We start from the raw sequence: 240,377 nt of genomic DNA on the forward strand, positions 1-240,377 counted from the left end.
TGGACATCTTTGGTAGTGGAAGTATGCGACCCAGCAGACTGCAGGTATGGGGCAGGAGGAAAGGCAGGGAAGAGTCCTTGTTTTAGTGAATGATCATTTTCAAATGTCTTTTTTTTTTTCTTTAACTTTACATAATTATATTAGTTTTGCCAAATATCAAAATGAATCCGCCACAGGTATACATGTGTTCCCCATCCTGACCTGTTTCACATGTTTTATTCATTTCTTTTGGTTTTTTTTTTTAGGAAAGATAATTGTCTCTGTTACTCCATCTTAGCTGGATTCCTAATGATTCACTTTCTATTGTTATTTTTCTATTCAATAATTTGTAAGCTTATATGGCCTTTTAATGAAAACTATCTCTAAACTTTTATAAATCATCTCTAAGTTCATAACCTTATATGTAATTGAACTAGTTATTTCCATAACGGTCTTAAAAATGAAATAACCTATTAGATCCCTTTCATCACTAATGATTAATTTAGCATATTGGACTTCTCTGCTGTTCTAAGTGTGTGTGTGTGTGTATTCCAATAACTACTTTTTAAACAATTGCTTCCAGTTTGTTAAATTGACAATGAAATATTAGACTTAGGTATAAACTTATTTAATTGCTCACAACCATTTTTTAATCCCATGTCCTTCCATTCTTGAATTATTTACTTGTACTGATTTCCCAGTCAGTACTGGACATATGATTGGCTAATTTTTTCTAATGCTGGACTGGGGATCCTTGCCTGTCTGAACACTATGCCCTCCTCATTCATCGATGATATTCAACCTTTGTTGACTGCCCATGCCTCGTTTTAGAATATGGCATTGTTTTTCATCATCAAAATTTATTTTTCTTGACTTAAAGTGCTTCTTTTTCATGATTGGCTTGTCTTTTCTAATAAGTGGATATTAATAAAGATTTTTCTTAACCTCTTCCTGCTTTTTATAGTAATTCAGCTTCACTGAGGAGTACATCTTCCCATTTCTCAGACTGGTTCCTACATTTGAACTGCTAAATAACTACCACACTATTATTCTCCCTGCTTATTCCTGGAAGAGTGAGATCTTTATCTGATTAAAGACAGTCCCATCAGAGGTGCATGGCTCTCTGTCCAAAGGTCCAGAGGAAGAGAAAAAGAAAGATTTCTGCATCTAAAGGTTACATTTTTTCAGATTAGTGGTCTAGTTATCTGTGTGGCACAGTGGACCATGCAATAACTTGACTGAAAACTTCCCTTTTCATATTTATTAGGGTGGCCGGCACTAGCTGGGGTCCCAGCACTCTGACCGTTGTCAGGATCCTGGTGCGAGGCATCTCTTCTTCCCCTTGTTACTGAGACCTTGCAAACACGGTTCCAGCCGTGTGAACCCTGGACCTGGCTCTTTGCCTTGAGGCCAGATCCCCCTTCCCCCCTCTCCCGCCCCCGGCCACATCTCCTCTTCCTGTGTCCTGGGCATCCCTCACTGCTATCAGTTATCTGGCTTCCACTGCAGGTTTCTTCCCTCTCCTCAACAGGCTGGCTCACCTTTCACACATGGTTGGTTAACCTTAAATCTTCCTTCTTGCACTTTATTTCTTGTTCAGTCGCTAAATCGTGTCTCTTTCCAGTCGCATGGACTGCAGCATGACAGGCTCCTCTGTTTTCCACTATCTCCCAGAATCCACTGAAATTCATGTCGATTGAGTCGGTGATGCCATCCAACCATCTCATCCTCTGCCGCCCTTTTCTCCTTTTGCCCTCAATCTTTCCCAGCATCAGGGTCTTTTCCAGTGAGTTGGCTTTTAGCATCAAGTGGCCAGAGTCTTGGAACTTCTGCATCAGTCCTTCCAGTGAATAGTCAGGGTTGATTTCCTTTAGGATTGACTGATTCGATCTCCTTGCAGTCCAAGGGACTCTCAAGAGTCTTCTGCAGTACCACAATTTGAAAGCATCGATTCTTTGACCCTCAGCCTTCTTTATGGTCCAACTGTCTCATCCATACATGACTACTGGAAAAACTATAGCTTTGACTGTATGGGTCTTTGTTGGCAAAGTGATGTCTCTGCTTTTTGATATGCTGTCTAGGTTTGTTACAGCTTTCCTTCCAAGGAGCAAGTGTGTTTTCATTTCATGGTTGAAGTCACCATCCACAGTGATTTTGGAGCCCAGGAAAATAAAATCTGTCACTGCTTTCACTTTTTCCCTATTTGCCATGAAGTGATGGGCCCGGATGCCGGATCTTAATTTTTTGAATGTTGAGTTTTAAGTCAGCATTTTCACTCTCCTTTTTCACCCTCTTCATTAGTTCCTCTTATCTTTCTACCATTAGAGTGGCATCATCTGCATATCTGAGGTTGAGGTTGTTGATATTTGAAGAAAATCCTCAGTGTTTCTAGCCGGTGGAGGGCACTCTGCCCCCTTGTTCAGGTGTTTAGTCACCACAGTGGAAATTTAGGAGGAGCGCTCATGGCTTTGGGCCAGGGGAGAGGCTCAGCTCCTGGGGGAAGCCCGTGGGGACTTTGGGGGCACCTGGATACAAAAAGAGGCTGCGTTGTGGGAACAGTGGGCCTGGGAGTGGTGATTGAGTCTGTCTCTGTGGAGGTCTCTTTGCTCAGGACACTGGGTGGTGGGCAGGGGGGGAAGAACTTGGTTACCTAGAAGAACTTGGTTTGCATTTGAGCTTTACATATTTACCCATGGCCCAAGACAATTTCCTTATTTCTGAGGCTGTTTCCTCAACTGTGTAATGGGTAATATTAATCGGATTGTGCTCTTAGTTTATGGGGATTACATGAGGTGCTATAAGTTGCTTAAACTGAGCCTGACTAATGTATGTGGACCTTGAACAAACACCAGTCCCCTTATTTGAGTAAAGATGAGCTGGGAGGGGCAAAGCAGTTCTTCCCTCCTCTTCTTTCTCCCCTAGTATCTCTGTTCCCCTTTCACCCTTCAAGGTAACATCTTAGCTTCCCCCCACCCCCACTGTCCTCTGATTCTGGAAACTCTTTACTGTTCCAGCCTGTGGATTTGTCCCCTGCTTCCCTCTGGGGCCCACCCACATGTTTGTTTCTGCAACTCCCTCCCATCCAATCCATCTGAATGGACTGTCCTCCACGGAGCCGTTCACAAATTCACACGGCCTTTCCCTTCTCAAAAGACTATAGCATTTTATCACCTCCCTCCCCAGTCAGAACTCAGTGATTCATACATCCAGCTTTCCACGCAAGAGGTCTCCAGGATAAAAGTCCCCGTGTAGGGAGCACCGCTCTGGCTTCTGAGCCCCACGGAGCCGGAAAAACTGGGTAGCCAACAGAGAGGGGTCACACACTGGGAAGCCAAGCATGGTAGATTTACTAGGGTAATATCTGCAGGTGAGAAAACAGCACATACATACAGAAATCCATGGGCAGAGATATCGCCCGGCACTACAAACACCAAAGCAGTGGGGGCTCAGCAAGTGGCTTTGGAAAGTTCTCTTGAAAATCCAAGGGCAGCTTTGGTGCTCAGAGATTCAAACAGAAAACTGTACAAAACCAACCCATAAATATATATATATATATATATTATATTATATATATGTGTGTGTGTATATATAAAAATTGCAAAATAAAAGCCCAAGAAACTAGTCAATCTGCACACCAGTGGCTCAAAAAGTGTTAGCGTAAAGGCAAAACCCTTCGTGGGGAGGATGCACAATCCGGGGGCTGGCATTTCAGTAGCAGAAAGAATATTTACATGGAACCCCTATTTGAAACCTCACAATACTAGGAAAAGCTAAACACAGACCAGGCATGTACAAGGGGAGGACGATTGTCAGACAGACGTATCACCGAAACCACCCACAGCTTTAGGGAACACTGCGCTCCACCAGGGCCCCGTCGCCCTGCCAGGCCAGCCAGGCTCAGGACTAGTCCTGCTCCCCTTCTCCCCGCACCGGGAGAGGGCTGGGACTCAGTGGTGTAGTGTAGTTTACAGAAGTTTAAAGGTGGAGCAGCCTGTGGAGATCAATCACCCACAAAGCAGGACTGATAGGCATGGGGTAGAGTTGAAATGTAGGGGTTGGGGTCCCCCACATATATTCCCATTTTAGGAAGGCTTTGATGTACTTAATGCAGCCCCTGTCCTTGGTCCACTTATCTTCCTCCTTCTGGTTCACTATCAAAGAGAAGGTCTGGCCTTTGCATTCTCAGAATTATACAAGATTCTGGGGGAAAGAAATTAGGGCTTTTCTTGCTATTCTCCTACCAACCCCCTGAAGGCCTCAAAACATTTTCTTCACACTGCTAAGAGAGAGGGGGTTTACCCATCACTGCTGCTTGGGAACAGTGGGTGAGAAATGTCGGGGGCTGACTATCTGGGGGCAGCCACTGGTGCTTCATGCCAGCTGTGCCCAAGTCCCTCCTCATGGCAGTAATGGTGACCACTCCTCCTCTGTCTTCAGACCCCAATGTCTCATAGTGATGACTCAACTTTGGGGGCAATCTTGAAGGCAAAGGTCACCAAATATCAATTTGGCAAAACTTCATACCACCTAAGTACAAACCAACACGAACCACAACTTCTACACTTCTAAGAAAACCCTAACTGAAGATTCTTCCTCATCATTCCTGAAAGGAGGAGATTCTTCCTCATCATAGACATCCTTTCCTGTCTATATGAAAATAATGCAAGGTGCTTTCTCAGGTCGAGAGGGACACCCCGCCTGAAACCCTCATGCCGAGTCCTGGGTAAGGTGGCTTCTCACTGCGGGAGGCTGAAGGGGGATCGGTGTGCGTGGGTGACAGGTCTCTACCTGTGCACTCAGTTCTGGTAAAAAGGAGGTCACGTCCGTGCTTAGACAGGACATCTGGAGCTCGTCACTCTACTGTGTGCTGTGCACATTTGTTCCTATTGTGGCGCCAGTGAGCACCAACGAGCACATTTCATTAGTCAGTTCAGGCCCCTGACACTCTAAAGCGCCCCTCCCAGAACAGATGTGGAGCTGTGGTGACATAACGTCCCTTTGGGTTTTGAACTGTGAGGATCCGTGTCCTTTCTGAGGAGGTGGAGAGCACAGATTTGTTCCCTCCTTCATTCCTTCGGGCTCTTTGAATGTTATCATCTGAGGCTTGGGCTCATGTGGTAGAGAAGACATAAAAGGACCTGCTCCCTCTGCGTTCAGAGAGACAGCTGCAAAGTACAGCCACCTCGAGGGTTGCCACTGACCCACACGAGTATCCTGGGGAAAGGCAGTAACTTTCTTCATTTGTTCAATAGACAAAAACTACATACTCCTGCCTGGAGCTACAGCATAAAATTTATACTAATGCAAAAAATGGCACAGAGGCTGAGGGTAGGCTATGTGTCTATCTGACCCTCTGCCTACCTCCGTGGAAAAATCCACCCTTCCTTTCCATCTTCTAGGCTTTCAGAAGTGAACTGTGCTGTTGGGTGAATGGTTCTCTCCAACCCACAGCGACTGGAGAAGTGGCCTCATGGCACTTCTCCCCGTGTTGACGGTAGAAGCCCTCTGTGATGACAGCCCTGAGCAACATGCATGACTGCCTTGGCCCATTCAGGAGTGACTGACGCACCCACTGGGCAGGGGGCAGAGGCTGGGCTCCACGGACATTCAGTGGTATAAGGGTGATGCTCTCCAGTGGGATTCTTACTGGACCAGGCTTCTTATCCAGCTCCCTCCCACCAAGTCCTTTAAAAGGAATTCGTCTGTCTACAGAAGAAGAACCCCGTCTTCTTTACAGGAGTGTTGAAGGAGGTTACTTTTATCTGTATAACCTGGCCAAAGTCAGACAGTGACTTGGGTCAGGTCTCAAGGCTCTTATGGAGCACAGATCTGGGCTGGTCTCTCCGCAGAGCTTTTTGCAAAATTTCGGGAAAGTTTGCGCATGCTCTCACACATCACTGCTGGGTACCATCCCATGCACAGAGAGCCACTGGCGCCAAGCTTGCGTCTCTATAAGCATCTCTCTCTCTGCCTCCTCACTCCACACCTGCCTGTCTTCCCAAGGAAACAGGCTCAGAAACCGCTCCACTCCCCAGTTCAGCATCCAGACCGCAGCTCATTTGTCTACACTTTCTCATCCTTTTCCACAGTGTATCTACACTTTCCTGGAAGCTATCCTATGGCCTAACATTTCTGAGCTTCCCATATGTACATTTTCTCCAGACAGATAACTGGTCAAAGTATTCAGCCAAACTTTTATTCAGAGCCAAAGAACACGTCCCTTCTTCTCACCCTAAGAGCCTGTGGTCTTGTTTGGACCCCACGCCTGCTTCTGTAGCACTCAGAGCACAGCCTCTGAGCAGGGGGAGGAGAAAAGGACTGGGGGACTCGACGGCTCTCCTAGCAACTCTAGCCTGAGACAAAACAGAACCCCAGACTGCAATGAGCATTAGCTCTTTGACGATCCCTTCTCCTCACTGTAAAGCTCTCATCAGATGCCTTCTCCAGAGAATTTCATGGGAATGAATTCTGCACTGCACGCTCACTATTTGCTGTAAAGGTAGAGGCAGTGTAAGGTAGCTCACCACACCTGTTTCGGTGCTGATGTTTCAGAAAGGCCTCCTCATGGAGCCCTCCCATTCCTCCAGCACTGTCCCCTCCCCTCCACTCCATTCTCCACTCAGCCACCAAAGGAATTTTTCTAAAACGCAGCCTGCTCTTGATCTCCCCTGACCACAGCCCTCAGCGGCTCCAGATGCCGTACATGAGGAAGTCTAGCTCCCCCACACCTACTACCAGTTTCCTTACAATCCACCCTGCCAAACCGTGAAGTGAAGCCCACCACCACCTCACACTGTCCGTCCCAGCAACGCTGAATCACTCCATGGACGCACCTGGCGCTCCAAACTTCCAGGCCTTTGCACACACACACTTCAATGATCACCAATGTCCTGCTCATCCTCTTGTCCTCCTGGAAAATTTCTCTTTGTTCTGAAAACCTAACTCAAGCATCACTCCTTGCAGGAAGGTTTCTCTGGCCTGAAAGATAGTAAATTGATGCCTCCTTATGCCATCTCTACATCCTTGCCTATTCTGTAACATGCCTCCTAGACTTGGAGACCTCCTCTGGGCAGGGACAGTCCTCAGGCCTGGCCTGTGACCCAAGCTCATGCATCATTTTTGAACACATGAAGAAAGAACAGATGGATGGATATGAGGTGGCCCCATGGCATAAACTCCTGCAAGGCACGTTCATCTAAATGAGGCCTTCCTGTTGTAAAGAGAATAGAATTTGTTGAAAGCAAAGAGTCAGTCGAGATTATTTCTGAGCTACAGTCACTCAAACACAAAAAGCTGCACCAGTGGCTGTGTCCATCCTACCTTGCTCTTAACACCACCTGCCCCTGACTGTTCTAGTCACAACGATTGTTTTCTTTTAATGTCAGCAGAATGCCTACCGCTGAGTGGATCCTTAACAAATATCAGGATGAATGGATGGATGTGAAATAGTTTTCTTTAAAAGGCATCAAAGGATTGGCTTTGAAAGGCATTTCCCACATCACAGACTTTTCTGACCTGCGTCGTCCATCACAAGACTTGACTCAGAAGCAAAACAGAGAGAGGAATCTGGGCAGCAGTTAGGAATCTGTTCTAGGGACACCCAGTATGGGGCTTTCTTTAGTAATGTGTCAGTTTCATTTCTTCGCCCCATCCTTACCAACTATGGATGGTACTCCTGGCCCAAACCAGAAGGCTCTGGCCTCTCCTTTGTCAGAAGTCCACACTGGCCCAGCCACAGCCCACAGTCACCAGGAACTTACTGTGCACTGAGGGGGGAAAAGGTGGGTGGACTCCCACCTTCACTTATGCAGTGGACAACCAGTTGCAGAAACAAAACAGTCCTGGACTAAAAGTTTTCTGATCATCACAGCTGCTAAGTGCAAAGGTTCTGACTCTGACAGACCTGGATTCAATCCAGGCTCTGGCTTTTTCTAGCCAAGTCACTGGAACAAGTCAATTAGCTTTTGGGGGGCTCAGTTTTCATACCCATAAAATGGGAATAATCTGACCCACATCACAGTACTGTCTCAAGAGTTAAAGGATATAGTGTATGTGAAGCCTGCATAGTGTGTGTGTATAGGAAGTGTGTGTGAGTGTGTGTGTATAGGAAGTGCTCAAAAGCAGAAAACTATGATTAAGAACTTTCAAAAATACTTTGACAATATTCAGGACAGAAAGGGAAAATATTCTTTGAAGACACTGTGCTTAAAAGAGAATGGATTGTCTATTTTTCAGGAGCCAACAATGCTCATAGATCAATGTCCCGCAGAAAGGTATGAAAGGATAGTGATGGCATTTAAAAAACAGCTGTGGCTCTTACAGGCCCTAGGATAGATGGACAGACAGTAACAAGGCGAGGGGCACCCAAGCCTTTCTCTGAAAGCTGATCCAAGAGGATTAATTCTGTAGAGCTCACCTCATTCTCCTCTGCTGGACCCATAATCCAGAGGAGCCAAGGTCAAGGGGCCAAGGGTAAGATGCCAGTTCCAGGCTATGAGCCAGGGTTTCTAGGTTTGAAGGAAAGTCAGGGGACCCCTAATGTTGGACCGGAGGCAAACCAGACAAGTAGTGTTGCTCAAATGTCAGGAATGCTGCAAAGATGTGACATATCCACACTGCCCTGATCCTCCTTGTACAACCCAAAGCTAACAGAGGATCAAAATTTCCCCAAATTTCAGCCCTGAGCATGAGACGAGTTTTTTCTAAGCTAAATTTGGTTTTCGTTTTCAAGCGCCTGAGATGCACAATTCAAATGTGTTAAGTCCCTGGCTTCTTATATTGATCAAACCATCCCCTGCTTTGTGGCTGACCTGGCTGCCCTCATGCCTGCCCACTCTTACAACTGTTCCAGCCATCATTCCAGAGGTTCCATGAAGAAAGCTCAAGGTTAGTGGTTGGGGAAGCACAAGCTAAGCCATCAGCCCTTGGGAACAGGGATTAACTTCTGGTTGAGGGGACAGGTCCATTTGTCTGGGTACTGTGAGCAGCAGGGCCATTACCCTACAGGAAAGAGAAGAGAGATTTCTAAATATAGTGATAGCTCCATCAGCAAGAGACTGGGTTCCTGCAAGGGCAAGGACCTTGCTCAAGGAAGCCTCAGCCTGTCTGAATGGGGCCTAGTTGGTGAGAGCTGGCAGCCAGCTTTGGCCCCTTGCCCTGGGCTCAGATCAGGGGCAGATTCCTTGTGAGCGTGGCCCACAACTAGGCAGTGTTGTGTCTGGAAGGAGCACAGGACCGCGAGCCAGGAGACGTGAATTCTAGTGCGAGCTCTGCCTTGACCTAGCTGAGTGACCTTGGGAAAGTCACCTGACTTCTGTGGGGCAGAGGAACAATAAGGGGCTGGGGGGGACAATCTCTAAGTTTCCCATCAGAGTGTGATCCAGGGCCTACTCGACCCCTCCTCGGCCCCATGCTTCCGGGGTCAGAGATGGGAGAAGGCGGGACAGGGGTAGGGGAGACACAAATGGGAGCCCCAGGGGACTGCGAATCAGGACTCCACTTTCTCCTTCTTTTTGCTCTTCTTCAGGAAGGATGGGGTACGGAATTTCTTCTTCTTCTTTGAGGGAGACTTGGAAGGTGAGCCCTCTGGGGACATGGGGCCGCTGGTGACAGACTCGGTCTTGTCCTTGGAGGTGTCCACATCCGTGTCAGCACTGGTGGTCATCTGGCTGAGGCCTTTGCTGAGGGTGTCCTCCACCGTCTGCTCGTCCTCTCTCCCGTTGACCACCACTCCTTCTGGCTGCGTCACGTCCGGCTCTGTGGTGACTTCGCTCGTTTCCGTCAGTTTAGCCTCTTCTAGAAAAAGATCCAAACACATGACCCATTAGATTTCATTCAGTCAAGAGCTTCTGTCTGGGGCTAACAGAACCATTTCCAGGCAATTCTATATAGGAAATCTAGAGCCAAGAGTGTCAGGCTGATGTTGTCAGGGGAGGGCTTTCTCCCAGACAGTAGAGAACAGGCCCTTGGTGGGCTAGGGACTCTGGGCTCTTGTCTACAAATGTAAATGGGTCATGATGTCCAAACATGGCAGCAACCCAGCAAGGGCCCAGGTGGGAGCTTTCCTTGGTATGGACAGAATGAGGAAACAGACCCGGGCAACAGAGAGGCTGGACAGCTCAGGGGAGGTGTCCAAGAACTGTCACTGGTTCAGTTTCACCAGTAAAAATAGGAAAATGACATGTTTTCATACCCACTTCATTTCCCACACCAGTGAGGAACTTTAAAAATGGACAGTATCTTCCCAGTAGGCAGAGCAGGGCAGGCAGAGCGAGGATGGGATTCCCTGAGTGGCCCAGACCCTACAGACTGCCACTCGTTCAAGGCCAGAAACAGAACCCTCCAACAGCCCCTCCTCCTCCTTCCCACTCTCACCCCACCCTGCTTCCCACGCAAGTTCTGAAGTGCATGGGCGGGGAGGGAGGAAGGAAGACTCTATAACTACAGACTTGGAAAAGTAGAAGGGAATGTGAAGATCATCTCGCTCCTCCCCATTTTACCGATGGGAAAATTGAGTAAAGTAGTAAAAGGGGACAGACTGCAGCCTCCTGCTGTCCCAGCTTAGTGCCTTTATACTGTGTGAAACTGAGACGTGTGAGTGTACCTGTGTGTGAGAGTGCATGTGTGTGATTGCACACCTGTGTATGTGTGCACATGTGTGATGGTGACTGGATGTTAATGTGCATGTGTGTGCATGTGTGTGAGTGTACACTTCTGTAAGTGTGCAAGTGTGTGTGAGAGTGCACATGTGTGCATGTGCATTATGCATGTGTGCACATGTGTCTGTATGTGAGTGCATGAGTGCTTGTGTGTGCATGAGTGTGCATGTGTGAAATGTGCACATGTACGAGTATACACATGTGTGAGTGTGCACATATGAGTGAATATGTGTATCTGTGTCAGTGTGCACATGCATGCGTGTAAGTGCACACCTGTATGTGTGTGTGTGTGCATGAGTGCACATTTGTGATTGTGACTGGGTGTTAGTATGCATGTGTCTGCACTTCTGTGAGTGTGCAAGTGTGTGTGCGTGAGAGTGCATGTGTATATGCATTATGCATGTGTGTGCACATGTCTATACCTGAGTGCACACGAGTGCTTATGTGTGCATGAGTGTGCATGTATACATGTGAAAGTGCATGTGTGTGAGTATGCACATATGTGTGAGCATGTGTATCTAAGTGTGTGAGTGTGCACATGGTATGCATGTGTGAGTGTGCATGTGTTGAACACATGTGTACATGTTCATGTGTATGAGTGTATGTGTGTGAATGCGCATGTGAGTGTGCATGTGTGTAACTGGGAGGGATAGCTAGGGAAGGTGGGGCTGGTCATTTACAGAGTGGGACAAAACAGAAATCTTGGGAAAGGGCTAGGGTTCTTTCCAGGGTAAAGACTGAAGAAATATCTGGTTACATGGAAGAGGGGGGTAAATTTGGGAACAGTTAGAATGGGCTAATTTAAGTCTCTGGGCAAACCAAAGTCTTCTCCAACGACTCCTGAGGACTGTCTTCTCTTAGTACTGAGGGCCTTGGCCCTGGCTCCCATCTTCCTACTGTGTGGCTCGCATCCTGCCATCACCCACCTACCAAGCCCTCTAAAGCCCTTGACTCTTATGGCCCTTATGGTCTGTTCTCCCCCCATGCATCCCCATGGTCATCACTGGCCATTCTCTTGAACACAGGAAAGCAGTCCAGACACAACCTTCCCCCTGACAGCTCTCCTCTCCTCACCTGCTTTTGGCCTCATCAACCCTCTGTCCCTGGACCTCTCTCTGCCTTTACAACCTATTTCCCTCTGCCTGGACTGCCCTTCTCTATCTTCTCCATGTCCCCAACCTTCACCCACACAATGAATCAGCTTGAGTCTTACCCTCCCCTTAAACTCTTTCCTGATCCCGTCCCTCCTTCCAGGTAGAATGTGTCGCTCCTTTTGGCCCCTATTGTACAAATTTCCATCACAGAAATATACAACAATCACTTCTTTTTAATGTCTATCCCTTCCCTCAAAACTGAAATAAATTAGACAAGACTGTGTTTAATTATCTATGTAACTAGCTCATAGCAGGTATTCAAAAAGTGATTGTGGAATCCATGAATGGTTGAATGCATCAGCAAACAAATGAACATGTGAATGGTTTTATTCCAACCAAGCCAACACCACACATTGTCATCTTTCTTACTTGTCACAGCCTGAGACAACCATGTAAACAAAGAGAAGGCTGTGTGCTGGCCTTTACCTCCTGAGCCTCTTCCTCTGTCCCCACTCTCAATCCCCTGGACTTCTGTTCCTTTCATGGCCCCTCACTGAGGTGACCCATGAGGTCATGTTTCTCAAGTCTCACCCTCTCAGATGACTTTGTTACTTGCTTTCTAGCTCCATGAACGCAACTGTGGATTAGAGGGCTCTCCGTTTCTGTCCATGTGCTACTCTTGCCCTGGTGGTAACAGGCAGCCTCACTCCAACAGCACCGTTCATCCCTGCCCACCCCAGCAGCCTCATCCACAGCCGCAGCCTCTGCTGTGTCTTGCTTTAGGAGCACACACCCAGGTACTTCTTCCCCATCCAGAAAATGAGACCATGCTGAGTATACTGCCAGCATTTCTCATGCTGGCAGTATACAGAGCTTTCTCATGATGAATTTCTCGGGGAGCAGCAGAAACACAAAGTGGGGCCAGGAGGCAAAAGGCCTTGGAGAAGTCAGGTTCCAAATTAAGGTCATCACTGCCTCAACTGGAGGAAACCAAAAACACTGAAGGGTGTGGCTGGCCAAGAAAAGGGGAGGCAGAACAGGGCTCTAGAAATACTTATTGGGCCCCAATAATAAAAGCATCAAGGACCAGCTCTGAGAGTCCAGATCCCTCCTCTGCTAAAAGCCCAAAACGGGTAAGATCAGAACTTGATGAGTCTTCAGCTATTTGAAGACCAGGCTGGGAAGAGCCCCAGCAACTAGAAGCAGATAGAAACTCACCTTCTCACATCCCCTAAGGAGAATCACTGGCTTTCTCTCCTAGATGGGGCACCTGGAGCTCTGGGAGTAGGAGACAGATGTAGGAGTGGGTGGAATGAAGTAGAGGCTGGAAAAGGGGGTTGTCTATCCAAGGATGGTGGTCAGGAAGCAGGAGGAAGAGGAAAGGGAGTAGGGAGAGTGCTCTTTCTCTTTCAGAGAAAGACTGGGCTTGGCAGGCAGGGACAATATCTACACCCTCATGGGCTACAAAGAGCTGAAAGGCCTGCAGAGGCTGGAGGAGGAAGAAAGATGCTTTGGGGGGGGATGCCAAGCTTGTTTGGGTACTTACCTCTCAGAGTGGATTTCTCACTTTCCCTCAACATCCAAACACTTGTCTCTCAGTCCTCCAGTGTCCCCTCCCAGAAATGCCCACTCCCTGGAAAGCTCACTCTACTCTTGTCTGCCAGTCCAAGCATATATCTCCCCATGGTCTGGTTCAAGCCTCCCTTGACATTTGACAATGATCTTGCCCTTTTCTAAACCTACTACCAATATATTAATTTTACACTTGAGTGTGGCCCCCTCCCACACTGAGTAGGGGATGGCCCTGTGACTTGGAGGAAGCAACAGAATGCAGAGGAAGTGCCACTAGAGGAAATGCCATTAAAGGAAGTGCCACTAACCAGCCTCAGGCTGAAGAATTAAGAAGGCCCAGCAGCTTCTGCTGGCTTCTGTTTGGGGAGCCCTGAGGCACCATGTATAAAGTCCAACAACCTTGATGGGAACATAGATGGAGAGGCCACAGGAAGAGTACCTACAATCACATGGAGAGAGACAGAGACAGGCAGACAAAGAGGCCCAGCCATTCCACTGTCCCAGCTGAGCCCAGCCTTCCAGCCACTCCGGCCAAGGCACCTGACATATGAGTGCATTATCTTGGAAATTCTAGTTCAGTCAGGCACCCGGATGCTGCAGCCCCAGCTGACATTAGTGGAGCAGAAGAACCATCCCGCTGAGCCTAGTCAACCCACAGAAGAACTAATTTCCATAAACCGGTTCTCATTAAGTCCTATGATTTAATAATTATCTACTGCTACATAACAAACCATCCCAAAACTTAGTGACTTAAAACAGCAAGCACTATAGTATCTCTCACCACCCTGGGAACACAGTACACAGTGAGAGCTCATTTATGAAAACACAGGACCGGATCCCTTTATATTTAGGAGCTCCTTTTATCCTGATAACGATGCTGTGAATTAGGAAAGGCAAGGATTCATGTTAGTTCCCCATTCTTTAGTGTTTTTAAGTAACTTATTTGAGATGGCTAAATTAGTCAGTGACAGGGCTGATCTTCTAATGTCAAATGGAGGGCTATTTCTTTGCGGGGATAGCCAGTGCTCCTGGGGGGATGGAGTTTGCAGGGCAGGGACAGTCAGGAGCTGGTCAAAGAGAAGGTGATGACAGAGATGGCAGAGGTGAGGAAGGAGGACTTGAAAGCCTCTTTCAGAGACGCTGAGTGGTAGGAGTCAAGGAGACAGAGGAAGAGTGATGGTGAGGTGATTTAGCACAAGAGGATTTGAGAGTATGGAGACAGATGGAGAAAAGGCCATTCCTGACCCAGTAGCTGAGCTACACGTGAAAGTGCAGATGCTGCTTGGATGTTAGCCCTGTCACCCTGAGAAGCTGGGCCAGCCATCGGGCAGCATGGCCAAGCCACCCAGCCCCACCTCACAACAGTCACCCCAGACAGCTCCAACTGGGCCTCATCACATGAGGTCGGCTCCAAAGAGGTCCACATTCCCCAACTCTATTTCAGGAAGTCTCTTCTAACAACTCAACTGGGGTGTGCCTCTCCATGGAGCACAGATTTGGGTCAAAGAAAAGCAGGAATTCAGCCAGTGGGAAAGCAGTGATCCTACCCCTTACATCCTCCTCCTCCTGTCCTCTGTCCCACTGGACAGCAGAAATTGCTCTAAGGGGCTCCCAAGAGCTGAAATGGAAGCCTCCTCTCAGTGGCATTGCCTTCCTGCAGTTGGCTGCAAGGATGCTGCAGACAGCAGTCAGGCTGGGTGCTCTATGCATCCAGATCTGGCGGTTGTGCCCCAAGGTCATTCAGGCTCTGGCCTCCAGCCCTAGAAGACATCATGGGCTCCTTAGATGGGCCCATGCATTAGGAATGGGCTGCACATGTGCTCCTGAAGCCACAGGAACTGCCAGAGGGGAGTACCCAGCAGCTGGTCCCACAGTTCATTCACTGTGGGGGCTTGTTGCTTGTGGGTGGTGTGCCCTGTGTGAATACAAGAGTGTTTGTGCATGAGTACATCTATCTTAGACAGAGCCTAGTCCATGCACAGCACATGTGGAATTGGTCATGGCATTTACAGTCAGGAAACCTCCCAAAGGCAAGGTTGTGAACTGCAAATTAAAAATTGAGGAGAAATCTATTTCCTTTGCAATACTCCTCCCTCCCCACATTGCGAGTGTTGGAGTAAGTTAGTAAACAGCATCCCTATACTTCTGACAGAGACAGGTATTCAGAATCAGAGGAAACTCCTTTGATGAAGGCACAAATGGGAAGAGGAAGGAAAACACTGCATATAGGCTGACAACACCATGATGAGACAGATGGACACAGTCATGGGACATCCACTCAGGCTCTGGCCTCAAGCAGATGGGTTTCCTCTGGCAGCGCTAGGCCTGTGGTCAAGGCAGCAACTCAAAGAAGGAGCTCAGGACTGCGGTATGCAAGCAGCATCCACATGTCTGGCCATTCTACCCAGGAAGGGGAAGGTTCCATCAGGCCACCCAGCTGGTACCATCTGCATGGGGTCCAGGCCTCCCTGGTGAGGGCCCCGGGGGACCCAGGGGAGGAGCATTCATTCCCCACAGTGATTCCAGAAGCTCATTCAAGACACTTTCATGATCTGGGAGGTGTGGACGGTATTATTCAGCTCAGTTCACTCACTCAGTCGTGTCCGACTCTTTGCGACCCCATGAACCACAGCACGCCAGACTTCCCTATCCATCACCAACTCCTGGAGTTCACCCAAACCCAAGTCCATTGAATCGGTGATGTCATCCAACCATCTCATCCTCTGTCGTCCCCTTCTCCTCCTGCCCTCAATCTTTCCCAGCATCAGGGTCTTTTCAAATGAATCAGCTCTTCGCATCAGTTGGCCAAAGTATAGGAGTTTCAGCTTCAGCATCAGTCCTTCCAATGAAAATTCAGGACTGATTTCCTTTAGGATGGACTGGTTGGATCTCCTTGCAGTCCAAGGGACTCTCAAGAGTCTTCTCCAACACCACAGTTCAAAAGCATCAATTCTTTGGTGCTCAGCTTTCTTTATAGTCCAACTCTCACATCCACACATGACCACTGGGAAAACCATAGCCTTGACTAGACGGACCTTTGTTGGCAAAGTAATGTCTCTGCTTTTCAATATGCTATCTAGGTTGGTCATAACTTTCCTTCCAAGGAGTAAGTGTCTTTTAATTTCATGGCTGCAATCACTATCTGCAGTGATTTTGGAGCCCAGAAAAATAAAGTCAGCCACTGTTTCCACTGTTTCCCCATCTATTCGCCATGAAGTAATGAGACCAGATGCCATGATCTTCGTTTTCTGAATGTTGAGCTTTAAGCCAACTTTTTCAGTCTCCTCTTTCATCTTCATCAAGAGGCTTTTTAGTTCCTCTTCACTTTCTGCCATAAGGGTGGTGTCATCTGCATATCTGAGGTTATTGACATATCTCCCGGCATTCTTGATTCCAGCCTGTGCTTCCTCCAGCCCAGCGTTTCTCATGATGTACTCTACATATAAGTTAAATAAGCAGGGTGACAATATACAGCCTTGACGTACTCCTTTTCCTATTTGGAACCAGTCTGTTGTCCCATGTCCAGTTCTAACTGTTGATTCCTGATCTGCATATAGGTTTCTCAAGAGGCAGGTCAGGTGGTCTGGTATGCCCATCTCTTGAAGAATTTTCCACAGTTTATTGTGATCCACACAGTCAAAGGCTTTGGCATAGTCAATACAGCAGAAATAGATGTTTTTCTGGAACTCTCTTGCTTTTTCCATGATTCAGGGAATGTTGGAAATTTGCTTTCTAGTTCCTCTGCCTTTTCTAAAACCACCTTGAACATCTGGAAGTTCACAGTTCACGTATTGCTGAAGCCTGGCTTGGAGAATTTTGATCATTACTTTACTAGCATGTGAGATGAGTGCAATTGTGCTGTAATTTGAGCATTCTTTGGCACAGCCTTTCTTTGAGATTGGAATGAAAACTGACCTTTTCCAGTCCTGTTGCCACTGCTGAGTTTTCCCAATTTGCTGGCATATTGAGTGCAGCACTTTCACAGCATCATCTTTCAGGATTTGAAATAGCTCCACTGGAATCCCATCACCTCCACTAGCTTTGTTCATAGTGATGCTTCCTAAGGCCCATTTGACTTCACATTCCAGGATGTCTGGCTCTAGGTCAGTGATCACACCATCGTGATTATCTGGGTTGTGAAGATCTTTTTTGTACAGTTCTTCTGTGTATTCTTGCCACCTCTTCTTAATATCTTCTGCTTCTGTTAGGTCCATACCATTTCTGTCCTTTATTGAGCCAATCTTTGCATGAAATGTTCCTTGGTATCTCTAATTTTCTTGAAGAAATCTCTAGTCTTTCCCATTCTATTGTTTTCTTCTATTGCTTTGCATTGATCGCTGAGGAAGGCTTTCTCATCTCTCCTTGCTATTCTTTGGAACTCTGCATTCAAATGGGTATAGCTTTCCTTTCTCCTTTGAGTTTTTAGGGTTAATCTTAGGGTTCAGTTCAGTTCAGTTCAGTCACTGAGTCGTGTCCGACTCTTTGCGACCCCATGAATCGCAGCACGCCAGGCCTCCCTGTCCATCACCATCTCCCAGAGTTCACTCAAACTCACGTCCATCGAGTCGGTGATGCCATACAGCCATCTCATCCTCTGTCGTCCCCTTCTCCTCCTGCCCCCAATCCCTCCCAGCATCAGAGTCTTCTCCAATGAGTCAACTCTTCTCATGAGGTGGCCAAAGTACTGGAGTTTCAGCTTTAGCATCATTCCTTCCAAAGAACACCCAGGGCGGATCTCCTGTTTTCAACCTGGGCTATGTATTAGACTCACCTGGAAACAGATCTTATCGCTTTAGGCTGCACTCCTCCGCTCCCACTCCTAGACCACTGAACTTGGAATCACTGGGGTAGGACCCTGGCAGGTGTCAGGAACTGTAAAGCTCCCCAGGTGATTCCAATGCACAGTCACAGTTGACAGCGACATCATCAGCCTTACCTGGGAGCTTGCTGGATATGCAGGGTCTCAGGTCCCACCCCAGACTTACTGCATCTTAATTTTAACATTTTAATCTTCACTTTAACCAGATGCCTAGGTGAGCCCTGTGCACAGTAGAATCTAAGCACTGGGCTGCTGCATCTAGAAAGGCCCACCAGCCAGTCTGGCCTGAGTTGAAGATGAGGAGGCTATGGGCCAATCATTAAAGTACTCAGCATTGCTTAGAGCCGGCTATACCCATAAGGTGTATTGTCACAGCCTGTGAATGGAACAAGCTTAAAACTGGCAACCTCTATTTCAGGATCCCTAGAAATAGCAGAGGGGAAGGAGTTTCTGGTAGGAGGGCAGCATGTGTCAAAAGGCAGGGGCGCTGCAGTGCACAACTCCATGTAGACCCCTTCCTCGGTCTGTGGAGGTGCCTCCTCCCTGCCAGCGAGCGCTTCAGCTCAACTCACCATCCACAGATTTGGAGGGAGAGCCCACAGGGCTCTTTGGCTCGGACTTGGCTGGGCTCTGAGCTGGAGAAGCAGGTGCAGACTTCACAGGGGAGCCGGGTTCCTCTGGGACTGGCTCCTTCTCTCCTGAAAACACAGAAAACCAACTCAGGACAGAGGTCAGGCAGAGGAGATATGGGCAGATAAAGTGCTTTAAGGCAATGCTTTCTTCTACTTGGTCCTTATTTCTCCTAACTGGAATCACCTGCTTCCCCATCCCCCCTACCCCAACACACACTTTTTAAAATGTCTGCTACACTCTGAGCGAGGCACATGGGAGTAGTCAGAGTCCAGTTCTGTTTCCTCCATCAAATCACATCCTCGGATGGATTATATTACCCCTGATGTGGATGCAAGACTGCAGGGGAATTCCCGCCCACTATGTGTATGCAGCTCATATACTATTTATATAACTTACGTGTTCAGTCCAAACAACCTCTAGAGACAAAAAGCACTATATTTTTCCATCTACTTCCTCGACTGGCACATGAGAACTCCAAGCAAGCTGGCAAGGGTTCTTCCAGTGCCTTTGTGCCCAGGAAGATGGCTGACTTTGGGTGGGGAGGGGGGACGTGGAAGAAGGTCCTTCCCTGAGGGAATAAAAGCCTCTGATACCATGCAGGGGCCTGTGGGACTCCTGGGCACAAGGCCTCTCTGTCCCCCATTTCTTTGACTATAGGAAGCTACCTTCATTCAACCTCCATGATCTTCCCTGAGTTCCAATGGGGAGATTCAAGCTGTTGTTAATTATCAAAGGGACAGGAGGTCCCTTTCTCCCAAGGGAGAAACAAACAGCAAGAGCAGCCTTGGGGCAAGGCCCATCAGAGGATACACACAACCATATCTTTGAGCTATTTTGCAGATACTGAAATGCCCTCCAAGTGGAAGAAGGTAATGATTAATAATGATATGCTGCCCACAAGCATGCAGATCCCAGATCAGTTGGAACCGAAGGCTAACGATGCTGACTCCAACTTACCACACCACCAACCCATCCAAAGAATGTCCATGAGCTGATCATGCCCTCTTTGGACAATTAATACAAAACTTCTCACTATCTTCCCCAAGTTGGAACACACGGTTGTGACAGCATTAGCCCACTGCTGCCCCCTTGGCCTGGCCAAACAGTAAAGCTATTCCTATCTACTTCACCCAAAACTCTGTCTCTGAGATTTGATTCTGCACTGGTGCAGAGAGAAGCTGAGCTTTCAGCATCATCTTGTCTAGTGGACAAAATCAAGAGCTAAGTCCTGTGTCTCAGACCCCAAGTGCATCTAGAGCAAAGAGAAGGGACAGCTCATGAGTGGAACAGAGAGGGCTTCCTAGATGGAGAGAAGTTTGCCGTGGAGCCTGAAGTGTAGACAATATTGAATAAGGTAGCCAAGAAGGGAAACTCTGCCAGGAAGGGACAAAGGCGTGAACAAGCTCTCAAGAGTCAGCGTGGAGAGATGGGCTTGACTGAAATTCTGACATAAAGGCCTTGGCTGCTGACAGTTCTGATTTCCAGGTTTATACCAAACCAGATCCATTAACAACAGTGATCACTATAATAATGATCATATTATTATAACTAACATTTGTCTGGTGCTTACTGACCTAGGCCATATTTATATGGTGCTACTCTAAGTAAGCACCACACAGATTAACTTCTTCTTCCCAGGTGAGAGCATCAGTGGGGTCATGGCAGCACAACTGCCAGGCACAAGCCATGAGGGGCATTATTGGGATAACAGTATTATGCTCATAAGAATATTGTTTGGTGATGAGGCAGGAAGGCCAAATTGAAGACATGAGAGAGAAGAGACACAGAGAAGCAAATGAAGATTGAAAACAAAGCAAAGAAGCCTGGATGGAGCCCTGGGGGCTCTGGTGGGCAGGAAGGAGTGGGTCCTGCTGCTTGGGGGGCGCGGCAGGGGGTAGTGACGGCCTCAGTTGCTCTGCTGCCTCCCCAGTGCCCCAAGCTCTCCCCTCCCTCCCGCACGTCCTGAAGCACTGGCCCCCCACCAGGGTTATTTACCCTCCAGTTCCAGCTTCTTCCTCTCCACCTCCTTCTTGTACTCCTCCAGCTCCTGGTCCGTGAGTTGGCTGAAGGGGTTGGGTGCCATCTCCTCGGATTCGTCTTTGGCATCCGCCTGGCCCTGGGACATCAGCTGGCTGTCTGTGGACTGAAAGTTAATCACAGAGCGTGTTGCCCTCTGAACGCCGTGCTCGGGGCCCAGGCCTCAGCTTCCTTTCAGACTCATGTGGCTGCCCCTGGTCTTGCTAGGGACGGTGTGACAAGCAGCTCCTTAGCAATAGCTCAGGGCCTTGGATGAATGCAGGGATACCTCCCTCTGCCCCGGAAATAAAATCAAAGGATGCTCCCAAGGAGAAGGAAGATGCACCTTTATTGCAATCTCTCCTGTGGACACTTGCAAGCTGTCACTATGCAAATACAGTCAGTGGCCCACAGTCAGCCAGCCAAAACCCAGCAAGCAAAGCGTTGGCTCAACCAACTTCAAGCCAGCCACTCCCCACCCACCACCCCTCCTCTCCCAGCAGCAGGACAAGCCACATAGCACACAGCAGTAAGTCATATGCAAAACACACAATGACTCCAGCATTCTCAGTCCAAACTGTTATTTCTGTTGTGCACACAGTCATAAATTCAAGGAAGTTAAGGTCTTGAATCTTGGATCTTCAACCTGCCTGCTCTGCAGGTCCCCGCAGGGACATTGGCAAAATCACTGTGTTTCACCACCTCTGGGGAGCCCCTGGCTCTGGAGAGCTCACCGCTGGGCCTTGTGTGAGCTCCGGGAATCCTTTGACCCCTCTCGCCCAGGACAGGGACTAATATTCAGACCCCACAGCCCTTTATCCCTTTATCCTAACTCAGCATCCTCCTCTTGGCCTTTGGGGATACAGTGCTCTGGAGCTGAGGAGCCAAAGAAAGTGAAGCCCAAGGAAGGTGAGCCAGAGCAGCTGGCCCACATCACGCACTCTGGGCCATCTGTTTCTGGCCCATCAGGTATTCTGATGATGGGCCCTGGGCTTCTCTCAAAAGAAGGGCAGCACTGGGCCCATCAATTATGGGGTTCACAAGAGAGTCCAACAAGATCCCAAGAAGAGGGACTCCAAGGAGAGCACTCGGTATAAATGGCAGAGTTTCTAATAATTTTGCTCATTGTATTGAACTCTCACCTCCCCCCAGTATCATGGGGCAGGTACGTCTATCCTTGACGCTGTAGCACATTTGATGTCCCTCCTCTTGGCTGAGCTGGGGTGGGGCGGAGGGGATGGCATGACCTTCACACTTCCCTTGCCAATGGGCACCCATCTTGTGAGTTGCAGCCCCATGTGCAATCATGACATTAGTTTGCTCTGCAGAGAGGAATGGTCCCTGAATCCTCCACACACCCGGCCCGGCCCTTACTGCTAAGGAAGATGCCACTGTGACTTTGCAATGAGCAGCAATGATTTCCAACACAAGCCAGAACTCTGACCTTTACCCCTTTCGCTAAGCACTACACAAACACTGTTCTATCTCAAGCATGGAAACAACTTTGTATTTTCTAACTCCATGTGGGTTTTGTAGGCAACTCACTGGCCCTCCCCCTCCCGCAGAGCACCCGTCCTTATATACACGTCTGCCCTCTGAGAGCACGTGGGCATCCTCTCAGAGGTATGGCCTGATGATGCCATATTCAAGCACAGAGGGCAGAACCATTTGGAGCAGGCAGCTGTAGAGCCTCTGGGAGCGGCCAGCCACGCTCCTGCGAGCCCACCCTGCAGAGCACCGGCAGAGGGCAGACGGGAGTTCCACAGAGGAACCAGGGAAGCCATATCACTCCGGCGGGTGGGCGGATTGGGCTGCTCCCCGACCCCTCTCCCGGCCTTCCTGGGGCCCACAGCGGGCGATAAGACACTGTCCTCAGTCCTCACAGCATCCATTTTGCAGCAAGAGCACCAGCGCCCAAGAGCACAGGGAAAGGTGGGCATATGTGAGCTCAGGGGTCCTGCCGCCCAGCCCCAGGCACTGCAGACCCAGAAGGCAAACTCGTTCCCCCTGCAGGCGGGGGCAGCATCTCCTGTACCGGGCTTCGGCTCTTCTCTGCGATGACGCTTGCCAGCAGCTGGGACTGGGGCCCTGCCGACTTCACATCCTGTCGGTTTTGTTCTCGAATCTGTGTGGAAAGGGAGGGGAGAGTGAGCTAGCAGTCCAGAAGCAGGGCGTACTTAATAGGCCGCCCAGTGTGGTGTGAACATAACATAGTAACACATCACGTCCACTCTGAGACAGTCTCCATGGCTGTTCCAGGGAATGAGTAGTTGATGCAAAACACCAGATTCTCATGAACTCTAAAAAGGTCATTGTAAGAGATGAAGAGGCATGGTAGATCCTTGAGGGGGATTCTCAATTTTCAATATTCCTATAAAGTCCCTGAGGAATTGGTTTAAACTACAGATTTCTGGGGGAGGGGGACACCTCATATATGTTAAATCTCAAACCCGTGGGAGGAGGGTTGGGGGTAAGCCAGAAATCTGCATTTCAGAGGCGCACACATTGAAACACTGCTCTGAGAGCATGCCTAACCTACTGGAGGTGGTTCTGTTACAATTTAGGTATTTAAAGTAACATGAAGAAAATAAGTGAGGGAACTGTAAAGCCAAGGTAGAGAAATAAATATAAAGGATTTTGCAATTTTGAAAATGAGCCAAAGGGAAACAGCATAAAATTTGTAAAAATTCAATTTGGGGGCCTCTTAGACACATCTACTGTCTGAAGCTAGCAGCCCTCTCTTAGATGTTTACACACGATGAAAAAACCACAGCACTTAGCACTGTGCCTGGAACATGGCCAATAAATGATACCTTCTTTCCCATGTGGGCTTCTCTGGTGGCTCAGATGGTAAAGAATCTGCCTGCAATGCAGGAGACCTGGGTTCAATCCCTGGGTTCAATCCCTGGGTCAGGAAGATCCCTTGGAGAAGGGAATGGCAATCCACTCCAGGATTCTTACCTGGAGAATTCCATGAATAGAGGAACCTGGTGGGCCAGAGTCCATGGGGTCACAAAGAATTGGACATGACCTGAGCGACTAATGCTTTCTTTTCTTCTTTCCCATAAGAGGCACCTGGGGAAAGTCATGCACATCCTGCGGACGCCCCCCCCTTACACCCTTGCGGACGCCCCCTCCTTACACCCTTGCGGGAGAAGAGTGGGAGGCAGTTAGCTACACCTTACCTTGTTGCGCATGTCCAGCACTTCTTGGGGGTCAGTATAGAGAGGCACAAATTGGTTTGGGTTTTCGATCCGTATGGGCATGCCACTGCTGGATTTCTCCACCTCGTCAGCCTTCATCCACTGAACACACAAGCCCCAGTGAGTAAGACAAAGGCACACAGCTCACCGTCCACCCCAGTGGTCCACCCCAGGAGAGCTGAGCTGACCAGCCTGCATGGAAGGTCAGCAAGCCTAGACAAACACATTCCCTACTCTTGGGGCACTTGGATGTCTGTCTCCCAGAGCAGAGATGGGCAGCAGATGACCCAGCAACCAAACTAAGGCCCCTGATCAACAGCCATAAATAACACTTAAGAGGAGGGACGGAGCCTCAGTGACCAGTTTCGACAGACAGCCGGCCACTCGCGTTTTAAGAGGACTTGTGGATAGTTTCATTTTTTTAATGAAGAGCTATTCTATTTGGCTGCCAGCTACTTATAAAGTAAATAGTGAAAATCAAATTAAGGGTCAGAGGTGTTTGTGTGAGGGAGAGAGAGGGAAAGAGCATAAAATTTGTAAAAATTCAACCTCTGGGCAGGTCTCTTCAACACATTAATGCCTAAAGCAAGTCCACAGAAAAGGGTACAATGGGAGAGGACAATGTAATAGAAGCAAGTACCCACCTCCCTCCTGGTTTTGCATCAGATGGTCAGTTCAAATGTTGGATACCCATCCCCCAAACTTCCAGGAAGCCCCTTCTGGATGTGGGAGCAAAACGCTTTCATGCAGCTGAGAGTGACCTGTTGAGCCATGCTCTGGACCCAGAAACTCAGCACAGAGGTACAAGAAACAGGCGATCTGCTCTGTGGGCATGAGCAGCTGCTCCCAGACTCCCAGTAGGAAGCCCTAAGGGGTGACAGGACTAGCTCAGGCCTGGGGGAGGTTTGCTCTGTTCCTCTTTTAAAGTGGTTTAGCCTGCACAGAGGCCGGGCACTCTCCTCTGACCCCGGTCTCCCCAGGGGAGCCCCTTCTGCCCTCCTTACTGTGGTCTTGGGCCGAGGGCTGCCCATGCTCCTCTGGACCTCGTCGGCCACGTTGACCCGCAGGTAGGTGTTGGGCGTGTTGAGCCAGCGGGTCTTCTCCTTCTGCTGCTTCTGGGCGTACTGCCGCAGGGCAGGCACCGGGGCGCCGTCCTCCTCAAACACGAAGGCAGTGACCGTGGCTGGAATCTCCACCTCACTTTTGTGTTTGGTTTTCTCTTGAACGAAGGGATAGCGGTAGGTGTAGCCTGTTCTGTAACCCTGAAAAGAACAAAAATAGAACCACTTAGGGTAGGGAAAATGGTCAATAACATGCCAGCTGGCCAGCCCACACACTTCACCCCCTTCCATCTAAAGGACTCAGTTTAACCCAAAGTCTCCATAATAAAATACAACCCAGGCCTTGCCACAACTCTGGAAGAAAGTGAAATTGTTAGTTGCTCAGTTGTGTCTGACTCTTTGTGACCCCCATGGACTGCAGCCCACCAGGTTCCTCAGTCCACAGGATTCTGCAGGCAAGAATACTGGAGTGGGTTGCTATTTCTTTCTGCAGGGGATCTTCCCCACCCAGGGACTGAACCCAGGTCTCCCGCATTACAGGCAGATTCTCTACTTGTTCCCTGTCGTGGTCCCCCAACACTTCCTTTCCTTCACTCCAGCAAGCCCTTTGATCAGGGGTGAGAAAGTCACCAAAATCTTGTGGACCAGACAGAGCTCCAGCTTTGGGTCTGGCCCAGTAGTTGTCAACACACTGGATCACAAAGGAGCTTTGAAAATATGGCTATCCGGGCTCACCCCAGCGTTGCCCATTTCACTGGACACTGGTACAATCTGGGCTACAGGACTTCAAAAAGCTTCCCAGCTGATTCGAGCAGTAGCCCTCCCTTCCTCAACTCTGAAGTTTCTTGACTATTTCTCTCTTGGGACCCCTGAATTTGACTCGAGAACATCCCTATCTCCTAAGAAGGACCATATATCCCTCAAAGGTGGGCTGGAGTTACTTAGAATGTTACTTAGAATGAACATTCAGGAATCTCAGCAGCTGCTGGAATAATTCTCAGCTCTACCAGTCATCTTTCTTTAAGTTAAAGTGGCATTAACAATTATGTGAATTACAAAAAAATACATAGCCATGTAGAAAAATTAAGCAATATAAAAAAAACATAAGGAAAATATGGGTTTTATGCAAAATCTCATCCTGAGAGACAACCACTAAAAATCCTTTCAGTCATCTCTTTAAGCATACATATACATATGCGCATATGTAAATATACAGACTATATAATTAATATAATATCTATATAACATATAAAACACTATATAAATGGGGCTGTACCATATAAGTGAAGTGAAATCGCTCAGTCGTGTCTGACTCTTTGCAACCCCATGGACTGCAGCCTACCAGGTTCCACCATCCATGGGATTTTCTGGCAAGAATACTGGAGTGGGTTGCCATTTCCTTCTCCAGGAGATCTTCCTGACCCAGGGATTGAACCCAGGTCTCCCACATGGTAGGCATTGTAGGCAGACACTTTACTGTCTGAGCCACCAGGGAAGATCCATATAAGCAGTCTTCTAAAATACCAATATAATTGACATGTAACATTACATTAGCTTCAGATCTACAACACAGTGATTCAATATTTGTATGTATTCTATGCATAACTGAATCACTTTGCTATACACCTGAAACTAACACAGCATTGTAAATCAACTGTGTCACGTTTTAGTCGTTAAATTGTGTCCAGGTCTTTTGTGACCCCATGGACTCCTGCCAGGCTCCTTTGTCCATGGGATTTCCTAGGCAAGAATACGGGAGTGGCTACTATACTTCAGTTAAAAAGAAATTGTATGTATTGCGAAATGATCACCATGAATCTAGTTGACATCTGGCACCTTACATAGTTATAATAGTTTTTCTTGTGATGAGAACTTTTAAGATCTACTTACTCTTTTAGCAACTTTCAAATATATAACACAGTATTAATAACTACAGTCACCATGCTGTACATTACACCCCCAGGATTACTTATTTTATATATGGAAGCTTTTACCTTTGATCCTTTACCCATTTCTCTCTGCCCCACACATGGAAGCTACCAATCTGTTCTCTGCATCTACAAGTTTGAACTTTCTGGTTTTGGTTGTTTTTTTTTTAATTCCATATAGAAATGAGATCATACAGTATTTGTCTTTCTCTGTATGACTCATTTCACTTAGCATAATCCCCTCAAGTTCCATCCACATTGTTTCAAATGGTTAGAGTTCTTTCTTTTCATAGCTAAATAATGTTCTACCATATATATATATATGCACCACTTTTTCTTTATCCATTCTTTCATCAGTGGATACTTAGGTTGCTTCCATATCTCGGCAATTGTAAGTATTACTACATAATCAGCTTTAAAAGTTGCTTCTCTAGTTCATCAATTCGTCTTGGAGATTTCTTCATGTTACTGAACATAAATACACAGCGACCTTAAACAACTGCATAATATGCCAGTGAATGTACATATCACAATTTTTCTAACCAACACTGGAAGACACTTTTGTTAATTTCAAAATATTATAAACAACCCTGAAATGAGCAATTTTACACATTTTTCTTTAGGCAGTTAACATAAATGCCTAGTAATGAAAATGACTGAGTCAAAGGGTGCACAGTTTTTACATATTTATTTTAAAGGTTTTTATACATTCATCATGTCCATCTTCCCAGGACACTGAGCCATTTGCACTTCTGCCAGTTGTGCTGGAGTTCCCAGTTCTCCTCTCCTTTCCCCACCATGAATATTGTTGAGGTTTTTAAAAAATTCATTGGCAGTCAGACAGGTTAAAAGTAAAACCTTCTACTTTTGTTTTGTTCTTTTTTAGATTACTAGTAAGATTGGATATTTAATTACATTTAATGGCCTCGAATATCTTCCCTTGTAAACTGTGTCCTTAGTTCATTTTCCTATTGTGATGTTTATCTTTTCATATTGATTTATTCCTTTTACAGTAAAGATATCGATCTTTTGACTGTCACAGATGTTGCAAATATTTTCCCCATACTGTCTTTAGTTTTGTTTATGGCGGGTGAGGTGGTTTTTTAAAAATGTAAAATTTGAATTTTAATGTAATCATAACTGTCAATATTTGTCATCATGATTTCAGACTTTCCTGCCATGCTTGACAAGGTCTTTCCCAACATAGAAGCATCAAGGATATTAATCTATGTTTTTAAATCTCTGTATTAATTTCCTTTTCATGTTTAAATTTTTGGCAAAGGAGGGATCTATCTTGTTGAAAGGAAAAAGCAGCAAGCTACCCTAGGTTCATTTCCCACAGGGCTAGGAGTCTATCTTTCCCCACAGATTTATAAGATGGCTGTTTCTCCTGTTAAATTTTCATGTATTTGGGATCTATTTCTGGACTCTTTAAGCTGTAGCTCTGATTGGCCTGTCCCTTCTGGACTAATGCCCCTCCCTTCAGTGACTAAAGCCTTATCACACTTTACCATGTGGTGGTAATCACTATAGGATTTTCCAAGTCATTCTGAATTTCAACTGAAAGAACATTTTGCTAAGTCCTTATATCTTGCTCCACTTTTGAGGAAATTACATTGAGTTTATTGATTAACTTGCAAGCCTCTTTACCCTACTGAAGCTTTTAACCAAGAATAAATTATAGCTCTTCCCTGATTTAAGGTTTTCTCTGATGTCTATTGGTAAAATTTTACAGCTGTCTTTAAAGGGCGTCTGCTTAAAACTTTATGATGTTGTTGCATTTACAAATAGGATTATTTCCTCTCATATTTTCACATACATTATTATATGTTAAAATACAAAAAAGCTACTAATTTTTACACATATTTTCATAATTGACCACTTTAAGTGCACTTATTTTTTTTTTAATTGGAGGATAATTGCTTTACAATGCTGTGTTGGTTTTTACCGTACAGCAACATGAATCTATAAGTGTATATATATGTCCCCTACCTCTTGAACCTCCCTCCTAGCCCCCACCCCATCCCACCCCACTAGGCTGTCCCAGAGCATGGGGTTGAGCTCCCTGTGTTATACGGCAGTTTCCCATTAGCTATCTATTTCACATGCGGTACAGTATATGCTTCAGTGCACTCACTCAATTCGTCCCACTCTTCTTCCCCTACTGTGTCCATAAGTCTATTCTCTGTGTCTCTATTTCTGTCCTGCAAATAGGTACATCAGTGCCATTTTTCTAGATTCCATATATATGCATTAATATATGATATTTTCTGACTTACTGACTGACTTTCTGACTTACTTTCCTTTATATAACAGGCTGTAGGTTCATTCACCTCACTAGAACTGACTCAAATTTGTTCCTTTTTACAGCTGAGTAATATTCCCTTGTATGTATGTACAGGGCTTTACAGGTGGAGCTAGTGGTAAAGAACCCGCTTGCCAATATAGAGATGCGGGTTGGATCCCTGGGTCGGGAAGATCCCCTGGAGGAGGACACGGCAACCCAGTATTCTTGCTTATATCTTGCTTATACTCTTGTTTATATCTGTTGATGGACATCTAGGCTGCTTTCATGTCCTAACTGTTGTAAACAGTGCTGCAATGAACATTGGGGTACATCTGTCTTTTTCAATTATGATTTTCTCAGGGTATATGCCCAGTAGTGGGATTGCCGGGTCATATGGTAGTTTTATTCCTAGTTTTTTTTTTAAAGAAATCTCCATACTGTTCTCCATAGTGGCCATATCAATTTACATTCCCATCAACTGTGCAAGAATGTCTCCTTTTCTCCAAACCCTCTCCAGCATTTATTATTTGTAGATTTTTTGGTGATGGCTATTCTGACTGGTGTGAGGTGATTCCTCATTGTAGTTTTTATTTGCATTTCTCTACTAATGAGCTATTTTGAGCAATTTTTCATGTTTTATTGGCCATTCACATGTCTTCTTTAGAGAAATGTCTTTTTAGGTCTTCTGCCCATCTTTTGATTGTTTTTTGTTTGTTTTTCTAATATTGAGCTGAATGAGCTGCTTGTATATTTTGGAGGTTAATCCTTTATCAGTTGCTTCATTTGCAATTATTTTCTCCCATTCTAAAGGTTGTCTTTTTATCTTGTTTTTGGTTTCTTTTGCTGTGCAAAAGCTTTTAATTTTAATTAGGTCTCATTTGTTTGTTTTCATCTTTATTTCCATTACTTTAGGAGGTGGGCCATAGAGGATCTTGCTTGCAATTTATGTCCAAAAATGTTCTGCCTATGTTTTTTACTCTAAGAGTTTTATAGTTTCTGGTCTTACATTCAGGTCTTTAATCCATTTTGAGTTTATTTGTATTATGGTGTTAGGACAAGTTCTAATTTCATTCTTTCACATGGAGCTGTCAGTTTTCCTAGCACCAGTTATTGAAGAGACTATCTTTTCTCCATTGCATATTTTTGCCTCCTTTGTCAAAAATAAAGTACCCACAGGTGCGTGGATTTCTGGGCTTTCTATCTTGCTCCATTAGTCTATATTTCTGTTTTGTGCCAGTACCATACTGTCTTGATGACTATAGCTTTGTAGTATAGTCTGAAGTCAGGAAGGTTGATTCCTCCAGCTCCATTTTTCTTTCTCAAGATTGCTTTAGCTATTCGGGGTCTTTTGTGTTTCCATACAAATTGTGAAATTTTCTGTTCCAGTTCTCTGAAAAATGCCATGGAAATTTGATAGGTATTGCACTGAATCTGTAGATGGCTTTGGATAGTATAGTCATTTTCACAATATTGAATCTTCTAATCCAAGAACATAATATATCTCTCTATTGGTTTGTGTTATCTTTGATTTCTTTCATGAGTGTCTTATAGTTTTTGGTATACAGGTCTTTTGTCTCCTTAGGTAGGTTTATTCTTAGGTGTTTTATTCTCTCTCTTTCTCTTTTTGTTTTTGCAATGGTGAATGTGATTGATTCCTTAATTTTTCTTTCTGATTTTTCATTGTTCACATGTAGGAATGCAAGGTACTTCTGTGTATTGATTTTCTACCCTGTGACTCTAGTAAATTCATTGATTAGCTGTAGTAGCTTTCTGATAGTATCTTATAGGGTTTTCTATGTATAGTATCATGCCATCTGCAAACAGTGAGAGTTTTACTTCTTCTTTTCCAATCTGGATTCTTTTTATTTCTTTATCTTCTCTGATTGCCATGGCTAGGACTTCCAAAACTCTGCTGAATAAAAGTGATGAGAGTGGGCATCCTTGTCTTGTTCCTGATGTTAGAGAAAATGCTTTCAGTTTTCCACCATTGAAAATAATATTTGCTGTGGGTCTATCATAAATGGCCCTTGTTAAGTTGAAGCAGGTTCCTTCCATGCCCATGTTCTGAAGAGTTTTTGTCATAAGTGGATGCTGAATTATGTTGAAAGCTTTTTCTGTATCCATTGAGATTATCAAATGATTTTTATCTTTAAATTTATTAATGTGGTGTATCACATTGATGGATTGATGTACACTGAAGAATCCTTGCATCCCTGGGATAAAGTTGATTTGATCATGGTATAGGATCCTTTCAATGTGTTGTTGGATTCTGTTTGCTAGAATTTTGTTGAGGATTTTTGCATCTATGTAATTTTCTTTTTTAGTAATTTTCTTTTTGTGTGTGAAGTCTGATTTTGGTATCAGGGTGATGGTGGTTTCACAGAATGAGTTTGGAAGTGTTCCTTCCTCTGCCATTTCTTGGAAAAGTTTGAAAAGGCTAGACATTAGCTCTTCTCTAAATATTTGATAGAATTAACCTGTGAAGCCATCTGGCCCTGGGCTTTTGTTTTTTGGGAGATTTTTTTAACACCATTTCTACTACAGTGCTTGTAATTTATCTGTTCATAATTTCTATTTCTTCCTGTTCAGTCTTGGATGGTTTAACTTTTCTAAGAATTTGTCCATTTCTTCCAGGTTGTCCATTTTATTGGCATATATTGCTCATAGTAGGTCTCTTATTATCCTTTGTATTTCTGCATTGTCTGTTGTAACCTCTCCTTTTTCATTTCTAATTTTGTTGATTTGAGTCTTGTCCCTCTTTTTTCTTGATATGCACTCATTATTTCTAATTTTTCTCAGTTGATTCTTTTGAACCTTAGAGGTAGGTAGATGTACTGACTATAAAGAAGAGTAATTTTGTTTTCTATACAACATGTACACCTCTTATTTTTAGATCTCACTGCCTTAAATTGATTTCCAGTATTATTCTTGAACAACATTAAATAATAGTGCTGAGAACAGAATCATTGTTTAGTTTCAAAATTTAATGGAAATTCTTCTAGTGTTTCACCACAATACTGGTGTTCGTTTTGACAAAAAAAAAAAAAAGGTAATTTTAATCATATTAAATAAATGACTTCCTATCCTACTTAACACCTATTATTTTTATAAATTGAGATTACATTTTTATCAAATACCTTTTGATCTCAAAGTGATCCATAGGTTTTTATCCTTTGACTCATTGATATCATGAAATATATTTAGATTTATAATATTAAACCATCCTTCAACACAAGGAATGAACCCTCACTTGGTTATCATGTATTATTATTCTAATATTATGCCAGATACTATTTACTAGTTTTCATGCAGCATTTTTCATCAACTCAAAGTGAGATTTGTCTGAATGTCTTATAATTGTTATGGCTTGGTTTCCTTCTCTCACTCTTCTCTGCCACATTTAAACAGCATAGGAATAGTCTGTTTCTTAAAAGTTTGAGGGAATTTCTGCATGAAACCATTTGGTCCTGGTGCTTTATTCAGCCACAGATTACTCACCACACAAATGTTAATAGGAGTTGTATTTTCATTGTGGATTGTACCTTTTAGTACTATAAAGTTACCCTCGTGGTCAGCCCTGTAATAAACTGGTGATGATTTGGAGGAACTGGAAGCAAAACGGAAAGGATTAATTATTGCAAATGACCCAGACACAATAACGAAAGGGTCCAAATTAATAGCAGTGAGGAGGAGGGGAAATAATACAGGAATGCTACAAAAATAGGGCTCATCTTCACTCTTCTGAGCAATCTGGGAAGTCATAGCCTCTTCTTGCAGTTAGTTCCTCACTGTGTATGCTTTTCGCTTATTCTTGAATTGTTTCCTGTTTATGTCATATGTCATCAATTAAACTGTTAGTTCCAGAAGGAAGGATGTCTTATAATGCTTTTGGATCCTTTAAAGCCCAGTCTAGTCATATATCAGTTAATTTTTTACCTGATTGTTTGCTTGATTCATCACAATAGGAATAGTGTTGTAATGCTATTTATCGGGAATAGGGAAATCAAAGCTACTGTGTTTTCTGTGTTAAAATCATGAGATTAGAAGGAAACACAGAGCTAACTGCAAAAGAGGAGTAAACCAAGCCACAATATGAGAGAGGCTCTGTGGTCCTGCTTTTTGCTGGATTACCACCTCACACGCCAACCAGTAGTTTCCTACCCCTTCTCCAAAGGGCACCCAGCAGGTGCAGCACCCACAGCCCTTGGAAAGGGAGTGGCAAAGGCCATCGTTTGAGAAGATTCAAGTACTACTAGCGTGACCACAAACTCTTAGTCAAGTTGCCAGTCAAAGGGCTTTAACAACTGAATTGTGATGCTGGCAGTTCTCGTATCTACTGAGTGCTTCATACTGACTGGTTTTGGGGGGCTAACCCACAAAGGACTGGTCTGGAAGGACAATGGCAGGAGACTCACCAGATTGTCCAGCATCCTCATGAGGGCCTCGAACTCGTGCTCCCCCAGCCGGCTCTTCCGCATGGGCCCGAAGGTGCCCCCTGCCCACTGCACAGAGCCCACCTCATGAGGCCGCTGCTTCTCCTGTTCCAGCAGGATGAGGTTCTCCACACCCCCCGCACTGGACAGAGCAGACACCTGTGGCAACGAGCAGAAAGCCGTCAGCTCACACACGTGCGTGTGTGTGTACACCCACAGCCCTGTACACATTCTGTGCTCCTGTGTGTAATAGAGAATGGGGATCAGGGAAGGTTAGAAACAGAAATCTCCGGAAAACTGAGTTGTATTTGGCTTTTTCCTCCTAGAGGAAAGCTGCTCCAAACCTGTAGGGCATGTGCCCATTCCCAAGGAAAAAGGTATTAGTATTTCTGTCCCAATGTCAGTTTTTAGGGAGACATAACAAGTGTTAGGAGAAAGCAATGGCACCCCACTCCAGTACTCTTGCCTGGAAAATCCCATGGACAGAGGAGCCTGGTGGGCTGTAGTCCATGAGGTCGCTAAGAGTCGGACACGACTGAGCGACTTCACTTTCACTTTTCACTTTCATGCATTGAAGAAGGAAATGGCAACCCACTCCAGTGTTCTTGCCTGGAGAATCCTAGGGACGGGGGAGCCTGGTGGGCTGCCGTCTATGGGGTCGCACAGAGTCAGACACTGCCGGGAGCCGGCGAGAGACATTCCACTCGTGACAAAGGTCATGAGGAAGGAGGCTCGGCATACGCAAAGGCAGGATCGAGCCTCAGGAGTCCGCCCGGATATTCTCGAGCATCTACCCCCAAAAAACCAGAGTCTGCCTACTTTATTGCTTTGTGCTCTCATCACCGACTTTACTGGGGGCTGTCCCCCATCACCATCTCACTCTCTCTGTCAAAGAGTTAACTTACAGCTCCAATTAATAAAGTTCCTGGGCAATTAGGAGTGTTTAAATCCAAACCCCTCAGATGGCTCTCTAACTCGCCTGACAAGTTTACCCGGACTCCTGCAGCTATGCATACGATTGTTTACAGTCTCCCAGCCTCGAGAGGCACGGGAAGCTTAAGATATTCAAATAGCTGAGAGCCTCTCAGAGAGTTAGAAACTGTCAGAATAAAACTAGTAAAAGATTTCAATGATGAACCAATGCTTGTTGCCAAGTTTTCACATCCCCTGAATTGTATCCTTGAATATGTATTAATTAATAGTTGGTATGTAGAAAAAATAAGTAGTGGCCTTGGTGTTAGTAACTTTAGACCCTTAAGGTAATAAATTCTTTCCTTTGTTGTAAAACCCATTACACATCCGCCCTATAGGAATGCAATTTTATCTTCGGAAGATGGCGCCAAACCTTAAAATAATTACTCTTAGAGAAAATAAGTCTTTGTTGATAAGTCCTTGTCAAGAGTCATAAAATGTTAATAGGCCTTCTGGCCAGAAGACGATGTAAATCACTTAAACCATTTGTATACGATAAATTTGCAGGAAAGAAACCCTGGTTTTTGATAAGGGTCAAAGACTGCTGACTTTGCATCCCCTATTATCCTCTAGGTGTAACTTAGGGTATATAAGCCCCTATTAAAAATAAAGCTACGGGCCTTGCTCACCAGAGCTTGGTCTCCCCATGTCATTCTTTTCACATTCTGGCTGAAGTCTCCATCTGGACCGCGGATATCCTCTGTGACCATTTATTTGCCTGGGCTTCTAAGACCCACTCGAGAAGGTGTCTAAGGTGGGGCACCTTCCGCTATTCGAGAGGGCGCCTGCAGCCTCTGTGGTCAGAGCTAACCTGGTGTCACGGGTTATATTGATTTTCCGCGTAAGCCAAGCTACTCAGCCTCTTTTCTCCACTGAATTTTCCTACTGAACTATCCTCATTCTATTACTCTTATATCTCTAATTAACATATAAATAGTCGCCTAGGCCGTCTCTCCTTCGAATACCCTGGATCAGCCGGGGCTGGACCCCGCAAGACACGACTGAAGTGACTTAGCAACAGCAGCAGCAGCAGGAAATGTTAAATCTTGAGAATAAAACAGCACAGAGGACTGAAAAGTTACCTGGCACAGAGGCCAACTTCAAGCTGTGATTATTTCCAGGGAACAAGGGAATTTGAGAAAAAGAGACTTCAATTCTTGTCTATAATATTTTACTTCTCCAAGAAGAAAAGGCTGTTGATATTTGTTAAATCCAGTGAGTGGAGAGTGAGTATTGTATTATTCTCTGTATTTTTCTGTTTCTGAAATATCTCCCCTTAAAAAACAAGTCACTTGAAAGAAATAAGCTGGCTTCTAGGCCAACAAAATATGAGTGTGGCCTGTTGGGATGAATTAACAGGTCTAAAGGAAGAACATCCTCCATAATGGGCTTAGTCAGTCAAGGAACCCCAGAAAAAGGAGACAGATGAACAGCAGACAGGCACAGCCAGGCTCTGTAGAGGGCTCAGAAAACTTTCACCAACAGACTTAGAGTGTTTGCTCCACTGTCAAGGCTCCAATGGGGAGGCAACCATACAGGTAACCAGAAGCCATGGACTTGGGGTTTTAGCGCAAGAGGTATGTATATAAAACAGGTAGTTTTAGAATGATCCTAAAAACATTTATGAATCCAACTAATCTTATTTCTAATTCCATGCTCATCTGAAAGTACATTTTATTTACACCCCGTATCTGCCACCCAGATACAATTGGCTATGATGTGGCTTCTTGGGTAAGTCCAGACACAGAGAGAGAAATGGTGGATTCCAAGTATTGTAAGTATTGAAGCTGAAGTTTTGTACTGCACATCAAGACCCTTCCCCAGTAGCTCAGCTGGTAAAGAATCCGCCTGCAATGCAGGAGACTCCAGTTTGATTCCTGGGTCAGGAAGATCCCCTGGAGAAGGGACAGGATACCCACGCTAGTATTCTTGGGCTTCCCTGGTGGCTCAGATGGTAAAGAATCCGCCTGCAATGCAGGAGACCTGGGTTTGAGTCCTGGGTTGGGAAAAGCCCTGGAGGAGGGCATGGAAACTCTCTCCAGTATTCTTGTTTGGAGAATCCCCATGGATAGAGGAGCCTCAGAGGCTAGCGTCGCAGAGTCAGACACGACTGAGCAACTAAGCACAGCATCAAGACCCTAGTGTTCTGATTAATATTTATTACTCCCTGTAAACCTGCTTGTCATGGGGGAACAGCTCTGATTATTTAAGCTTCCAGTGTTCCAGTTTTTATGTCAGTTATTGTTTTATTGAAGATGAAAGAAATCGATGTAGCCTGATGAGAAACCCAGGCCGATGAAGCCCTGAGGATCCTGGACATGCTCCAGAGAGTATGAGTCACCAGTGTAACATACAGCCCCATGAGACTTCCTGGAGGTCAGCCAGGCAACCTTCTCAGTGACCCCCCAACACTCTGTGAAGAGGAAGAAGTAGGAACAAGCATTTTCCACACCCTCTTCATCCAAGGCATGTGTCCCATAGAAGCCTCCATTTTTAGCTTAAAAAGATGACTCCACACCCTGCAAATATATATAACTAGAGGCCATTTATTCCATACTCTTACAAAAAATAAGAGTCCTTATCTAATATTCCTAGAAGGTGTCAGCTCCATGCTTGAAGAGGCAACCTAAAGTATTATTATCCAAATGTTAGAAGGGTTACAATGAGATGGTAGAGATTACATTGAGCTGAAATCTACCTTTTTATCATGTTCATTCACTGGTCCCAGCTCTGCCCTCTGCTGCCCTGTTCTCTAATTCTGAAGTCCCTCACACCCGGCACTGAGGCTGAGCATGTGGGAATACACTCTCGAAGATAGCAAATCCTAGGTGGTTGATCAATTACCACATTCATCCTGGACTCCTACCTGGTCAAGGCAGGCTTTAGCCCTAGGACCCTGAAACCTTGACCTGAAGTGCCAGCTCCCTGGGGAGAGGCCCCAGCCTGTCAGCTGACCTTTCCCGCCAGCCTTTACTGCCCTGAGAGGCAGTGCGATGTAGTATTTAAGACATAGAACTTGGGTACCAGGCTGCCTGAGTTTGGATCCTGGCTCCACCACCTACTTGCTGTGTAACTCTGAGCAGCTATTTACCCTCCCTGTAAAATGAAAATAGTATATTGACCTCATGAGATTTATTTAAGGTATTCCTAAAGCTCTTAGAACAGCACTTGGTACATAAAGAGTGGCATAGAAACACTTAGGAAAAACAAATTCTGAGGCTTTACCATGGAACGCTGAGAGGCAGTGCCCCGGGGACTGGTCATTTGTGGAGGAGGAGAGAACTGCCCACTTCCTTGCAAGAGCTGCCTCCTCCCATCTCCCTCTTCCCCTCTACGTTTCCATGGCAATGGGTAGCACATGAAGAGTTGCCTGAGCTGCTTCTCATCTGCCTGTAAGCAGAGCAGGTAGCCACCTCTCTGAGCAGAGGATGACCCAGTTTCCTGGAACCCCAAATGGATGGAAAGCAAAGAGAATGCTGTCCCCAGGAGAGAGGAACAGGCTCTTAGCCTTGAACCACTGAAATGACCACAGACACATTTGCTTATTTTCCAAGGTCACTGAGAAAGAAAATTAGTCCCATAATGCAAGCAGAACTCCAGTGCAGGTCATCCATCTGGAAACGTCCCTCTCAGGGGCTGCAGTCCCAACAGCTCTGCAGGCTGCTGGCACCTGTTCTCTTCTGAGCCTTACTCCACCCACACCCTTCATTGATCTCTCCTGTTTTTCTTCTACTCCTTCCAGTTCATTTCTCCCTCTAGAAGCCTTCCTGCTCCACTCACTGAAAAAAAGACACTGGAGCCTTTCTTGGGGTTATCTGCCCCCATTGCCTGATGCACTTTATAAAAGTTGCATCAAACCAGTCCCAACTGAAAAAAGAATGTGACAGCAGGCAGGGCCAAGAGGAGCAGCAGGGGCTGTCCAGGAGAGTGGCGGGCTGCTCGGCCCTTCATCTAGCCGAAGGCCCAGCTAGATGGACTTCCTCCCTTTGGTTAAATAGCACAAGGGCCCTTTCTGGGGATCTAGAGCCTATGGCGAAGAAGGCACTGGCAACCCACTCTAGTACTCTTGCCTGGAAACTGCCATGGACGGAGGAGCCTGGTAGGCTGCAGTCCATGGGGTTGCTAGGAGTCGGACACGACTGAGTGACTTCACTTTCACTTTTCACTTTCATGCATTGGAGAAGGAAATGGCAACTCACTCCAGTGTTCTTGCCTGGAGAATCCCAGGGACGGGGGAGCCTGGTGGGCTGCCGTCTATGGGGTTGCACAGAGTTGGACACGACTGACGTGACTTAGCAGCAGCATAGCCTACGGAGGCATACTCTATCCATTCATTTTTAGGGCTGGGCTATCTTTGCAAGGAGATAAGGCTTTATCATTTTCTCATAGAAGCCTCCGTCTATGAGATCTTTGCAAGGACATGAGGCTTTATCGTTTTCTCATAGAAGCCTCCTTCTGCATAAAAATGGGAAACTCTTCAGAGTTCAGATATGGAGAAGAGAAAATGGGCTTATCAGAAGCTCTGCCAGGTTCTAACATCATCCAGGGGTCAGAGTTCAGGGCCAGGATCATTGGATGAGGGGAGGGGTCACCTCTTCATCACTGTCCTCTCAACTTATCCTTTAAAAACCACTGAGAAAGGTCCCACTTGTACAGCCTTCACTAGTAATGCTTTTGGGATTACTCCCATTCTTCCTGCATAGCGACCAAGAGAAGGGTGAGCAGTCTTCCTTGGGATACTGCTCTGCCAGGAGAGGGCAGACAGGGCCCCACAAGGGATGCAAAGCGCTGACTCACCCTGGAGCAGCTGGCCTCCCCTGTCAACCGAGTCCTGACAATACCATCAGCAACACCTCTCCTTGTCTGAAAGGCCATCCTCACAAGGTCTCTGTAGACCCAGTTCTACAGCTGAGGAAACAGGAAATGGAGGCTTGCAGGGGGCAAGTCCCTGACCCAAGGGCACAGATCCCAGGGCTGGGAAGGATGGAGCCCCGTCAGTTGTGCAAGACCCTCCTACTCACCCCTGACGGCTTGCTGCACTGAAGGAGCACGTGCTTGGCTTATCCACCTTGTTATTTGATAAAACTGCAGGATGTGTGTTTTCCTATTGCTTCTCCACCCACCCTCTATCTCATCCTTTACCAGTTAGGAGGACCACACCACAGGCTCCCTGGACTTCACCCTGGGGCCTCCCTGGTGCCAGGCCTGCCATGCCAACACTCCACCTGGGCCATCTCTCCATTTCTCTTTCTGGACTTGACCACATTCAGAGTCATTGCAAGCTACCCTCTGCCAAGCAAAGAAAAGCAGACCTACCTGGGTGGTGTTTGTGAGGGGACACCCCAGGTAACACAGGAGCATGGGACAGTCCTCCCACTGTCCTACTGGTGAGCCCAGGCATCTTCCTGCCCTCAACACTGACCCCCAAGAGTTGGGTGCTGGTTGTTGGACAAGGGTGATAAAAAATTTTAAAGCTGCAAAACTAAGTGTGAAACTTTAGAAGGATAAGGCAGAGAAGCAGAGTGAGGCTCCACCTAAAGGTCTCCTTAAATCACAGCGCAGGGGGCCACCACCATTACCCCTGGGCCCCTACCAGAGCCCCTCCTGGGCCCACTGTCCAGGGGAACATGCTTACCTGTATCTCACACGCAGCCTGTAGGTGGAAGATCTTATAAAACGCCTCCTCCACGGTATCACCCAGAGCAACCACTCCATGGTTTCTTAGCACCAGGATCTGTACAGGAGCAAACAGCCAATTGACACTTTCAGCCTTCTAAACTTCAGTTAAGAGGGAGAGATTTTTCATTTTATTCAGATCAATTTCCATATCCCATCCTGGAACACCTGCCCCCTAGTTCCTCACTCACTCTCCCTATGCAAAAACCCAGTGCAACCCCCATGAGTTTTAATATCCACCCACAAGAATGCTTAAGGCATATACCCAAAGAAATGGAAGATGCTTTTTAAAACTGAGACTGAATAGCTTGGTGGCTTGCTTTGGGCAAGGCTTGGGTTTTTAGGCCCTGAGAGCTTAGAAGTCTGAAAAATGAACGGTATGTCAAAGTGAATAAATGTATTTGCCGTTAAATACAAGGGTCTGACTTGTCCCCTGTGACTGGGTTGACTTGTGAGTCAAATCCAAGGGAATGATCCGCGAGAGATGATCCTGCATACACAGGTGAGTTGGGTCACCTCTCTGCCCCTCAGGCTTCCTCCCCATGAACTCTGTGGGGCCTGGCAGCTCTAAGATCCTACAGTTCTGTGAAAGAGGCCATAGCAACCTTTTATTCTATCTTACTAGAGGAAATAAAAGCCTAAAGAAATTGAAAGTCTCCCAGCTAATCAGGGGCAGAGTTGGAACCCAGGCCGTCCCTGATGGTGCAGTGTTTTTGACTCAGCCGGGGGCAGGCAGATCTAAAAGGGGGAAAAACAGAAAACAATTTACACCAAGGTCCAGGTGCACCCTCCCTTCTTGATTGGTTTCATCCTTAAGGATGTTCTGAGTAAAACCCAGGTGACAACCACCTGGGGGCTGGGATGCAGACCCAAGCATCAGATCCATCCTTCCAGTACCTGGGCTGAGGCCCAGTGGCCTAGTCCTCATATCCGTTCTTGCTGAAAACAGCTGGAGTTTTTTTCCTCTTAAGAGCCACAGAGATGGGAAGAGACTATGAGTCTCGCTCACAAAAGATTTTACAGATAGCGAACGCCCTTGTCTTTTTGTAGCACTTCAGGGTTGTGAACATCACCCCTCTCCTGACTCTGCTTATGAGGTTTCAGAGGATGGCAGGAAAGGGCAGCAGGGATTTCTGCTCCATGTTAGAGATGGGAAGACAGGGACTCTCAAATGGGAGATGACTCCAGCAGCAGCAAGGAAGGGGGCAAAGCACCCATCAAGCCAGGCTTGGCTCTGAAACTTCCCCTTCTAAGCTCACCAGCCCTGATTATGTGCTGTTATAAAATAGGTCTTCAGACTTAAATCAAGCAATAATAATGAGATTCTGTTCTGTCAAGTTAGCAAAAAAATAAATAAATAAATAAATAAGGGATAACACTCAAGTTTGAGGAGACTATAGAAAAATGGCATTCTTATACATACTAGCCTCGTCCAGAGGAGAGGGCAGTTTGTTACTATGCAGAGTAATAAGTTAAACTATGCATCCTTTAGAAATCAAACACAAAGATGTAGCAGAAGGAATTTTCATCATGGAATTGTTTACATTAAAAGAAAATTCGAGGAGAAAAATCTTTTCAATGTCCAACCATAGAGGACTGTTCAGGTAAATGACGGCACAGCCATTCATACGGTGACATATAATTTAAAATAGTGATTAGAAAGTATTTTAATAACTTACAGAGGAGTTGACTGTATATTGCTAAGGGGAAAGAAGAGTTTTACAATCCTAGTTTTCTAAATCTACGTGAATAGATATGGGAGTGTGCATCAAAATCGAAGGGTAGGGTGAAAGATTATTTCCTTTCTTTTGTTGCTCTTGTTTATCTGCAACTTATAAACATTTTCCAAGGAATATTTATCCCTTTTGTGATATGGGTTTTTGACAACCCCTCCCAGAGCATCTTCCTAGAACAGCTGAGCCGAACCTTGCAGGTGGGTCCAAGGCACTTCTGCAGGTTGATCCGATCAGCTTCCTGCTCCATCTCACCATTGAAGTCATAATACGCCATGTCACCCACCAGCAGGGCATCGTGGGACACAGGCAGGAGGCCCCACTTCATGGCTGACACCTTCAGTGAGATGAGAAATGGTTAGCTACCCCCACCCTCCCCACCCCCTGCCCCTCTGTCACAGTCGCCCTCTCCTCAGATGGCCCAGTCAAGCTCTGTCTGGGGACAGGCAGCAGTGAAGCAGGGTCCAGGGTCCAGGGGGTGGGTTGGTAGAGACCTTCAGCCTTGGCTGCAGAAACAGCCACGACTCTTCGCTGACAGGGAGGCCCATTGAGAAGCTCCCATTTTTCTAGCAATGGGGCAATGCAAGTGCCAGGGGAGATGATTAAAATCCAGGCTGTAACCACCATGTGCCAACCCTTGGCCTTTATTAAAAGCAAGGAACACGGAGAGATTGGGAGAGCCTCTCACCTTCCTTCAGTCATCTTGCCCTGCCCGTCACGTCAGCCCCAGCTCTGCAGAAATGCATACTTGGCACAAATATATCACGTAGCCTTAGTCTAACTTTTGGAAGGTCTGAGTGCTTGTAAACCAGTGTGATTTTGCAGAGAAAAATCACAAGTCGGTGGCAGGTCTGCTCTGCCCCTGTAGCTGTGTGGCCAGGGGATTGGTAGTTGGGGATGGGTGTCTGCTGTCTTTCCAGGTGCACTGCCGCACCTCAGGTAGACACAGAGAAGTGTCCAGAGACCTCAGGGGACAGCCTGCTCCTTGATGGTCTTCCCTCTGTTCTCTCCCAGTTCTCTTTGCTCCTGCCCCAGCTCCCAGCCCCCACCCCCACATTGTGAAAAGTGGACACAGTGCAGGTTCCCACCATCTGATCTCATAGCAAGATGTGTCCATGCCAGAGCCTGGGCTAGGGGGCAGGTGCCGGGCTGACCTAAGCAGAGTCTCAGAAGGTGGCATCACCTGGACAAGTGGGGCCGGTTTGTGTATGCAGCAGTTGGGGGACAGAGGGGGGCCGACAGTACACACCTTCACCTTATCTCCCCTCACTGAGACTTCCACAGTCAGAAAAATGAGAGGAGGAGATTCCCACATCGGGTGTCCCTCCTCACCTTGGCCCGAGTTCCAGGGAATCTTTCCAGAACTGCATTAAATGGTGAGTTTGCTCCTAGCTTGCGGGGCTTATATCTCCCCGTGGGGAGACTCTCAGAGAGACAGGTGCCATGGGTCTGCTGCCATGGGGGCTGAAATGCTGGCTGCAGAGCTGACACTCACCGCCGCCGTGGCCGGAGTGTGCAGGTGGATGATGCAACGCACGTCGGGTCTGGCAGCATAGATGGCCGAGTGCAGGCAGAAGCCCGTGGTGTCCACGGGGAAGCAGCTACTGCCCTTCTCCACCACCTCTCCCAGGATGTTCACCTTGATCTGGGCCGGGGTGGGGGTGAGGAGGAAAAGAGACTTCTGACCACCGGAAGGCAGAGGCCCCTCACTCCCCTCCCTGCAGGTGGGCCAGGCATATGCCCACCCACCAGCGTCCACTCTCCATCACACCACGGGCAACGGATGTGCTTGGTGGCGGGGTGGGGGAAGAGTTCCTGCCTGCAGGGTGAGCACACAGGCTGCTGGGAAACAAAGGCAATTTTAATTCACAAAAAATGCGAGAGTTTTGCAAACTTCACTGTGCATGAGGATCACCTGGAGATCCTATCAAAATGCAGATTTGAATTTGGTAGCCAGAACTCAGCCTGGGAGTCTGCATTTCCAAAAAGAAGCCAGTGATACCCCTGCTGCTGGTCCATGGACCACAGTTTGAGTATCAAGGTATAAGGAGAGAGTCATTCACAGAATTCTCTAGAAGCAGATAGGATGAGTCTTTAATCCCAGTGGAAATAGGAGAGCAGAGAAGCCTTCCCAGAGGAAGCAGCATCTAAGCTGAGACTTTTTCTTTTTTTCCAGCTTATTATTTTGAAAAAATTTAATCACACACAAAGGTAAAGAGGATAGTATAATGAACATCCATTTACCAGTCACCCAAAAGCTAGGGCTTAACAGACAAAGGAGAGAGCAGTCCCTGGTCTTATAATCTGCTTTTGACTCTGAGGGATTGTGGGTGTTACAGTGAACACACACGCATGCCCATGCATGTGTGTACACACACACACACACACACACATACAGCTTCTGGTGGCTGTTGCTGGCCTGGCACACAGCTAAGCCATAGCACTTCCTGCTTAACATAAACAACCTCACAGAACATCATCATCAGAGAAGACCACTTTTGACTATGACACAGAAAACAAAAGCCACTCCTTAATTATGTCTAAGCAAAGGCAAAAACAAGTTTGTACAAATGCAAAAATGACCAACACAAGGATTATAAGAGACTACTACAAGCAAGTATTAATATATGCCAATAAAATGGACAACCTGGGAGAAATGGACAAATTCATTGAGATGAACACCCTTCTAAGACTGTACCAGGAAGAAACAGGAATATGAAACAGGTCAGTCACAAGTACTGAAACTGAAACTATGATTAAAGACTTCCAACAAACAAAAGTCCAAGAACAGGTGGCTTCAGGTGTGAATTGTATCAAACATTTAGAGAAGAGTTAATACCTATCTTTCTGAAACTCTTCCAAAATAACCACAGAGGAACAAACACTCCCAAATTCATTCTATGAGGCCACCATCATCATGATACCAAAACCAGAAAAATATCTCACAAAAAAAGAAAATTGCAGATTAATATCACAAATGAATATGAATATATATGGAAGAATCCTCAACAAAATACTAGCAAACTGAGTCCAACAACACATTAAAAGGACTATACAGACAGAGGATGAGATGGTTGGAGGTATCACCAGTGAAATGGACATGAATTTGGGCAAACTCTGGGAGATAGTGAGGGACAGGCAAGTCTGGTGTGCTGTAGTCCGGGGGTTGCAAAGAGTTGGATATGACTTGGTGACTGAACAACAACACACCATGATCAAGTGGGATTTATCACAGGAATACAAGGATGGTTCAATATATGCAAATTAATCAGTATGATACAACACATTAACAAAGTGAAGAATAAAAACCATATGATCATCTCAATAGATGACCAACATTTCCTCCCAGTTGACAGGAGACATTCATCCTAACTGCACCAATAGCAGCTTTGGCCTCATTCTGTGCCCCCCACCCCAGGACTGCCCCTGGGCAGACACTGCGCCTTACAACACCTCCTTCTGTGTGTTAGTGACTCAGTCACGTATGACTCTTTGTGACCCCATAAACTAGCCCGCCAGGCTTCTCTGTCCATGGGATTCTCCAGGCAAGAATACTGGAATGGATTGACAGTCCCTTCTCCACAGGATCTTCCCAACCCAGGGATTGAACCATAGGTTCCTGCATTGCAGGCAGACTCTTTACCACTTGAGCTATAGGGAAGACCCCATCACCTCCTTCTTAGGTTCCAAATCACTCAACACAACCCTAATCCTGAAACAGGCCCTTCCAGACACGCTTAGGCTGAAAACACCTCCTGCTCCATGAGCAGTCTCCCAGAAGCTGGTAGGTAGTTAATTTAGCCTAACTTATTGACTAGAAGTGTTTGCTGGACATTAGCAGGCTAGATTTTTCCTTTCTAAAAATCATGTCAGCTTTGGCTCTTAAAACTACAGCGCAGGGACAGGCCCCTGAATGCAGCACACAGGGCAGTTCCACAACACACCCACCACACGCAGCTCAGAGGCCCAGGCGGACAAGTGGTACCAGAGTAAGGAACACGCTACTGACAACACCAGTTCCAGCAGAAGCATACGATGGTCAATAACCCTGTCTTACAAAATTCTACTTTAAGTGAATTTTACAGGGTGAACATGACTTTCAAGTGGCCTGACCCATGAAAGTGGCAGCCACCCTGCCATCTGAGGAATTTAAACCTGCAAGGCTCTGATGCAGACCCTGGTTTCCATTCAGCCCAGCTCGCCAACCTCCTCGGCTGGGGGGCCCACTCAGACTTCCCTCTCTGGGATGAGCTCTCTCTGCTCTCATGTGTTCCTTATCTCAGCCTTGGATATGTGACCTGTGGTCACACAAGAATCTCTACAGCGTAACAGGACAGTTACTGTCCCATGCAGTGCCTTTGTCCAGTGAGAAAACAGTCCCCCCTCTTGAGGACAGCTGCAGGGCCATAGGGTGTGTAGGTACTGCCATTGCGCAAATTTGAAAACTCAGCCCCGAAAGGGGACCCAGAAACTCTCTCTCCTAGTACTAGAAGAGCCTTGCATTGCGATGGGACAAAGCACTGGCTGTTGTTCTAATGTACACCTGAGCCAGGAAGGCTTCCTGACTCCCAGCCTTTGAAGTCCAATCCTGGGCGCAGAAGCCTCTAGGCTCATCTTTCCTTCCCTCTCCCTCCTAGTGAGTTTGCTGCCTTCACCTCCCATTTGGTCTCTTGGTCACATCATGGTCTGTGCAGAGTTTGTTTTGGTGTCCACGTGATTCTCTCTCCCACCAGATTGCAAACTGCATGAAGGACAAGATGGCAGTGGCTAGCGTGGAGCAAAGACGGTGCTGTCATTTCAACAAGAAATCTGTAGTGAGATGCCACACTGTACTTACCAGGCTGGATGCTGTGACTTCACTGCAAGAGACTCCCTTAGGGCTGATCAGGAAGTGGTCCTGCTCCTTGCTGACTCTCAGCTGGAGGAAAGACATGTGTTCCCCGTGGTGAGGAGGGAGACGGGCCATTTCCAATGATACTGTGCTTGAATCACCTTTACCCCTGAATCCACTGCATACAAATCTCCCCCTAGCCCAAGAACGCTTACTTCCTCCTGACCCATGAGAGATAAAGAAGACTCAGCCTTTATTTGGAGCCAGGGAAATGGAGCTATAAGAGGAATCTCCCAATGGTCAAGGGTGGCCCTAGAAATAGGCTCCAGGAATTCCTGGCTTCTCATCCAGAGAAGTGCCCACTGGGCAGGTTGTCTATTTCAGGTAGCCACAGTGGCTAGAAACCTTGGAAGAGCTCATGGCCAGCAGTGTCACAGGCACACTAAGGCTCAGGAAGTCTCCCTCTGGGTTTGGTGGGGGCCACAGGTAGAGCCCCACCCAGCCCCGGACGCTGTCCTCACCGTCACGTAGGTGTCGCTCAGCTGGGCCCAGCCATACAGGTCCAGGAGGCGGTAGACACTGCTGATCTTGCACCGCATGAGCCGCTCCCCCTTGGCCAGGTTCAGGGAGTCGGCTGTGTGGAGGTCATTGATGGGTGTCATCATGGAGAAGTCTGAAGGGACAGAAGGCAGCTTTCGGGTCAGGAGCTCACGTCTGCACTCTCCTGCCTTGCCCCCACCCTCTCCAAATTCTCCTGGGCACTAGCTACATCCATACACGAGACTCCTGTGGGCAGGGAATTCAACATCCTTTGACCCTGACTCCAGAAGAGAAAACCCTCCACAGAATGGATAGTTGTGCCCAATTAAGTTCTCTGCTCCTTTAGAGAAGAAAGGCATTGCTTTGAGTCAAAACACATGTCCAGATTCAAGGCCACAAATGAAAGGATCTCAGCTCAAGCTGACTATAAACCCTAGAGATGGACATTGAATAAAAGCAAAAATAAATTTCTGAGTGGAAATATGGGTACATTTTATCAGTTAGTTTTAATGAGTAAGTTGCTAAGCATTATCCTATTGTTTTAACTAACTTTTTCTCTGATTTAGAAAAGGGCAAACAGAAAGCCAAGTCAACCAGGAGGTAAATTCCTCAACTTTTTCTGACAAGTCATAAACTTCCAGAAGTCAGTGTGGCTGTGGTGGGCTGAAGGGCTGGAGGCTGAGGACTCAGCCTACTTCTGATTGCCTCCAGATATGCAGTCGCTTGGTTATTTATGGCTCTTTCCAGGAATTTGGTAATATGGAAATGAACCTAGAGAGTTTGATAGTCTTCTACTCAGGGCACCCAAAAGGTCTAGTCAGTCCCATGAACCATTCTGACCACTGCCTGCATGCCTCAGGAAGCCAGAAGAGGGCATCTGAGCCCCAGCCCTCCAATTAATCAGTGTCTAGGAAACAATAAAAGAATCAATAGGAAAGGGTTCTGGCTCAAAATGATGTCTGGCTGGGAGCCTCCTAATGCTGCCTTCCTCAGCATCCCACTAAAAACTTTAATGGATGAAAATGCTCTTAGGAAGCTTCCACCATCACTGCAAACCTCACTGCCACACCACATGATGTATGTCCTGTATCAGGTTTGCCATTAGCTGAAATGATAAGGTCTGTGAATATGAAGGTGGACTGGGAGCATAAAGCAAGCAGAGCAAGCCTCAAACACCCCATGTCAGGAAGATGCCCCAACGGGCTTGTGCCCACCAGTGGTGGTATGCCTCTAGGGCATGGGTCCAGTACAGGAAGTTGACAGGGATACAAGTGGTCCAAAGACCTGGCTGAACTGGCAAGAAAAACAGCAACAAAATCTCAAAATGAAGGATTTCTATTTCAAGCTGACTAGTCGAGGATCCTTGCCTCCTTTCTAGTTCCCCAGACAAGTATTTGCCGCTGGCAGCAAGAAGGGAAGCACATCAGAAGCATAAGGCCCCCAAGCAAAGCTGGAGATGGGGGAGGCTGTTGTTGGGAGAGGTCTTTGAACCCTTCTTTGAGAAATGACTGTGGAGCCCCCAGAGACGATCAGGAGGCCAGAAGAAGTCTGAAAACACCGGCTATCATGTCCTCTGTGTCCTGTATCCCCTAAGAGTCCCCCTCCCCAACCCTGTAGAGCTTCCCATGAGGACTGTCCACCTACAGGCCCAGAAGAGACCACAGGGCTCCACAGGAGTCCCCGGTCCTCTGTCCTCAGGGTCTTCTTGGAAAGGATGCTTATTCTGATCAGCCTCACCAAGTGAAGATCTAACTGGGCCATTATTTCAAAGTACCTAAGAAAACACAGATGAAAATCCACCAAACTCCCAGAAAGCTACCTACATACTCTACAGGAGAAAAAAAAAAAAAAAAAAAACTCAAGGAAACAAACAAAATCCTAAGGCGAATGGAGCTGGACAAAGAACAACCTCTCTGGGCTTGGACTCATGACACCTTGAATTTTCCTTCTCCACATTCGCTGACTCAGTTACCCTGGCATGCACCAACCAGATTTCCAGACATCCAACTGTTTTCCTGGCAGATGCTGATCAGTAAAGCAATGGAAAGCCCTATTTCTCTTTAAAGAGGAAGAGTGTAAGATCAGTGACATGAAAATGATGAGTAAGAATTTGATAGACATGGGACAAAGAGCAGAAGCCCTGGCATCTAAGCATATAAGTAGATCACTCAACTAGAGCCAGACATCCTGGAATGTGAAGTCAAGTGCGCCTTAGAAAGCATCACTACGAACAAAGCTAGTGGAGGTGATGGAACTCCAGTTGAGCTATTTCAAATCCTGAAAGATGATGCTGGGAAAGTGCTGCACTCAATATGCCAGCAAATTGGGAAAACTCAGCAGTGGCCACAGGACTGGAAAAGGTCAGTTTTCATTCCAATCCCAAAGAAAGGCAATGCCAAAGAATGCTCAAACTACCGCACAATTGCACTCATCTCACACGCTAGTAAAGTAATGCTCAAAATTCTCCAAGCCAGGCTTTAACAATTCGTGAACCGTGAATTTCCTGATGTTCAAGCTGGTTTTAGAAAAGGCAGAGGAACCAGAGATCAAATTGCCAACATCTGCTGGATCATTGAAAAAGCAAGAGAGTTCCAGAAAAACATCTATTTATGCTTGATTGACTATGCCAAAGCCTTTGACTGTGTGGATCACAATAAACTGTGGAAAATTCTGAAAGAGATGAGAATACCAGACCACCTGACCTGCCTCTTGAGAAACCTGTATGCAGGTCAGGAAGCAACAGTTAGAACTGGACATGGAACAACAGACTGGTTCCAAATAGGAAAAGGAGTACGTCAAGGCTGTACATTGTCACCCTGCTTATTTAACTTATATGCAGAGTACATCATGAGAAATGCTGGGCTGGAAGAAGCACAAGCTGGAATCAAGATTGCCAGGAGAAATATCAATAACCTCAGATATGCAGATGACACCACCCTTATGGCAGAAAGTGAAGAGGAACTAAAAAGCCTCTTGATGAAAGTGAAAGAGGAGAGTGAAAATGTTGGCTTAAAGCTCAACATTCAGAAAACGAAGATCATGGCATCTGGTCTCATTACTTCATGGGAAATAGATGGGGAAACAATAGAAACAGTGTCAGACTTTATTTTTCTGGGCTCCAAAATCACTGCAGATGTTGACTGCAGCCATGAAATTAAAAGAAGCTTACTCCTTGGAAGGAAGGTTATGACCAACCTAGATAGCATATTCAAAAGCAGAGATATTACTTTGCCAACAAAGGTCCGTCTAGTCAAAGCTGTGCTTTTCCCAGTGGTCATGTATGGATGTGAGAGTTGGACTGTTAAGAAAGCTGAGCGCCGAAGAATTGATCTTTTGAACTGTGGTGTTGGAGAAGACTCTTGAGAGTCCCTTGGACTGCAAAGAGATCCAACCAGTCCATTCTAAAGGAGATCAGTCCTGGATGTTCTTTGGAAGAACTGATGATAAAGCTGAAACTCCAGTACTTTGGCCACCTCATGCGAAGAGTTGACTCATTGGAAAAGACTCTGATGCTGGGAGGGAGTTGGGGCAGGAGGAGAAGGGGACGACAGAGGATGAGATGGCTGGATGGCTTCACCAACTCGATGGACATGAGTTTGAATGAACTCCAGGAGTTGGTGATGGACAGGGAGGCCTGGCATGCTGCAATTCATGGGGTCGCAAAGAGTCGGACACAACTGAGTGACTGAACTGAACTGAGCTGAACTGACATAATAGAAGAAAAAATTTTGAGTTCAAAAAAAGACGTGTGTGTGTGTGTGTGTGTATATAAACTATAAGGACTTACTGCATTTCATTAAAAGAAAATAACCCACAATTAAATGCTTTCTGACAACATTTCTGAAATGTGAGAGTAAGGGGGAAATTCCACAAGCATTTGAAAAAAAAAAAAAAAAGGTTACCAACAAGGATCCAATAATAGACTGTTTTAGATTTCTCTGTTATAGCAACAGATGCCAAAAGACAATACTATAGGAGATTTACAAAAACAAACACTAAAATAAAGTGACACAAAGCAGGTAAAAATAGACCATCAAAAGTAGCCCAGCCAACTATAAACAAAAAATAAACTGAGGTCATAATATGATCAAAGTAGAAGCCAAGGAAAATAATGCTCTTTTGGACAAAAACAGCCATTTTGTAGGTCATTTTATATGGAGTAAAAGCATAATCCATAATGGAGCTATAGCTATAAAAACATTTATGCGTTGAAAAGCATTTTATCAAGGTATACAAAGCAAAAGCTGTCATAAATACAGAGAAATGAACAGAAATCAAATACAGTGGGAGACAACACAACATTAATATTTTATAAAATAAAAAATGGTAAATGAAGACATAAATGAAATACTATGCCCCAGGGATAGAGTCTATATCCATGTATCATTTAAATATAATATTATTAGGCCACAAAAAAAATCTCATAAATCCCCAACACAGACAATAAGTAGGCTACATTTTCTAAACATAATGCAATAAAACTAGACATTATCAATAAACCTTTAAAGAATACAAATTCTACCACTAACAAATGAGAAAGCACACTTCCAGAGGGTGCTTATTTTATTTTAGAATAAAAATAAAGCCAAAACAGCAACTGCAAGCTACCTAGAAATTAACAACAAAGAAAATTCTACATGTCAAAATTTATGAGACAGGATCAAATTTATACTCAGAGAAAAACTTCATAGCCTTACATGTCTTTATTATTGTATTAAATATGAAAATAAATCAAATCCATTTTATTCTATTGTAGAAAAATATAAAGACTAAAATAAACCAAAGAAAAGTTATGGAAAAGAATTGATGAGTATAAAAACAAAATCAATGAATCAGAATATAAGGAAATTAGGAGAATCAATATGTAAATCCAAGAACTGGCTTATGTGAGAAGATCTATGAATAAACTAGTCTCTGGATTTGCCAGTAAGGAGGAAGCAGGAATACATAGCACCAGGAATGAGAATGGGTTGTCATATCCACAGCAGAAAGTTTAAATGATAAAAATAATATTGTAAATCACACTAGCAATTTTTAAAGCCATGTGAAATGAATTATTTTATATAAATATGACCAAAATTTACTCAAGAAGCAGCAAAACAAAGTTTTAAAGAACTTTAGATGAAACAGAAAAAAAGATGTTATCCAAATATTTCAGATCTGGATAGCTTCACAAGTGAATAATAAGTCTTCAAAGAGCAGAGACTTCCTACCTAATTTTTTTTGCTCCATTAGGGCAAAGAAGTAGAGAAGGAAATGGCAACCCACTCCAGTATTCTTTCCTGGAGAATCCCATGGACAGGGGAGCCTGGCGGGCTACAGTCCATGGGATCACAAAGAGTCAGACATGACTGAGTGATTGAGCAGCAGCAGGGCAAAGAAGAGGGTGGGGATCACCCTGATTCATCTTAGGAAATTATAGCCTTAATACCAGTACTAAACAAAGGCTGCCCCAAAAGTTAACTGCTTTTCATCATGCGTAACTATGGATGTAAAAATTAATAAAATTCCAGCAAATCAAATCTAGAAGAGTATTTTTTAAAGACTGCATCAAAATCACAAATTATTTATTTCAGGAATGAAAAGAGTTCAATATTCAGAAGTCTGTTAATATAATTCACCTACATCAAGGAAAGAAACATCAATACATACCAAAAATGCATTTTATAAAATTCAATATCCATTTCTGAGAAAAACCCATATTGAACTAGAATACAAAGATATTTCCTCAACATGATAAAGAATAATTATCTCAAATTCTTGTGGTAAAAGAATTACCATTAAAGTCAGAAACAAGGCAAAGATGATTACTCTCTGATCTATTATTAAACATTGTTCTGAGAGTTCTAATGGATGCAATGAGAAAACTGGAAAAATAAACCAAAGGGTAAAATGTTGAAGAATGCAAAATGACTATGTGATTTCTTTCTATATACGAAACCCAAAAGAATTCATTGAGAAGATATAGAATTTAAGAGCTCAATAAGGGGTTAGTGTATATATATATATATGTATATATATATATATAATTCCAATGATATATATATAAATGTATATAATGTATATAAACATAATATACATAAATACACACACATTTATATATATAACTCCAGTGATTTCCCTAGGTGACGGCTATAACCAGGAAAAGATCTGAATGGAGAATCACTCAAAATGACAAATTACATAAAATTTCCAGAATAAATTTAACAAGAAATTATTAAGTGTCAATGTATGTCAAAAACCACCACAATATTATAATTATCCTCCTATTAAAATAAATAAATTTTTTTAAAAAGAAATTAGCAAGCACTACACAAAATCAGGAAAGGACTATGTCAAGGCTGTATATTGTCACCCTGCTTATTTACCTCATATGCAGAGTACATCATGAGAAATTCTGGACTGGATGAAGCACAAGCTGGAATCAACATTGCCAGGAGAAATATCAATAGCCTCAGATATGCAGATGACACCACCCTTATGGCAGAAAGTAAAGAACTAAAGAACCTCTTGATGAAAGTGAAAGAGGAGAGTGGAAAAAGTTGGCTTAAAGCTCAACATTCAGAAAACTAAGATCATGGCATCCAGTCTCATCACTTCATGGCCAATAGATGGGGAAACAATGGAAACAGTGAGAGACTATTTTTGGGGGGCTCCAAAATCACTGCAGATGGTGACTGCAGCCATGAAATTAAAAGATGCTTGCTCCTTGGAAGAAAACCTATGACCAACCTAGACAGCATATTCAAAAGCAGAGACATTACTTTGCCAACAAAGGTCCGTCTAGTCAAAGCTATGATTTTTCCAGTGGTCATGTATGGATGTGAGAGTTGGACTATAAAGAAAGCTGAGCACCGAAGAATTGATGCTTTTGAACTGTGGTGTTGGAGGAGACTCTTGAGAGTCCCTTGGACTGCAAGGAGATCCAACCAGCCCATCCTAAAGGCAATCAGTCCTGAATATTCACTGGAAGGACTGATGCTGAAGCTGAAGTTCCACTCCTTTGGCCACCTGATTCGAAGAACTGACTCATTTGAAAAGATCCTGATGCTAAGAAAGATTAAAAGCGGGAGGAGAAGGAGATAACAGAGCATGAGATGGTTGGATGGCATCACCGGCTCGATGGACATGAGTTCGAGTAAGCTCCGAGTTGGTGATGGACAGGGAAGCCTGGTGTGCTTAAGTCCATGGGGTCGCAAAGAGTTGGACACAACTGAACGACTGAACTAAACTGAACATAAAAATAGCTACCATCTTTTCTGATGGACATTAAAGAATTAAATAATCGAGGACATATCATTTCCGAAAAGATTTAAAATTCATTTATGCAAGTATTTTGTAAGCACCTGTTACATGCCAGCTACTTTTGTAAGTTCAGGATACTACTCTAACAGTGAACAAAACAGCAAAATCCTTTCCCCAATGGAGCTTACATTCTAATATAAATTTGAACATTTATGAAGTCTCCACCAAATTAATCTATTCATTTAATGCAACCCCATTCAAAATCCCAGAAGGAATTTTTTTGAGGTGAATAAAGAGACTTGACAAAATACTTCTAAAGTTATTTTAAAGAATCAACTTGTATGATGGCTGAGAAAAATTGCAAATGAATAATTAAAAGTATTTTATTGAATGATAAAACATAGGGAAGCTGTTTCTAAGCAAACAATCAAAAGCAGACAACACAAAAGAAAATAGTAACAGATTCAACTCCATGGAAATTATTCTACAACACAAAAATATCATGAAAAAATTAAAAAGCAAAGGAGACACTGGAAAAAATCTGCAGTGTTTTTGATTGGGAGTAGAGAAATAGCCTTACTTTATGAAGATTTTTAAATCTGTAAAAAAAGAATATGCATGCTCAGTTGTGTCTGACTCTTTGCCACCCCACGAACTATAGTCCATTAGGCTCCTCTGTCCACAGGATAGTCCAGGCAAGAATACTGGAGTGGGTTGCCATTTCCTCCTCCAGGGGATCTTCCCAATCCAGGGATCGAACCCTCATTCACTATGTCTCCTGTATTGCAGGCAGATTCTTTACTGCTGAGTCACCAGAAAAGCCCAAGAAAAGAATTGCAAGTAAAAAACTGGCAAAGGGTACGACAGGCAATTTACTACTGATCCGTAGCCTGTTACCACATTTCACTCTGATGATACGATAGGTCATAAATGGCACTTTGTGTTTTAGTGTGCTTTTATTGGATTACTAATAAGATTGAATATTTTCACATGCATATTGGGCATATTGGGTTTTCTTTTTGTCATGCCCAATATGTATACGAAAACATTCAATCTCATTAGCAATCAAATAAAAGCACACTAAAACACAAAGTACCATTTATCACTTATCATATCATCAGGATGAAACATGGTAACAGACTACAGACCAGGGTGGAGGAAATGGGCACTCTTGCATTTCTGGTAGCAAAGTAAATTCGTTCCATCTTTCTCCAGGATAATTCGGCATTATGCATAACAATCTTTAAAAGATGCATAGAATTCAATCTAACAGTTCTACTTCTAGCAATTTTTCTTAAGAAAATAGTCATGGATTTAATCACAGATTTATTGATAAGGATGTTTCTTGAATTGTCATTCATAATAGCAAAAAGTTGGGAATGACCTAAAAGTCCAAAAAATCGGAAACTGACTAAAATAAACTATGGCATATTCAACCATGCATAGAATAACATACATCTACCAAAAATTATGTTATATAACCATATTTCTTATATGAAAAATTAGTCAAAATACAATAAGGATATAAATGTGCATGTATAATGTGATTGTATTTTTTGCATAGTCTCCATGTATTAAGAAAAAAAGACTGGAAGGACACACACCAAAACATTGATAATAAGAATTTCTTCATTGTAAGGACTCAGTTCAGTGATTTTTAATTCCCTTTCTTGATTATTTTCCTAATTTTCAACCATAATCCTGTATTTATTTTATTGAAGGAAGTATTTTCCAATGTTTGTTTCTTAAAGATTGTGGGCAGAGCTTCAGAGCCAAGGAAGATGGGTTTGTACCTAGCCTTGGCTGCTCTTGGCCCTTGTCTATGGAGTCAGGTTGACCTGTCCAGTGGGGCATGGAGACACCAGCTCCAAAGGCCTCCTTTCGTCCCCTCCAAACTCCATTTCCAAAGGAGTAACTCCAGAGGACTGAGGGAAGAGCCACCTGAGAGCTGGATGCTAAGAAGACACGAGGATTTTCTTAGGTTCTGTACCCAAAGCTAGAGCGACAGGGAGCCGAATTCTCACTCTCCACTGTCCACTCCCAGGCCTCAGGCAGAGGCCACGTAAGATTCTTGGGTTGCAAACCTCTTCCCTTTATGCTAATCCCCTTATGAGGGGTGAGGGTGGTGGGGTCATACCTAGGCTGCCCTGCCTCTCTGCAGTGACACTGGGTTATACTACCCCTCCCCCAGCAGACCACCCCCTGCCCTCCTAGTTCTGGCATCAGGGATCATTCTCCGTGGGCCTTTACATCACAGCAGCATTAGAAGCAGAGCCAGGTACTTCTTTCCCTGCTGCCCAGATCCCCCAGGTCTGCTAAGGCAGCTGTACCACTCACTTCGTAGCCTGGCAACCGAGCTGCTTATTACTGTGCCTTCCCCCCACCACCCCCCCACTTCCTCCACCTCTGCTCCTGGCAGCTCCCCAGTTCCCCACGTACTCATGGAAGATGTTGGGAAGACTGCGTGGGAGGTGCTGGCCATGAAGTCCGCGATCTGCCGCAGGGCCCAGATGTTGGAGGAGTTGTTCCCCTTCTTCATCTGCTCCTGGATGAGGCCTTCCAGCTCCTCCCTGAAAGACTGAAGCAGGCCCCGAGGCGTCCTCCCAGTGTGTCTCAAGCACGAGGGATACTGATGGCCCCTCTTCCAAGTGCCCACCCGTGGCCCCTGGGTCAGCTAGATCAGAGCCACATATCTGGGACCTCAGGAGCCTCCCAAAACTGCTGTGTGGGGAGCAACAAGGAGATGCTGGGAATGGATCCTATTCCCTTTGCCCTGGGGGAAACTCCAGGCAATATATACTCCAGAATCCAGGTCCTTCTGATGTCTTAGTGATAGCCTAGACCCCTCCCCACCCCCATCAGACACAGCAGGACTTCACTTTAGTAATTAAAAGACATTTTAAAAAGCAGAATTGAATGAAAAAGTATGCCATCTTCCCTGTCATTAGTCAGGCTGATGGCTCTTCTGGGCCTCAGTTTCCTTATGAGGGGTGGGGATGGTGGGGCCTATACAGAAGGAGTTGATGACCTCAGAGGTCACTTTTGATATCCTGCTACTCTGAGCCTGGCTTTGCAGACCATCAGGTGACACTCAGGAGGAAATAGGGAGCCACTTAGGTGTTGAGGAATCTACAAAAAAGGACAGAAGCAGCATGACTGCCTCTTGGCCCCATCTCCTGCCTGAGAATAGTCCCATCCTTCAGGTTCCCAAGCTTGGGTTAGTGCTAACTCTGCCTCCACTCCTACCACACAACAGCCACCCCTTCTGGTCTCACACAGGGATTCTGTCATCCCAATGCATTCTCCTCCAGACCCCCCAGCTCACTGTCACCTGTCATCAAGACCTGGGGCGTATCCTCCTTAGCATTCACTGTGTGCTCTCAGCCGGGTCACACACAGCCCACTGCACGCCCTGGCTCTCCAATACCTAGGTAGGGACTGGGGCAGAGCCCATCCTGGCCAGTACCTGGAGATGCCACTCCACCCTGGGCTTACCAACACTTAGGATCACGTAGTGTTTCCTGAGGCCCACCCAGCTCTACTCCCTGAGAGACCTATTGCCTCTGTTCCCACTGCTCTTCCTCCCTAGGAGGGCCTGCATCATGGTCCTGCTTCCCTGGTCCAGTAGACCCACCCTCCATCCTTCTCAACACACCATCTGAGAAAGAGCACTGTATCCATGCCAGGCAGGTGCCAACTGACCTCAAGACTCTGGCCAGGGCTGGGTGACCCGGACTTGCCCCTCTGCTGTCTATTCCCCGCCTCCTGGGGCTTTCAGGCGCACTTCACTCCTGCCTTGGTATGTCAAAGCCTTATTTGCCAGGACAGAGTTCTTGGCGGTGTGCAGAAAAAGGAGCCCCAGACCTCCCACGTGGCACCTCTCGCTGGCCCCTGGTTTACCCGAATTGTTAAGAGTTTTCGGTGAAGAGGGACAGGAAGACTGGAAAGTGAGGCTCAGAAGGGGCACGAGGAACTGAAGTAGGGCTCCTGCTTCTCAGATCCACCTTCCCCACCAGGGAGTCAAACACAAGCCATAAACTGCACATAAGCCAGGATTTGCCATCCGCCAGCGACTAGGGAGATACTCAAACACCCACCCAGCCAAAGCATCTTGCTCAGAGCTGAAAACTGTTCCGTCTCTGAGCAAGCGGAAGAGGAGCAATTTCTCTTTCGGGTTCACCGGGTGCATCGGCGTCCTCCGCACCCCTTCCCCGCCCTCCTCTGGCCTCCTTCCTCCTCCCCCGCCCGCGGGAGTCAGACCCCCACTCACCGGGCTCTGCAGGATCATGGTGACGCGCTTCTTCTGCTCCATCAGGTTGAAGTCCTGCCGCAGGTCGGCCGCGCGGCTGCGAAGGCGCAGGTACTCGGGGTCGTCCTCAGAGAAGCGGTCGAAGTACTGCTGCCCCTGCGTGGGCGGCGGGGAGGCGGCCTCGGGGACGGTCTCTTCACTCATCGTCCTCGTGGGTTTGCAGTCCCCTCCTGGACCCCTGCCGAGAAGAAAGGAGGATGCTCCCAGTCGGGGTGCACGCTTCCTAGGCCGGAGGGCTTGGATTAGGGGTGGGGAGTGGGAATGAGGCTATTCCCAGGAGAGTGTGAGCCGGGAGGCGGGTTGGCAGGCAGGGCGCCGCGGCTGCCGGCCTGTAGGGGGCGCTGATGCATCGTCCGACTAAGTGAAGGTCTGTCTGTCACTGGCTCCGGCTCGCCAGCCCTTCCCTGCCTGACCCACGGGGCTTGGTTCAGGTAGACTGGTCCCCCAGTGCGACCTCGACCTGCAAAGCTTTGGGGGCATTTTGTGCTGCTTATCCACACAGTGTAAAGCTATTCACTGCAAGTTCGTACTTGATCTAAAATGTAAGCCCTCTAAGAAGCCTCCTAAAAAACATGCGGTGGGAAATCCACGAAACTGAAAAGAGAACGGGTAGCTTCTAACAGGCTGAGCGCTGCTTCCCCACCCCCCCCAACTTCGACTTTGCTCCCGCCTCGGGAAAAGATTTATTGTGAATCTGTTTCTGTAAAACGTGTCTCACTGGAGAATCATTTCTTATCATGAATTGAAAAGAGGTGTGCAGTTTTTATTAGTGGAAAATGAGTTTCTCTAAACCCCAGTAAATGAATATTGAGAAATAGTGAAACAGTGAACACTGATTGAATGGCACCATATGCCCGGCTGCCCAGAGGCCTGAGTATCTAGACCTGGAGCGAGAACTAGGGCCGTCCTTGGAAGGTTGGGCTGCGAACGAGTCACTATTTTTTCCACTCAAGCAGGCTTTTAAAAATGCCTGAATGGTGAGTGAATGAATGTCCTTATGGCCATATTGGAGTCCTGCTGAAGAAGCAGGCTGCTGCTCAGCCTTGGCTTCCCAGCTGTGGGACTGTGGCCACCAGTCTCCCTTTGTGTCAGTGCTGCTAGGTTATCATGCTCCTTCAACATCCGGAGGGTGTGGGGGCTTACAGAGCCTCAGCCTTCTCCCAGGTGGCTGAGCCCCTTCTCAGCAAAAGAAGGCAAGTGCCTTGACTGAACAATAACTAGTTTTTGAAGGCAAATAGGAAGATACCAACAAAAGTGCTTTATCTGAGCTCAAGGTACTTGGCTTTCATCCTTAATCTGCCCCTCCTTCCCTTTGCCTCTGGGGACTCCCTTCCAGAAGGACGTGGAACTGCCATTGTTCTCTCAAAGCAGCTCCTGGCCTCCCCAGACCTGATCTGCTCTGCCCTCTAGGCTCATCCTGTTAGCCAAAGCCTTAGCCTTCATTCCAGTCAGCAGCTCATTATGGAACAGGCCTTGTTGACAACCAGATAGCATATTCTTGTTGTCTATGAGAAGTCTGCGACTTCTTCCATCTTCTGTCAGCACTTTACCCTCTACCTTACAGTTCTTCCAAGTAGGACAGGCAGGGCCACACTAGGCAAGACAAGTAAGTGGGAGCCCATCCCATCAGCCCAGAACACTCAGGTGATTGACTGATATTATTGTTATTTGCATTCTTGTTCTTTGGGGAAGGCAAATAGCAAGTCCAAGGGAAGACACATGGACAAGGTCCTTCAAGGGTCAGCTGAAGCTCTGAACCCTTGGGGTTCTCAAGCTTGGGTGCACATTGGAATCTCCTGGAGAACTTTGAAAAATACTGATATCAGAGATTTTAATATTATTGATCTTGGGTATGACCTGGATTTCAGGATTTTTTTTTTTAAGTTCTCTGGGTGATTCTAATGGGCAGCCATGGTTGAAATACCACAGATAAATGTTTGTGGTTGTGCTGTATAACAGAAGGCATTCATTCCAGGGCTTCCCTGGTGGCTCAGCTTGCAAAGAATCCGCCTGCAATGTGGGAGACCTGAGTTCGATCCCTGGGTTAGGAAGATTCCCTGGAGAAGGAATCTCTAGTAGGAACCACCCACTCCAGTATTCTGGCCTGGAGAATTCCATGGACTGTATAGTCCTTGGGTTGCAGAGTCAGACACAACTGAGAGACTTTAAAAAAAAATTCATTCCAGGAGCTTACCATTTCTAGCAAGCATGCCAAGATGGCACAAAGCCTCTAACGCTAGTGTTATGCACCACTTCCTATGGCTGTCCAGGCCCCTTCCTGCCACTCTATCATCTACCACCATACTCTTGACCTGGGCAGCAAGAGTGGTCCAAATGCCACCATAACGCACTTTTGCAAGTCTACAAAGCCATGACCTCTGGTCTTAACTGTCACTAGTCAGCTCCTTGTGAAAGCCCTCAACAGATCTCCCCCAGTTAGCACCATCCTTACCAGCCATGTCGATGAGATGGAGGCGGGAGGAACGAGTGGCCTGGGAGTGGCAGCCCAAAACAAACATTCTCTAAAGAGACATTTTGAAACATATTTGGCAGGTTGCGAGAATGTTTGAGGTTGTACTCAGTGACATTTAAAGCCAGATTCTTCATCTCAGTAGAGTGATGAAGTCTGTCGGGGATGTTTCGGGCTGAATTAGCTCCAGACTAGAAGCCTGCAGTGCTGCCCAAGTTATGACATTCCCTTGTTCATGGACTCAGGTAAGTAATTTCCCTCTTTGGATCTCATTTTGTCCATCCTTAAATGGGGAAACGAACAGAATGGACCTTGGGGCCCCATCCAGCTCTAACACTTTATGGAGAGAAACAGACTAATGTAGAAAAAGGCAGAAGGATGGAGGATCTAGGTTTCCTGGAGCAAGACCTTCTACCCACATCTCCCCAGTGCCTCTTCCTCAAGCCAAATGCCAAAAGAGAAACATCTGCAAAGAACACACATGACCTACTGATGACTGCCTTGTGGTTTCAAGTCAATCCCACACACATGGGTTCAGTTAAGAATACTTCACCCGCTTCGTGCTCCCAGCAAGCCTCATCTCTGGAACTTGGGGAGTAAGAAGAGAGCACAAGGTCAAACATCATGGGAATGCATCAGAGCCATGCAGACTTGGGGTCACCACCCAGATTCTCCTGGGCAAACTCTGCAGCAGACCAAAGTTCTTCCAGAGGCATTGCCCCACATACACACGCCTCTCCATTTTCATTCTCTTTGGCACCTTCACAGCCCCAAATCTTTGATGTTATTTTTATTTTTTTTTAATATTTATTTATTATTTTGGTTACTGTGGATCTTAGTTGCAGCAAGTGAACTCTTAGTTGAGGCACGTGGAATCTAGTTCCCTGTCCAGGGATTGAACCAGGGCTTCCTGCATTGGAAGCACAGAGTCTTAGCCACTGGACCACCAGGGAAGGCCCATGATGTTATTTTTAAAATAGCAGCAGACAGTCCCTCAGTGGGTACACTGGATGTGGGCATGGAGATCCTTGTGTTCCTTGTAACACCAAGTCACCCCAGCTCCGATGTGTCTGAACTGTCAGCTTCTCTGGGACTGGTAGCACCTGGTACTGAACCTTCCTGGCCTAAATCCTTTTCATCCAGGCAGGAAAAGGCTGGTCCTCTCCCTTCTTTTTGGAGTATCTGGATTTTCCGGGAATTGATCTGTGAAGTCTCTGAAGTAGCTCTCTCCCACAAAGCATGAGGAATCAAAATATTCAGGGCCCGATGGACAGGAGCCCCTAGGCCGGCCTTCACTTGTTAGAGTCCAGTCCCATAGGGCTGCTCCAGTGGGCAGGGGAGGAAATGAAACCCTGACTCCCTTACCATGACAGCAGGAGCCAGAGGCATCCTTCTGTGCTCCTTCCTTCCCTTCCCAAAATGTTGGGAGGTGATCAAAGCTGTGGGCAGCAGAACTTAGTGGTTAAAAGCAGGACTCTGGAACCAGACTATGTATTCAAATCTCAGCTATGCCCTTTTTTAGCTGTGTGATCTTGGGCAAGTTACCTACCTCTCTGTGCCTCAGTTCCCCATCTGTTAAACAGAGATTGCAACTATTTAACTCCTCCTTAGGTTGTCGTGCAGACTGGGTGAGTTAATGCATATGAAGTAGTTCAAACAGTGCCTGGTGCCGAGTAAGTGCTATTAGCGCTTATTATGTGTCCTTTAGGGGCTAGAATCATCATAGCATGAGGAACATGAGTAATGAGAGGCTTATGATTCAATTGTAAACAGGTGCATTCGAAATAATTGTAATTATATGTTTTAGTCCCCAAACTAATTCAATCTCAAGTTACATTAACAAAAAGAAAAACCAGAAAAAGACTGATGAGAACGCTTTTTACTCTGACCAGATAGTGGGAACGTGTAAACCTGGAGAGCACAATAAAAGAATGTAAGCAGGGTGCTGAAGATCACAGAAGGCTGGCGCGTACAGAGCCAGGAGTGGCATTGTAAAGAGTATATAGGGCCTCTGGCTCCAGTTCTTGGCACGTGGGATTTCTAAAATGTCCAAAAGGCATTAGGAGTGTTTTGTTGGTCATAATGAGCCCCTCTCACCAAGCCTGAGCATAAAAATGCAAATGAGGTGACATGCTGGGCAATTAGACATTTCAAGGGAGGGACTGGCCACTGAGAAAGACCGTGCATATAATTAAGGGATTGGAACTCAGCCCCATCCCAACCACAGGAGGAGGAGAGGAAAGGCACTGGAGATTGCTTTCAATCAAGTGGCAAATGACTAAATCAATTTTTGCCTACCAGTAATGCACACCCCCATTAAACCCTGGACAGCGAGGTCTGGGGGAGCTTCCTGGCTGGTGAGCACATTTCTGGGCTGGGTGCTGACAGACCCCACAAGGAGCAGACATGGAAGCTCTTCACCATGTCCTCATCCCCCAGACTCTGTGCTCTTTCTTTTAGCTATTCCTGAGTTAGATCTTCTATAATAAAACTGCAGTTGCGGTTGCAAGAACTTTCAGCGACTTCAGTGAAGTATTCTAGGGAACCATAGAAACCGAGAGGGAGGTTGTGAGAACCCTCAAATTTATAGTCAAGTGGGTCAGAAGTGCAGGTGGTCAGAGGACCACACCTGCAGCTCGCCTCTGAAGTGGGCAGAGTCTTGTCCATGACCTTGCTTTTTCTTATTTCCCTTTTAACTCAGGGTAGTGTCAGAATTGAGTTGAATCGTAGGACATCCTGTTGGTGTCAGAGAATTCGTGATGAAACAAGCAACCTTGATTTGTGAATTATTTTCATTTCCAGGACAACTCTGTGAGACAGACATTGTCCCTGCTTTACAGATAAAAAGACTGAATCAGAGAGGTTAACTAACTTGCTAAAGATCACACAGTGGAGTCGGGATTTCAACCAGGCCTGTCTCTGGCCCCAGATTCTGCGTTCCTCCTCTCCAAATATCTGCTGGACTGCCATGTGGAAGAGGGATCAAGGTGATTCCTGAGAACCTTGGGGGGCCAGAACCAGGAAACCAAGTGGTTATTGCAGGCAGGCAGATTCTAGCTAAGGGTGCGAGGGTGAAATTTCCACCAGCAGGAGCTTCTCAGTAAGGAGAAGACCGGACAGGCTTCCTCGTTAGATGGTGAGGTCTCTCCTTGGAGCCAGGGTAACCACAGGATGTTGTAGAGGGCTTCTGCCCTCTTGGGGTGGGACCAGTGACCTCCGAGGTCCTTCTGATGCCATGATGGCTCTTTTTTTGTTGTTGAAGTATCGTTGACAATTGCTGTGCCAATCTGCACTGTACAGCAAAGTGACTCAGTTTTAGACATATTTGCATGATTTTCTCAATATTCGTTTCCATTATGGTTTATCCCAGGAGACTGGATAGAGTTCCCTTTGCTATACAGTAGGACCTTGTCGTTTACCGAGTCTATACATAATAGCTTGCATCTACCAACCCCAAATTCCCAGTCCACCCTTCTCCCCCAACCCTCACTTCCTTAGCAACCACAAGCCTGATCTCTGTGTCTGTGGGTCTGTTTCTGTTTTGTAGACAGGTTCATATGTGCCATATTTTAGATTCCACGTATAAGTGATATCATATGGTATTTGCCTTTTTCTGACTTCCTTTACTTAGTATGATAATCTCTAGTTGCACATGGTCGCTCTCGAGTCAATGGGATCAGGGGAGTTCATGGCAATGACCCGAGTGTCTGGAAGCTCATCCTGGTGAGACGGACCCAACCAAAAACTGCGTCTCACCCCTTCCGCCTCCCCATCACTACCGACTGATTACCAGGAGGCCGGAGCAGCCTTGGCCCAGGCTGCCTCTTCTCAGCACTCAGTCTGCACGCTCCGCTCCACAGCCCGGCTCAATGACCACATCTATAGGATCTCAAACATCTGGGTAGAAACTGGAAAAAAAAACACAACAGATTTCAGGGTGTTTTCTGTTCCACCACAACTCTTTGCCCTGTTTTTGCAGCACCATTAGGAGCTAGTTTATTTTAAGAACTGTTGGGGAATTCTTGAAAATGAACTGAAGGTGAATTTTTATTTTAAAAGCAAATTCTGTCTACACAAAGGTAAAGAAAGCTTCATTATCTTTACAATTGGGATCAAAATTCCTTTCAAAGAGAGTTGTTGGAAAAATCCCTTTGCTGAATGTTGGCCAAGGGACCCCAGGCTTTCCCAGAGGCTTAGCTGGTAAAGAATCTGCCTGCCAATGTAGAAGACTCCAGAGATGCAGATTCAATCCCTGGGTTGGGAGGATCCCCTGGAGAAGGAAATGGCAACCCCCTTCAGTATTCTTGCCTGGGAAATCCCATGCATAGAGGAGCCTGGGAGGCTACAGCCCATGGGGCCGCAAAGAGTCAGACATGACTAAGCACACAAGTACCTACTACCACCAAGGGGCCGCAGGGGAGAGTGGCTGCTCTGCATGGTGGAGGGAGTTGAAGGCGGAACTCCAAGCAAGCCCAGAAGTGCACACACAGCTGGGCTGGAAGGGATCAACCCCTTCCTGACAACCCACTCCCCCAGATACTTCACTAACAGCTCCTAAACCCACACGTGCTGGTGTGACTGATTTTTGGATGCAGCCCAAAGAGGCAGAAGAGGTTTGAAGAATATCACACCCTGGGAAAGTGGGAGGGTTTTGAAGTTGCACAGACCATGAATTGGTGGATTTAAGCCAATGTCACCTAGAGTTCAAGGGGAAGAAAGGCCCCAGCTAATACTAAGTAACAGGTCATGAAGTAACTGCTGAAGGAGGAATGTAAAATAGTTAATGTCTTATAAACAATGGCAAGTTACTGATCCAAAAATCCTAGTTACTAATCCAAAAATCCTGAAGATCGAGGTCCTCAAAGGGTTAATCATCAATATACTTTTTTTTTTAAGTGATAGTTATTTTTTTTTTAACTTGGGTGTCTGTTGTTTGGACCCAGAGGTGGTTACCTCACCCAGAGTGGGCGTCATCCCCACCCCCAGACCCACTTCCACCCATGGGTCTGAGGACCTGTGATGGCCTGCCGGTCCTGTCTCATCAGCCAGGAAAGGAGCATTTGGAAAGACTACTCTCACCAAAGAGGGGGCAAGGAGAATTCATCTTGGGAGGTCTGATGTGCCCGAGGGAGTCCAGGATGCTGACTGACCCCTGAGGCACCACTGCTCGCTCAGTCTGTTTGAGCACCCCAGTGCTCAGCATTCCAGTGCTGAGAAGGCCCCTGATGGGTCCAGTCCTGATGCTTACCCCTCTAGTTAGGGTCTTGACAGCTGTTTCCAAAAGCTCTTCTCTATGCTCTGCATGTCCAGCTGCCAGCTGCAGGTCTCCTAACCATGGGTCTTATTTTTAGCTAGAAAACAGGGTCACTGCCAGAACTTAACGCCACTTCCATGCATGGCCTAACAAATGTGGGAGCCCTGCCTACTGGGGTTTGCTGATATACCTCTGAACGTGCTCCTTCCTGTGGGCGGCCACTGACCTGCCTTAAGACCAATCCTGCGGCCAGCTTGTCTTACGTGACGTGCCAGCTTCCTCCCCTCCACCAGCAGCCCCTGGCACAGAGATGAGGTTGCCCATCCCTGCTAAGGCGTGGATTTTCAGAGTCTGAGCTATTACTTGTGTCCACAGAGAGAATTAATGTCACCCAAAGGGACCTGCTCCATTCATGTAAGAAGAGAGACATCTGTCCCACAGATAAGTATACACTGAACACTGACTAATACCCATCCTATCTCCATCAGTGTTGATATTCCACTATTAGAGCTCCATTCCTGAGGGTATAGTATTAACCCTTGATTACAATGAAAATAGCCCTGAGAGGTATTATAGGTAAATGCATTATTTTAAACATTCTCCTGTGTTAAGAAACCTGTCAGATCTCTGCTTGCAGAGTCAGGCTGGGTGGGGCCAGGACAGGTACCCGATCAGCAAGTCTCAGTGAGGGAAAAGGAAGAGGAAGAGGTCTAATGCCAGGGCCACTCAGGAGAGTCCAACTCCTGAGGCAGAGCTGGGCCTCAGGGGACCCTGGTCTCGCAGGCAGAATGCTCTGAGCTATGCCTACTGTCACAGCTCAGAGAGAGGGTCACGATCCACTCCAGTCAGCCTTTGGCTTCCCCAGCATGTGCTTCAAAGGCCAAGCTCACCCAGGCCCCATGGGAAGAGCTAAGCAAGGAGTGCCCCATGTAGTGAGAAGGCCTGACACCTCCTGGGAAGCCACCCCGGCCCCACTATCCACCCCCATCCCAGGGTCACCTGCTCCCTACTCTCAGGGGGTAGCCAAGCCAGCTGGGAGGCAGAACAAGTTAGGACACTGGATTTCAGCCCTAGCTGGCTGCTCACTAGACTGTCCACCCCACCCCCAGACGTCCCACAGCCACCTTGAAAATGACCTGTCTAAATGGACCAATACTCTAGCCAGCCCTGCACCAGAGCCTCCCTCCTCCATCCAGCATCCCCTCCCTGCCCCCCACCCAGCTGGCCACCCACCAAGGGCCCCAGAAGGCAGCCTTGACTCCTCCCTCTTCATGCCCTGTTTCCCTACTGTCACCAGATTCTCTGGTTTTATGTCCTAAATATTTTCCCACCCAGAGCACCACACCTTGAATCAAGCCAGTGTCATCCCCATTGCATTCAGCAATTCAGTTCAGTTCAGTCACTCAGTCATGTCCGATTCTTTGTGACCCCATGAACTGCAGCACACCAGGCTTCCCTGTCCATCACCAACTCTTGGAGCTTACTCGAACTCATGTCCATCGAGCCAGTGATGCCATCCAACCATCTCATGCTCTGTTGTCCCCTTCTCCTCCTGCCTTTAATCTTGCCTAGCATCATTTACAAATGAGTCAGTTCTTCACATCAGGTGGCCAAAAGAGTAGAGCTTCAGCTTCAGCATCAGTCCTTCCAGTGAATATTCAGGACTGATTTCCTTTAGGATGGACTGGTTGTATCTCCTTGCTGTTCAAGGGACTCTCAAGAGTCTTCTCCAACACCACAGTTCAAAAGCATCAATTCTTCATTGCACAACTCTCACATCCATACATGACTACTGGAAAAACCATAGCTTTGACTAGATGGACCTTTGTTGGCAAAGTAATGTCTCTGCTTTTGAATATGCTGTCTAGGTTGGTCATAGGTTTTCTTCCAAGGAGCAAGCATCTTTTAATTTCATGGCTGCAGTCACCATCTGCAGTGATTTTGGAGCCCAAAAAAATAAAGTCTCTCACTGTTTCCATTGTTTCCCCATCTATTTGCTGTGAAGTGATGGGACCTGATGCCATGATCTTAATTTTCTGAATGTTGAGTTTTAAGCCAACTTTTTCACTCTCCTCTTTCACTTTCATCAAGAGGCTCTTTAGTTCTTCTTCACTTTCTGCCATAAGGGTGGTGTCATCTGTATATCTGAGGCTATTGATATTTCTCCTGGCAATGTTGATTCCAGCTTGTGCTTCATCAGACTGGCATCTCTCATGATGTACTCTGCATATAAGTTAAATAAGCAGGGTGATAATATGCAGCCTTTTCATACTGCTTTCCCAGTATGGGAACCAGTATGTTCCAGTATGGGAACCAGTATTTGGAACCAGTCTGTTGTTCCATGTCCACTTCTAACTGTTCCTTCTTGACCTGCATACAGATTTCTCAGGAGGCAGGTCAGGTGGTCTGGTATTTCCATCTCTTTCAGAATTTTCCACAGTTTGTTGTCATCCACACAGTCAAAGGCTTTGGCATAGTCAATAATGCAGAAGTAGATGTTTTTCTGCAACGCTCTTGCTTTTTCGATAATCCAACACATGTTGGCAATTTGATCTCTGATTCCCTTGCCTTTTCTAAATCCAGCTTGAACATCTGGAAGTTTTCAGTTCATATACTGTTGAAGCCTGGCTTGGATGATTTTGAGCATTACTTTGCTAGCATGTGAGATGCGTGCAATTGTGTGAAAGTTTGAGCATTCTTTGGCATTGCCTTTCTTTGGGACTGGAATGAAAACTGAACTTTTCCAGTCCTTTGGTCACTGATGTATTTTCCAAATTTGCTGGCATATTGAGTGCAGCACTTTCACAGCATCATCTTTTAGGATTTGAAAGAGCTCAATTGGAATTCCATTACCTCCACTAGCTTTGTTCGTAGTGATGCTTCCTAAGGCCCTTTTGACTTCACTTTCCAGGATGTCTGGCTCTAGGTGAGTGATCACACCATCGTGATTATCTGGGTCATGAAGATATTTTTTGTATAGTTCTTCTGTGTATTCCTGCCACCTCTTCTTAATATCTTCTGCTTCTGTTAAGTCCATACTATATCTGTCCTTTATTGTGCCCATCTTTGCATGAAATTTTCCCTTGGTATCTCTAATTTTCTTGAAGAGATCTCTAGTCTTTCCCATTCTATTGTTTTCCTCTATTTCTTTGCATTGATCACTGAGGAAGGCTTTCTTATCTCTCCTTGCTATTCTTTGGAACTCTGCATCAAATGGGTATATCTTTCCTTTTCTCCTTTGCCTTTTGCTTCTCTTGTTTTCACAGCTATTTGTAAGGCTTCTTCAGACAACCATTTTGCCTTTTTGCATTTCTTTTTCTTGGGATGGTCTTGATCACTGCCTTCTGTACAATGTCACAAACCTCAGACCATAGTTCTTCAGGCACTATGTCTATCAGATCTAATCCCCTGAATCTATTTCTCACTTCCACTGTATAATCATAAGGGATTTAATTTAGGTCATACCTGAATGGTCTAGTGGTTTTCCCTACTTTTTTCAATTTATGTCTAAATTTGGCAATAAGGAGTTCATGATCTGAGTCAGTTGGCTCCTGGTTTTGTTTTTGCTGACTGGATAGAGCTTCTCCATCTTTGGCTGCAAAGGATCGCATTCATGATCTCGGCCTAGTCTTTCCTTTCTCATACACCCCATCCAATCAGTAGCAAGAGTCGCTGTTCTAAAAATGCAAATCTGACCCACTGCCCTGCATCCCCCTCCCCACCCCCAGCCCATCCATGGCTCCCTGCCATCGATGCAGTGTTCTTGCAACTTTTTTTCCCCTAATTTCTGCTCCTCTAGCCAAAATTTAGTCAAATTTAGATTGTATTCCAAAAGTGACAGCTCTCCTTTTTATATTTATCAAACAAAAAAATTTAATTCTGAATTTGCTTTTTCAAACCAAATGCATTCTTCATGTTGGAAATTGAAGCCCATCCATTCCCCACCAGGAGACCAAGGATCAGGCCTTTCTGTCTCTGGCCACTCCCTTCTTTGAGGACTGCCCCCCACAGAACGAGGTCCCTCTTAGCTCCTTCACAAAGCCCCCTGGGCCTCCCAGTGCCTGCCCCCTCCCTCCCAGACTATCACTCACGCTCCAGCGACTGTTCCCAGGACCCGGAAGGCACTCAGCCAGTCCCCACCTTTGTCCTTGCTGGTCTCTGCCTGGAGCACTCTTTCTTCTTTGCCATTTCCTTTCAGCTCAGATTGTCTGCTCTTCCCGGAAGCCTTCCCTCCACACCCCTGTCCCTTACACTCCCATCACCATTATGCTCCTCATTCATTCCATTTAAATCCGACAGCAACAGTCTATTACCAGGACCTCCTAGCAGGCAGGGCCTGTGTCTTTGACATGTCTCTACTCTTTGTGTTGCTGTAGGGCTGGTGTCAGGTAGATGCTTAATAGATATTAGTTGAACTGAAACTCCACTAGCAGTGAATTAGGCGTTAACACTGCTCAGGCCCTGGGGTCCCAGAGGTAAGTAAGGGCCCAGGGGAGCTCGGAACACTGTGGGGAGACCTACCCCTGAGCAGCCCATTTCAGAGTATGGTGCTGAGTGATAATGGGGCATGTGTGGCAGGCACCCTAGCAACTAAGCTGTCTCCTCTAAAATAACATATTCTCTTGTTATGTAATCCAAATGGCTAGACCTCTCTGACAGCCATTCTTCCTGCCTATTTTGACAGAATTCCAGCAGTTGGTTGCAGCTCTAACAAAGCCAACTCCGCAATATAACACGGATTGTGGGGAGACAGAGGAGAAGGGAATAGACACCCTCAGCTCAGCAGTCCCCCTTGGCCCCCCCACCTCTTCCCTTCAGTAGCTCCACCCCTGCCCCACCCCCACCCCAGGACCCCCTCAGTTCCCCTCTCAGGGCAGCCCTGGAGCTCCCTCTGGGCATCTTCAGTTTGCACCCTCACACTCTGGAGCCTACTCAGCAAAGACTCTGCTGGGATTCGCCCTCCTCGGAGAGCAGCCAGGGATCACAGTCCTGAAAGGCGCTCCCTGTCACAGGTCATTTTTGTCTCTGTCCCACTGAAGATCGGGTAAATGTAACCACTGGAGTATGAAATCACATTTCTGTGGGTTGTTCCTTGTAGGAACAGAAGGTCTAGAAGAGAATGCTCAAGTTGTCTGACTTTCTGTTCATATCTGTTTAAGCCCTGTGCGCACAAAGGGAGGCGGGTACCTGTCTCCTGTCTCCAGACAGGAGCAGACAGTCAGTATCACCCGCACCCCGAGCCCACAGCGGAAAGACACGACAAGTGGTCCTTTCCCATCTGCTTCAAAGTCTGCCACAGGCATGGCCACCCCCTGGGTGGGGGTGCCTCTAAAGCCCCAGGCTCCCAGCCCCATGAGTCAGCTCCAGACAAGGACAGCAGGGCATTTACTTCAAGCCTGAGACGTGAAGTCAGAGCCCAAACTCACCGATCCCTGAATGAAGCTTCCAGAAGTGAGGGAGGAGCTGGTCAAGGCTTTGCTGCTGTTACTTTGCACAGTAAATGGAGACAGTTGAGTGAGAGATGGGACCACACCCTGCCTGGTCGGTTCAGATAAAGAGAAAGCTCATGCCCCTGGGTGATGGGATTATGGCTGAGGCTTATCATCATCTTCTTCACCTACTTCTGAATTTGCCACAGTTCTAGGTAAGGGACTAACCATTTAGGATGAAAAGAGTATCAAAGAAGAAAAGAGGAAGTGTCTCCCTCTGTCCATCTCCAGAAACCCCCTTGGCCGCAGGAATCCTTTAACCCCCTGACTGCTGAACCCTCAGAAGGAAGACATTATTTGATCCAAAAAATTGGAGCTGTTAAACCCAGATAGGTATTGGGGCTGTGCCCAGCCCTTCTCATCAGTGCCATGGTGAAGGGCCCTTCATCCTGCTTTTCACGTGAGGAAACTGAGGCTCAGGAAATGGAGTGACTTGATCAGTCACAGAGCTACTGGGGATCATGGCATTCCTGAGACATGCACAGAGAGAGCATTTCAACACTGTGTGTGGGGGTGAGGGCAGTGCTCCAAACAAGCTAGTGAACTGTGGGGTTCCAGGGAGGCCCCAGTCTCAAGGCTCCAGCATGAGCTTTAACCCCCTTGCCAGATACCTCTGCCACCATCACAAAACCATGTGGGCTTCATGCCTTCACTGAAGGAGAAGAAAAGGGGTTCAGGAAACCCCAGTGATGCAGAGACAGTCCTGAACTAGCAGGATGGCTGTGCTCAGCCTTCAAATATGCAGTTCCTTCCTTCGGTGAGGAGGTGCCAAACTTGTATATTATGTGGATAAAAGCCTGTCTAATTGAACTGACTGACACGTCCTCTGATTCCCTGTTTCACACCTCAGATTGTCCTGGAATCCAGTCACAGGGAACTTGTAAGTGGTCATGTTTTCTTCAGGCCAGACTGTACCTAAAAACCAACAGAGCTATATTTTGAAAGGTTTCACCTTTGTCAAGTTTGAACATAAAACGGTTGGTTCTGCTTTGGGACCTAATCTGAGAGTATTTATCCTTCATGTGGCAAGAATACCCTTAGCCCCAACTCCACCTCCAGCCAAGAAGTCCAGGGAACAGATATTGGATGCTGTGTCCTTCTATGTCTAATAAGCTATTTTCTTGGCCACAGAGGTAGAAATAAATACTCCTTTAGCATATTAAGGTCAAGATTGTTATGTTGGGCTTTAAAAATTGGTTTTGTTGGTTTTATTTTTTTCACTTAGTGAGCACAAGAGGAAATGATAAGAACACCTTGCATCTAGGACTAAAGGGGGATCTGACACCATCCCTCCCCTCTCCAGACTGAGGAAGCTATAGAAGTTCACAGATTCAATGGGACATGGGACTTGCTGGTTTGGGAGGGAGAGGAGAGTCACTAAGCCCAGAAAGAGGGATGGCAGGAACTACAAGGAATGTGCCAAATTGTGACAGGGTCCAAAGGCTCATGTGGGGAACCTACCGCCCCTGGAACATGCATCAAAGACAGCCCAAAGGCTGAGCAGTCAGGCTCACAATGTCACAGTGTGTCAGAAACAAGACAGAAAAAAATAGCAGGCACGTTGGTTTGACTTTCCACTCCTCTCTACGATCCTCCCTATGCTCCTGTATGGTATGGATTTTATCACAATTAAGGAAAGAGCTGTTTAAACCTCTGTACATATTTGTATGTGTGTCTGCATATCCATGTGTCAGGAACAATGCCATGTACTCACCAAACTCACTTCCTTTTCTTCCTGGGACCCACCTTTCCTACCTGCCTTCCCTCTGAATAGGGTCAATGAGATGTCAGCCAATGAGATTAAGCAGAAGTGACTTGCATCACCTGTTGCCCAGACAGTTAAGAGCAGAACTGCCTTCTCCACACTCTCTCCTTCCTTGCCGCCCTGCTGGAGGCGGAGGATCCGGTGGAAGCTCTGGGACCTTTGAGGGTGATGCAGCCACCAGACGGAAGGCAGTGGGGTGTCACTGAAGGCAGCCCACTGAGCACTGGATCAGGGAGGCTGAGGTGGTGGTTACAGTAGCAGGTAGCCCACCCTGAAAAACATGTTTTCTTTAGCACAGGGTTGACTGTCTTCTATTAGCTCTATGGTTGTTTCTTCCATTTCACTTGAGTGTCTCCTTTGAGATCAGCAGTTACCCATATGTTGAATTTTTGCTCTCTAATTTTTTTCTCGTATTTTTTTTTCTCACTAATTTCTTTACTGCTATTTTCCTGCCATTCTGAATGTTTGTCATTATTATCATCTCCAATTTTACTAATTTTAATTCAGCAAAATAGTGTGAATTCTAATTCCCACATTGAACATTTTATCTTTTGCACACTTTTCTTACTGTATCTCCATTTCACCTCTGACCTTCTCATCTTAGTCTATCTTCTCCTATGACTGCCCCCTCCTGTTTCTAGGAACCCATGCCTTTTTGAACTATTTTAAGGCTACTAGGGTTGGGAAGATCCCCTGGAGAAGAGAATGGCTACCCACTCCAGTATTCTTGTGTGGAGAATTCCATGGACAGAGGAGTCTGGCAGGCTACCATCTGTGGGATTGCAGAGTTGGACATGACTGAGCAACTAACACATACATACATACAGGGCTACTAAATAGTTTTCTGTCACTTTTCTTCTGGTTCCTACAGCAGATTATTATGAGATAAGTACTTCTTTTGAGTCTTCCAGATCATTTATCTTCTCTGCAGTGTCTTTTCTCAAAATACATTTAATTGTTTTTCTTTTCCTTTATTCTTAAATAAGGTGAAATCAAGTCTCCTAAGATCCAACCTACAGTGGAACCAGCTTTTAGCAAAAGGTTATCAGGAAGCCAGATTTCTGGAAATCAAATATGGTGCACACATAATTAACAGTGACTTATATTACCTTCAGGCAACTTCTGCACTGAGCTGGCCATAAAAGCTACCTCCCTAATCAGTCCACTTAAGATCAGAGATATACAAGGACGATTATCAAGAAAACCAGCTCAATCTCACATCCAGTTATAAAATGGGTGCTCTTTTTACAGAAAATTTAATGAAGTTCAATCAAGCTCATTTCTAGGCAGATGATCCTAGTCTCTTAACATCAGACTCGAAGAAACAAACAAGTGAACCTACACTTCTTAAAACATGACCCTCCACTTAATAACTTCCTGAGAGTTTGTAAAACTCTTGATAAGATTTAGGAAAGAGGAAATGAAAGGTAAACTTCAGGACAACAATTTGAGGGCTATCAGATTCCGGCAACTCAAGCCAGCCTACTTCCAGGACGTCTCCTGCTTAAAGAAATGACATGAGAGGCTAGTCACACAGCAAGCCCAAGGAAGACTTTTGATACAGGCCTCAGAAGTGAAGGCAGAGAGACAGAAGTGCAGGTATCGATTTTATACTGAGAGGTAAAAATAAACATTGGTAACGCTGCATTTCTCCAGATCTAGGATATCATTGTTAATTGACACATGCTTATTTTAAATATTACCAAGAAAACCACTGCTAGTTATAATTTTGCCATCATTAATCGGAGCACATATCCCAATATGAGATGTTGAAATGTGGGGAGAAAATGTGTGCATTAGAATTGATGAAGTATGAGAACCCATCTTAGAAGTCAGTGTCACCAACTTTGAGATTGCCCTTCACATGGGAGTGACAGGTTGTCCACCAAATCGGGAAGCCAAGGGATGAGGCAAGAGAAACAGGCCATGGGGCTTTGGGAGAGCCCCTTGACACTTTGAATCAAGGCTTATCAGCAGACGAGGTTGTCAGCTTCTGGCAGGTACACTACTGACCAGGATCTATGGAGCGAGGCAGATTGACATGCCCAGCTCCCAATCAGCGCACACCCATGATCTGCTGAGGAGGCATCTTCCTCCTCTGTGGAACAGGACCATATTATCATAAGGCAGGGCCAGACTAGAATGAGAAGGCCAAACATAAAAGACATCAAGATGAAACAGAATGGAAATAGATCCACCTGAATTTCTGACTCACTGAGCCAGTGAAAACCACCATGGCTGGAAGTGCTCTCCAGAGGAACTAGCACACAGCGTGTGCTCGACCGGCCCCGTATCCTCACTCTAAGAACCCCCCCAGATCGGCCTTGGGGTCTGCCTGGCCTCCTTCTCAATGTTGGCAGTAGAGAGAGTTAAGGTAAGCAGAGAGAAAATGAAGAACTATTAAGGGGAGTGGGGATAGGGAGAGATGGGAACTTAACTCAAATGGAGTTTGTGCTGGGCTGTGCTAAGTCGCTTCAGTCGTGTCTGACTCTCTGCGACCCCATGGACTATAGCTCTCCAGACTTCTCTGTCCATGGGATTCTCCAGGCAAGAATACTAGAGTGGGCTGCCATTTCCTCCTCCAGGGTATCTTTCTCACCCAGGGATCGAATCTACATCTCCTGCGTTGGCAGGTGGGTTCTTTACCACTAGCGCCGCCTAAAGCCATCTTAATACATGATGAGCCCAGGAAACTGGCTCCACCACGCAGCATTGTGGCTGAAGATCCAGGCTCTGGAGAGCATTAAGGGACCAAAATCGAATTCAAGCTCTGCATCTCTCCAGCTGTTACTAGTTTCTCTCAACCTCAGTTTCTTCATCTGTAAGATAAAGAGAGGAAGAGTACCTCGGAGGAGGAGCATATGAGACAATATATGTAAGCATAGGCTTTGCACAGGGCCTGGTAGATAATAAGTGGTCACTCAATAAATGTTACATGCTTGCTAGTCAATGAGTCCTCTTGTGGTCCATGACAGTGTAACAACTGCGTCTTTAAATCACAGTCTGGATTCCATCTTCCAGCAAGTGTACGTCTGGGCTGACTGCCCCATCAGATGTTCTCAGTTCAGTTCAGTTCAGTCACTCAGTCATGTCTGACTCTTTGCGACCCCATGAATCGCACATGCCAGGCCTCCCTGTCCATCACCAACTCCCGGAGTTCACTCAGACTCACATCCATCAAGTCAGTGATGCCATCCAGCCATCTCATCCTCTGTCATCCCCTTCTCCTCCTGCCCCCAATCCCTCCCAGCATCAGAGTCTATTCCAATGAGTCAACTCTTCGCATGAGGTGGCCAAAGTACTGGAGTTTCAGCTTTAGCATCATTCCTTCCAAAGAAATCCCAGGGCTGGTCTCCTTCAGAATGGACTGGTTGGATCTCCTTGCAGTCCAAGGGACTCTCAAGAGTCTTCTGCAACACCACAGTTCAAAAGAATCCATTCTTCGGCGCTCAGCCTTCTTCACAGTCCAACTCTCACATCCATACATGACCACTGGAAAAACCATAGCCTTGACTAGATGGACCTTTGTTGGCAAAGTAATGTCTCCGCTTTTGAACGCCAAGGAATCTGTGAGACTGAGCTTAATAAAATTAGGCAGGTTATGTCTGATGCTGAATTTCTATACTAAGGAAACAAGTGGATTTGGGGCTGGTGCATTTGTAAATGGTGGGCTCCTCTTTTGCCTCTGAGCTGCTCATCTGGAGCTTCCACTATCGGCTTGTGGAAGCGTGTCCAGCTGTTTGTGACCCCAAGGACTGCAGCACGCCAGGCTTCCCTGTCCTTCACTATCTCCCGGAGTTTGCTCAACACATGTCCATTGAGTTGGTGATGCCCCATCTCGTCCTCTGTGGCCCCCTTCTCCTCCTCCTTCAGTCTTTCCCAGCATCAGGGTCTTTTCCAATGTGTCAGCTCTTCACATCAGGTGGCCAAACTATTGAAGCTTCAGCATCAGTCCTTCCAATGAATGTTCAGGGCTCGTTTCCTTTAGGATTGACTGGTTTGATATATTTAAGTGACTGCTATGTTCAAGCACTGTACTCAGCACTGCCCTACCATGAGCCTGCCATTCCAGAGCCCATACTATGCTGAGGGGTGAGGGACAGAGCAGCCATGAGACCCTGGGCATTGTATGCCTCATCTCTAAGTGGTGGCCATAGCAGTACTTATCTCACGAGAAATATCTCACCTGCATTCTGGGGGGCCTTTTCACAAGGTATTCGGAGCATGGCTCAGCTGCCAGCATCCTAGTGAAACCATGCACCTGTCCTGGCACATATGCCTCTGTGCACCCTGCCTCCCACAAACATACTCCGTGCACATGGGCCTTCTGGAGCTCAAGTCGGGCTGTGTGCTGCCTCGGATGCTCCCCTGAGCACACCAGGAGGCGGCCTAGTGACATCTCCCTTGTGGTTCTCCCCCCTGGGCTCTTTGACTTTGCTTCGGGTCTTCTGGACTTGGAGCTCCATCTCAGAGTTGCAGCGCTCAATTCTGTCCCCTCTAGAGATCTGAGCATCCCTCCTTGGCAGGTCCATGGATAGAGTCCCTGCCAGTCCCTGGCCCAAGCAATGTCCCTGGCCATGGCTATGCAGTGCTCCTTTGACACAGATGGGACGCACTGTTTCAGTCACTCACTGAACAGTAAAATGTGCTCCCCATCCTCCAGGCACCAACAACTGGGGGGCCCCAACCTCCAGGCACTGTGGGGTGGGAGCAGGAAAGCTCACACTGTATCTTGGCCTTCTTTGTGCTCTGCCTCCCTGAAATGTGGGACCTGGTACCATCTCTCTCTGCCACCTCTTGAACCTTCCATAGTTTCAGAAGCACTTAATAATGCTTCTGAATGGTGAAGTATATTGTGATGAGCACAGATTCTGGGACAGACTGCTGGGTTTGTAGCCCAAGTTCAACTCTTCCAGCTGTGAGAGCTTAGGTGAGTTCCTGAACTACTCTGTGCCTCAGTTTCCTCATCTATAAAATAGGGGTGGTAATTACAGTTGCAGCCCTGAGGGGTTGTTGCAGTCAAATGGATTCATCCATGTAAAATATGTAGGGCAAGGTCTGTCGTAGGAAAGGCATCAATAATGCTGGTACTGTTTGGCAGTGTTCAGCAGTATAGGTAAATCAGAACACCAGGCTGGACCACCAGCAGAGGGTGAGCTACGGCAAGGGGCTGGAAGCTTGCTGCCTGGGACTGTTCTAAGGGGGTCTGTCGTGGGTTGAAGAGTGGCCCCCTCCCCTCAAAAAATATGTTCATGCCCTAATACCCAGAACCTGCAAATAAGATCTTATTTGGAAGATGGATCTTTACTGATGTACTTAAACTGAGAATCTTAAGATGAAATCATCCTGAGTTATCCCGGTGGGCCCTGAGCCCCATCACAACTGTCTTCACAAGCCATGTGTTGACAGGAAGCAGAGATCAGAGTGAGGCAGCCATGAGGCAAGGAATGCCAGAAGCCACCAGAAGCTGAAAGAGGACAGAGAAGATTCTCCTTTAGAGCTCTGGGGGGAGTGCAGCCCTGCTGACCCCTTGAGCTCACATTTCCAACCTCCCTGAGCTGTTTCAGGCTTCCCCCACCCTAATGTGCGTACACATTGCCCTAGGGTCTTGCTAACCTGCAGATTCTGATTCAGTCAGTAGGTATGGAGTGAAGCCTCCAGATTGTGTATTTCTCAGAAGCTCTCAGGTGAGGCTGATGCTACCCTACTTTGAGAAACAAGGGTACAAGAGCGTATTGTCATCAACAGCACCATGTTGGCAAGGGGGACCCCCAGAACAAAAGTTTGGAATTTATAGATGCAATCAGTCACCATGCAGGACCATTGTGGGAGTGGAGGAACCTAGCTTTCAGCTGCAGGATAAAGAGTGGATGCAAGTCATTGAACTCTGGTGGGATGTCTCCCTGGGCTCAGTCTTCTAAATGGAACAACAGCTCACCAGGCCAATGCTAATGGCTTCTGATTGTTCCAGTCCATCACTCTCTAACAGCGTCAACCAAGAAGTGGTCTCATTCTTTTAGATGAAAAAGAAGAAGAAAGGTTTCCTTAGCCCTGTCATACAAAGAGCCCAAAACAATTCCTGGGAGAATGGAAACTATGACGACAGAATCCCAGTTTTCTAATTTCAATGAGCTCGATGGAGACTTCTGCTTCAGTACTTTTGCCCTAATGTTTTTATAGAGTGAAAAACACTTGGTCCAAAAAAGATGAGAATGTACCTGGAACCTAGTCTGAGCTCTTATGTGACTGGGTAACTAGAAGTTCAGTTTGATAGAGACAGAGAGGAGAGGCCGTTGCATGGGTGCCCAGGATAAGGGTGGGAGTGGAGGAGCTTTACCCCATTAAAAACCTAGGTTTACAAATGAAAACAAAAAACGCTGGCCCACCAAGTCCAATGTAGGAATGGGCAGAAGACACAGATGTCCTTTGGCCAGAAATCTCAACATATTCATCTCCCCACTTGGCTCTCTTTTCAGTGCTCACTCCTTCCATCCAGCCCACACCCATGGATGCATGTCTAAAATGCCTCACAGGAACCATCCATGTCTCCTGTCCACAGCCAGACAGTCCCCAGGCTTTATGTCACATACCAACAGTGATGGATCAGTGACGCTGCTTGTAGAGCTTGAATCCCCTTCTGCCTTCAGTCAGAAAGAACATGAGGACTGGTTTCCGACGTCTGCCGTAGGCTGGGGACAGCAGTGTGACTCCATGCCATTTCTTTCTGGACAGCAGCAGAAGGTCATCTTGGCTTTCAAGCTCCTCAGTCTGGCACCAAGGAATCACCTCCCTGCTCCTCCCGTATGAAAGGCCCAGCCCAGCCTGACAGACAGGCCTGCCCTCCCGCCCCAGCCCTGCACACGTGCTGCTGCCTCTGCAGCCTGACTCAGGCCGGCCTCTCCTCTTCCCCTAGCTAAGGCCTTTCTAGTCTCGCCTTCTTCTCAGCTCCAGGACCTCTCATTTGTCTTTTCCAGCTATTGCTCATCTCTGAATACAAGTCAGGACAAAAATGACTAATGCGTGAGTGTCCCCAGCTCTTCCCTCCCCACGGGCCTCCCCTCCCTGAGCATCAGAGCCTGCCTCCTTGGTTCTCTGGGCTTTGTAAAGCAGGAGAGGTGGGGAGAGAATGAGAGGTAAGCCCTTGAACATCGTCAGTGGGTTTGAAGGTCTCGTATTGGGCGAGGAGAGTGTGTGAGGCCTGAGGGCAGCAGGCAGAAAAGCACAGATCAGTGGGAAAAGTTGCCATGCTCCACATGCTCCCGGCCTCGCGGTCAGGAAACGAGAGATCTGGAGTTTTACAAAGGGTTTCAGGTTACTCAGTCCCCTCTAGAGCCACAGCCGTGCTCTCGCCCTCAGTTTAGACCTCCTGGGACGTGATTGTATGGGTGTCCTCTTCCCGCCTGCCCCCATCTGCCAGGGCTTGGGGGTGGATCCCAGAGAGCAGAGCTGGGGGCCCCGAAAGCACACGCCGACCCCTCACTTCATAGGCAAAGGGCTGGGGGCCTGTCGGCACCTTAGACTCCACTGTGGCGGACACCTCCGAGAGGACAGAGCTGACATCACTTCCCTTCTATGGGAAGAGAACACCTCAAGTGAGGGGATGTCCAGTCAGTCCAGTCTGACGGATCCTGATTGAAGTCACTCCATGAAAAAGGTGCCTTGTATGAAAACCAGTTAAACACTCCAGAAAAGCCTGCCATGCCCTGTGTGAGTTATTTTATGACTGGAAGCACACTTTTGCACAGACAGCGACTATCACTGGTCATGGGTGAGGCCCTTTGACCCCTTTCCCTTTGGGTTCAGCTCTCTACTCACAGGTATGAACCCTTTTCTGTCTCCTCTTTCTCATCCTTTACCCTCTTGGACCTACCCTTCCTCCTCACATCCAAAACACCTTCCCTGAGGTCTTGCTTTGTCTTCTGTCCATAAAGGCAAATCCAGTGCAGAACAGGGCAGGTTCACCCTGGGGACATTTGTTTCTGATGATGGGATGGGGAGTCTCAATAAAGACCAGTATGACCTTCACATAGAAAGTTATATTCATAATACAAGTCATTTGTGTCTAATGTTTTATTTATTGTGTCCCAACATATCTTGAAGGGTAGAGTTACAGAAAAAATAAAATTGGCTACTTCCAAGTGAGTTCCCTTTGCAGTATCTAGAATATATCACTCCAATAAAAATTTTTATAATTGAATTTTTTAAAAAAGAGACTAGTGTGACCTTATTGACTTGATTTTCCCATCAGCACGCCTTCGAGGACACATGGAACTTTTCACTCTCACCGAATGTCAGTTACAGGGATACTCGTAGCCTGACCATTCCACAGCCTTCTCTGCTGACCCTGGCAGCTTCCTGCTGGGTTGGGGACAATTGGAGACACTGACCCAAGATCAGTGGGGGTGCAGGGGGAGGGTGAAGGGGGATGGAGGGAGTGGGGGTGCCAAAGCATTTCTTCCCTGGCTCTCTGCATCCAGTGGTGTTCCCTCCATGGCCCCCTGGGCTGGGGTGACATCACCTGCTCACCTTCTCCCTCCAGCCTCCAGGAAGAAGAGTTGTCCTGCTGGGGCTAACCTTGGGGCTACCTCCCCTTCACTCCCTCCCCTTTGCCCTTTCTGTTTTACCTCCTCCATTACTTGTATAAATGACCTGCATTGAATTCCCTTTGTTGAGATGCTTGAAGAATTTCCTATTTTCCTTGTTAGACTCCAACTGATATACAGCCCAACCCTACTCTCCCACTTCATTATACCAATGAGAAAACTGAGGCCAAGAGGGTGAGATGTGTCCAAAGAAAGACACAGTAATGCTTAGTTGTCAGTGACTGGACTGGGTTCCAGGCTCTATCCTCCTCATCTCTGCAGAATATGGCAGGGGGTGCTTGCTTTTCACTTTCAAGCCCAAAGAATCACAAGTCACTGGGATCAAGTGTGAAATATGAAACGTCTAAGGAACAACCACAGTTGTAGTTCATTCACATTCTCAACGCCTTCTGGAAATTAGGAACAATTCAGACCTTCACTCTGGGAGATGGAGGCACGTCAATTAGAATAGCCCAGGAGGGTGTCCCAGGTGGTGCTAGTGGTAAAGCGTCTGTCTGCCAACGCAGGAGACGCAAGAAACGTGAGTCCAATCCCTGGATCGGGAAGATCTCCTGGAATAGGAAATGGCAACACACTCCAGTATTATTGCCTGGGAAATTCCCTGGGCAGAGGAGCCGGGCGGGCTACAGTCCATGGGGCCACAGAGAGTCAAACACAACTGAGCACACACACAGGAGGTGAGCGCAGCCAGGCCACCACCTGCTTCCTGTGCCTCAGCTTCCACGTCTCAGGAATCAAGAGAAACACAGAATGACCGTTTCCATTTAAACATCTCTCTTAATACATGCAGCAAAATTCACCTCCTTAGATTTTTGGACCACGTGGTTTCTCAACTCTGTAAAGTAGGTTTAACTTAATAGTTTTTTAAATATGCCCATATATTTTAAATACACAGAGCTTCTGCTAATTAACACTTTATAATTTCTCCAGAGTCCCACAGGCAATTGTCACCATTCTTAACCAGTGAAAGACAGTGTCAAGAAAATGAACCCTATTTCCTTTCCAAATTGCAGCCCTGGAATACTCCATGTGCAGCATCTCATCTCTTCTACCTTGTATGAATGGAGTGGGAAAAAATGAGTGTGATCCCCTGGGGTTGGATGATGGGGACATGTGAGCCGGGCATCACCTAAAGTGCTTTGAACACTGATGTACTTCAAAAGGGTCAACGGGCCAGTGTTAATTACTCATGCTAAATCAATTCAGTAATGTTCGACTCTTTGCGACCCTATGGACTGGAGCCTGCCAGGCTCCTCTGTCCATGGAATTCTCAGGCAAGAATATTGGAGTGGGTTGCCATGCCCTCTTCCAGGGGATCTTCCCAACCTAGGGATCAAACCCCTGTCTCTTAATGTCTCCTGCATTGGTAGGCAGGTTCTGTACCATTAGCGCCACCTGGGAAGCCCTGTTAGTTACACAGATGCACCTAAATTAAACAGTGACCATGGGGACTTCCCTGGTCATCCAGTGGTTAGGACTCCATGCTTCCACTGCAGGGGGCACAGATTTGATCCCTAGTCAGGGAACTAAGATCCCACATGCCTCGTGGTATGGCCAAAAAGAAATACAAAAACAAAAGCAGTGACCTAAGAAGAAGAAATAAACATGGACACATTTAGGTAGATGCACACACAGTGCTTGTATGAAAAAGCCAGTCATGGAGCAAAATGAGTCCTCTGTGTGGGGCCAACTAAGCCACAGGTTTAGAGTGGAGGAGAGGGGCACTCTGCCCCCAAATCTCACGAGGCTGCCTCAATATCCTCACCCCACTACTCCGTGCCTGAAGCCCATTATTTAGAGGTTTATTTGCCTAATATGTCTCCTCCCTTTAAAAGTCAGCTTTCCTGGGAAAGCCACTCGGTTATTTGTTAATTCTGTCTTCATCACTGTGACCTAAGGAGATGGCTTTCTACCTGGAGTTTGCAGACATCCGAGGCTCAAGGAACCCAAGGAGAACACAGCGCACTTAGGGAGATACAGGCTGCCTTAACTTATTGCAACAGGGATCATGGGCACCTGTGAGTGGAGAAAAGGGCGACCTACAGTTTTCTGGGGCACCTAAAAGGGAGGAAGGAGGGCACTTCTGCTTACCCAGGGCTCTTCCCAGGATAGGCTCTCACCCACCACGCCTACCACAGCCTCAGGATGCTGTGGCTTTGAGGGGAAAGGAAAAGACATGAGCAAAAGTTTGAAACTGAAGCAGGGGATAAAAATAACAGAAAAGACTGTGTGTGATAGAAGAAAAGCTCATGTGGAAATGTCTTTCTTGAAAAATCTAAAAATAAAGAACTAGAACAGGCTTCCACCCGTCACGAGGCTGGAAGTTCTCAGACGGAAGGATGCCCTCTGATTTTGCTCCTTGTTGAAGGGGTTCCATAGTATAATAGTGAGCACTCTGGACTCTGATTTTTCTCCTCACTGTATCCCAGCACCAAGGACAGTGTCTGAGAGATGGGAGGTGACCTTTAGGAACTGGTTATGTGGTTACATGGTGGTGGGACAAACAGTTCCTCCAGGACTTCCAGTCCCGGATCTGAAGGCCCCCCAACCATCCGTGGCTGCGCCATCTCTTGCTAGAGTTACGGATGGGCCTCTGGGGAAGAGGAAGCTCCTCCACAGACCCCTACAGAGATGTATGCTGAGCTTTCTGATGTCCCCCTAGGTTGCTGCATTCATTAGGCAGAATCTGCTAAATGGCCAGCCCGCCTGTCACATCCAGCAGCCCAGGCTTCTTCCTGCTGACACCTACAACAGGAGGTAGATGCTGCGTCAACCAACCTTCCATTTCCCTGAACCAGACCTGTGGTTCAACAGGCAGCAGGCTCTGCACCCACACAGACTGAAGGGAAATTCTTGGGGATAGTTTCCACACTTCATCTTTAAGGCACCACAAGCATCATAACACTGTTGATATTCTGCTGGACCCAGTGCCCCAAAGTGGTGTTACAGCTATATTTTCAACCTTCCCTTCCCTTCACTGGGTTCAGAGGATTAAGTGGAACAGGTAACAGGGGAGGACGTGGCCACGATTCTGGAGGAAGGTAGGACAAAGTTAATGTTTTGTAAACAAGCCATGAAGCAGTACAAAAATATATAGTACGAAGCCTATGGGTCTTTACAATTTGCAAAACTCTATTGTCAGTCAATCAAAAACGGCACTGGATTCTAGCCAGGGACGTTCCTACCTAAGGCTCGTCTATAAAAATCCAGGACCCACAAAGAAGAATCTTGTTCAATGCGAGGCTCACAGTAAGTTCTCAATTAATTTTTGTGCAATTTAGAAACTTCTGAATGCAATGTATATCTGGCTCCATCGCAATCACATATGTATGTATGAAACCAAAATCTTGCCTGATCACTGGGCATACACCTGACGTGTATAACATGCTGAGGACCCAGGGCGCTAGTGGACATTCCAGGGGCTGGGGAAGGAGCAATGGACAGACTCAAGAGATCAGAGCTCTGGTCCTGGAACTAACTCACTCTGTGATGGACAGCAAGCCACGGAAACTCTCTGGGCTTCTATTTCCCCAGCAGTAAAATAGAGCTCAGAGTTCCTACCGGTTCCGAGGGGCTCTTTTGAGTCTGTGATTTGAACACAAGCATGTGATTTGCTTGGTCCGTGTGGGGGAAGGGCTGAGGCAGGAAACACAGCCCCTGGTCTCCCCAGCCATCCTTAGATGGCCCACAGGGATGTGGGAGGGGGGCTGGAGAGGAGGATCCTGTGCCATCTAGAGTCAGAGCGGACATGGTCCCAGGGGCCAGGGAGTCTCCAAACAAAGAACTCAGCCTAGGAAGAGCCCACAGATTGCGCGGGGGAGGCAGTGTCTTTCCTCTCAGAAAGACAAGGAAACAAAGGAATTTGAGAAGGGCTTTAGAAAGACAGCTCATCCCCTGGCTCCTGGGGGAGAGGGACAGGCAGGAGCTAAATCTGAGACACAGAACTGCGAAACTCACGAGGAAAGAGTCCCTCATAGAAAGGCACCAGTTTCCGGCCTCCATCTGTCTGTTCATACATTCAGCTGAATCCACCTTCCCCTGTTAATTAATTCCATCTTGTCACAGTCACTCTTGGCCCATAAGTCCCCACTCACAATTTCCCATCTATACCACCAAGCGTTCACGAACTCCATTCTCTGACATAGACACACACAAAAAATAAGACATATTTGAACAAATTAGCAGCTTTTATAAACTCAGGGTCTGAGGGCCATCTTTATTAGATCTGCCATCAGCTATTTTGCAAAATCTTTTCTCTGAGTTTTCTTTAGCAGCAGATGTCACTTCTTGCAGGAGATGTGAAATCACTGTTGGCAGGCTTCTCCCCTGCAATCCATAGACTGCTTTTTAAAGAGGCTTTAATAATGCATAGGCAGGGAGGGGCGGTGCATGAATTAAACACCAAGCCTCCATCAAGACAGGACATGCTGCATGAAATCAGGCCTGGTGGGGAAAACAAATGGACCCGCTTTTAGCCTGAGTCCTCTGGTTTGCATCAAGAATGAGGGTTTAGATCCCAAAGCCTTTATGAGGATGCCATTTGACAAGTGTAGGTCTGAGCCAACATCAGCTTGTCAGGAGCTGATTTTCATTCCCTCCCAGCAGCCTGGCCACACAAAGCATCGCTAGCTGGAGAAACAAGAAATGCTTTTCATTTAGCCTTCAAGAGTGCTAGGGGTGAGTCCATGTTCAACTGACATCCTAAAATGTTATCAAAAAGGTGTTGCAAGTCTGGTAAAATAAGGATCAGAGGCAATGCAGTGGAAAGGAAAGGAAGATTCTGTATCTGGAGTCCCAGTGTGCAGATTACATAACTGGTATTACTGTGCCACCTAGGAAGGTTTTAATATTGTTAATAATACAGGAAGAGTTGGCGAGCTCTCAGCAATGGGCTGCTACACTTATAAAGAAAGGATCGCCTTTCTTGTCCCCAAGTCCCTGTGCTTTTCACACACACACAGAGCCCACCCTCAGGAACAGATGAGCAGACTTCATCCCTGTTGTCAAGGAAACCAGTCTGTTCTGAGCTCTAGATTTAGAAAGTCTGGGTCTGGTCTCAGCAGTGCCTTCTGCCTACTTCTGGTGGGCCTGCCATCTCTTCCCCACTCAGGACACCCTTTCACAAAATCACTAGCATTGGACGGTACAGTTGGGGCTCCATCAACTGTCCAAACCAGTCAACTGGTGATGTGCAGGCCACATGAACAAATCCATGGGGAAAAATGAGTTTATCCACATGGAAAGGGAGAGGGCAATTGACAAGGGCCTGGGACAAGTGCCAAGTGATTGACCATGCTACCAGAATAGCTTCACGAAGCAGGATCAATCATCCAAAGCCAGCCCAGTGCTTCTCCCTCTGAGACATCTACCCCCACGTTTCTACAAACAGAAGGGTCACCCCACTGGTGTCCACTAATGGTTCAAACTTAGTGCTCTACCCGAAGCAGGGTGGGGGCCTAGGGAAGCCATCTGGGGTAAGGGGACTGGGTAAAATACTCCTGGGTGGATGGGGGCATTTGGAGAGTCAGAGGCAGGACAAGGGTCTGGGAGGAGGGTGGAGAATCTCAATATTGCTGCCACCAGGGGAGGGGCTGCTGAGATGCAAAGGAAACAGGGAAGGACAGGAGAGAACTGACGGCCAGCAAGATAGGGAAGAGACCTACCAGCAACTTTAGGGATGTTCCCTGTGAGCACCAAGCATGGGAGATAAATTAAAGGGCCCTAAGGTCACATCTGTCAGGGACAATCTTGTCCCCGAAACAACCCACTGACTTGATCTTCTGAACTCTCTGAGCCAATGCTGTGTCAGTACCCCCTTTCAGAAGTGAGCACCTCAGAAGACCTAAATAGACATTTCTCCAAAGAAGATATACAGATGGCCACTAGGCATATGAAAAGATGCTCATCATAGCTTATTATAGAGAAATGCAAGTCAAAACTACAATGAGGTATTACCTCACACCAGTCAGAATGGCCATCATTAAAAAGTCTACAAATAACAAATGCTGGAGAGTATAGAGAAAAGATTTTCTTCCTATACTGTCATGGGAATGTAAACTGGTGCAGCAATCATGGAAAACAGTACGGAGATTCCTCAAAAAACTAAAAATAGAGCTACCATGTTATCCAGCAATCCCACTCCTAGGCATGCATGTTAAGCTGCTTCAGTCATGTCTGACTCTTGGCAACGCTATGGACTGAGCCCACAAGGCTCTGTCCATGGGATTCTCCAGGCAAGAATACCAGACTGGATTGCCATACTCTCCTCCAAGGGTCTTCCCAACCCAGGGATCAAACCTGCAGCTCCTGCATTGCAAGCAGATTCTTTACCACTGAGCCATGGGAAAGCCCAGACTCCTAGGCATATACCCAGACAAAACTATAATTCAAAAAGACACATGCAGCCCAATGTTCATGCAGCACTATTTACAATAACCAGGACATGGAAGCAAGTTAAATGTCCATTGACAGATGAATGGATAATATATATATATACACACACAGAGTGGACTATTACTCAACCATAAAAGAATGCAATAATGTCACTTGCAGCTACATGGATGGACCCAGAGATTATCATACTAAGTGAAGTAAGTTAGAGACAGAAAGGCAGCTACCATATATATCACTTACATGTGTAATCTAAATTGTGCCACATATGAACCTATCTCTGAAACAGACTCACAGACACAGGGAATAGACTTGGTGGGGGAGGTTGGACTGGGAGTTTGGGATTAGCAGATGCAAACTATTATGCATAGGATGGACTACAACAAGATCCTGTTATATAGCAAAGGGAACTACATTCAACATCCCATAAAGCATAAGGGAAAAGAATATGAAAAAGAATATACATATACATATATATATTTCTGAATCAATTTTCCAGAAACTAACATAACATTATCAATCAACTATACTTCAATTTTTTAAAAAAGGAAGTGAACAGCGTCTACCTTGAACTATACCTTCTGGATACCTGGTTTATCTGTCCTTTCATACCAAAATCCCTGAGGTGAGGGATCTATTTCTGACACATCTCTCCATCCTCCACACCCCTAAAAGGACAGTTTGCACAAACTAGGACTGATGAGGGTCGGCTGAGTTTTCGTGAATGAATGAATTCTTCCTCCAGATCCTGTGAAATTACCTACACAAAGTGTTCACAGTTCTGAGGTGATTATAGTACATAATTTTTTGACTTCTATCTTAAGAGTTCAGAGTATTAGTTGGGTTTTCTTTTCTAGCAGTGCTTTATCTGGCTGTCCCAATGACTGTGATTGTTTTATAGTTATGAATAATGATGATGGTGGTACAGATTCTTGTCAGCATGGGGTAGCTACACTACCTTCATCCCCCACTCTTCATCACAGAAGCCAGAAGAACAGGACGGCGGCAGAACTAACAAAGCCAGCCCTTGCACGGTGGCTTACAAAAGCAGCTAATTTATCCAAACATGTCTGCCTGGGCAGTCTCGCCTTCCCCCTCAGGAAGGTACAAGATGGCAAGGGAAGGAGCCATGTACACAGAACTACGGAGTCTTCTTCAGCTGCTAGGAGAGCAGAAAGATTGAGGACAGTCAGATGGTGACGATTTTTGTCCCCTCACCCAAGAAAGACTACATCAGGAGGAAGGAGCATCAGAGAGGCACGAAGGCGACAAGGAGAGTGTCCCAGGGCAGTAGCTGGAGTGAAGGAGGGCCAGCTGGGCAGATGCCTGGGCACTTGTCATCAGCCAGCACTGCAATATCACTGTTGTCATGTAGGCAGAGATACAGTGCCGGTTTTAACCAGATCTTCATAGAAACATCACCAGTTAACTCAGGCTTCTGCACATGACTCCTCACATTATGGTGAAATGTAAACTGATTCTGCTCCCCTGGAGCAGACAGAAGACTTATGACAGCTCCTCAGCTGTGCTGACCCACAATTTTTAAGTAGTTTTCTAAAATGCCCCTCCAGGTCTCATGGTAGAAGCATGACAGTCCCCTGAAGTCTGTCACCGCATTCAGTTGACATTTCTAAATTAAAGAAGATGTGATAGAGTGCTCTGTACAGAGATAAGTTATTTAGCTTATTATATAACTTCAAGAAATTTTCATATGCCTTCAGAGAAGCTGTCCAGTTCAGAAAATCTTAGTGTTTTCCATATTTTGGACATGAAGAGAATTAAATTCTCTTCACTCTTCCTTTTTAAAACAATTAAATGAATACTTAAATGATGTCAGCTTGGAAGGAGGCAGAATCAGTTCTCCACCCAGGATGCTCATAAAGGTACAACTCAGGAGAGAGACCATCCCAGCTGTAAACAGGCTACTCTAGACTTGGTACTTTTGTGAAATGTTGAATTCATCCAAGTTCCCTGTTCTGACTCCATCTCCCTAATAGTTCTTCTGATTGTGATTCAGCTTCTCAAATCCATGTGAGGCCAAAAGAGAGCAAGTTCTGATAAACATACCACAGATTGCATCTGATTTTCACTACCACTTTCTAGTGCGAATATTATTATCCCCATTTTACAGAAAAGCAAACTGAGGTCCAGAGAGTTTAAGTCACTTGCCCAGGAACACACAGCTAATTAGTGGCAGAACTGAACACTGGCCCTGCATTCATAGGATACCAGAGTCCAGGGTACTACAAGGCCTCCAATTGTTTCTACAGCTTGTTAACTTATTTATTTTTTAAATTAATTTTATTCATGACACGTATTCATAAATGAAAACAAAGATCCAGTAAGGGAAGACTAGGATTTTTAAAAATGATTACAAATAATTTAAGAAATTCCAATTTAGGATGGTATCTGGTTAGTGATCTATAACTCACCCTCCCCCAACTTTTCACTAAAAACCAATGTCACATACAAAGTCGGGCCATAACTTATAAGAACTCCAAAAATGATGACTGACAATTAGACTAGAGCCAAAGCAATGGATAAACATTTACTTGCCATAAGACTTATGAGACTGAAGGAGAGGTGCAAATGGTGACTGATACAGGCACTTGTCTTTGTCACTTCAAGGACAGAAAACGTATTAGCTGGAAGGTGAGGCCTTATTCCTCCCCAACTAAATGCCTTCCCCTCAAGGACTATACCCTCCAGAAAATTTAGCAAACTTCCCACTATGATGTGGAAGTTGCTCCTTGAGTGGCCAGAGCCATCTCACACACATATCACCCTATGAGCCTCTCTCATGCTGTATCTGTACTCAGTTTGCAGTGCCGGTCACGCAGTGTGGTCCGGATAGACATGCAGTTCCCATGCTATGTTACAGCCAAAGATTTGAAGACACAAGTATAAAGTGTTTCTGGCAGGATAGGTGTGAGAAAGTCAAACAAAATCTACCTCTAGGCTAGTCAGAAAAAGATATGCATTTGATGAAGTCATGCCACATGACTAAAAGTATTAATAATTAGCTGAATAAATATGTACCAGGGAAAAATAAGTGTATCAAAAACAATAAAATTCAAGGTAAAAAGAACTCGGGATGATTGCTTTATATTTGAAAAGAGTAAATCCCACAAAGAAAATATCATACTGAACTATTAGGCATCACATAACATAGTATTGGACTGTAGATATAAAGCAAAAACTATTGGGAATTGTTGAGATAATAACGGGATCCCAGTAATAATGGATGGCATTAATATGTTTCTCAATCGTGACAAGTTAAACAGGCTAAAAAAATGGGTGAGGAAGTAAAGAACCCGAATAGGTTGGTTAATCAAACGTAAAAGAATCCCTCACTATCCACATTCTCACAATACAAACTCAGGAACCCAATAGATTTAGGTGGCAAAATGTATATTGTATATTAACATTAAAAAAACCAATTTCACTGCAGGCAGATAGAGCAGGGTAAAATGCCAGTTAAAACAAACATTTCCACCAAACTCTTCTTTATTCTAAGAGAAGCATCATTTATTCAGCAAGATAGTGAAGACAGTGGGTTGTTTTGTTTTATTTTTTGGCTTTTGAGCCCAGGAAATTTTTTGATGGGATCCTTAAAATGTGAAAAGTGAGCTCCTGTCTCCCTTACTGTGAAATAATAAAAAATACATATAGTAGTCAGCACCCCCAGTTCCTGACACAGATCTCCTAAAACTCTATAATTTCCTAAGCGATAATGGTGGGAGAAACATCTTACACAGGGTTCCTAAATCCCTTGGAATTTCCTAGGTTATGTGAGCATCTTTTGTCCTAATAAGATGACTGCTGGTGGGCTCCTGTATGGGGGCTGAATGCCAGAAAGACCAAGCTGTGATTAGAATCTTGGAACTTTCAACCCCACTCTTTATCCTCTGAGGTGGGGAGAGGAGCTGGAGGTTGAGTGAATGATCAGTTGATCATGCCTGTGTAAGGAAACCTCCACAAACATCCTTAAAGTACAGGGTTGGGAGAGCATGAACGTATCCATGTGCTGGGAGGGTGGTGTACCCAACTCTACAGATAGAAACTCTGGTCTTGAGACCTTTACAGACCTCGCTAAGTACCTCTTCATCTGGGTGTTCATTTTACCCTTTATTATATAATAAACTGAAGGACTAAGTAAGTGATTCCTCACATTCCATGAGCTAGTCTAACAAATCGTTGAGCCCAAGAAGGGGGCTGTGGGAACCACTGATTTACAGCTCGTCAATCATAAGATGCAAAGACCAAGACTTGCGATTGGTATCTAAAGTGGGGCCAACCCTGTGGGACTGAGCCCTTAACGTGTAGAATCTGATGCTTACTTCAGATAAACAGAGCCAGAATTGAATTGAATTACAAGGCACCCAGCAAGTGTTAGAGCATTGGCCAGCTAGGGAAAGAAAAAGTCAGACATTTAGTGTCCGAACATTGTTAGCAAAGGAAACAAGTGTTTTTCATTTATTGATCAATCCTTACCAGCAATGTGGTGGAAAAAGATGGTGAAACAAAGGAATAAACTACCCGGCAGAGGAAGTAAGTAGTGCGTAAAAAGCGAACGCAGAAAGATGGGAGATGCAGGGACAGAGAGGGGCATGGCAAAGAACAGAGGCCTAGAGAAGGAAGTGGATAGCGACAAATTCCCTGTGGTGGAGAATGACAAATAAATTTTGACAATCGTTGATGTCTGACGTTGAACGTAAAACTTGTTTCCAGCCCTGTACTATAAATGCCTTCTGTCTACCTCATCCTATGATTAAAAGTCTGACGTGCAGAAAAGCCTTGTGTTTAGTGGTGCTTTGGGGCAATAAAGGGAGACAGGACAGTGTTTAGTGAGGGCAAATTATTAACAAAGAGGGCAGCTCCTCTGGGAGGTGGGCTCTCCAGTGTGATGTTCCCCAGTATCCGTTTCCTCTCTACCTGTCAGTATGGGAGAGGATGATCATTTCCACTCTCTTCCAGTTTGCTTTGCCACGTCTTTCTGTGGTTAATAAAATATGGACAGGAGTTCATCTAGAAATAAATATTTTAGAACCCTTTCTCCTGCTGCAGCCAGTAGCCATTTCCAGATGGTGATAACTCCATCAGCTCAAGTCTCTGAGAGAGGAAGACATGGGACAGGTCCCCCCACCAAAATTCAATGGACATGTACCAGGAGCAAGAGAGAGATGTCAGTCAATCCAGCCAGTGGAGGATGGGGCAGGGGGAGGGGATGGGTGGAGGGGTAATATGAGGAAGGGAAGAATATGTGCTGCTACTAAACAATGGTCCATTTTAGAAAATGGCTGCTTATTTGCAGTGGATGTTAGTATTTAATCTGGCAGCTTCTAGGGAGAGTCATAGTTCCAACAAGCCCCAGGGATAACTAGTCATCTACAAGAAGCACAATTCTCATCATAGAAAGCAATCCAGTTCTAGCTTCCCCAGGAGGGAAGAAGCAGATCCGTTTTCTGACTGGTTCATACATCACCTGGCTCAGGACAGTCACACTAGGACTGGCGTACAAAGTGCCACTATTTACTGGAGAGGTGGGAACGAGCCATGACCCACCAGGGGACCAACCTGCCCCCAAGATATGATACAAAAGGGATGTGCCACATCTTTGTGGGAGAGTGGCAGGGGTAGCTGGTAGCTCAGCCGGTAAAGAATCTGCCTGCAAGGCAGGAGACCTGGATTCAATCCCTGGGTCGGCAAGATCCCCTGAAGAAGGGAATGGCAGCCCACTCCAGTATTCTTGTCTGGAGAATTCCACAGACAGAGGAGCCTGGTGGGCTACAGTCCATGGGGTCGCAAAGAGCTGGACACGACTGAACGACTAACACTTTTAGCTTTCAGCAACACCTTTGTGAGTCATGACAGTCAAGGCCCTACCTCTCTTTCCAGGGCTGGGTGAAGCCCCTCCTCCAAGCTGAACCCTTACTTAACGGGACTGAGTTCTGATGTATACTACAGGCTTTGAGTGACAAAGATGAGTCACTTCATCATGTTCATCGACTGTCACAGATGCACCATGCTGATTGGGCATGTTGATAAGGGGATGCTATGCGTGTGTGGGCATGCTCCGCTGCTCAGTCGTGTCCAGCTCTTTGCAGCCCCATAGACTATAGCCCTCCAGGCTCCTCTGTCCATGGGATTTCCCAGGCAAAAATACTGGAGTGAGTTGCTATTTCCTTCTCCAGGGGGTCTTCCTGAACCAGGGATTGAACCCGAGTCTCTTGAATTGACAGGTGGGTTCTTTACAACTGAGCCACCAGGGAAGCCCATGGATCTTATTATACACGTGTTAAAATGAGAAATCTGCTATAAAATTACTAGTACTGCGTCAGATAGCAGTTCACCTGAGAATCCAGAACTGTGTACTTAAGGAATTAGTTCAGTAGGTCAAAATTCTCACCTCAGGGACTTCCCTGGTGGTCCAGTGGTTAAGAATCCGCTTGTCAACACAGGGGATACAGGTTCGATCCCTAGTCTAGGAGGATCCCACACGCTCAGGTACAACTAAGCTTGTGCTCCACAGCTGCTGAGCCCATGTGCTACAACTACGGAAGCCTGTTTGCCTAGATGCTGTGTCCCGCAGCAAGAGAAGCCACCACAACGAGAAGGCCTAGCTCCGCAACGAGAGAAAGTCCACACGCAGCAATGAAGCTCCAATACAGCCAAAAATAAAAATTAATTAATTTTTAAAAAAACAACTGTGAGCCATAAAAGGGAAAAAAAAAAGAATCCACACTTCCACTGCAGTGGAGCACAGGTTCAATCCCTGGTCGGGGAACTAAGATCCCACATGCCATATTGTACAGACCCCCAAAAAAAAAATTATCACCTCAAACTCACACGTAACAAACAGTTTCCAAAGTCTACCAGTCAGGTCAAAATTGGTTAGTCAAAATTATCCTTGAAGGTCTTGATGGCCATGAAGAATAGTGCGAGGTTTTGTACGTATTGCCTGACACAGTAGCATATACGTGCAATTGTATAATATGTATATTCTATGTACGATTCATAAACAGGTATGGGAAAAGTAGAATCTGGTTGTATTTTCACCCTGTCTCTCTGGGAGTCAGATTACCATGAGATACATGTGAGCATGAGGCATCTCCACTCTACAGAAAATGTTCAGTTTCATTGATGGCGGTATTTTGGTTCTCTTTATGCTGCCGCTTATATTACAACCATCGAGGTAATCACCAGCTCAATGCACGTGAGTTTCAGCAAGCTCCGGGAGTTGGTGATGGACAGGGAAGCCTTTGCGTGCTGCAGTCCATGGGGTCACAAAGAGTCTCATACAACTGAGTGACTGGACTGAGGTAATTTATGAGAGGATGACCACTTCAAAACTGAACATTGATCCAAGAGGAGGATGAAGGGTTTTTTCTTCTCAGTAAGTGTGTAAAATTGCAAATAGGCCTGTAAAATTCAGAAAGATTTGCAAGGTTTATTTTTTTAAGAACTTGGTTTAAAATACACAGAAGTAAGGCCTCCTGGAAGCCGTGACTGTAGCTTATTTAAAGTCATCTCTGTGTACAGAAAAGACAAGCTCAAGTTATTAGAAAGGTTGCAGTGCCTTTCAAATAAAGGTTTTAATGTGCCAAGAAAATGAAGACGTTGTCTTTAAATACTCCCTTCCCAGAATTACTCATAATACCTTGGGGAGTGAACTCCAGAATATTGGTTTTTCATAATGAAGTTTAAGGCAAAGTGCTGGTTTAAATATTTCAAATGAAGCAAGAAAGTATTCTAAGTTTATTTTTTTGATAAGAAACTTAGCTAGATTCCCCTGAAACATAACAGGACTTCCCAAGCTTACAGATCTTGTTGGTATTTTTAATAAATTTAATGAGCTTCATTTGGCAATTTAGAGTCACAATATAACATGCTTACAAGTCATTTATCATTGAAACGGAAAGCATGTGGACTAAACCTTCCAAACAAAATGCATTTGACTACTTTAAAAGTCTGAGTAAGTATCTGCAGAAGTAAAGGCTAAAGAAAAATTTAATAGCATTGTCAAACATTTCATAATATTAAAAGCACACTGACAAAAATTTTCTGCCAAACACTGAAGATTTAAATTGGCTGAGTTGCTCATTCAATTATCCCCACACAAATTGAAAACTCTTGCAGAAAAGGGACAAACGCTATTGTTAGATGCTGGGTAATTCAACTGAGGAAATTACATTCAGCAAACACTATGTAAAAGGTAGATGGGAGAATAAATCCAGGCAACATCCCGGCAAGCGTGGAAGATGGAAGTTGGTGTAGGAAACAGGCACTGACTAGTAGCCACAGAAATAGTTGAATCTGTACCTGTGCCAGTGGCCATGCAGGAGAGACACTGGGCTGGGAATCCCTATCATTAGGTAATTTGGCCTCCTAGTAAAGCAGGTCAGAGACAGCTCAGTTTCTGAAGACATCTGTGCTGACAGTGTAGGGAAGAATAAGAATCAACAATGAAACAGGAAGGAGAAAGTATTCCAGGCTAGGGTATTAGCACGTGCAAAGGCCCTGTGGTGGACCAGAGCATGGCTATTGCTGTTGATCAGTCGCTAAATCATGTTTGACTCTTTACAACCCCATGGACTGCAGCACGCCAGGCTTCCCTGTCCTTCACTATCTCCTAGAGCTTGCTCAAACTCATGTCCATTGAGTCAGTGATGCCATCTAACCATCTCATCCTCTGTCACCCCCTTCTCCTCCTGCCCTCAATCTTTCCCAGCATCAGAATCTTTTCCAATGAGTCATCTCTTTGCATCAGATGGCCAAAGTATTGGCACTTCAGCATCAGTCCTTCCAATGAATATTCAGGGTTGATTTCCTTTAGGATTGACTGATTTGATCTCCTTGCTATCCAAGGGATTCTCAAGAGTCTTCTCCAGCACCACAGTTTGAAAGCATCAACTCTTCAGTGCTCAGCCTTCTTTATGGTCCAACTCTCACATCCACATATGACTACTGGAAAAACCATAGCTTTGACTGTAGGGACCTTTGTCGGCAAAGTGGTATCTCTGCTTTTTAATACACTGTCTAGGTTTGTCATAGCTATTCTTCCAAGGAGCATTTTTTAATTTTGTGGCTGCAGTAACAGTTCACATTGATTTTGGAGCCTAAGAAAATGAAATCTGACACTGTTTCCACATTTTCCCCATCTATTTGTCATGAAGTGATAGGATTAAGATGCAATGATATTTGTTTTTTCTATGTCGAGTTTTAAGCCAGCTTTTTCACTCTTTTCTTTCACCTTCATCAAGAGGCTCTTTAGTTCCTCTTCACTTTCTACCATTAGAGTGGTATCATATGCATATCTGAAGTTGTTGATATTTCTCCCGGCAATCTTGATTCCAGCTTGTGCTTCATCCAGGCCAGCATTTTGCATGATGCACTTTGTGTATAAGTTAAATAAGCAGGGTGACAATATACAGCCTTGAAGTACTACGAGGAATCAAAGGAACATTAATGTGGTCAGAGCAGAGTGGAGGAACCTGGAGAGGCCAGAGGGGATGACATGGGGGGAGCCACATGCTGCTCAGTCCTATTCCTCCATTCAGTCATTTACATTCACTCATTCATCAGTAAAGGGGCTCTTTAGTTTCTCTTCGCTTTCTGCCATAAGGGTGGTGTCATCTGCATATCTGAGGTTATTGATATTTCTCCCAGCAATCTTGATTCCTGCTTGTGTTTCATCCAGCCTGGCATTTTACATGATGTATTCTGCATATAAGTTAAATAAGCAGGATGACAATATATAGCCTTGATGTACTTCTTTCTCAATTTGGAACCAGTCCATTGTTCCATGTCCAGTTCTAACTATTGCTTCTTGACCTGCATACAGGTTTCTCAGGAGGCAAGTAAGGTGGTCTGGTATTCCCATCTCTTAAAGAATTTTCCAGTTTGTTGTGATCCACACAGTCAAAGGCTTTAGCATAGTCAACAAAGCAGAGGTAGATGTTTTTCTGGAATTCTCTTTCTTTTTATGATCCAGTGGATGATGGCAATTTGATCTCAGGTTCTGTGGCCTTTCCTAAATCTAGCTTGACCATCTGGAAATTCTCGGTGAAAAAGCTAGCTTAAAACTCAACATTCAAAAAACTAAAATCATGGCAGCTGGTCCCATCACTTCATGGCAAATAAACGGGGAAACAATGGAAACAGTGACAGACTTTATTTTCTTGGGCTCTAAAATCACTGCAGATAGTGACTACAGCCATGAAATTAAAAGATGCTTGCTCCTTGGAAGAAAAGCTATGACCAACCTAGACAGCATGTTAAAAAACAGAGACATTACTTTGCCAACAAAGGTCCATATAGTCAAAGCTATGGTTTTTCCAGTAGCTATGTTCGGATGTGAGAGTTGGACCACAAAGAAGGCTGAGCATCAAAGAATCGATGCTTTTGAAATGTGGTGTTGGAGAAGACTCTTGAGAGTTCCTTGGACTGCAAGATCAAACCAGGCAATTCTAAAGGAAATATACCCTGAATATTCACTGGAAGGACTGATGCTAAAGCTGAAGCGCCAATATTTTGGCCGCCTGATGCAAAGAACTGACTCATTTGAAAAAACCCCAATGCTGGGAAAGATCGAAGGCGGGAGAAGAGGATGACAGAGGATGAGATGGTTGGATGGCATCACCGACTCAATGGACATGAGTTTGAGCAAGCTCCAGGAGATGGTGAAGGACAGGGAAGCCTGGAGTGCTGCAGCCCATGGGGTTACAAAGAGCTGGACATGACTGAGTGACTGAATAACAACAACGTTCATCAGTCAATATTTACTGAGAGCCTTCTAGGTGTCAGACAGTGTTCTAGGCACTAGAAGAGGAGATGTGCTAAAGGACAAGTAAAAATCCTCCTTTCAAGGAGTTTACACCCTAGATAGATAATAAGTAACTACCTACTTAAGACTCAGAGAGGGGTAGAGGAAGGATGGATTGGGAGTTTGGGATTATTGTATATAGAATAGGCAGACTATTGTATATAGAATAGGTAAATAACAAGTCCTATTGTATAGCACAGAGAACAATTAAATTCAATATCCTGTAATAAACCATAATGGAAAAGAATATGAAAAAAATATATATCTATATGTATAACTGAAGCACAGCAATTGTATAACTGTATAACTATACAGCAGTAATTATCACAACATTGTAAATAATTATACCTCAGTAAAATAAATTTTTAAAAAATCAAGAGGGGTAAGAGCTAAAAGAGGGCAGTCACTGAATTGTACACCTAAAAAGGATTAAGACGGGATGTTATCTATATTTTATCACAATAAAATTTTTGAAAAAAATAGAAAGTAGGCTCTAAACAAACAAACAAAAAAGAGGTTGATTTTTTTTTGGAAACTAACATGGTAATAATTGTTTCAAGTAAGAAACATCACTGAAGCTAAATCTATAGGGCAAAAAGATGATGACACACAGGATGTTTACACAGTCTCAGAGCACTTCCCCACAAGGTAATTGATACTTACAAGGAGTGGATAGTAACGCTACAGTAGAGAAGACTGGCAGAAAACACTGCAGTGTGAACCAGCTGGGAGGATGCGTGGATAACACAGCACCTAGACCTGCCAAGAACGCACAGCCCGAACCTAACCATGAGAACACAGCTGACAGATCCAAACGGAAAAATGCACAGCCAAAGAACTGGCCTGGATCCTCAGAAAAAGTCAAGGTTACAAAAGATAAATGAAGACTGTGGAACTATTCCAGGCTGAAGAAGTCCAAAGAGCCATGATCCTGCAGGGAATACTGGACCAGGAGAAAAACTGTTTTATTTTGCATAAGAGAATATTAGTGGAACAATGACAGAATTTTAATAGAATTTGTAGATTCAATAATAGGATTACACCAATGTTAATTTTCCGGTTTTAATAATTGCATTTGGTTATATAAGAGAATGTCTTTGTTTTTAAGAAACACACACGGAAGTGTTTAGAGATAGATGAATTATGTTTGCACTTGACTCTCAAATAGTTTAAAAAATTATGTGTGTGTATAGATATAAATATATATCTGTATATTATATACGTAAATACGTATATATTGAGAGATAGCTGCCGTCTGAAGAGGAAATACTTGGACTGAGGTATAAATGACAAGAAGGAACTAGCCAAGAAAAACCCTGTGAAAGGGCAGTCCGGGCAGAGGGCGCAGCTAGTGCAAGGCCGTGATATTGGAAGGCGCTTGCTGAGCGTAAGGGGCAGAAAGAAGTCTGGTGTGGCTGCCGCTAAGTGGGAAAGGGAACAAGTGCTATGAGATGGGAGCAGACAGGAGTTTCACCTTTTTTCCCAAGAATAACAGGAAGCACTAATGTGCTTTAAACAAGAGGATGTGAAAGTGAAAGTGAAGTCTCTCAGTCGTGTCCAACCCTCAGCGACCCCATGGACTGCAGCCCTCCAGGCTCCTCCGTCCATGGGATTTTCCAGGCAAGAGTACTGGAGTGGGTTGCCAGGATAGCAAGGCCCAATTTGCATATTGAGAGCCCACATTGGATTTAATGTGAAACACAGAGCAGGGGGTGGGGCACAAGTGGGTGAGGAGACACCAGTTGGAAACTGGGGCATATGTGCACGTGGGGGTGATGGGGACGATGGGGATTGGACTCAGAGCATGGGGGCAATGGAGAAAGTGAACTGAAAGTCACTCAGTCATGTCTGACCCTTTGCGACCCCATGGACTATACAGTCCATGGAATTCTCCAGGCCAGAATACTGGAGTGGGTAGCCTTTCCTTTCTCCAAGGGATCTTCCCAACCCAGGGATTGAACCCAGGTCTCCTGCATTGCAGGTGGATTCTTTATCAGCTGAGCCACCAGGGAACCCCAGGGAAAAAATGTAAAAAAGGGAAGCGATGGAGAAAAGTACATGCCTTTGGCATTGTTTAGGAGACTAACAAATTAAACAGGACATGGTGGTGATCTGGATGTATGCTCTGGTTCTCGTCTTTCAAACTTTGGATCTGAAAGGAACTGAACCAAGATTTCAAGCAAATTACAAAGTGCCCCTATGCCATCCTTGCTATAGGTTTGCTTTTGCTTTCTTTATTATTCTCACACCCCTTTTCCAGACAGGGCCCCCCAAGCACAGACCAGAGACAGGACAGATTTTTGCTGCTATGGAAGGAGCCCTCAGGAGTATGAAAATTTTACTTAGATGCGAGGGTGTTGGTCTCTCCAGAGGCCCCATCTCCGAGGTTAGCATGGCATTTCTAACATCCCAGCCCAAAAGCAGGGAAATGCCATGTGCTGGAGATGAGATCCCCCCTCCACAGCCAGACCACCACCTCCAAACACTTCTGTCCAGGGAGAGCAGCTATCTGCGCCCACTAGGAGATCGCCGGCCCCTCCCTCTCGGGAAAAAGAACAGATGCTTTTCGATAATATTCAATTACTCCAAGGAACATCATCATTTTTATGATTAATCAGTTGCATACACTCAGGGACATATGTCTGGTGGGTATCCAAGGACAACAAAAAACCCTGCAGACAAGAGATGAAGTAAGTCCAACCCTGTAGCTGATAGTTGGAGAGAGAGATTAACCAGGTACATTACACAAATATCTCTCCATGTAGACTATGGACAAAGCAAGAACTATTTTAACCTAAGTTCTCTATCAAAAAAAAAATCTATTTTTAAAACTTATAGGCTTTGGAAATGGTGGGGGAGAGTTGTAAATAATAAATATCCCCTTGACAGAACTCAAATAATAATGAGCTGGGGAGCCTACACCTGTGATTGTCACTCATAAAATAGCATCCAATAAATAAAAAAAAATAGCTTTTGTGCTTAAAAGGACTCTTTCAAGAAGAAATCCAATCAAGCAGGAGTATTCTACTTGTGTTTTGAGGCCCAGTTCAAATGTCAACCCCTTGTGAAGTTTCCTCTGATGTCTCAAACAGAATGAACAGGCCTCTCCTCTAAGACGTTCCAGCATCATCAGTGGGGAGTGGAATTATTTATCATGGTAAGTCTCTCTGATGATGCTCTTCAGTACCTAACATACTGTTCAGCCTGCCTCCTTCCATTCCAGAGCCTTAAAGATGATGCAAAATGAAAAGACTTAGTAGTAACCAAGCTGGGAGCTGCTAACACCTACAGACAGTTCATGGGGCCAGACACTAAATCCACGCAATCATTCCTTTAATCCTCATAACATCCTGAATGATGTAGGTGCCACCAAAATGAGGAAACTGAGCAAGAAAAGTGAAGGTGTGTCCAGGTTCATGCTGCTAGTAAGTAGGGACAAGTAGGATTCTAATTCAGCCATTCTTACTCTGTCACCTCCCAGACTGAGATGGGAAGTCGCTGGTCTGAGAGTCAAAATACCTGGGGCCAGGTCTTTGTTTGGTAGTTTACTAGCTGTGTAGCCCTAGGATACCCACTTAGCCCTGCTGGCCTCTGGAATGTCCCTGCAATCCAAGTTCCAGGTCTCATCTGCACCTACCAGCAGCACAACTGCCCCCAACCCCAGCAGGGCTTCCCACAGTGAGCACAGCCTGAGGCCTCTGGTTTAGCATTGGAGCCAAATGTTTTTGATGAGACAAATGTTTTTGGATCAATTTACTTGGGCATCACTGAGTGATGACTTTACTCATAGCTTTTAAAGACTAAATGAGACACTGGGCTAAGTGCTAAGAGGTAGCCAAGATATAGCCAGCGGTCTTTGCACCCCAGGAATGAAGAATTCAGCAGTAGATGCAAACAAGGAAGCCAAGCCTCAAGATTACAATGTGGAAATCTATGGCATGTGCTCTCCTATCACGCCCCTCTTCTCCTATCATAACTCAGTGTTCTCGCAAGATGCCTCATGATCTCTCATCATGCCTCAAGTTTTCCCATCATGCCTTGCGTTCTCCTATCTTACCTTGTGTTCTCCCATCAGGCCATGTGCTTTCCCATAAGGCCATGTCACTCAAGCAAAAGAAACTCATCCTATCTTCTGCTACATTACCCCTCTCTTTATACCTTCTACACACATTTCATGTTCCAAGGGCAGAATCTCTTTATGGGTTGGTGGCTTTGAGCCACTTACAGTTTCAGATTGACCCTTCTAAAACATTACTCAAACATTAATCAAATTATTTCCTTTGTACTAAAGGGGATTACAATTTGAAATTCAATTTTTATTTGTACAGTAAATCAACTGAAAAACTGGGACAAGGGCATTTGCTCCTTTCAGCCACTGCCTTTGTATCACGCTGGCTATGAAGCCACTGTGACCTGTGCTTTCTTAGAAATTCATAATGGCATAAAATTTTTATGAGTTAAAAAAAAAATTGTGACATGCTTTTGCTGATAGGAAAAACAGATGTTTGACATCCTGGATTGGTTACTTTCCCTCAGAATGGAGAGAGCTTGTAATCATGGCAGAAAATGGGGAATTGCATAATCTCTGACTGTTTTCCCCCCAGGCCACTAGGCCCTCACTTGTGAAGAACATTCCTCCTCCTCACCCATCTGCAGAGGTAAGATTAGAAATGTCACAAATTCAAGCAGAGATCAAAAGGAAACCTCTTTTGGAATCTGTTGTTTGTCTCTGTGTCTTTATCTTTGACATTACTGTTTGCTGTACTCATCAGGCTATGTTAGGTTATGCTGCAGTAACTCGCCTCCTTCCCTGCCTGTGGGCTCTGCCTGACCACACCAAGCAGAGGAGGAGGCTCCGCCTCCTACAGGAGGCTCCTCGTTGCAGATTCGACCTGCAAAAGAAGGCATGCTCCCCTGATGATTAGAATGTGTGGCCACAATGGGGACTCTGCCACTGATGAGGTTTCTTGAGCCACAAGGCAGCATCTATTGTCTCTGAGAAGACAGACGCCTCTGTCTGTTCACTGATTTAAATGTTGGCCAGATGAACTGGCGATGCTTCTACAGTGTGTTCAGAGTATATTACTTTAAACATGACAGCTATATATTTAAGGGATTTGGGCTTATTAGAAGCGGAAGTTCCAAAATCTATTAGAGCACATAGAAGAAAATGAAATTAGCTTAGGAGTACAAACATACATCAAGCCATTTAATAATTTAAAAGTATAGCATGGCGCCATACAATTACAGGAGTTCGTAAACTGCTTGAGTTGTCCTAAGTGAAAATGTTTGGCAGGATTAAACATGGAGGCTCATGCTGCTGCTGCTGCTGCTGCTGCTAAGTCACTTCAGTCGTGTCCGACTCTGTGCGACCCCATAGACGGCAGCCCCCAGGCTCCCCGTCCCTGGGATTCTCCAGGCAAGAACACTGGAGTGGGTTGCCATTGCCTTCTCCGGGAGGCTCATTCTAAAAACCTGAAATTCCACAGAAAGCATTTTCTTGTGAAAGACAGTAGGGACAAATTTTTAACAAGGGTGATCTCCTGGTCACTAATACCGTGGGGAACTGTGTGTGTGGCAGTCACTGCCAGCTGCCCATGCAATGCTCACCCCTTCTTTCTTCCTAACAGAACTTCAGTGTTATCCAAGATACAATGTGCACGTGTGCTAAGTCACTTCAGTCCTGTCTGATTCTTTATGACCCTATGGACTGTAGCCCACCAGGCTCCTCTATCCATGGGATCCTCCAGGCAGGAATACTGGAGTGGTTTGCCATGCCCTTATCCAAGGGACCTTCCTGACCCAGGGATCAAACCTGCATCTCCTGAGGCTTCTGTATTGCGGGTGCATTCTTTACTGCTGAGCCACCGGGAAGACCCCAAGATACAATGTGCCCTCCAAACCTGCATTTCTCAGCTTTCCCTGAAGCTAGAAGCAATTATTTGATACAATCCTAGTCAATAATGTGTAAGCAAAAATCTGCTGGGAATTTCTGGGCAAGTGTAATTTCCTGATAGAAATACTATCCCTTTCCCTCCACCACTTCCTCCTCCTTCTCTCTGTCTAGAAGGCAGTTGAGATATTAGAAATGGAGTAGCTGGTTTGTAAACTTTCAAGAAAAAGAATACCACCATGACAGAGCAGAGAGACAGAGGAGGCTGGTACATTGGTGCCATCACGAGCCACTGAGCCACCCTGGGCTGCCGAACTCTGACCTTCCTCAGTGAGGGATATAAACCCCTATTGGACTAAGCTACTGCAGTTGGTGTCCTGTACCATGAGGATGGAGGCAATATTCCATCAACATAGTGTATTAAAACAAAGAACTCCCTGTCCAATCAAATTTGGGATTGGAAGGGTAAACCCATGTCCTTGTTACAGAAAATTTCCCAACAATGTGTATCCTAGATGTGTCATGCTTTGAGAGGAGGATAAAATATAGGGTCCTCCAAACTCTCCTGACCATGGAAACTTTTGTTCCACGTAACATTCCCTGAGAATAGTGCTCTACCAGGTATATTTTGGCAAAGAGTGATCAAGGACCTTCTTCCCCCCCACTTCTTACCCCCTCCCTCCCTCCTGGGCTAAGGAAACAACATGTCTTTGTGGGGCATCCAAGTATAAATTCTTAGCAAAAGTTAAGATATAAGATCATTTAACTTTGCATGCCATCTAGTCAAGGCTATGGTTTTTCCAGTGGTCATGTATGGATGTGAGAGTTGGACTGTGAAGAAGGCTGAGCGCCGAAGAATTGATGCTTTTGAACTGTGGTGTTGGAGAAGACTCTTGAGAGTCCCTTGAACAGCAAGGAGATCCAACCAGTCCATTCTGAAGGAGATCAGCCCTGGGATTTCTTTGGAAGGAATGATGCTAAAACTGAAACTCCAGTACTTTTGGCCACCTCATGCGAAGAGTTGACTCATTGGAAAAGACCCTGATGCTGGGAGGGATTGGGGACAGGAGGAGAAGGGGATGACAGAGGATGAGATGGCTGGATGGCATCACTGACTGGATGGCCGTGAGTCTGAGTGAACTCTGGGAGTTGGTGATGGACAGGGAGGCCTGGCGTGCTGCGATTCATGGGGTCGCAAAGAGTCGGACACGACTGAGTGACTGAACTGAAGTGAACTTTGCATGCTGGGTTGAATAGTGAGTATCTCCCCAAAATTCTATGACTGTGACCTTATTTAGAAATAGGGCCTTTGCAGAAAGTTAACACAAAGTCATAATGGATTAGACTCAATCCACTAAATTCAGTGGTGGGATTGTTGAGAAGGAAGAGGAGACTTGGACATGTACAGGCACGAAGGGCACACAGACACAGAGGAGAAGGCTATGTGATGGTGGCGGCAGAGCTGGGATAGATGCGGCTGCAAGCCAAGGAGCACCCGGGACTGTGGGCCCCAGCAGGAGGAGGGAAGAGGCGAGCAAGGCGCCTTCCACTCGAGGCTTCAGAGGGAGCTGCAGGTACCTTGAGCTCAGACATCACCCCCCACCACTATGAGAGAATAAATCTCTGTTGTTTCAAGGCATCCAGTTCCTAGTACTTTGTTAAAGCAGGAAACTAATCAACTTTGCAATATTATAACAAAGTTTAAATTGTCATAATTTTCCCCTGTATCCACCCCCAGGGCTGAAAATTAAGGATCAAGATGGCGGCCTGGCCATCTAGAGAGCCGGCCTCAGCCCCGCCCATTTCCTCTACTATATTTTAAAGATTCTTGAAATGGATTTATATTCTTCTTGTCTCTTTTCCTTGAATCAACTAGCCTCTGAAAACTCTGCCACTAAAAAAAAAAAGAGGGAGAAGTTGACATTTAGAAAAAAATGCCCTAAAGAGCAGCTTGTCAGGAACCTGGATTTGCAGTAATTATAGCTATGCCCTTGGGTGAGTGCCTTGGCTTCTCTCAACTCCATCTGCCTGAACCAGTGACTTGGGGGGTGGCAGGGAGTGGGGATCGGGGAGTGGGGGCATGAGGCCAGGAGAGTGGACTGGTAGACCTCTATGGCCCTTCCACCTTGATAGGCTGGAATTCCAGCCTCAATGTTTCATGTATGTGACATCTGACACATGTTACTTGGAAACATAAAAGACAGCTGAGTTCATTTATATATAAGAACCTTAATTCCTAGGGTATTTCTTTTAACTGAACTAGAGAAAGGAATGCAATCGTATGGTGGGGTAATGTTTGTCTTGGCATACGGATTCTTTAGAGAAAGGTGTGATAGGAATGGCTAGGTAATGAATGTGTGTCTTCCTTTCTCACCCTTAAAAGAAACTCATACTTGAAAAAAGAATTACTCAAAACATTACAGAATGTGTTGTTATTTTGAAAACAAGTTTATTAAAGATTTCCTTTAAGATAAACAACAGAGCAAAATTGTAATTTAACCTGCTCTTTTCCACCCTAAACAACCCAAGATCCTCAGACTGTCTCCACCTGAACTGCCTTCCATCTACCTGACTATGTGCGCTGTTGCTTCCTGAACCCCAGCCGCTTTTCATCATACTTTGAAAGTGTGATAACCAACACTGAGAATGATACTGTCTAAACTGAACAAGGCACAGGAAACCTAGGAAAAGTTTACACCTTGGAGCGTGAAGGTCATTCTCTCAATGTATCCCACAGGTTACAGAAAATTCAGTGATGTCATGAGAAATGAAATAACACAAGGACACAGAAGACACAGTGTCTGCGTAAGGTGCACCATGATACTGTAATTATCAGACAAAAATATTTCACAATGTTTTAAATGCAAATAGGCCTTGTCAGAAATGGTCTGAGGAAGCCAAAGAGACTATAAATTCTGTAACATGCACACCCTTTGCACACACATTTGCCTGTGCACATTTGCAATAAGATTTGTGCTTTACCAAGGACACAGACACCTTAAAACAAGACCCTCTCTCCTAAGTACCTAAGTATATCAATAGCACTGTTGGCTATCATGTTGACAACAAAGGAGAAAAATGAACTAAAATAATGAATTAGGTTTTTTAAAGTAATAAACGGCAGGTCTATGTAGGGTTACCTAGTTTTACATTTTTCTCATCCAAAAACATGCAATTAATAATCCCATCAACTGTATAGGGTGGTCATAACTAGAATGGTGGTGGTGGTTTAGTTGCTAAGTAGTATCTGACTCTTGGGATCCCAAGGACTGTAGCCAGCCAGGCTCCTTTATCCATGGGATTCTCCAGGCAAGAATACTGGAGTGGGTTGCCATTTCCTTCTCCAGGGGATCTTCCTGACCCAGGAATCGAACCCAGGTCTCCTGCATTGTAGGCTATAAATGTATGGCATTGTCTTAGTTCACTTGGGTTGCTTAGACTGGGTGGCTTAGAAACAGCAGAATTTTTTTCCTCACAGTTCTAAAAACTAGGAAGTTCAAGATCACAGCACCACCACATTCGGTGTCTGGTGAAAGCCCATTTCCTGGTTCATAGACAGCTGTCTTCTCGCTGTGTCCTCATATGAAAGAAGAGGCAAAGGAACTCTCTGAAGTCTCTCTGAGGTCTCTTTTATAACAGCACTAATCTCTATGCACAAGGGCTCTGCCCATTTGACTTAATCACCTCCTAAAGGTGACCCCTGCCCCAACATCACCACATAAGGGATTGGGTTTCAACATGAGGCTTCCTGGGTGTCATCAGTGGTAAAGAATCTGCCTGCCAAAGGAAGAGACACAAGAGATGCAGGTTCAATCCCTGGGTTGGACGATCCCCTGGAGCAGGAAATGCAATCCACTCCTATATTCTTGAGTGGAAATTCCATGGATAGAGGAGCTTGGTGGGCCACAGATCATGGGGTCGCAGAGTCAGACCCAACTGAGAGCACCTGTACATACATGCGCATATGAACACTGGGGTGACAGAAACATTCCTTCCATAGCAGTTATTAACAAAGTCCAACATGTAGAATATACTCAGTAAATGCCAGCTACCACTAACATCATGGAGCCAAGTGTAAAGATCTGGGATACGTTTTAGAGGACTGAGCCAATGGCATTTTCTGATGGATTGGATAAGCAAGTGAAGGAAAGATAGAAACCAAGGACAATTCCAAGATTTTTGGCATGAGCAACTGGGAGGATGATATAATGCAGAAAAAAGTGGGTTTGAGGAAAGAACTCAAGAACTCTAACAGGGTCATGTGAGGTTTGGTCTGAGATGCCTCTAGGACATCCACGTGGAAATGTCAAGGAGCCAGTGGGATTACAAGTCTGAAGCCTCACCACTCAATACCGCTCAAAAGACCAGCAGGGTCAGCATCACTCGGGAGCTTGTTGAAAATGCAGAATCTTAGGGCTTCCCTGGTAGCTCAGCTGGTAAAGAATCTGCCTGCAATGCAGGAGACCCTGGTTCGAGTCCTGAGTTGGGAAGATCCCCTGGAGAAGGGATAGGCTAGCCACTCCAGTATTCTTGGGCTTCCCTGGTGGCTAAGATGGTAAAGAATCTACCTGCAATGTAGGAGACCTGGGTTTGATCCCTGGGTTGGGGGTATCCCCTGGAAAAGGAAACAGCTACCCATTCCAGGATTCTTGCCTGGAGAATTCCATGGACAGGAGAGCCTGGTGGGTTACAGTCCATGGGGTCACAAAGAGTTGGACATGACTAAGTGACTTTCATTTTCACTTTTTTCACTAGGCCCCAGACTAATACAATCAGAATCTGCATTTTAACAAACTCCCCAGGTGATCAGTATGCGCACTAAAGTTTGAGAAGCACTAAGCTACATCAAGGCTGTATACTGTCACCCTGCTTATTTAACTTATATGCAGAGTACGTCAGGAGAAACGCTGGACTGGAAGAAGCACAAGCTGGAATCAAGATTGCCGGGAGAAATATCAATAACCTCAGATATGCAGATGACACCACCCTTATGGCAGAAAGTGAAGAGGAACTAAAAAGCCTCTTGATGAAAGTGAAAGAAGAAAGTGAAAAAGTTGGCTTAAACCTCAACATTCAGAAAATGAAGATCATGGCATCCAGTCCCACTACTTCATGGGAAATAGATGGGGAAACAGTGGAAACAGTGTCAGACTTTATTTTTGGGGGCTCCAAAATCACTGCAGATGGTGACTGCAGCCATGAAATTAAAAGACGCTTACTCTTTGGAAGGAAAGTTATGACCAACCTAGATAGCATATTCAAAAGCAGAGACATTACTTTGCCAACAAAGGTCCGTCTAATCAAGGCTATGGTTTTCCAGTGGTCATGTATGGATGTGAGAGACTGTGAAGAAAGCTGAGCGCCAAAGAATTGATGCTTTTGAACTGTGGTGTTGGAGAAGACTCTTGAGAGTCCCTTGGACTGCAAGGAGATCCAACCAGTCCATTCTGAAGGAGATCAGCCCTGGGATTTCTTTGGAAGGAATGATGCTAAAACTGAAAGTCCAGTACTTTGGCCACTTCATGCGAAGAGTTGACTCATTGGAAAAGACTCTGATGCTGGGAGGGATTGGGGGCAGGAGGAGAAGGGGACGACAGAGGATGAGATGGCTGGATGGCATCACTGACTCGATGGCCGTGAGTCTGAGTGAACTCTGGGAGTTGGTGATGGACAGGGAGGCCAGGCGTGCTGCAATTCATGGGGTTGCAAAGAGTCAGACATGACTGAGCGACTGAACTGAACTGAAGCTAGAGCTCTGGAGATAGAGAGGCTTCGGAGTCATTAGCATTTAAATGGAGTCTGAAGCTAAGACCTGGATGAACTCTCCTATGGAGAGTTTATAAGACGGCTAGGTGGCCCACGGTAGACCTATGGGGGTCTTCACATTTAGAGGTCTGATAGAGGGGTGAGGGGAACCACACAGAGGAAGAAAAGGAACAGTCAGTGAGACTAAAGGAAAACCAGGGGAGAAAGGGTTCCTGAAGGCCAGAAAATAGAATGTTTCAAGAAGTGGTCAACTGTGTTGAATGCTGCTGATGAGTCAGGTAAGATATGAACAGGGTAGAGGTGGTTAGGGGCTTCCCTGGTGGCTCAGACAGTAAAGTCTCCTGCCTGCAATGCAGGAGACTCAGGTTTGATCCCTAGGTTGGGAAGATCCCCTGGAGAAGGGAATGGCTACCCATTCCAGTATTCTTGCCTGGAGAGGTATTTAGATATTGCAACATGGAGGTCATCAGTGACCTTGACAAGAGCCATCTCAGTGGTATAGAGAGGACAGGAACCTGAGTGCAGAGAGTGCAGAAGAGGAAGCCAGACAGGGAGCAAAAGCAACTCTTGCGAATTTGCTGAGAACATAGAGCAAAGGGGTAGTAGCTGAGGTGCGTAGGTAGGAGACACTGGAACATGCCTGAATGCCAAGGGGAATGTTGTAATTGAGAGAGGGAGAGAGACAGAGAGGAAAGGTGTTGATTCAGAAAAAGGAAAGACCAATTGCTAGGGAGGTATTTTGAGGTGAGAGGGAAGGGGCGCAGAACATGGAAGCCTCTGATAGAAGCAGGGCCGCTCAGCTTGTTTCTCCACAAAGTCAGAGGCACCCAGCAAGGTGGATGGGGTGGGAAGGGAAGGCGATTTAAAGAAAGGAGGAGCGAATTAGTCATTTTGGAGAGTGAGAAAGTAAGCGACTCAGGACTGCCAGGTAGTCAGGGTGCTTTTTTGAGACGCTTGGCTAAGCATTTAAAAAAACCTCACACTTTCCCATAACATGTTTCATTCCTCCAGAAAACTTCCTGCCCTAATACATGAGCCATCAATTACGAGAAGGTGCATCTTCTCCATCCATTCTCATTATTCCCATGAGCATTTTATTACGTTAAAGGTCACCGTCAGCAGAGCAAGGCTAGACATGAATCATTGCAGAGCTGCAGCAAGACAGTGATACAAAAGGACAGATGCCTTCTATCCCCTCCGTGAGATTTGTGGCTGGGGGTGACACAGGAATCAGTGACATGAACAAACAAGATGTCGCAAGAGAGAAAGTTTTTCCTCCTCATCTCACAATTCACAAGAAGAGCTAGGAGATCCCTCACGAGACGAGGACATTGGTAAACAACACCAGCTAGTATTAATTGCCTTTAATTGAGTTTTGAACAAGCCCCAAGTCAATAATGCCTCCATGGTTACCGCCCTTCCTGCTTGGAAACGAATCTCACTGAACACTGCATGATTCTTTGCAGCAGTCCATAATTCAGCTTCATATACCTCCCTTTCTGTGATCCCCAAATCCCAAATCTAAAACCTGCCTCTCCCCTGACCACACAGCTCTCACAGCACACACCTCACACACACCGTGTCTGTGCACAGTATAGACAGCCTCCTCGTGCCTGACAGCCGCCTCCATCTATTTCCACGGCTTCAAACACCCCACTGCCTTGGGAGAAAACGCCCTCCTGCTAGACTTCCCATCGCTCCTCCCTTTGGCTACCCTCCACCACTCTCCCGGTCACTCCCCTGGTTCACCGACCACTTCAGCTCCTTCCTCCTAAGTGTCTTCCCCTCCAATGCTATCCTTACTCATTACTGATTCCGCTCCAGTCTCCACAGCCATGCAGTGATCCACCCAACACCCCACCTCACGTTTTCTCGACCTCTTATGTCAATTATTTCTCCTTTCACCCCAGCCTCAGTCACCCATTCCCATGGGCACACACTTTAGATCTTGCTGTCACCAGCAAGAACTCCACCTCCAACATCTGGAGTTCACACCTTACTCCCTGACCACTCCCTTCCTGTCCAACTACTCAGATACCCCTCCACCAGGAATTCAGTGTCTCCAAGACCTCCCACTCACTTTTTCTCTATCTACTCCCAAACTCCGCCCTTCACATTCTTGCTTTAACTCCTCCTTATTTTGCTTTAATGAGCTACTCCAGCTGGGTGACCACACCTTTGCAAAATGCCTCTGCTCCTCTGTCCTCCACTATTCTCACGTCACAGAGCCTCCCCTTTGGTCAAACCCTACACCACCTTGCTTCCAGTGTGCATCTGGGCAGTTGACTCTCGCACACAACCACGCCGATGGGACTCATTTCAAAATTCCCTCCACACCTTTGAAATGACTTCTTAACTTTGCCAGGCAACCTGCCCTTCCCCTGTATAGACTCTTCAAGGGGATCATTTCCCACCTTTTCATCTCTCCTCAATTCTCCCCCACGTCCACCTCACCCCCACTCTCAGCCCATGGTGTCATCTCAAACAGCACAATGAAATGCTTGCAATCAGCCAGCATTTCCTCATTGTCCAACCCAGTCCCACTAACCCCTGTGAGTCAGCTCAATACCTCCTCCCCAGAGAGGCCTTCCCTGGCCACTCTGGCTAAGCAGCCTCCTCTGGTCACTCTCTCTCTGGTTACCTGAATTTATCTTGTGCATAACAATATCAGTGCTTGGCACCGTTCATTTGTTTTGTTAGCAGGTTTAGAATCTTTTTTACCTTCCTAGAGGATGATCTTCTAGTTTGCCCCAGCATTCCCAACACCTGGAACACTAGCTGTGCAGTGAGGGTGTTCAGTAAACCCTTCTCGACTGACTGATATTCATAGTTAAACCACACAAACCTACCTACAACTGTGATAAATTACTCATTGTTGCTAGTTTACCTCAATCATAGTTAAAAAAAAAAAAAAAAAGTGTATCACTGTAAGATGCCCATAACATAAAATTTACTATCTTAACTGATAGTTCTTAAGAGTAAATTTCAGTGATATTAAATACATTTATAATGTTGTGCAGCCATCACCACCATATATTCCATAAATCTTTTCGTCTTGTAAAACTGGAACTCTGCAGCCATTGAACAATAACCATCCATTTCCCCTACCCCAGCCCCTGGCCAACACTGTTCTACTTTCTGTCTCTGATTTTGACTGCTCTCAGTGCTTCATATAAATGGAATCATAGAGTATTTGTCTTTCTGCGATTGACATGTCCTCAAGGTTCATCCATGTTGTAATACATGTCAGAATTTCTTTCTATGACGGGACATTATTCCACTGTATGTATATACCACATTTTCCTTGTCCCTTCATCCATAGACAGACACGTGGGTTGCTTCCATGTTTTAGTTCATGTGACTAATGTTGCTAGAAACATGAGTGTGTCAGTATCTTTTCAGGTCCTTATGTCAATAAAATTTAAATATCCATTTCCTTAAATACCTTTTATTTAACTCTCCCCCCTTCCCCCAGTTAATAGTAGGGCTGCCATCTGGGCTAAAAGTCTCTATTTTAAAGAGGTATTTATTTAGTGACTAAAAGTATAAAGGCAAGAACTTGAAGTAAGCAAAATTTTTAAATGGAATCAATATGATGGCTTATTATAACCGTCTTCCTCCCTTCCTCTCTCCCTCTCTAGGGAGCAGCCCCTCATAGTACAGACCACATCATCCTCCAGATAAGAGTTCCAGAAGCAGCCTGTGGTGGAAGGATCAGGTACCCCAGCTGAATCACTCCCTGGCATCACCTTTCTCTTGGCAACTCTCCCCCCATGCCCCATTCACTTCCCCTGTTAAGCTTCTGCTTCCCCTTTGAGACTAAGGAAACACCCTTTCCCTGCTTCCCTTTGAATGGCAGAGCACTGCTGACATTTAAAAGACAAGAAGAAACAAAACAGAGCTACTGTGGCATCTAAGCAAATGAAAAGATGTTTAGCAGCATTGATCATCAGGGAAATGCAAATTAAACACACAATGAGATATTACACCTATCATGATAGGTAACATTTTTTTAAAAAAAACTAACAATACCAGGTGCAGAGCAACTAGAACTCTCATACATTGCTGGTGGGGATACAAAATGGTACTGTCGTTTTGTAAACCACTTGACAATTTTTTTTATAAAGTTAAGCATACACTTTCAGTTCAGTTCAGTTCAGTCGCTCAGTCATGTCCGACTCTTTGCGACCCCATGAAGTGCAGAACGCCAGGCCTCCCTGTCCAACATCAACTCCCAGAGTTCACTCAAACTCATGCCTATCGAGTCAGTGATGTCATCCAGCCATCTCAACCTCTGTCGTCCCCTTCTCCTCCTGCCCCCAATCCCTCCGAGCATCAGGGTCTTTTCCAATGAGTCAACTCTTCGCATGAGGTGGCCAAAGTATTGGAGTTTCAGCTTTAGCATCAGTCCTTCCAATGAACACCCAGGACTGATCTCCTTTAGAATGGACTGGTATACTGCAATCCCACTCCTAGGTATTTAACCAAGAGAGTTGAAATTTTATGTTTATACGAAGACCAATAGGCCAATATATACAGTGGCTTTATTCACAAACATCAAAAACTGGAAATATCCAAATGTCCTTTAATGGGTGAAGGGTTAAACAAATTGTGGTACAGCCATCCAAACAAATATTACTCAGCAATCAAAAGAATGGACTACGAACATTTGTAATAACATGGATGAACCTCAAAAATATTACACAAAGTGAAAGAAGTCAGACACAAAAGGCTACACTGTATGATCTCATTTATATGACATTCTGGAAAAGGCAAAACCAAAAACAGATGCATGGCTGTCAGGGGTTATAGGTGAGAGGAGAAGATTCACTTCAAAGGGCATGAGGGAATGTTTTTATATTTTGACTGTGGTGGTAGCTACATGACTGTATGCATTTATCAAAATTCATAGAAGTATATGTCTAAAGAAGTGAATTTTACTATACATATATTATATATAACATATATAATATCTTAGAAAGCTTGCCTTTTTTTTAAAAAAGCACAAGTAAAGTAAAATGTGACCATCTGTATATTACTGGGAGACACAATAGGAAATAATAACAGCAACACAAACAGCAACAGAGCAAGCCATTTTTAAAGAACTGGTTTCCAATCCTACAGTACAGCCTTCCAGCCTTGAAAGAACCTGAGTATGATGCAGTGCTTTGCCTGGCATTTCTAGATTCCTTTCAAGGTGCCACCTAGGAGCCAGGCAAGCATCCATTTCAGCCCCTCTTTGAAAAGGGCACAAAAGACCTCCTGATCCATAGCCACCTGGGCCCTCTGATTGGCAGAATCAGAATGACAGACATCCTGGAAGGCAGAGCCCACCCTGCTGCCTCGCGCCCGCGCCTGCCCTACACCACCTCCCAAGTACAGCAGTAGACAGGTGACTAAACTCTGTGCCATGTACCATGGGGATTACAGAGCAGGAAGGGAGACCTTCTCAAAACTGGAGTAATTCTGAATGATTATTTTAACAGGTAATGGAGAACCTCAAATAGGAGAGACACCAAGCCAGGTACAGATCGGATTGTGGACTTGCTCTGCAAATCAAAGCCCCGCTTTCCTGGCCCAGCTCCTCATTTCCCAGTGGACTTGACCTTTCTTGTGGCTGCAGTCACCCATCCATAAAATCTCGATGAGCCCAATTCACAGTAATAAAAGCAAGGCTCCCTTGCATAACTAAAGCTAGAGATCTGCTTTATAACACTGTCAGCCTGATTAAGGATTGCCTTCTGCATGTTCCAGTTGCAGAATTTATGGATTTGTGTCCCACTATTATAAGTCAACTAATAGATTTGTCATTTAACAGTGTTCTCTAGCCATTTTCATTTTGTGTTTGAAGTTGACTAATGTTTAACATCGTGATTAAGATGAAAGTTTCCAATTTTAATAAAAGAGCAAACAGTACAAAACAGTAGATGTTCTTTAATTATGGAAAATGTTGAAAATATACAAAGTTAGAGAGCACACCATAATGAACCCTAAGTACCTATCACCTAGCTTCAGAGTAGATTGCAGTTTGCCCAGGAGAGACCTCGATATGCCTCTTGTTCCCTTGTAATTACTGTTAGCACCTCCTTTAGCTCTAAAAAGTGCCAGTTTAGGTGATCATTTACACTCAACCCCAACAACTCATGCACTACTTTAGTTCACCTCCAACCCCACCATCCACCACGAAAAAAAGATTCTGTTGAGACAAACCCTAGACATAGTATTACTTCCCCCACAAACATGATAGGCTTTGAAAATGAGATTTTAATTCTTTGACAGCCTTAACTTAATATAGCTTCACTCCAGAATTAAATACAACAAATAGTGGCTTCAAAGCTGGTGACAGTTTTACAGCCTGTAACTTTAACAGAGTTAAGATAGATGTTAAGACAGTTAAGTAAGATTCCCAAAACTGTTTTCAGTCTTGATGTTCATTGCTAAGGCTGAAAAATGAAGCAACAACTTCCAAATTAAATGAATACAGAGAAACAACTGGAATTTCTTATGCCTTATAACTCCAGATTTACTTTCTGAACAAAGAACTGTTGGCAAGTCCTTCCTTCTCAACCAGGTAAAAAAAAGGCCAACAGCCCTTCCCCTGTGAGACTATAACCCATTACTTTCACTGAAAGAAAGTTCACTTACTTTCTCTGTGACTTCTTTACTTTCTGGGTCTATATCAAATGTACTGTCAACTCTGACAAATGGTCTTCCGTAGCACTTGGGCAACAACTGTGATACAGGTTCCTAGAAGAACTTTTCATCTTCTCTTCATTTTTATCCCCATCTCTTTTAGACTATTAGCCAAGCTCTTCTTTCTAATTTGCCATTTCCACTTTTCTGGAGTGGCTAAAGAGAAACAAACTGCACTCATAAGAATTGTGTATAAACTAAATGCTAATCATCTTTGAATAGAAGAATGCATCAATGTTTCTGGACTGTTCTAGATAGCAGAAAATATTGGAATTGAGTTGATAAGTATGGTACAGATTTGAAAACATTTTTATAACGAGGAAAAGCAAATCTCACCAGGGTTTGAATTTAAATCACGGCCATGCCAATAGTTTACTATGCATGACTTGATTGAAAATTAATGTCCTTGGCTTCTAATTCAAGATGGCAAGCCTAATCCCACCATATTTCTCTCTCTTCTTGGACTCCTTAAATTAATCATAAAGGAATAAAAATACATAAAACCTACAATGACAAAGTAAAAGTATATGATTAACAGAGAAGAGATTTCAACAGGTTTCTGGAGGACAAAAAGCAGATGGAGAACTGGTGACTAATGGTTGAAAGCAGAAGAAGCCTAGATTTCAGGCACAGGATATTGGAGCCAAGGAGGCAGATGATCTGTCTGGCAGAGCCCTAAAAGTGTTCTGGATTCTGAGATGGCAGGTGTTATGGAGGGGGGGAATTAAAAAAGAGACTAGACACAAGGGCACAAATGCAGTCTCTACATGGAGGAGCAGACCCTGCCCATCCCCTCTCCCACCCCCAACACACAGTGGTTCACAGCCAGGCACCCAGCTATAGTTACCTCTGTATGTCAGAACAGTATACACATACTTTCGCTTCTGAATTTATCAACTTGACCTCTGGGTTAGTCTCCTTAGAGGGGAACTAGAGCAGCTCTGATGGTACCGGTGCTCTCAGGATAACAGAATCCATTTGAACTTCCCCCTGGAAGCATTTTCCACTTAGTGGTCCAAGGGTTGAGATATTGGAGCCAGTGAGAAAGAGATGAAATCCTAGCATGTTATTTATCACGCAGTGAGCAATATCAACCCAGTTAGATAATGAACACTTGAACAGTTTTCATCTTTTAGAATTACCTTATAGACAAATCATAGAGACCAGCTATGATGATGGAACAGTCAGTTCAGTGGCTCAGTCTTTGCGACCCCATGGACTACAGCACACCAGGCCTCCCCGTCCACCACCATCTTCCAGAGTTTGCTCAAACTCATGTCCATGGAGTCGGTGATGCTATCCAATCATCTCATCCTCTGTCATCCCCTTCTCTCGCCTTCAATCTTTCCCAGCATCAGAGTCTTTTCAAATGAGATAGTTCTTTGCATCAGGTGGCCAAAGTATTGGCACTTCAGCTTCAGCATCAGTCCTTCCAATGAATATTCAGGGTTGATTTCCTATAGGATTGACTGGTTTGATCTCCTGGCAGTCCAAGGGACTCTCAAGAGTCTTCTCCAACACCACAGTTCAAAAGCACCACTTCTTCAGCGCTCAGTTTCTTTCAAACTCTCACATCCATACATGACTACTAGAAAAATCATAGCTTTGACTAGACAGACCTTTGTTGGCAAAGTAATGTCTCTGCTTTTTAATATGTTGTCTAGGTTGGTCAGGGCTTCCCTGATAGCTCAGTTGGTAAAGAATCTGCCTGCAGTGCAGGAGACCCCTGTTTGATTCCTGGGTCAGGAAGATCCAGAAGGGATAGGCTAACCACTCCAGTATTTGGGGGCTTCCCTTGTGGCTTAGTTGGTAAAGAATCCACATGCATGTGGGAGACCTGGGTTCAATTCCTGGGTTGGGAAGATCCCCTGGAGAAGGGAAAGGCTACCCACTCCGATATTCTGGCCTGGAGAATTCCATGGACTGCATAGTCCACGGGGTCACAAAAGAGCTGGACACGACTGAGGGACTTGCACTTTCACTAGGCTGGTCATAGCTTTCCTTCCAAGGAGCAAGCATCTTTAATTTCATGGCTGCAGTCACCATCTGCAGTGATTTTGGAGCCCAGAAAATAAAGTCTGTCACTGTTTCCATTGTTTCCCCATCTATTTGCCATGAAGTGATGGGACTGGAATGAATAATTTCTTAATTTTGATAATGCAAGCAAATGCATGACTAGAGGGAAGGAAAAAGTGGGCAAAGAGAGAGAGTAGTGATATCCTTATCTTAGAGTAGAGAGTCAAGTGACCCAACTACCAGTCCACGGAATGAGAAACCTGGTTTTAATAAATGCATTGTCTGGTGTGACAGGTATGATGAGAAGAAAGCTAGAGAGGAGATGTAGGTGTGGCCTAAACTACATCCTTGACTTTCATGGCAGGAATTCACTACATGATGATCAAAGCTGATAAATTCAGAAACAGCAGTATATGCATATTATTTTGAGATACAGAAGTAACTATAACAGAACAGAAAGCACAGCTAAAATTGGTTTGCCTGTGGATAAAGGATTTGGGGAAGGGCAGGGATTGTTGCTCTCTGTTAGAAGCCCTTCAGTTCTATTTGATTTCTTAACTGTACATATGCATTGCCTTAGAAACAATAAAAATTGGGGGACAGGTGACAAAGGGAAAATAATGGTATGTTTTACGAAATACAAGAAAGGAAGTTTCACACAATATAATATGCAGTCAGAACAAGCATGGAATGGGTTAAGCTGGATGCTGCATAACTATGGTAACAGATGTAGCTAATTTAGGGTACAAATGATCTAAGAGAAGCCTAGTGTGGAGAGGGAAGGAGAATAAATTCTAAATAAAGGAATGCTGAGATAACCAACATAGATGTTCCGCCACCTGGCACAAGTAAAGAGGGAAGGGACTGAAGCTGCCCCTATTTTTCTGATGTCTTTCACCATAGATGTTTAAAAGTAAAGCCAACAGATTTGTATATGGGTGCCATGCAGGTAAAGAAAGCAAACACAATGGTATTATACTCGATAAAATAATATAGAAGAAAACCATGTCTGTTAAATAAAATTCTGTCTTCATAAAGTCCCCATGCATTTCAAAGTTTAATAACTTCATCTGTTCTTTGAGAAAAACAATTTATAAATGACATTTAAATGCACAAGGATTGGCTTTCCCTTCAATAAAATGATTCACAATTGAGCATATCCAGTTAACTACACCTTTCAAGATTCCAAAGAAAAATAAAAATAGGAACAAATTTGCATCACTTTTGGTTACCAGGAAGACTGCCATCCACGCAACAGAATCTGTGAGGAACTGACATCTTTGTAACATTGATTCTTCCCAACCAGGAACATGGCGTTTGATTTCTGGAGTAAATATTAGTAGTTCATATTCTGTTTGAAAACTGTCTATTTCATCAAGATTTTCACATATGTTAGGATACAATAATGCATAGTGTTTTTATGATTTCAAATCTCTTTTTCCTTCCATATATCCTTTCTAGTATTGTTAATTATTTTCTTTTAATTAGGCTTGCTAGAAGTTGTCTATTTGGTTGGCTTTTTAAAAGAGCCAACTTGCCAGATAAAAAGTAGGAGGAGGGCACGTAAGGTGGAAGGAAGAGCCTGTGGGGGGTGGGTGGAGAAGGGGAATGTCCAGAAAGGTGGTCCAGCCTGCATCTCCAAAGAAGGAGAAGTAAAGCTGTCCAGGTAGGTAAGGAGTTTGGGGTTCATCCTAAAGGATTGACAAGATTGGATTTTTGCTTTGGAAAGATGGAAGGAGGGAGGTCAGGCTGTATGTGGGGAAGAGAAGCAGGAAGCTCTGGAGAAAACCGGATTTCTAGCCGACAGTATGGCTGACTGAAACAGAAGCCCAGGCAAATTAGACCAGCAGGATGGAGGGCAGCCATATTAACGCAGGGACCAAAGTCTAGCTGGGCTTCATGGAAGTTACAGAACTGGAATCGCTGTGGCCACCTCAAGACAGCCAAGTGGCTCCTTCTATAAACTGGTGAGGGGTGTAGGGGATGACCTGTGGTCCCCTCTTTGGCCTCATATGGCTACCAGCCCTAAGGTTCCAGGTCCTCACCGGTCCATACCTGGTCCAATCAGCTCTCTGTGTGGGAGGATGCAGCGCAGGGGGTCAGATGGTCCTTAGTGCTTCTAGTCACTGAAACCCAAGGAATTTGTACTTGGCTTGATAAGTTTTTTCCAGACACTTCCAGGCTGGGCCCAGGGAAAACTATTCCAAATATGATATAGTGCTCAGTCACTCAGTCATGTCTGACTCTCTGCAGCCCCATGGACTGTAACTTTCCAGGTTCCTCTGTCCATGGGATTCCCTAGGCAAAAATACTGGAGTGGGTTGCCATTTCCTTCCCCAGGGGATCAGCACTGAAATTTTTTTTCCGGCAACCACATCCTAAATTCTCTGGCCTCCGGGTCCTGCCTGGGTTGTTTGAGAGTTGAGGCCCTGGGGCAATCGACTAAGTTAGGGATATTTATTGCTGGACCAAGTGGTATTTATCTATGTATTTATGTATCTTAATTTTTAGCTGCAAGTGTGTGGTTGATGCAAACCAACCTGGTATGAAGCTTTACTGGGGGCTCCCTTGGCACATGTCAAGACTGGATGCCCTGACACTCAAGGTAGAAAGTGCTGACAGCATTCCTAGAGCCTTCTGATTTATACCCTACTCTCGCCCTAGCAACACCATAACCCCTCCAGGCCTGGTGCATTGAGCCTGGGGACTATTCTAGGAGGTAACTGGGAGAACATGACTGCCTCTTCCCAGGAGGATGCCTTATTGAATCATGGGATAGATACTGCTGGTTGGCACCATCTGCACCATCTCTTCTGGAGAGTCCTTAAAGAATCTGGGCCTCTGGTCTGTTCTCTCCCTGTTCTCTAAAACTAAAATAGATCTGTCTTCCTTTGCCTGGCACTATCCCAGTGTTTGCACTGAAAGTGCTCCATCCCAGGAGTCCTAGGCAATCAGGATTCTAAGTAACACACCATCAAATATAATTCTGTGTGTGTGTCTGTATAAATGCATATGTCTTTGATATGTGCATATCAACAGGAAAGCTATCAAAAATATGATTATAGTGGGAGACTAACATATTTCTTATAATCTTTGACAGATCATAGGTATGAAGAAAATTTTAAAATAGATTTGAATATAACCAGTAAACTTGTTTTAATCCAAACAAACATTGTACTCCATAGAGAATAGACTTTCTTTTCACCTCACTCAATAATATTGACAAACCTTTCATTTGTAGTTTATTCTAGAAAATAGACCAAGATGAATTTTTGCTGGAAGCTTACCATTCCATAGATGCTCTTTGAGTTCAGAGGATTTTGATGCTGTTGTTAAAGACAGAGGCAAGCTTTGGTATTACTGCCTTAAAATTCTTTCAAGCTAAAACTATGTCAGTCAAGGTATATGGGGTCAAATTTGGGGCCACAATCTCTCTTCTAGAAACTCAAAATTCTATTCGAAGAATCTTGAGTCTGTCCTTGAACCCAATTCAAAATGCTTGAATTTTATAGAAATCCTTTTTGAAAAAAAATCTTACGAACCAAAGGTTGACCTAAATCACTTTATTAAAATATAACTTAAATATGTACATTCAAAAAGACCAGTTCTAAATACTTGAACTTTATAACTTTTATATAAGCAGAATGCAAAAATGAATGTGGAAATAAACACAACTATCCAACTTTAAAATGTCAAATTAATAAAATTTATTTACTGAAACAGATAATATTGTTTTGATGAAACTAAAATACCATTTGGGTTTAACAATAGAAAGGTGCAGCTTCAGGTCTAGTTACTACATGTTCATGCTCAGTTGCTTCAGTCGTGTCTGGCTCTTTGTGACCCTATGGACTGTAGTCCACCAAGCTCCTCTGTCCATGGGATTCTCCAGGCAAGACTACTAGAGTAGGTTGCCGTGCCCTCCTCCAGGGGATCTTCCCAACCCAGGGCTCAAACCCACGTTTCTTATGTCTCCAGCATTGGCCGGCGGGTTCTTTACCATTAATCTTAACCACTGGAACATCAGGGAAGTCCTACTACATGCTGCTGCTGCTGCTAAGTCGCTTCAGTCGTGTCCGACTCTGTGCAACCCCATAGACGGCAGCCCACCAGGCTCCCCCGTCCCTGGGATTCTCCAGGCAAGAACACTGGAGTGGGTTGCCATTTCCTTCTCCAATGCATGCAAGTGAAAAGTAAAAGTGAAGTCGCTCAGTCATGTCATTACCACTACCTAAATATTTACTTCAAAGTACTAATGCAGACAATACATAAACGATGCAAAACAATATTAATAACCTCAAAAATGTGTTTCCTACTTGAAGATAATCAGGTATCATAATTTAAAATTCTGGTATCAAAAAAGAATGGATAAGACTTCAGGGGCCCAGTGGTTAGGAAACCACCTGCCAATGTAGAGGACACGGGTTGCCTGTACATGTCTTGGGGCAACTGAGCCCACAACCACTGAACCCACACTCTAGAGCCCCTGAGCTGCAATAAGAGAAGCCAACCACCATGAGAAGCCGGCGCACCACAGCACACCCTGCTCACTGCAACGACAGAAAGCCCAGATGCAGCAATGAAGACCCAGTGCAGCCCTTTATAGCAAATAATAAATACTTTTTAAAGGATGGGTTTATGTTTATGTATAACTGAATCACTTTGCTGTATACCTGAAATTAACACGACATTGTAAATCAACTATATTCTAATATAAAACAAAAATTAAATTTAAAAAATTCTGACACCAAACCATCCTGGCATACTTACATAAATGAAGTGCCACTTCATTAATAAAACAGTATGAATGCTAACATTCAGTGAACATAGTTTTTCACATGTAATACCTCCAATCCTCACAATCTTACTGTGAAATCAATGCTGCATATTTATCCACATAGTATCATAGGCACAGAGAGGTTGAGTAACTTGTCCAAAGTCTCACAGCTAAGAAGTGGAAAAATGGATTTGAAGTCAGGCTGTCTGGCTCCTCTTAACCATTACACCAAATTGCTGGTCTCATTGCTTTGGACATAAGGTACTTATTGAGAAATAACTAAATCTGCATTAAATCAAGATCTAATCCAATTATTCTAAAACCAGCAACAGTAACTTTTTCCTTGCATTTTTACTGCAACACCTGCTGCTAATAAATTGCTGCAACTCAGTCCATGCCAAGGTGGAACTGGCAGGAGAGCTTCATTCCTGGCCAGAATAGCAGTGGTCGCCGGGAGCTGTTCTTTTGAATCTAGCAAACCTGTGCCCTGAGTGGACTCACACACACATGCACACACACCCATCTTAGTTTAAACTCCCCTCCCCCTCACCCGTGCTGTGGCCCAGCCCCCAGGCCTGCCCCTGGCCCACCTGGGAAGACACAGAGGCAAACAAAGGCCCCAGCATTGTTTTGGGGGTTGCCATGAAGATCATATAGAACACAGTTTTAATATTCATTATGTAAGATCATCACTGAAATAAAGCCACTGCAGTTTAGAGAATACACAAGTCCCTCAAAATACAATATTCTCAGAACCACAGGGGTTCAAGAGATCTGTGGGGGTGATATCAGGATCCCTCACACTAAGGGACACTCTAAAAATGGCAAAGTAAAACCTATCTGACAAGGACATTATTTCAAACACTGCTTCATACCTGAAAAATGTTCCTTTTTGCTCTTAGAATCAAAAATGGTTATGCATCTCTGCAGAAGTTTTTATTCTGTGTTTTTATGTCTGGACGTGTGATGTTTTGCATTTCATGCTTTTCCTGCACAGCTCTTCTCACATCTTGTAACCAGATATTTGTTTGAGAGATGTCTTCATGAAACTCCATCTCTTGCATTTGGCTGTAAGTGTTGTCAGGGCAGAGACCACATCTGCCTGCTTCATTCCTTTCTTTCCAGCGCCTCACAGAGCCTGTGCGTAGTAGGTCCTCAGTGAATATTTGTTGAGTGAATGACTCCATGAATAAACAAAGCCCATGAACCATGGGCTTGTCAACTTCCCTTTTAGTATGAGTTGCTAGAAAGTTCAGAGTTGGATTTGTTTGCTCCTCACATGTTTGCCTGGTGGCTCAGACGGTAAAGAATCTGCCTGCAATGCAGGAGACCCAGGTTCAATCCCTGGGTCAGGAAGATCCCCTGGAGAAGGGAATAGCTACCTACTCCAGTATTCTTGCCTGGAGAATTCCACGGACAGAGGAGGCTGGCGGGCTACAGTCCATGAGATCACAATGAGTCAGAAACAACTGAGCAACTGACACTTTTCTCTTTTTACTCTCAAATGTTTGTATTTTCACGTTAGCCTCATTCTTAATACAATTTTATGTCTCTACCTTTAGTTTCCTTTTTCTTTCCCATCTACTTCTAAGTCTGTCTTGCTGTATTTTATGAATCTCTGTAAACTGTCTTAAATTCCGTGTAGAACAAGGTAGGTGATAAATATATTTATCGGAGTTTTTTCATAAGTATTCAAAATCTTAACCCTAAACCCTCTGCCAACAAACACATTAGATCATCTGCAAACTCTTAAGAAAAGCTGAGTTTTACTAATTCCAGCACCATGTTGATATTTAAAGTAAATTCAACTCAAGCTTAGAAAACACATACAATATGTCATTTCGGGCAGTTTTGTATATTTTGTATGTGACAAGCACATTTCTAATCAGGTGAGATAACTGGGTGGACAAGAAAGAACATCAGGCTCGCTACAGAAATGGTATGGATTGCGGATCAAAGGGTGATTTATCTCTAGTGGTTCTCCAAAATGTATTGACATCATACTAATAATGAAAAGCTTTCTTTTGCTGTACCCTTTTAGGATGGGGAGATGGGGAGTGAAAGTAAATTGGGGTGTCTGGGCAAGATGTTGGTCCACAGGCAGAATGAAGGTAGAACATTATAAAGGAGAAATATTAAATGGCTTAATCCCTTTTTAAAATCTCCAACATATATTCTTCCTATGTCGGTAGGAGGGGTGACTTGCAAATCTGGAAACTTCACAGCTATTTTCCGTGGTCCTACTCATTTATAATTTAAAGGGCTTTCACTTCAAGTGTTAGCAACTATTTTCCCCTTAAAATGAAACATCATTTTCAAATGCCATTTATGAAGATGTCCCCCATTGCACAAGTTCAACGTCTCCTGTACCTCCACTAGATCCACACCCTAGATATGAAAGGAGGGTGTCCACCTTTCCCATCATTTGTTCCTGCCAGGACGCTGGAAATCCCTCATTCCAGGTTAATCAGAAAGCACAAAACGTCCCTTTAGGAAACTGATTTGATTTCTAGTATTTATAAGGCTCATTTGAGTCCGTTGAATCTTAGCCAACAAACTGCAAGAGGAGGGAAGAGTGGGCATGAAGAAACAGATGGGTAATAATCATGTGTCAAAGATAAATGACAATTTTCAGAAGAATTTGATAGGGTGTGGGCTTGGGGCTTTTTTTTCCCCTCCTTCTTTTCCTGTCTCTCTCTCTCAGTCCTCTCGGTCTCTCTCTCCCCATCCTACCCTCTTTTTGTTCCTTTTTTTTTTTTTTTGGTCTGGGGGTGGAGATTAGAGAAGAAAAGAAAGGGGGAGAAAAGGCAAGACAATAGGCTAGACCCGAGCGCCTGATCAGCATCCTAAAGCAATCTGCCCCTCCCTTCCTCCCAACACCAGGTAGGCTGGCTGTGGTCGCGACTTCAAAACAAGCAGCCGCTGGCCCCCGCCTCCAGGTGGAGCGTGGCCTCCTACTGGGTGCAGGAAGGGACAGGAGGCGGGGGAGGAGATGGGAAGGAAGACAAACTGTGATAGATGGTCTGGCTGGCCCGATCTTCTCGGGGACAGTGGCCTTTTTTCCCTCCAAAGTGGTGCGGTCGCGTAAAAATTCAAACCCACTGGGGTCGGCTCACGTTCTAGCGCTCCTGCTCCCAACGCCGGCAGCTGCCGACGCCGCACCTGCCGACCCCTCAGCTACCGCGGCGCCAAGGCGATGGCGAGGCCTTGGGGAGCGCGCCCAACCCGGCCGAAGGCGCTGGGCGGTTCCGCGGAGGGCGGTGGCCCAGAGCAGCGTGAAGGGAGGGGCGGCCCCATAAAGCGAGGCTTGCAGCCCGCCAGCCCGGCCGGACTGAGAAGAAAGCCCCACCTGGCAGGCGCTGCGCTCGGGGCGCGTGGGTCCGCTGGTCCCCAAGCAGCGGCCAGGGGTGGGCACCCCGCTTCCCAAAGAACGTCCGATGTTACATCAGCAACAGAAACCTTTAGGCATAGCACAGCCGCGGGGAAGAGCTGCCTCGCAGACACACTCATTGACAGACGCTCACCCATCTGATAGACCAACCTGCTCCCGCTCGGTGGAAGGATGCTGTAAGGGTCGCAAATTCGATTAAAATAAGCAAAACCAAGCCCAGCCCGCGGCGTCCACTCCCAAGACGGGCTTACCTCCTGCAAGGCATCTTCTCCATCTCTGGTCCTCGGCTGCGGGTGGTTGGGGTCTTGTTTTGTTGGTTGGCTTTCTTTGGGAGAGCTGCTTGATAAATGCACCCAGCTAATCTGCAGAGCAGTGTTTTCTACCCATCCTGCAGCCGCGCACTGGCCAGAGCTGCCTGGAATTCCACCAGCAGCGCAGCTTCTCCGCGTCAGTGGTAATCACAGACAACAGAGGCTGCCACTCCTTGACAAAAGGCTTTCGTTCGCGCTCGTCCCTTACAGCTCTGCTGTCAGAATCAAATCCATTTCCCGCACGAGGCTGAGAGGAAATGAGAGCTCTCCCGGCCGAGTGCGCTGACAAAAGGAAGCTCGGCGGTGCCCACAGCGCCCCCTCTAGCGGGCCGCTGCCCGGCCGCCCGAGGGCCGCGGTGCTGCAGTGCCCCCGCCCGCTCGCCCGCGCTGCCGCAGTCCCGCCGCCCAGGCCCCCTGCCCACGGCCACTCCTGCACCACGAGCTGCCCGGAACAGCCAAGCCAACGTGAAGATGCTGTTCCTAGGAAGGAAATCTGAAACAAGAGCTCCGATGGAGGTTGCATTCCCTTGGGATTAAAAAGAAAACAGTCTTGTAATTTTTTTTTTGTCTAAGAAGGACGTTTTGCTTTAGAAGATTAATTATATTCGTGATTTTAATAGCAAACGATTGATTGTTTGAATTCAAAGCCATAATTATCCTATTGTAATGCTGACTCCATTTCCCACAAGGGCAAAGTGTTTGTTCTTGCCAGACCCTCTCGGATTACAGGCGCACCTCTCTCCAATTCTCACTACTTCTTCCTCTCACTCCCCTCCCTAGTCTCCCACCCTAGAGGGAACAGGTGTTTGGTGATTGGGCAACGGATGGAGAACAAGAATACCTGGTTATAGTCTCAGACGTGCCATTGACTGACTAGCTGTGTGACCTTGGTGAAGGCACTCAATCTTTCTGGGCCTTTCTGGGTCTTACTCTGTAAGATGATAGTGTATAGCTAAGACACCTCCCACTGCTCCTTTCTGACAGTGTTTCTCAATGTAGAGCCTTCAGAGAGTAGAGATGTCAAGACCTAGTTTGGGACTTAGACCCCCATAATCTCCATCAATTCCCCAAAGCTCCCATAAATCACCATTCACACTAGGTATTTGTAAAAATGTGATGACAGGGCAAGTACAGCTTCCAGAAAAGCCTCTGCTCACTGCCAACCAGATCAAGGCCCCTTGGTTCCCTCAAGATTCTGGGGTACCACAGCCCCATGAAAATTACCATACCCTAACACAGTGTTGCTGCAGAGTCAGCATCTCTGGATTTGGGCCCAGGAACCCAGAGGTGTGAGCTCACCTCCTGCAAGGCATCTTCTCCATCTCTGGTCCTCCACTGCTGATTGTTGGGGGTTGCTTTGTTGGTTGGGTTTTCTTTGGGGGATCTGCTTGATAAATGCACCCAGCTAATCTGCAATGTTTTCTCCCCATCCTGTGTGTGTATTTGTGTGTGCACACACATGTGCGTGCGCGTGTATGTATAGGCTGCACCATGCAGCATGGATCTTTGTTCCCCAATCAGAGATGGAACTCGTGCCCCCTGCACTGGGAAAGTAAAAGTGAAAGTCACTCAGTCATGTCTGACTCTTTGTGACGCCATGGGCTATACAGTCCATGGAATTCTCCAGGCCAGAATATTGGAGTGGATAGCCTTTCCCTTTTTCAGGAGATCTTCCTAACCCAGGGACCGGCAGATTCTTTACCAGCTGAGCTGCCAGGGAAGCCCAAGGGAGCATGGAGTCTATTCCTAGTGATTCTTTGAACACTAACATATAAGAAATGTCACTGTATGTGAATAGCTGCTACTGACGTAGATAGAAAAGGAGAAAATGCCCACATAACAACCCAAGGACACCTGGCAGGCATTGCATTGCAGATAACAGAGTAAATTTTGTCTTTCTGCTCAGCTCATCCAGCCCCTCCAACCCCTGGTCTCTGCTTCTTCTTCCCCACTCAGAGCCTCTCATCTATTCCCACTTCATCTTCAGAATCACTGAATCACAAGCTCTCTTCCTATTCTATTCTCCCATCAAAACTTGCTAGAATTACAAGCAGCTCAGCCACCAGGACCTGAGGTCTTTCTGGCCAGATCCAGGAAACAATGTTTATTGAGACACTTCAGGCAACTGTGCACTATTGGTGCCGAGCAATAATATCTGGGAAGTTGAAAATGCCTTCTCTGGAGCCCTGGAATCACAGGTAAGGTAGGCCCTTTTCTGAAATAGAGCCCAAAAAGGGAATAGAGAATTTTTGTTTAGTCCAGAAGTAGCAGGTTTCATAAATTCCCTTGATCATCACATCACTCAAAAATTTCTCTTCCTGGTGTGTTAGTAAGCTTTCTCAAACTAATAATAGCGAACTCTTTTTGGCTCTTGCCATTGTTCTGAGAGCTTTACATGCATTTTTGACTCATTTAATCCCCACATGAATCCTGCAAGGGTGGAAATGGTACTATCCTCTATAGTAGATGAAGAAATTGAAGCCCAGAGAGGTTAGGTAACTCTCTCAAGGTTGCACAGCTAGCGGAATGGCCAAGGCAGGATGCGAACTCAGCAACATGGCTCTAGAGCTGAGCCCTAACTTGTATCTTGCACATGTACTCTCAGAGGGGGCAAAAAATTGACTTTAAAAAGCAGAACTAGTATAAGATACTGATAAAATCCACAAGGCTGATTCACTCTCCTTCCACCCACCAAAAAAAAAAAATTGATTCTGCTTTGATTCTGCTCTTCTAGCCATCATAGAATCTTAAAAAAAAAAAAAAAAAAAAAAACCTCCAGTTTCTCCCAGATGGCATCTGAATATGATGAGTGCTAGTTCAAATGTCAGACTTCAAACAAGACTTCATTGTATTAATTTCCATATTAATAGCCTATATGGAAATTTGAGTTGAAGTCCTGGAAGTTCTCACTTAATTCCAAATTCACTTTGAAATCCAACAAAGGGAACCAGAACTACTTGGCTCCATCAAGTATCATCAGAATTCCAAGTTCTCACTTGCAGAAAGCTCAAGATGCCTGGCTCTTAACAAGGAGCAGAAAAGTATAGGAGACTCCATGACAGACCCAGAAAATTATATTTGGATAGCCTCCAGTAGCCTGATAAAATTAGACTAACTGATATGTAATAAAATTATTTATAATCTTCAAGTCTTTTGATGAAAATGTTTCTAGGCAGCAGTAACTTGTAAAGAGTGGATGGCAGTGTAACAGACACCTGCTGTGTCTAACAGACCTACATGGCAAGGAACCAAGGGTGATATCTGGCAAAAAAAAAAAAAAAGCTAGAAACTGAGGCCATAAGCCCAAACATCCTGGAGGAAATGAATTCTGTTGATAATCCCATCACCTTGAAAACAGGCCGTTCCCCAGCCAAGCCTTCAGCTGAGACCCCAGCCCAGATTGACACCTTTATTTCTGCCTGAGAGAAACCTTGAAGCAGAGGGCCCAGCTAAGTCATGCCCAAGCACAACTTCTGACCCACAGAAACTGTTATAATAAATGTGTTATTTTAAGTTGCAAAGTTTCGGGTACTTTGTTGCTCAGCAATAGATAACTAATCCAGGACTTCAGCACTCTCTTTAACACTTTAGGCATTCTGTCAATGGCCTTCTCCAGAGCATGCGGTGGGTGCTGGAGGAATTGACACCCCAGAGAATCAGCTCTCAACAAGTGGCCATCAGGAGTTAGTGGACGGAGAGGTCGACTCCCTGCTCCATAAGTGTGGGGAGGACCCCTCTGAGGCACGCTGTGCACTGTCTCCCAGCATGACTGAGCCCCTCACTCAGTCATGCCCACAGCATCACCGCTCAGCATGCAGCTTTTATAGTCTGGCTTTTCTTCTCTATATAATTTTCCCACTCCTCAACTGGTGTTTCCTGGAGTTGCCTCCCAAATAAACTATAAATTATGGCCTACTTTTAGAGAAATTGAATTTATGATAGAAGAGAGCAGGGAAGATGGTGCTTTCAAAGCAAGATCAATGGTAAATTCTAAGTCTAGATCTCTTGAAGACAGCACTCTCCCAACAAGAGTAAGTTCAGCCAACCCTGTGGCTGAAGCCTGCTGTGTAAAGAGAATGAGCCTGGGGGTGCAGGGCATGGGATGCCAATCTTGGTCCCATGGACTGTGTGACTTCAGGTAAGACTCTGACCTTAGGGCCAAGCTATAAACTGACAGTAACAGCATTGCCCTCTTGTATGGGCTGACTTGTGCCCCCAAATTCCTGTGTTAAAATGCCAAGCCTTAGTACCTCAGAATGTGACTGTTTTGGGTGTTAGGGTCTTCAAAGAGACAATGAGATAAATTAATGAAATAATTAAGATATAAAACTAGGTTGTATGAAAGTGAAAGTCGCTCAGTTGTGTCTGAATCTTTGCAACCCCATGGACTATACAATCCATGAAATTCTCCAGGCTAGAATATTGGAGTGGGTAGCCTTTCCCATCTCCAGGGGATCTTCCCAATCCAGGGATCAAACCCAGGTCTCCTGCATTGCAGACAGAGTCTTTACCAGCTGAGCCACAGGAGTGGGTCTTAATCCAATAGGGTGCTGCCTTTTTAAGAAGAGGAGATGTGCATACAGACTAACACAGGGAGAAGACAGTCGTCTACAGCCAAGGAGAGAGGCATCAAGAAAACAACTCTGCCGACACCTCCATCTCTTGATCTCAGATGAATTTCTGTGGTTCAAGCCCCCAGTCTGCACTACTTTGTCCAGCAGCCCCAGAAACAAGTCCTCAACCACCCAGGGTTGTCATGGAGACCAAATGGGACAAGTTAAAGTACTTATTGGCTTCCCTTATAGCTCACTTGGTAAAGACTTTGCCTGCAGCACAGGAGACCCGGGTTCGATTCCTGGGTTGGAAACCTTTGCCTCTATGCACCAGTGTCAAATCAAATCCTGGAGACAGAGTTTTGCTTGAAGCAGAAAATAACAGCTTTATTGTTTTGCCAGCCAAAGGGTGACACAGTCAGCTCCTGCTCCTCCAAAATAATGTGTCCCAAACCAGGAGGATTTAGTGAGGAGTTTTACAGCAATAGTTCACAGGTATGGTTGCTGACAAGATTGTGTGCAGAGCCTGCTCTTCTCTAATTTCAGGTAATCTTGATGGATTTCTCTAGTTCTTTCAATCTGGCCTCAGGTGGTCTTCTCTGGTATGAAGAATGCTGTGTTGTTCAGTTGCTAAGTCATGCCCAACTCTTTGTGGCTCCATGGACTGCAGCACGCCAGGCTTTCCTGTCCATCACTATCTCCTGGAGTTTGCTCAAACTCGTGTCCATTGAGTAGGTGATGCCACCCAACCATCTGATCCTCTGTCATTCCCTTCTCCTCATGCCTTCAGTCTTTCCCAGCATCAGGGTCTTCTCCAGTGAGTTGGCTCTTTACATCAGGTGGCCAAATTATTGGAGCTTCAGCATCAGTCCTTCCACAGAATATTCAGGGTTGATTTTCTTTAGGATTGACTGGTTTGACCTCCTTGCTAGCCAAGGGACCCTCAAGAGTCTTCTTCAGCACTGTAATTCAAAAGCATCAATTCTTCAGTACTCAGCCTTCTTTGTGGTCCAACTCTCACATCTGTACATGCGTGCAATGCATGTGTGCTGTCTTTTCAGTTGTGTCTGACTCTTTGTGACACTATGGGCTGTAGCCCGCCAGGCTCCTTTATCCATGGGATTCTCCAAGGAAGAATACTGGCATGGGTTGTCATGCCCTTTTCCAGGGGATCTTCCCAACCCACGGATTGAACCCACGTCTCTTGTGTCTCCTGCATCGGCAGGTGGCTTTTTTACCACTAGTGTCACCGGGGAGGCCCATCCATACGTGACTATTGGAAAAACCACAGCTTTGACTAGACTGACCTTTGCTGGCAAAATGATGTCTCTGCTTTTTAACACACTGTCTAGATTTATCATATCTTTTCTTCCAAGGAGCAAGCATCTTTTAATTTTGTGGCTGCAGTAACCATCCACAATGATTTTGGAGCACAAGAAAATAAAATTGGTCACTGTTTCCACTTTTTCCCCATCTATTTGCCATGAAGTGATGCCACGATCTTCGTTTTTTGAATGTTGAGTTTTAGGCCAGCTTTTTCACTCTCCTCTTTCACCCTCATCACTAGGCTCTTTAGTTTCTCTTTGCTGTCTGCCATTAGAGTGGTATCTGCATATCTGAGGTTGTTGATATTTCTCTTGGCAGTCTTAATTTCAGCTTGTGATTCTTCCAGTTCGGCACTTTGTATGATGTACTCTGCACATAAGTTAGATAAGCAAGATGACAATAGACAACCTTGATATACGCCTTTCCCAATTTGGAATCAGTCCATTTTTCCATGTCTGGTTCTAGCTGTTGCTTCTTGACCTGCATACAGGTTTCTCAGGAGGCAGGTAAGGTGGTCTGGTATTCCCATCTCTTGAAGAATTTTCCACAGTTTGTTGTGATCCACACAAAGACTTTTGAGTAGTCAATGAAGCAGATGTTTTTCTGGAATTCCCTTGCTTTTTTGATGATCCAGCAGATGTTGGCAGTTTGCTCTCTGGATCCTCTGCCTTTTCTAAATCCAGCTTAAATACCTGGAAGTTCTTGGTTCATACACTATGGAAGCCTAGCCTGAAGGATTTTGAGTATGGCCTCGCTAGCATGTGAAATCAGCACATACGTGCAATAGTTTGAAAATTCTTTGGCATTGCCTTTGGGAATGAACGAAGAATGCTAACATCTTCCATTTGTTGGGTTTTAGTTCTATAAAGAGCTTAAAGATACTGCTGTGTGTATCCCTTGAGGTGGAACCAGGACCCTGCCCCAAGGCTGCAGTATACAGTTTCTTGACTGCTCCTCCTCTGTCCCTGCATCCCCTCCCTTCCCTGGTTACCAACTGTTTGAATACGCCCTAGGAAGTCAGGGAAGGTCCAGGAGGCTGGAGTTGTTCCCCACAAGAAACAGGGGACACAGAAAGGCTACCATGCCCAGGTGGTCCACAGGGTCCCGCTCAGTTTCATTATTACAGATTAAAACAAGGCCACCAGCAACCACAACCCCATCCACACGAGGGGAAAACCACACAGAGGGAAGTGGAACCATATATGATTGGTGTGGCGAGGCCCCAGACTCCAGAGGAAAGGCAATTCTTACTATAAAGTGCAAGCAACTTGGCTAAATTTTATTCTAGTGTTTGTGTCAAAGGTAGAACTTGCAAATAATGACCTCAGATACTTAGCAGAGGAGACTTTTAGGCAAAGCATTGAAGGTGCAACCTGAGTCCTCCTTACTGCTTATAGTAAACGCAAGAAGTGAGAGATGAATTAAAGGAAGAATTGTTAAACAAAAAGGAATCAGACTTTAGAAACTTAGACAATCCTCAGCCTCTCTATACTGTAAAAACTGAGAAAGCTTGCTCTGAAGAGAGCCCTAAGGGTGTAGGTGAATGATTGTTTAAGAGCTCATGGATGCAACTCATAGACTTAACCATCTCAGCAGAGGCCAAGAAAAGAGACGGGATTATGTAGCAGAAACTAACTGAGGCACCTCATTATGTTAGCCCTTGAAAGTGAACTATACAGTCCATGGAATTCTCCAGGCCAGAATACTGGAATGGGTAGCCTTTCCCTTCTCCAGGGGATCTTCCCAACCCAGGGATCGAACCCAGGTCTCCCTCATTGCCAGCAGATTCTTTTCTAAAATTTTCAAGACTGCTGAGCGACCAGGGAAGCCCTTATCCAACCCTTATTCTCTCCACCCATTCAACCTACAGATGTTTGTTCTCCCTTTCTTTCTTGCTTAATTGCACTCTGAAAATGATTGCCATCTAGCTACACCTGACGTTTACTCCTCTAAGACAACACTCCCTAACACTTCTTTCCTCTGGGAGTGTTCTTCACTCCAGAAAGCACGTCATGGAACAATGACCAAAATTCATACATTGAAACCCTGCTCTTCACTGTGACTGCACTCAGAGACAAGGCTTTTAGATCACTAAGGTTAAATGAGGTTGTAAGGGTGGGGCCTTCATTGCAAAGAAACTATCCTCCAATTAAAAATAAATTTTGTAAAAAAGGTTGGGGCCTTAATCTGATAGGATTGGTATTCTTATAAGAGGAAAAGAGACCAGAGCCCGAGTGCTCGCTCCACCTTGTGAGGACACAGAGAGAAAGCAACTGTCAGCAAGCCAGGGAAAGCAAACTAAATCCTTTAGGCTTTGATCTTGGTCTTCCCAGCTCCCAGAAGTGTGAGAAATAAATTTCCACTAAGCCACCCAGTCTGTGGTCTGTGTTATGGCAGCTTACATGGACTATCCACTTTTTGTGCCTCAGTTTCTCCATCTGTAAAGCAGGGGTCATTGTGCCTCTCCTGCAGAATCATTATGAGAACAAGTTATCATAAGACAAGTGTGGAGAAGAGGCCCGTTTATGTGCTAGGTCTCTGTGAGCAGTCGCTATGAAGTCTGCCTCTGTGCTCCAGGCGCTTGTGTGTCTAACCTGCACAGAGGGGCCATATGGCCTTAGCTGGGGGAGTGGAATTGAGAAAGGAGAGTCAAGTAGCTTTGTGACAGTCAAGGACATTTAAAGGGTAATTGTTACTCTTTGAATTATGACAATATTTTAAGAAAAAAGAGACTCTTAAACTTTTACGACTGCATTTATTTTTCTGTAGAAGGTAGCCCTGGGCCAGCCTTTTCACTTTTCATACTTGAGGGAACCTGAAACAGAAGAGAGCTCATTGTAAATGGCCAAAAGATAGAAACAGTTCAAAAACAAACAAGAAGTTATGAATTAACTAGTAATCAAAGATGTTTAAATTTAAAGATACCATTTTTTGCTCATTAAAACTATCATTTTAATCAATCTCATTGTTGGCAAGGATATTACGGACTCGGCACTTTTGTAAGCTGGTGGTATTATAAGTTGGCACTACACAGTAAGTCATAGATTATACCTACCTGTGACTCAGTTCTATGGGGAATCTATCCTAAAAACAAAATAAAATACAAAGAGAACTAAATACATCAGGTTGAGAACAAAAAACTGAAAACAAATGTCCAAAACAATTAGAAAATTATCCCATGGATAATTTAATGGACCATTAAAACTTGTTATAAAGACTATATGGTAACCTCTAACATGTCAATGATAGCATAAAAAAATATACAATGTTATACATCTTATGATAATTTATTAATTCACAGGAAAAATTTTGTAAGCATAGTATCAATAGTATATTTCTATCTGTGGCTTTTTTAAGATAGTAAGATAACCTTGGTCTTCCCAATTTTCTGAAGTCTCAACTTACATCCATGAGTTAAAAAAATAAAGACACCCAAATTGTGGTCAGACACTTCAGAAACTGAAACCCAAATGTACATTAGTATGAAATACTGTGATCAAAGGCTTTAATTTAGCTTTAAAAAAGCATTTATTTACTTCCTAGCCCACTTATTTACAATTAAAGAGTGATCTTTGTTAGAATGAAAGGCCATTAGAAGGTCTAAGACTATTTCCCACATCTCCCAACCCAAACCCTGCGTCCACTCACTGGATGTAGGGTGACTTCACTTCACTTCTTAGCTTCATGACATGTAAAATGGACACAGTTGTTTGTACCTCACAGGGTGGTTATGAAAATTAAATAGATTATTAGGTATAAACTGCCAGGAATAGTACCTGGCACAAAATAAGTATCAATTTTTTCTGATCTTGAGCAAGTCTTTCCAAGATACATGTCATCAACTTTCTTTTTTTGAGTTCAAATTTAGCTTTAGAAGTTTTATTTTAAAAACTTTCAACTTTTTACACAACCAGAATGTTCTAAACCTAGAAGACAAATTCATGGATTACTGTGTTCACCTAGAGGGTTAAAGGATAATTTCATTTTATCAGCCTACAGTTCAGTGCATTATAGATTATTGTCTTAGTTTCTTTCAGTTGGCTGGAAAATTCCAGGAATGTAATATTTAAGTATTGGAATACAAAAACTTGAAATTTATTGATGTTTATGGTCACAGTTCACTTAAAAATGCTGGCCTCATCTAAGTTAAGGAGTTGGAAGGTCCAAGAAGAGGGTGGTCTGAGGAATAAAACCCAACCTGCGGTTCAGCAACTTTAATAAGGCAGGTGTGCTCCTGCTGTTGGTTGTGTAGCTCTATAATCTGACACATTATCTGATGTACTTTTCCTTCCCCTGCTGAGTCAAGGCTGGGGGGTGGGGTGACGGGGAGGGGAGAAGCAGATAGGCACCAGACCAGAAGTCCTCACTCACTGAGCTTCTTCAGTTCCAAGCTTCACAATAATCTGAAAAGCAGGGCTCTTGTTGGGAAGGGGCCAACTTTGCTGAAAGGGACAGCTCTGGTGGGCAGAGCTCAGATGGCTGCTCACCCAGTAGTCACAGAGCAGAGAGGAGGCAAGACATGATGTGGGAAGACTTCCGACAACTGAAAATGGAGATGAAATTGAAACAGGAGGAAGCACCTATTCAGGGGTGATGGGTCAGCATGTGGAAGCTGCCTGATCCCTGGGAAGGGTCCTTGTACTATGCCATCCTGGGCTTTGACCCAGGGACGGGGTACGGTTCCAGAGGCAAAGTAGAGTCTGAAGAAAGCAAGAATCTGTACCCACGTCTCAGGATACAGCCTCTCAGAGGAGTGGGTGAGCACTGGCTGAGGGGCATCTTCAAGACCTGAGGGCAGCCACACTAGCCCTTCTGGGAGTAGGAAGCCAGGAGGATGAAGAGGCCTGGGTTCTGGACGGTGCCACTTAGAGAAAAGAAGCCACAGGGGGCCATAGATGCCCTCAGCCAATGTCAGCCCAACCACATTCAAGACCAGGGCCAGAGGATTAGATGGGTCAGAGGTAGAGAGACACACAGGAGTGCTCCCACTGCAACCTCCATGCTGTACACGCTCCTCACTGTACCCGAGGAGGACAGGGAGGAGGGAGAAGGCTTAAGAGGCACAGGAGTCCCCAAAGGGAACATTCTCAACACTGAACTGATTCAGTATTTACTCAAACAGGATAGACCTCCATAGAGCAAGATAAAGAGTTTTCCAACCACTTGAGTGATAAGGGTCTTAATGGGTTCTCAAGAACAAGTGGAGAACAGTGTAGGAAGTAAAATGGCCTTTCTGCCCATCTAAACTGTGCTCTAACCGCTTATACTACTTCGGTGAGTGAAAGTCCAGCCAGGACCCCAAGATCAGAATCCAGTCTTGTTCAGAAGACAGCCTCGCTGTCTCATGTCTGAGGGAGAACCATACAGATGATTCTTCCAGTAAACGAAGCTCTTTAGAGTAAGCAGGGCTCTGGCCACTAAGCCCCATGTCTCCTCCCTTGGGGACCTGGCCCAAACAGCATGATGTTTGGGGGACTCTGCCCCACGGTTCCTCTCACCTCCAAGCACCCCAGTGAGGTCGGCATCCAGGCCTGTGTTCTACACAAGAGCTGCCGCAGGGACAACTCCTGAGGGAAAACTCATCCAGAAAGGAAGAGAATGAGCCAAAGAGGATGGAAGAGTTCCAAAAAATAATTGTGTTGTATCTCTAATCCCTTTACCCTCCTGCTGACAGATCTGCCAGGAACACCATGTCTTTGGAGTCCGTTTTATCCCTGATGTGCTCTGCAGAACCCAGGGTTAGAACAGGGGCAAGGTGGCGGCTGGGAGGATCCACTGACCTCCCTCAGGGGCTGGCTCACATGGCCTGAGCATTTGGTGGTTTTCTGCTGATCCAGAGCTGACCCAGGGAGGTCCCACAGCAGGTCAGAGACGCTCTGCCTCTCAGGACCCTCTCAGCAAAGGGTCTTTGAGAGTCCCTTCCATCCAATTCTTGCCATTGTCTCCCACATTCATGTGGGACCAATGAGATGGACCTTTCATAGAACTCATATAAATGAGATTTCCCTGGCATTCCAGTGGCTAAGATTCCACACTCCCAATGCAGTGAGCCGGGTTCGGTCCCTGGTCAGGGAACTAGATCCCATAGGCCGCAACTAAGAAGTTCACATGCCACAGTGAACAAAAGATCCCACGTGCTGCAACTAAGACCCAGTGCAGCCCAAAAAATACTAGAAAAAACTCATATAAATCATCCCTCAAGAAGTTCATAAGAATAGATAAGAAATTACCTTAATTTAACCACCATGCCCATGATATGTCAGAGAAACAGAAATTACTGGCTTTCTCAGAAGATGCTAAGCTCACTGACAGACTCAGGGGCACGTAGCAGCTAGAGATCTCCTCAAACACACCAGGCTTCATGTCCACATGCTCACCTCCACACACACAGACAAAACCTGCTTCCCGACTGATTCAATCTTTTATCCCCACAGAAGAATCCGAGTTCCAACAAAAGACATCTCCTTCTCTTATTTTCATGAAGAAATGAGACTATGTCTTCCCTGTAACACTTTCTTCTTACCTGATCAGACTGGGCCTTAAAAGTCTTCCTGGGAAACCAGAATTGAAAGAGACACATGTACCCCAATGTTCATTGTAGCACTGCGTACAATAGTAGCTAGGGCATGGAATCAACCTAGATGTCCATCAGCAGACGGATGGATAAGGAAGTTGTGATACATATACACAATGGAATATTATTCAGCTATAAAAAAGAATGTATTTGAGTCAGTTCTAATGAGGTGGATGAAACTGGAGCCTATTATACAGAGTGAAGTAAGCCAGAAAGAAAAACACAAATATACAGCATATTAATGCATATATATATATATATATAGAATTTAGAAAGATGGTAATGACAATCCTACATGCAGGGCAGCAAAGGAGACACAGACGTAAAGAACAGACTTTTGGACTCTGTGGGAGAAGGCAAGGGTGGGATGATTTGAGAGAACAGCATTGAAACATGTATATCACCATACGTAAAACAGATGACCAGTGCAAGTTCAATGCATGAAGCAGGGCACTCAAAGCTGGTGCTCTGGGACAAGCCAGAGGGATGGGGTGGGGAGGGAGGTGGGAGGGGGGTTCAGGACGGGGGGACACATGTGCACCCATGGCTGATTCGTGTCAGTGCATGGCAAAAACCCACAATGTAAAGTAGTTATCCTCCAATTAAATTTTTTTTAATTATTTAAAAAGAATCTTCCTTGGAAACAAGACACTGTGTAGCACAGGGAACTCAACTTAATCCACTGTGGTGACCTGAATGGGAAGGAAGTCCAAAAGGGCATATATGGATATGTATGGCTGAGTCCATACAGTAAAATCTAACACAAAATTGTAAAGCAACTATACTCCAATAAAAGTAATTTAAAAATAAGAGTCTTCCCAGGTTCTGGTTGGATCTCCTCCTCAGTAGCTGCAGCCTGGGGACCACTCCAACAGAGGTGGCATGACTCCAAAGTTAGATGGATGCCATCCTACATGCCACATCTTACCTTACCAAAGTTCCAGAGAGAATGACTAGCATTCACATCATTCGAGCGTGTGTGCGTGCTAAGTCACTTCAGTGGTGTCTGACTCTTTGCAACCCTATGGACCATAGCACACCAGGCCCCTCTGTACAAGGGATTCTCCAGGCAAGAATACTGGAGTGGGTTGCCATGCCTTCCTCCAGGGTCTCCTCCCATCCCAGGGATCAAACCCATGTCTCTTCTATTTCCTGCACTGGCAGGCAGGTTCTTTACTACTACCAACCCCTAAACCTCCAAAGCACCCCAGAGCCAAAGGCAACCACTTGTGCAGCTTTCCTTATGAGCTCAGTGACCCTGATCTGCAAAAATTAAACACCTACATGGAGATGCAGTAAGAGCGGGTGGGGGCTGACAAACCAAAGAGCACCCACCCCCTCAAAAGGGACGTTCAACTTTTTAAAATATTCTGTGACTAAACTCATCTGCATATGCCCACTAGGCCACCAGTGAACACTGGGGAAGATAAACGTGCTTCCCAAGGAAAAGTCTAGACCGTCCTCCCCACTACCCCACTGCTGTGCTGCTATATGGGATCTTTGCTATCACACGTGGCCACTACCTGGGGAAAACATGAGATAGAAAATAAAACAACAGACACTTCAATGCCTTCCCAGGGTGCTAATAAATTCATCCCAACTAGCCAGACCATCTGATTTCAGAGCTTAAATTGCTATTAGAAGAAATGTCCCCAGGGTTTAATTTCACACACACATTATCACAACCTGCAGGGTGGGGGCAGGGGGGCGTTGAGGAGATCTGCCACCCACCAGGCTTCTTTCTCTCAGAAACTCTCTCCAAGGACTGCTCCTATGACAGACCAAAATTGAGACGTGCAGGATGGCGGCACACCCAGATCCCACAACAGACGTTTATGTTCACACATATATCCCTTTCCAGAGCCCCTGAGATCCCAGCACAATTGGTATCTCACTTCCGCACTGAGGGTGGACTTTGTCCAGGGACACAGTCTCTACAGGATTACAGGAAACTCAGAGCAACATTCAGAGTTTTGCCTGGTGTGAAATGCCTAAGCCACAGCCATCAGTGACAAATAGAAGAAGTAAAGAGTGGTGGGTTAGTGAACATCATGCCACCCAGCCTAATCTCCAAACAGTAAAATCTTATACCTTGAAAGCCCAGTTTAAACAAGCCTCCCCTGAACCTTGACATTAATCCCTCTCCCTCCCAAGGCCAGACGCTGTGGCTTCACATGGCCATGTCCCCTCCATCCACACACACAAGCACTTGCTGATTCGGTCCCAGGTGAACCTGCTCTGGCCCGAGCAGTTCACCTCCTCCCTCCCTGCCATCAGCAGATTCTTGTGTGCTTCACCAGGGCTCTGGCCTCAACAATGTTGTTCATCTGGCACAGCTTCTTCCAACCCCAGCCCCAAGTCTCCCCAGGTGCCAATCTCTGCCTGCACCAGATTCCGCTCCTGAGATCCTCTCCAAGAGTGGAAAAATGGGTGCTGCTTCTGCAGACTGAAGTTGGAGGAGATCTGCCTCCCAGTTCCTGAGCCCCACATGGACATTTCAATCCAGTGAGCCACACTGGTTGTCCCCATGTCTCCAGGTAGGGTATCTGACTGGATCCTGAAACCCTATGTATTAGCAGTTGCCCTTTCAGGTAAAGCAGAATACTTTGGGAAATGAAGGCCAACCTGAGCGTTGTTTCCTTGGCCCCTTTATCTCTATCCCTCCTGGAGAGGGTTCTGTGGAGGGGCAGCCTGTCACGGGTGTTGTTATGGGCTGAACCATGGCCCCCAAAACGCATGTGGAAGTCCCAGCCCCCAGTACCTGGGACTGTATTTGGACTTAGGACCTTTAAAGAGGTGATTAAGTTAAAAAGAGGCCATTGAGGGTGGTCCCTAATCCAATCTGACTGGTGTCCTTATAAGAGGAGGAAATTTGGGCACATAGACACCAGGGGGTCAAGCCCACACTGAGGCAAGGCCACCTCAAGCCAAGGAGAGAGGCCAGAAGAAAACACGCTCGCCAACACCTCAACTGTAAGACTTCCAGCCTCCAGAACTGTAAGAAACAAATGTGTGCTCTTTAAGTCACTTGGTCTGTGTGCTTTGCAGCTCTAGCAAACCAACTTCAGGTGCTAAAACCCAAGGAGAAGAGCCACAGAGGGAGGAGATGACATCGAGATGAGACGAGGTGGGAGGCGAACTACCCACTGGATGTCCTTGATAAAAGGTTGATTCCAAGGCTGGGGCTGGAAAAGTATAAGATGCTTGAGCTTGGACCATCTTTTGCCAGAAAGGAAGTGATCAAAGGATGATAGTGATGGGATTTCCCTGGTAGTCCAGAGTTAAGAATCCACCTTGCAATGCAGGGCACATAGGCCTGCTCTGTACCAGGCCCAAGGGGACTAGCAGGAAGGACCAGCCAGTCGGGTATCTCACCATGAGAATGACTTGGTGATGCCTATCTGACGAGGACCAGTGAAGATTAAATGCAAGCAAGATTCTTGCCTTAACACCTAACACATGAAAACCACATTTGTGGAAGTGTTACTGTTATTCACTTAGGCAGTCGGGTTCAAGCTTCAGTTCACTCTTTGTTCTTAATCATTCCCTATCAGCTCATGTAGTAGCAAGAGGAATTCTGTCTCCTAAAAGTTGATGGGAGAGGGGAAGTTTTAAATCTCAAGTGGCCCAAACTGGAATATCTAGACTGAGCATGTGCACAAGTAGAATCCTTAGAAATCAGTAATCAGATCAGAAATGAGGCCAGCCAATCAGCAGAAAGTCTGTCAGACCTCAAACCAGAGTGAAGTGCTGGTGACAGCCACAGAGCGGCGATGCCTGGGGCCCACTGTTGACTGCTCACCGGTCAATACCGATGGCTCACGGCGAGGCAAGCCAACTTTATAAAGGCCGAGCGAACGCTGACACGCCAGGTACTATGCTAGACGCTCCACTGACATGATGTCATTTGAACCTCACAGGTACCTTACATAGGTACAATTATCATTCCCAATCTACAGATGGGGAAATTGAGGGTTGGAAAACTTCAGCACCTCATTCAAGGTCACACCAACAAGTGGTAAAACCAGGGTTTGAACCTCAGCATTCTGTCTCCAGAGCCACCACTCAGCAGGTCTCCTAAACCAGCTCCCACGACCAACCATCATTTGCTACTCCATAGCCCCCACTGTTCCTTATACCACACTAAGCAACTTGCTTAGTTCCAGATTTCTGCAAGCCTTTCTTGTTTCAGTAGCAATAATAGAACAGGGGATCTTATCTATGTAACACAGAGACACAAGAGCAATACCTCTACTTCCTAGACTTGGAGAAAAGCAGGCTGCTCCTTCCAACAGTTTCTTTAGTTTGGCAAAGTAATAAGCAATAATATTTCAATAAACTCCTTTGTTATTATAGAAAACTTGTTGCTCTGACTTTGCAACAAAGGTCAACTTAAAAACAAATGTGCCTCTGAGTGTGCACGTGTGTACATGGGATCACCATGCAGCTTTACGAAGGGCAAGCTACTTATTTTTCTGGAGACCTCAGTATCCAGAAAACCTTTTGACGTATTAATCAGGGTCATAAAAAATTAAGCTTAGGTCTGTACAGGGTGATTCTGGAGGAGCTGCCTTCCCCTTGAACTGCTTTCCAATGAACTCGGAACATAATAATAGATCTTTCAAACTAGCAAACTCACCTGCCCACCTAGGTGTTTTCACACAGTGATCTTGCTTCAATCATGGTTTAACATGGAAAATACCTTATGCCCAAGGGATGTCTTATGAGTTTTTGGATATCAACATAACTATTCAAGAACAAACACTTTTCCAGACTCCTCGCTGGGGAGAGAATTCCCATCGTAGACACCATCCCATCGTAGACACCGCCCTCTGGCGACAAGTATGTGCCAACTCACCACTGCCACCATCTGCCCAGGACCCTTCCTTCTCATTCTTCAAGCCCATAGCACAGCCGGCACGTTGTATAATTCTCGATAGCTCTCTAGCTGAGGATGTATGTAGCTCAGAAGTATTGCTGCTATAGCTCTGATGATCGGGGTCTCGTTTCTAGAAACCATATGTAGTTGTCAAACAGTATAATGGGACAGATTTTGACTATTTAAGCCAATATATTTCAAAGTTTTAACCTATGAAATTTTATTTAAGTGATGAGAGCAATGTTTAAGTTATTATGGAAAGAAAAATCATTGCTCAGCAGACTGGCTTCTGTTCTGCTGTAACCTTAAAATGTTGTGTGATTGGAAACTACATTAAAAAGATTATAGCATGAAACAGATTCTGTATTTTATGTAGCACCAAAGCACTTATATTAGGTGATTCACATGTAAGGAAAAACTAATGCAGCCGTCTGCATCTGTGCAAATATTGCAACCACTCTACAACCCAGCCATCCAGTTTGTCCATCAGGACAATCTATCCCTGCTACCAGTGCAGAATGTATCCTCCCAGTCGTCACATTAGTAGGACTAGCGGACAAGAGGAAGAATCTAAAATGTACCACTAAGCATTTGTCTATTTCTGTTCCTGAGTATATTTCCCTTCTATCTGTCCTCTTCAGTCCCTAAACAGGATCGCATTGCTAATTAGAAAAGACCTTCATTGATCCAACAATTGTCATCGTTCTTCCATCCTTTTCGAGCCTCTTTTCAGTCTCAGACTTTCAGATTGAATAGACTTGAAGCTTTACACTTCCCTCTGTTAGATTTCAGATATTTACCAATAACATACCATCAACCCACCAAAGGCTGGCCTCCAGCCCACTCCTGTCCTTCACGTTCTGTGCCTGGTTGTCTTCCTGGCCCCACGTATAGCTTCTCGCACAATTTCCCACACTTGGATCCCCAAGATTTCCCCTCCCTGATTGTAGGGTCCCATCTTGCTTCTCCATCTGCCCCTCTCTGATAGCCCCTCCTTCTCCTGTTCCTTAGGGCACATCTCTAAGGCCTTTTCTCTCTTCATATCTTACCTCCTCTGATGACGAATACATTTTCAAGCCTTCCGAATTTGCCTCTCCATGGAATGAGCTCATGAATCCAGCTCACACCTTCCACTGATGAAGACCCCTGAGCTATGTGTCCCAATAATAGTGGTGACATTACAGGGCTTTACAGTTTACAAAGCAGGTTCACCTATGTAGTCCCACTGAATGGTCACAAAATCCCATGAGATTGGCATCAAAGGAGATCAATGAGCTCTCCAGCAGGGTTGACCCCCAGGGAGGTCTTCTCCCAAGGGACACCCCTCTTCCTTTCTGTGCTTCCTGTCTGATGTGTGTTCTGCTGAAGAACAGCACTGCCACAGAGTGGCTTTAGGGACCCTCCTCTCATGTCCCTGCTATCAAAGTCCCATCAAAGGCTAAGCAATTCAGCGCTAGAGGCTCTGGACAGTGACAGGAAGGATACAGATGGTCAGAACTTGACTCCAAAGCTCACACAGGCCTAGATTCAGACTCCAGTCCTGACACTGCTTAGCTGTGGGACCTTTGCCTGTATTTGGTTTCTTCCTCAGTAAAAGCAGCATCTGTACTAGGTCAGAGGACTGTATAACTAGCACAGACGCAGAAGTTGGCCTGCACCTAGAAAGAGCTCAATAACGGCGAGTGTCATTGTTCTAACTTCTTAAAACCTTTACCTCGGAGTCTTTGGCTTCTTCCAAAATATCACTGAGAACTTGTATGTATTCAGTTGCACCTCTGAGGATATCAACTTTGCTAGGCTTCCTGTTTTGGGGAAGAAATGGCACCAGTGCCTTCAGTTTGGCCAAACCATGGTTGAGATTTTTTATCTGGAAAGGAAGAAGGCACAGTGACACACAGGAAGCCAATCTGTAAGGCGTCTCCCCAGACTACAGAAGGTGGTGGTGGGGGGTCGTGAGGCCGAGCAGGCTCGTGCCCAAGCACTGCCGCTCCACTGGCAGTACAGTCCCTGGCAAGGGGAGCGGGAGCGGCACGAGCCTGGCACGAGGCGTGGGTGGACTGCAAAGGGTGTCGAGGTCCACGCTGGCCTCTTCCTCTGAGAGCACCCCCGCTGCAAAACAGAGGCAGAGCCGCTACCAGTGGCTAAAAGCTCTGAGTCAGCACTCAAGGATTCAAATCCAACTCTGCCACTTGGCTCTACAGAAGTGTGTAGGACACTTCATATTACCAAGCCTTGGTTTATTTGCAAAGTGGAAAATCCTCACCTTGTAGTGGTGTAGCTGCTGATTAAGGAACATAATTTCACATCAAATATTTCCCCCTGCACATAGAAAGTCCTCAATAAGTTGCATTGATGATAATGAGTAAAATGTACAAACACTTGTCTATTCAAGTACTGTGCCAACCATTCTTCAACCTCATTCCAAACTGAGTTGATGATATAGTCAAGTATTAGAGTCCAGAGAGTCTGCATATTGGTGAGACTTGAAAGGTAGAAAGAAGTACCTTTTTTTCTTAATCTTCAGGGTCTAAATCCTTGTCTCTGGAGGCCTGGAATGCTCATTATCACACTGCCCACCCCCCTGTGAGGGGGAAACAGACCCTTGAAGAACTGGCTCTACACAGGAAACCACTCAGTTATATTGAGAGCTCCCTTCTACCCCACATCAAATTGGACAATGAACAGAGGCCATTCACAGCAGAATACGATAACCAATGAATTTATGAAATATCAAACTTTAATCAAAGAACTGCAGACTAAAATAGAAATTATGGGTGGGAGGAAGGCTCAAAAGGGAGGGGATATATGTATACTTATAGCTGATTCATATTGATTTACAGCAGAAACCAACACCAACATTGTAAAGCAATTATCTTCCATTTAAAAATACAAAAAATAAAGCAGAAATTGGATACCATTTTTTGTGTACCAAGCTGGCAACATTTTTATTTTGATTATCATACCCAGCATTGGGATGGAAAAAGGAAACCGTCCAATAGCCTGTAAAAGGGGATACACATTAATTAATGAACTTTTCTAGAAAGCAACTGGGCAACCTGTATCAAAAGTCACGAGACTGCTTATGTCCCAGTAATTCCATGTCTAATGTTTTGTTGGAAAGCAATTATCAGACATGGAGGTAGATCTTTGTACCACTAAAAAGGTGCAAAAAAGCATATATGCCCAACACTAGGAGGCTGGATAAGCAGTCTATTTGTATGTTGGACTATAAAGTCGAAAGCTGTTCTGCTTAGGAATATGAGGAAATGTTTTTGATAATGTTAAGTGAATAAAAGCATAAAAATATATACTCAGTTCAGTCACTCAGTCGTGTCCAACTCTTTGCGACCCCATGATCACAGCACGCCAGGCCTCCCTGTCCATCACCAACTCCCGGAGTTCACTCAAACTCATGTCCATCAAGTCGGTGATGCCATCCAGGCATCTCGTCCTCTGTCATCCCCTTCTCCTCCTCCCCCCAATCCCTCCCAACTCTTCGCATGAGGTGGCCAAAGTATTGGAGTTTCAGCTTCAGCCTCAGTCCTTCCAATGAACACCCAGGACTGATCTCCTTTAGGATGGACTGGTTGGATTTCCTTGCAGTCCAAGGGACTCTCAAGAGTCTCCTCCAACACCACAGTTCAAAAGCATCAATTCTTCGGCGCTCAGCTTTCTTCACAGTCCAACTCTCACATCTATACATGACCACTGGAAAAACCATAGCCTTGACTAGACGGACCTTTGTTGGCAAAATAATATCTCTGCTTTTCAATATGCTGTCTAGGATGGTCATAACTTTCCTTCCAAGGAGCAAGTGTCTTTTAATTTCATGGCTGCCATCACCATCTGCAGTGATTCTGGAGCCCCCAAAAATAAAGTCTGACACTGTTTCCACTGTTTCCCCATCTATCTGCAATGAAGTGATGGGACCAGACGCCGTGATCTTAGTTTTCTGAATGTTGAACTTTAAGCCAACTTTTTCACTCTCCTCTTTCACTTTCATCAAGAGGCTTTTTAAGTTCCTCTTCACTTTCTGCCATAAGGGTGGTGTCATCTGCATATCTGAGGTTATTGATATTTCTCCCGGCAATCTTGATACTGCTGCTGCTGCTAAGTCGCTTCAGTTGTGTCCGACTCTGTGCAACCCCATAGACGGCAGCCCACCAGGCTCTCCCGTCCCTGGGATTCTCCAGGCAAGAACACTGGAGTGGGTTGCCATTTCTTTCTCCAATGCAGGAAAGTGAAAAGTGAAAGTGAAGTCGCTCAGTCGTGTCTGACCCTCAGTGACCCCATGGACTGTAGCCTTCCAGGCTCCTCTGTCCATGGGATTTTCCAGGCAAGAGTACTGGAGTGGGGTGCCATTGCCTTCTCCGATCTTGATACTAAGTGATCACAATTTTATAAAATTATATATATATGCTTCCCAGGTGGCAATAGTGGTAAAGAACCTGCCTCCCAATGCAGAGACCCAGGTCTGATACATGGGTGAGGAAGATCCCCTAGAAAAGGGCATGCAACCCACTCCAGTATTCTTGCCTGGAGAATTCCATGGACGGGGGAGCCTGACCGGCTACAGTACATGGGGTCACAAAGAGTTGGACATGACTGAAGCGACTTAGCACACACATACATATGCACAAATTTAAGTAGGAAAAAGACCAGGAAGATTTAACAAGAATGACAGTTACTGTGAGTGTTTCCGTTCCCTGTTTAGCTCTATCTTCCAGGTGTACTAATTCTCACTAGTAGGTGTACTTTATTCTCTATCTTCCAGGTGTACTACTCTCATCATTATAAAGAAGAATGAGGTCATTAGTTTTAAACTAGTGGATAACACCAGGACTGATTCTCTGCAGAAAGCAATTCCTTCCTGGTGGGGAAAGCCCAACTTAAAATGCCAAATACAGGAACAGAACCTTATTCGAGAACCACACCAACACATCAGATCACAGGGTTATCATAAAGGGCTCCCAACTTTCCCTGAAGTCTTTTACACTCACTGGGTTCTTTCTCCTCACACCTGAGCCCAAACAGAGCTCCGAGTTGATTGACTGGAGCTACGTTGCTAAAGGGTCCAGAAGTGTGCATGAACACCCCCAGCAAGGCATCGAAGAGCATCCTCCTCGGGTCCCAGGTCAGAATGTGTGCCCTCCCTCTTCCACCGCTCACCCTTCCCTGTCTCGGATCCTCTCTGCAGCGGGCAACCCAAAGACAGCAACGGACTGAAAGGAGACCGAATTTGACAAGTTTGGGATCGGAGTTTAGTGAGAAATACTGAAATGCCGGTAGGTGGCGCTCCGACTCCGCCCGCCGGACCATCCGGGTGGGTGATTTGCCGCGTACCCGCCAGACGGAAACAGCCACTTTCAGTCTCCCGCCTGGGAGTTGAGTGGGAGTCTGGGTGCACACCGAGACGTTGTTTAAATTCTTCGTTGAAAGTAAGGAAAAGAGTAACTTCCATTAGGTCATCTGTCCCACGCCCCATTTGGGCTTCGGCGCAGGGTAAAGGGGGCCCCAAGCACCCACTAAGCGCAGAAGGTAGGGAGATGGAAGCGCCCTGCCGCCTCCGAGGGTTTAAAGCACCTGCCAGCGGGAGGTGTTTCTGAAGCGGTCGGGGTTCCCCTCGGCCTCCCCAGACCGGCTTCCTGCTCGGCTCCAGGTGGGTCACAGGTGAGGCGCCAGCCCGCGCGGGTGGAAGGGAGCCAGGTGGCCCTTGGGAGGTCCCAGCCGCTCCGGGCCCCCAAGGGGGAGGTGGACTTCCCGGGCCCCCTAGGTGTCTGAAGTGGCTGGCGGGTCTCGGGGGGAGCCTGGAGGAAGGCGGCCGGGTTCTGGCGCGGGGACCCAGCGGGGCCGGCCTGAACTCACCCGCTCGCGCTCTTTGGCGTTGGCCACGCGCCGCCGCTCCAGCACCAACTGCACGTCCTGGGTGGACGAAGGCAGCCGCTTGAGCCGGCAGATGGTGGCCTGCTGGGGCAGCGGCCCGAACTGCTCCCGCAGCACGTCGTCCAGGAGCTCGGCAGGCGGTACCCTCAGGAGCTCGGGCGCGGCGTCCATGGCTGCGCGCGGGGGCGGCGGGCAGCTGGGCCTTCCCCGGGGGCGCCTGGGCCCCTCGGGGGCGGGGCCCCGGGCTCCTGCCGACATCCCCCTGCGCACCTGCGTACCTGCCTGCTCCGGGGAAGCGGCTCCGAGACCCTCAATTTAACTAACTCCACACGTGATTCCCCTGACGCCTGGATTGCAGCGCTGGCTCGCAAATCTGCTGCATATCGGAGTCACCTGGGAAGTTTTTAAAAACCCCTGCTAGGGTACCAGTCCCTCACCTTCTAATTTAACCAATCTGAGTCGGGGCCTGAGCTACTGGATACATGTATGCGTGCATGCTGAGTCGCTTCAGTCGTCTCTGACTCTATGCGACACTATGGACTGTAGCCCGCCAGGCTCCTCTGTCCCTAGGATTCTCCAGGCAAGAATGGAGTGGGTTGTCATGCCCTCCTCCAGGGAATCTTTCCGACCCAGGGATAGAACTCTTTAAGTCTCCTGCACTGGCAGACGGGTTCTTTATATCACCAGCACCATCTGGAAAGCCATATATGTATACATGTGTAGGCAAATAAACATGAACACATATACATTTACCAGGAAAAAAATTTGATGGATGCACATTTTTAAAAATTCATTTTGAAATATATGAGTTGCAAGAGCAGTAACACAAAGGTTCTGTATCCCCTTCACCTAGATCTCCACTTGTTAACTATTTTCACATTTGCTCCATCTCTCCCCTTCTATGAATTGTCCCATTTTCTTTTTTTTAATATAAATTTATTTATTTTCATTGGAGGTTAATTACTTTACAATATTGTATTGGTTTTGCCATACATCAACATGAATCCGCCACAGGTGTACACGTGTTCCCCATCCCGAACCCCCCTCTCTCCTCCCTCCCGATACCATCCCTCTGGGTCGTCTCAGTGCACCAGCCCCAAGCATCCAGTATCATGCATCGATGATGATGATTCGTTTCTTATATGATATTATACATATTTCAATGCCATTCTCCCAAATCATCCCACCCTCACCCTCTCCCACAGAGTCCAAAAGACTGTTCTGTACATCTGTGTCTCTTTTGCTGTCTCACATACAGGGTTATCATTACCATCTTTCTAAATTCCATATATATGCGTTAGTATACTGTATTGGTGTTTTTCTTTCTGGCTTACTTCACTCTGTATCATAGGCTCCAGTTTCATCCACCTCATTAGAACTGATTCAAATGTATTCTTTTTAATGGCTTCATTATTCTTTTTCTAAAGCGTTTTCTTTGTCTTGTCCTGTCGTCATGGCTTTGACAGTTTCAGAGAGTAGAAGACTTTCAGTCTGTAGGATGTCCCTCAACTGGGGTCTGTCCAATGTTTCCTCATGTCCAGGCCCAGGTCCTGACCTTATGGCAGGGATTCCACAGAGAAGACGCTGGACTTTCCTCAGCGCTTCATATCAGGAGGCGTGTGGTGTTGACCTGTCCTGACACTGGTGACGTTAACTTTGGTCACCCAGTCAAGGTGGTGTCTGCCAGGCTTCTTCACATTAATTGACATTTTTTCCTTTTAGTTGATAAATATTTTGTGAGGAGATACCCTTAGCATTCAATACTGACTCCTGCCTGAATTAACCACCACTCTGATAATTGCCAAATGATTACCATCCTGTCGAGAAGAGCTTTCCCTTCTCCCCAGTTTCTGATTCATTTTGTTATGTCAGCAGGAGCTCATAAATTTCTATTTTATTCAGTAAGATGTAATTCATTCATATTATTATTTATTTGAATGTTCATATTGTCCCAGATTTGGCCTGTGGGAGCCCCTTCAAGCTGGCTCCTCTGTCCTTTTAGCATGACTCCACCATTCTTTCAGCACTTGCTTCAGTTCAGTTCAGTTCAGTCGATCAGTTGTGTCCAACTCTTTGCAACCCCATGAATCGCAGCATGCCAGGCCTCCCTATCCATCACTAACTCCCGGAGTTCACCCAGACTCACATCCATCGAGTCAGTGATGCCATCCAGCCATCTCATCCTCTGTCGTCCCCTTCTCCTCCTGCCCCCAATCCCTCCCAGCATCAGAGTCTTTTCCAATGAGTCAACTCTTCTCATGAGGTGGCCAAAGTACTGGAGTTTCAGCTTTAGCATCATTCCTTCCAAAGAAATCCCAGGGCTGATCTCCTTCAGAATGGACTGGTTGGATCTCCTTGCAGTCCAAGGGACTCTCAAGAGTCTTCTCCAACACCACAGTTCAAAAGCATCAATTCTTCGGCGCTCAGCCTTCTTCACAGTCCAACTCTCACATCCATACATGACCACAGGAAAAACCATAGCCTTGACTAGACGAACCTTTGTTGGCAAAGTAACGTCTCTGCTTCAGCACTTGCTTACTTGTGCCAAAAAGACAACACATTCCAGACTCATCTCAAATTTTCCATGCCCTGACCAGAAATTGGTCAATTCTCCTTTTAGTGGAAAATGGGGTTTAGAAATTAAGTTTGGATGTTCATTCCTTTGGGGATGTAATTGCTTCTAGGCTCTTTTTGGAGACAAGGTATAGATGTAAGCATGCACACAAGCAAACACAAGCATACACAAACATACAGCTGTGTCTATCTCTGTATGCAGATGGGTAGATAGCTTTTGAAAGTATGAGTTCACAATAATACCTCTAATTCCAATCCAAGAGGTTTCTCTCTAGTTTTCCCCTTTTCGTATTTGTAATTCCCTTCTCCACCAGTGAGAAACTTGACTCTGGTTACTTATTTGCTCAATTCCCACATATAACTAATTTCCTAGTCACATCAACCACCTCCTCAGCCCCGTCTCCATGGCAACTGCCTGCAAGGGCAGGGCAAGGAGGGAAAGAAGTGGACACACAAAACGCTTAACCGCAGTTCCCCTGAGCAGTGGGCCTGGGAACTGAGAGTTCAATCTGTGCATCCCATCTTCTATATTGCTTGTGTTTCCATACTAGCATGAAATTACCTTTGTAATTTTTAAAATATATTCTTTGAAGAAGGAAAATAATTTTGTGTGTTCTAGGTTCATTTGGTATTGTCTGCTGGGAGACAGGGAGAAGGCAGCAAGAGCCAGGTGTGTGGGGATGAAGCTTAAAATGGAGTTGGTTTACCTATGTATCTTTTCTTAGCATCAAAAAGGATATTATTGATATTTTTCTATTTTATTGCCAAACCCTTAGGCAGGCAAGCTGGTATGACCAGGAACCCAGGGTAAGAAACCCAGACTTCATTCCTTCAGACCTGCTTCCCTCCACCAACACCAACTATAATTTTCTGCCCCTTGGCTGTTTGATTCCTCAGCTGAGTCATCTGTTCTGAAGAAGAGCAATCACAAACTAGTTTGAGCTGAGAGGCTGACACCTTTCCGTCACCCAATCATGTAACAGCCAAATGAACAAGAAAGTTTCTTTCTCTTGCCTCTGTGAAAGGTGGAGGTAAGCAGGGCATCTCTGCTCCTCAAGGTCACTCAAGGACTTAGGTTCCTTCCAAATCATTGCTCCTCCATTCTCGCCTTTTAGTGTCATTTCCCAAAATGAAGCTGTCCCGTTTGAGGCTTCTGCCATCACTGGTGCCCAGCAGGGGTCAACCTCACAGTAGCAAAGTCCTCAGGCCATGCACCCAGTCAAGGTTCAGAAAACTCTTCTAATGGCAGAATCTCTTCAGGGTATTCCAAGTAGATGCCAAGGGGCTTAATTCAGGGACTTAGGTGCTTACACAATCCTGGAGAAGCAGGAGGAACTCTGAGTTCAAGGACAGACCACCAAAGCCACAGCCAGGCAGTGGGAAGCCCCCGCCCCTGCAGCTGCCACTCAACCCTCCAAAGGCAGGGGAGGGGCCCAGGACACTGTTGCCAAGAAACCCCAAGTCCCCTTACCCTGGCTTGTCCATGGACCCAGATGGAAGGACAGGCACTCTGCCTCAATTCCCTGCTGCCAGTCTCACACACCTGTTTCTAGCTAATCATAGTAACTGGGGACCAGAACTATGAGTACAAGACGTTCTGGGAAATGGCACTTGGGGTCTCCCTGACTCTGCAATGCAGAAAGGCACCTGGGGAAGGGAGCAAGGAAGGGCCACATTACCTTCCACCCCAGACACAGAGAAATTGCCCCAACAGGGTCACCTCATCAGTCTTTGTCTATCTATTACCCTGCTGCTGCTGCTGCTGCTAAGTCATTTCAGTCGTGTCCGCCTCTGTGTGACCCCAGAGACGGCAGCCCATCAGGTTCCACCATCCCTGGGATTCTCCAGGCAAGAACACTGGAGTGGATTGCCATTTCCTTCTCCAGTGCATGAAAGTGAAAAGTGAAAGTGAAGTCGCTCAGTCGTGTCCGACTCTTAGCGAACCCACAGACTGCAGCCTACCAGGCTCCTCCATCCATGGGATTTTCCAGGCAAGAGTACTGGAATGGGGTGCCATTGCCTTCTCCGGTCTATTACCCTCAAAGCCCCCAGCACACCAATTAGATCACAGCTCCAACACAGTTCCTGTTAATCTCCTTAGCTCAGCCAAGACATGAGATAGCAGTGAGCAACAGCTTTAGTAAGGGAAAGCAAAGGATGATATTTTAAAAGGGATCAAAGACTATATACAGTCATGTTGCTCAGCAGGTTAAGAATCCACCTGCAATGCAAGAGACCCCAGTTTGATTCCTGAGTCACTCAGATCCCCTGGAGAAGGGATAGACTACCCACTCCAGCATTCTTGGGCTTCCCTGGTGGCTCAGAGGATAAAGAATCCACCTGCAAAGTGGGAGACCTGGGTTCAATCCCTGGGTTGGGAAGATCCTCCAGAGGAGGGCATGGCAACCCACTCAGGATTCTATACCTGGAGAAGCCCCATGGACAGAGGAGCCTGGCAGGCTACAGTCCATGGGATCACAAAGAGTGGGACATGACTGAGCGACTTTCACTTTTCCTAGAATTGCTATCCAAATCAATTTGGCAATTTCATAGAATTATTCACTTTCACATAAATGTGTATTAATATTATTACATATTATTCATTACATAGTATGTATTATTTTATCTCACCATATTTCTGGGAATTAAACTTTACTCCCATGTTCGGAATTCAATTGAAGATAGTAGGGAAAACCGCCTAGACCATTAAGGTATGACCTAAACCAAATCCCTTACAATTATACAGTGGAAGTGATCAATAGATTCAAGGGATTAGATCTGATAGACAGAGTTCTATGTCTATTAGAACTTTATTAGAGTTCTATTGTCACGGAGGTTCATGACGTTGTACAGGAGGAAGTGATCAAGACCATCCCCAAGAAAAAGAAATGCAAAAAGGCAAAATGGTTGTCTGAAGAGGCCTTATAAATAGCTGTGAAAGGAAGAGAAGTGAAAGGCAAAGGAGAAAAGGAAAGATATACCCATTTGAATGCAGAGTTCCAAAGAACAGCAAGGAGAGATAAGAAAGCCTTCCTCGGTGATCAATGTAAAGAAATAGAGGAAAACAATAGAATAGGAAAGACTAGAGATCTCTTCAAGAAAACTAGAGATAACAAGGGAACATTTCATGCAAAAATGGGCTCAATAAAGGACAGAAATGATATGGACCTAACAGAAGCAGAAGATATTAAGAAGAGGTGGCAAGAATACACAGAAGAACTATACAAAAAAGATCTTCATGACCCAGATAATCATGATGGTGGGATCACTCACCTAGAGCCAGACATCCTGGAATGTGAAGTCAAGTGGGCCTTAGGAAGCATTGCTATGAACAAAGCTAGTGGAGGTGATAGAATTCCAGTTGAGCTATTTCAAATCCTAAAAGATGATGCTGTGAAAGTGCTGCACTCAATATGCCAGCAAATTTGGAAAACTCAGCAGTGGCCACAGAACTGGAAAAGGTTAGTTTTCATTTCAGTCCCAAAGAAAGGCAATGCCAAAGAATGCTCAAACTACCACACAATTGCAATCATCTCACACACTAGTAAAGTAATGCTCAAAATTCTCTGAGCCAGGCTTCAACCGTACGTGAACCATGAACTTCCAGATGTTCAAACTGGATTTAAAGAAGGAAGAGGAACCAGAGATCAAATTGTCAACATTCACTGGATCATGGAAAAAGCAAGAGAGTTCCAGAAAAACATATACTTCTGCTTTATGAACTATGCCAATGCCTTTGACTGTGTGGATCAAACAAACTGTGGAAAATTCTGAAAGAGATGGGAATACCAGACCACCTGACCTGCCTCCTGAGAAATCTGTATGTAGGTCAAGAAGCAACAGTTAGAACTGGACATGGAACAACAGAGTTGTTCCAAATCAGGAAAGGAGTATATCGAGGCTGTATATTGTCACCCTGCTTATTTAACTTATATGCAGAGTACATCATGAGAAATGCTGGGCTGGAAGAAGCACAAGCTGGAATCAAGATTGCCAGGAGAAACATCAATAACCTCGGATATGCAGATGACACCACCCTTATGGCAGAAAGCGAAGAGGAACTAAAGAGCCTCTTGATTTAAGTGAAAGAAGAGAGTGAAAAAGTTGGCTTAAAGCTCAATATTCAGGAAACAAAGATCATGGCATCTGGTGCCATCACTTCATGGCAAATAGATGGAGAAGCAATGGAAACAGTGACAGACTTTATTTTGGGGGGCTCCAAAATCACTGCAGATGGTGACTGCAGCCATGAAATTAAAAGACGCTTGCTCCTTGGAAGAAAGGTTATGACCAACCTAGATAGCATATTAAAAAGCAGAAACATTACTTTGCCAACAAAGGTCTGTCTAGTCAAAGCTATGGTTTTTCCAGTGGTCATGTATGGATGTGAGAGTTGGACTATAAAGAAAGCTGAGCACCAAAGAATTGATGCTTTTGAACTGTGGTGTTGGAGAAGACTCTTGAGAGTCCCTTGGACTGCAAGGAGATCCAACCAGCCCATCCTAAAGGAAATCAGTCCTGAATATTCATTGGAAGGACTGATGCTGAAGCTGAAACTCCAATATTTTGGCCATCTGATGCAAAGAACTGACTCATTTGAAAAGACCCTGATGCTGGGAAAGGTTGAAGGCGGGAGGAGAAGGGGAAAACAGTGGATGAGATGGTTGGATGGCATCACCGACTCAGTGGACATGAGTTTGAGTAAACTCCAGGAGTTGGTGATGGACAGGGAGGCCTGGCGTGCTGCAGTCCATGGGGTCGCAGAGTTGGACACAGCTGAGTGGCTGAACTAAACTGAACTTATAAATGGGAAAATTAATGCCAGAGAAGCTGAGTAACTAGCTAAGGTCATACTAGCTGGTCAGTGGCAGGTATGAGCCTACAACTTAGGTTTGCTGTCTACATGGCAGTCTTTTTTCCTCAAGGTCTTGGCTACCTCCATCCCAAGTTCTCTGGTCCAGCCCAGTGCCTCCAATTAACCTGGTCCACCAGCACCCAGATCTTGCTCCTCTCCTGAAGTCCTGCTCCCTGTGCCCCACAGCTCACCTTCACTCCCTGGGCATGAGCTGAGGTTAATATCTTGGCCACATCCTCAGCAGAGGTAACAGTGGGTCAGAAGTGCTTTTCCACCAACAGCAGAGAAGAGGAACAGGCCCAACAGGCTCTATCCCCAGGAAGCTGCTTCACGGTCATTTCCCCACTGGGACTCTCAGTTCATGCCTTTCTCATTTGTGCTTCCCTGCTTCGGCCACAGCCAGGAGCCTGGAGCTCTGACTTGATGCAGAAAGATGCCTGGCAGTGTCGCTAATGGGGTAGATGGAAGCCGAGGGCCTGTGGGGCCACATGGAAGAGCTGAGACTTAAGCAGGGCCTGAGGGTTTGTTACGGTCAGAGGAGAAGAGCTTCTGCAGCACAGGGGTTCCTAGGATTTTTGAGCAAGTCATCAAAACTCTAGGCCTCACCTCACCACCTATAAAGCAGAGATTTTAATAGAAGCTTCCTCAGAGTTGTAGTGAGGATTCCATCAGGCCATGGGTATAAAAATTACAGCTAAGGCTTATACAGTGGGATCCAGGTCCCATGCACTATTCTAAGTTCCTCATATGCAGTAACTTTCTAAATTCACACAAAAGCCTTAAGAGGGAGGGACTCTATTCACTGGAGAAGAAATTGAGACACAAAATCAGGTAACCAGCTTTTCCAGCTAGAAAGAGGCAAAGCTGCATGCATCCTAAGTCGCTTCAGTTGTGTCCAGCTCTTTGCGACCCAATGGACTGTAGCTTGCCAGGCTCCTCTGTCCATGGGCTTCACCAGGCAAGAATACTAGAGTGGATTGCCATGTCCTCTTCCAGGGAATCTTCCTGAACCCGGGATTGAACCTGCATCTTTTATGTCTCCTGCATTGTTAGGCGGGTTCTTTACCACTAGCGCCACCTGGGAAGCCCCAGAGCCTGGATCTGTAACCACAAACCTCTCCTGCCTCAGGTGACCCCCACCCCCATTGGAAGTGATTACAAGAACAGCAGTGATGATTCACGAACATGAGTGAATGAACTTCTGGAAACTCGGCTGTTATACAGACAAATCCTCAGTGACAGAGGGAGAACAATGTTCGAGTAGTGCAGAAACTGAGAGCAGAGCTGGCTGAAGGGTCCTGAGGTCCAGAGACCCTGCAGCGGAGATGCCATGAGAAGCTGTGTGGGGCCACCTCGACAAGGGCGTAGATTGCTGGTCTGACATCTGTACAGCTGGGAGTGGGAAGTGCTTGTCAGCTCTAAGAAGGGTAAGATTGCAACACAAGTTGGGCTCTGGGAAGCGCAAGAGGAAGTGGGGTGCAGGCTGCTTTGAGGGAGTGTAAGGGCAGCTGCGGAGAAGGCAATGGCACCCCACTCCAGTACTCTTGCCTGGAAAATCCCATGGATGGAGGAGCCTGGAAGGCTACAGTCCATGGGGTCGCTAAGAGTCGGACATGACTGAGCGACTTCACTTTCACTTTTCACTTTCATGCATTGGAGAAGGAAATGGCAACCCACTCCAGAGTTCTTGCCTGGAGAGTCCCAGGGACGGGGGAGCCTGGTGGGCTTCCGTCTATGGGGTCACACAGAGTCGGACACGACTGAAGCGACTTAGCAGCAGCAGCAGTAAGGGGAGCTGAGAGGCACAATTGTGCTGGGAATACTCTGCTGTGTGGGGCTTATCCTGCAAGAGGAAGTCTAATTAGGCCCAGGTGGCAGCCCCTTGTTCTGTCCTAAATCACCACCACCACCACCACCCTGAAAAGCAGCCCAGAGTTCCTCACTCTTCTGTGACTCTCGTGAAGCCTGGGGCTTTCATTGACAGCGCCTGGGGTTGTTTGACTGGGAGTGGCAGAGGTTGCTATTAATAGTAGCAGATCCAGGTGGAGCCATTTATACCTCATCATTATAAGTGAAAGCGGTAGAAAGGGCAAGTGTCTCCCCAGGAGGCATGGTGTAGGCATACAGGGGTGTCGGAGCAAGGCCCAGGCCCGAATCTGGGCGTGTGGGGCAAGTGTTATAAGAATTTTGGAGCATGGAGGGCTGAGATGTCAGCTGGTAGAGGACACTTGGAGTTTCCAACTGTAATGAGTTGGAACTGTAATGCATCTTCCTTCAGGATGCATTCTCTCTCCTGACTGAGAAATTATTCTAGAAAACCAGGCCTCAAGGTTCATTTCGTCACAACCGAGAAGTCTAGGCCTTCTCTTCCCATGCCAGAGTCTGGCTCTCCCCTAAATGACAATATGTAGACCCCAGCCTCCTCGGGTTGGGCCCTCATGCAGAGAAGGACTGGAAACCGTGGCTCTGGGAACAAGGCTGTGGGCACACCCCAGGTGGCGGCAATTGTCGGTCACAGCCCGCTGTTGCCATCTATGCAATCCAAATGGCAGCTGCACAGGGTTCCCACAGTGGAGGCAGAGTGGGACAGGCACCCCGGGGTGACAAGCTGACCACTTCCCCCAGGTCATCTGCAGATTCACTCTGCCTCCCCAGATGGCTCCATTCCGTCTAGAGAGAACTTAATTCCTCTGCCTTTCTCTTTCTTGGGGAAATTCCAGCCTTCAGAACCTCCTCTAGAGGAGAGAAAGGGCTAGCCTGGACCTGAGAATTGACCCTGGAGAGGGAGCCGGAGAGAGTCCTTCACACTTGCCTGTTCCTGTTCTGTTAGCTCTAGACAACAGACCATGGGTGGGCTGGATGCTCACCTGCTTGCTGCCCCAGAAGGTCCCCAAATCCAGGTTTCAGGCATCGCAGGACTCCTTCCTCTGGCTCTGAGAAGGGAGCAGATGTCCTAACCACCACGGCTCCCTTCCCTACTAGAATGACGGCTCTAAAAGGACCAGAATTTTTATCCGTTTTGTTCCCTGTTGAATCCCCAAAACCTAAACATGTGCTTGGTAGAAGCACTATGAATAACATAAGCACAATAAATAATCCTTGATTGAATGAATATTAATAAAAAGTAAAATTCTTCAAGTAGATTTAATGGTTATGAATCTTTAGACATTAAAGTAACATTGAAATACATAAATCAAAAGTTATTAGAAATCTAATAAAAAATAGTAATCATAGAGAAATGTTAAACGTAAGAGATTTAAAATCCTCTTAGAAAAAGTGATAGGTTGAGTAGACAAAACATAAAAGAGGACATAGAATATCTGAATAATAAAAATTGCAAGCCTAAGCTAATAAATGTGCCTATGGAACATTTATAACATGTGAGCATACACTAGGTCACAAAGAAAATCTCAGTAAATTCCAAGAAAGGGGGACATATTTAATACTGGCTTCTACTTTACTTTGTGTAAGCTAGGAAAACCCTAAAACAAATAATAGAAATACATGCAAAGAAAACAATAAGCCCATCTCTCTGTCTATATATATATATATATATACACACACATACACACACATATATATATTGCCATTACTATAAAATTCCTAGGAATCAATTAACAGGAAATCAAATCTAGCAATATAATAAAATAATACCATAACCAAATCGGTTTCTATTCAAAATCTGCAAAAATAACTGACAATTAGGAAATTATTAATGTAATTTGTTATGCTAACAGTAAAAGGATAAGATTTTTATTAATATTTTGGTGTATTCTGAAAACCCATTTACAAAAGCCTGTATCCATTCTTAATTTAGATTATCTCTGGTTATTTGGAATTAAAGGAAATTTCCTTCACTTTATGAAAGGTAATTACCAGAAATCAATGACAAGCAACTTACTGTGAAACTGGAAATAGTCCCATTAACATCAGGAACAAGGCAAGCATGCCAGCTATGACTACTACTGTACAGCATTATTCTGGAGGTCTTACCAGTACAATAAAAAAGGAAAAGAAATATGGTATAAATTCCAGAAAAGTACAGTTACGATTATCATTACTTGCAAGTAACGTTGTTTATCCATAAAACCCAATGCAACTTACTAGGGGAAAAAAATAAGAACCAGAGTTCTTATCTGTGTATTCAGTAACACGTTTTATATATGATAAACATGCAAAGCTAATAGCTTTCCTTTAATACCATAGTATCTTATTAGAGAATATGAGTTTCCAGTTGAAAGTGGTAGATTCAATGCGCACATTCATGTCTATTTGCTCTGAAAATCTGCTATAATGACAGTAAAGAAATAAAAATAAGAAAAACCCATAGTGACAGGGAGAATGAAAGAAAAATCAACAGCAGGCAAGAAATTTCAACAAAACTTGGAAGCTGGTAATAGATGGATGAGTGGTAAATGACTTGTGTGTGTATGTGTATGTGTGTGTGTGTGTGTGTGTGTGTGTGTATTAATCACTCAGTCGTGTCTCTCTTCATGACCCCATGGACTGTATGTAGCCCACCAGGCTCCTGTGTCCATGGGATTCCCCTGGCAAGAAAACTGGAGAGGGTAGCCATTCCCTTCTCCAGGGGATCTTTGATCCTTGTTGCTTGTGGGAGGGACTTGGTGATTGGTGGATTTCATCAATTTAAAAAAAGTGAATTTAGTATTTGAGAAAGTTGGGTTTTATTTTATTTTATTGACATATAGTTGATTTACAATGATGTATTCAATTTGTTGTAAAAAGCTGATTTTTCAAACAAGTGAAAAAGAGGGGCTATGATTTAAAGATATCCAATGGCACCCCACTCCAGTACTCATGCCTGGAAAATCCCATGGATGAAGGAGCCTGGAAGGCTGAAGTCCATGGGGTCGCTGAGGGTCGGACACGACTGAGCGACTTCACTTTCACTTTTCACTTTCATGCATGGAGAAGGAAATGGCAGCCCACTCCAGTATTCTTGCCTGGGGAATCCCAGGGACCGGGGAGCTTGGTGGGCTTCCGTCTATGGGGTCACACAGAGTCGGACACGACTGAAGCAACTTAGTAGTAGTAGTAGTAGAGACAAAGTAGATTCCAACCTCATATTGCAGGTCTCCCATATTGCAGGCAGCTTCTTTACCATCTGAGCTACTGAGAAAATGGAACTGTAACTGGCAGAAGTGGGGGAAGTGAATAAATATCAGGACAACCCTGGTAACTTCACAATCTGAAGGTACTGAGTACCTCTAAATGCAGGGGTGCAGGGCAGACTGAAAAACTGGAGAACCAGTTAAACTTTTCTCTTTTTCATTTAATGTTTATTTATATTGAAGGTTCAGTTCAGTTCAGTTCAGCCACTCAGTTGTGTCTGACTCTTTGTGACCCCATGAATTGCGGCATGCCAGGCCTCCCTGTCCATCACCAACTTCCAGAGTTTACCCAAACTCATGTTCATCAAGTCATTGATGCCATCCAGCCATCTCATCCTCTGTCATCCCCTTCTCCTTCTGCCCCCAATCCCTCCCATCATCAGGGTCTTTTCCAATGAGTCAACTCTTCACATGAGGTGGCCCAAGTATTGGAGTTTCAGCTTTAGCATCAGTCCTTCCAATGAACACCCAGGACTGATCTCCTTTAGGATGGGCCGGTTGGATCTCCTTGCAGTCCAAGGGACTCTCAAGAGTCTTCTCCAACACCACAGTTCAAAAGCATCAATTCTTCAGCACTCAGCTTTCTTCACAGTCCAACTCTCACATCCATACATGACCACTGGAAAAACCATAGCCTTGACTAGTCAGACCTTTGTTGGCAAAGTAATGTCTCTGCTTTTTATTATGCTATCTAGGTTGGTCATAACTTTCCTTCCATATTGAAGGTTAGTTGATTTATAATGTCATGTTGGTTTCAGGTGTACAGCAAAGTGATTCAGTTATGTGTGTGTGTGTGTGTGTATTCTTTTTCAGACTCTTTTCTTATATAGGTTATTACAGAACATTGAGTAGAGTTCCCTCTATTATACAGTAAATCCTTGTTGCTTGTCTATTTTATATATGCGTGTGTGCTCAGTCAGTCAATCATGTCCAACTCTTTGTGACCTCGTGGGCTGTAGCCCACCAGGCTCCTCCGTCCATGGAATTTTCCAGGCAAGAATACTGGAGTGGGTTGCCATTTCCTATTCCAAGGGATCTTCCTGACCCAAGGATCAAACACATGTTTCTTGAGTCTCCTGCTTGGCAGGCAGATTCTTTACCACTGTACCACCTGCTGTTGTTCAGTCACTCAGTCGTGTCTGACTCTTCGCGACCCCATGGGCTGCAGCACGCCAGGCTTCCCTGTCCTTCATCATCTCCCAGAGCTTGCTCAAACTCATGTTCATTGAGTCAGTGATGCCATCCAACCATCTTATCCTCTGTCATCCCCTTCTCCTCCTGCCTTCAATCTTTCCCAGCATCAGGGTCTTTTCTAATGACTCGGCTCTTTCACATCAGGTGGCCAAAGTATCGCACCACCTGGGAAGCCCCAATATATATATATATAGAGAGAGAGAGAGTAGATAAATATATATACTACTATATATTATATAGAGTAGATAAATATATATACTACTATATATTATATAGAGTAGATAAATATATATACTACTATATATTATATACAGTAGATAAATATATATACTACTATATATTATATACAGTAGAAACACTCGTTAATCCCAAATTCCTAATCTTTCTCTTCCCCATACCTTTCCCCTTTGGTAACCGTAAGTTTGTTTTCTATGTCTGTGAGTCTGTTTCTGCGTTGTAAATAACTTCATTTGTATAATTTTTTTTAGATTCCACATATAACTGATATCATGTGACATTTGTCTTTGACTTACTTCACTAAGTATAATATTCTTTATGTCCATCCATGTTGCTGCAGATGGCAATATTTCATCCTTTTTTATGGCTGAGTAATAGCCCATTTTATATATAAATATATATATATACCACATCTTCTTAAGTCAATCATCTGTTGATGAGTAATTACAAGTTTCTTGATTGCATTCCCATGAGCTCTCTTTTTCCTTAATGAGAGCTGCATTGCTTTAATTATTGTAGTTTTATAATACATTTTGTTATCCAGTAGGGCAAGTGCCCCCTTTAACTTTTTTCAAACATTTTTAGATCTGTTTGTGGGAGGTTCTTGGTGATTGATGGATTTCATCAATTTAAAAAAAGTGAAATTTAGTATTTGAGAAAGTTAGGGTTTTTTAAAAAATTTTACTGACATATAGTTGATTTGCAATGTTGCATTAAATTTCTGTTGTAAAAAGTTGACTTTTCAAACAAGTGAAAAAGAGGGGCTATGATTTAATGATATTCAAGGTAAAGTAGATGCCAACCTCATGATATTCTCAAAAATAAATTCCAGGTGGCTCAGTAATATAAATGTAAGAATAAAATTATGAAAGTACCAAAGAAATGTAGCAAAATGTTATTTCAATCCCTCGATAGAGGAGGAGGGTCCAAGATTAATTAAAAAAAAAAAATCGGGAGCCACAAAAGAAAAAGGCCAAAGGAAAAGCCAAAAGGAAAAAAGTGAACACAAATAGGTTAAAGTCCAGTTCAACCAAAGATATCATAAAAGATAGAACAGATTTCCAGTTCTGGGCATGATGTAGTTACTGGACTAGCCATTCTGCTGTAAGCAACCAGAAAACTGGACAAAACGCATGAACACTATTGTTTTCAGACATTGGATAACAGGCAGAGCGAAACTGGCATCTGATTGACTGAGTCCACGACCCTCCTGGGTTTCTTCCTGGAGGATATTTCCAGACCCCTGGGCAGAGGCGGAGGGTCCACACAGGGTGTGGCAGTCGCACTAGGCTGAGGAAAGAAAGATGTAAGTTTGGGGAGACTGAACTGACATTCTAGCATTTGGGAGCAGAGTATAAAGTAGTGCAGAGAAAGAACTCTATGAAGTGTCCTGGCAGGCTCCAGGAAAGCCCTGGTTTGGGCCTGGGACTGGAGGTGGAGTGACCCCCCTGGGAATAGAAGGAGTGTGTCTGGGGCTCTTTGGGGCCTGTGTGCAGGAAGGAGAGAAAGTCAGTGGGGCTCAGGTCGCCCAGGAGCTTACCCACAAAGAAGAGAGCCACAAGACAGGAGACCATGAAGACACCCAAAAAGGCCAGAGTATAAAGTAATGCAGAGTAATGCAGACAAAGAACTCTAGAAATGTGTCTCAGATTCCCTGGCCATGTCAAGGATAGGACCCCAGTATTTGAGGCAAAATATTTGCTCTAGAAATTCTCATTCTAAGTTGAGCTGGCAGAAAGCTGAGTCCCTGGAAGGGTGAATGGGGGCAAGAAAAGTCAGAGAAACGTCCCTGAGAATTAACAGTCTGAACACAAGTAAAGTCAGCCACCCGGGAGAAATGAGTTTGGGGAGTGACTTTAAAGGGCTTGGAAAATTCCAGCTCCAGCCCCGTCTCCAGCAAAGAAAGTGCCAGGAACACCTGGGCGGCTGTGACTTCTGGGAGCATATGCTGCTGCCCAGTCATCGTAGTTCGTGGTAAACCTCTGCTTTTTGCAACACATCAACTGAAAGGGCCTAGCTATAAAGCCCTTAAAGACGTCCTTATCTCAGAACAGAAGGGACCCTGAGGGAAGGAGAACCAAAGCAGGGAGAAGTGAGCCTGGTGGCTGTCGCAGAGACAAGTCCAAACTTTGGTTCATCAGAGTATTTATTGAGGAGCTGCCATCTGACAGGCCTGCGCTGGTTGCTGAGGGGACATACAGAAACAAGTCTCTTTTTCTTCTTTGAGAAGCTGCTGGTCATGCTGGGTCACATGATGTGAACATGTTTGAAAGATTTATTTCAAAAGGACAGGTCAGGAAAAGCAAAGGCTGAATGAAGGCCCCAGCGAACCAGTTGATTGAGTGGCTCCCAAGGCGTCGTGGAGAAGGGTCTCAGCCCCCCTGCCCCGGGCTACAGCTGGACCATAGGCTTCTTGCAGATCCAGCGGCAGAGAGTGGAGCAGGATATGTCATTCCACTTCTGCTGCATCTGGACACAGTCTTCCGACTGCCCAATACCGTGTTGCCAGTTATCTGGCTGATTCTCAGCCCAAAACCTGGCAAAAAGAGGGCTTCATTCTGCTTGATGAAAGAAGAATCCCTTCCCCCTGCTGTGGCATGAGGAACTGAAGTGACATGGGTCCCTAAACCCCTGGTGGCCCCAGGTGCCCTGAGGGTGGCTTTGCTGAGGTTGTCCTCCATTACTGAGAATGGAGGGATGGGAAGTGTGTCTAAAGCTACAAGTCCCCCCCACCAGAATTCATATTTAGAGCCTTCAGATGGGGGCAAGGCCCCTTGGGCCCAGGCCTACGTGGTAGGGTATAGGATAGGCAAAAAAAAAAAAAAAAAAAAAATCCAAACAGCAAGACCCAGTTGCAGGGTGCCTGCCAGCCCCAGGACCTGTCTTATCCTGACGCCCCTGTGAAGGGGTCCAGACAAGGATCACAGCTATGCTGGTGTACACACACATCACACACACACCACACACATCACCACACAGTCAAATATACACACACCATATACACACATCACACACGCACATCATACACATAGATCACACACAGTGCTAACACTTCTTGGACGGGGATACACACGCAGGACAGAGTCTCTCTAGGCAGACCTGTCCCAGACAGCGCCTGAGATGGCACCAGACAGAGGCAGGACTCACGCATGGCTCCTGGCATGATCGAATGCTGTGCCATCTGTCCAGCGCCAGTGGCCCTCCGTACCGTGGTCAGTGAGGCCAATCCAGTGGTAAACAGAACTCGTGAACTGTATCAGAAATGTCTGTGGAGAAAAGGCAGTGTCGTGGCAGTGAGCTCGTGCGAGGAGCTTGCTCACCAGGCCACGTGGAAGAGGAATCCATGCCGCGCTCTCCCCAGTCCCAGCGGCATTAAGCCCACTCTTCAGGAGCTGCACCCCCACCCCCCGCCACCGGTTCCCTGGTTTTCCAGAGCTAGGGCAGCAGACAGGTCACCTTGGGGAAGTTCAGCTTCTTCCATGGTTACCTGATGAGGAGTGTGGCTTTCCTGGGACAAAGACAGACCTGGCAGTGGTTTTCTAAGATGCGTTTTACAAAATAGCATGTCCTTTGACAGACAGACAAGTACCGTCTCAGGAAAACCCCAAGGGATGGGTACGTCTGTAAGTTAAATTTGGCCAAACGCACGGTGGGTACTTGTCAATAACCTCAGTAAATTCGGATAAGAACATCTGGCGTACGGGCCACTCTGCTGCTCTGTTGGCTTTGTTGTTCTTGTTTGGTCGCTAAATTGTGTCTGACTCTTTGCAACCCTGTGGACTGCAGCACACCAGGCCTCCTTGTCCTGCACTATCTCCCAGAGTTTGCTCAGATTCATGTCTGTTGAGTCAGTGATGCCATCCAACCATCTCATCTTCTGAGGTCCCCTTTGCCTTTGCCTTCTATCTTTCCCAGCATCAGGGTCTTTTCCAATGAGTTGGCTCTTTACATTAGGTGGCCAGAGTATTGGAGCTTCAGCTTCCACAACAGTCCTTCCAATGAATGTTCACGGTTGATTTCCTTTAGGATTGACTGGTTTGATCTCCTTGCATTCTGAAGGACTCCCAAGAGTCTTCTCCAGCACCACAATTTGAAAGCATCAATTCTTCAGTGCTCAGCTGTCTTTATGGCCTCAAACTCATACATTTGTCTGGCCTTCCCAAGAAGCCTGGATTATCTGCTCATGGGCCTTCCATAGCCATGAGATGAACTGACATTAAAATCAAGATTGACAACTAGAGAAGAAGCCTGAGAGGAAGACGAGGGGATGGGGAGGCAAGGAGGCACCCAGCACATTGAGGGCAGCTACCTGGTGCCCCTCCCTCTGCCCTTCCTTTCTGCTGACCCCTCTGGGGTCTCCCTCGTTCACTGAGGACATTGGGTTTGCTGTCAGTGCTTATACCTCTGGTGCAAGATGTTCATCAGAATTCAATAAATATTTGCTCCCTGACTGACAGAGGAGACATGAAGGACTGCCATGCCAACTCCAAGAGGGGAAGGCCAAAGCACAAAGCCCCTGACCCCACATCACTCCCAGAAGCAGCACCCCAAGCTCACAGCTCTGACCTTCTCCTCCTCCGAGGTCACCGAGGCCAGGTGGGCTCCATGGGACACACAGAACTGCTCGGCCTCCCGCCACGTCTTCTCAGCAAAAGAAAAGTAATACAAGCTCCCACTGTAGAACTTCCAGCCTTGCAGGAACAGCTGGAAAAGTTGATCTGGAGCAAAGGTGGGGAAGGAGAGAGAACAGGGAGCTGGCTGCAGATCCTGCTCCCTCCAGAGACTAACCACTGAGGGTCACAAACCCCTGCAACGCTTGATGCCCTCGGCTACAGGGCCACAGTCTGGGAGGCTGCACCCCCAGCCCACGACCTGACAGAGCAGAGGAGCAGCTCAGGACATCTGGCTCCATCACTCCAGGGGTATTCAGACAGCTCTGCTACCTGGCCATTTTCTTTCAAGGCTCTTGTTTTCTAGCTATACTACTCACTTTCCCAACTCATTGCTACCACCTGCTTGTCCCCTGCATCTTGGTCCCCTTCATTTCCCTGCGAGCGTTCACAGCCATCCTGTATCTTCACTCATTCCCTTGACTTCATCTCCATCTACTTCAGCTGTCCACACCAAGAACCACACTTGGGACCTTGTCATCCCCTGCCTGACCTCACAATTTCAGACCCTAATGGCTCATCCTATCAGCACAAGCCCCGATTCCCTCAGCTATTTCATTCCCTTCTGTCCTGACACTCTGTTAACAGCCTCCTAATCACAGCTCCTTGAAATGGTGCCAAAACAGACTCATTCATTCATGTATTCTTTTATTCAATATACCTTAACTTCTATGAATCAGGAGCCTTTATACAAAGATCAATTAGACATGATTCATGCCCTCAAGGGAATTACTGTCCAGCAAATGAGACAGACATAAAACTGGTATTGAAGATGCATTGATTGGAAACCATGGCATGTTAGAGGCACTAAAGAGGGTGTGGTGTCCTTCAGCTGAGCTGGAAACAGAGCTTAGGAAGGACCCTAGGTGAGGATTCACTTGAGCTGAGTCTTCAAAGACCGAGGAAGAGTTTGCCAGATGGGCAAGGAGAGAATCCCAGGCGGGGGAGAGAGTCACTGCAAAAGCACAAAGGTGTGAAACAGCACGGTGCAGCCTGATCTGTTCAAGGACTTTATGGCCAACGCGCAGGCTTCCCAGATGGCACTAGTGATAAGGCACTTGTCTGCCAAAGCAGGAGATGTAGGAGACGCACGTTCAATCCCCGGGTCGGGAAGATCCCCTGAGGAGGGCATGGCAATCCACTCCAGTATTCTTGCCTGAAGAATCCCATGGACAGAGGAGCCTGAAGGGTTACAGCCCATAGGGTCACAAAGACTTGAACACACGTGAAGCAGCTGAGCGCACACACGCAGACACAGTCAAAGCACAAAGGATGGGAGATGAACGTGGACAGGGTCACCAGTGCTAAATCATACGTCCTGTGCGAAGGAGTTTGGGTTTTTTTCCTGGCAATAGTGGGAAACCCTGGAGGGTTTGAAGAAAGATCGTAATATGCTCAGATTTGCCTCGAGATGGTGCGGTTGCTGAATAGGAAGAAGGCAATCTTAATGGGAGAGACACCAGTTACAGTGCAATTACAAATGTTTGAATGATAGATGGTGAGTGTGTAAACCAGGGTTTTTCAAAGTGTGGTCCTAGGTGCCCAGCATTAGTACCTGGGGCTTGGTAGAAATGCCAGTTCTCAGACTCACCCCAGCCTAGCTGAATTCAGAATTGTTTTTTGACAGTCTGCATTTAACAAACTCTCCAGGTGATTCTGATACACTCCAAAGTCTGAGAAACAGCAGTCCAAACCAAGAATTGGCAGACTACAGCCTGCCAGCAGCTTCTTTTTGCAAATGAAGTTTTTTTTTTTAATTCTAAATTTATTTATTTTTTAATTGAAGGATAGTTACTTTATAGAATTTGTATACCTATGGAACACAGCCATGCCCTTGAGTTGACAGATGGTCTTCAGATGCTTCATCATTACAACAGCAGAAATGTTGCAACAGAGACTGTTTAGCCAGAAGCTCAAAACATCAACTGTTTGGCCCTTTAAGAAAAAAAATTAAACTAATGGTTCTTAGCCCTGACTGACCATTAGAACCACCTAGGGAATTTTTAAAAGAAAATTCTGATGCTAGGCTGCATCCCAGAACAAGCGCCTGCCCTCCCAAAGAAAAGTTAGAGTTCTGGAGGTGGGTTCCAGGCTTCAGTTTTATAAAAACTCATCGGGTGATTCCAGCGTGTCCCCAAGGTGGAGAAACATTCGTCCCTACCAAAGCAGGAGCAAGGCAGAGGGAGTGGGGAGGACAGCAGGGGGGCGTGGGAGCCGTGTCAAGAAGGGAAGACTTCCAGGCTTCCAACAGACAGACAGGGACAGAGCGAAACAGCAGAGCAGGCGCTCAGTGCTGTCTCCCAAGCCCCTCATTTGTCAGCCGCATATTCCAGCAGTTGCTCCAAATGGCCCCATCCCTCACAGATCTCTCCCTCTTCTGTCGCCTTTGACTAGGGACCTCTTACTCTACAAAGACATCACTAAGTATCTGCTCCCTCATTGTCTTGTACCTGCATCTGCAAACTGGGTGAACATCTGCTCCCACAGCTCCTCTGCTCCTTCATGGCCAATCACTCCACTCTGCTTTTCATTCTCTCCTCTCTCTCTGTCTCCCAGGTTCCAACATTGTCTCCCCAACTCCTCCCCCACTCTCTTTTTCTCTCTCCTTCAATCTTCTCCCTGTTTGCTGGTGCCTTTGTCTCACCCTCAGATCAAGCCTAGCCTAATCTAGACCAGCCCTCTCAAGGAATTTCACCAAAATATTAGCAGTGGTTATTTTTTTAAGAGACATTTTTACAGAAACACAATTTATCATATTCTCATCTTTCTCTTTTTCAATATTTGCCACGTCTACAATTAATTATGTAGGTTTTGAGATATAAGTATGGATGGCACAGCTGGTTTTTTAACCCCTGCTTCTACCCTCCCATATCCCTCACCTCAGCCTCATCTTCTGTTCTCAGCCAAGGCCCTTGAAGGACTGGGGCACCTTCGTCTCTCACTCACTTGCTACTGACTGTGGTCTGGTCTCCAGGCCACATACAACTCTCCACTGAAACTTTATTCCAATGACCTGCGAACTGCCCGGAGTTAGTGGGTGCTTATTGGCTTCTTTACCTGGGGCTCTTAGACATTTGCCAGAACCAGCCACGCTGTTCTTGAGATGCTCTCCTTCCTTGACTTCCCCAACTGCACACTTCCTAATTCTCCTCCTGCCTCTGAGACTGCCCTCTCCAGTCTCCTTCAAAAACACTTCTTTCCCTTCTTGCCACCTAAAAGTTGACTTCCTGTTTCCACCCTCAGCTTCCTTCTCACGAAGCATCTCATCTCATGCAAACTCCTGCATTCCCACTGCCACAACCAGAACCAGCGTACCCAGGGCTCCCGCATCTCTGTCTGCAGCAGGACCGCTTTCCTACACCCCCGACAGCCCACAGGTGATGGCCTCGTGAATACCCCCATGGTATCTCAGATTCAACACGCTCAAACCTCACAGCTTGTCTTCTCCTTTTATTCCCTGTCTCAGTCTATAGACCCATCCAGTCAGCCTCCTTGAAATTCTTCGACAAATACTCATTTCCAAAAGGATGAAACCCAAACTCAGAGCCATTCCGCATCTAGCTGGTGTCTCTGCAGAGCTGCCTCCCTTTCTCTCACAGTGTTTTTTCAACTGCCGTCATCAACCCACTGGTGGATTTTGTTGAAGTTATTGCGGGGAGAAGGAGTTTGGAGACTAGACAATAAAATATGAGTGCATTCATGTGGTAAAAGCTTTGCTTTTTGAAATGTGTATGTGTGTGAGAGAGACACATAATTATAACTAGAGATGGTTGGATGGCATCATTGACTCAATGGATATGAGTCTGAGCAAACTCTAGGAGATGGTGAAGGACAGGGAAGCCCGGCATGCTGCAGTCCATGGGGTCGTAAAGAGTCGGACATGACTGAGCAACTGAACAACAAACAACATGATGTAAAATGAATTTTATGCTGTGATTACATGTTTGAAAGCCACTGCTCTGACCCTTACCTACTGTCTTTTCGGCCTGTGTCTCCTCAACTGCCCTCTTGGCCATGGTCCAGTCAGATAGAACTACCAGAAGTTTCTTAAACCTCATGGTTCACATCTCCATGCCTGTGACCTGCTGTTCCCTTATCTTATCTGCTTGGAAAACACCTACTTATCTTTCAGGCCTCAGTTCAAAGGCCAAATTCCCACTGAAGCATCTTTGATCTTTTATCCTCCAGAAAATTGCCTCCCTCCTTGGAAGATCCTTGTCTGCACCAGAGGACATCAGCCCTGAGAAGACACCTTCTTGTCCTTTGTTTTGTTCCTCCCCACCCCCCAGTTTCTAGACCTACTCCCAACATTGCACCTCTCAGGCCTTTTGTGCAAGGCTGCTCCACCCACCTATAAGCTTCAAGGGCTGCTGCTGCTGCTGCTAAGTCGCTTCAGTCGTGTCCAACTCTGTGCGACCCCATAGACGGCAACCCACCAGGCTTCCCCGTCCCTGGGATTCTCCAGGCAAGAACACTGGAGTGGGTTGCCATTTCCTTCTCCAATGGAGGAAAGTGAAAAGTGAAAGTGAAGTCACTCAGTCGTGTCCGACTCTAGTGACCCCATGGACTGCAGCCTACCAGGCTCCTCTGTCCATGGGATTTTCCAGGCAAGAGTACTGGAGTGGGGTGCCATTGCCTTCTCCAAGGGCAGGCATCACATTTTGTTAATCTTTATGATCCTGACACATCCTAGGGCCTCAGGAAATTTTTGTCAGATGTATACAGGAATGCTGTACTTTGTTAAATGCTTTATGTGTGTTAAGTCATTTGGTCCTCACTGGGGAGCAAGTATTATTTTCCCCACTTTGCAGGTGAGAAAAGGGAAGCTCAGAGAAGGTGAACAACTTGAGAAAAACCACAGCATCTGGGCTAGTCAAAAGTTGGAAATAAGGCTGGCTGGCTCTGCTAGCACACTCTGTCTCTATTATACACCATACGGACAGACCGCGTTTGTTTCCCAGATGTAGGTTTTGTCACTCTGGTCAGAGAGTAAGCAGGGATTACATCACCTTTGGTTGGATCTAGCACCTCTCGAGCACCCACACTCCTTCCCCGGGGATGCATGTTGAAATAAGCAAAAGGCCAAAGGGACAGGAGACTCTGCCCTCCCCAGCCCTCTCCCTGCACTTACTGTGGTTCCTCTGGAGCTGCTCCTGTGAAGCCAAGGCTGTGCGGAAGGACTCCAGGCTTCTCTGCTGCTCCTGGATTGTTGTCCTCAGTGTTTTGGTGTTCTCCAAATCCTTTCTTAATGTCTGGATCTCAGTTCTGGCCTCCTGCAGACTTCTCTCTAACATTTGGGTCTGGGACTGTAAGGCTGCGGCATCCTTCATTCCTTGTTTTAAGGTCTGTATCTCTTGGCTGGCATTTCTCAAAAGACCATTTAACACCTGAATCTTGGAACTTAAGGCAATGGCACTTTCCAGCTCTGTTTTTAATACTCTCATCTCAGCATCTGTCTGCTCCAGGTGACTGCTTGCTGTTTGGGTCTGGGCAGTGACATTTTCCAAATCTCTTTTTAACAAGTGAATCTCACCTCCAGCCCTTTCCAAATGACTTCTTAACACCTGGATCTGAGCACTGGTGTTGTCTAAACTGCCTCTTACAAAGGTCTGGGTCTGAGAGTTTAACGCATTTGCATTTTGCAGACTTCCCTTTAACCTCTGCATCTCAGCAGTGGTGCTTTCCAAACTACTCCTTAAAACCTGATGGTGGGCCCTTAAATCACTAACACTATCCAGATCACCTCTTAAAACATGGATCTGGGCATTAACATTCTTTAAGCTACTGTTTGCCAATCGGACCTCAGCGTTTGCCGTTTCTAACCCTGCCTTCAACACCTGGATCTCCGTGTTGGCATTTTCTAAGCCTCTGCTTAACACAAGGAGCTCGATGCTAGTGTTTTCTAAACTGCTTTTAAAGGAACCCTGGATCTGGGAATTTGAACCATTTGCCTCTTCTAGATCTCCCTGTAGCTTCTGAATCTTAGAAGTGGTCTCCTCCAAGGAACTCCTTAACAGCTGGGTCTGGAAACTCAAGGCACTGGCGTCCTTCAGGAGGCCTTTTAGCATCTGGATGTCAGCACTGGCACTTTCCAGATCACCGCCGAGCATCTGGATCTGAGAACTGACATTGTCCACTCTGCACGTCAATAGCTGGATCTCCACGCTCCAGGTGCTGGCGTTCTCCATATGTCCTTTAAACAACTGGACAGCCTCTTGGAACTCCGCCACCCTGACTGAGTGGTAGGGATCTGGAGGGAGGAAATGGAGAAAGCAGCCAAACAGGCCCATCATGTAGGAAAGCGTTCTTAAAATCTCCAAGGTAAATGTCTGCAGCACAACCCTGAGCTCTCCTCAAGCAGCCTATAACCACCCAGGCCCTGGGGCTGGACCACCTGAGAATGTAAAGCCAAAAACAAAATAAAGGTCTGTTTAGTGAACCAGGAAGCAGAAGGATTGAAATACTTGCCTACTGGATTATTCTGCCATCGTAACTGAACTTGAAAATAACTGATTAAATCACTGAGAGCTGTTGATGTTTAATTCAGCTGAAGTTTCACCATTAGATATTAATGGGTCATTATGGAAAGACAACAGGTATGAGTCAAACCCATGTTTATTCCTACGCTATATTTGTACACCAAGCATGAAACCTCTTGATTCACAATTGTGACTTCCTAAAAACTGTGTAGGCCACAAACATAGGCCTTTTCTGATCACAAATTCGTGGGGGGAAGAAAACAGAAACAAAATAAAATAGGTACCCATGGAGGAAATTTTCTTCTCAATGTACAGGGCTATGTGGAAGTCCTCCGACACTGAACCCTGAACTGCAATGGCACCTCCAGGGCCACGTAGTGCAAGGGTCCCTGGCGAACCATTTGAGGACATGGGAGACCCTAGTGAGAGGCTGTGGTCCCTGCGTCATTCAAGGAAACTCTGCAGCATCCCACCAAACCCCCTGCAGTTGCACCCTCTGTGCACCCATGAGCTAGAATGTGAGCTCAGACATTCACGGCGTGAGGCGCCCATTCCAGCCTCCTTTCAGAAACAGGGAGAAGGACCCGAATAAGCAGAGACCCTTTCTGGAGGATTCCTGCCCTGCTTCTAAAGCTCTGCCTAGGTAGGTATGTGAGACCTGAGCCACTGTGCTGAGGTAAGACCAGGAGGGCCTTAAATCAATGGGACAGAAGAGAGAATGTACACAAATATGGACAATTGGTTTCCAACAAAGATACAAAGGAGAAAGGATAACTTTTTCGACTGATGGTGCTGGAACAACTGTACACCCATTTGCAAAAAGAAAAAATGAACTTCAGTCCATATCTTGCATTATTCATTATTCAAAACATTAACTCAAAATTAATCATAGACCTAAATGTAAAACCCCAAAATTATAAAATTTCCAGAAGCAAATTTGAAGGCATGTCTTTGTGATCTTGGTATAGGCAGATTTCTTAGATACCAGACCAAAAGGACAATCCATAAATGAGATAAGATGGATAAATCAGACTTTACCAAAACTTAAATCTTGTTAAGAGAATGGAGAGAGAAGCCATAGACTAAAAAAAATGTTGGTAAATCACATGACTGATAAAGGTCAAAAAAAGAGTACATACTCTAGATCCCTTTATATAAAACTCTAGAAAAAGTCAAGCCATCCGTATCCCAGCAAGTAGATCAGTGGTTGCCTGGGAACAAAGGGAAGAGGAGAGAGGCAGGATGGCCAAGGGCAGGAGTGAACTTTGGGGGCAGAAGGCTGAGTATGTCCATTATCTTGATTGTGATGTTTCATGCATCTCTGTATTTGGCAAAACTTAGGTTGTATGCTTTAAATATGTATACTTTATTATGCGTCAATTGTACCTCAAAAAATAAAGCCATTTAAAAGAAAGATACTGGCTTTCTGTGAGGAGAATAGAAACCATTTAGGGGCCTGAGGACATTGAGGAGGAAGAAATGTGTCCTGGGGTCTGAGCATCCAAGGCCCCGGCCCCCTCCCCTCCCCCGCTGCGGCTACTCACAGTCGCGTTCCTTGAGAAACTGCCCAGTATGGTTGTCTCCCAGGAACTCTTGGAAGTAAGCAGATGTGTCCAGTGCAGGTCTTGGGTGCTGCAGAGCTGAGACACCCCATTCCCACCTCAGCACAATCCCCAGGCTGCCCCACTCTCAGTCAAGGTTCCAGAAGGAGGTGGAGGAGATGGCACCATGACCCCCTCAGAGTTCCCCTCACCCGCCTCATCTCTTGGGAACCTCCCTTTGGACAACGACCTTGGTTGGGTCCCAGGAAAGCCCTGGTTTGGGCCTGGGACTGGAAGTGGAGTGACCCCCCTGGGAGTAGAAGGGAGGTGTCTAGGGCTCTTTAGGGCCTGTGTGCAGGAAGGAGAGAAAGTCAGTGGGGCTCAGGTCACCTAGGAGCTTACCCACAATGAAGAGAACCACCAGACAGGAGACCAAAAACACACCCAAAGAGGCCAGGGTGGCCTGCAAACGCCGGGGCATCCTGGGGGCTGCAGGAACCACTGCCACGGGGTCCAGTCCTACAGGGAAGAAGCCAGGATCCAGGAGGAGACTGCCGTGTGGGCTGGACAGTTGCAGCCCCTCAGGCTTACTCTCCTGGCCTGTCCCATGGGACTGAGAATGCTTGTCCCGCTCACCCTGGAGAAAGGCAATGGGCGCTTGGGAACGTGCACCAGGGCTCGTGGAAGCTGTGGTAGCAACAGAAGGCTCAGAAAAGACCACCAGCCCGAGCCTGGAGGGCGCGCACAGGGCACAGACCTGGCACAGTGGAAGACAACAAAGGTACTGTTTGAATGAAAGCAGAAAGGAGGGAGGGAGTTGGGGAGGGAGGCACACAGCAGGAACCCGACCTCAGCGGCTCAGGGCCAGCTTTGCTGCGTGAATCATGACCGCAGCGACACTCACAGCCCTCGGGGCTGCTGCTGCCACAGGCTGACATCGGTGTCCTAAGAAGGGCTGTTCCTGGGAGTCTGCTGGCTGAATATACAGAGAACGGAGAGACCACAGCCTGGAGTCCCTGAGGCCTCATGGGGCCAGCCCAGAGTGCAGAGATGGGTTTCAAACCAGGTCCCCCTGAATTCATTGTTCACTCTCCTTCTCTTGCCAGGTTGCCACCCCCCAGGGAAAAGGGTCAGAGGAGATTTCACGCAAAGCCTCAGTGCAGGCCACAGGCACTCTGTTCTTGCCTGACCCACCTTCAGTCCCACCTGTTTATTCTGGAAGCCGAGCCAGTGCTGAGCCTGCCAGGCAAGGGCTGAGGAAGATGGTGGGGGGCCAGGGCCCAGCAGGCTGGACCCTCCATGCTGAACACAGGCTGGGGCCTCAGTTTTCTCACCTTGGGAGGACAGGGAGACATTCTGGTTTTCTGTGCAGAAGTGGACCTGGTCAGCTCTCGTCTCTGCTTCCTTCATTCTCCAGAACAGCTCCCTGCCACGCTGTGAACCAGCAGTGGGGAAGTGGAGCTGCGATACGGGTCTATATGCTCCCGAGTCAGTCCTTACAAACTCTGCCTTCCCCCGCTGCTGACTCTGCAGAAGTGCCCCATCTGGGCCCTTCCCCTCAAAGCTCCCAAGTGCCAGTCAGCACCCCCATCCTCCTTCCCTCAGCCCCAACCTCCCACCCCTGCGATCCACGGTAGCCTCAAACACTAGCCTTGGCCCCAAAGTCACAGACACCTTTCACCAGCCACTTAGAAGGGAGTTAGGGATTCCTTCTCAATTTGCATAGAAAAACATCCTCGTGACCATGGCTGAGTCTTAATTCCAGCCTCAGACTCTCCTAAGTAACAGGAGGCTAGTCAGGAGGAGGCTGGCTCAGCGCAGCAGGTGTTTGCAGGTCACGGGAAGGGCTGAGGTGACTCTCTGCCCACTCAGGACCTCACAGTGGCCGTGATGGGAAAAGGATTATAGCAGAATAAAACACTTGGAGTTTTCTGAGTGACAAGTGTGTCTTTTGTTATCCAAAACTAACCTTTTTAAACCACATTTGCATTCATGCTGATGAGGGGACTCAGACCACTAGATAGCTTCTGCTGCTGCTGCTGCTGCTGCTGCTGCTGCTGCTAAGTCGCTTCAGTCGTGTCCGACTCTGTGCGACCCCAGAGATGGCAGCCCACCAGGCTCCCCCGTCCCTGGGATTCTCCAGGCAAGAACACTGGAGTGGGTTGCCATTTCCTTCTCCAATGCATGAAAGTGAAAAGTGAAAGTGAAGTCACTCAGTCGTGTCCAACTCTTCGCGACCCCATGGACTGCAGCCCACCAGGCTCCTCTGTCCATGGGATTTGCCAGGCAAGAGTACTGGAGTGGGGTGCCATTGCCCTCTCCAGATAGCTTCTAGATGGAGACAGTCTTAGAAAGACTAATCCCTCACCTCTCTCATTGGGTTATAAGAGCTCATAAACGACAAGAGAGCTTCAAGAAGTTTCCTGGCTGGTGAACAAACCCACCTACCCAAAAGGGTATTGCACCCATACTCTATGGGGACAGAGACCCCCCAGGCTCCGGGTCCTTCTGCACCTTGCCCTCTGTTCCTCTTCATCTGGCTCTTTGTTTTTATCCTCCATCATAAACTGTGATGGTAAGTATAGTGTTTTCATGAGTTCTGTGAGTCATTCTAGTGAATTATCAAGCTGGGAAGGGTCATGGGGTCCCCCGGATTTGCAGTCTGCTGGGCAGAAGTGTGGTCGCTTGGAGACCCTGCTTGCACAAGGTATCTGAAGCTGGGCTGTCTTGTGGGACTGAGCCTCTAACTCACTCCATGGTTGAGTGTCAGGATTGAATTGAATTGTAGACACTCAGCTGATGTCAGAGAACTGGTTGGTCTCAGAAAACACCTGGAGAAGGCAATGGCACCTCACTCCAGTACTCTTGCCTGGGAAATCCCATGAATGGAGGAGCCTGGTGGGCTGCAGTCCATGGGGTTGCGAAGAGTCAGACACAACTGAGTGACTTCACTTTCACTTTTCACTTTCATGCATTGGAGAAGGAAATGGCAACCCACTCCAGTGTTTGTGCCTGGAGAATCCCAGGGATGGAGGAGCCTGGTGGGCTGCCATCTATGGGGTCGCACAGAGTCGGACACAACTGAAGCAACTTAGCAGCAGCAGCAGAAAATACCACACATCTGGTGTCAAAAGTTATGTCAGAAAATACCAAATAGGACCCAGCTTGATCCAAGATCTCACCCCTAGGTGATTGGATTTGTGCTCCCTGAGCTGATCAGGTTCAGGACTGACTCCGCCAAAACTACTGTATAAGCCAATGTGCCGCTTTACCATGAGACCTGTAACTCCCAGGAGAAACAAACACTGTGTCAGGGGGTTCCTGTGCTTGTGGGCCAAGACCTAGGAGTGAGGTGTCCCAGGGGAGCCGTGCAGCCCCAAGTCCCTACCCTCGTGGGGTGACCAATTAGGCAGAATCAATACCCACCCTGGCTGGTCAAGACAGTCCTCCTGAAGTCAGCTCTGAGGAGGACAGTAGATTCTCACTGCTCGCTCCCCCATCACTTCAAAGGGTTACCGTCTTACTGAAATGGATCACACTTTCTTTAATACATAAAAAACTAATTATGTGTTTGTCTCCTATCTCACCAGTGAGCCATTTACGAGATGTCAGTTACCTTGTAAATGGATTGTTCCATCCAAATTGTGTTGCTTTTTCCCATTTTCACCTTCAGCCCTTACATCCTATTCCCACAGCATTTTCCCAAATGCTGGAGTCAGCCTCCCACAGGGCCCCAAGCACCATCCAAGAAGCCCACTGCCCAGCTTCCATTGTAGAGAAGCCAGGCCGAATGTGCCTCTTCCTGTGGCCAGGCCAGGAGAGCAACTTGGGTCCCGCCTGGGTCATGAATGGCCAGTGTCAACACAGCCCCCGCCAGCCAGGGGCACAGCTCGTCTGCAGGGTGAGGAGAGGAGGGCTTGCCTATGCCCAGCTCATGATGCCACAGTAATGTGGGGATGTGTGTGTGTGTATGTATGATATGTGTGTTGTGTGCAATATACGTGTATGCGTATATTTGTGTGTTTATATGGATGTGTGTATGTGTCCATACTGCTGTGTGTCTATGTGCATATGGACTTCCCAAGTGACTTCATGGTAAAGAATCCACCTGCCAATGCAGGAGCCACTGGAGACCCAGGTTCAGGTCAGGGTCAGGAAGATCCCCTGGAGGAGGCCATGGGAACCCACGCCAGTAGTCTTGCCAGGATAATCCCATGGACCGAGGAGCCTGGCAGGATACTCACGGGGTCACAAATAGTCAGACGTGACTGAAGTGACGGAGCACATGTGTATATTGCATGTGAATATGTGTATGTGATGTGTGTGTATATGTGTATGTGTGTGTATATGTGTGCAGTGTGTGCATATGTATGTATATGCGTGTATGTTTTTGGGTGGTGTATGTGTGAGTGAAGAATGCAGATCCACCATCCACCAGCCTGCTGCTAAGTCACTTCAGTCGTGTCCGATTCTGTGAGACCCCCAAGACGGCAGCCGACCAGGCTCACCCGTCCCTGGGATTCTCCAGGCAAGAACACTGGAGTGGGTTGCCATTTCCTTCTTCAATGCGTGAAAGTGAAAAGTGAAAGTGAAGTCGCTCAGTCGTGTCCAACCCTCAGTGACCCCATGGACTGCAGCCCACCAGGCTCCTCCATCCATGGGATTTTCCAGGCAAGAGTACTGGAGTGGGGTGCCATTGCCTTCTCCGACCAGCCTGCTACCTCCTGGCAATTGAAAGCTGAGGAGAGAGGAGAAGACACAGGAAAATGTAGTCAGTCAACAGCTCTGCCTGAGACCCCAGGAGTGTCCATGTGGGTGGGGGGCTGCTAGAGGAACCCTCAAGAGGCTTGTCAGGCGTCCAGGGTGGCAGCAGAAAGAGAGGACTTGCCTTGGTTTCTGTTTCCCCACATACAGGAAGGGCCCACATCAGCTAACTCAGGACCTGTTTCCTGGGACCGAGAAGCTGACAGAGCTTTCAAAGCAGAACTTTAGAGAACCCTTGCTCAGCTGTAAGGATGGAGACTGGGGTGGGGAAGGGTCATAGTCCTCCAGGCCTGGTCAGCAGGACTCCTCCTCTGACCCCCTCCCCTGCGCCCAAGCCCTTCCCACTCCAGGCTCCCAGCTTTCATTTCTCCTACAAGAGCATCATCTGCCAGCAGGAAGAAGCACCAAGAAGTTACTACATCCTTGCTGAGTATTTCTCTCTTTCTGGCCAGAAAAAGTCAAATGGATATCTGATACCTTAACACCAGAGCCACTCATCGGCGGGGACCTCTCACACTGGTTTTCCCTGTCTCTGCCGAATGGTACAGGGCTGTCTTCCTAGAGATGCAGTTCCTTAGCTTCAGATGCCCCAGAAGCTTTCGGTCCTCCATATCAACCCCTGACAGCACAGGGTCATCAGCTGGGATTGGCGGGCTCCTCCTAGAAGTGTCAGGAGGGCTGGCTGCAGCTAAGGTGGCACCAGGAACCTCAGCAGCCAGGCTCTTGGGCCTTCACTCTGCTGCTCAACTGTCTGTGTCTCGCCTACCCTCACCTCTGCACCATTCTCTTTTCTCTGCAAGATGTATTCCTTGTGTGCTCCGCCTCTCTGCCTCACAGCTGCTGCATATTTCAAGTTTCTGCAGGTGCCCCATGGTGACCCCGCCAGCCTTTCTCTAACTCAAGGCCTTTCAGCTTGACTTCTCTCTGTTAACTGCTTCAATCCCCAGGTGTTTCCAGGTTCAAATTCTTTCCTAGAAAAGTGGTCAGATAGTCCCAAACCTCCCTTCACATCAGAACTAACCAGAGATTCCTCGCCAGCCTTGTTCTGCTGCTGCTGCTGCTAAGTCGCTTCAGTCGTGTCCGACTCTGTGCGACCCCACAGACGGCAGCCCACCAGGCTCTGCCGTCCCTGGGATTCTCCAGGCAAGAACACTGGAGTGGATTGCCATTTCCTTCTCCAGTGCCTGAAAGTGAAAAGTGAAAGTGAAGTCGCTCAGTCACGTCTGACTCTTCACGACCCCATGGACTGCAGCCTACCAGGCTCCTCCATCCATGGGATTTCCCAGGCAAGAGTACTGGAGTGGGTTGCCATTGCCTTCTCCAGCCTTGTTCTGATTGCTTCTTATTTACCGCAGTGGTGAGTGTCTCAGTAAATTCAGGCTGCTATAACAAAAACATCATGAACTAAGAGGCTCACACAAGAGAAATTTCTTTCTCCCAGTTCTGGAGGCTGGGAAATCCAAGGTCAGGATGCTGTGGACTCAGTTCCTGGGGAGGCTCTCTTTTCTGTTTTGTAGAGAGCCTTCTTGTTGTAAACGCAGAAAGCAGAGAGAAGCAAGCTCTCAGTCTCTTCTTTTTTTTTTTTTTTGACTGCTTGTTTGGCTTTATTTATTTATTTATTTTTACATTTTATTTTTTTACATTTTATTTTATTTTTAAACTTTACAATATTGTGTTAGTTTTGCCAAATATCGAAATGAATCCGCCACAGGTATACATGTGTTCCCCATCCTGAACCCTCCTCCCTCCTCCCTCCCCATACCATCCCTCTGGGTCATCCCAGTGCACCAGCCCCAAGCATCCAGTATCGTGCATCGAAACTGGACTGGCGACTCATTTCATACATGATATTATACATGCTTCAATGCCATTCTCCCAAATCTTCCCACCCTCTCCCTCTCCCACAGAGTCCATAAGACTGTTCTATACATCATCAGTCTCTTCTTATAAGGGCACTAATCACATCGTGAGGACTTCACTCTGGTAACTTAATTACTTCCAAAAGGCTCCATCGCCTAACATTATCCCATTGGGATTAGGATTTTAACATAAGAATTATGAGGGGGTGGGTTCAATCAGCCCATAGCAGTGAGGGAGGCATTTCTTGTTGCAGATAGTACAAGATGGCCAAATGCATGGCATCTTACACTGGACAGATAAGACCCACAGCATCTTATTAGTCACACATAGTCATAGTCTGGAGGAGGACACCAGATACCATGCCAGGCCACATGGGGGTTACACCTGAAACCAGAGGGAACCAGCAAGGGCTGTGGGAGACAGGCTTTGCAGCAACAAGAGGATACAGTGCCCCCGGTTCCTGCAAGAGGATCTGACTGACTTGTTTGAAGTTTCTGTACTGGCAGGTTAGAGGAACCCAGTAGGTTGAAAATGGGTGGAGGTCAGCTGATCCAGTCAAGGGGAACGGGCCAGGTCAGGGAATATATCTGGTGAGCGTGGGGGAACCCATAGTTAGGCTTTGGGGGCCCTGTAAGACCCAAAAATTGTCCTGGCAATAAGTGAAATTTTAGGTCTTACAATGCAAGCCTTTGAATCCGCTGCCCTAGTGACAAGTGCCTACCTCGGGGAGGAAGCTGGAGTGTGGGGCGGGGTCACATGCTGCTCAGCACAACAGCACAGGAACTTCTTGGTCATCCAGTGCTTGAGAATCTGTCTGCCAACACAGGGGACACGGGTCGGATCCCTGGTCTGGGAAGATCCCACATGCTGCAGAGCAACTAAGCCTGTACTCCGCAGATACTGAAGCGGAGGGCTTCCCTGGTAGCTCAGCTGTAAAGAATCCGCCTGCAGTGCGGGAGACCCCAGTTCAATTCCTGGGTTGGGAAGATCCCCTGGAGAAGGGATAGACTACCCACTCTAGTATTCTTGGGTTTCCCTGGTGGCTCAGATGGTAGAATCTGACTGCAATGCAGAAGACCTGGGTTCGATCCCTCGGTTGGGAAGATCCCCTGGAGGAGGGCATGGCAACCCACCCCAGTGTTCTTGCCTGGAGAATCCCCATGGACAGAGGAGCCTGGCAGGTTACACAGTCCATGGGGTCACACAGTCTATGACTGAGCGACTAAGCACAGTTCAGCACAGTGTGCCTAGAACCCATGCTCCGCAAAAAGAGAAGCCACTGAATGAGAAGCCCACTCGCCACAGCTAGAGGGTAGGCCCCGCTCAACTAGAGAAAGCCTGTGTGCAGCAACAAAGACCCAGCACTGCCAAAAGCAAAGAAATAAATTAAACATTTATTTAATGGTGTATTACCATTTGTAAAATAGATGACCAGCGCAGGTTCGATGCATGTAGCAAGGCACTCAAAACTAGCACTCTGGGACAACCAAGAGGGATGGGGTGGGGAGAGGTGTGGGAGGGGCGTTCAGGATGGGGGACACATGTGTACCCATGGCTGACTCATGTCGATGTATGGCCAAAGCCATCACAATGTTGTAAAGTAATTATCCTCCAATTAAAATAAATTAATTAAAAAATGCAATAAAACCACATCAAAAATGAATAAAATGTAATCATCCAGGAAATTTTTTTAATTAAAAAGAACACACAACACACTGCAGCCCAGACGCGGTGACTAACAGGCCAGGCGCGACAGTACAATGGAAAGCAGAGTCAGGTTTGGGAGCACAATGGCAAAGTTCCCTAGAGGCAGCTCTGAGCCTACAACTTGTATTTCATGTCTCCATCAGCTCGCGCTCTGAGCAGGTAGTTGACACTGGGAAGAAATAATATTCTCCCGTAATTTGCTACTTCAAATTATGAAGAGTAAGAACAGCCAAGTATTTCTTGGAGAAAATGCAGATGCCTTCCGTGCCCACACAGCCTACCCTGCATGCTCGCCAGTCTGCACTCCCCTGATGTGCCCCCACCCCCAGACTTCAGATGCCCCTGGAGCTTTGGGCAAATGCTCTCACATGAACCCCATCACGGACTGTTCATTCCTCATCATCACCATATTTTTAAAAAGGCCATTTGCCCCGTGTTCCTTCAAGCTTCCTCCTAATATCCCTCCAGTTCAACCTCTTCACAACCAGAACACCACTCTGCTGGTCACAGTCATTGAAGAAAAACATCCTCCCCCCAGGACCCTAAAGAGGGCACCTAACAAGGACCCCGAGGAGGGGAGGGCCGCTCTGCTGAGCCTGCCACGCGTTCACAGAGCACCCCTTTCTGCTTCCTCTCGGCTCCACTCTGTCTGTGCAGCCTGGATTCCTGCTTCAGCCCCTGGATGGCAGATTTGGACCTGATGGCTGTGATCAGGGTCTCTGTGAAGAATGGGAGACCTGACGCATCTCCCCATCCAGTGCAAAGCCAGAGAACAGAAGCTGGTCCACGAATGTCTAAGAAGAAAGACCACCCAGAAGGTGGTGACACGCCTGACCCTGCAGTCCTATTCGGCTGCATTTCAGTAAAAATCAAAGATAAGTACTGCTCATATTTTATGGCATTTCCAGGGCTGGGACTTTCTGTTATTTGAACCCCTGTTTCCTGAGGACACCCCAGAATTTCATATCCAGTGGAGCAGATGTTCCCTCCACCCCACACATCCACCTGTACCCCCAGGAAGAAAATGAGAGTGGCCTGTTCCCAGGCAGCATTTTATTCTAATGAAGCTGGGGTGCCCTCTCTACTGAAGGCCGCTTCCCCTGACCCCTAGGAAGAGAGGAGATGCAGAAAAGGAGGCCCAGGGGACAAGGCAGAGGAGCTGGGCAGACAGACTGGGACCCGGGGAGGAGCACCCAGCAAGTGATGGGTAGGGAGAAGCACGTGGATACTGGTCTAGGTCTGCAGAGACACGTTTCCTTCCAGCCTCTGACCTGAACCAGTCAAGCCTATCCCAGGGAAGAAGGGGCTCAGGTCTCAGAGGATAAGGATGAAGGGGACCATGGGTAGATGGCATGAATAGGGCCTACCAAAAGCAGAGCTCTCCCACTGAGAACACTTAGGAAGGCAACTGGGAATTCTGGGGTATCAACTGGAAACACCCTGAGTCTCGGTCTCCGGAGAATCTCTGGGGTGGTCGTACACAAATTTCACACAGTAAAGCTAAGGCTTCTCCAAAGGGACAGACCCCTCCAGGGTGCTGCCCCAGATGCTGTATCCTGGTCCATCTCACTGGAGCAGTGCAAACTTATTCTCTCCACCCTCACCTCTGCATTTCAACCCAAGATATCCTTTCCACTTCATCTGCCTTTGAAGCTGAAGTGGAAAGGATAGCCACTCTGGGGCCAGAGAATTCCCAGCCAAGGTAGATGGACTCCGGGATGCCTTCAGGACAACTTTAAAGCATGAAAAATTAAGGTTCAAAATCACCTTGGAGGACAAAGGAGAGAGGAGCATTTCCTTGAATTCAATGAGCTTTGGAGCTTAAAGTGCTGGCATAGGGGCCAGTCCGGTCATGGTTCTGATGGTTTATAGGACCGCTTACAGATAAAAAGAAATGTATTGTCACAGGAGGCATCATTCCATGACCGCAGTAAGGACGTCTTTAGGGTGACACAGTGTTCATTGTTCCCAACGTTGTTGGGTTCTCCTGGAATCCAGAACCTACCGAAGGGAAAAACAAAGCAAAATGCATTGCCAGTGAGTGAATGAGAGACTTCAACCCCAGTTTCGGTCTGGGGTGGTAGGGTTGCAAATTTTTCCATGCCTGAGAGGAAAGGGACCGGTTATCCGTCAACCTCTGAGCCTATAATCTCCCCCCAACTTAGGGCCACACCAGCCCACCCACTCTCAAGGCCCTATAGGAACCCACGGTGCAAAGACCTAGATTTAGAATGAGGTCCCTGCCAAAGCTGAGTGGATGGCCATGCTGCCAAACCCCAGCCAATCAGTGGCAGAGATCAGCTAGATCTCTGGTCAATGTTCCTGCTGATCAAGGACAGGAAGGATGGCAAACTTTGCGGTCAGTGGGACTCTCCCCCGACTCTTCGTGCCCTGGACCCAGCCCAAGAAAGCAGCCTGGGACAGCGGGTTCTCAGGACTTACTTCTCACTCTGGACCTTGTTGTACGGAGTGCCATCCACCCAGTGCCAGTCCCCCTCGCTCCCTGCTTTGGTCAGGCCGATCCAGTAGGGAAGTCCGCCTGCTGTCCTGTAGAGGAACTCCTACAGGAAGACAGTAGGCAGAGATGAGGCGTCAGAGCATCTGTCTCTCTGGGCATCTTCACCCATCCTCAGCCACAGCCCCTGAACCCACAGACACAGGGTTGGGACTCCATCCTGACTCTGACTCTGACCCGCTCTGCTGGCCCACTTAAGATGAAAGGAGCTTGTTTAATATTCTGTCTCAGCAGGGAGAGGACTTCCTGGGTTAGATGGTGTCATTAACGCTATTCACAAATATTTCTATTTTTCTGGGCACATGGAAAGGTGGCACTATCCTGCCCTCTTTGAAGCTACAAATACTGCATCCTTTGTTTGGCCAACGAAATGTGTTGTTTCCAGGCTTTAAGAGCCAACATACAATGTACCACGTTCCCTTTTCTTACCTCAGCAATTGTGGAAACGTATGTTGATATGAAATCTCCTCTGGCCTAAGCCCTTAAGTAGCCACAATGAGCAAAACGCCTTGCTGGCCCTTGTTGGACATGTAGTGTGTAAGTGAGAGGTAATCATGAAGAATTACTGATATTTGGGAATATTAGTCACTGAAGCATCATATTGCCCATCCTGCCTGATACAGCTACCAATATACCCCCTTCCTAGCGCCCACGGGAGAGCACTCACCTGTTCACGCTCTGAGGTCACTGAGGTCAGGTGGGAGTCCCTCGATATACAGATCTGCTGGGCACTGTACCAGGTCTTCGAGATTTTAGAAAAGTAATAGAAGTGCCCCCCGAAGTACTTCCAGCCTTGGGAAACCACCTGGAGAATGTCCTCTGGGAACAAGGGTGAAATGTGAATGCTGGTGTTCCTGCTTTCTCTGGTGCTGGCTGGGTGGGAGTATATGAGCAGGATCCCAGAAACAGAGTGAATGGGGCTGGGCTCTGGGGTCCTTTGGTCCTTGGGTAGGAGCTTGGGGACACTCCCTCAGATCCTGAAAGTCTGAGATTGGTAGAGTCTCTGGGCTCAGAGAGGGGAGAGTGAGAGAGGATGAATCAAGAAACTGTCTCTCCATTGACCATCACAAGTGTCTGAGCCCCTGAGCTCTAAGCAGGAACTGCTGAAAAGTGGTGAGGTTTGGACCCAGAGAAACTCCCTAATGTCTTCATATTCTGTGGCTTGGTGTGGGAGCCCTGGCTGGTCCCTGGTCCCATCTCTCCTGAACAGCCCCCAAGTCCTCCCCAACTCCAGTGCTGAGCCCTCTCTTCTTAACTTTCCAGCCATGCCCATGCTTTCCTCCACACACACCAGCCCAATGGCATCATGCCTGAGGTTAATAAGGTCCCACAGGCCACTGACCAACTTGCAACACTCTTTTCTGAGTCACTTACTTTGCTGTTGAAGCAATTTGCTGATACTCTCCAAACCGCTCTGGAGTTCCCGGACCTTTGCATTTAAAGCACTGGCTTTATCCAAATCTTGTTTTAGCTCTGGAATTTGGGCATTTAACTCATCAACTGCTTTCCAACTACTTGTCAGCACCTGCAGCTGTGCACTGGCTTCCTTCAAGCCTGTTTCCAACCTCCGGATCTGAGGACTTATGCGATCCAAGCTGGCATTCACCATCTGGACCTGAATGCCAACTGCCACCAGGCCACCTCTGTTCCTCTTGATCTCAGAACTCAGGGAGCTGATGTTGTCCACACGACCTTTCAGCAACTGGGCGTTGGTCTTGACATCTGATATTGTGCCCATAAACCAGGGATCTGAATTTGAGGAAGTCAAGAGGTCAGCTGCAGGGACCCTCAGGGACTGGAGGGGTGTTGCCAGGGTGATGAAAGGAAGGGGAGGGAAGGTATGGGCTCAAGCTTCCCAAGGACCCAGCCCAAGGAGCAGTTGCCTATCCTCTATTCAATCATAATGTATTCATTCAACAAACATAGAATGGACACCTTCCATGTGCCAGGGACTCTGATAGATGCAGATCATGCAAAGATTGGTAAATCATGGGATCTCTGTTTGAGGCTCTCATAGGTAAGCAGAAGAGGGGATTAGAATTCAGTCCTATATTTCCTTTGCATGTTCAGGGCACATTTGGTAAAGAGATGCCTTCAGTCACCCCCTTGTCATCCTTCTCACATCATGCTGGGCCCCATCACTTGACTCCCAGCCCTCTCTTTCCAGAGACCCCCACAGTGCCCATCAGCTAGAGAAGCACCTTCCCACCATGACTGCCCATAGGTCCCTCATGGCCATCGGAGAGGCCAGCCATACAGACTTCTTGTCTGGAAGTGATTTCTTCTCCAGAGAAAACGAGAAGGGAGAATTATGAAACCACTTCTCCCCTTCCCTTGTCCTACCCGCTGTCACTGTCTGCTCAGGCTACAGGCTCAGGCCACAGAAGACACCAAAAGTATACCAGTGGACTCAAAGCAGGGGAGATTCTACTCAGAGCCTCTAAGTCCAAGTCCAAATGTGTCCTGGGGCCTTGAAAGGAGAAGACAGATGTTCCCTCTGTCTGCTATCTGGAGACCTAATGAGAGGAAGAAGCTTCTACCAGCAGCAGAGGCCAATCGGGCTTGGCAAAGCAGGAAGAAGAAGAGAGATAAATCACACATCCAGTGAAGAAGTAGGGCATCTCCCTTGGCATGATCTTTGTGGGAGCAGGAGAGTGAAGAGAGCATGAAAGGGCCCTGTGAGGTTGGGGGAGCTGTTCCCTAAGCCTAGCCTGGCCTAGTCAGTTGGGGATGAAGCTACAGTTGGGACCCCACCCCTCATGGGGTCAGCAATCATTATGCCCACTTTTGGGGGTTCCCCACAAGGCTCTGAATCAAAGGGACACAGAGCTCGGAGAGGAAGGAGAAAACTGACCCAGGATGAAGATGGGATGAGCACTTCCTGGGAGGAAAGAGCACACCCTTGTGCACAGGCATGCTGACCCCAGTTAGGAACATCTCCCCGGAACTGGAAAGGAAGGAGAAGCAGCTGGTCTTACTGCGGACTCTCTGACTGCACATGGAAAGAGGGGGAAGCAAGACATATGGAAAAGCCAGAGGGAGGAGAGCCCACCAGAGAAGGGAAGGATCCCTGGCCTTGGGGAAAGACCGAGCCCAGATCAAAGCTGGGGACTTACAGAGAATGGCCTGCAGCAGGACAGAGGTGATCGTGACCAGCATCAGGAAGACGACCACAGCGCGGACCGTGAGGAGTCTCCCCAGAACCTGGGACGGACATGTCTTGGGAGGAGGGTCTGCAGGAAGCAGAGGAGAGCGTTTGGTGAAGGAGCAGCCAACTGCAAGCTTGGCCACAGAGCCCTAAGCAGGCTCTGAGCAGAGGCTGACGCTTGCCTGGGGGCCAGAGGGAGACGTTCTGCTTGTCCACCGCTGAAGTGCGCATCGAGGACCTCGCTGTCGGCAGTCTTCATCCTGCACGCTCACCCTAGTGGCACAGGTGCTCCCAGCCAGCTGTCTCTCCAAAGACCTTTTATCTAGACGAAAAGGGAAATGACCCCCGGAGTTCATTGTGTCATCCCAAAGTTCCCCATTCCTGGCTTAGGTGCCTTGCCTGTCCTAGGCTGCAGCTTGGTCCGCTCCTCAGAAGTCTGACTTTTCAAGAAGAGACCATCATTTTCTCTGGGAATCTGTTACATGGACATTTTAACCATCTTGTCCTCAGGCTAAGCTTTCTCTCTTATAAGACAGCCCTCATCCATCATCCATCCAGCCACCTTTCACCTCACAAATACATGTTGAGTGCCTTCGGTGTATCAGGCACTGTACCAGGACTGAGCCACGGAGCTGAATAACTCATGGCCCTTACACTCAAACAGTTCACCCATCTTCATCCTGTGTCATTTTCCTCCTTCCCCTCTGAGTTCTGTTTCCCTCTGATTCTGCCTAGTAGAAAAAAAAGTGAAAGTGTCAGTTACTCAGTCACGTCCAACTCTTTGGGACCCCACGGACTGTAGGCTGCCGGGCTCCTCTGTCCACGGAATTCTCCAGGCAAGAACACTGGAGTGGATTGCCATTCCCTGCTCCAGGGATCTTCCTGATGCAGAGATCAAACCCCGGTCTCCTGCACTGCAGGCAGATTCTTTACTGTCTCTGCCACCAGGGAAGCCAGAAAAGAAAGACCTGAGCAAATAAATGACAATACGTCCCCTGAGCTCAGTGGTAAAGAATCTGCCTGCAATGCAAGAGACACCAGGGATGTGGGTTGATCACTGGGTCAGGGAGATCCCCAGGAGGAGGGCGTGGCAACTCACTCCAATGTTCTTGCCTGGAGAATCCCATGGACAGAGGAGCCTGGCGGGCTGTGGTCCATAGCGTCGAAAAGAGTCGGACACAAATGAACATGCACGCACACACAGGGTGATTAACTTAATGATAGAAGAATGTGCACAAGTCAAAGGGAGTACAGAGACTGGAGTCATGGTAAGAAGTTCCAAGTAGAGAGATTAGCATATTCGGAAGTATGGTGCGCCTGGTGAGTTGTAAGTGGTTTGGCACTGTTAGAGTGTAAAGTATATGACTAGAGTGGGGAGGGCATGGGCTAAGGGAGCACTTGGAGTCAGATCCTAAAGACCCTTTTGGGTCATGTTAAGGAGCTTTAACTCTGGCTTCTGGGTGATGTGGAGCCAGTGAAGGACTTTAGGCAGTAGAGAGACAAGGACAGGAACATTGAAGAAAGATCACTCTTATCACGGTTAGAAGCAGAGACCAGGGTGTGGGGGGTCTGGAAGCAGGGAGACCAGTAAGGAGACCACTGCAATAAAATGTTCAACTTTCTGTTGTTAAGGCATCTTAGGTGATACGTGTCAAGTCGCTTCAGTCATGTCCAACTCTGTGCAACCCTATGGACTATAGCCTGCCAGGCTCCTTTGTCCATAGGATTCTCCAGGCAAGAATACTGGAGTGGGTTGCTATGTCCTCCTCCAGGGGATCTTCTTGATCTAGGGACTGAACCAGCCTCTCTTAAGCCTCCTGCGATGGCGGGCAGGTTCTTTACCACTAGCTCCACCTGGGAAGCCAGTATCCCTTTATAAAATGGGGCTTGAGATTGAAATGTACATGTAAGAGTTGGGTTCTCCTCTCTGCTTCCTGCACTCGTGAGGGCCTCAGACAAAGTGGGGAGGATCAGCAACATCAGACCAGGAGCTGTTCTTTCATTCATGGGAGATGCTCAGGGCAGAGAGCAGCTGATTTGGCGTCCCTCTCCGAGGGATTAAGTTTTCTTCTGGGAAGCCTCTCATACTTTGAAGAGGTCTGCCAAATCTGAGGAACCTGGTATAAAACATATTCTAAACAAATATTTCCTGGAAGATAGAAAAGAGAGGAGCGGAAGCGAGGAAGGGAAAGAGAAAAGGAAGGGAGTTCAGATAATTGGATGGATGGATGGTTGGATGGATGGATAGAAAATGGGTGTATGAAAGGATGGGTGGATGGGTGGATGGATGGGTAGAAGATGGATGGATGCATGAAAGAGAAATGAATGGAAATGGTGATGGCTAATCATGACTCAACTCTGAAATTCCAGCCTGTGGACTGGAATCTGTCTCTTGGGAGCCACTACATTTTTCTACAGCCTCCAATTGTAAAAGCATGAGTCAAGAGTGATTTTAAATCTTATCCAAATATGCCTAACAACTCCAGCCACAGGACTAGAAAGCTGACCTGGCCCCGCTGACTCTGAGCCAGTGGAATTGGAGAACAGGTTGGTATCAGGGACCAAGGTTAGAGGCTAAATGATCAGGACCAAGGAAATAACTCTACTTGCAGGAGCTTCTGATGCCTTTGATATTTGAGAGGATCCCACCTCCCTGTCTGACCAGTTCATTGCACTTATAGGCCCCTTGCAGCTCCTTCTGCAGGCTGCTGCTGCTGCTGCTGCTAAGTCGCTTCAGTCGTGTCCGACTCTGTGTGACCCCAGAGACGGCAGCCCATCAGGTTCCACCGTCCCTGGGATTCTCCAGGCAAGAACACTGGAGTGGATTGCCATTTCCTTCTCCAATGCATGAAAGTGAAAAGTGAAAGTGAAGTCGCTCAGCTGTGTCCGACCCTTAGAGACCCCATGGACTGCAGCCAACCAGGCTCCTCCGTCCATGGGATTTTCCAGGCAAGAGTACTGAGGTGGGGTGCCATTGTAGGCCTCAAACCAGGAGCTGTTTCTCTGACCAGTTGAGGGAACCACAGAGGACTTCACACCATACTTTCCAAGTGCTGGGAAGGAAGCTGAGTCACAGGATAATGTCCCCTTCATTCTGTTTCATTTCCTCCCTCTCCAAATAGCATCCAGGCCTGCCCTACTGTCTGCTCTAAGCTTTGACGTTAGCTAACTCCCTGCCAGTCTCTGAACAGTGAGAACAATGCCCATTCTCTTAAAGTTGCTCATCTAGTTGAAGAGCCTTGGCTCTACCAGCGCTCAGCAGGAGTGAGAATGTTCTGTTTCTGGGCTCTCCTGCTTGTTCCCCAGTCTGATCCCAGAGTCACCTCAGCCTTTCTTCTCCTGGTTCCTGGCCCCACATCCTCACCCCAGGGCCTGGAGATGGAAAGGAATCTAGGTTACTCAAGACCCTGGTAGAAAGTGCCCTTGGGGTTCTGGTCTCCTTCCGAGGCACTTGAGAGAGAGCAGCTGCCACAGAACACTAGAGAATGTCTGACCCTTTCCCTCTCTGTTGAAAACTTGATTTTCCTCCAACCTCTGCTGGTACGTAGCATGAGCAATCAATGGAATGCCCATGTGCCCTCCCAGTGGCCCCAGGAAAGGATCTGGAGGCCTCGCCAAGATGGGACAGGACTCAGTGCAGAAGAAGGGACTGGGATTGGGGGCATCTACTCAAGTGATGGAAATGGAAGCTGCAGGTAGATGTTCCCCTGATTGCTGGACAAAAGGCTGATCCAGAATGAGGAAGCTGGGCAAGAAGCAACCACAATTCTGTGGGCCCTCTGGGGTTTCAGAGACAATTTCTGTAAAAGCTTTGGCCATGAGGAGTTTCATTTCCCATTTTGCAAGGAAGATGCGGATCACGAGCTACCTTTCTCTAATCATGCTTATCCGCAGGTATTTCCTGAAGTCTCCCTGGGTGCCCTAAGTCTCTCCTGGCCTTAGGAGGAGAAAAGCCCAGAGGAGAAAAGAGGAAGAGAACAGACCAAGCAGAAGGCAGGTGCTCCAGCCTCACTTTCCAGCCAGGAAGGAGGGCTGTTCTCCTGGACACTCAGGAGATCCCTGCTCTTCCAAACAGAGGAGCTTTGGGTCAGGTCTAGAGCGACCAAAAATCTCTACAGTGATGAGAGACAGGAGGTCGGTGCTCACTTTTCTGTCTCCCCACTGCCATGCTCCCAGGGCTCTAAGGCTTTCCCTGGATAAAAATGGAGGAAGGAAACAGTTTGATCACTTTCCCCTTCTCTGGTTGGGACTCTCCTTATGCATGGTGGTGCGCTGTGGGCATAACCAATGGGAGTGGCAAAGAGACTCGGGCCGTTTGACAGTCTCAGCAGTGCTGACAGTCTTCTCCAAGGCGTGGTGATCCGAGTCCTTCCATCCAAGGCTCAGAGGAGACTAGAGTGGACAACAAACCAGGGAGAGGGGCTGGGGGAATAGGGGAGGGGTGCAGGGGAGGGGAGAATGAAATGAGAAGGCAGATGGTTACGAGAGCTGAGCAGACTGCTCCACGGGCTTCACAGGGGACTCCTGCATGTCATGTGATGAGGGATTCGACCAGCAGATCCCAGATGCCAAAGGATGTCATGCCATCCTCTGGACATGTGCCCTGGGAACAGGGGATGGGACAGAGAAACCAAGAAGAAAGAAATGGAAGGCGGGGCCCTTCATCCATCCTGTCCCCTAGAATGCCTGCTCTGCACCAGCTACAAGGAGAAAGCCAGCCGTGGACCCTGCCCTCAGAAGCAGTGCTTCTATTGGGGAAACATAGCATCCATCATCCCAGGGAGAAGGGAAGAGTCTCTCAAGACTGAAAGTGGCTGCAGACACGGCACAGGGCCTCCCCAGCTCCCCCTGACCCTGGGAACCAGCTCCTCTCTTTTAGAACATTGGGTGACGGCACTGTTTCTCTGGCACAGTGACCATGGCTAGACCTCAATAAGCAGGCAATTCCCCCTGGCGCCATCATAAACAGTGTGGAATGGGCGAGCGGCCTGGCTGCCGGGAAGGATGGCTGTGTTCCAGGCAGAGAAGGCTGGTCTCAACTACCCATGTCAAAGAGCCCTTGCCTGTGACTTTAGTGAGAAGGGCAAATTCATGGCAGGAAAGCTATAAAGGGCCCTTGGGGAAAAGTATGCAAATCTTACTTTTGTATCTTTTAATTCTTTTTTAATGGTACTCATTATAGAAAATCAACCAGGTGAACAAGAAGGAAAAAAAAAATTATCTACCATACAGGAAATAAAAATGGCTATACACACAGCTCATTCTTCGTATCTACATGTATGTATATATTCATTTACATCTATATCCATGTTGTTGTTGCTGTTTTTAGTCACTAAGTTGTGTCCAACTCTTTTACAACCCCATGGACTGTAGCCCACCAAGCTCCTCTGTCCATGGAATTCTCCAGGCAAGAATACTGGAGTGGGTTGCCCTTTCCTCCTCCAGGGGATCTTCCTGACCTAGGAATCGAACCCGAGTCTCTTATGTCTCTAGCATTGGCAGGTGGGTTCTTTACCACTAGCACCACCTAAGAAACCCTAATCTATATCCATAGTGATATCCAACTATAACTGTGTATATATTTATATAATATTTATATATTTATATAGCATAGTATATATAGACAGCTCCTATGTCTTTTCCCCAGCATTCTTCCCATCTTCATTTCTGATACCAAGAGTTAGTTCCCCCTCCTTTGGGAAGCTATGCCTCCTTCTCAACCCCTGCAATGCTTGGCTCAGAGCCAGCATCCATTGGCAGGTTGAGTTTTTATCTCAATTCATTACTCTGACATTGAGTCTTCTGTCTCCGGCTTCCACTTCTAAGGCCTCTTACACTGGGCCCACTCAGATAATCCAGGATGGTCTCCTGTCTTAAAGCCAGCTTATTTTTTAATTACGTTTATTTGGGGGGTAAGGGCATGCGGCATGGCTTGAAGGATCTTAGTTCCCCAACCAGAGACTGAACCCACACCCTAGGCAGTGAAAACGCCAAATCACCAGACCGCCAGGGAATTCCCAACGCCAGCTCATTAGCAGCCTTAACTTCACTCTACCATGTGACTTAATATACTTCCCGTTTCTGGGATTGGAATGTGGACATTTTTGTGGCCATTATTGTACTTACCAAGCTTCCTACCTCTATTAAGTTAGGGTGGCCTTAATAGAGCCATTCAGAAAGTTTGGTATTTATCCCTGAAGTTTGAGAGATAGAGTCTGGTACTTGACATGTGGATGAAAGATCTAAGGCTTTCAGTGGGTGATAATAAATAAATAGTAGGTAAATAAACTGTGGTACTTCTAAACAATGAAATATTATTCAGCACTAAAAAGAAATGAGCTATCATGTTACTGGAAGGAAAACAGATACATAGATCAATGAAACAGAAATGAGAGCCCAGAAATAAACTACACATATATGGACAATTAATTTATGCAGAGAATCAAAGAACATACAAAAGAAAGAATGTGTGCATAGTCGCTCAGCTGTATCCAACTCTTTGAGACCCCATGGACTGTAGGGGATTCTCCAGGCAAGAATACTGGAGTGGGTTACCATGCCCTCCTCCAGGGAATCTTCCTGACCCAGGGATCGAACCCAGGTCTCCCACATTGCAGGCGGATTCTTTACCATCTAAGCCACCAGGGAAACCCAAGAATACTGAAGTGGGTAGTCTATCCCTTCTCCAGGGGATAGTCTCTTCAGTAAATGATGTTGAGAAAACTGGACAGCCTCATGCAAAAGAAAAAGAAAGAAACTAGACCACTATTTCACACTATAGGTAAAAATCAACTGAAAATGGATTAAAAGACTTAACTGTAAGCCATAAAATTCCTAGAAGAAAACATAAGCAGTACACACTTTGACTTCAGCCTTAGCAATATATTTCCAAAAATATTTCCTCAGACAAGGGAAACAAAAGCAAAAATAAACAAGTGGAACTACATCAAAGTAAATAACTTCTGCACAGCAAAGGAAATCATCAACAAAATGAAAAGATAGGCAACCAAATGGGAGGAGATATTTGTACATGATATATCTGATAAAGGGTTAATATCCAAAATATATAAAGAACTTATACAACCAAAAAAAAAAAAAAAAAATCAACTTGGTTAAAAAAAATGGGTAGAGAAGCTGAACAGACATTTTCCCAAACAAGACATACAAATGGACAACAGGCACATGAAAAGATGTTCAGCGTCACTATTTGTCAGGGAAATGCAAATCAAAACTACAGTGAGGTATCACGTCATACCTGTTAGAATGGCTTTTATCAAAAAAAGCAAAAAATAACAAGTGTTGGTGAGGATGTGGAGAAAAGGGGACATCCATATGCTATTGGCAGGAATGTAAATTAGAGCAGTTATTACAGAAAACCATGTAGCGATTCCTCCAAAAACCAAGAATAGAATATCATGAGGCCAGCTTTTCCACTACTGTGTATTTATCCAAAGAATTCAAAATCACTAATTCAAAAAGATATATGAGGACCTCCCTGGTGGTCTAGTGGTTAAGAATCCACCTGCCAATGCAGAAGACACAGGTTTATCCCTGGTCCAAGAAGATCCCACATGCCCCAGGGCGACTGAGCCTGTGTGGCATAACTACCGAGCCTGCACACCTAGAGCCCACGCTCTAGAAAAGCCACCACAAGGAGAAGCCTGCATACCACGACAGAGTAGCCCCCACTCTCTGCAACTGGACAGAGCCCACACGTAGCAACTAAGACCCAGCACAGCCAAAAATGAATAAATAAAAATAAAATCATAAAAAGATATGCACACCCTATGTTCATTGTAGCATCATTTACAATAGCCAAGTTATGGAAGCAACCTAATTGCCATCAATGGATAAAGAAGCTTCATGTGGTATAAATACATACACAAGGGCATACTACTCAGCCATATGAAAGATGAAACCTTGCCATCTCCAACAACATAGATTACACTAAGTGAAATAAGAGAGACTGTGAAAGAGAAATGATGTCACTCATATGTGGGTGAAAAAAAATAAACAAAACAAAAAATAAATGAATAGACCAAACCAAAGGAAAACAAGCACACAGATATAGAGAATAGAAATAGTGATTACCAGAGAGGAAGGACCAGGAGGGGGCTGGAATGGGTAAAGGAGTCAACTGTATGGTGATGGATGCAAACTAAATTCTGAGTATTTTCCTTCCCATAAAAAAATCTATATTTTCTTAACGGATCCCTAGGATTCTAACTATAATGATTTATGTAACCAGTGCCTTGTTAGTAAACAATCAGGATGTTTTTCCATTGCTCAGCACTATGAACAACTTTACAGAGAATATTCTTCAGTAATGTCTCTGTCCTGTATCCATAATTTTTCCTTGGGATAAATTCTTGCAAGCATAATTGCTGGACCATAACATATATTTTTTAACAAATAAGATTTATGACGTTTTGACAAATAATGCTCTAAAAAGATTCGTATATAATATTAATACAACAGTTCATTTCCCCTGGACCCTCATCAACAGTGGGAATGAGTAATTCCTTTTTTTGGACCGGTATAATAGTCAATTTTTATGCTGCATTTTCTTGATTGCTAGTGAGACTACTGAAGACTTCATGTGTTTTCTCTGACATGTTATTGTCTTTTGTGGATGGAGTTTATTATTTTTATCACCTTCATGATTTGTAGGCAGGCTTGAAATATTGAGGGTATTAAACCATTGTCACAAGCTAAAAAAGACTTAGCTATGATGGAGAGCCACCAGTTATGGCCGTGAACAGAGAAAGGACAAGAGGTGAGAGTGGATGTAGCCTCAGCCTATGTGGAGAAGGAAGGAACATGCAGAAGGGAATCCACAGAACCGAAACTGTCCCCCCACCACACGGACAAGGCATTAGCACTAGTAAATGAATCACCAGTCAGCACTAGTTAACTGCTCAGCAAAGAGGAACTGAAGAACTGTTATGATAACAACAGCATAACTGTGACACAGATTTTATAGTTCATTCATCCATCTTTCACACTGACCTTTCGCCTCCATGAACAATGCAGAAATAACTTGTACAATAATCATTTAGTACTTGACCTCATGGATCCTGCTTGGCCATTGGAGTAAAGTTGCCAGTACCCAGAGTAAGTAAAATCCAGCAAGTGTCCAGTTTTGACTTAATGGAACTTTTCTGTGCTGCATGAACTACTCAAACCTGTGCCCAAACCCACAAAAAAGAACAAGACCTCCAAAAACCCAAAACTCCATGGTAATATCTCTAATACCACAAAGGGATGTTTGTCCTCCACAAACTAAAATCATTAAGCCAAGAAATTATAAAATCCCAATTTATGGCCACATTCTCATAAACTGTAACAGAGTTCACTTTATACACCAAGTTGGTTCCCTCCAACTTGCTTTTTCAACCTTAACTACAGGCTTCTTTTCCCAAATATTTCCATTCCAAAGGGCACTTTTCAGAAAGTAAATAAGATAACTGCTCTCGGCAGCAATTTTATACTTTTAGTTTCTTTTCCCCTCTTACTGAGGTTACCAACTTCTTTTTCCCTCATTAAGCTCTCCAGCTGGCCCTTCAGCTGGGTCAGTCTCACCCAAAGAACCTAAAACTTTCATTTGCTTCCGGCTGCTCCCTAGAGATGTCCCTGAAACTTCTGCTTTGACCTAGAATGCTTAGAACAGGTGTCTTTCATCATATTTCTAATGGGAACATCCCCAGAGAAGTGGCTAACCTTGCCTGTCACTCATCCACTCAGGCATCCATTTATCCATCCAGTGAAATGTATCGAGTGCCCCCCATATGCCAAGCTCTGTGATGGATGCTGAGAACTCAACCTTGAACAGAACAGCCATGGTTCCTGCCCCTCTCTGGGTACAATTCTCTCTGGATAGGGGAGTACAATTCTCTCTGGATAATTCTTGGTAGGGGAGTACAATTCTCTCTGGATAATTCTTGGTAGGGGAGTACAATTCTCTCTGGATAATTCTTGGTATCTTGCAACTAAGAAAAATAAATTATATCCCTGATTAAGCCTGAAGCAGTGACAAAAGAAAAATGTAGCTTGAAATGGTGTAAAACATGGCATTTTTCCAAACTGCTTTTATTTAAAACATAGTACAAAGATATAGGTCCATGGTTGCATTTCCTACAAATATATACCTTCTCACTATATATCTGACTCTCAACCACAGGAGAACTGCATGCTCACACTGCCCTCCCCCAGAGCTCCCTTCCCTAGGAGCCACGGAGGAAAAGGAGAGCTGTGCATCTGAGACCTAGGGTAGTGGTCCCCACTCTCAGAGCATGTTTGTAAAGATGCCAGCACCCCACCCCAGAAATCCTGACCTAACTGGTTTGGGTTGGGACTCAGGCATCAGTATCTTTGTTAACTCAAAGTGAGTCCCACATGCAGCCAAGGCTTGCAAACCATCAAGCCAGTGTAAAGTCATGAGTCCTGGGATGAAACTCTGGCTCTGCCACTCCCTAGTTGAGTGGGTGATCTGGGGACCCCCTCCATCACCTGTGCCAGTTCAAATCAAGTAAGATAATGCTGTGTGGAAACATCTTAGTGCCACGTAACAAGAGCTGCCCACTCTGAAACACTGTACGTTACCACTTATATTCAGGATCTAAAAAATATACAAACTAGTGAATTTGACAAAAAAGAAGCAGACTCACAGATACAGAGAACAAGCTAGTGTTACCAGTGGGGAGCAGGAAAAGTGGAGGGACAACATAGGGGTAAGGGATTAAAAGGGACAAAACGCTAGGTATAAGATAATCTACAAGGATATGTTGCACAGCATGGGAGATATAGACAATAGTTTATAACTATAAACGGAGTATAACTTTTAAGTATTTTGAATAACTAAACTGTACACCTGCAACTCATATAATATTGTACAGCAACTATACTTCAATAAAAAACATAATAAATAAGAAAATATACTTTAAAAAAAAAAGACTTGCCCAGTTTGTATGATTATTGAATGAAGATGACTGGCAGCGTTTGTCCAGAATTAAGGGTCTTGACTGAAGCAACTTAGCAGCAGCAGCAGGAAGGGTCTTGAACCAGAAATGGAAAAAGAAGAGAGCCACCTTGTGGCCAAAAGAACCAACCTCAAGCCTCAGTAGCTTAACTGCTCTAGGGCTGCAAACGTCTAGAGAAGCATACACGGCCTGTCAGTCACACACGAAGAAAAGAAAACACATGCCCAGAGAATCAAAAACACACCCAGAACCTCTCACCAGAGCCAATCAGATACCACGACTGCGCGACTGAGACCGTAATATGTGGTTTTAGAGATACAGGAGTCTTCAAGGAACGTCTTGGGAGTCTTCTCTCAGCCAACCTCCCGGATGCTGCCCCATTTTCCACATCTTCATGTTGACTCTAAAAGCAAGGAAAAAATAAATAAATAAATAAAAGCATGGGGCTGTGAAAGTGAAAGGTGCTCAGTTGTGTCCAACTCTTTGCAACCACATGGACTATACAGTCCACGGAACTCTCCAGGCCGGGATACTGGAGTGGGTAGCCATTCCCTTCTCCAGGGGATCTTCCCAACCCAGGAACTGAACCCAGGTCTCCTGCATTGCAGGCAGACTCTTTACCAGCTGAGCCACAAGCATCCCAATAAATTGCTGTGCTGTGAAAGTCGCTCAGTCGTGTCCACTCTGTGTGACCCCATGGACTATAGCCTGCCAGGCTCTTCTGTCCATGGAATTCTCCAGGCCAGAACACTGGGGTGGGTAGCCATTCCCTTCTCCAGGGGATCTTCCCGACCCAGGAATAGAAGTGGGGACTCCTGCACTGCCAGCAGATTCTTTACCAACTGAGCTACCAGAGAAGTCCTCCTTCCCAATAAATTCCTTTTCTGCTTAAATTATGTAAACATGGGCTTATGTTTCCCATCAAGAACCCTGAGTGTCATACCTATCAAAATAGCTCCTCTCTTCCTAAGATGGATCCAGTTTTCCCAAAGTGTTGCATAGAACACTAGTCCAGAAATATATTTTGCCCAAAAAGGGTTCCAAAATTAAGTCAGTTTGGTAAACATTCCATGCTCTGGGGCTTTATTACAGGTTCATGGTAACTGATCATATTAAAGATTCTGAGACACCCTGTGTTAAGAAAAGCTGTTTAACGCTGTTCGTACCAGAATTGCCATCACCATTTTCCTTTTACACGTACTTGATGGATGACACTTCTCACTCTGAGAAACACTGCCCTGAAGCTATGAAAGAAGCTATGAAAGAGACTCCAGTTCCCTCAGATTTCCAAGTTCTAGTTTGCTCTGAGGTCTTGTCACCTGCCCAGTTTAATTACAGAAAGACTCATTAGCCCCTTCACAAGTGTCTATGCTAAGCAGAGAATATCAGCTCATTCTGTGGACTAATCTGTCCTTCACCATTAATTTCAGATGCTTCCTGTGTTTGACGTTAATAAAGTGTCTTATTCTGGGGTCTGTTGAGGCCTCTCTAGTGTGTTTCATTCACCTAAGAATTCTTTCAATTTGCCAAACTAATCATTTCTTTACACAATATTTTAAAATACGGCAGGCCCCCTTTATTAACATTTTTATTAATTAAACTTTTCTTAGCCATTCTTAATTTGTTCTTTCAAAGTACCTTCTGGCAGGTTACAGAAACAAAGTCCTATTGAGAGTTTAAGCAAAGCTGAATTTTAGTAAATTCAGGAATTTTAGTAATGCTGTAAAATAACTTAGGAAGATTTGGTATCCTTAAAAATAATCTTCATACTGAGATGTACATGACGTTTCTCTATTCTCTTTATATCTGTCAGTGAACATTTTTCAGTTTTAATGGAAGTCCCAGCTTTCTTTTAAGAGAAGAATTATTATTTGCATGACATCATTTTTTTACCTATGAAATCTGAAAGAAGCATCTGGAAGAGTTATCTAAATTGAAAAGAGAGTTTAAAAATCACATGGACAAAAATAGTCTACATGAATAACTTTCCTGTATACCAAAAATAACCCATTGAAAATATGGATATGCAGTAGAATTGAGAGCATTCCAGATACATTTAGGAACAGAATTAACAGAGCTGGGTAATGGGTTTGGTATAGAGTGTGGCAGGATTAATGAAATTTTTCAGAATGCTGTATGGCCTGCTTTTGCCCTACCAACACTCTCCAGGAGAATCATGTTGGATTGTAGAATCTCATTGCAATTTTAGAGTCCAAACTGTTGCCTCCAGATAACACCGGCATTCCTACTTTCAGCACTGCTGGTGTGACCTTAGGCTACTTTCGTTCATTTGTTTTTTTCATTTTGGTTGGGTGACAGTGGGTTTGGTTAACTATTCGGCTCCTAGAAAACCATAAGTTTCTTTGTGACTATCTCTCACTCCTTTCTGGTTGTTAGATGAATTAGGAGGAAAAGATCATTTACTGGAACTAAGAAAGATCATCTGCTTGGAATTGAATACAGAAAACTTAAAGGCAGTTGAGTATTTACGATATCATAGAAGAGAATGGGAGTTGGACTATAAAAAAGGCTGAGCACTGCAGAGTTGATGCTTTCTCATTGTGCTGCTGGAGCAGACTCTTGAGGGTCCTTTGGACAGCCAGGAGATCAAACCAGTCAATCCTAAAGGAAACCAACCCTAAATACTCATTGGAAAGACATGCTGAAGCTAAAGCTTCAATACTTTGGCCACCTGACACAAAGAGCCAACTCATTGGAGAAAAACCCTGATGCTGGGAAAGATTGACAGCAAAAGGAAAAGAGGGTGGCAGAGGATGAGATGGGTTAGATAGCATTACCAACTCGATGGACATGAGTTTGAGCAAACTCTGGGAGTTAGTGAAGGACAGGGAAGCCTGGCGTGCTGCAGTCCATGGGATGGCAAAGATTTGGACACAACTTAGCGATTGAACAACAGAGGAGAATAAAAGAGGAAATTCGTCAAAGACAAGGAAATGGAATAGGAAGCTGTGAGACCACATACTCATAGCAGCCTATGATCCAAAGTGATTCTGTAAATTGCACATGCTCTCATATCCTTTGAATAAGGAACTTACACATGGAGGTAGGCAAGGAAATGCCAAAGCCCCTTCTCTGGACTAACCTAAATCCTTGCAAGTACACACTCAGAAAAATATATATATGTATCAGTGTAAATATTGTTTTCAGGGCATCAAACTATTGAGTGACAACCAATTAAAATAGTGGACTTTTAAGGGTTAAAGGGTAGGGCTTCCCTGGTGGCTCAGTGGTAAAGAATCCTCTTGCCATTGCAGGAAACACGGTTTGATCCCTGACCCAGGAGGATCCCACATGCCTCAGAGCAACTAAGCCAGTATACCACAACTGAGCCTGAGTTCTAGAGCCCACGTGCAGCAACTGCTGAAGCCTGCATGCCCTGGAGCCCATGTTCCACCACAAGAGAAAGCCCCGCAATGAGAAGCCCGCGCAACACGACTGAAGAGCAGTCTCCGCCCACCGCAACTAGAGAAAAAGCCTGCATAGCAACAAGACCCAGCACGGCCAAAAATAAGCAAAGAAATAAAAATAGAATTACTTTTTAAAAAAGAGTTAAAGGTTACACTTCACAGTACATAACAATCTCTGAAATCCAGCATCTTAAAAGACTCCTTTGTTACACGAAAACAGCATTATACGCTTTCAACAAGTCTTCTCACTGGCAGGAGGATAAATCCAATGCTATTTGTGAATATTCTCAATACACCTGTTTATCAGGACTCACTTTAACTAGGTCTGCTTTCCTGTAGTTTTGTAGGAGGGACTATTGTCTCCTTAAATTTCCAAGACCTTTATTTTATGAGCACCATGCTCAAAGTTAAACCTATTGTCAAGGTTAAGTTCATTAGCCCAGGAGAAGAGGAAAGTCCTAAGAAACTTCAGTACTGAGGGGGAGAGGGTCAAAGAGAATTTCAAATGAAGAGAATATACAATGGTGTGCTCATAGATGTTCAACAACTGATCCTCTGGTTATAGAGGAGAAACCCTCTTATATAATATTTGCCAGTTACTTGTGTAGATTGTTGTTGGACTGCAAGGAGATCAAACCAGTCAATCCTAAAGGACATGAACCCTGAATACTCATTGGAAGGACTGTTGCTGAAGCTGAAGCTCCAATACTTTGGCCACCTGATGTGACGAGTTGACTCATTGGAAAAGACCCCGATGCTGGGAAAGATTGAAGGTGGGAGGAGAAGGGGGTGGCAGAGGAGGAGACGGTTAGATAGCAGCATCGACTCGATGGACATGAATTTGAGCAAACCCTAGGAGATAGTGGAGGGCAGAGAAGATTGGCGGGCTACAGTCCATGTGGTTGCAGAGTCAGACGTGTAAGCCATTAAGTCTAGACTTAATGACTGAAAAATAACAACAAACACCACTACCTTAACCAATTTCATGTTACCATCATGATGTCACTGAATGCAGAATTGCAAAGATATGCACACAGTAGGCTCTTGAGAGCCAATAAGGTCCAGTGCCAGCATATCGGAGAAGGCAATGGCACCCCACTCCAGTACTCTTGCCTGGAAAATCCCATGGACGGAGGAGCCTGGTAGCCTGCAGTCCATGGGGTCGCTAAGAGTCCGGCACAACTGCACAACTTCACTTTCACTTTTCACTTTCATGCACTGGAGAAGGAAATGGCAACCCACTCCAATGTTCTTGTCTGGAGAATCCCAGGGACGGGGGAGCCTGGCGGGCTGCCGTCTATGGGGTCGCACAGAGTCAGACACGACTGAAGCGACTTAGCAGCAGCAGCAGCAGCCAGCACATCACTAAGAGACAAGTAGTGTGTTTTCTTACTGCAGCCCCAATCTATCCAATTACATGGTTTTCTCTAACCTTGCTTTCCAGGAAGGAAAAGAGGGGATTCAGATGTAGGTCTGACAGAACATCAGGGGTACTGTCCAATGTCATCAGGGAGACACAGAGTGGGTAAAAGATGCAAGGACTCAGTATAAAATAGAGCAAACAAGTCCCCATTCCTCCTGGAGATTCTCTATTCTTAGAATTTATTTGTCCATTTATACCAATTTCCACTAACAATGTGCTATTGCTTGTTTTAAGCTCTCCCTGTAAATTCCAGGGAGAAACGTTTCTCTTTCCCGGCCGCACGCCCCCCTACCCTGACCACAACTGCCTGATGTGGGCGCTTCTCCCTTTCCTTGGGGTGATGTCTGGGCACCTTCTCCAGAGACGGTGACCTGACAAGGAAATCCCCTGGTTCCTGGGTGCCGGCTCCAGGAAATCCCCTGGTTCCAGGGACAAGAACCATGAGGGCCACAAAGGCCCCATGTTTGGTCACCAGAGAGATGGGTGAGGGCACTATAGGAAACAAAAACCCTTTCTGTGGGTGTGGCAACTTCAGAGGCCTGGGGACATTTCTGGGGTGAATGGGAAGAAATGAGATGCGTAATGGGATTTTAAAACATGAATCTGACCAAGTGTGCTGCTCCAAAGGGATTCTCCCTTGATGCCCGTTACCCTTAAAAGAAAATAAAAAATCTTTATCATCTTGAACAGAACCATTCAAGATCTGACTCTTGTCTGTCTCTGCACTCCCATCTCTCACCATTCCTTCGCCCAGCCCTCTTTATGTTTTGAAACATGTCAAACCTGTTTCTTCCTTTTGGACTTGAATTGTTATGTTGCTATGTGTGCATAATATGCATGTGTGTGTGTGTTCAATTGTGTCCAACTCTGCGACCGCCTGGACTCTGATTCGCCAGGCTCTTCTGTCTATGGGATTCTCCAGACAGGAATACTGAAGTGGGTTGTCATTTCCTTCTCCAAGGGATCTTCCCAACCCAGGGATCAAACCCTCATCTCTTGCATTTCCTGCATTGGCAGGCACATTCTTTGCCACTGCAGCACCTGGGAAAGCCAGTATGTATCTACACATATTTTCTCTTGCTGGACCATCATCTGAAAGTAAATTTCAGCCTTGTACTATTATTTAATACTTCAGCACTTATCTCCTAAAAACAAATACAATCTCTCTATAATCATAATACCATTGCCACACCAAGGAATATAGCATGGCTGCGATATCTAAGCTATACGTGAATGTCTAAAATAAAAGTCCCTCGTACAGGGGAGTTTCCTGACTCTTGGGTCCAGTTAAGTTTGGTTCATTGTGTTTGACTGTCATGTCTCTGTAGTTTCCTGTAACATACAATAGCCTCACCACCCCCATCATCACTCACACACCTCTTTTGATCGTTCATGCCATTAACATTGTAGAAAGTTCGGGCTCCTTGCTTATAGAACACCACCAGTTCTGGATGTGGCAGATTGTTTCCTCATGATTAGATTCAAGTTATGGCTTTCCTTTTTTAAAAAAAATACTGTCAGTGCAACTTGACAGCCCCTCGTGGGGAGGATGTTGAGAGGTGAGTGAACCGAGAACTCAGGACGTGTGCATCGGCTGTGGCCTAGCCTGGCCTGCAGGTGTTCCCTGCAGGGCTCCACGCCCCTGAAGCTGCTCCTAAACCCTCCCCGCCAGAACTAAAGAATTTTCTGGGCCAACAAGTGCTTTGGAGCTCCTGGGGTCAACTGTTTATTGTCTTCTGACAGTGATGCCTGAGCCCTGGGGCAAACACGTCTTGATGGAGGACACAGAGAACAAGAAACAGCTCTATACAGAAGCCCACGTCCTGGGGACCCCTTGCCAAGGCCGAGAAGATGCCCCGTTATTAGGTGGAGAGATTATTTCTTGCCAGTGTCGGCCCCGGGTGTATGCTTACGGTCTCCGTTGTGAGACCACGAACCAGATGTGTCACATGCCTGTGATACCAGCCGCACCCAGCCGGTGTGCAGAGGATGATGCCTTCAGTGTGACCTCCAAGGGGCTGGGCTCCGGTCCACCGAGGTGGCCCAGGATCTTCTAGTGGTGTCTTTAGCCATCCAGGAGTTTGGCGAGGCCTCGTTCAAGACTTAAGTGGTTGAATGAAGTCTTCTACTGCTGGTCAAGACAGAGTAACAGAGCTCGTGTTTACTCTGCTCCCTCTCCTGAGGACAAGGGTTAGGGGGTGGGCAGAGAATATTCAGGAAACACCAGTCTTGAAAACACTGGGCATCAGGCAATGAAGGATGTGATCTGTAAGATGAAGGAAACACGTGAACTGAGCCGAAGATTGCCCCAATTTACTGTCTTGAGAGTTTCCACAGCACAGGGAAGAAGAACAGGCAGAGCCAGGCAGGCTCCCTGGGTTGAGGAAACAGGGCTGAGAGTTCAGCGAGACTGAGGCCACCAGAGTTCACAGGACAGAGCACCGAAGAGGAGGGGGCTGCACAGACACAGAGCTCCCAAGGCCCGCAGACCAACAACCCCCTGTAGCACCCAGCAGAGCACTAATTACACACACGTGAGGGAAGCCCACGAGGCTAGGGAGAGCCCACGAGAAAGGATTAGAAGCAAAAGTGGGTGGTGCTCACACCAAACCCGTAACAGTGTCTGTTTCCGCCAGCCAGACTGAAAAACTCATAATTCATGGGGCCCTAGGGAGAGTTCTCAGGAAGTTGTGGTCTGAGCTGTAGCAGATACCCAGCCTGAGGCTGGACACGTCTCTGGACCTGCCTCACAAAGCACGACAGATAAATCTGAAAGGGTCTGTTACCCAATAACTTTACTGCACCCCCAGAATAAATCAAAGAAGACTCACAGGTATGTAAAAATATCCAGTGTCCACAAAGGAAAAATCCACAATGTCCAGAATCTAATCAAAGACTACTAGGCGTGCAGAGAGGCAGAAAAACCAAACCCATAATGAGGAGAATAATCAACCCACTAAAATCAACCCAGAATTGATATAGCCCTTATAATTAGCAGATGAAGACATTAAAACAGACATGTAACTGTATTCCATATGTTTAAAAAATGAAATAGAAGGAATTCCCTGGTGTCTAGTGGTTAGGATTCCATGCTTCACTGCAGGCAGCTTGGGTTTAATTCCTGATTGGTGAACTAAGATCCCGTAAGCCACAAGACTTGGCCAAAAAAAAAAAAAACACCATGAAGTAAAGACCCAAATCAAACTTCTAGAGATGAAAACTCTAATGTCAAAGATTTAAATAAACAAACACACATGCGCGTGCACACACACACAAAAAAATGAGATGGGATTTACAAAGACTGGACATTGCAGAAGAAAAGATTAGTAAACCTGAAGGCATAGCAACAGAATCCCAAATGAAGTAGAGAGAAAAAAGAATTTTAAGAAATGAGAAGAGCATTCATTGGTAGATATTAGACTTTAAGCAGCCAACTGGATTTCCTGAGGAGAGTGGAAACAGAAAAAATTTTGAAGAAAACTAGCTGAGACATTTCCAGACTTAAAACTATAACCCACGGGTCTAAGTTCAACAAACCCCAAGCATAAGAAACATGAAGAAAGCTACACCAAGGCACATCAGAGTCAAATTGCTCAAATTAGCATGATCAACATTATCAAGGGTTTTAAATATATCTTAGCCAAGGTGAAGATCCCTCCAAGATGTCTGTCGGGACAGCAGAGGAAGCCCTGGGGAGAAGTGAAAGAGATGACAGCATCCGTGGAGACATGCCCGCCAGGCCACCACCAGGCAGAGGTGGCAGGCAGTTTTCTGTTTGGCCAGCTGGGCCCCTGGTGCGGCCAGCGCTTTCACCACTACTTACTGTGTGACATGAGCCCCACCCACCATGCCCAGCCTTGTGCCCCAGGTTACTTTGCCATGAAAATCATCTTTCGGTCTTATGTACCGTTTAGGACATGTCCAATTTGCACTGACAGCCTACCACGCATTATTACATGGCCTCATCCACGCAAGGGCTTCCCTTGTGGCTCAGCTGGTAAAGAATCCGCCTGCAGTGCGGGAGACCTGGGTTTGATCCTGGGTTGGGAGGAGCCCCTGGAAAGGGAAAGGCTCCAGTATTCTGGCCTGGAGAATCCCATGGACGGTATAGTCCATGGGGTCGCAAAGAGCTGGACATGACTAAGCAACTTTCACTTTCACTTTTATCCATCCAAAACAACCTCTCAAAGCTGGACCCACTTAGGTCCCCTTGAACAAGTAAGGAAACTGAAGCAGAGTCCCAGTGGTCTGCCCAGGATAACAGATAATGTGTGACAGAGCAAAGGTTCAAACTCAGCCTGAGTCTGAAATCCATGATTTTCCTGGCAAAGACAGTAGGTGAAGCATAATAAGGCTTCAACTGTAAGTTCTATAAGCTCACAGGTTCTATAAGCTCACATATTTATTGGAATGAGCTCTATAAGCTCATTCCAATAAATATGTTAAATGAATAAGCAGCTCTGATGTTAGACAAGTTTTGTTCAGATCTTGGCTCCAATTTCCCAGCTTTGTGACATCAGAGCAAGTCATCTCAGCCACGTGGGATTAATAATCAATAGTACCTGTCTCCTGGACTTTAAAGCTTCACTGTGGAGACTATAAAAATGACTAGCAGTGTCTATCACAATAGACATTCAATGAATGTGCTAAAAATTAAAATAAGTGAATAAACGAAGCTAGTGAAGGCTCCCTGCTACCCATCATGGCTTTCCTCTTGTGGGAGAATTTCAGCCCTTCCCAGTTCTCTGCTTTCCCAGACATTGAGGCTACTTGAGTCCTATCTTTCCTGTGAGGCCACAAAAGGGAAGCTGACCGTGGGGAAGGAGAGGCTGGGGAAGAGGTGCAGACACCGTTGATAGCTGGTCTCTGTCTCTCATACACCCCAAATGAGGCAGTTTGGGAGGATGACTGACATCCCAAAAGCAGTGAACGAGGGAAAGGCAGTGGACAGCGTGAGCCAATGAACACCCCTGTTCTTCATGCGCTGCTGATGCCATCCGGGGCCATGGCCATCACAGACCAGCTGTCTCACGGAACGGAGGATCTCCTGACTTTAGAGGTCCCACTGAAGGAGGTGGAGGGCAGGCCTCTGTTCTGGGGTACCAAGTACTGCAAAGGCCTCCCCTGATCCTTGTTACTCCTCACTGCCAGCAGCTCAGTGATGGAGGGCAACTCAAAAAGGAAGAGTCCAAACGGGAGTCCCCATTCTTTTTTATCTTTATTTATTTACTTGGCTTCATCAAGTCTTAGTTGCAGCACATTGGATCTTTGTTGCATCGTGAGGGATCTTTCACCTCGGTCCATGGACTGGCTCGTCGTGGTGCGCAGGCTCAGCAGTTGCAGCTCTCAGGCTTAGATGCTCCTCAGCATGTGGGATCCTAGTCCCCCACCCAGGGATCGAACCCAAGTCCCCTGCATTCCAAGGCAGATTCTTAACTCCTGGACCACCAGGGAAGCCCCAGGGGGTTCCCACTCTTGAGCAAGGGGAGTAGGTTAGTATGAGTCCTCCAAGAGGTAGATGTCAAAACAAAATGAAACAAGCAATAAATTTATTGGGGGAAATGCCTGTGGGGAGAAATCTGAAGGAGCTGGAAGAGGCTGAGGAGCCGTAAGAACCCAGTGAAGTAGAGAAGGGCGGGGGTGAAATTATCCCAGGATTCTGGTCATCCAAGAGTGTTTGGCAAAGCCAATGGGCAATCCTGGAGCCACTGACCCATCAAAGGAGACTCACATCTCCCAGGCATCCCCTTGGTCTCCTGTCTTAGTATCCCCAATGCACTCTGCCTTTGACTGGGAGCCACAGTGGGAAGCATGGCCTCAACACTAAGGAGGTGACGGATTCAGAGTGCAGCAGCTGAGGACCTCCATCAGTCACCCTCCTGGAGTTGAAGATCTGACAGGCGCATTTTCATGATCGCCATGGGCCAGGTCTAGCAGAGTGGAGGTTAAGGAGGAAAAAGGGTAAAATGGGTCTTGCAGGAACCTTCAAGGGCATGAAATTTCTCTGAAGGTTGCTGTGAGCTTCTCACCAAGCCGGTGACTCAAATCTCTCTGCCAAATTAGGATACCTCCTCCTTTTTCTTGAAAGTCTCATTTGTTCCGGATTCATGCTGCATGCGACAAAATGAGAAAAAGAAAAAGGAAAGATGATTGTTCCAGAAAGGACCTATGAGTCATCTCACCTAGCTCTCTACCTACAGGCCAGCAAGATGCTGTGGCTATGCCCAGGCAGGCAGACCCAGGTGTATGGAGTCCACATTCCCCAGGAGGCCACAAGCATTTGACCAGGAAGCTCAGTCAGATGGTTGCCACCCACCCTCAACTAGGACCTATACCCTGGATGGGGAGAAGAGCCTCAAGAAAACCTACAAAAGACCTTTTCCACCGAATTCACTCCAGCTGCTGCTAGATCCTTCTTGAGGTCAGCAGCATCCTCCTCTCACGATCTTCTCCTTCTCAGCACTCCTTCCTTCCTCTTCCTCTGCATCCCCAGCTGGACCCAGCACTAGGGCACCAGCTGCTAAGATGCTTAACGAAAGACCCAGATCTTCCCCAGTGGGCTCCCCCAGAGCTGCAGGGGAGCAGACAGATACCAAGCAGAGAAAGGCTGGAGAGAAAAACTGTGTCCCAAAGGGAGGGACATGCCTTGGGAGCACTTTCAGGAAGGAGCAGGGAGACCTGACCAGACTCCTCCTCTGAGTGTGGCCCCTTCCTGGTCTGCTGTACCCTGTACTGGGCTGCTCTGAGGAGTCCCCCACCCTAGTTCCCATTCCAAGATTAGAAAGACCAATAGGATCATTTGCCTGGTGCTCTGCTCTCTCTGAAGGGCTGAGTGGGGTGTCCACAGGACTAGGAGGTAAGGTACTCACTAGGATACCCAGCAGCCATTGCCAGGTGGACATGCTCCATCGGGCAGGCCCTGCCCCATCCCCTGCTTCCCTAGTCAGCCACACGTGGGCGATGCACAAGTGGAATGGTGCATCTCCACTGAGCAGAACATCACCAGATCCCCCAACCCACTGACCGAGCACCTAGTTCTTCTTCCAGCGAAACCAGATGGAGCAAAGGCTCCAGGCGACGCTGTCTTCTAGAGCATGCTGGCAGAACAGCCACCTTAGGAGGCACTGGGGGCAGAGAACAGAGAGGGACAGAGAAGATATCTGACTACAGCTCACCTGGGTTCTTTCTGTTCTGCTTCTCCTCAGTCACAAACCCCCCGCAAACTGGTGCCAGGCCAGGAGACCACCCTGGATTCCTAGTCATTAACAAGTCTCCATGTCCATCATCCTTGGAGAAGACCTAAATTCATTTTTTAAACCTAAATCAGTCCATGGCACTCCCCTGATGAAAATTCTCCCATAATTTTCCATCCGTCATAGGGTAAAGTCTACAAAAAATAGACTCAAGAACCCCAAAAGGCCTGTGGCTGTGGGCTGCCCCTCAGCAGACCCTGAACTCAGTGCTGTGTTAGTGCTGTCCTGGCTGATGAACACTTTAATCAAAACCACCAATAAACGCTTACTTTATGCACCTCCTGCTCCAGTTTGAAAGGCAAGGAACAGGCAATGCATTTAGAATGATGTACAGCAGATGACTCTTTGGAAAAGTCCCTGATGGTGGGAAAGATTGAGGGCAGAAGGAGAGGAAGGTGTCAGAGGATGAGATGGCTGGACGGCATCACCAAGGCAATGAACATAAACTTGGGAAAACTCTGGGAGATGGTGAGGGACAGGGAGGTCTGGCATGCTGCAGTCCACGGGGTCACAAACAGTCGGACACGACTGGGTGACTGAACGACAACAGACGTTGGTGCAGACGTCAAGGGCGCTGGACAGTGCTGGAGCTGCAGTCTTGGTTTCCTCACACTTCGTGTCCTTGGACAAGTTACCTAACCTCCCAGTGCTTTAACTCCTTCTATATAATGGGAGCTAAGACATCATCAACCTCACAGGGTTGTTGTGAGGGTTAATACACATTTTGAGAGTGTCTGGCACTTGGTAAGCAAGTTTCGGGTATTATTAAGTAAATTGAGATACACATACTTGACTTCTCAGGCTGCATTTGATTGCATCCAGCCCTAGACTTCTCCCCAAGCTGTGATCCACTCCTCTGCCCACACAACTACATACTCCATCTCCATCACTTTTTTTTTTTTTTTTTTTGGTCATACTCTGGAAAGAAAAACTTTAACTCTACTTTTGCAGGGCACAGACATCCACAAGCTTGATCTTTCCCCTCCCTAATGCACACTCGGGCTCACGTATTGGTCCATCCATCTCTTGTGCTTCTTTCAAACATCTTGTCATTAAACAAAAATCACATCTCTATAAAGTTCACTTCTCATTAATCAACAGAAAGAGCATGGAATCAGGCTCCGGAGGGCCCTGCCACTGATACTCCCTTTGTGTTATTACAATTATACCCAGGCTCACTCCTCCAGTGACCCATAGATGGCACCGTTACCTTTGGCTGGGCACAGCAGGATTGTCTGCCGTTTAGAGTAATATCTTTACTTAAGTGTGAATCTGGTCCTCCTTGCAATTCTGTGGGGCTGAGTGATAGATATGATGAAATCCTGGTTTTCCAGGGATTCCAGACCCCCTCAATAAATGTGGCCGGTAATTCTATTAATCCCAAACCTCCCCTCCCTTCCTAGGGGCGTAAATGGATTAAGACATCAGTAAAAGGATAGGTTTACCAGATTCTTTGAACAGAGAGACAAATGCTGGCTTCATGGGAGATAAATAGCTGCTGGCCTTATCCCCAAGGAGCAGACACAGAAGATCAGTCTTGGTTTTTGGGACCTAGCCAGAATGGAGGTGGCCTCTTTCCCACCAACTGTTGAAAGCACCAAGCCCTGGCAAGGTCCGTCCTGAGAATCTAGAACCTCTGGAAACAAAGCACCAGGGCATCCTGTTGTGAGGATGTCCCCAAAAACAGGAGTCAGGCGGCGATGCGACTACACACATCCTTGCTCCGCCGAAGCTGTTCTTGCCAAGGTCACAGTGAAAAACTGATCCATTTGTTTTTGTTATGGTCTGAATGTTGATGTCCCCCAAAATGTAAATGTTGAAATCCTAAGCCCCAGTGTTATGTTCTTAGCAGGTAGGCCCTTTGGGAGGCAATTGGGTCATTGGGGTGGAGCCCCCATGAATGGAATTAGTGCCCTTATTAGAAGAAATAGGCAAGATGATTCCCCTCTCCACCATGTGAGAGCACAAAGAAACAACAGCTGTCTGTCAACAGGAAGAGGGCCTCCGTAGAACCTGACCATGCTGGTACCCTGGTCTCAGCCTCCCAGACTTCAAATACATGTCTACTGATTAAGCTGCCCAGTCTGTGGTTTTCCGCTACAGTAACCTGAACAAAGGCAGCTTTGCAGCATTCCGTTTTGCTCCTGCCCTGCCCCCACCCGCTTTAAACTCCCCGTGCCCTTGGACTTTGTGGCGCCAAGTACTCCTGGTTTTCTCCTGTTTCCCTGGCTGCTCCTACTCAGAAACCTTCAGGACTTCTCTCCTTCACCTTTTCCCTCATGTGGGTCTTCCCTGTAGGTCTAATCTTGATGCTCTTCCCTGCTCTCCACACAAATCCTCCCTGAGAAAACTTCCTCTCTCCTCCCCTCACTCCCTAACTCTATCTAAATCTGAATCAGTTAGCCAGAGTCCTGAATCCAGCCACCATGGTTCCCTTCGCTTACTTATCACACAGACTCTCTGAAGGCAGTAAAACCTGAATCCAACCTCAGCATCTGTCTACCGCGGTTCCTGTCCCCGCCCCAGCCACCAAGTCTGCCCCTGCCCTCATGTCCCACACGTCACCTAAACCAGAAACCCGAGCACCACCCTTGACTCCTCTATTAGTTTCCCAGGGCTGCTAGAATTAAGTACCACTAACTGGGTGCCTTAAAACAACAGAATCTTTTTCTCTCACAGTTCTGGAGGCCAGAAATCTGAAATCAAAATGTTGGCAGGGCCCCACCCTCCAAAGGCTCTGAGGGCAAGATCCTTCTTACCTATTCCAGCTTCTTGTGGCTCCACATGTTCCCCAGCTCATGGCAACATCACTTCAACCTCTGCTGTCTCTCGACTCATGGCCTTCTTCCCTGTGTCTCTCTGTGTTGTTTTCTCTTATAGGCAATCTTTCTCACTGGATTTAAGGCCACCCTAAATTCACGGTGATTTGTCTTGATCCTTGACTTAACTACATCTGCAAAGATCTTATTTCCAAAGAAGGTCACATTCTGAGGTTGAAGGTGGTCATGAATTTGGAAGGGACATTATTCAACTCACTAATATTCCTCCAGTCCTCCATTCCTCCCACATTCTAACTTAATTCTACCTGCTTCACACAATAGACCCACTCACATCTATTCATCCACAAGGTCAGGTCGCCACTTCCTGTGTCATAGCATCTGGTCCAAGTCTCCAGGCCTCCAGACCTGCTTTCTATCCACTCCCTACACAGCAGCCAGAACAGGTCAAGTCCTGCTCCTCACCTCACAGCTTTCAACACACACACACACACACACACTCTGCACACATTGCCCGGGCCCCAGGTCTCTGGAGATGCTGCTCCCTGTGCCTGAAATGCCTCTTAGCCCCTGCTAATCTCACTGCCCCACTTCACCACCTCACTGAATCATCCCCGTCTCAGGTTAGACATGGATCCCTCTGCTTAGATATTTCTAACCCTCATCAGGGCAGATTCCCCTTGGGGCTCTCCCATCTCCCAGGCCACCCCCAGCACGGCCCTGGTGGCACTGTACCACCTGCAACTCCCTCAGTCACTGATCACGTTCACCATGTGGCTCTGCACTGGGCTCAGAGCTGGATGTAACAACACAGTAACAAATAAGACACTGCGTGCCCAGTGTAAGCACGGACTGTCTTCAGTATTTTACCTGCTTTAACGCATTACTCTTTATAACAGCCCTATACTACTAGCTAGTATTATTCCCATTATCCTCTAATCAAATATTTATGGAAATAATTAATTAGTTAAATTCGTTAGCTAATGTAAAATGGAGTCATTAAGGTCCAGAGAAGTTGCTAATTTTTCCCAAGTTCACCAAGGGAGGTTAGTACTTTGACTTAAGCTTCAGTAGTCGTGGCACGTGAGCACAGTAGCTGTGGTTCACGGGCTCTAGGGTACAGGCTCAGTAATGGTGGCACGTGGGCACAGTAGCTGTGGTTCACAGGCTTTAGGGTGCAGGCTCAGTAGCTGTGGCACATGGGCACAGTAGCTGTGGTTCACAGGCTCTAGGGTGCAGGCTCAGTAACGGTGGCACGTGGGCACAGTAGCTGTGGTTCACAGGCTCTAGAGTGCAGGCTCAGTAGTCATGGCACGTGGGCACAGTAGCTGTGGTTCACAGGCTCTAGAGTGCAGGCTCAGTAGTCGTGGCACGTGGGCTTAGTTGCTTCAAGACATATGGAATCTTCCTGGACCAAGGATCAAATCTGTGTCTCCTGCATTGGCAGGCAGATTCTTTACCACTGAGCCACCAGGGAAACCCTAAGCTTATTTTAAATTATTGGTTATCCATCTATTCTAATTTTTCAAAAGATGTATTGTCTAATTTGTTCTTTTCTTTTGATTTAGCTGTTCTCCTCAGGTGTCTAGTAACTTTGATGTGTGAGCTCATCTTGCCCACATAACGCCATCCATCTGCTACACATAACTACTCCATCTGCTAGTGAGTGTGGAAGAAGAACTGAAGCTCAGACCCTAGTTTCGGTCAGTCCTGTGAGCACAAAAAGGAGGCAGATGGGCCCTGAGTTCTGAGCACCAGAACCATAGGCAATCACATCTGTTTTCTATCACCCCACCAGGAAACTTCTCAAGTCCAAGTTTGAACCTCTGACCCATGGAGAAGCAGCACTGGGCAAAAGCGGTCTCCCCTGAGACTTGGCAGTGTGAAGGAGGAAGAAAAAAGTGAAAAGTGAAAATTAGTCTCTCAGTTGTATCCGATTCCTTGCAATTCCATGGACGGTAGCCCAGCAGGCTCCTCTGTCCATGGAATTCTCCAGGCAAGAGTATTGGAGTGGGTTGCCATTCCCTTTTCCAGGGGATCTTCCCAACCCAGGGATTGAACCTGGGTCTCCTGCATTGCAGGGAGATTCTCTACCATTTGAGCTGAAATAGAGGATAAATGCAGGAGACCAGTCAGTTGCCGATGATTTTCCCCATTACTCCAGCAAGGCCTGTGTTCTGCCCTAACAGTACCCTCCATGGACACCTGCCAAGACTTATGGGCTGTTTTCACAGACCAAAGGAACAACAGTGGTGTCCCAAAGCAACGTGGTGGGGGCAGAGCAAGTGGCAATGAAAATAATATTCTGCCGAAGTTAAACCGACACCTCCACTCCCTTGCAGGTTCTTAATGCCAGGGTTTGAAGGAGTAGCTCCAGTTTCACTTCAAAAATCATACAGCCCTGTCTTTGGCTTCAGCAGGAATGCTTCCAGTGTTCCTTACATTCAAGGCAGCTTTTCATGTACTGATACTGAACCATCTTCAAAATATAAGTGAACAAGCAGGGTACAAAACAGTGCGGGAGGATGTTGTTTGTGTAAAGAGTGGATGCGTAGGTATATGTGCATTGACCTGTATATGTACCAGACACTCCTGGAAGGTTACACAAGAATGTAACACCACTGAATGCCTCTGAGGAGGGTGTCTGAATGACTAAAGACTCAGGTAGAGCATTTAAGCTGTTAAACTTTTTTTGTAATTTTTTATTTTAAAAGATGACTTTTCAAGTTAATAAATAGCTCAAGCACACACACAGTGTCTTACCTTTAGGTTCCAGGGATCGCCCAGCTTGCAACTAATGTCTCGATGAGTACAACACCATGTCCTTCATTCAGCCTTCTCCGAACACAAGAAGATTGTCTTTCTCCTGTGAACTCTCAGCTCCCTTTGGGGACAACTGCCTTAAAGGTCCTGGTCACTTTCTACTACCTGTTAATTACCAGCACATCTGTCATAGCCCTGCTCAGTCATTCATTCGGCCCTGAGGAATACAGCATTCCGTTTGATGCTAAAATGGGTCCTGTATGTAAAACATCACGAATTCTCAGTGGCATCCTCCAGGCTCCGTTCAGATGATTCCCACTCACACAAGCCACACATCTGCCCATACCAATGTCCCCTGGTAGCCACTGTCATGGTCAGGGGCATACCACATCCCAGACCAGTGACCCGAGGACTGCCAGGCTTCCACGTTCTGATATACCAATGAATTAATAGTCATGGGCCACGTCCTCCAATTCTGCACATGCAACAAGATTGAGCCACAGAAACCAATAGTCCGAGGTGGCCAGATTGAGGGATGACAGCAGCAGCCTCAGACTCCCCTCTGTGACTATTCTTCTGGACAACAGCCCTCGGCCAGGAAAAGTCCTTCTCACAAGACAGAAGAAGGGTCTGGGAAAGCTTGTCCTCCTGATCCTTAAGGGGACCCGCCTTCCCCTGACATATTCCTGCAGTCATGTTTTATCTGTTCGGTTGAAGGTAATGATTCTCTTCAGCTGGCAAGCACAGTAGAGAACTGTCACCCTGTGGTCTTGAAGGACCTAGGTGCTCACCCTGTGCCAAGATGTAAGACGGGAAGCTCTGGAAAGAAACAGTCGCTGCTGCTGGGAACAGACAGGCCCAGATGTCATAACGGCTCCCGGCCATCTCTCTTTCCCCAGCCCTTCTGCATAGGGAAGGCCCACCTGGTGGGCTCCCATAGATGCTGCGGAGCTTTGCTCCGGTGCAGCCTCTTGGTGACCCCGACCCTCCCAGCACCAGGCTTGTACTTTACACCCAGAATTATTCTCCCATATGTCGCTCAGCCTCACCTACTCCGACGTCTACTCCCCTCCTAGACACTCAGAATGGCCTCTAGTCACTGAGAGGAGGAGGGCGGTGACGTCAAGCCACGGGAAGGCCGGGGGTAGGGGCTGCCATTGTTCACTATGTCATAGTGGGTGTTTCCTTCATCCTTGGACCCTCAATACCCAGAACGAATATATGACGCTCCTTGCGGGGCCACAGTCCTCTGGGCTCCGGGTCCTAAGGGGCCCCTGGTCCCGCCCCAAGCCTACCTCTGGGGAGCGACTGGGGCTGAGAGAGTGGACCCTGGCCCTGGGCACAGTCAAGTAAACCAGAGACAGGCGACCAGCTGCTCGTGCCTGGCCCCTGTCCGAGCCATCCCCCCCCCCCGCCCCACTCCCTGACCTCCCCTCCCCCGCCACGGCTACCGCGGACCCTGAGCGAGGAGGGGAGTCGTGGGGAACCGAGAAGCAGGCGCCCACCACCTAGAGCGCAGGCGCAGGGAACCAGGCGCTGGGGAAGCGCCGTCGTGGCTGTAAGTCCGCGGCCAGCAGGGGGCGACACGAGGCCGCTTCCCTGGGTGGCGAGGGCGTGCGGTTTTCGGCTGCAGGACCAGCTGCCACCCGACTGAGGCGGCGGGAGAAAGAGAGAAAGGGGGCCCCGCCTCACGGTAAAATGACGGTAAAGACAGAGACAGGGCGGTAGTGTGCATGCTTGGCGCACATCCTCATCACACATGGACCGGAGTAGTTAGTTACAAGGTTGCAGCGCTGTCACTAACGTATGGCGTGGGGTCCTGCGGTGCAGAGATGAAGAAAACACCCCTGAGACAGAGAGAATTTCAGTCTCACTGTTCACCGTGTGACTTTGGGCAAGTTATCGAACCTGTCTGAGCCTTGGCTTCCCCGTGTATTAAATCCCGGCGGTAGGGTCCATCTCATTCGGTCATTATGGAGCTCACAAGCCTATGAGGAGTGCTTAATAAATGTTAGTCCTTATCAGCACTTTTCTTATTGCATCATAACTGCCTGTGTTTCTGTCTCTTCCTCCACCCCTCACTAGACCCATGGCAGCGGCTCACACTGAGAGCTCCCCTGGGTAGATGACACGAGTCAGTCATCTTGGTACTGGCCCAGCACCAGCTCAGTAAGCTAGTCAGAAGCCAAGCAACTGAGTTGGGATGAGGTTATGGGGGTTCCACCTAGGGCCCTACAGAGTCCTGCCCAGACCTCAGTTCAAATCAGACAGACAGACCCTAACACTCCAGTCCCACAGAGCTTTGCTCTCTCTAGGCAGCCTAGCCTCCCTGCTGTGTGAAAGGATGGATGGTCTCTTCCCCCAGCCCCCAGTGGTCCATCTAGCCCACACTGGCTGTTAGGTCCTCCTGAGAGTGGTCCTCCTGAGAGGGCTCTGCCTGCACCTGAGTCTCCATACACTTCCATCTCTGGCTCCACCTAACGCTACCTGTGCTTGTGTCTCACAGGCTGTGGATTCCAAAAAGATGAAGAGGAAGCATGCATCATCTCTTTCTAATTTCTAACTCAAGTGCCAGAAGTTGGTATATATAATCAGTCCTCCTCAACTCTGCCAAAGAAAGCAAGATGAAAGCTCCTAACCCAGTTGCCTCTTTCTGCAGCCTGTTAACATTCTCCTCTCCTCGTCATTGCCCAGCCCTACTCGGGCCCCACGGGGTGGGATCTCCCCAGAGAGCCTGGGCTGCCCTCCCTTAGGGACTGCTGGGAAGGGACACTCTTCAGGAAGAGATGGCTGGTGAGAGAGAGGTCCTGGGACCCTCCCCTGGACAATTTCATGTGCCTGGCCTGAGGCCATGGAGCCCTGGGCACTGGCTGTCTTGGCTCAGAGGCAGGTGCCCCTCTAACCCATGCAGCACCTCTGTGAAAATGAGCTTAGCCTGGTTTTCAGTCCCCATTTACTTTCTGGGCCAGGCAACCTTGTCCAGTGGACAAACTACCCCACTGTGTGGCAGAAAACTGCATCCTGCCAATCCCCATGGAGGGGGGAAATTCAGACTGTGAATATGTCTGTGATCAGGCAGATGTCTACTTTCTACCTTCACACTCTGGAGCCATGAAGGGAAGAGGGAAATGGGGAAGACAGTCGCTCTTCCTGTGAAAATATAACATTTGTCACTTCCATCTGTGGGCCCACAACTCCCCATGGCTCTCTCCAGAGACTTTGACTCTGGACTTGATGGAGTCTACTGGGCAGTTTCAGGAAGCTTGTCAGGGGACCTCCTCCCCCACTGCCTGGCATACCCTGGCCAAGATGGTTGACTACAGCTCTGTGCTCAGGTCTGTTTCCTGGGGACAGTTCTCACCACCTAACTTTTCAATGTCCCTTCACATTTCCAAAACCAGGAGCACTTCTCAGTGACGCCTTCTTTCTTCCCAAACTCTTGTGTCTGACTGAGTCCCAAGTTTCTACTACAGACTTGAAGACACCGCTGTGTGTATGTTGCTCAGTTGTGTCTGACTCTTTGAGACCCCATGGCCTGTAGCCCAGCAGGCGCCTCTGTCCATGGGGATTCTCCAGGCAAGAATACTGGAGTGGGTTGCCATGCCCTTCTCCAGGGGATCTTTCCAACCCAGGGGTCAAACCCAGGCCTCCTACATGGCAGGTAGATTCTTTACTGTCTGAGCCACAAGGAAACCTTCACTAAATATGCTGTCTTCAAAAATGCATTCTAAATTAAAGACAACATTTCTAGAAAGTCATCTAAAGAAATTCTGCCACAGTGCAGAGATGTGTATTCAAGGATGGATATGGAAGCATTTATTTGTGGAAACTCCTGAAAGAGCCCAGATGCCCATTAATAAGGAAATGGCTTACCACTTTATAGGTCACCCAAGCTGGAGACCTTCATACGGCTGATAAAAAGATTCTCAAGATATTTTAAGTGAAGGAGGAAAGCTGGAGAATAATATGAAGAGTCAGATCTATTTTGGTCTTAAGGGAAAAGAGAACCGACATAGCTAAATGCTTACAGACAGACCTAGGAAAGTCAAAAGGCCAAGAAGCACTTGGAGACATGCTCAAGATTACTGATAATCAGAGATATGAACATCAAAACAAACAAAATATCCCCTTATGTGTCACAGACTGGCAGCTAGAGACTCAGACATGCCAGGTTAGAGGCGGAAGGGATATGTGGATACAGAAACCTGTGTGCCCTCCTCATTAGTGTGGACTGGAGCTGCCATCCAGACAGCAAACTGCCAGTATTTAGGCAAGTTAAGATGTTCTCATATCTTATGACCCAGAAATTTCACTCATTGGTATCCAAGGGTATTTTCCATTGATGCTTAAGGAAAACTGCACAAGGATGTTCACTGTGGCATTATTTGAGGTGGCAGGGGAGTTGGAGCCACCTGCTGCCTTTCCCTGGAAGAGTAGATGACTAAAACATGATGGTCACACACCACGGAGTGTTACGCAGCAGTCTGAAGCAACAGATTGAGTGTGCACAGAGCAACAGAGATGGATCTCTAAAACCATAATGTTGTGCTTCCTTCCTGAAAATTCTGCTCAATAGCCATTAGATGGGGCCCAGAAAGACAAATGTCCACAGGCAGAGTGTGGGCTACAGTGATCCAGAGCGGGAGATGGGATCCAAGTAGGGAGACCCAGTGGTTCAGTCCTGAGTATCTGAGCCCCCAGAGGGTGAGAAGGGCCCCTGCATTTGGCCAGGGGTGGGGAGAGGCAAGGTGGCAACAGGAAGCTGGTTACACCAGGGAAGTGATCAAATGAACAGACCGAGGGGACTAGGGGTCAGGTTTGTCACTTCAGAGAGGGGAGCTACAGATAAAGAAAAGAAGAAAACCAGAGACAGCCCCATGATGTGGGGTTGAAATTGGAGCTATTGATGTGAACATATAGTTATCAATAAACGTAAGTGTCAAAGTGTTACAGGTACGCTCACATATCCCCTGGTTCTCTCCACTGATAGAGTCATATAGCTACAACCCCCCAGTAGCAATGGCCATGACTAGAACCCAGATCTCAGCTTCTAAATGACATTTGCACTAAAAGAATCAGAACTCCTTGGGGAAACAGCTGACTCAAGAGCTAGAGCATGGAGAAGTACAAAGTGAAAATGAAGCATTTTATGCTAGAAAGTAAGGACATGCTCAGATAAGGACATGTTAAAAAGAAACAGGAATTTTTGGACAAGAGTGCCAAGACAATTCAATGGAGAAAAAACAGTCTTTTCCAAAAATAGGGCTGGAGTACCTGGATATCCACAAGCAAAATAATGAAGCTGGATTCTCCCCTCCCACCACGTACAAACATTGCCTTAAAGTGAATGAGATTTAAATAGGAGATAAAATTATAGGCCTAAATCTTCATGACTTTTGATTTAGCAATGATTTCTTAGCTACATTACCAAAAGTCTATGCGGCAAAAGAAAAAAAATAGATAAATTGGACTTTGGCAAAAGTAAACACCTTTGTGCTTCAAAGAACACTATCAGAAAAGTGAAAAGACAGACCACTGAACCAGAAAAAATATTTGATAATGGGCTTACATCCAGACTATGCAAACATTTACAATTCAAAGATAAATAACCCAATTAAAAAATGGGCAAAGGATCTGAATAGACATTTTCCCAAAGAAATGTGAATGCCCAATAAGCACATGAAAAGATAGTCAGCATCATTAGTCTTCAGAGAAATGAAAATCAAAACTTCAATGAGACACCATAAACACTGATTATACGGCTATAGACAAAAAAACAGGTAATTACAAGTGTTGGTCAGGATGTGAGAAACTGGGACCCTCATACACTGCTGGTGGGAATGCAAAATGGTGCGGCCACTTTGGAAAATAGGGTGGCACTTGCTCAGAAAGTTAAAACAGAGTCAACTGTTTGACAGAGCAGTTCCACCCTAGATATACACCCAAGAGAAATTAAAACATACACTCACACAAAACCTCTTTTTTAATTGAAATACAGTTGACTTACAATGTTGTGTTAGTTTTTGGTGTGCAGCAAAGTCATATATGCTCTTTTTCAGATTCTTTCCCATTATAGTTTATTACAAGATATTGAATAGACAAAAACTTTTATTAAAATATTCATAACAGCAATTCTCATAATAGCCAAAAAGGAGAAGCAACCCAAATGTCCATCAACTGATGTATGAGTAAACGAACTGTGGTATGTCCATCCAGTGAAATATCTCTCAGCACTAAAAGTGAATGAAGTTTTTACCCAATATCTTGTATTAACCCATAATGGAATACAATCTGAAAAAAAAAGAAAAAGAATCACTATGCTGTATACCTGAAACTAACATAATATTTTAAATCAACTATACTTCAAAATAAAATAAAAGCTATGGGACTCCAACTTGGGAGAGGCTTCCTAAAGTTAAAATAGTGCTTCATGCTACAATGTGCATAAACTTTGAAAGCACTATGCTAAATGAAACAGCCAGTCACAAAAGACTGTGCATATTGCACAATTCCATTTATATGAAATTTCCAGAATAGGCAAAGCTTATAGAGATAGAAAGTAATTAACATGCAGTTGCCTGGGGCCTTGGGACATGAGAAGATTAGTAATAGACAGCTAAAGGGTATGAGGTTTCTTTAGGGAGTGATGAAAATGTTCTAGACCTGATTGTAGGGATGATTGCACAACTCTGTGACTATACTAAAAATCACTGAATTGTATAGTTTAAGTAGGTGACTTGTATGGTATATGAATTATATCTTAATAAACTGTTTAAAAAAAAGAAGAGGCCAGCTTGAAAGGACTCCTGCCGATTGCATTTGGGACACTTTGCAAGGTAAGTAAATAATGAAGCAGATAATGATAGCAACAAGCTATAATTCATTTAATACAATAAAATGCCATTGAATTTTTTCATTAACAAAGAATAAAGAATTTTATAAGAGCAGAGTATATACATAGTCTCAAAGTTCCTCCCTGAAAAATATGTACTAATTACAATGGAAAAAAATTTTACAGGGAGAAACATAGCAGATACTACCTTACTCGTTTGATCAAAGTAATGGGATTAATCAATATTATACCCCACTTGGTTAAGATACAATGAGAAGAATTCAGCATCACTTCAGTGATATTCTTGCCAACGATGCATAATCTGAATTGAATCATGAGGAAACATAAGACAAAACCACACTGTCAGACATTCTACAACATGATAACTGGCCATGGAAGTCAAGACAAAACTGGTCTGTTACAGATTGAAAGAAACTGAAGAGACAGTGACAATTCAGTGCAACAAACAAACTCGACTGTATTCTTTTGCTATAGAGCTATTTTCAGGAAGACTGATAAACTTAATTGATCTCATCAGTTGGTGGCAATACTGTTAATTTTATGATTTTGATGATAGTATTGTGATTATTGGGGAGAATGCCCTTGTTTATTGGAAATACAAAATAAAGCATATGTCAGAAATTTATTCTCAAATTGGTCCTGGATGCAGTAAGATCTTTATACTTGACAACTTCTGTGTAAGTTTCAGACTGTTTAAAATAAAACAAGAAGCCAAAATGTGTATAAAATAACTGGTCTGCATTCTTCAAAAATATCTATGTTACAAAAGGCAAAGAAAAGTTGATGAATTGTTCCCAACTAAAGGACACTAGCAGAACTTGAAACCTAAGTGTAATGAGTGATATTGGATTAGATCCTGGAGCAGAAAACAATAATAACATAAGGAACATTATTGGGACAACTGGAAATTTTGAATAAGACCTGAAGATTATAAAATAGCATTGTATCAGTGTTAAATTTACTGATTTTGATCATCATACTGAGGTTATATAGGTGAAGGTCTCCTTTCTTAGGAAATACTGCAGTGTTTAGGAATAAAGAGGCATAGTGTCTGTCACATTCTCAGATGCTTCAACAATATTTTTATAAGTACATAGGAAAAGAGAATAATAAAGCAAATGCAGCTAAGCAATGAGTATGCTGAAGCTCTTTGTACTGTTCTTGCAACTTTTCCATAAATTTGAAATTATTTTAAAATAAAGTTTTAGAAAATAGTGTAAAAACTCTACACTTCTGAGGAATGGAGTTGGATAGGCAAGTATGAAGAAGGGAAACATCAGAAAAAAGCCACAATGTTTCTTGTTTTATCTTTATATTCTGGCATTGTTTGATTTGTTTTATGATATAAAAGACATTCATGTATTATTTATGTAAGTTTCTAAGCAGGGAAAAATGGTGAACAGCTATTAAAAATGAGATAGAGCTAAGGTCCACTGACATATAAGAATGCCAGGGCCTACTGATAATTCTTTTTAAGGGCAGTTTGTAGAGTAGCGGGGATAATATGAATCATTGCCACAAAAAACTTACAGTTTGCATATGCAACACTGTAACTCTCAGCCATACTACTTCTGAGGGAGGATTAAGGAGAGGAATTTGTATACACTTCAATCTGTTTATTTTACAATAATTTTGTGTTAACTTATGATTTTTAATTAACCATGTAATACATGTAATATTCTTATTATGGAAAAAGTCAAGTAATATATTTATTGCTTTTAAGATACATATTACTGTGGCTAAGAGAAGGAATTGTTTCTTAAAGGATAATTGGTATTTTAAAATAAGGAAATGTGAACTCCGTTCAAAACAGGCAATATCTAAATATAATGGTTATGTAAGTATGCCTCTCTTAATACGGCAACCCTTTAAAATAGTACAAATGCCCAGCGATGAGGGTTTCCGATTCCGTTGGAGGGGTAGTGAGTTGCACCTTGCCGGACTCTCCCACCCACGCTCGAGACTCCCAGTAAAACTCTGTCCTTCCCTCAATTTCTACTTGGTAAGCCCTATCTGAGACTATCGGCCCTCACCTCCACTGTGAGGCCTTATCTGGCTTCTTCCAGGCAAAGGAAGGAACCGCGGTCTTCTCCCTAAACCCAGCGTTCCCATTCCTCACGGAGGAGGGGGGCGGGGGTGGTGCGGAGATCTAAGGCCTGACCGCCAGCACCACGCCCAGCCCATAACTACCCGAAAGTAAATGCCAGTACAAATTGCTTTGGAAAGCGATTCGGCAATATATTAAGAGCAATGAAAATGTCCCTATCCTGTTGACCCAGTGCTATGCTATGCTAACTCACTTCAGTCGTGTCCGACTCTGTGTGACCCCATAGACAGCAGCCCACCAGGCTCCCCCGTCCTGGGATTCTCCAGGCAAGAACACTGGAGTGGGTTGCCATTTCCTTCTCCAGTGCATGAAAGTGAAAAGTGAAAGTGAAGTCGCTCAGTCGTGTCCGACTCCCAGTGACCCCATGGATTGCAGCCTAACAGGCTCCTCCGTCCATGGGATTTTCCAAGCAAGAGTACTGGAGTGGGGTGCCATTGCCTTCTCCGGTTGACCCAGTAAGGATCCTGAAAAAAGAATCCTCCCGGAAACAGGAAGCCATATATTCTGGTTTGAGCATTTTTTTAATGCTACAAAACTAGGTACGCTGAAATAGCTAGCAATTGAATGATTATTTTACACAGTAACACAACATAATATTACTCGGCTATTGAAAAGCATATTATATGGATTATAGCATCTGACAAATAATGTAGGAGACACCTGAAGTAGCAAAGGCTGAACACAAAATTACACATTCATTCACCATGACTAAAATGTAAATTAAACGTGCAGTGGGAAAAAAAACTTTCTTCCCTTTTTGCAAGGAACGAGGGTGATGATTTTAGGTTTGAGCACTGGGATATTTTTTCCCTTCTTTCAATTTATTATCGTTGCTCTAACCCTTTGAACAGGGTGCAGAGGTTGGAAGTCGCATTGAGAAGACTCTCAGCATTGTTTATAAGATTTCAAACCAGAGGTATTTTCAGCAGGAGGGACGTATTTTGCATCTCGACGGCCGAGTAGGGGCCAGGGGGCGGGAGATGAGGCTCCCGGGGTCTTTCGGAACAAAGCCAGAGGCGTCGAGGAAACCTGGACCGAGGAGTGGGAAAGGGACCCCTCGCCCGCTGCCCACCGACCCCGCCTGGGCGGAGCTGAATGCCGGCTGGCCGAGTGACAGGGACTTCTCCGGGGATCGGTCCCTTTAGACCGGTTTCCCCAGCCTGCACGGCCCCACCTGGACCAGCAGATCTGCCGACCCGATCTAAAGACTCAGGAGAAACCAGGGAAACTCGCACCACTGCCAGCCGAGAGCCGGCTGCGCTTTGTTCGGGCGGCCTCCGGGTTTCCGGCCCCGCCCCTTCCCCTTCTCCGCGACTCCGGCTCCCGCTCCCGGGCTCCGCGAACCCAGTTTTCTCCTCTTCTCTCCCTTCCCACCGGTTCAGTCCCCGTTCTGCTCTTTGCCTTTCTGCCACCTTCACTCTTGCCCCCCGCCCCCCATCACCACGACCCCCGACCCGCCTCCACCACGATCACCACGACCTTCACCACCACCATCACCCCAAGGACTGGCCAACTTTGCCCCGAGAAGCGGACTGTTCAGGAGAGTTCCCCGCGGAAAAGCAGCGGGGCCCAGTCCAGAGAGGCTGGCTGCTTTCGTGGAGATCAAGACGGACGCCTGAGCATCTTGGCTCCCGCGCTCCGGACCGAGTCTGCCTCGCCCTTGGGAGAGGGCAGAAGAAAGGCCGAGGCTGGGGAAGGGAAAAGCAGGACCCTGGGGAAGGAGTGACCGTGGATGGGGACACTGGAGATGGCTACCGGGCGGGGTCACCTCCACCAAGTGACTCTCAGAGCCATCCGTGGTCTGCTTATCTACCAACGCCAGAATTCCCGAGTGGAGCACCCACTCCGCACCTTGCGATATTCCCACGTTTATTCTCCATCAGTATCGAGGAGCTCTTTCAGGAGAGCGAAGTAGTATATGAACATATTCTCATCCTCCTCAAAAACACACACACACACACACACACACACACACACACACACAAAACCCACTTCAAGTCAGAGGCTCACAGGACACACACCCCCACCACACTCACTTCTTTCGGGACAGCGCTGTCCCTCCAGTTCTCCCTTAATACATTTCAGGCTTCACAGAAGTGTGGGCTGTACGTGGTGTCTATCTCTGCACACTTGGCATGACACTCCGCAATTGTCTCGCAGCAGAGGCGACGGAAATCTTCCGCGGGGAAGGAGAGAGACCAGCAAAAATTTCTTAGCACAGTTCCGCGCAGTTTGTCGAACTGTTGGCTTAAGAGATTTTCTTCCCTTGCCAGAAAGGGGGGAAAAAAGAAAGGTTTTGTTTTTTTGTTTTTTTAAATTAAAGCAAAGGACGTCCCCCGTGGCTCAGTTGTAAAGAATCTGCCTGCCAATGCATAAGACACCGGTTGGATCCCTGATCCCGGAAGATCCCACATGCCGTAGAGCAACTAAGTCCGTGTGCAACAACTAGTGCTCTAGAGCCCTGGAGCCGCAACTACCGAGCCCACCTGTCACAAGTGAAGCTTGTGTTCCCTAAAGCCTGTGCTCCCCCAACAAGAGAAGTCACCGCGAGCAGAAGCCCGAGCACCACAGCTAGAGAGTAGCCCCCACTCCCTGCAACTAGAGAAAAGCCTGAGCAGCAAGGAAGACCCAGCACAGCCAAAAATAAATAAATATTTTTTTGAAAAAATTAAGGGAAAGAAATGGGATTAAAATTTAAAAGAACAGATCTAAGAGAAAAGTAGGCTAATCCTGTTCCGCAGACACGGCGCGCATAGAGAGCTCTGATACATTTGCTCTGTGTTCATTGACATTGTCTCCGGCGGGTGTCTGGGTTCACCTCCCCGCCTTCACCTCTCCGCCCGCCCATTCCCCGAGGGCCGGCCGCACACTCGGGGTTGGGGGTGGGGGTGGGGGTGGGGTGCTAGTCCAGCGGCCGCCCTAAGACGAGGCCAGTCCGCGGAAGGCTGTCCAGCCTCTCCGCGCTCCGACCTCAGCTTCCCGGTCTAGTCGGCCCGCGTGCGCAGTTCCCGCGCCCGGCCCGGAGCGCGCCTCTGCCGAGGACCTTGACCTCCCACGGACCTCGTCGCCTCACTTAGCTCTCTCTGACCTGCTTTTGAACCCGCTAATCCTGTCCTGAACTCTCGCCCAGCGGCGATCCCTCGCCCCGGCCCCGACGCGCTAATTCCCGCTGACCCAGCCGCCCAGCCGTCACTCTCTGTTCGCCCGGCTTTGAAGCGCGCCAAGGGCTGCGCGCCTTGGGTCGTCTGGGGCGGTGATGCGCGGGCCACCACCGCCCCGCATCGCTGGCACCTACGCTTACGCGTCCTCTGAACGCCACGGCCCGGTGTCGCGAGCATATTTTTTCCTTCTCTTGCTTTCCCTTGTCTCCTCTTAAATTAATTCGTTTTTAAAAGAAATCTATCAGACCCACAAGAATCAGAATCTCAGGTAACACCCCATACTGGCGACGCTGTGGGGAAGCCGGCACTTGCACACGAAGCTGGCAAGCAGCGAGGACACGGAAAGCGTAAGGCGGACCAGGCTGCCAGGAGTCAGCGCCAAGGCATGGGAGAAAGCAGAAAAGGCAGGACCTAGAAGAGAGGACAGAGTGACTTCATTCCTATTTTAAGGGGAAGGAAGGAAGGGTTGATATTTGTCCGATACCGGGCTACAACTTGGGGCTTCGAACGGTAGGGTCTGGAAGACACCTGCTTGTCACTTTATAATCTTTTGTGCTGTTTTGAATTTTTTCCCCTAGATTCATGTTTCCCTTTTTGGAGAAAAAAATATAAAACTAATTGTTTAGAGAGTTAATGAAATTAGTGCACATCGTATGTGCTTACAAACACAAGCCCACAGGCACTACACCAAGGTGTGGTCCGCATGTTTGGGGGTTTTTGTTTGCTTGCTTGTTGGTTTTGTTTTGTCAGCCAACTGAACCTAACAGGGGGCAATGCGTTCCCTTTTTGGCCCTTCGTTTATTGTAGTTGGGCTGCTGAGGCTGCGCTAAGGAGTCTCTTTAAGGAGAGTTATTTTCAGAGACGGTTCTCTAGCCAGGAAAACAAATCTGTGCTTAGTCGCCCGCTGGCATACCCATCTCTGGGAACCACCAGGTGGGCTGGCCCTGCAAGATCAAACTCCAAGGTCCCCTGCCTTGAGTTCGGGGACTTGGCTCTGTTTGCGTCACAACTGTCCGCCAATACCTTGCACCATACCAGCATATAGTAGTAGCTCAGTAAATAGTTGTTGAATGAAAGATACTCCAAAGAGTGTGACAACAGCTCCTGGGAAACTGTTCTTAGTAAGTATAAATTCCTGACATCTGGGAGTAGAGGAACAGGCTCCTCCCTAAGGGACAATCACGGGATCATGAGAGGATCTTAGCGAGTAGTCAGGACATTGCCAGCATCCCCCCCCAGAGCTCCAAAAGTCCAACACCCACTGCCAGGCAGTTCCTTGCCCTTCCCTTCAGATGTCCTGGCCCTGAATCAGGTGATGGAGAATTCTAGCCTCCCAATCCAGGGACAGAATGCATCCCCTGCATCGCAGGCAGATTCTTTACCACTGAGCCACCAGGGAAGCCCTTATATATAATTAATAAAACTGTATTGTATATTTGAAAGTTGCTAAGATCCGCTGGAGGAGGAAATGGCAATCCACTCCAGTATTCTTGCCAGGAAATCCCACAGACAGAGGAATCTGGCAGGCTACAATCCATAGTCCACAGGGTTGCAAACAGTCGGACACAACTAAGTACATTATTAATTATAATCACCAGCAAGTTCCTTTCTGAGGTGGTAAAAATATTCTAAAATCTACTGTGATGATGGCTACATTGTATAGCTGTGCCTAACCTATGTATTTTGGTATACCTGTGAATATACAAAAACCATTGAATCGTAAATGTATTGATGATATATTGATTATAGAAACAGCAAAAACAAAATAACACATACAGGGTTCTGGGCGGTAAGTCCACTGTCCACATCAGTTGAGGCTCTGCTCTTCCAAAGCCTGCATCCTCCAAGTCTAGATTTCCTCCAGTCTCCACAGAGGCTAAGGCTTCCTGCGAGGGTGCTTTGCCTCGAAATCCAAAAGCGCCTCCGCAGCTGCTGTGCTGGGGACGGAAACCTTGAAACTCTGGCCCAGAGAGTACTTATCTATGTTTAGAGGGGAGCCCGGTTCTCAGTGTGAAGTAAGAGTGAAGAGAAGAGATTTTTGCTTTGGCAGAGCCGCAAGATCCAGCACCCAGGTTTGAATCCACTGTTTGATCCTGGTCTCCGTTTCCTTCTCTTCAAAATGGAGCATCCGAGTCACCACGCTACGAGTTGTGACTATTTCATGAAAGTATGAACCTAGCACACCTTCAGAAGGCTAGCCACATGCCCCTTGCTGCAAAACCAATAAAGGTGCTCATCTTAGGGGATGACCCATATAAAATCAGGATGCAGTAGAGGGAGTGAAGGGATTTTTTAGGAAAGGAGTTTGTTTTTTTTGTGTTTTTTTTTTTTAAAGACTCTCTCAAGTCTCTGGTGTCTTTTCATTGATTTTAACTCCGAGAGCATGTCAGGATCCTAATTTCCAAAAACAGACAAGTAGAAGAGGGTGCTCCCCCTGCAGCGGCGGGGGGAGACTGAAGAGAAGAGGGAACATAAGGGCTCTGGAGAGGGAGAGCAGGTGGGCTGGAGGATGAAGAGGGGATGGAGGGAGACTGCTGTGGTCCAGAGGCTGGCCTGGTGGGGAGGAGAGCAGTGCAAGGAGTGATGACCCAGAGAGGGAAGAATGCTGGAGAACCTGAAGGAGAAAAGAAGCAAATGAAGAAGGAAAAGGCTGCAAAACCTTCAGGTGGGGGGCGGAGAGCAAGGAAGAGTCACAGAGAACTACCTGGGGAAGAGATGCAGGACGTCAAGTAACCATTCTTGGTGGAATCTGTCCGGAAGAAAGCAGATGGGAAGAGAAGACCCTCGAATCCCAAGTCCAATTTCCTATCCTAGAACCTCGAGACACCCATCCAGTCCTACCAAGCCCCCTCCCTCACCCCTGGGTGGCCTTACCCGAAAGAATCCTGGGTCTGAACTGGTGGGGGAGTTTTCAGATCAAGTTGGACACTTCAGGCTGGGTCCAGTTGTGTCCTGTCCAGGCCTGTTCACCCTCTCTGATCCCCTCCACAAAACTGCCCAGCATTGCTAACTCCCCTCCCCCAACTTCACCAGAGGTCTTGGCAGAAAAAACAATTCTATTCCCTGACCTGCTACTAGGGCTTACCCATTGGCTCAGATGGTAAAGAATCTGCCTGCAACGCGGGAGACCTGGGTTCGATCACGGGGTCAGGAAGATCCCCTGGAGGAGGGCATGGCAACCCACTCCAGTATTCTTGCCTGGAGAATCCCTATGGACAGAAGAGCCTTTGCGACCATGGGGGTCAGACGCAACTGAGCGACTAAGCATGGCACAGATCTGCAACATAAAGACCAATCCAGACCTTTCCTCCTGCCTTTCTCTCAGCCGGGTAACACCTGCTTCCCCCACTCTTGGCCCAGTTCAGTGGTTTACAAGAAGGCTTCACCTCGAAGACTTTCAAATATAGGGAGCCCTCAAGGAACCAGATTTTAAGCCATGTGATCTGTGGCCAAGCACAAGTTTGCCTAAGTTTTCCAGGTAATTTAATACAGGGCAGATGTTTAGAACTCCTCTGCCTTCTCCCCTAAGCTTCCTTGACCCTGGGCCAAGGCCTTCTTCAAGGGAGGAGCTCCCTGCTGGCACCAAACTGCCCTTTGTGGTAGGTATCTGATGAGGGTCACTCCAGGGGGCCATTCTGGCCAAACCCACAGCTCCCCTTAAGCAGCTCTCCCAGATAGAACCCTGGACTCATAGGCTCGGGAAGGGCATCAGTGAGATATACCAGGACTGGGGTGGGTGGAAGATCTTGATGGCCCTGGAGCTCAGCAGCCTGGCTGGGATCCCTGCCCGAGCAGAGGAGAGGACAGAGCAGAGTAGGAGAGTGCTGTCTTGTTGGGGGCGGCGCGCGGAGTGTCCAGGCTGTGCCTAGGAAGTGCTTTCAGGAGTCCAGGCCATACCCCAGGACCCCAAACTGGATGAGGCAGGGGTGGGGAAAAGGATTCAGCAGCCACCCAAGTGGCCTGGAACTGGCAACAACGTGGTGCCAGGGAGAAAAGTGCCAGTTGGCTGGACAGGCGCCCCCAGAGGTGGTGCAGCAGTGGGTGTCTCCCCCACCCGCCTGGGCTTCAGCCCCGGCCCAGCCCACTGGGGTCCCTCTTCTCCATACCGGGTGGCCTCCACCCCTCGAAGGGCGCCTCTAGCACCCTGAGGGTCCTGCTCCGTGCACAGTACTCAGAGTGCATCTAGCGCAGACAAGCCTCAGTCATCTTGCATTGCCTGGAATAAGTCAATGACACTGCAGTGACTGAGCCTGCAGGTGGCTACTGATCTACAAGGGGCCTAAGCACTGGAATATGAAGAGCCTCGCTTTGCCCCCAGTGCCTGTCCCAGCATCTTTTTTTAATATAAATTTATTTAATTGGAGGCTAATTACTTTACAATATTGTATTGGTTTTGCCATACATCAACATGAATCCGCCACAGGTGTACACGTGTTCCCCATCCTGAATCCCCCTCCTACCTCCTCCCCATACCATCCCTCTGGGTCATCCCAGTGCACCAGCCCCGAGCATCCTGTATCATGCATTGAACCTGGACTGGCGATTCGTTTCACATATGATATTATACATGTTTCAATGCCATCCTCCCAAATCATCCCACCCTTGCCCTCTCCCACAGAGTCCAAAAGACTGTTCTATACATCTGTGTCTCTTTTGCTGTCTCGCATTAGTATACTGTATTGGTGTTTTTCTTTCAGGCTTACTTCACTCTATATAATAGGCTCCAGTTTCATCCACCTCATTAGAACTGATTCAAATGTATTCTTTTTAATGGCTGAGTAATACTCCATTGTATATATGTACCACAGCTTTCTTTTCCATTCATTTGCTGATGGACATCTAGGTTGCTTCCATGCCCTATTATAAACAGTGCTGTGATGAACATTGGGGTACACATGTCTCTTTCAATTCTGGTTTCCTCAGTGTGTATGCCCAGCAGTGGGATTCTGTCCCAGCATCTTATCATTAGAACTGCCCTCCTTGGGTTTGAGCACTGCTGATCTCAGAAAAGATACACTTGATTGTGTTACAAAAATAATAATCTCATTATTAAAAAAAACAAACAAGAATATCCCATCTCTCTCGTTTTAAAATGTCAATCCCTTCCTACCTGAGGGTGGACAGTGAGTCCCTCCTTCATGTGCAGGGGTAGAGGTCTGGCTCCCAGGTATGTAGGGTGGGGTACAGGTGGGTTCAGGGAAGGAAGCGACAAATGGGTTTTTTCTACAAGCTGGGTCTTGTGCTCCCCAGCTGAATGTGCAAGCAAAATGCTCCTCCCTGTTCACCTCAGATCCCCAGTGCCCTTCAGCTATAGGGGAACCCCTGTTCCAGCAGTGATGGCTGAGTAGATTCGATCACCTGGGTGACTGGATTCCCTAGGGGCAGAGCAAGTGCTGCCCAGGATCTCCCACAGACCTTTGGGTAGGGTCCCAAAACCAGGAGGTAGGTGGACAGGAGATCCAGACAGGGCAGAGGAAGCCAGACCCCTTGAGCCTATAGGCACTGGGGAATGTGCTGGAGGGATGCACAGGCTGAGAGAGGGAAGTGGCTTGGTAGAGATGGGAAAGAAAGCCAGCTGGGGAAGTCACGTGAATTGGCTGCAAGCTCAACCGAGGCTCCCCAGCAGTCCTGGGGGAGTGGCCTGGCCCCAGCCTCAGCAAGGGCAAGGCCATAGGGAGTGGGATGAGCTGGGACCAGAGGTTCAGGCCTGGAGACCTGGCCTGTACAGCTGCCAGAGCACGCAAGGGATATGAAAGATGGAGAAACAACCAGACTCAGGACCAAACCTGTGAGGTTCCAGGCTCTGAGCACCAGAAGAGGATGTTGAATGCTCCTACCAGAGACCAGAGCTGCAGGCCAACTGGCATTGGAGGACCAGGGACATGGGCAGATAGGTATAGGTGCTCCTGGGGGAACCCAGGCGCTGACTCCCACCCACCTACATACACACCTTGTCTCCCCTAGAACCCTACTTCTGATCTAGAAAGGCTTGACGCTGAGCGTGGGTGCATGCATGTGTACATAGTCACTCAGTGGTGTCTGACTTTTTGAGACCCCTTGGACTGTAGTCCACCTGGCTCCTCTAGCCATGGGGTTTTTCAGGCAAGAATACTGAAGTGAGTTGCCATTTTCCTTCTCCAGGGATCTTCCTGACCAGGGATCAAATCTGCATCTCCTGTGTCTCCTGCATTGCAGGTAGATTCTTTAGCTGCTGGTGGGAAAGGGCCGCTATTTACCCACAGGTGACTGGGCCCCAGCTCTCTCAGCACAGAGGCTCCGGAAGTCAGTCTCACCCACTGAGACACCAAAAGGCAAGGAGAAGATGGATGGGGAGGGACTGAAATGTTCCTGGAGAAAGAGTAGAACGGGCTCACTCCCTGACACAGAGTGAGGAGTGGGAAGACACTGGAGACTTGTGATACTGAGCCAGGCAAGGGGGTTCTTTTCCCAACACAGGGGGTTCCTTGAAGAAACTCTCTGAAAACCTAGTCCTAAAGAGTATCTGAGGGGAGCTAGGGTTGGTGGCCCCTTCCTGAGGATCCTCTCCACACTCCTTCATCTGTGAGTGGAGAACCTGAACCACCACCTTCTCCAGGAACTCCCAGTGGCAAAGTGTCTCCTGTCTCCAGCCCAGGATTCAGCAGTTTGTGCCCAGACCTGCACATCCCCTAACACCCGAGGTCACTAATTCCCCAGACCTGCTGAGGCCGAGGGGAGACTGACAGCGTGAACTGAGCTGGGCCTTGAGCTGTGGGGGCCTTTTAGATCTCAGGAAGGGCTGGATCAGTACCTGGGGTTTGTCTGCGTTCAGCCATGGCGGGACCAGAGCTCTTGAAAAAGCAGTTTAGGTCATCGCCCTGCCCTCTATCTTCTTTTTTTTTTTTTTTTTGCCCTCTATCTTCTGAGCTCATCCCACATCTCCCAAGCTAAGGTTCTCTGATCACTTTACGAAAAGGGTGGAGGTTGGGGCAGAGAGGTGGAGGAAATTCTCAGGGTTCCTAGTGTCTTGGCCAGGACGAAATGTTCAGAGGGTGGCTGGAAACTAGCGGTGAGGGTGAAGGCAGCAGGCGCAGGACAATGCCCCCCCTGGTCCCCTTTGTCAGGTGAGGA

General features: G+C 46.2%; 4 protein-coding genes across 5 annotated transcripts; all 4 read right to left on the reverse strand.

Annotated features, from left to right (window-relative positions):
* Nucleotides 1-7,414: 7,414 nt before the first annotated feature.
* Nucleotides 7,415-128,888, reverse strand: ADD2 (adducin 2). Its single transcript, XM_070379777.1, has 16 exons — nt 128,573-128,888; nt 65,250-65,367; nt 58,951-59,167; nt 57,120-57,258; nt 47,417-47,568; nt 46,902-46,982; nt 43,560-43,709; nt 42,258-42,401; nt 40,291-40,389; nt 33,666-33,842; nt 24,979-25,236; nt 23,957-24,076; nt 22,807-22,896; nt 20,751-20,898; nt 18,695-18,820; nt 7,415-9,774 (listed from the first exon to the last, which is right to left on the reverse strand). Exons 3-16 carry the CDS (start codon nt 59,131-59,133, stop codon nt 9,467-9,469), a joined length of 2,175 nt encoding a protein of 724 aa, XP_070235878.1. The 5' UTR covers nt 59,134-59,167; nt 65,250-65,367; nt 128,573-128,888; the 3' UTR covers nt 7,415-9,466.
* An 8,369-nt stretch (nt 128,889-137,257) lies between these two features.
* FIGLA (folliculogenesis specific bHLH transcription factor) lies at nt 137,258-152,124 on the reverse strand. 2 transcript variants are annotated; one of them, XM_070380167.1, is made up of 5 exons: nt 151,830-152,124; nt 147,679-147,831; nt 145,944-146,094; nt 137,567-137,595; nt 137,258-137,326 (listed from the first exon to the last, which is right to left on the reverse strand). In XM_070380167.1, the coding sequence occupies exons 1-4, from the start codon at nt 152,103-152,105 to the stop codon at nt 137,591-137,593; spliced, it is 585 nt and encodes a 194-aa protein (XP_070236268.1). In that variant the 5' UTR covers nt 152,106-152,124; the 3' UTR covers nt 137,258-137,326; nt 137,567-137,590. The 2 variants fall into 2 exon arrangements, with proteins under 2 accessions (XP_070236268.1, XP_070236267.1); XM_070380166.1 differs by lacking the exon at nt 137,567-137,595 and having other exon boundaries at nt 137,261-137,326.
* A 15,939-nt stretch (nt 152,125-168,063) lies between these two features.
* On the reverse strand, nt 168,064-179,960 carry CLEC4F (C-type lectin domain family 4 member F). Its single transcript, XM_014476999.2, has 7 exons — nt 179,864-179,960; nt 178,932-179,048; nt 178,533-178,628; nt 175,641-176,759; nt 170,406-170,557; nt 168,987-169,105; nt 168,064-168,375 (listed from the first exon to the last, which is right to left on the reverse strand). The coding sequence occupies exons 1-7, from the start codon at nt 179,937-179,939 to the stop codon at nt 168,231-168,233; spliced, it is 1,824 nt and encodes a 607-aa protein (XP_014332485.2). The 5' UTR covers nt 179,940-179,960; the 3' UTR covers nt 168,064-168,230.
* Nucleotides 179,961-186,859: 6,899 nt separating this feature from the next.
* Nucleotides 186,860-192,782, reverse strand: CD207 (CD207 molecule). Its single transcript, XM_005891749.3, is given in 7 exon segments — nt 186,860-188,861; nt 189,303-189,421; nt 190,043-190,194; nt 190,750-191,124; nt 192,492-192,608; nt 192,706-192,739; nt 192,741-192,782. Coding segments are annotated over 7 exon segments (990 nt in total). The 3' UTR covers nt 186,860-188,710.
* Between the last annotated feature and the right edge of the window lie 47,595 nt (nt 192,783-240,377).

Source organism: Bos mutus, chromosome 11 (assembly GCF_027580195.1).
Source record: "Bos mutus isolate GX-2022 chromosome 11, NWIPB_WYAK_1.1, whole genome shotgun sequence".
NCBI classification, from domain to species: Eukaryota; Metazoa; Chordata; class Mammalia; order Artiodactyla; family Bovidae; genus Bos; species Bos mutus.

Coding starts and splice junctions, on each gene's coding strand:
- ADD2 (XM_070379777.1), bottom strand. CDS start 59,133: ATGAGTGAAGAGACCGTCCCCGAGGCCGCCTCCCCGCCGCCCACGCAG. Junction 18,821..20,750: donor GAAGAAGCTGGAACTGGAGG/GTAAATAACCCT, acceptor CTGTGTTTTCAG/GAGAGAAGGAGCCAGTCCCA. Junction 9,775..18,694: donor TCCCTCCAAATCTGTGGATG/GTGAGTTGAGCT, acceptor ATCTTTTTCTAG/AAGAGGCTAAACTGACGGAA.
- FIGLA (XM_070380166.1), bottom strand. CDS start 152,105: ATGTCGGCAGGAGCCCGGGGCCCCGCCCCCGAGGGGCCCAGGCGCCCC. Junction 147,832..151,829: donor ACGCCAAAGAGCGCGAGCGG/GTGAGTTCAGGC, acceptor CTTCCTTTCCAG/ATAAAAAATCTCAACCATGG. Junction 137,327..145,943: donor CTGGGCAGATGGTGGCAGTG/GTGAGTTGGCAC, acceptor CTTCTGTTTCAG/GTTCCCTCAAGTATGAAAAG.
- CLEC4F (XM_014476999.2), bottom strand. CDS start 179,939: ATGAAGGAAGCAGAGACGAGAGCTGACCAGGTCCACTTCTGCACAGAA. Junction 178,629..178,931: donor GGTGGTTCTCTTCATTGTGG/GTAAGCTCCTAG, acceptor GGGGTGTCTCAG/CTCTGCAGCACCCAAGACCT. Junction 176,760..178,532: donor GTTTCTCAAGGAACGCGACT/GTGAGTAGCCGC, acceptor TCCTCCCTCCAG/ATCCCTACCACTCAGTCAGG.